The sequence below is a fragment of the Tenrec ecaudatus genome, chromosome 4, assembly GCF_050624435.1.
Source record: "Tenrec ecaudatus isolate mTenEca1 chromosome 4, mTenEca1.hap1, whole genome shotgun sequence".
Lineage (NCBI taxonomy): Eukaryota > Metazoa > Chordata > Mammalia > Afrosoricida > Tenrecidae > Tenrec > Tenrec ecaudatus.
Window position 1 is genome coordinate 38,813,117 of NC_134533.1, and position 288,358 is coordinate 39,101,474.

Genomic DNA, 288,358 nt, shown 5'->3' on the forward strand with positions numbered 1-288,358 from the left:
GTAGAAGACTCTGGCAGGTCTCAGCCTGTGGCTGGCCGACAGGAAGGTGAAGCAGAGAGAGAGAGTGGTCAGCCTCCAGAGAGCCATTTATCTCGGTGGCACCTACAATTGAGGTCATCAAGCTGCGACCTGACTGACAGGCTAGACTCCATCCACCCCTATACTTCAAATGGACATGAACTTATGTAACTGCCATGCCCTGTATCTGAATTCCTGTTTGTGTTTAATTCTACAGCTCCCCTCTGTTTCCCATTGAATGCGTACTACCATTCTACTTTGGATCACCCCACTGAGCACCATCCCAATTTCTAGGACAGCGCAAAACCATTGAAAAGGCTCCTTTTCTTGTACTAACCCAGCCACCCTCTGCCGCGACAGCCACCATATAAGACAGAAGAGAGCTGCTCCTCAGGGTTTCTGAGACTGTACCTTTTGACCGGAGCAGTAAGCCTCCTCTTTTTCCTGAAGTGTGACTAATGGGTTTGAATCGCTAACCTTGCAATTAGCAGCCCAGCACTTCGCTCACCATACCACCAAACCAGCAAGGCCTCTTTTTTTTTTTTTTTTTTGCACCCAAACCAAACTCACGGCCATCAAGTTGATTCTGACTCATGTCCTATTGGACCTATAGGGCAGAGTAGAACTCTGGATAGAACTGCCCCTGTTGGTTTCTGAGACTGTAAATATTTACAGGAATAAAAATCCTCGTCTTTCTCCTGCAGAGTGGCTGCTGTGTTCAAATTGCTGACCTCGCAGTAAGCAGTCCCACATATAGCCCACGAGGCCACCAGGGCTCCTCTTGCACGAAAGCGAGGCTAACATTTCAAGATACAGGAACAGATTTCATCCATCACCCCAGGGCTGTCTACTCTCAAATGTTAGATATGATTCATAGCAGGTAGGTCCTTTGACACTAGAGAGACACATAAGCTATTATATGGAATTGCAGAGAGGTATGGGCATCTAACGCACCCTGGAAGAATCAGGGAGCTCTGTTCAGAGACTCCTCTCCTGCTTTCGTGATGCATTCAGGTAAAAAGTGGCAGGCTAAGCATTCATGGGAAAATGCAACAACCATGGTTTTGACCTTGGGATTTTGAGCCTGAATAACCAACAAATCTTCAATTCATGTGTTCTTTGGCACTAATTGGAATCAAGGTTAACAACCTGGAGAAGGGAAAGCCATGTTCTCTGTGTTAGTTGGGAGCAAGAAATCATTACCAGTGCCCCTTGCCTTCCCTGCAGAATCCCATGGTCCCGTGGAGGAGATGGATTCTGAGCCACGAAGCCACAAAGCATTCCTCTCTCATAGAAAGACCGAGAGAGTCCACTTCCTGCTTTGTGCCTTGCTGTGGGAACTCTCCCCAAAGAGTTGCCAAGGCAGAGGAAAGTTTTCTGTCACGATCTTCTTGAATACTCCAGTGAATTATTATCAAGTGGAAATACATGTAATTAAGGTGGGTGGAAGGCGGGAATTGAATTATGATAAAACTCATACCTGCTGATGTGTTTGATGACAGAGGAGAAAATCATAAAAGGAAAGATGATGAATTTCTGTCTTTTCTCCGGGAATAACTGACTTAGAATCAATGTAATGAAAAATTGTCAAGCGAACACAGACTGGCACGGAGGGAGGATAAGTTTCTGATGGAAATGTGCTCGCTTTCCGCAGGACCACACTTTCAGTTTGGATCTCTTGGGTGGGAGGCACTAAAAATATATTATTTTGAGAACAACTATGATCGTGTAACTTTTCTGCTGAAAAGTTTTCAGCAACTTTTCTTCATTTCCAACAGAATTCTGAGCATGGCCATGTTCAAGGATTGTCAAAATTCACCTTCATTTCCTTTATTCAGCTTAGCGCTTCATCTACCTAATGTAAGCATTCATACACACACACACGCGCGCGCGCACACACACACACACGATCCTTTCTTAAATATGCATCATGAAAGGACTTGAACTCATGTCAAAATGTCCTCCCACCCATCTCTAAGTGTCAGGTCCCAACCCGACCTAAGGCTCAGTTCAAACATCCCATCTTTCAGAAAACATTTCCCAATGCCAAAATTCATCTCCCTCCCCTCATTGGTCCCATGTGTCATCTCTAGATGATAATTAGCAATACTCATAGAAGGGGACTTCAAAAAGGTCATGGAAAAATTGTGCTCTCTTAATTCCATTTTTCCGTGAACTTTTTGAAGTCCTCTCATATTACTTAACAGTGCCTTGCTTTATCATTTATCTTTGACTTTTCCCTTATTAGCTTGTAAACTCGCTAAAGGCAGGCACCATATTTTACTCATTTTTGTAAACTTCATAATGCTAGGTAGAGTGCTTTGTAAGACTTTGTGTCTAGAAATAGGCTCCCCTTGTTACTTTGGCTTTTTGGAAGCTCAGCGCTAAGATTTTACGTTCAATTACCTTAGGCTTTCTGCTCAATAATCCTTAATTGACTTTCATCCTTGAACTTTTATTTTATTTCATTGTTCTCTTGTGGTGGAGGAGCCCTGGGGATGTTGTGGTTAGGAGTTGGGCTGTTTACTTCAAGGTCAGCTGTTCGAAATCACCAGCCAGGCTGTGGGAGAAAGACAGGGCTCTCTAGGCCCACCCAGAGTTACAGTCTCAGAACCCCAGGGGACACTCTCCTAGAGTCCCCATGAGTCGGCCTTGTTTGAGGCATTGCGATGGAGTCAGAATCGACTCTACAGCCAGGCTTTCTGGTACTGGGATGGAACTTTTATTTTAAGTGACTCCAATTCCATTTTGGGAGTAGAAAGATAAAAATAACTATAATGTTTGTATTGGAGTTAATACTGCACGATAAGGTTAAATGTAGACTTAAATGATTAACCTATTAGCATTATCTAGTGGGTCATCTAAGGGTTTAGAAAGGAAAAACAGATCAGAAAAAGCTAATAATACCATTTTAGCCTTGTAGTCCTTTAGAATAAGCATTTAGCTTTGCAGTCCTTAAGAACACTACAGCTCTACTTGACATGATTGAAATATGAAATGATATATTATATGTATTAAATCCCAACTAATAAAAATAAATGAAAAATGATAATACATTTAATCAGTCATCTCAGACATTCTGCATGGAATGTGTGATATAGAAAAAGAAAGTTTTTAATCCTTCATTCTAGGCTCAGCTAAATATTTTGCTCAGCATCTCATAGAAACAGAACACTTACTTGCTCTTCCTTTTTCAAATCTCTTTATGTGAATACCAACCTACAGAGGATATAGTTTGGTCTGTGCAAATCCATGTCTCGGGTCTGGCAGGCTTGGAGCTCCGGGCTTATGGAGGGGAAGACTGGTGGCTTCTGACATGACCATACTTTCTCACTTCTTTCTTTTTCTTTCAATCCCAGATCCATCCTGTGTTGGATTGTGTTGGCTGCAGCTCCAAGGGCAACCCTCACTGAGAAAACATCATCTAGGAAAGGCTCGGCTGCAAGGAACAGCAAGTTCAATTTGAGGTGGCTGGAAGAGAGTAGTTTTGATAGATTCTCATGAGAAGACCCTGGATCTCCCCACCCTCACCCACCCCCACACCGGTGTCTCATAGCTCCTGGGATTGCGTTGTCTCCACTTGCCTCCCCTGGTTGGCCTCACCCATGACCTCAGACTGTCTAGCAGGAAGGCAACCATCTTTCTAGACCTCAAAAAGACCCTCCCTGGGGGCTTTCCCAGAAAAGTAAAAAGTTGATAGAAATTCCTGATCAAACTTCCTTGCATTCCACTGGCCTAAATTGAATCCTCTGATTTCCGGAGCCAATCATTCCCTTGCAAGAGGATCAGAGGATCTTAAGGTATCCATGTCTATTCAGTTCAGATAAATCAGAGCCAATTCCTTCTGAGTCCCAGGGGCTGCTGGGAGATAATACGGTGGGAGGAACTAGTGGATGGGACAAAATATTACCTGTTCAAAAGAGAAGTGGTGAGGTTCTTTCAGTGCCCTCTTAAATAAGTATGCTTATGTCTTCCTGCTCTTTCACTGGCCTGTGCCTCAGACACTTATTCAAGTCCATTTCCATTCACAGACCCCATGCAACCGAGTAGGGCTGCCAGGTAGTTTTCTAGGCCCACCAGTTTGTCCTTCCATAAAGGTCAAGCCTTGGGAAGCCTGGGCAAGGCGGAGAGGGGCACAGTTCTGCCCGGTCCCGGAGAGGTATCATGCGTCAGAACGGACGGGGCAGCACGCGACAACAACCACCTTTCCTGAATCAGGTCACCAAGTCTTTCTCCTGAGGAGCCACCAGGGGGATTTGAACGGCCAACTTTCAGTTAGCACCCCAGTGTTTCGGCTTCTCTCCAGCCTTTTTTCCTTCTGCCCCTTCCTTCTATCCTTTCTTCTTTTCATCAATTCAGCGCGTATCCTTTCCACCAGGCCCTGTGCTGGACCCTGGGATGATTAGATGCTCCAGGTACTTTTGTCCTTCCCATGAGGCCTCTCTCTGACGCAGGCAAGCCAAGGGCCCTGCAGACTCAGTGAGACGCCCCTCAGGTGTCCCAAGGAGACTATCAGCAGCCAGGAGGACAGCAGCCGGGCGGAGAGTGATGGCACCAATCAGGAAGCTTGTTTCATTTACCAAAGGGAGCAGTGAGGCAAAGAAGACGGATTTTTGTCCACCCAGAACCGAAATACCACATTAAAATGCCTTCGGGCAGCGAGAGGTTTGTCCATTAAATTTAATTAAGCTTTCTTGGGAATCACACATCTTGGGAGATCTATCATACCCAGGGGACAAAGCGATTGCTTTTGCCAGCCTTTGCCTTGTTCCGTGCTTCATTCTTTCTGACCAGCAAACCCTCGTGCCTCTATTGTTTAGCAGGAGGTTCCTGGTTAGTGGCCAAATGCAGGCCTGTGAAGTGTGGAACTCCTCCCTGCAAGATCTCCCTGTCCTTTCAGCCTTTGCTGCCTCTTCCAGGGGAGCCCTGGAAGGTCCGGAGCTTTGTTTTCTCTCTGAACAAGGAGCCCCTTTGATGCAAATTCGCATTGTTTCACAGACAGATTCTCTGTGCCTCTGAGAATCTGGTACCTCTCAAGCATTCTAGAAGCTGAGATTCCTAAAAGTCACCAGCTGGGAGAGGCCTGTGCCCACGCCAGCCTCGCCAGCCTCGGAGTGGGTGTGAATTCCTCCATCCCTAAAAGGAGCAGTTCTGTCTAACAGGCTGCCCCTGCCAGCGCTTCCCCTGGCAATTTTCTTGGGAGTGAAACCCTGGCAGGATGTAGGGGAAACAGTTTAGCCTGTTTCCTAGGCCTGGGAGGGAAAATGCTACCCAGAGCTGCCACATGAGCATCACTACTGAAACCAGCCACTGGCAGCTCAAGTGACAGCTCGCACACTCATGTGCACACACCTCCTCCCCCAAGCCCAAAATCTCAACGCAGAAAGTTGAAGGAGCGACCCTCCAGATTAACACCGCCATTTCCCCAAGGGCATTTGCTAGACTGTTGATATATATGGGGGAGTGGAGCCTTGGAACAAGACTGTCCGGTCCAATGTGCCTAAGAAATAGTGCATTAAACAAAGATAAACAGGTTTATTATGGGATTTATCAGTCTTTAATGTGCTAATGTACATTATCAAAGGCTCATGGACTTGAGAGGACTTTATGTTTCCCAAAGTAATTTGACCATAGAATCTTTTTTCTTGGGATATCACCTGGGATATCACCTGGGACTAGTATTCAAGAGAACATGCTTGTGAACAGACCACCCCTGTCCCCACCCCCACCCCCCACATCCTCTTCTGAGTCCAGCCTGAACCCTTGGCAGCTCTCTGTCAAAGAACTGCCGTGACTGTTGTAGGATGGTAGCAAATTCTACTTGCATGTGACATCAATGAGTTTGTGCTATCGTTCGATCATTCTGTTGGGTCACCTTTCTTTGGACTGGGCGCAAATATGGATCTCTTCCAGTCCGTTAGCCAAGTAGCTGTCTTCCAAACTTCCTGGCATCGAAGAAGAGTGAATGGTTCCAGTGCATCCTCAGCTTGCTGGAACATTTCAATTGCTAACATACACGATAAAAGCAGGGCAGGTCCATATTCTCAAGTTGGTTTGTCTTCTGGGCCCTGCTGATACCATGCCTGAGAACCCAGCAGAACAGCGGGGCTAGAAGTAAGCCTGCTTGTGTGGCCTGGGCACAGGCAACCCTGCCATGAGGGCCCTTGGTAGAATGCAACGCAGAAGTTGGATCTGGATCTCCTTTTCCTCATCCATGGAACTGTTTCATTGATAACTGAGGGTAGGCTTAGCCCTGGAGCGAAGGTCCTTGCTAACCCAGTTTGCTAACCCATCATGGTGGCGTTGGAATTACATCCAGGGGATGGTTGTGGCCTATAGTGGTTGGGCTGCTCTGGTGACTGACAGAAACGGAGTGGCTTATGCAATAAGAAAAGGTGTCGGCAGTGTAAAATCCAGGAGTTGGGTAGCTGTGGGGCTGAACTGACAGGTGGGCCTCAAGGCTATTTTTCTGATACTTTCCTTCTCTGTCCACTTCCATAGATGAGGGAGGTCCTCAGAGTACGGCTGAGGTGGCTGCAGTCATACCAGGCCTTCCATTCGGGGCAGAACAATGCCCAGACACAGAAAGATTAGCTTTTCCTGTGGTTCTCTCTCTCTCTTTAAAATTCCTAAGTTTATTTATTTTTAACAGGCCCACTGGCCTACAATTCACATGTCATACATTTCAATAATTCACTCGCATTCCTCACAGTTGTGCAGCCATCACCACTGTCAATCCCTGGACATTTCTTCTTCCTTGTCCTTGTCATGGTTAGCTCTCCATATTCCCACCAACCTCTCCTGCGATGTCCCTTTGAAACTGTCAATCCAGTTGTCGATAGACTTGCCTACCCTGGGATTCATGTACACAACAGACACAATCTAAACAAAGTACAAATGGCCCAGCAACAACAGAACGAAAGAGCAAGACCTCAATGGAAAAGAAAACAGAAAGTGTTAAAAACTGAAACAATTATACATTAGTTCAAGAGGGAGATCAACAGTTTCCAGAAATCATAATCAGTTTATTCTCACGTCTCATTCTTCTGCATTAGAGCACACATTTATTCTTGACCCAATCCCTGAGGCCAGGGGAAGTCAGAGGACTGATTGGTTACATCTGAGTTCCCAGCCCAACCTCTGTTAAGGAGAAAACTTTCCTTGGGGGATGGACTACTTAGAGTTGACCCAACTCCCAAGCCACAGGGTGAGCAGTGGAGGTTAAGGAGAGCACTCGAGTTCCTACAGAACGGATACTTTTTCCCTTTTCTGTTTTCATTAAAAGATCATTTTATCGGGTGCTCTTACAGCTCTTACAACAATCCATTCATCAGTTGTATCCAGCATACTTGTTCATAGGTTGCCGTCATTATTTTCTAAACATTTACTTTCTATTGAGCCCGTGGTTTCAGCTCCTCTTCCCCACCTCCACTCCGCAGGATTTTTGTTTACCATATTTGTTTTTATTTTAATTAAAATATTATTTTATTGGGTTCTCTTACATCTCTTATAACAATCCATACATCAATTGTATCAGGCACATTTGTACATATGTTTCCATCATGATATACTCTTAACTAAAGCTTAGACTGCTACCAACCAAGAGAGGCCAAAATGCTACGGTTAATGACTCCGAAACTGCAGGACTTTCAATTATGTTAAGGCAAGATTGTCTGAGAACTCTGGAGAAATTAAACCACTTTTGTAATTAATTAACTAAAGGCCACACTGTGTCAGATGGCCTTAGTTTTGATTTTGTTGTTGTTTTTAGTTTGTACCGAGTGTCCCCTTTTCTGCGTCATGATCCCACATTACATTTTTAATGATTTTTTTATTGTGAATGAGATATGGAAGGGGTTCCACATTACAATTAGCTGCCAGGTCTCCTTAGGCTCCTCTTGGCTGTGATAGTCTCTTAGACTTTGTTTGTGATGACCCTGAGAAGGCTGAAGAGTGGTCGCTGGCGGTTTTGTAGACTGGTCGTCAGTTGGGATTTGTCTGAATCATGGGTGAAGGCAACAGAAGTGTATAATAGCAGAAGATCTTGGGGAGGCTTGGAATGTGGGGTTTTTATGTGGTTACAGCAGACCTGCAGATGGATCCTTAGAACAACAGAGTCATCTGTCTGGGGTCATCAGGGAGACTACTGGCAGTATCTTCAGCATTGCCACATAACAGATACTGCATGGTGTACTCCTGAAATTCATCCATGAATATTACAAAAGTCTCTATGCTTGTTTTTTTGTTTGATAAAGGCAAATATGAACTTAAAAGCAATAAAATAAGTATGTCTTTAAGAAGTGATAGCTTATTCCTTGCCAACAGATTATTACCCCGAAAAGAACTCTTTTGTGAAAGGACATTTTTTTCCTGCCTTGGTTAAAGACTATCCAGGATTTGTGATGCCTGAATGTCAAAAACAGTGAAAGGATGCATATATCTTGATTGCTACAATAATTTGTGGACATCCAAAGGAGGAAGAATTACTCATGGGTCAAATTCTTCAGGCGAATAAAGAAGTCTGTGGGTACACAGCAGATTTTCAGAGGGGCATTAGCTCTCTACAGTCATTAAGTAGCTAGCACTTGGATCACTGCGCCACACAGTGTAAAACTTGGCAAACAGAAGCCGCTGGCCATAGAATAGCAGTTTTGAATTTGCTAGCTTGTGACTTTAGGTAAGTGACTCAAGCTCCCTGGACCTCTATTTTTCCGTCTGTAAAATGGAAATAAGAACATTACATTTACAACAAAGACACAAAGAACATAACATTCGACAGTTTTGTGAGTATAAGAAGTAATGCATATAACTTAGCATATTATTTATAGTAGAGTCAATGTTTCATAAATAATAGATCTTATTAAAGGGTTAGTAGCATTCCAGATGTTAATAGACACTCCAGGATATGGGCTTTTAAGTGAAGCTGGGTTTGTTTGAATCAATTAACTCTTGTGCTCTTTAAGCACTATTATTGAAAATTCCATCCCAGGATCTATAAATTCCTCCTTATTGCCAAGAGGATATTGTATCCTAATGATACTGCTCGAATCACCAAAACGAATATTACAAAAAATCTTTAGATTCATCTGCTGGAGTGCTGGTGATGTAGTGGTTACGAGTTGGGCTGCTAACTGCAAGGTCAGCTGTGTGAAACCACCGGCTGCTCTGTGGAAGAAAGACAGAGCTTTCTACTCCCCTAAACAGTTACTGTCTCAGAAACTCACAGGGGCAGGTCTAGCCTCTCCTATTGGGTTGCTATGAGTCAGCATGAACTTGATGGCAGTAAGTTTGTTTTATTGGGTGATAAGGGAAAACATGAATCCAGCACACCCAAAAACATAATAAGACAAGTTATTGTTTATTCCTTGTTAACAGACTCCATCAACCCATATTGAGTTAGAGGTCTATTTGCTGCCACCTATACTTGAAGTGCTTTTGAATCAAAGATTCTCAAGTCGATTCATGAGATTCTTGGACAACAAGAGTAAAACACAGTTGTACTGGATCTATCAAGGAGAGCTAAGGTTAAAGTAGAAGAGTCTTTGGTTTGATAAGGTTATGTCTCATCAGTGTTCATGGTTTCTCGGTTCCTGGAATGGAAGACACCACATGTTTCTTTTGTTAAAATTCAAGGACATTCTTTTCTCTAATAATACCTAGAATATTGTAAAAGTACTTTTTTTTAGCTATACAAGAAATTTTAAATTTCTCCATAATTGAAGCCTCCCTAAAATTGGTTAATTCATATCATTCCTCCAGAATGTTTAAGCATAAACAGATTGATGAAACCATACATATCCTAATGTAAGTGAAAAAACGATCCTACATATTAGGTTAGAAAGATAGAGAGGCAGACAGACATTATACTGTGGAGTACTTATTTTCCCACTAGCTGAACACCTTTTAATATTAATATCCACAGGCGTATCTTTTTCAACAGCAAGGGATCTCATCGATTTGATTGTTTCCAACCTTCCCATTAGAGAAAACAACAACAGCAGCAAAGAAATGAACACCTCTGTCCACACAACTCTGTCTCTCTTCACTGTCCTTGTTTCTAAGAAGCCACTGAAATGTTAGAAATGCTAGTCTGGTCTTGGAGCACAGCTTGGCATATGTGTCCAACAGCCTGAGGACAAGTTAGCAAATCCTATGTGAGGAAAGCAAACCAAACTACATACGTTTAGAGGAAAACTTGGGGTTTTGTTATTCTTCAGGAGGCCACCTTTGGGTACAAAGGAGGTTCCCACAAGTCCTAGGAATGATTGTCCTCCATCAAAACCACCCAAAAAATTCTTCTCCACTAGACTCAGTCCCGAAGCGGCATCAAAGAGGATTTGAACAGGTAACATCTTCTTCTAGAAGTTTGGCAAGCAATTAGAAAGCACAAGAATGCTGGGGGGACACAGAAGGAGAAAATTGTACACCATTCTTGTCAAACTGAGCTTTAGAGCACTGTATTCTTATTAATGCCGGGAAGAGTGACACCTTTGGTGTGGCCATTTTATGGGTACGGACATAGAGGAAGCCAGTCCCACTCCCATTCCCATGGAATGGCTACTGACACAGGACAACCCTGCAAGAGGGGAGAACTGCCAACTGGGTTTCCAAGGCTGTAATCTTCAGGGAAGCAGCTGATGGATTTGAACTGCTGATCTTTCGTGTTTAGTAGCCAATCATTTTAACCACTGTGCCATGTAATGCATATACATAGATAAGGCATTGTCCCAATTTGTCTGAAGCATCACTGACCAAAGAAAGGCCTGCTAGCCCAAATCAAAGCATAATCCCTTCCCCCCATAGAAGCTTCTCTAAGGTACCATTTCTCCTTTCCACGATGTTTCCTCTCAGAGCAGAGCCCCAGCTCTCACGATGTTCCATGCAAACATATTATTTCCTTCTGGTACATTAATTTTTGGATTACTTTGGGGGCACAAAACACCACCAAAATAGTGGTTTGGCTATAAACTCCCTTGACATCTGGCCAAACCTCCACATAATAAGGATGTAAATCCAGCGCTAGCCACTCAGATTTTCTGGCTACCTCTCTCCTACATGACAAAGTTAGCATTTCTACTTCTATGGTAATAAAAGCCACAACTTATCCTAATATTTACCGCACTGTGAGAAGAGAAGAGCTAATTTTGGGGAGCATTGGGGATACTATTTAACACAGTCCATTAGGAGCGCGGCGAGGACTGCCAACCAGGGCTGTTTCCATAGCGCTCGCAGGGGGCAGCTTCTCAGGGTGCATCGCTTACAGGGCAAGAACAGTTTGGGTGAGTGTACACGCACTGATTTGAGGTTTCTCTTTGCTCTCCCTCCGGATTTCCTAGATGCGAACATCTGCCCGTGAAGAAGCCTGCTTGGACGCTGTGTTTCCAAAACGTGGGGTGCACCGGTCCAGGGGTAGCTTCGAATTAAGTAGCTTTCGATCATAAAGTGAGAAAGTTACTCCCTTGCTAATTCTCTTTTAAGACTCCCGAATATACCTGAGAAAGTCTCAACTAGGCTTGGGTGTTAGAAGCTAGTGAGTCTGTTCCGATTCATAATGGCCCTATAGGACAGAGCGGAACTGCTCCAGGAGACTGCCTCAGGGGGAGTCTTGATGGGCAGAGACCGCTCAGCCTCTCCTGCAGAGAGGATGGTGGGTTCCGACCACTAAGGGGAAAAGCCAAGGGCTTGACCGCGTGCGCCAAGACTCCTCCCGATTATCCTCAGACCAAGCCAGTCTCCCTTTTGATCAGAATGGAGGCTTTAGGTTCAGCCCGCCCAAGTCTACCCTTAACTCAATCACTTCTCTGCATTTCTACTTTTTGGCATACAAGTGATACTGATTTTCTAATTTAGGTTACAATGTCCGTTTTCTTTTATAACTGAAAAAAAAAATCACAAGAAAAAATGAACACAGTGGGGCATAAACCAAAACACTAAACATAGGCTTCTGCGGCGACTGTAAGTCTTAGGGTAGCAGGTAGTCTCACCTTGCTCCCATGAAGTGGTGGGAACCAACTACTTTGCCCCACGCTTAACCCACCGAGCCACTAGAGCACAGGGTTTCGGGAAGGCTCTGAGAGTACGTGTTCCTGCCCATTCTCCCTTTCTCCCTTTCCCTCTTTTCCTCTCCTTCCACACGTTTCACTGGAATCTTCCTGCTGTCTCCGCAGTTCCCACAGGTTGCCCTGTGTCCCCAAGCCATCACCCTTGGGGTGCCCTAAACAGAAACGTCCTTCCTTCTTCCGATAAAGCAATTCATTGCCCACGGAGCCGATTTAGACTCCTGGTGACACCATGCACGTCCAAGTAGAACAGAGAGCCAGGGGGTTTTCAACGGGCCTTTCTCCACAGGGTTATTATTGGAAGTGGATCATCAGGCCTTTCTTCTGAGTCTCTCTGAGTGGACTTGCACCTCCAGCTTTTGGGTTACCAACCTAGCGTGTGAAGGATGTTAGCCATTCATTCTTCTTCTGGTAATTCAAGCAGCAGGACCTTCCCTGACTCCCCTTCCCCCAGACGCCCCCCCCCCACACCCACACCAAGGAAGGGCCCCTCCTGAGCTCAGTAGCTCGCATTTCCCCTTCAGGGAGCTTCTCCCATTGTGTGACCTTTGTAAGCTGGCATGTCCCTTCCACCACGCATTCCTTCAGAGCCAGGGCTGTGTCTGACTTACCTGTTTCCTCCTTTGCTACCTGGTGCTCTCTCTAACTCACTGTCAGGAGTCTGAGCGATGCCCCTGGGGTTTCCCACCATGTGACCACTTTCCCCCCTTACCCACCTCACTCCCCCTCCCCTGGCCCCACCCCCGGGCCCAGGTAGAAATCCAAAAGCTGTGTGTCATGAAATAAGGGGGTAGTGACTGGAAGACTCCGGAATTCCTGACTCTTCGGACTTGGTCCGCTGTGTTATGAATCTGTGTCACTGAAGAGCCCAGGGCCACCCAGGGAGTCCATCCTGAGGTTCTTGGGCAGCAGCTGGGGACAGGCCACTTGCCCCCTGGGTGGGCTGTGTGTGCAAGGGCTGAGCTTGCTAGAACCCTGGCCGCAGCAGCTGGCGGGGGAGAGCTTTGGAGGGAGGGGAGAGGGCAAAACCCCACACCACTGTTTCATTGTTCTTTTAGGAAAGGGATACCTGCCCACTACAAAATCCCGGAATTGGAGAACCTAGAAGGAGGGAGGGAGGAGGGAAGGAGGGAGGAAGGGAGGGAGGCAGAGAGGGAAGGAGGGAGGGAGTCTTTGAAATACTAGTCTTCACATTGAAAACATTTCCTTTCACCCTTTTTGCTCCTTGCTTTTGTTGTTAGAAAAGTCAGGTCAACGCAGCAGGTTCTACTTTTATGGGTGAGATCCGCTCGAAGACACCCTCCCGCTCCACCACCGCGTTTTATCATTGCGCTTCCCTAGAAATCATCGTATTACTTTCATGAGAAAGAAGAAAGAAAGTCATTATGGGGGATATAAGAAATGAAGTAAAAGAAAAGATTCATCTGCAGCTCTGTCTCCGGTGCTTATATTTTTACGTGCATCTTCACAGTTCTTACTCGCCCCCCCCCCCCCCAACACCATCATGATGCTTACCATTTGCTGCCATGCCTGCTTGGTGCCAGGCACCAACGTTTTTATTTAAGCTGTCCTACAGACCAATCCAATCCCATCGCCCCAGACCGACGGATGAAGAAGCACAAAGATCAGGTGTCTAGAGCTGTGCTCTCTTAACCCCTAAGCCTCCTCCTACCTCACCTCAAATTGGTTTTTGTCCAGGCCGGGGTGGTGGTGTTATGGTCCATATCAGATATTCTCAACAGTGACTGGGTCCGAATTTACCGGAACACGTAGGGGAGGATACAGATGCTTGGACTCCTTGTCAGAGCTTCCGATTGATGCTCAGTCATTTTAAATGCTCCCCAGGTGGCCCTGGGCTAGCCAGAGCTGAGGTCCACTGCTCCTTTGTCACTAGATTGCTCAGTTCTCTCTTATTGGGAATGTAGCCCTTGGAAACTGGACTGAAATGTCAGCCTTGTTGCTCATCCATAAAAGCAAAGCCACCTGGGCTGACTGTGAGAGGACAGCATCCACCAGGTAGGAGACAGAGCAAAGTTGGTCCCTTCCCCTATAGCTTGTGTGGATGGTGAGGTGGGCCCAAAGTGGAGTGGAGCTGGAGTTCAGGGCCCTCACCAGGTGAGCACCCTGAACATTGGACACACACAGACTGTGTTTCAGGTCACTGGTCCATGTGTGCCTGAATGGATGCTTAATTTTCTTTGTCAGACCTCAGTAATTTCTAGCCAAACATCTGGATTTGGGGGTGTGTATCTGAAGTGTTTGCAGGCCAATATGTTAGGAGCAGATGTTGAATTGGCAGCCAGGGATGAAGCGGGCGAGCTCATTGGAGGCCGCATCTGTGGCCTGGCTTCGAGCAACGCAGCCTCCCTGCTGACATCAGCTGTGCCCCCTACCTTGAGGCTTCCTCGCCTGCCCAAAGGCATTTCATGGCTTCTCCCTGGCAATGGGGGGTGAGGGAGAACGGGCTGTTCAGAACCTTGGCATTGCTGTACTTCCCTCAAAAAACCGCCAACAGGCTGGCAAACAGTAGCTACCCTAAGGAAAACAGTGTGGTCAATCCGACGAAGCTGGGCTGGAATCCAGCCTCCCACCCCCACCCCCTTCAGTCTGTTGAGCTTTCTTTGTGGAGCCTCTGTTTTCTTCGTCCATCAAATAGGGGGCCATGGTAGCTACTCCACCCGATAGTTCAGGAGATAGCTAACTGGCTGGTCCTCTGGGCGGGGCTCTCCCTGCTCTCCCCTTGTGGCAGGGCTCCCAGAGGGCATGTGAATGTGCTGTAGTCCAGCTAGTCTTTCAGCAGCCGGACCTGCACAACGTTGGGGCTCATACAACTCTTATCACAATCCATCCCTACACACATTGTGTCAAGCACATTTGTACATTTGTTGCCATCATCATTCTCAAAACAGTTTCTTTCTACTTGAGCCCTTGGTATCAGCTCCTCTGTAAGAGAATATCCAGTTACCAAAGATGGGCTTTGGGTCACCACTCCACACTCCCCTTCATTCACAATGATATGACTTTTTGTTCTTTGATGCTTGATACCTGATCCTATTGACACCTCATGATCACACAGGCTGGTGTCGTCTTCCATGTGGGCTTTGTTGCTTCTCAGCTAGATGGTCACTTGTTTGTCTTCAAACCTTCAAGACCCCGGATGCTATATCTTTTGATAGCTGGGCACCATCAGCTTTCTTCACCACATTTGCTTATGCACCCATCTGTCATCAGCAATTGTGTTGGGAAGTGCACATGCATTTTGAGGACCTCTCATAGGTTGTTTACTGTTATAGGGATATGCTGTTCTCTTTGTGTGTCTGCTTCATGTTGTTCTCTCTGCATAGAAGGGTTTTCTACCTTGTTTTCTCCTGTCCATGTCTAGTCCATCATTGAAGACTTAGTTAAGGTCTCAACTTGAATTCTCTAGGCTTGGTGCTTTCCCGCTCAGTCTAGATGTCACAGTGGGTAGGCCAACCATTCTCAAATACGAGTGTTTATGAAGCTCTTACAGATATACCATTCCATAGTTCAATCAAATCAAGCAGTATTATACAATTGCTACCACAATCAATTTAAGAGGAAGTTTTTACTTTTCTTAAAAATCATTTTTATTGGGGACTCATACAGAACATGTAATGCCCTCCACTTGCTACCCACATCCATAAAATGGGGATGCTCACAGTTCCTTCCTAGAGTTGTTTGTGAGGCTTAGACAAGAAGTCAGGTGTGAAATGTTTAAGCACAGTGTGGGTACGTTCACAATAAATAATTGACTTTGTGAAAGCCAACATGCAGATGACACAACCTTGCTTGCTAGAAGCAAAGAGGATTTGAAGCATTTACTGATGACAGCCAAAGACGACAGATAGCCTTCAGTAGGGATTACAAGTCAATACAAAGAAAACAAAAATCCTCATAACTGGACCAATAGGCAACATCATGGTAAACAGATAAAAGATCAAAGTTGTCAATGATTTCATTTCACTTGAATCAAGAATCCATGCTCAGGGAAGCAGCTGTTAAAAAACCAAACCAACTCTTACAGTGGGTAAATCTGCTGCATGACATCTCTTTAAAGTGTTAAAGAGCAAAGGGGTTACTTTGAGGACAAAGTGCCCCTGACCCCAGCCATGGCATTTTCATGTGCTTCATATGTCTGTGAAAGCTGGACAATAAATAAGGTAGGTGGGACAATAATGAATGGACTTGAACGGGGATGTTGGTGAGGAGTATCAAAAGTACCTTGGGCAAACATATCTGTCTTGGAAGATGTGCAGCCACAGAACCCCTTAGAATCAAGGATGGCGAGACTCGGCTTTATATACCTTGGAATAGTATCAGGAGAGACCAATTCCTGGAAAAAGGACACCAGGCTTGGTCAAAGGGCAGTGATAAACGAGGAAGTTTCCTTTTTTTTTTAGTTTCTCAAAATTTTATTGTCAATCTTGTATGTCATTTCTATCACTAAGGCCACATTTTCCAATGACTAATAATTTTTTCTAAATTTTGCATTCATCAGAGTATGTGCTTGATCATTTTCGGACGGCAAAAGGTGAAATTTTCACTATATATATTTTGAATGATTCTACGGCCTGCTCTTACAGATATCATACCATTCCATAGTTCAATCACATCAAGCAGTATTGTACAATTGCTATCACAATCAATTTCAGAGGAAGTTTCTTTTCCTTTAAAAAAATCATTTTAGTGGGGGCTCATACAACTCTTATCACAATCCATACATCCACCCATTGTGTCAAGTACATGTGTACATTTGTTGCCACCATCATTCTCAAAACATTTGCTTTCTACTTAAGCCCTTGGTATCAGCTCCTCATTTTCCCCTCCCTCCCTTCTCCCTCCTCCCCCATGAATGCTTGATAATTTATAAATTATTATTATTTTGTCATATCTTACACCATCCGATGTCTTCCTTCATCTGCTTCTCTGCTGTTGGTCCCCCAGGAAGGTTATATGTAAATCCTTGTAATCTGTTCCCCCTTTCTACCTCACCTTCTCTCCACCCTCTGGTATCACCATTCTCAGTCCAGCCTATTTGTAAGATAGAATTGGGATCATGATAGTAGGGAGTGGGGGGGATAGAAACATTTAAGAACTAGAGGAAAATTGTGTGTTTTATCATTGCTACACTGTACACTGACTGGCTCATGTCCTCCCTCTGTCCCTTCTGTAAGGGGATGTCCTGTTGCCTACAGATGGGCTTTGGGTCCCCACTCTGCACTCCCCCTCATTCATGATGATATGATTTTTTTGTTCTTTGATGCTTGACCAGAGGAAGTTTCTCAACAAGATGGATTAACACAGTGGCGGCAACAATGGGGTCAACCATATCAATGGTAAGGACGGCATAGGATCGGATGGGCAGTGTTTTGCTCTATTGTACATTGGATTTCTGTGTCAGCACTAACTCCATGGTATCCAACAACCACAAGAACCCAGGAAGGCTGGGCAATGAAGGAGAAATGATGCATCCTAGGTGTGGCGTTGGTGAAGAATGTTGCCTAGACTGTGGACGGCCAGGAGAACAAAGAGACAATAAGAAAGGCAACCAGATTACTCCTGAGAAGCTGGCATGGCCAGAGTTGGGCTCGTTTCCTTTGGGACTTCATTAGGAAAGACCAAGCAGTAGAAAAGGACATCGTGTGTGGTAGATCGATGGACACCTTAACCGCCACACCAGACCACATACGAATGGCCACGAAGAAGGCCTGGAACCAGGCAACATTGCATTCTGTTATCTAGAAGGTCGTCATACATCAGCGTCAACTCATGGCAACAAGAATACAAGCACTAACTGGACATCCCCTCACAGAAGGGTCATGGGGAGGAGACGAGTCAGTCAGGGTGCAGTGTAGCAACAATGAAACATACAACTTTCCTCTAGTTCCTAAATGCTTCCTCCCTGCCACCCCCTTCTCCACTATCATGATCCCAATTCTGCCTTACAAATCTGGCTAGACCAGAGGATGTACATTGGTACAGACAGGAACTGGAAACACAGGGAATCCAGGATGGGTGATCCCTTCAGGACCAGTGGTGAGAGTGGTGATACCAGGAGGGTGGAGGGAGGGTGAGGGAGAAAGGGGGAACCAGTCACAATGATCTACATATAACCCCCTTCCTGGGGGACAGACAACAGAAAAGTGGGTGAAGGGAGACACTGGACAGTGTAAGGTATGACAAAATAATTTATAAATTATCAAGGGTTCATGAGGTAGGGGGGAGCACAGAGGGAGGGGGGAAAATGATAGAACTTGCCACTTGAAACCTCTTCCCTCCGCATAGAAACTCATTAACTCTGATCAGTGCAGTCACATTTCCAGAAGAAATTCGCATTGGGGAACTCACTTGAGACCCGCAGCCATGTTCTTTTCAATAGCCAGTTCCAGAAGGTTCTATGCGGAGGGAAGAGGTTTCAAGTGGCAAGTTCTATCCACTCCAATTCTCATGCATTGTAACCCTTGGCACATCTTCTTCACCCCAGAGTTCTGACTGTGGCTCAGCTTTCTAGCACAGCACCAGCTAATTATGGTAATAGGATGAGGCATTCTTGGGTGATGGGAAGATGCTGGCCAAGCCTTGGGACAGCAGGGCTTGGAGGAAGGGATCTATTACAAGCCTGATAAATGGCGTCAGAAGATCTATGAAAACTCAGTATGTATTGCAGCAACGCTACGTGGACAGCTGGGGTGGGGCCATTTGTGAGGGTGGAGATCAGAGGCTCGCCCAGTGTATGAACATGGGAAGGAGAATTGGGTGGGCTGAGAGAATGCCTTGAGTAAGTGTGAGAATCAGTTCAGACAACATGGGATGTGGGTTAGTGTCAGGGACGCAAGTTACTGACAGGCCCTGGGGTCGTCTCCCACGTCCACCTGATGGCCAACTTGGGTGCCTTTCCTGAGCCTTGCTGCGTTACTTGGCTGCCATGGGGAGGGAGTCACACACACACCCTAAGCCAAAACAGGATGTCCAAACTCAGGCTGAGGAATGTCTCTCTAGTGACCTTGGCGATGGCTTACAAGTCCTTGAATTCAGAGTTCCCTGATTCTCAGACACTAAACACCAGGGCTGCATTTTGTCTTGGACATCCACCTGGATGCTACATAATCCCATTACTGGCATAGTCCTTTGAGACTGATACACCTGAGGTTGGTGCCTGGCCTGGCGGCTCCATTTCTCTGTCACGTTTGGCCAATGACCTCACCTCTCTGAGTTGCAGGTTCCCCAGCTGTAAGAAGGTGATCATGAGGCTTACCTTATAAATGTGCTGTTCCTTGTGAATGAGGACAATGTGAATGTGTGGTGGGATGAGGTTGGGGAGGGTCTGGAGGGTACCTGGTAGTAGAAATGAGGCTTGACAATGTGGGAGCACTTGTCAGGAGCTTTCCAGTGGATCCTCAGATGCATGGTTGCCCCCCGTGCAATGGGATCAGACTGTTTTGATCCACATAGTTTCCATTGACTGATTTTTGGGGAAGTAGATGGTCAGAGCTTTCTTCCTAGTCTGTTCTAATCTGGAAGCTCCACTGAAACCTGTTTGTTCGTAGCACCACAGCTACACACAACCTTGACTGGCAGTACTTTGGCTGGAAATCTTACTTGGGTTTCCTTCATGAAAACTGGGAATTCTGCCGTTGAATCACCACGGTTGTTCATTTAATTTAATCTTCCCGGCCACCCTGTACATTTGTTTCCATATTATAAGAGGAAATGATGATTCAGAACGACTAAGTCACTTGCCATAAGTCCCAGTTCAGGGCGCCCTTGGTGGCATAATGACTAGGGGCCGGGCTGCTAACTGCAAGGTCACCAGCTGCTCCTTGGGAGAAAGATGGGCTTCCTAGTCCTGTCATGAGTTACAGTCTTGGATACCTACAGGGGCAGCTCCACCCTGTCCTGTAGGGTCGTCATGAGTTGGCATAAACTCGATGGCAGGGAGAGAGAATCCAGGTTTTCCTTACTTGACCGGAGTGGCTCACACCATGCACACAACGCAGACACGGATTAGCTTGTTCTGAGCACAGGCCATGCTGGCTGCTCCACTGGACACAAAGCTAAAGAAAACCTTCCTGACTGACTGAAATGCCCTCCAAGAGCTCTGCTTCAGGCCCTTTCCCATCTCATTTGTCTCCAGACCCCCAGGTAGCTGTGGTGGTAGTGAGGTGGCCAAGAATTTCAATGAAAAGTCATTCACTTTCCAGCCAAGATGACCAAAGCCAGAGCCCCTACTGCACAAGAGCAGTGGAATGTGGCCTGGGCCGCCCCTTCCTTCCAGAGTCTGTCCCGGCAGAGAGCTTCTATGTTGTTCAGTGTCCTTATTCGTTAAGGATTCTCTGTATTGAGATGCAACCTAATTAGGATTGAGCTCAAAGCCTGTTCGTTTGGGGGCTTAGTTCATAAAAGATTAATGTTCATTTTCCTTGGGTTTTGTTGCAGAACTCAGCTGGAAAAATTCCAGGTGCACTTGTTCCAGAAGAAGTAGCACTTTGGTGGTTTGTGAAAATCCCTTTTCCCTCGCGTTAAAACCTTGCTCTTCTCTCTCTGCCTCTTCCACCCCTGCCCCAGCCATCTAGTTTCTGGTAATGTATGAGAGAGACAGAAAAAAATGAATTCTGCCACCAGGGAAACCTATTGCAGACATAATTCAAAGGAATACATCATAGATAATTTGTTTAAAGGTGGCCAATAAAACATCTGGGGCACATTGGGACCCAGCTCCACAGTCCCTCGCTGATGTGCGTCATCATTGTGCAGCCATGCCTGCCCGAACCTGTGTCTTTACAGTATGGACGTGGGGGCTTCCAACAATCCCACAACAGATTCCGTTATCTTTTCATTTAATTTTGCCATGAACTTTATGAACGCCCTCATGTCCCATCTAATTTTCCTGCCTTTTTTTGTGATCTACGTGAGGGATTTAATTCCCCCATCAGAGTGGGGTGGAATATGAAGTGCTGCCTGTGTATGAATGGGGAGCTCCAGCAGTGCTCCCGGGGAGCCTGTAATAGATCCACCCACTTAAAAATGAACTGTCTACTGTATAATGGGGTAACAAAAGTAAAACATGCTATTTGTAAGAATGCCAACCCATGGGGATTGATTAAACATAAGAAGTGAAAGCCTCTCCTAAATCTTGACTAGCCCGAATTCACCACTGTTCAGGAAGTGGTGTAGAATCATCCAGATTTCTCTGAAGCATAGACAAAGCCTTACAACTTTATTTACAAATGTGGAAAACAGACAACGCATCTGCTCGGCAATTTAACAGTAGTTTAACAGCCTAATGTGTTTTCCATATTAGCACATAGAGAGCCCCCTCCTGGTTTTCAATAGCTGCATAGTATTCTATTGGGTGAGGGCCGGTGTATCATGTATTCAACCAGTTCTCTCGTCAGGATCTCTTGGTTGTTTTTGATTTGCCCTCGTTATAAGTAATGCTTCGGTGGACAGGCTGCTAGCGAACGTGGGCATCTTTCTGCGCCTTTCGGTGGGGAGACAGCTTCGAAATGGAGCTCCTGAGTCTGTGGGATGAGTGGTCTTATTGTGGCTGAGATTGTTGCTCATTTCTCAATGGTTGTAGCAAATGGCCAGGCCTTTCACCCTCTGAAATGTTCTCCTTGGAAATTCGTTCACTCACGGTTTTTCCTTGATTTCTTTTACTCTCAAAAATAGTTTCCGCCCAAGTCCAAAATAGTCACAGGCATTCAGGGATCTGTGCTCCACTTTTGAGGGGAGGCAGAAGTAGAATGCGACTGATTGGGTTGTGCTCAAAGCGGCTCTGGCTGCCTGTGAAGGAACAAAAATAGCCTTCTCTTTGCTCCGCTGGGGTCAACGTCCTCAGAATTCCGGACGTTGTCGGGCTGCCCCGGGAGTTGGCTGGCCAGCGTGGCTCTTTCTTTCTCTGCTGCAGCCCACCTGGCCGGCAGTCAACCCAAACCGCCATGATGCTGGTGAGCCAGCGTGTCCTTCAAGTTGCATGATGTGCTCATGTTCCTGAAGGAATCCTTGCATGACACGCTCATGTTCCTGAAGGAATCCTTGGCCATTTGACGGAGCTGGTGAAAGCCCTGCGGAGGAATGCTATTATCATCACACAGATGCAGAATCTCCGTGGGGTCAGAGGAATCATTTCTGGGTTGGACAAACCAAGGTCTGAAAAAGTCGGGGTTTGAGGTCTCCATCGTACAATATGTGTTAACACAGACAAACCTGCACTGGGCAATCTTTGGACATTTTTTTTCTCTTGGTTTAAACTAAAGGCCTACACCTGGGTATCTTGTAGAATTGCCGATCTTCGCTACCTGACGCATCGAACACTGTCACTTCTGTTTTTCTTGGGCCACATTTAAATGGGAGTCCCATGTCACCTCAGCTGAATGACCCACAAAGAGCTTTTCTCCCGAAGATGAGAATCTGATTGCTTCTGCGCCTGTCCTGTTTTGCTAAATGTCCCCAACAGAGGGCAGTAGATTTCTCTCATTGGCCTCAAGTTTGAAAAAATTCTCTGAAAAGATTCTTGGCCTCTCAGAGCTCCAGTGCCTTAGTCTTGATCACAGTCACTTCCTGTGCACTTTTAAGGATAAAACACTAGTGACTATACCAAAGACAGAGCGGACATAATGGTTTGAGATTTAAGACTCTGGATGGGAGACGTACATAGTTGAAACCTTGGTTTCAGTACTATAAACAGCAAAACAGCTCCCTGAAGGCTCTAAATGTGTTTCTTTATTTTGTCTTGCTTTTCCTTTTAATTTCATGGCCCTGGAAGATTCTGGGGATTGGCCTGGGAGAATTAGTTAAATCCTTCGCACTGTCCTTTCTTGTGTCAATCTGGCTCATCCTCCTGAGAAGGTAAGAAGCTTGATGGGTGAGGGAGCTAGGAAGCGGGGCCAGGAGACAGCACACCTTGTTTTGTTGATGGAAGGGCCTGCCAATCTTAGCAAAAAAGATTTGCCATCCATTATAAACAATCCCTTACACTCTCTCTTAGATTGGCACACTGATTTTCAGCATAATGAAAAGTTGGGTCCAATGCCAATCACTGTCTGACTGCCAGTTAGATTTTCCATCCTTCAAACTCCAGCACAAGGGAAATGGGCTGAAGAAGAACTGCCCAGAGAAGTTTAGGAGGAAACTTGCAAAGAGGTGATGGGGGAAGGAGCTCTCACTGCCAGAAACCGAGCTCTGGCTCTTTGGGTCACCATTCCTTAGCAGGAGCCAACCATTCCGAAGGGGCCTGACCTCAGCTACCTGCTTACTGGTGAAGAAAGTGAGGTCGGGGCTGTTTCCTCGTTTGAAAGAGAAGATCGTTTGAACTACTAGCGAAACAAGTAAGAGGTGAACACTTTGCTTTTCTTCGTCTTTGACAGACAGCAGGAGCTGACTGTAGCAAGTGCAACAAAGCCAACACTTAGCATCAGAAGGTTTCTTAACAGATAGCCACTACTCGGTCCAGGTTTGACCTATCAGCTGCATACTGCTGCCGTGCCAAGACTAGGTCACTTGTAAGTCTCATTCTAGTGTTTTCAATCACTCACGACATGTGTAAAGAAGGTGCATCTGAAGCAGAGTAGGCCATTTCCCACTGAAATCCTTCATTGGTGCCCCTCTGCCTTAGGACAAATCCATGCTCCTCAAAAGAATCAACAAGACTTTCTGTGATCTGGGTGGTACCTGTCTCGCTGGCCTCCTCTCCCAGAGTCCCCCATCTGCACCTCACACCATCCCTACTCACACATTTCACACTCTTCCGCAGTGAATCCTTTACCAATTACACCCCTGCTCAGCAGAAAGTTTCTTGAGTCCAGGGATAATGTTATTCTCATTGCTATATTCCCAGAAGAAGCCTGGTGGCTTGGTGGGTATGTATTGACCTGCCAACTGCAAGGGCGGCAGTTCAAAATCATCTACTGCTCTGTGGAAGAAAGAACAGTCTCAGAAACTCATAGAGACAACTCTGTCTATGACTAGTGGGCATCCACTCAATGGCAGTGAGATATTTTCCCAGAAGCCTGTATGTTCCCACAATTACATGCCTTTGATGGGTGATTTAGGAATTAATTAATGAAAGTACTAGTAACAGACACTTCATTTGTTGGTCCTTTTGGAAGACCTTGCCTTTGCTCATTTGCACAGCCTCCGCAAAGGATAAACACACACTTTGGCGGGCCTGGGGTTTACAAGTAGAGTCTTCCAGAAATCAGACCCAACCAGGAGTACCTTCAAGGTGTCCTTGTAGTCTTAGCAAATCTTTGATTGATGTCACCTTAGATGGCGGTCATTAACTCAAAGACGAGGGCGCTTCAAACATTCTTGGGAAAATAGAGTTCAAAGATAACGGAATTTTCCTCAAACGTTTTGAAGCCCTCTTGCACAGTAAGTCCTCGAGTTATGAACGTGTGACTGATGCACAACTCTAGACAACAAGTCCTTGCCCTTTACTGTTAGGTAAATCTGACCTCACTTTGAAATGATAGACCCAACTCCTGATCAAAACACATGCCTCAGCACAATCACCTGCACTTACTTCATGTGCAGCTTTAAATCATTGAAAAGGTACTAACCTCCCCAAACCCACTGTCAGTGAGTCGATTCTGCTTCATAAGGGCCCCATATAGTGTTTCTGGGGCCGTCAACTGTCAAGGGAGCATACTGCCCTGTCTTTCTCCGCAGAGCTTGCCACGAGAAGCCCAATGTGTAAGGCTCCATAAGAGCTGTCTACACCTGTTCTGACACACCTGCACATTCAACTGAACGGCATGAGGGAAGCCATCTCGTTCAAAGCAGGGGCTGCTGGGACCTGCAGGAGGTAGACAAGTGAAGTAAATGAGTAAAATGGACTTGGACAGCCTCAGTGCCACACTCCCTGATGGCTGCCTGCAGGGCGATGGGTCTCCAGAAGGCCCACTCTGGTCTTATTCTCATTCTATCCCCAGCCTCCGGAACCGTGCACTTAGAGGTCTGTCAGAAAACATGAGAGCACCCCCCTCCCCCTTCTCAGAACCATCGGATGAGTCTGCCAAGAAAACAGAGAGATGTCGAGGAAGAAGTAGGCAAGGATCAGACTGGAACTAGCTGCTATCTTTGACGATCTACTCGGTGTGATGTTAGGAATTGTCCTCTGTTCTCTCGTTAAGCCCTTGCTGCCAGCCCAGGAGCTACATGTGATACTCCTGCGTGGTACAAATGGTAGAGGCTTGATTGCTAATGGAAAGGTTGGCAGTTTAAGCCCAGAGAGGCCTCAGAAATACGTATGGCGATCTGCTTCTCCGAAAGGTCATGGCTTTGAAAAAATCTGAAAGAACAGGTCTACTCTGCACATGCAGGATCACCATGAGTTGGAATCAACTCAGTAGCAACTAACGCCACCACCACAGCCTATAATAAATGGGATTTCCTGGACTTTGCAAAGGGTGAGTGTAGTGCTTGGTTGCAAACCCAGAGGGTGAAGGTTCGAGTCTACTCGCAGGTGCCTTGGAAGAAAGAGCTGGCAATCTGCTTTGGAAAAATCAGCCCTTGAAACCCCTTTGGAGCACAGCTCTCCTCCTACACTGAGGGGTCGCTGTGAATCCAAGTCTGCCAGATGGCCACGGGGTTTTGATTTGTGTTTTACTGGTTTGCATAATAAAGACTTGAAGCGCAGAGCAGTGACGTCTGTTCCCCAGGTCACACAACTGTAAGAGGCTGCACCGGCCCTCCAGGCAGTCAGTACTGGTTGCCTTGTGCCTGTTTCACATGTCACTCAAAATCTGCTCTTCAGTCTTCCCTGGAGTCACGAGCTTGTGACTCAGGGTCTTCAACTGTAAAATGAGGGGCCTAATAATCCTTCCTCAGTTGTCAGGATGAAATGAGATATGCAACGTCCCCCCAAACCATGTATTGCATATCATTGAGGCTCCGTTAGCAATGGGCATCTTCATGGTTGCTTTTTGCTCTTCTGCTAACTGCCTAAGACATTGGGAGCCACTTCCCATGAGTTGTCTAACATTCAGAATCTGAGATTGATTGATTTTATCCTCCTTGTCGCCTTTTTTTGCTTGTGTGCAGGCTTGTTCTAAACATATCACTTCGCACAGGATAGCCGGTTGGAATCATCTCTTCTAAAGACAGGAGGGAGTTTTCAGCATAGGAAATGTTTTCAATGATTAGAAAAGGCAGTAGGCTCCGATTGAAAAACCCAAAGACCACTAGCCCTAATCAGTTCCGGGTCCCTGGCAAACCACACCACCTAGCAGAGTCTCAGCTTCCACATCTGCAACAAGAAAACAGTTGGAGTCCCTGTGAAGTACTGCTCTAAGCAACCACTGCAGCGGTGCCGGGGGCCTGGAGGGCAGGCTCGAGGACGCTGAGGCAGCGCCCCTGGGCGAGAGCGGAGCTACTGAATAACGAGCCTGTGATTTCAGTGGGCTGTGGCCCTGTGCGGTGCTGGCAGTCATTTTCCACCTTCACTATTCGCTTAGTCAATGGGGCTTGACTTGATTATACTTCCTCCGGGCTTCAGGAAGATGTGGGCAACACTGGAGATTGGTTAAAAATTAGCGAAATAAAATTGCCCCCTCCTCCCCAGCAATAGTCCCGATGAGTGATGGGGCTTTCGCGGAGCAATTTCCTAGGTGGATGGAAATTTGAGAACAGAAAATACACTTCATATGTCTATATGTATATGGCTGCGGAAGTGTGGGGATCGCACGCTTCATCCTCAGGGGGAGGGGGTACAGAGAGCCCGGCCAGGCAGCTGGGAAGTGCTGGTTTCACCAAAGCTGCCAGGAGCCCTCTGTCTCTGTCTGGCCTTGGTTTGGCGACTGTCTGAGAAGCGGACATCAGAGCGGACGCTTTTTCCTCCTTTTGCTCTATTTATTAGCATGACTTGAATGGTTTAAAATAAAGACAGGGCATTTCAAAACCAAACTTCAAATGTTGTTTTAGCTGTAAAAAATATTAATAATACAGGAATTAAGGTATTTCTTCAGATTCTAGCTGTACTCGGTGGCAAATTGGAAAGTACAATCACTTACCCCCCATCCACTCAGAAATGACCTCTTTTTGTAAGCATGCCTCTAAAAAGCTACTCAGAAATGTCTGTACAAAGCGGGTTCAGGCTGCATGATGGTTTTCCGCATGGCTTTCCCCACCTCCTATTATTAGGGGAGCCCCCACCCCCAACCCCTCCTGCCCCAGCGTAACGGAATAATTTTCAAAATCGTGATTCATGATGGTTGTGTCATTTCATCAAATGTATGCAGGGTGATTTGTTTAAATGAGTCTTGTTGGAAATTTGAGTTAAGTTGGAATTACTTTTCAATGAGGACAACAAGGATGCCCGCGAGCCTTTTTAAGGCAGCCCTGATTCCTCGCACTGCCCGAGCAGCCAGCAACAAAAGTCAATGCCACCACCGGCATGTGATGAAAGGCCCAGAGATGGCCAGGAAATGGATGGGGACATCGTGAGGGATGAAGTGAGCTCTTGGCGTTTATTATTTAGAGGGTGCAGTAATATATACAGCCCAGGACCAAACATTCGGTTGCCAGCAACTTCAACCCCGTCCATCTTCCCTCAAAGCCTGGGCAGTGCAAACCAAAGCAGGGCTGTGGGGATGGTGGCGCTTCGACCATTTTTGTTGCAAGGATGCGGACCAGACTACTATCTGAGTGCATTTGCATTCCCCTTGCTTTGGGAGGACTTTCATTTCTGAAGACAACATCTTCACTTCCCTCAACATCCTGTGTGTGGGGGGTGGGGGGGTGAGGGGGGGCGCACACAGGGGGTGGGGGGCGGTGTGGAGGGAGAGACAGAGACCGGGAGAGAACGGAAGCTCTTTCCTCCTCCTCATCTGTTGTTCTGCCTGCTGGGTTGGCTCTCAGTGGTCAAGCCATGATCCTTGGTTGGGAATCCTGAGCATCCCAGCAGCTCATACAGCCTCTTCGTCTCACGTACACGAGTCTGGGATGTTTACCTCCAATTCACAGTTCAGGGTGTAGAGTCAAAGGCAGCTACAGCTACGGAATCAAGAGGTCCTTTCACAAATGGCACACCACAACCAGGACTCAGATCCCAATTCCTATGTCATAGTCATGGCACTACCCATCCCCCCCCCCCCATATGGAGTATGTTCCAGTTCATATGTTTGTGAAGCAAGACTTCTTTGATGAAGAAGGGAGAGGGAATCTGAGCCAGGCTTAGGCCATGAGTGGAGCTTCCTCTCAAATCCTCCAGCACTCTTGATCCTCCCAGCTTTTTGTATTTCTTATCTAAAGCACATAATACATCCAACAGTGTACAATTTACTTAAAAATTAAATGTCTCCTCCACCACAAGTTCTTTTAAAATCAGCATGGGGACAGTAGACTATAATAGTATCAGCCATTATTTATTGAGTAGCTACTAGGTAGTGGGTTATGGGTGGCTGGTTTACCAGAAGACCAGTATTTCTAACTAACTAGTTAAGAGAGAAAGCAGAGACTATGTCTCCCCTGTAAAAATTTATTGCCTTGGAGTTCCAAGGTGGCTGAGTCAGAATTGGCTTGATGGCAGTTGGTTAGGTTTTGGTTTCTTATGTATCAAAACCTCTCCCAACAGGACTCTGATTCTTGGAACAAGCTGGCAGAATGCAAATATTCCCACCAAACTCCAGCACAAGGAAATAGGACCAAGGAAGAACAGCCCAGAGAAGTCTGGGAGGAAGCTTGGAGCTGGGTCTGGTTTGATGGGTACGTGTGAGGGCTGGGGGGCGGGGTAGGCGCTGGTTCCTAGGCTTCTCAGTCACCGCTTTCTTCCTTATTGACACATCTTGGAGCTTCCTTTTTAAAAAGATGTCTACGTGCCCCTCTCAGGCAAAGGCGTGGGCTCGCTGTGGGTTTCTTTGGTCATCTCTGGGTGCCAAAAGCCCAAAGTCCTTGGCACCCTTGGAGACATTTAAAGACTGGATACCTAAAGATGGACCACGCTGGATCCTATTGTCCCACATGACCCTCCAAGGGACAGCATGATGTGACGGGAGACACAACTTTGAACTCAGGTTGACTGGGGTCCTCTCTCCTCCTTGCTCATGTATGAGCTAGGAGGCCAATGCTCTGGTCACCCTTCTGAGCTTCGGCTCTCGTCACCTGTAAAAATCCATTTCTTCCGCACATATTATACCAGTTACCACACATCGCCCTCCACCCAGCAATTGGTCTTTCCTGATGGTGGCTTCAAAGTGAGCCGTCTTGCCATTGTCTAAGTAACATTCGGCACTGGGCAGCGTTTTGTTCGGTCAGACGTCGGGTCATCATGATTCAGAGCTCACTCAGCAACAACGAGCGATAACAGCAACAAAACCAATGAGCTAGGCCCTGCTCTAGACACTGGAGAAATATTAGGGAACACAAGGATGAGAGCCCTGTGAGTTTCACGGCTCAATCCTCCCCCGCCCCAGCCCCTGGAGATGGAAGGCATGTGTCAGCGCAGTCCGTCCTCCCATGTACATGCCCGACCGCTGACTTCTCTCCTCCTGGGAGGAGGCTCCTTACGCTGAACTTTTTCATTCCATCAGAATGGTTATTTTTAATGGCTCTTATAAAAAAAGATATATATTCAGATTTGTTGCGCTACTTATAACACAAATTTAAAACAGTTTATGATCAAATGGCATTTTTAAATTTGTCTTGATTCATGTGAAAGTAATTTGAATCCACATTAGTATTCTGGAAACTGATCATTAACACTTTTTAACTGATTTTGTAAACACATTTTGCTTCCAAAATAAACATAAACAGTAAAGGAGAAGGCTCAGGGCAGCTGAGGCATGAAGACACACACGCGTTGAAGGGAAAGGGTGAGTCCCCAGTGTAAAATGGTGAAGGCACATGACAGTCATTTTCATCACCAACTTGCTTCATGAAAAACCTGCAAGAAAAACGTGAATAATTTCATATTTGCTTGATGGGGGATTTCAAGCTGCAGAGAGTTGTTTGTGTGTCTATCATGGATCATTGCAAATAATTAAGATGGGGGCGGGAAGTGGGGACTGATTAACTTTTGATAAGGCAGGAGGAGAACAACATGTGGCAGGAATGAGCAACATGAATGACTGCACCTCCACTTTGCTGGAGTGGGAGACACAGAGAAACACTCAACCGCAGGTCCTGTACGTCCGCCCGGTGGGTGGGTGCCCTGTACTGGCCCTCTAATGTTATGTCACTTGCCCTCACTTCGAAACAATGATGGAACCAGCCCCTATGCCACTGAAAGGGCCTCAAGCCTTTCCTTGCACTTAAATAAGAACTGTACATGCCTGTTCTAACTTACCTACAAAGTCAACTTAAGTATGCATTTAGGAATAGCTCTTGTTTGTAACCTGGATGCAAAATGAGAAAGGTTTTGTGGTCCATTCTTCCTCTGTTCAGTATTGGGACCCCTTTCCCCAAATCCCAAACAGCTGCCCAGCCTCCATCTGAATCTGTCAGATCAGCTGCTCATCTGGATCTTGGCACCCACCCCATTGACCCACAAGCTTCTGTGCTGAGCAGTTTGCCATTTAAAGATACATCTTCCTCAAAATAAAAGTAAATAAATAAAAATAAAGACACATCTTCCAAAAGGGCAAAAGTGTGTGCATTTCTATCAGTTAATTAGCGAGAGTGGAGCCTAATCCATAAGTCCCCAGCAACACTCACGTAGCCCCATTTTCTTCTAGTTGCCTCCTACCCGACAGTCTCCTAGACATCCTCCACAATCTCTCCCAACCCCTTCTCACTGCAGAATTGCTGGGGCTTCTCTTCCCATTTTGCTCTAGGTTTTATGTGCGAAAGGACAGATGGTCCTGGAGGATGGGAGAAAAGAGGGAACTCCAAACCAGACCAACCTAGTGAGCTTGTGGTGTGGTTCTATCAGATGACTTTGTGCATCTCTGCACAGGCACGGGATTAGAAGCATGTGTTTGGGAGTAAGGCACATGTGGGTTTTTCATCTTATCTGAACAATACCTCATAGAATGGGTAAGTAGAGTGCGGTATGTTAAGCATTGTGCATGCTCAATAAGGTCAAAGATGAAGACAAAAAAACTACAGCTTTCAGTATGGATTGCAATTCAACATAAAGAAAACATCTTCAGAGGATTGAACTATTGAATCATGTGATCTGTGGATTAAGTGCCAATAAAATTGTTTGAAAAAATAAAAAGGAAAACAAAAACCTTTGTAATTGGACCAATAAGCAACATCATGACAAACAAAGAAAAATAGAATTTATTAAGTATTTTATTTTACTTGGATCACAATCAACACTCACGGAGGCAGCAGTTAAGAAATCAAACAACATATTGCATTGGGCAAATCTACTGCAAATGACTTCTTTAAAATGTCCAAAAGCAAAGCTGTCACTTTAAAGACTAAGGTGTGCCTGACCCAAGCCAGGGGATTTTCTAATTTCCAGTGAAAAGTAGACAATGAATGAGGAAGACCAAAGAAGAATTGGTGCCCTTGGCTTCTAGCGTGACTGAGAATATTGAACATGCTATGGGCTGCCAGAAGAAGAAATGCAGCTAGAATGTTCTTTTGAAGCGAAGATGGCATGGCTTTGTCATACTTTGGATGTGTGTTCGGGAGAGACTGGTTCTGAGAGAAGGACATCATGCTGGCTTAGTAGTGGGTCAACCAAAAAGAAGACCTTCTGAGGGATCGATTGACACAGTGACTACAAAAATGGCCTCCAACATGGCAATGATTCTGAGGGCAAGGTGGGGAGCTGCAATCGGTTTCACTCTGTTCTACAAGGGGGCCTCGTGAGTCAGAGCTGACTGGATGGCACCTGACATCAACAACAACGAAATGTACAGTAAATGGATGGTGTAATGATTCTTACTGCTCTAGTCTTTTCTCTAAGCAGGGTAACATCTCCTGGTGCCAGGAATTTTTCTGGTCGACTCCTTCCTCAATGTTGATTCAACTCAAAGAAACATTGACCGAGCCAATCCTGCCTAGAACTCTTCAGGAGCTAAAGATTTGGAGGTGATGAAGCTGAGGTTTCTGTTCCTGAGAAACACAAAGAGCACTTATTCCTCTTATAGGAGTCCAACAAGCGATGGGGAGCCAAACAATTAAAGTTGAACAGAACAAAAGGAAAAGGCCTGCTTTGCAATGTGCCCCATGGTTCTAAGTCTCTGTTGGTTTGGATCTGACCACGCAAAGGTAGAGTGAGTGCTCCACTGCCCCTTGGCTAGACCTGGGCACTGGCCTGCGAAGCTCCAAATTCCTTATTTGTAAAAGGGGGAGCTCTGGGAGTGCTGGGGTTACGCGTTGGCCTGTTAACCTCGAAGTTAGCTGTTTGAAACCATCAGCCACTCTGTGAGAGGAAACGAGGCTTTCTACTCCTGGAAAGATGTTCCATTCCAGAAACCCACGCGGCAGTTCTACGCTGTCCCACAGGGTCTCTGTAAGACAGAATCAGCTCAATGGGAGTGAGTCGGATGATTTATTTGTTTATTTTTGGAGACACCTTTTGTTAACTGTACCTTTCCCTCTTTGTGAGAGCAAAAGGAGGAGAATGAAATGGATTTGGAACAACAAAGTGCAAGTGGCAGTTTGTTTCTATTATTAGGTCTGACGACTGTGATTGGCCAATTTAGCTCAGCCTCCTTCAAGGAAGAGTCCCAAGGATGCTACAATCATGAGAATTCTCCCCCGCCCCAACAGTTTTATTGGCACATAATTTACATATCAGACAATTCAATATTTTAATCATTCAAGCATATCAAGGGACATTGCGCAATCACCACCACATCAATATTAGAACACACACACCTCCATGGCTACATTGCCTTTAAAAGGAGTTGTACAATCACAATCAGTTCTACTGCTCCCTCCCCCCTACCGCCCTTCATTATTTACTTTCTAAATCCTCTTTCCTCCCTAAGGCCCACCCCCACCCCTGCTTACCCATCACTCCTTGTGTCAGTTATTCTCATTATGCCTGCACTCCTCCTGTGCGTCACAGCTGGGAGACCCAACAGAAAACACTAAGAAACAAAACCGTGCCAATGTGGTAAGGCTAAAATCATAATAGCATAAAGAGGAAAATACCAATAATGCGCAAGAAGGAAAAGACCTTGGGTGATCTCCAGCCACTCAGCGGTCCCCTACCCTGATAAGTTGGCCTGAATGCTGGAGTCACTGATCTGCAGTCAAAACTCTGGTTTCTTGTGGAAAAGATGCAACTCAAACCATGCTGAGAAAAAGAAAGAGGGGCGTATGGGCTCGTGATGTTCATGAAAAGGCCCTTCAAGGTGTTCATAAATCACAGGGATACTCAGAATACAATGCCACTTCTTTGGGAAAAACCACTTCAGCGGTTCTCAAGTTTCCTAATGCCATCCCTTTCACACAGTTCCTCATGTTGCGGTGACGCCCAACCATAATATTATTTTTGTTGCTACTTTGTAACTGTAAATTTGTTACTGTTATGAATCGTAATGCAAATATCTGATATTCAGAATGTATTAGGCGACCCCTATGAAAGTGTCGTTCGACCCCCAAAAGAGTAATTGTCACTCATACTCTTCTTCTCTGGCCACAGTGATTGTTCCAAGATAGACGTGGATAACCAACGCTGACACTTTTGGTCTAACTTCTACACAGGGCAGGTTGTAAACTCCATAGGGTTAATTTTAACACTTGCTGGGTTCCACTCCCAAAACAGTTACAGTCTTGGAAAATCACAGGGGCGGTTCTACCCTACCCTAAAGGGTTGCTATGATTCGGCATCGACTCAATGAGCATAAGTTTGGTTTGTTTGTTTTGTAATCATTTTATTGGGGGATCTTACAGCTCTTATCACAATCCATACATTCATCCATTGTGTCAACCACTTTTGTACACATGTTGCCATCATCATTTTCAAAATATTTTCTTTCTACTTGGGCCCTTGGTATCAGCTCCTCATTTTTCCCTCCCTCCTCCATCCTTCCTCTCTCATGTACCTTTGATAATTTATAAATTATTAATTTTTCATATCACACCGGTCTCTCTTCACCCACTTTTCTGTTGTGTGTCCCCCTGGAAGGGGGTTATATGTCGAACATTTTGATCAGTTCCCCTTCTCTTGCTCCACATTTCCCCTATCCTCCTGGTATCTCTACTCTCATTGTTGGTCCTGAGGGGTTTTACTGTCCTGGAGTCCCTGTGTTGTGTGTTCTTATCTGTACCAGTGTAAATACTCTGGTCTAGCCAGATTTGTAACATAGAATTGGGGTCATGATAGTGGGTACAAGGGGGAAGCATTAAAGAACTAGAGGAAAGTTGAATGTCTCATCAATGCTATAGTGCACCCTAACTGGCTTGTCTCCTCCTTGTGACCCCTCTTTAAGGGGATGTACAATTGTCTACAGATGGACTTTGGGTCTCCTCTTCACCCCCCCACCCCTCATTCACATTGATATGATTTTTTATCCTGGGTCTTTGATGTCAGACACCATATCCTATAGACACCTCGTGATCACACAGGCTGGTGTGCTTCTTCCATGTGGGCTTTGTTGCTTCTCATCTAGATGGCTGCTTATTTATCTGGAAGCTTTTAAGACCCCAGATGCTATACCTTTTGAAAGCCAGGCACCATCAGCTTTCTTCACCCACATTTGTTTATGCACTCCTTTTGTCTTCAGGGATCATGTCGGGGAGGTGAGCATCACAGAGTGCTGGTTATTAGAACAAAGTGTTCTTGCATTGAGGGAGTACTTGAAAAGAGACCCAATGTCCATCTGCTGCCTTAATACTTAACATATAAGTATATGTACATAGATCTATTTCCCTATCATTATATATAAATGTATTTACATATGTGCATGCCTGTATTTAGACCTCTATGAATGTCCTTTGCCTCCTAGCTCTTTCCTCTATTTCCTTTCACTTTCCTCTTGTCCCACTATCATGTTTGGCCTCCATTCGGTTTTCAGAAATTCCTCTCAGCTACATTGCCCTTCATCAAGCCCCACCAGACATCCTATGTCCTCCTCACCATGGATTTTAGATCACTTGTTCCCTTGTTCCTGGGTTTGTTGGCCTCTCCCTTCCTTTCCCCCGAACATGATGAACGATGTTCTACCAATGAGGCAGGAGTTGATACAAAAACACCTGGTAGGGTCATGGCAAGGGCCCTTCAGGAAAGGAGGACATTGTTGTTTGCTGCTGTTGAGTTACAACAGAGGGGAATCCTATCTGGTCCTACATCAGCCTTACAATTGTTAGCCTATTGGTGGTCACTGTATCAATGCACCTCACTAGCGGCTTTCTCCTTGGCCAACTGCGATGTTCTTCTCCAGCAACTGGTTCCTCTGATGGTGTGGCTAACGCAAACTGGGCAGCATTCTGTTGCAATCCGTAAGATTTCCACTGGTTAATTTTCATCAGTATATCACATGGCTTTTCTTCTTAGTCCATCTTAGCCTGGAAGTTCTACTGAAACCTGTCCAACCAGGAGTGAGTCTGCTGTATTTGAAATGCTGGCAGCAGAGTTTCCAGTATCATAGCAATGTATGAGCCACCACAGCATTCCCAGATGGGTGGTTTGAGTCGTTTGTTCTGGGGTCTCTTTGCAAGAGTGGTCACAATTAGCCAACAATCAGGACAGGTTCGCTTTGGGAGAGGGAAGGTCATTTCAACTAACACATGCTTTGCTCCATGATGGAGAACACAAAGAACAAATCAATATACACGTTAAGGCCCTGTGAAAGCAATTCTCTCTCTTTCTCTCAAACACACACACACACACACACACACACACACACACACACACACACAGCTTTACAACTAGGGTACATTTGCCAGATAGCTGGACTACACAAAGCAGTTTGTAAGAGAATGGCTTCGTGCTAAGCACACCCCCAAATGACGGAACTACCTGGAGATTAGTGCCTCTTTTGTGGGGGAGAATTTGATCCTCAGCCATTATAAAGCAAGCTTGGGGGAAGCCAAGCCCACAATCAGAATGTAATTGAAGTATGTTACCTATAATAGGTTCAGATGTTTGTGATCTTCAGCACTTTATGAATTCTGCAGCAGATGGGCGAAGGCCAGGTAGCGGGTGAGAACAGACTGGGCAAGGCAGGCTGGCACTCTGACAAGGGCACCACAGCTGTGGTCCGGGTGTTATTCAGCACGCCCACCCACTGCACCGGCAGCCTGCCTTCCCCATCTCGCGGCCATGGCTGCCTTAATGAAGAGTGGAGGTAAGCATGAATCCCGGCTTTCCAGGGATCACAACGTTTGAGAAGCCCAGAAGTATCAACATGATGGAAACGGTGCCAACTGCCTTTGCCTCCTGCTTTTCGGCAGCAACAATAAAAAGAGAAGATTGGGAGAAGGAGAGAGGTGAGAGAAGCGGCTAATAAAATGCACATCTAAACACTTTCTATTTTTCCTGGGCTTTTCTTTCTTCCCCTGCTCCCCCCGCCCCCGACACACACACACACTGAAAAGAAATTGATGTTGGAAAAGGGAAAGCAGAGAGTGGGAGATGATAAAAGGATTCTTGAAGAGACAGGAAAGTAGGCGAGCTGGTGGCACAGTGGGTTAAGCACCAGGCTGCTAACCTCAGGGTCACTGTTGCCAACCCACAGCTGCTCCTTGGGAGGAAGATAAGGCAGTCTGTTTCCATAAAGACTTACAGCCTCGGAAACCCCACGGAGCAGTTTTAGAAGGTCTCTGTGGTCAGAATTGACTGGATGGCAGTGGGTGGGCTTGTTTATTGGTTTGCTGTTGGGTCCCGGATCCTGTACTTGGGTTTCAGGTCCTTGCCTTGTCACCGCCCTGCTGTGAGCCCTCACCCAAAGTTCTTAGCCTACTCAGGTTTCTGATTTGTCATCTGTTGAGTGTCCTAAACAATGCCTGCTGCGCGAGCTGGTGATTTGGAGCATGACCTGAGTGTGCACGCCATTAGCTAATACTTAGTGAGCACTTAGAATGAGGCCTTCAGTTCACATACTGATTTCCCACAGTCCTCACAATGCCCTGTGTGTAGGTCCTGTGGTCATCATCATTTTATAGACCAGTGAAGACACAGGACATAAAGAACCTGCCCCAAGTTAAAGGCCGGAAGTGGGGGGCCTGCATGAAGCGATGCCAGCGGTGAGGACCAAATGCTTATGTTCAACACTGTACCCATAGTCAAGTCCCATCTCAAGATCCCTGAACCCAAAGCCCTCTGAAACCCAGAAGTTCTTCTCACTCTATTGATAGCGGAGCTGGACATCACCTGAATTCTTTAGCAGCAAAACCCACCTGCAATCCAGGGTTATTTGTAGTCATCATTGATTTTACTTATAATATTTATTCATACCTTTCACTATGACACTAACTTACTGGTTTTGACCATGGCATGCTGCCTGGGTTGCTGCTAGCGAATTGGATAAGGTAGCGGCATAGTGGGTTTCCCATTGGGCTGCTAACCACAAGTTCAAAAACACCAGAAAGATGAGGCTTGCTACTCCTGTCATGATTTACTGTCTGAGCCCTGGTAACATTGTGGGTTACACATTGGGAGACTAATAGCAACTTTAGCAGTTCTAGACCACCAGCCACTCTGTGGAAGAAAGATGGAGGTTTCTTCTCCTGTCAAGCGCTACAGTCTCAGAAACCCACAGAGGCAGTTTGACCCTGTCTAATAGAATCTCTATGAGTCGAATTCAACTGGATGACAGTGAATTTAGTTCATTCTGAAACCCATAGGGGCAGTTCTAGTCAATCACAGAAAGCTGTGTTGAGCTGGAAATGGCAGTGAGGGATTCTCTGCTGAAAATGCTGCATTTTGAAAAACTTCTGGGTTCTAAGAATTCCCCTAATGCATCAGGGACCCAGGTTGCCTTTCAACACACATTTGATAAAAATCATATTGGCTTTATTACGCACAAGCGCAACTGCCTTTCTGTTCTAGCTACAGCCCATCAGGAATTCATTTCATAAGTGTTCCTGGTACGGCTGATGGTCACTTAGTCATTGCTGAGACGACTCCAGTTCAAGGAGATCCCTTGTATGCTGAGTAGAACGGCTTCAAAGGTTTTCCAGGGGAGCCCAGATGGCCAGACCCATCTCCCAAGGCACTTTGGGCAGATTTGAATCACTAACCTTTCAACTAAGAGTAGGGCACTTAAGAGTGCACAACGCCTAAACCGCCCCGCACAAAACTAAAATCAATGCCACTGAGTATTCCAATTCAGAGTGACCCTATCAAGTGCTTCTGAGACTGTAAACAGCCTCCTCTTTCCCCTTCATAGCACCTAGTGAGTTTGAACAGCTAACTTTAGGGTTAGCAGTCCAACACTTAACCCACAGTACCACCTACGCACTCCTGACTGCCTGGACGACTAAGTTCCGTTTGGAGCGCTGTAGGTAGAATGCAGCAAATGCATGTTGTCCTTGCTGACCGAAAACTGAGAATCTCAACGGGATAATAAGAGAAAGGCATTTTAACAATAGGGTGATTAGGGCTGGATGGAGTGGCTAAGGATGTGCTCCGTCCTTGTGTGTCTCGGAGCGTACACCTCAGAAACCAGCGGAACCTGCAATAATGAGGACATAAAAGAATTTGGGAGGAAAAAAACAACCCATAATTATTCTCAGAGAGTAAAACTGTGTGCCTTGAAATATTGAAGTAATTATCAGCTTAAATTTCTATGATCCCTGCAATTTCCATGAAACCTGGAAATGTTGGGAGCATAAGCCTGGCATATCTCTTAAAGTAAAATTATACTTCTTTCTCACTCAGACTAAAAGGTCATAATTAAAAATATAATAAAGCTAAGTGAGTAATGGGATCTGTGATTCACTGGAGACATAGAGGTTGCCTGAAGGCTTCCCCTGTCCTTGGGAACTCGGGTCACCAAGCCTTGGGACCCCCACAGGACCTGGCCCTCTTAAGGAGGAGAAGCAGAGTCCTCGTCATCAGGAGCAACCGGAAGTGGCCTCTGAAAATCTGGGGCCAGAGAAAGACAAGGCTTTCTACTCCTGTAACTATTGGAAACCTACAGGTACAGCCCTTACCTTTCCTATAGGGTTGCCGTGAGTCAGAATTGACTGGAAGGCAGTGAGTTTGGTTCTATGACAGTACAGGGAAGCCTGTGACAGCTGGAACACCATGGGACAACCTTCTTTTTCTAGGTCTTGCAGTTTTCCACCTTTGGCAGCATGCAGCCTTACCCCTTTCCATGGCTCACTTTAATAGGAAATATGAGTTTCCCTTGTCTGGAAAAGCACTATATAGGGTACAGGAAACAGCAACAGGAAATATTTGAGTTCACGATCACTCTGTTTTGCAAACGAGGAAACCAAGGTAAGGAAGGTGAAGTAGCTTGTCCAAGTCAGGAACTAGTGGGGAGCAGGGTAAGAACCTAGGTAGTATGGTTCCAGGAACCCTGGTGTCACACTGGTTAAAGTATTTGCCTGATAACCAGAAGGTTGGCAATTTGAACCCACCAACTGCTCCATGGGACACAGATGTGGTCATGGGTTTCCATAAAGATGGAAAGCCTTGAAAACTCTTTGGGGCCAGTTCTACTCTATCCTACAGGGTCACCATGAGCCACAATCAGTTCAGTGGCAGTGTGTTTGGGTTGGTTTGGGTTGTCTGGCTCCAGAGGCATGATCTTAAACATCACTATCTTTATAGTGAGTTTCAAGTTTGTCCACGATTGAATTATGACTCTTAGAGATATATCCAATGAAGTTGGAGAGCATTGGGGGCATTCTTAAGGGAAGCTAGATCTTCAACAACGACACTGGGGGCCAAGAGAGAATTTTTCATATGGAAGATTAGGTCTTTGAATAAGATCCCTGAGTGAGAGACTTTCTGTTTGTTACCAGTATAGCTCCAGTTTCCAGAATAGCTGACCGGCCAGGTACAGGTGAGCTGCTAGCAAAGAACTCATCTTTATTCAGCTGCTTTGGCAGAATGTGACAATAGGCCTGAAAGACGTCCTTGAAGAAGAATCTCCTGAAGCACTACCAGCGTGGGGCCTGGCTGTGGGCTTTTTTCATCCTAAATCAACCACCGATCCCCTGCTCATCTCTTCCCAACATCACTGTCCAGGGCAAGCCAGCAACCTTTCAGGGTCAGGTGGTGGTTTCTGCCTGTCCTATGCGGCTATGTGGCAAGTACCCTGAGCGAGGCAGAGCCTTCTAAGGACAAGCACTGGTGTCTCCACTTTCCTCGCCGAGCATAACCCAGGGAGAGAGAACTTTGCTTATTGGCATTAGGTGCCTTTGAGTCAGTTCCAGCTCATAGTGACCCTAGGGACAGCAGACCAAAACACTGCCCAATCCGGCACCATCCGCACCGTCGATTCTATGTGTGGGCCCCTCGGGGTAGCCACTCTACCAAACCTTCTGTTTAAGGGTTTCCTTTTTTTTTTTGCTGATGCGCCTCTTCCAAGACAGGTGTCTTCATTTTCCTGGCGGTCCATGGCCGAGTCAACATTCCCTGCCAACGCCCTAAGTCAGATGCACCCATTCGTCTTCAGCTGTCCTTATTCATGGCCCCGTGTCCACAGGCCATGGCTTGGGTCAGGCACACGCTAGCCGTCAGAGTTACATGTTCCTTTTTGAGCATGCTGCTGCTTATTGGTCCCGTTTGTGAGGGGATTTGTGATCTTTATGTCGAGGTGTAACCCATACTAACGGGTGTAAATCTCTGATCATCACTGGTAAGTACTTGGGTTTCAGCAAGCAATGTTGCGTCACCTGCATATGACACGTCATTAGAGTCTTCTTCCAATCCTGATGCCACATTCTTCTTCACATTGTCCAGCTTCTCTGATTTTTTTTCAGCATACAATTAAATAATTATATGAAATTAATGTGTTACCACCTTGACACACACACCTTTCCTGGCTGTACATCACACAGTATTCCCTTGTTCTGTTCTAACTACTTACTGCCTCTTGGTCTATGTACAGGTTCTGCGTGAACACAATTAACTCCATACAATCCAGAGGCAGTGGTATTGAAGGAGGATGTCAAGCAACCCTGAAATTGCTAGTGAAGCACAAGGCTCTGCAAATGGACAGAATACTGATGAAATGTGTCGACAAATGGATGTAAGCCTGGAAACACACACTCACCGATGCCCCAAGCTGACATAGAGAGTCATATACACGGCCATTCCAAAGAAAGTGTGATCCGATAGCATGCAGCTATTACCCTACAATACCATTGATATCACATGCATGCAAAAGTTTGCTGAAGATAATTAAAAATAGTTGCAACAGATGTTGGAAACAACCCAAATTTTCATCAACAGACGAACGGATCAAAAAAAATCTGGTACATACATACAATGGAGTACTACGCATATCCTAAAAACCTGCGATGAACGCATGAAACACATTGCCACATGGGAAGAGCTGGAGGAAATCATGCTAAGAGAAGTAAGCCAAGCAGAAAAGGACAAATACAACATGAGCCCACTGAGGTAAGCTTAAAAAACAAAACAACAAAAACAGGGCATAGGGGAAAAGCTACTATATGCATAGATCCCTGGGATGAAGTCCAGCAACTATGGCAGGGGCCAAACCCAATTCAGGGATATGTACAGCAGCCAACTAAATAAGAGTGGGAAAGAAAGAGAGGTGGGGCGGGGGAAGAAAAGACAATGGGTGGGGGGAGCAGGGCACTAACTCACCCAAGGGGAGGGTATTGTTTATATCTCCACAGGAGAGGGAGAGGGAGAGAGATCAGGCTTCAACCTGATGTGCCAAGACATGAATGCAACATACTGGTACATGCCAGGAAACCAATAGAGAGGTCTACGGGGCTGGCCCCAGTCCCAACTATGTGGACACTACTCCCCCCCACCCCACCCCGCCCTCGAAAATGCACGTCAGAGGACAGCACTGGGGCTAAAACTTGGGGAGAGGAGTGTGTGCGATTAGAGCACGTGTGAGAAATGCAGAGGGAGGAGAGGACATCCTGGCCCACCAAGCCCCAAGGACAATGTTCCTGCTCAGAGCAGGCAATGCATGGGAGGACTGCAGGGCTGGCCCCACCAGGGGACACAGAGTCCCACACTGAACCATGGTGCTGGAATAGTGCAGGGTCTGGTCCCATCACGCTGGGGCAGGCACACTGGGGGCGTGCAGCAGAGCAGGACTAGAGCAGAGTGTTGAAACCCTGGGGAACACCAAAAGTTGACTTTGGAGACAAAGTGTGGCACCCCAGCAGACTCGGCTGGAAAACACTCATAAAAGCCAACAAACAGACCTTGAACTATCTATAGGCTTTTCCATTTTTGTCAGTGGCATTCTTTTTGTTATTATTAATTATTTTTTGTTGGTTTTGACTTCCTGTGTTGCTTTATTTGGCTTTGTCTGGTTCTGCACTTATGAATGTATCTGTATGTCTGTCTAGATACCTAGATAAGATAAGCGGGATAAGGAATTCAGAGATGAAAAGAACAGGACCAGTGGTTCCAGGATGACACAGGAGAAGGGGCGGTGGGAGAAAAGAAGGGTTGTGTGTGGGGGGGGAGGGGGCTAGGGGCGAGGGAACAAAAGTGAACTAAAATCAATGGAAAGAAGGTCGTGGGAAGCCTAGTGGGGCTCAATCAAGGGCAATGTAGCAAGGAATTACTAAACCCGAATGAAGGCCAAACATGATGGGGGGACAAGAGGAAAATAAAAGGAAATAGAGGAAAGAACCAGGAGGCAAAGGACATTTATAGAGCCTAAATATAGGCATGTGCATATGTAAATATATATATAATGAGAGGGGAATTGAACTATGTACTCATATCTATATGTTAAGAATTAAGGTTGCAGATAGACATTGGGTCTTGACTCAAGTACTTCCTCAACACAAGAACACTTTATTCTCACAATCCAGAATTCTGTGATGCTCACCTTCTGGACAAAATGGGTGCATAAGTAAATGTGATGAAGAAAGCCGATGGTGACTGGCTATCAAAAGATATAGCATCTGGGGTCTTAAAGTCTTGAAGATAAACAAACAGCCATCTAGCTGAGAAGCAACAAAGCCCGCATGGAAGAAGTGCACTAGCCTGTTTGATCATGAGATATCGATGGGATCAGGTATCTAAGATCCAGAACAAAACCATACCCAAGGTGAAGGGATGGGGGGAATGGAGTGGAGATCCAATACCCATCTGTAGACAATTGGACATCCCCTCACAGAGGGGTCACAGAGAAGAGATGAGCCAGTCAGGGTAAAGTATATCACCAATGAAACACACAACTTTCCTCTAGTTTTTTGGTGCTTCCTTCTCCCCATTATCATGAACTCAATTCTACCTTACAAATCGGATTAGACCAAAACATGCCCACTGCTACAGATAAGAGCCAGAAACACAGGGAATCCAGGATAGAAAAATCCTTCAGGGCCAACAGTGAGAGTAGACATACCAGGAGGATTAGGGAAGGGTTGGGGGGAGAAAGGGGGAGTAGATCACAAGGATCAAGCTATAACCCCCTCCTAGTGGGGTGAATAACAGAAAAGTGGGTGAGGCGTGATGGAGAATGATGTAAGATATGGGAAAAATAATCTATAACTTATCAAGGGTTCGTGAGGGAGGGCAGACAGGGGAGGAAGGGGGAAGAAATGGGGAGCTGATATCAGGGGCTCAAGTAGGAAGAGAATGCTTTGAAAATGATGATGGTGGCATATGTGAAAAGGTGCTTGACACACTGGATGTATGTATGGATTGTGATGAGCTGTAAGAGCCCCCAATAAAAGTATTTTTTTGAAAAAAATAAAATAGTTTCAGCAGTAGATTGACAGCGAACTGTCAGAAATTCAAACTGAACTCAGAAGGAAACATGGAATGAAGATATTGTTGTCAAATGGATCTTGATTGAAAGCAGAGAATACCAGAAATATGTTTACCTGTGTTTTGTTGACCATATAAAGGCATTCACCTATATGGATCATTATATATTATGGATATCATTGCAAAGAAATAACCCCATGAGACAGTTATGACTATCATCCTTAGTTCAAGGATGGGCACACCAACCCATAAGTGGTAAACCCAAGACACTTCTGGGTCCCTTCAATTGTATAATGTAAGTAATTTCACAAAGACAGGGGGTTAGGTAACAAAGGCAGACCTTTCATAGTGCAAAATAATCCTTGGCACTAGGCTTCAACTGCATGTCATCTCCACCCTTAAGGCATTGGGTCACCTGTTTAGGAGGGAAGTTGGTTCCAAAAGAAGACCCCTTCTCCCCACAGAAGCCCCATCCTATCTCTCGGCTCCCCTGTTACCTGTTATCGTTCCAGTGTCCCAGGAATATGACTATGAGTCTGTGAAAATGGGATTGCTGAAGGATTGGAGCAAATATTTCGAAGTTCTTTATGGAGTAATTTAAACTAGTAATAAATGGAACATTTCACCCATAAATGTTCAATCATAGGAGATCATTATTTAATGACGCACAGACAGAATGAAATAATATAAAGTTATTAAAAATGGCACTACCATGCACTGCCAGAAAAGTGAACAAATCTTTCTCAGAGGACGTACAGCCAGAATACTTCTTAGAATAGAAGATGACAGGACTTTGATGTACTTCTCACAGGTTAAGTAGAGATTAGTAACTGGGAAAAAGGCATCACGCTTGGTAAAGCAGAGGGTCCGCACAAAAGGAGAGCCTCCGGGAAATGGATTAACACAGTGGCTGCAACATTGGTCTTAAATATAACGATAGGTAGAAGGCTCAGAACCAGGTAGGGCTTTAGTCTGTGGGTAGGAGTCAGGGCCAATTTAACAATGAAATGATGTTGCAGAGATATGACGCTCGGTCAGAAATGTTTATCATGGACTGTTCCTACAAGGAGCCCTGGTGGCATAGTGGATGCCAGTTGGACTGCTAACTGCAAGGTCAGCAGTTCGAAATCACCAGCGCACCTGTGGGGTAAAGACTTCTCCCATTCTCATAAGGAGCTACAGTCTCAGAAAACCACAGAGGCAGTTCTACCCTGTCCAATAGGGTCAATACGAGTTGGAATGAACTCAGTGGATTTTTCTTTTTAAAAAGATATTATTACAACATAGCAAATTATGATCCTTTCAAAAGTATACATATAGTATGATAGCAAATAAAAAGAGTTGCTACTAGGGTCCTAGTTGATAAATGCTTGATTTTATTCCAAACAAAATGTGTTTGAACTTGTCTCTGCAACCAAAGCATGGCTACAGACAAGTTCTCTCCGTAACACACTTGCCTTAGTCTCATAACAAAGCCAAACTCACTGCCATCTAGTCGATTCTGACACATAGCGGCTTTACAGAACAGAGCAGACATAACCCTGGGGGATCCAAGATGGTCCCTCTTTACGGGAGTACATCTCACCTCATCTTCCTCCACAGAGCGCTCTCCAGGTTTGAACGACTGACTTGGTGGTTAGCAGTTCGATGCATAGCCCACCTGAGTGCTTGCTTTGCTTTTCTCTTTTTTTCAGAATCTCATGAAGGTGATTTTTAAAAAGAAAGGAAACTTTGTGTGCCATGGAGGCAAAAACAATTTTGAGAACAGGACTCATAGCAAATGTTAAACAAAACTCAGATGGACATCTATCCCAATCCTAAAAACGTTACAGCAAGTTTTTAGATGGATCCAGTGTTTTAAGGAAGGTTGAGGAGCATTCAAAGATGAGCCAAGAGAGGGAAGAATATCAGCCTCTATAAATGAAGAAACTGTGACCGAGGTCTAGAAACTGTCAGAAAAAGATCTTTTAGTTGGTCCTTTGGTGGGTTTTCCTGTTTTGAAAATGAATTTTGTTATAAAGGAAGTTCCGGGATGATCATCAATAAAAAAATTCATACAAATGACATGGTCCTGCCTCATCTTCACCCTCACGAAGAGATCACTGAAGATATGGGCGATAAACTCAAGTGTGGTGAAGAAACTAGATGGTGCCGTGCTATAAGAATAGCGTCTGGGGTCTTAATGGCTTGTTTTTCAATGAAGCAGCCATCTAAGTAAGGCATCAACTAAATCCACATGGAAGAAGTGCAACAGCCTGTCTGATCCAAGGATTGTAAATAAAATAATCCAAGTCTAAAAGAAAGAATGCTATCGAAGATTACATTGTAAACACGTGGTTTCACAAGTAGAAGTCCAAAACCCATTTGTAGTGTCTACACATGGATTAAGCCTCCGGCGAATTCACTCTGATCATAGTTGAGGGATGTGAATAACCCTATTTTCAGATAGAGTGTATTGTAAAGTCGATTATGGATGATATAGTTAGGTCAAGGCCACTCAGCCAACTTTTCGTCAGAAAGAGACCTGCTAAGCTGTCCCTTGAAACCCTTTTGGGGACCTTCGGCTTTGTCACATGGAGTCTCAATGAGTTAAAATTGGCTCCACAGCACCTCAGGATAACAGAAGCCCTCCGGGAGGGGCCAAGGCGGACACTCCTTTTAAGGACGACAGAACAGAGGGCAGCAGATTTAAGTGACTCACGCAATAGAGCCCATCTAATTTTAGAGGCAGTGTTAGCTAGTGCGTAGCGTTTGTGGGCTGCTAACCTCAAGAGCCACAGTCCGAAACCACCAGGTGCTCTGTGGGAGAAAGAGGAGGCTGTCTACTCTCATAGAGAGTTGCCGTCTCAGAAACCCACTGGCGCAGGTCTACTCTGTCCTGGAGGGTCGTTATGAGTCGGAATCGACTAGATGGCAGTGAGTTTGGATTTCGTTTGTTTTTTTTTTCTACCCCAAGGGATCTTGGTGGCATCGTGGCTTAAGCGCCCGGCTACGAACCACCAGATGGGTTCAACTCCGCGTCTGTCGTGCGAGTGAAACGAAGCGTCTGTTCCAGTGAAGATGTACAGCCCTGAAAACCTTAGGGAGCGGTTCCACTCTGTCCTGTAGGGTTTCTGCGTCTGAATCAACCCGTGGACGTTGATAATGCAACCCAAGTGGATCTGTCTTGTTCCGATTGTCATTGTCATTACCGCCCATCACTGCCAGCTCTCTAGATGGCCGGTTCAGGACGTCTGCTGTCAGGCCCTGCCTGTCGGGGACGCACTGAAACCTGGAGCCAAGGCCAGGGGCATGGAACTAGAGCGGCCCGCGGCCCCCGCCCCGGCCCTTCCCGCCGGTCCTCCTTGGGAGCGCCGCCCGCCTTGCGCTCAGGCACGGGGGACCCGGGCACCCGGGCACCCGGGCACCGGGGCGGCCGCGGCCTTCGGGCCCAGGGGAAGGCGCTCTCCCGCGCGGCCGGCCGGGCTGGGCGCGCAGCTGCCGCGACAAGGCGCGGTCCGGCGGGCGCGGCCGAGCAGATGGCGCCGGCGGGGGGCGGCCGTTGGGCGACCATCGCGCTTTGCTGGGCGCAGATGTTGCGGGCGGGCGGGCGGGCAGAGGGGACGACCCGAGCCCGTGGTGGCGGCGGGCTTCTGGTCCTCTAGGCGCGCGAACACCGGGGATCGGGGATTCCCCAACCCCAAAGCTGAGCCGCATGCGTGGGAGGGGAGGATGGACGCTGCCCGCTGCTGCTCAGTCTATCCGGTGACAATGACACGTTCTATTGCTAATCTTCACCAACAGGCGACAAGGAGGATCTGGGCCCCAGTGTACAGATGGAAAGCTGAGGTCCTTCCCCTGCCTGGCAGCAAGAGACCAACCAGAGTCTCGAGCTCCGGACCTTTCTGAATCTCCCCTGTCTGGGAACCACCGTCCTTCCTTTGGCAGAGATTTTGCACAGGACCATCCACTTGGAATTCGCTCCTCAACCCCCATTGCCCCGTCACTTGCTACAGCTTATCATCTCAGAGAAAGGGGCCTCTCCTTCCCACGGGAAGTCTTCCCCGGACCCTCAGCAGCCCCAGGACCCTAACAGTCCTGTGCCCCCCCCCCCTACACACACTCCTCACCAGACTGGACGCTCCATGAGGGCTGGCTGTGGGTTCGCTCTTTCCTCTACATTCCAGTCTCAGTGACACTCAAGAAAATCGTGAATCAATGAGTCGTAGAGGCCTGGAAGGGAGAAGAGCCCAGGAACTGGGCTTTTACTAACCAGGACACACCGCTTCAGCGTCCAAGGAGCCGCTGATGTCCCCAGGGATTGGGGATGGCAGAAATACTAGAAGGAGGGACTGTTTGGAAATGTGGACCTTCTCAGTTACAGCTTTTTATTCACGCCAGCAGTGCCTGTGGCTCTTTCCGTTCCTTCTCCTCAGCCCCCTTGGGCCTGAGGCTCCAGCACAGACCCTCCCTTCCTGGGAACAGAGTGGAGTCCTCCGCGTGCTAAGCAAGGAAGTGGCCATCATAAGGTGAAACCAGGCCAGATTGTGCCAAGAAAGGACACTAAAATGAATCTTTCAGCTTTATTAAAGCCATTTCAGCTATTTTAAAGTTGCTTTATTGACCTGCTTAGCGGAACTGCTGGGGATTCCAGACGGTTGGAGAGCTTCCCAGAGGGAAACAGGTCAGATGCAAAAAGTATTCCCTGAGGCCAAGGCCTCCTTTGGCTCTCCGACAAGCAGCCTGCAGGCTGCCTGCGTGGTTCTCTCAATATCCTGTTTGTTTCTCCTCACACCTGGGAGCAGGGGTCCGCTGGCTCGTTTCCAGAAAGGGAAATGCTGCTCAGCCCCATCAGCTGGCTGCCCAAGATCACCCTGCCAACGGGTCATCCAGAAAGAGGGCTCATGCCTTTGGAAAAGTCCAATCATGATTTGGGGGTCAGAATTTCAAAAGAAATGTCTTAAATTTGTTGCTATTTTACTTTCAGCTTGTTAATTCGATTGGGTTTATGCCATCTCTCTGACTGGAAAAAAAGTGTCTTCTGAGGGTTTCTTTGATTGATGGAGCTTGATTGACCTCATTTCCTGAATCCTGAGACTCTTTTGGGTTTATTGAAAGGACTAAGCTGTGATGTGATTGCTAGTGGTCTGACGTCAAACAGCTTCATTTCCACTCAGCCCCCTGCTGAGAAATTGCTCCTCCCCGCCCCCCCCTAATATCTATAATCTAGCAAGCTCCCCAGGTGACCCTTAGGTACAGCAAGTCCCCAGGTTAAGAACGGCAGACTTACCAACAACGTGCACCTCAGGAGAGGTGCCATAAGGCCTCTTGTAGTGAGATGCAGGGGTAAAGCAACGGTTCATGGTAACGGTCCCACCAGGCACTCCTCTGGGACACTCCGGAGCACATTGTGTCCCTCCCACAGTTCATCAGCATGAGCAAGGAGAATGCCTTTTTGTGTTGGCTCGTGTCTCTATGAGACTGTGTTGAGTGTGTGACTTTGTCTTTGGCTTAAATTCGCCTCTTAGTTACTCTTGTAAACATACGTCCAAAGCAGCAAGCTGACTCAAGTGCTGGTGGTATACCAAAGACGCTTTCATGTATTTGGAATGGTTTTATATTGTTACCCCTGCTGACCACTGCTATGAAGTCAGTTCTGGCTCGTAGTGACCCTATATCGGGTTTCCAGGGCTGTAACTATTTGTGGGAGCAGACAACCTCATTTTTCCCCCTCAGCATCATGGTGGGTTTGCACTGCTGGCTTTGCAGGTAGCAGTCGCATGTCTAATAACACCACCAGGGCTCGTTAAACATTTAATTAATGGATGCTAAATAAGAACCCCAGGACTTACCGATACATTTTGACTTAAAGACAGATTTAGAAATAAATCTGGTTGGTAACCCGAGGACTGCCTGTATGCTTTAAGAATCACCAGACAACATGTAAGAATCACTTGGGAATCTCATTAAAATGTGGGATCTGACAAGCACATCTGGGATGGAACTTCAAATTCTCAGCAAGGCGTCAACCCCATTCGTTCTGGTTAGGCCTGGTCAGCTGTCATCAAGGGAATTTCGACTCCTGGTGAGGCTAGGAGTGCTGCAGAGGTGGCTCGATCTCTAGGCCTATCTTCTGCGACACCTCTAGGTGAATTCAAACCACCTGCCTAATAGCCAGCATCCGGATGCTTGCCCACTGCACCACCCAGGGATCCCCTCGTGTCTTGACCAAGTGGCCCTATGATTTTAAGTGTGTCTGGTACTTTATGAGCCTGAGCTCATCTGGGAATTACCAGTGTCAATATCCACCCCAATGGAGCAACACAATCCCACCCCCATTTCACAGACCCAGAAACTGAGGCTTTCAGAAGGTAAGTAATTTACTCATGATCAAGAGACAAGTTACAGAGGCAGGATTCAAACCCGTCCTGTTCATTGTTAGGCTGTCCCATTTTCATGGTTTTTCAAGTGCTCCTTCAAGAACCCCAAGGCTTCCATAGGTGAACCTCAGGAACAACCCAAGGGTGGGGGAGGTTGGAGCAAGGAGTCTTTGGCTTCCCATGTCTAGCCTGCTTCAATGAGGACACCTCTACTCTTTCAGGCTAGAGACAATCTACAAGATTTGGTTGGATCAAGATGCCAGTGCTGAAAAGATGTAACTAATAAACAATGTCACTGATCTTACAACTGCATGATTATGATGCCGTCCGTGTAGACATTCCTGGGGCCTGAGCTTCAGTAAATGCAAGCGGCACAAAATAGACTCTATCAGATGGGATGATGGTGATAGTTCTACTGTACTTTAATCTCTACTCCTAAAACTCTCTGAGGCCCCCACTGCCAAGCAGAGAAGACCCTACTGGTCTACCTCCAGCCAGGGGTCCTGGAGAGCACTCTGTGCAGAGCAGGGAAGAGACTTGCTGGAGATGGCCTGAAAGCAGGTCCAGAGGACACCTTGAAGCTCTGACCTCCATTTGCTACCTGGAGTAAGAAGTGTGGGGTAGGACAACAGGTGTAAAATAGAGGAGATACAAGGAGAATCCTTAGACTTTGGGGGAATAGGAGAAGAGGGCTCCCCTGACGGCTCAGAAAGTAACTCTGCCCCTAGGGAATATTGAAGATTGAGACACCTCCACATCAGTTGGCTCACTGACTTCACAGCTTTGTTCCCTACACGTAGCTCTCCCAGTCGCCTCCATTCACCTCACCAGTTTTGTACTTTAAGTCTGCATTGTGTGTGTACTCACATCCCATCGTGCTTAACCAATGTTAGACAGACAATAAATTGGGTATTTGCAGAAACGAATATCCAAGGTCGGTTAAAGAGTCAAATGAAAATAAATGATCCATAGGTGGAAATGAGAGTTATCATGCAGGTGTGTGGGTGGTTAGAGCCTAAACAGGTACAGAAGTTTAGCACCAAATATGACTGAGTTTCTTGCTGATCCAAGTGAAAGGGAAGCACAAATCCATCGTAGGATTCCAGTTTTTTATGATGAGACTCTGAGTTGCTCGGGCAGGGGAGTGGGAGCCTGAGCTTGTCTTGGAACTTAGAGAATTCTTCATCTACTGAGAAATAGAGACTATGATGTCCTCAGACCTGTAGCTTTCATGTCACAAGCTAAGCAAAGACGTCACTCTGAGAACTAAGGTGCACCTGACCCAAGTCATGGTAGTTTCATTTTCCTTGTGCATGAGAAAGGTGGACAAGGAGTCGGAAAGTCCAGAGAATAATTACTGGCACTGAGCGGTGGTGTTGGCAATGAGTTCAGAAAGCACCCTGAGCTGCCAGGGGAAGGACTAAATCTGCCCTGGAGGATATACTGCCAGGATGCTCACAGCTGCTTTGGGCATGTTGGCAGGAGGAACCAGTCCCTAAAAAGAACATCATGCTGGGTAAAGTAGAGATTCATGAAAGCAATCTGAAAGGAGATGACCCCAACAAGACTGAGAGACAGCGGCTACAGTAATGGGCTCAAACATAAGAGTGTAAGTTGGCACGTGAACAGGTAGTGTTTGGTTCTGTTGTACCTAGTCTTGCTATGAGCCGGAAATGACCCAATGACACCTAACCATAATCAACAAAGAGAATTGTCCCTCAGTGAAAGCCATGCTTTGAAAGGCCATTGAGGGTTCCCCTCGATGCCCCAATGAGGCCGAGCTTTAATGAAGGAGTCAAAGGAACCACATGCCCTGCCCACAATCCTTCTAAATAGTGCTGGTCTCAGTGGGGTTTGAATCAGGCTGGGGCAGCAGACAGTTGGGGCTCAGACTATAGGCACTGTGTTTTGCTCACTAAGTGCAGACCCAGCCTCAAACTTTCTACCCAGCCTGTCCCCAAGTTTAGCTACCTAGTGTGATGGTTAATTTTATGTGTCACCTTGGTGAGGCTATCAGGTCCAGTGGTTTGGAAAAACACTGGTCTGGCAGCTTACATAAAAGTAAGTCCATGTGATTAAGTCAGGTGACCTCACTTAACATGGACAGGCCTCCATCAATCAGCTGAAAGCTTCAAGAGCCCAAGGGCATTTTCCTAAGGTATGTCAATAGACATTTTGCCAGAACATTCTTCCTTTTTGCAGTCCTGATTAACTGCCCTATGGTTTAGGGAGGCAAGCCTGCAGGAGTCGCCAGCCTGTGTCGCCTGACCTAGATCACAGAATTGACAGCCCCACCAGCGCATGAGCTGATTCCTTGAAGCAAAACTCTCTCTCTCCACCCACCCCCACACATGCACACACACACACACAGAGATTTGTGTGTACATACAGCACCGAAGCTATTAATAGCTCTAGTCTGTTTCTCTAGAGAGCCCTCAGACAAAAGAAAACAGATTACTAAGTAGACCTTGACCATCTATGTATTTAGTTCGTATGGATAAAATTTGCAGCGTTGGCTCTAAAATGGATGCGGGGTTGATTGTGCAATTCTCTTTGATATGATTGAATGATTGAACGATATGTAAATGACTTGCCAATGAAACTGTTGGGAAAAAATTGTGGTATAGTGCCCACCTCCACCCTGTCTCTCCCACCGTTTCTTTCCCACGTGAGTTCTGCTGTCTGTGTTGACCTGGCCTTCATATTGCTGGGCCATTTAAAAGGTACTCCATTCATCTGCAAGGAACGCAGAGAGTAAAGATGTCATCGATAATATTCATATGGAGCCTCCAAGCCCACCTAGTTCTTTCTTGCAGTGTGAGAGGCAATAAGTAATTTGTTCCCTGATATATGAGGATTGCTTTTCTTGGGTAGTCGAGACCCAATCAGTCTTTAGAGGTGATTGTAATTAATAGGTAAGGAGGTGAAAATACATCTGAATTAATAGAGCCACTAGGTGTGACTAACTATAATATGATTACATGTGAAATTAACCCAGAGATCAAACCTAATCAATCCAGACTAATAACTGCCAGGACAACAATTTGTGGTTTTAGATGAGTTTATTTTAAAAGGAATGAAGGAAATGAACTCTGTTAAACTTTAAAGGCTTCATTTGTTAAAGTGTGAGCAGCTTTCTAATATTAGAAATATGCATGTAGATGACACGAACACAGATGCCAGATAACAAAATGATCGTTTATATTAGCAAGTGAAAGTAAACAGAATTAGAAAGCCAGAAAAATTTTTAAGAAAAGTGTAGATTTAAAAAAATGAATCTAAAATAGCATAGGATACGAGGCTCTCAATGTTGTGCTTTTATTATTTATTTTCTGGATCCAGTAGCTTAAATGACGTCTAAAAGAACTTCAGCCCTAATCAATATTAGATGCAAAGAAAGAACAGCATGTTATGCAGTCATGTGTACATGTGTCATGTGTACAACCAGCAGCAGCAGCATAGCATCGGCTAATGTGTCGCAGCCTTTTGTGGATTATAGACCTCCAGTGGAGTGGAGTATGTGTTGGATTGCTAACTGCAAGGTTGGCTGTTTGACTCCACCATTTACTCTACTGAAGAAAGATGAGGCTTTCTGTTCCCATAAAGATTTACAGTCTTAGAAACCCATGGGGGCAGGTCTACTCTTTCCTATAGGACCCCTAGAGTAGGACTCAGCAGTGAGTCAGTGTTGTCATGTTTGGTGCCATCGAGTTGGCTTCAACCCCTAGTGACCCTAAGTGCAACGGAACGGAACATGTCTGGTCCTTCACGATCTTCATAATTGTGCCCATGCCAGAGCCCACTGCTGCAGCCACTGTGTCCGTCCATCTTGCCGAAGGCCTTCCTCTCCTTTGCCGCCCCTCCACTTTACCAAACATGATGTCCTTCTCCAGAGACTAGTCTCTCCTGACAATATGGCCAATGTATGTAAGACTAAGTCTTGCCATCCTTGCCTCTAAGGAGCAATCTGGCCATACTTCTTCCAAGACAGATTGGTTTGTCCTTTGAGCAGTCCATGGTACTTTCAATATTCTTCTCCAGCACCACATTTCAAATACATTTATTCTTCAGTGGCCTCCCTTATTCAATGTCCAACTGAGCTGCTGGCTCCAGTTCTGCACCCTCTACTGTATACACACTCCTGTCAGAAAACTTTGCAAATCCCTCTTTCATTGATAAGACGCTTCCCCATCTCACCTTTTCTTCCTATCCATCCTATGAAGAGCTATGAGCATTCAGGGGTGAAAACCTCTCTCTTTAGGTCTGACCATGTAACTGCCTGGCCAATAGCAGGAGGCAGCGATGAGATGTCTGTTTCCACTTGCTTTCTTGAACCTCTGCAGTGACCATAGAGAGAACAGGACTGACCTAGTGGCCTAGTTGGGGAGGAAGGTGAAACAGAGCCGAGCTTAATCACCCCAGACACTCCCATCCTAGATGGACCAACCCCAGTTCCATGGGAAGAAATGGCAGAGTTTATGAGACCCCCGTGTTACATGATTCCATAACCTGACCTTTTTGTTGTCATTGCTAACTCACACACGTGCTCTTCATTTCCTTTCTATTTTTCTACACATATGTCCTTGGCCATACTGTTTAGTTTCGCTTTTTTATTTTTTTCACTGTACACACAGGGTACCATACCAGTATACTACTCTTTTGCATGGCTAGCATTAAAATATATTAAAAAAACTGAAGTCAGTGATTGAAAATCACCCTCTAAAAGCCAAGCGTTTTCCCTAAAAAGTACAACAGTAAGCAGGTAAGCAGACTTTCAAATGGGCATCTGGCCAAGAAGCAGCCCCACAGCCAGGTCAACATAAACCATCAGAACAGCTCACAGATGACAACGCTATGGGGCCAAACAGCAGAAAGATGAAGAATGAGCCCTTCACAGAATCTGTGGGTGCACTCCATCCAAGCAAGACGGTGGTGAGGTGGAAGAGCCGTGAAGACCAGCAGACCTGGTTCAGCACTACACCATCCTTGCTCACTTGTGTCAATGTGAGCGATTGTTTTAGATGCTCAGAAGCTAAGTTTAGCTCCCTGTGAGGTGGAGATAAACCTCCTCCCCTGGACAGGGACTGAAAACCAGATCTTCTCCCGCCTCTGAGGAAGAAAAGGTTGCAATGGTAACTTCTACAGAAGAGATGGCTGGGGAGGGAATGAAAGTGTGGTGCAGAAAAGAAGGGGGATTGTTTGTCTTCTGAGGCACAGAGAAATTGTGAGTGGAAGGGAAAGCATTTGAAGAATGTGCCGCTTCACATGCCCTCCTTTCTTGGAGAAGCCCAAATTAACTATAGGTTTACGAGAGTCTGGAATAGAGTGGCGGGGTCCTATGCAGAGCTACGAAAAGCTAGAGGAGAGAAGAAGAAAGAGAATTACATTGCTTTGTGTACTTAGAGTATGTCTCAGCATATTAGATGCCAAAGGTTTTCCATTTCAACATTTCCATTTCAGAGATGTGAGAACTGAGAACCAAAAAGGCCAAATTGTGCATAAGGTCATACAATATTGACACAAAGAATTGTTTATAATTAGTCGGTGGCAAAATGAGTACATCAGTAGCATATTGACGGAATATACCTGAAGTATATGCAGAATTAATAAAACTACACTAGAAATATGCCAAAAATATAACTATCTGCTACTGATTAATAAACTTGATTGAGTTTTGCCTTCCTGATTTTTTTCATTCCAAATTCTCTACATAATAAATACATAAATTCACCCAATGATTCATACAAGTCTCCCCATCCCAACAAAAACAACAATAACAAAAAATTCAAAACATCAGAAAGTGATTGTCATTCAAACTTTATGTCAACTTGCCTTTTCCGAGGTGTGGCCTTTTTATAATAGAGATCCTGGGGACCCTGCCCCTCTCTCTCTGCCCCTTTGCCACCCTGTTTGCTGGGACTCTGTACCTGCCTCTCAGGGTGGCCTCCATGGGTTGCATCTCGAGGAGTCTAAAGAGGGCTCCATCTAGCACCAGACACATGGATTCCAATTAGACTGGGCTAGGCTGCCGTCTTGATAGAGTATTTCTTGATCTAAAGCTCTTCCCTGTGCATAGATGAGTGTCACTGATTTTGTTTCTCTAGACAAGCCAGGCAAACCCAGTGATCAAACAAATGAATAAGCATGTTGTGGAGTAGCCCCCCAGGAATGCTCTTGTTGTTAGAGGCCATCACGTTGTTTGTGCTCACAGCAGCCCTATGTAAACAGATCAAAACGCTTTCGGGTCCTGTTCCATCCTCACAATTGTGCTTATATTTGCTTTCTCTGTCTTACAGCTGCAGAAATCCATTTGCATAGTTACCCTTGTGTTTTTGAAAGCAGGTTTTTGTTATAAGTTGTTGGTTTTGCAAATTTTTATCATGCAATCTTTTCTATCCTCAAGACCATATTTTCCCCAAACTGTTCCTTCCTCTTTGTTGCCAACTTTTGCATTCCAATTTCCAATAGTTATCAATGCATCTTGATTGCATATTTGATTGATTTCAGACCAAAGACATTCATAAAATTATTTAACTTTTCATCACTAGTTTTAATGGTTGGTGCATAAATTTAAATAGTAATTAATAGACTGAATTTCTTTGTGCTCAGATAGATATGGTCCTATCACAGACAACGCTGAACTTCAGGACATACCTTGAAATATCCTTTTTGACAATAAATGTGACATCAATCCTATTGAATTTGCCATTCCTGGCATAGTAAACCATATGACTGTCGGGCTCAAAATTAAGAATAGCAATCCACTTCAACTCACTAATGCCTAGCGCATTCATCTTTATGCATTCTATCTCCTTTATGCATTAACAACTTCTAATTTTCCTAGAGTCACAGTTCATGCATTCCAAGATCAAGTTATTACTAGACGTTTTCAGCTGTTTCTTCTCATTTTGAGTCTGGTTTCCATCAACACCGGAAGGTCTTTAAGGCTTTACACCACCTATGCCACGATGGTTAACTCTGCTTTGAGAAGACAACGCTTCCTCCATTGTATTTTGAGAGCCTTCTGACCTGAGAGGCCCATCTGTCTGCATTACCTCTGATCCATTTTTAACTTGTTCTAGTTTTCATTATTTTCTGCTTTCTTTTGGATTTAGGTTTTTCTGTGTTGTTTTTTTGGTATAGTTGTTGAGGGTTTGTGTGTGTGTGTGATTTTCCTTGTATGAAATTCAAGATAGGTAAATCTATAGAGACAGTACATAGATTAATGATTTCTTGGGACTATGGCAGGGGAGTTCTAAAATTGACTGTGGTGATGAATGCACAACTCTTTAAAATATATTTAAACCATTGAACTGCATAGCCTTAAATTATATTTTCCTAAAACTGTTCATACCCTAAATTCTGTGCCATTGCATACATCATTGATGTTATCAATGCAATTGCCTGCTACCCCAGGGAGGCCATTAACAATGTTTTCCTTTTTGTTTGATTTGTTTGGGGTGGGGGGGGGGTTTGTTTGTTTTTGTCTTGTTTTTGCTCTTGTTCTTGTTGGCTTTTGTTTTTTCCATAATATATCTGCCAAAGGAAACCAGAGTGGTTCATAAGCCATGGACAAGCAGATGTATTCTGGGATACCAGTTAATTCTAGCCCCAAACCAAGAACAGTTAGTCTTTATAACATGACTCTGCTTGATACTCACCTTCGTGAAAAGAGCACGGGAGATAAGGGTACAACAGCAAAGTGTGGTGAATCAAGTGGACAGTGCGTGGCTATTCATGGGAACAGTGTCTGGAATCTTCAAGGCTTGTATCCAAACAAGCAGTCATCTCAGGGAGACATCAACCGAGCCCACACGGAAGAAGCACCTAGCCTGGGTGATCCAAAGATGATGATAACAAAATCCAAATATGATGAAGGGAAACTTATCAGAGCTAAAATTGTGAACACCCAGTGTGTAGAAGTCCATGAACGACAGTGGAAACCCAAAATCCATCTGCAGAGTATCTAGTCCAGCGGTTCTCAACCTGTGGGTCATGACCCCTTTGGGGGTTGAATGACCCTTTCACAGGGGTCACCCAATTCATAACAGTAGCAATGAAAATCATTTTATGGTTGGGAGTCTCCACAACATGAGGCACTGGATTAAAGGGCCACGGCTTTAGGAAGGTTGAGAACCACTGTTGTAGTCAGATTAAGCTGCTCCAGATTCCCTCTGGCCACAGGCGAGGGACTCTACCAGCTTGAGATGATTGTAAACTTGATTGTGGTGGATCAAACCATGGTATAACATGATGCTTGGTCAGTTCACTTCCTCTTGACCCAATCTGAATTTTCTCTAGGCTTAAACATTTCTTGTTTGTTATAAAGAAAAAAATCAAGACAAAAGTGTTCTTACCAAAGGAAACAGACTGGTGGTTACTAAGGATGGAGGGACAGGGAGGAAAGATGAAGCACTAGGTGAGTGGGCCAACAGGTATGAGCTGGGTGACCTGGAAGATAGCATTTCGCAAGAGGGAGAAGAGTCATCAAAGGGGAGGGGAGCGGGGCAAGGTGAGGGAGTCTGGTCAGTACTTTAAGTTGTTCAATAAAAACAGATTCTCTGATATGTAAACCCCTACTCAAGTCACAATGAAAATTTACTATTTGTTGTTGGTTGTTTTCCCAAAACCATTTTATTAGGACATAATCCAGATAGCATGCCATTCAGTAGTTCAGTCATATCAAGTAGTGTTATACAATCACTACCACAATCATTTTCAAAACATTGTCTTCCTTTTTGTACTGATTATATCAGCTCCCTATTACCCTACCCTATCATGCCCCACACCCCTGGGAACCCTTATTCTAGTTGTTGTCTCAATAGATTCACCCAACCAGGTTTCATATACCAAAAATATGGAGAGATCCATAACAGAGAGAGTAAAACTGCTATCAACAATAACAAAATACAACAGAGATAAGCCCCAATTTGAAAGGGAACTCACCCCCCCCCAGAAAATATTAAAAACCAGATCAAGCTCACAGTGCATCAAAAGGGAGATCAGCTGACATGGTTTTGACCATTCCAGTCAGATCTATCATTTTAATCTACTGTAATCATCTCTCCAATACGCTCTATCTGATAATGAGCTTATTACCATCCCTCATTTATGGTCAGAGGGGAATCACTAGAGGCTTATTCCATGTGCAAAACTTATGAATGTGTTTTTCAAAAATCAGTGGGAGAATATGAACAAAAGGTACCCAGTAGAAACACAAGTCCACACACATTTCCAGAGGCAAAAGGGAGGATGCCAGTTCCCCTCTTGTGTATAGAACGGGTGTTTATCTGCTTTAAATACGAGTTCTCACCCTTAAGTATACCCATCCACCTCCATGGCGTCAGTTCCTACTCAGCAGCACTACATGGGCTTTCTGAGGCTTTGTAAGTCTTTATGGGAGAAGACAGCCTCACCTTTCTCCTTTGGAGTAACTGTTGGTTTTGAACTAAGGACTGTGTGGTTAGAAGCTCAATGTTTACCCCACATGTAATCAGGACTCCATCCTTATGCAGATGAAGTCAAGATGACACCCTAGTTCCAGACATAAGGGTGTGTGTGTGTGTGTGTGTGTGTGTGTGTGTGTGTGTTCCAAAAGGCATTGGTCTTTTTCATTAAGCTAAATCAGAGCTCAAGTCCTTTTTTGAAAACTGGAGTTGAATGCATGTTCTGAGGCTTTCAGAATTGGATAAAAATAACATCATTATGTCAAATTGGAATGTGAATTGTATTCATCAGACATTCTTTTAAGGATAGGTCCAGATAGAGTCAGAAGGAATAATTTGACGCACCCTTTGGAATAGAAAGAGCTAACTTTACCGAGTACTTTTTTATATACAGCAAGCCCTATTCTGATGCTTTTACAAGTACAAACTTTAATGATCATACAAATCCTATGATGGAGGCACGGTAATTAGCCCTAATTCATAGATGATGGACTAGGGCAGAGAGGTTTGGTAAATTTCCCAAAGTCACACTCTTAGTGCTGGTGGTAGAGCTTAGATTTGATCCCAGGGAGCTGAAAATTAGTAATCGGGTAGAGGGCAGGAAGAAGGGGGTTGAATTTAGTGAGTAGAGACCAGGAATGCTGCTCTACAGGCTACAATAGCAGGCTCAACAAGGGATTAGCTGGCCCAAAATGTCAACAGTGCTGAGAAAACCAGCTTTTATCCTCCCACATGCCTGCCTCCCTCCTGTCAAGGAGTCCTGCTGGCACAAGGATTAAGTAATAAACTACTATTTGAAAAGCTTGGCAGTTCCAACCCGTTCTCCGGGACAAAGATGTTGCCCTCTGCCTACGGAGACTTCCGGTAGTGAGAATCAACCCTATGGGGCCGCTCCACTCTTTTGCTAGGTCACAATGTATCAGAACTTACTTGATGGCGATGGTCTTTTGTTTTGTTTTGTTTTATGTGGCTCCTGTGGCCTAGCACGTTGGCACAGCATTGGTTGGGCTGCTAACCGTAAAGTCAGCAGTTCAAATCTTCCAGCCTCTCCGCAGGCACCGATGAGCCTGTCTGCTACTTTAAGACGTCCAACCTGGGAAGCCCTGTCGAGAGGAGCTAGGACTTAGTTTGCCTAGAGATAGCGGGTTAGTTTCATTATTTTTTTCTTTGGAACTGGTTAAGACGGTAGTGGGCCATCATTTCCCAAAGGCTAGGCTTAATTAATACTCTTGGTGTTATGCTTCTTATAAGAAAATTGGTGTTGTTAGATGCCATTGAGTTGGTTCTATCTCATTAGCAGTTCTATATCCAACAGAGCCAAAACACTGCTCTATTCTGGACCATTTTCACAATTGTCGGCTATGTGCGAGCCCATTGTTGCAGCCACCGTGTCAATCCACCTAATTAAGGGTATACCCCTTTTTCTCTCTCTCTTTTGCTGACTCCTCTATTTCACCAAGAAGTGTGCCTGGCTAACTGTGGGAGGTTCATTTTACAGAGAGGAGTGTGTAAAATAGAGCCAAAGCTGAATTATTTGGGGCAAGAAAGAAATAACTGCACATTTCAGGGTGAAAAAGTAGCCCTGGAGACAAGCCAGTAGAGAGGGTGATAAAGAAGGTGAGCTGACCTAATTGTCATCTGAAACCCAACCTCTGTCTCTGCACAACTTCCCCATCCTGCCTCCAAATATCTGTCTAAAGCATCTCTTGTCCATGACCCTCATGTTCATCCACGTGTTTCACAAGTGTCTGCTTTCGTTATTAATATTCAACAGCAAAATGGAGAGGCAGAAACATTTCCTCCATATCAATGTTTCTGCCTCTAGCTTTATAAATGACCCAGAAAAAAAAGAACAAATGTGAATTCATGGTGAGTGCTGATGATACTGAATTATGTGGCAAGCTGGGGCCGGGGGCAAAGAGCAGGAAAGATTCATCAAGACTTAGATCAGCTCAGCCATTGAGCTGACACATGGCCAATTAAGTGTGTTCATGGGAAGCGCTGAGAAAGAATGCAGCAAGGTCCACAGAAAGAAGAGAGGCGTGAGCCAGCTGATTCAGAACCAGATCTGGCCATCTCACCTTGACTGCGAATGCATGAACACATAGGGGTGACAAAAGAAACTAGGATTTACCAGGAATATTGTCACCACCCACCCCACCCCCGCCTCCCATTCTTTCAGGATCAACACAAGCATAATACATCTCCTTGGTCTTTCCAAGGCTTTTTACAATTCTAGGCCCTAGGCAAATGTGTCCCTTGGGGCACCTTGATGCTCTGTCACTGGAGCACAGAAAACCATAGATTTTGTTCACCCAGAAAGGACCTCGGGGCTCACCAGTCCTGGTGTTTCCAGCTGTACATAATGGATCTATGGGGAGCCTTGGAACTGCTTCTGGGGTGTTGAAATCCCCGTGTATGCTGCCCCTCCCTGTGCTCCAAATCAATCAGGGAAGCTGAGCTCAGAGCCCTGGGTCCCCTCTCGGGAGTTCATGATGCATTTTAGTTCTGGTGATGTAGTGAGTTACACATTGGGCTACTTACCTCGAGGTTAGGGGTTCAAACACACTTTGTGGGAGAAAGATGAGACTTTCTATTTCCATATTTTACAACCTCAGCACCGCACAAAGGCAGGTCAGCTCTGCCCCATGGGCTTACTGCGAATTGGAATTGTCTTGATGGCAGCGAGTTTGGTTTAGTTTATGAGTTACATGCCTTCTGACACTGGACAAAAAGCTTTTTAACGCATGTACATTTGACAAGTTTGCTTAGGGAAAGGAGCATTGCATTTTGTCTGCTTCCCAAAGGAATCCACCCTACAACAGATATTATACACGCCTTTTCAAAATCTGCGTGGGTGTTGCTGTGGTTGATGACCTGCACGTTCATTTAAAGGCATCCATTTTTTTAAAAAGTTGACTTTCACTATTGTACATGTTCTCTGAAGAGGAGGCTGAAAGTGCTGTGCACAGTGGCCAAGCGGGGCTCCTTGAAAGGTTAAGTTTCTGGGTTTTTTTTTTTTGTTGTGTTTTGTTTGTTTTTATGACCCTGGAAAACATCTTTATTTTATCTTTGAATCATTTTATTGGGGACTCATACAGCTCTTATCACAATACATGCATGCATTCATTGTCAAGCACATTTGTACTTATGTTGCCATCATCATTTTCAAAACATTTTCTTTCTACTTGAGCCCTTGATATCAGCTCATTTATTTCCCCTCCCTTCCCCCCTCCCTCCCTCCTGAATCCTTGATAATTTCTAAATTATTTTTTCATGTCTAACACTGACCAATGTCTCCCTTCACCCACTTTTCTGTTGTCTGTCCCTCAGGTAGGGGGTTATATGTAGGTCATTGTGATCTGTTCCCACCTTTATTTTAAACCATGCAGTAGTCCTTTGTTCTTTTTTTAAAATCATTATATTGGGGGTGCTTACAACTCTTGTGGCAAGCACATTTGTACATTTGTTACCATCATCATTCTCAAAATATTTGTTTTCTACTTGAGCCCTTGGTATCAGCTTGGGTTAACTTTTAAAGAGAGATCCATGGCAAACGGATAGCCAACAAGAATTTGAATCCAGAATTGTCAAAAGCAGGCTTTACAGCTCAATAATAAGACACGCTTCCCCTGTACTTACAATATCCTGGAAAATGCAGAATTGAGGGACAGAGTTCAGCGGATGCCAAGGGCTAGGTGTAGGGGAAGACACCAGCAAGCTGGGCACTGGCAAGGTCGACATCTCATTTGTGGCGGCAGGGAAACCATTGCACACATTTTCAAACCCTATCAAGATGTGCACCTGAGGATGAATTTTATTACCTGCAAATCAGAACCTCAGTAAATCCAATATGAAAACACAGACGTCAACCCAGTGATGAGATACCACCTCCGGCCAGCATGGAGAGCAAAGTTAAAAACAACAACAACAACAAAACCCAACCACACACAAACCCAGAAAACCACAAATGCCAGGAACGATGTTGGAGAGAGGAATCTGCGTCCATTACTGGTGAGACTGCGAAACAATACAGCCACTGTGAAAAGCAGCCTGGCGCGTCCTCTAAACGTGGGCATAGGAATACCTTATGACCCAGCAATCTCTCCACTGGGGACAGATCCTAAAGAAGAAAGAGCCATGACACGAACGCGTATGTGCATACTCGTGTTCATCAAAGCACTGTTCACAATAGCAACAAGAAGGAACGCCCATCAGTGGAAGAATGGCCGAGCAAACATCGGTGCATACACACAACGGAGTGCTACACAACCCTAGAAAATAACGAAGAATTCACGGAACACCTCACGATATGAAAGAACCTGGAGGGCATTGTGTTGAGTGAAATTAGTCAAAAACAAAAGGGCAAACATGGCCCTGGTAGAAAAGTAAAACCAAGAAAAGATTTCGCGTGGAAAGAAATGGCCTTGGAGGGTTACTCAGGTGGGAGGGGCAGAGAAGGGGGCCACAGGCTAGATGATAGGTGTTATTTGAGTGACGGGGAAAACAACAGCCAACAAGAGGAGATGCAGAGGTGCGGGGGTGGGGTGTGGTGGTTATGGAAACAAGGCAAAACAATGGGAGGTTTCATGAGTGGTTGAATATAGGACTGAAGATCTGCTCTATCAGCCTTCAACTAATTAAAAAAAAAAAAAGACAAGACAGCTGACTCTATGATGTTGTGTGTAAAGGAGACATCCTCCGGGAATTTACAGGACTATTTGGTGGTAGGAGTGGGGGGTGGCCCTCAAGGGATTGCGGTCTTGCCCAAGCAGGTGGAAGCAGTTTCAATTGTTGCTTTAAACTGTAACCTCAGAGGCTCGGAAGATTCAAGTTTCACACCAGTTGGTTAGTGACATAGAAAGGACCGTCCTTTCGTCCACCGGCTTTAACTCCACTGTCAAAAGCTAGGATGGGCACACCTTCAGACACTATATTTCTTTTTAAAGAGAACCTGTTTCTTTTTAAAGAGAAACTTCATCTAGACAGAATTGCTAAAGTGTTTGTGTTTCTCCAAGCTCTGTAATCTTCCCAAGGAGTCTCTGGGAGGTACAAATGGTTAGTACATCTGGCTGTTAGCCATAAGGTTGGAAGTTCAAATCCAGGGGTGTCAGGGAAAAGCCTAGTGTCCTTCCAAAAAATCAGAAATTGAAAACCCCACGACACAATTGAGGGTGCCATGAGTTGGAATCACCTTGTTGGCCACTAGTTGGTTAATCGTCTCAAACGATTCTTGAAAATCAAACCATTACCTGAATGGAAGTCCCAGGGGCCGGCCTAAGCTGTGGATGGAGCAGTGGCAGATTCAGACATGACCAGACAGACAGGAGGCACAGAAGGCAGGTCTCCTGGGAGCCACTTGTAGGAGCAATGAGGATACCTCGTGAAAAAGACATTATCCTAAAGCATGAGATGGGAAATTTTTGTTATCTGGATTCCTCTAAGGAATGCCTTGGTATTTATTAGAAGGGATGATTTGATGAGCCCACTTGGGTTGGGTTGAGACCCCAAGGGTAATATGTTGACTGACACCAGGGCTTCCTAGGAGGGAGGGAACTCTGTGTTTTAGAGGAGACAAATAGAGAATCTCCAGGGGTCACCCAGGAAGGAGAAGTGGAGGAGCAAGAAGGGAGGAAGGAAGTGGGAGGAGAAAATGCAGCAAGATCTCTTGCTCCACAGGCGATATTTCCACTCCCCTCTTCCATTTTACCCTGAGGAGGATGCTTTCTCATGGCCTGCATGGTGGTGGGAGAGGGGGATGAGACTGGGGTATTTGGGGAAAATGGAAACAGCATGTATGGATTCAGGGGCTGGGCCCTAGGAGTTAGCAGACATTGTGCATAGATCTTCTGACTGTCCCAGACTGTCAAATAGCTGGGACTCAATTCACAAGCTCCTAGGCAGGAGTATAGGTGTGCCATCTGATAGGTGGGTTTTACATAAAGAGAGAGAGAAGCAAATTTGAGAACAAGGGGTGAAGTTGTGCCACTCATCTTGTCTGCTTCCACCCTCCTCCCAGCATTGAAGCTGGGGGCGACATGCGATATCATAAGGACCCAACAGAGCCCACCGGCCACCTCTGGGGAGTTTGTGCCAATGCCTGCCGTGGTGGAAAAGGAAATGGGGGTGGGGGTTGTGATGGCATCTTAAAATAAGTACGAGACAGCCCTCAGTTGCTGCGGAGTGGGTTTTGACTCATGGTGACCCCGTGTGTGTCAAGGTAGAGCTGCACGCCATCGAATTTTCAACAACAGATTTTTCAGGAATAGATTCACCAGGCGTTTCTTCTGAGGTGCCTCTTGGTGGACTTGAATGACCAACCTTGCAGTTAGCATCTTACTGCTTACACTCCCTGGGAGGATAGAATTCCCCTAATTTTTCAGGTTGGAGAGGAACAGAGAAATGGCGATGTGTCACTACTGTTATGGTTTTCTTGTAGCCCAGATTGTATACAGCTAGAATGACTCATGCCATTTTGGACGTGCTGACCCGTTGGCCAAGGAGAAGCCATCTGGTTCGAGAGTACAGACCCAGTCATTGTGCACTGGTGACTGACAATGAGCTGAAGTCAGGAAAGGGGGAGAGGAGGCATCAGGTGGTGAGGGATGTGCTAGATGGGCATTCAGACACCAGTCCACACTCCTTTGCTTTTAATCCACTTACTGTGCGGGTGGCTTAAAGCAGGGAAAGGTCTCCAGTAGCACGATGGCAGATCCCCACTGTTGGTCTCAGCCCCACAGCTCTTACACAGTTACCACAGTTCTTCAAAATGGTGGACTCTTCCTTCTACCTCTAACTTTATCAATTACACAGAGAAATGGGGGGAGGGGAAAAACAAATGCAAATTCATGGTGAGGGTTATAAGCCCTAATTTTCTCCTCCATACAATAAGACCAGAACCCAAAACAAAGCAAAACAAAATCCTCATTGTCACTGAGTTCATTCTAATTCATAGTGACCCTACAGGCAGAGTAGAACTAGATTTCCAAAGTTGTAAATCCACCACAGCAGGCTGCCACGTTTTGCTTCCAAGTAACTGCTAGTGGGTTTGAACTGCCAACCTTCCAGTTAGCAGCCAACTCCCTAACCACTGTACAGTCATACATCCTTTAAAATAGAACCAGTAGTCTATTTCATAGGTTTTTGCTAAGGATTTAGAAAATAATCCATGGAAAACCCATTGTGATTGTTAGGTGCCATTGAGTCAGTTCTGATTCATATGCACAAGACAAAACCCCCCTGGTCCTGCACTGTCTTCACAATTCCTTTGTTTGAGCCCATTGTTGCAGTCACTGTGTTGATCCATCTCAACGAGGGTCTTCCCCAAGACCTAGTTCATGGTAGGAAACTGACACAGCGATCCCTGGCTTTCCTATTATACTGAATATGATATTATGCCCAATGGCTAAAGTACAGTTAGATATAGTACTACTGGCTCCCATCTTCTGTAGCAAAGTCATCCAAATCATTTCCTTAACCTCCCACTATTGCATCCCACATTTTATTTGATTGAACTTTTTAACCCTACTTTCAGCATTATGATGGCATTTTACTATACAAAGCAGCTCAAAACGTTCTTGGGAAATGGGATTAAAAGTTCATTCACTTCCCCAGAAACTTAGCAAAACTCTTTTATATTCTCATTTCGTGTGTTTTTCTTTTAAGAAAAATCATTTTTTTGGAGGCTTGTACAACTCTTATCACAATGCACGCATCAATGGAAGCAGTCATGTTTGTACATATGCTGCCTTCATTCTTTTCTGGACATTTACTTTCTATTGAGCCCTTGCTGTCAGCTCTTCCCCCCGCCCCGCCTCATGACCAGCTGATAGATTGTATATTGTTGTTATTTTCATCTCTCACACTGTGTTGTCTCCCTTCCCCCATGTTTGCTGTTGTCCTTCCTCCTTCAGAGGGGTGTGAGGCTGTGTGTCAATCTGATCATTGTGATCGGTTCTCTCTTTCTCTCCCTCTCTTTCCCCTACTCTTCTGATATCACTATTCCCACTCCTGTTCCTGGATTGTGTGTGTCATAAGCTCCCATCCCTTGTTCCTTGGCTCGGAAAGGGAGCTACAGAAACGGCAAGACTGTGGTTCTTGGGCTATAATAGCATCAGGTTTACAAATGAGGTTTCTCAAGCTTGCTCCTTCTTTTCAAGGGCCTAGCTTTATGGAAGCAAGTGATAATCAGGTATAACATAAATCCCTTTTAAAGACCACATGTTTGTAAGGCAGGATAAAAGCATTTCATATGAGGCCTAGACATCCCATCTTGCAAACAAATGTGACCGCCACCAAAGATTCCGATGGAATCTTGGATGGATGATTTGGGGACAAGAATATGGTGTTGCAGCTTTATGTCCTAAATCTCTTCCGTAATAACACCCCCTTTCTGATTGCTGGTTCCTTCCCATGTAGAGGGATGAATTGAAGTCTTAACATTGGCTTTCATTTGCATTGGTTCTCAGGGGCTGGGCGTCTGTGGCAACATGTAACCAAAACGTAATAATCCTAAGAAGAACTCTTTTGTTTTCACGTAGGTGGATGCTGTTAAGTTCGTTTTACAGATGAAGAATCTGAAGGCTCACAAGGATAGGTTTGTTTTATGAGATTTTACTGCCAGATCACTTTCTTGACTTCTGACGTCTAAGGATAATGGACTCATCCTTAGTGCCTAGCAAAGCTGCCAGACATTCTGCAGGCACTTTATGTGCCTGGAATCCAAGAAGGGAGGCACTGGGCACAGTCGGCAGAAGGGGCGGAGGAGGGGAGAAGTCCAGGGGATACTCTGACCCTTATCCATTACCAGAGAGTAAAACATGTTCTTTTCTGCTCAGAGGCTGGTACCTTGATAGGTCAGAGAAGGGGCCATTCTCTCTGGCCACTAAGGATGCTTGAAGGTTAACATTTTGCCCACAAATGCTTTATTTTGCAAGAAAATAAAAGGGAGTTTTCTTTGGTCTCTTCCTCCTCCTCGTCCTTCGTGCTGTGGCATCACAGTCAAGGGAGACAAATGAATTCTCCAAGTTCCTCTAGAACCGCCCCTCATCTGTTCATGACGGCCCCCTCCCCTTGCTTACGCCGTCGGGCAGGGCAATCACGAGGCCCGATTTCCACTCAGAAACCCCCCCTGGTGCGCTCGACAGCAGAAGGGCTCGCTCGTCTTTTAGCAAAGTGGCCACCTGGGTGTTGCCGATCTCCTGCTGTTCACCAGTGTGCTTAGACATAATCCGTGATTACACAAACAAATAAAAAACCTTGTTATCTGTCCAGAAACATGCCGGCGCATGTGTCACCTCCCACACACTCGGGTGGCCTTGTTGCTCAGGACACGCAGTGATGTGGTTCCCCCTGCCCCGGGGGCCATAGCTCATTAGGCTCCCTCCAGAGACCCCTTACCCTGAGCCAGACATAATGGAATGACAGCTCTTCAGCCCCTTCGCTCGAAGGAGATTCCATTTGATTCATGGTTTGCCTGGAGGGCTGGGAGGCTGAAAGGGCATGGGGTTAATTCACTTGACTAGTGCAAGTTCAAATCCCTGTATACTCAGAAACGGTGATCAATTTAGCATTTTAACTAGACAGCTGCCGGCTTCCTGACTTCAAGGGCTGCACTTCCAGAGCCGGAGAGAGCACAGTGGTAGGAGCTGGGAGGGTGGAGCAATGGAAATACTCTAGCCAAACCATTGCTCTCATGTGCTTCCTGTAGACTGGAACTGGCTCTGAGACTATAGTCTTCATGGGAGCAGATTACCAGGTCTTTGCTGCTACAGAGCCAATGCGGGATTCAAACTGCTGAACTTCTACTGAAATGAATCTAGCTAACAATTAAGCTGACATTTAACCATCATACCACCAGGGCACCGTAGCCTAACTGTGCTTGTAGATTAATGAGCTCGCTTATCGTTGTTTATTTTTTAAGTTATTCTTGAAAGGAATTTTGAATTTCCAAAGAGAAATGAAACATGCCACTCTCCAGAGTCAAGGAACTAGTGAAATTCAGGGACACAGACACATGTGTGGGTCCAGTCCACCCCAATGAACTGTTTGAACTAATGAGCCCGCCTCCAACCAGCAATTTATCTCCTTAGCGCCTCCAAATGAGGTCAAGCTGTGACCTGATTGACAGGCTAGACTCCACCCCTTCACTCTTAAGTCTTAAATTGACAACAGACTATGCAACTATCACAGCAAATTTATGATCACTCTGTCCTTCTGTCCCCTCAGCTAGAAGATGAAGGTTAATGTTACTGTTGTGGGTAGGTGCCAAGTCATAGTAAACCCATGCACAACAGAAGAAAGTACTCCCTGGTCCTGCTGTGACAGCCTCAAAATTATTGCTAGGTTGGAGCCCGTCGTTGCTGTGAAGATGCAATGTGTTTATAGATCCAAAATGATTAACATGCCATGGAGATTCAATGAATGAGAGCTATTATCAATAGTACCAACCGAAAAAAAAAACAACCAAAAAACAAACTCACTGCCATATAGTCAGTTCCAACTCTTAGGGACCCTGACTAGTGTTTCTGGGTCTGTAAAGCTGTACAGGAGGAGAGAGAGGCCAGCAGGTTTGGACCACTGACCTTGTGGACAGCAGTGACACCTGACTATGCAAGCTCTTTAATACCAATAATAATTTGGTGAAATTAGATCGTTTTTAAAGGATGGAAATTAGGAGAAAGTGAATAAAGAGCCAGAAATGCTGGGCCTTAGTTTCCTTCAACCTCTTGTCTCTCTTGATCTGGAGGTTGCAGGGGGGCGGGTAGAAATTCTTTTTGATTCTGTTTCCACACTACCTTTCTCCTTACTGCACACCACCCCACCACCATTGTAGGTCAAGAGTAAACCCTGCCTAGACTACAACATCTTCTTAAGTGGGATTTTCAAGAGGTTCGGTGTTTGAGTTGGCTCAATGATACTCAGAAAATGCCCAGTCTATTCCCAAATTCTCCATGGTCCCCTTCTACCATTCAGAACTCTACAGCAGGTCCCCATTCCAATTGGTCCACGCACCAAGCCCCAGAAAGGTTTGAAAGCTCCGATAGAACGCTGAAGGTTATTTCTGGAATTCCCAATGGGTGGAAAGACGGACTTCAAATCTCACTCATCGCTGGATCGGATGCTTACAACGTCCCAAAGGGTCTTGTTCTCTCCCAAGTCGTCTGGACCTGATTCTCTTGGACAAACAAGGTATAGAAGTCTGGGTGGGGAGTCAACTGATCAGCCTTTCAGGACTTGCCGACAGCCAGTCACTCAGTGTGTGGCACAGCGAAAGGAGCTGGACGCCGAGCTGAAATGCAGTGTTTGCCCCCTGCACCAAACAACATGCCATCGCACCTGACCATGCTACTGTAGGGTGCGCTTCCCGTTGTCTTCTAAAAGAACGGAAAAGCCATCCCCCCTTCGAGAGCCGTGATTAGGGTGTGTCGCCCTCCCTCATGAGTCGTGCACATTGCTCTCCACGGAACACTTAGACTATGGAAAGGGGTGTATAACTCCCAGACAGGGTTGGACAACACCCAGGAAATCTTGAGGTGACACCTGGGGAAGAGCGATAAGGCCCATGCCCTGTGTGGTTTATTTCAGATTAATGGCAGTGCGCTGTGGGAAGGGCACGAGAGAGCGTGCTTCCGTCTGTCACCTTCCCCTGTCACTAGCCAGCAACACTGATTTCAGCTCCTCTCTAGTAGCCTTATCTCTGAACGGAACTGGGTGATCTCTGAATCCTCTTCCAGCTCTGACATCCTCCTCAATGAACCTAAAGTCATATTGCTGTGTAATCACGAGCCTAGGCTTTGACATCGGAGAGACTTGGGTTCGAATCCTAATGCTACTGTTGTGCAGCCTTGGGCAGATCGTTTCTCTAAGCACCTGGAGAGAAATTGATATTATCTGCCTCGTAGGGTTACTATGAGGATTCATGGTGTAACACCTGACAAATGTTCAGCAAGGAGGTTAATAAATGTTAATTATCTACACTATCTACCATCCCTTTTTCCCACCAGCCATCACCCAGAGCAAAGATCTGAGCTCCAGGTAGATCAGTCTGGTTTTAAGCGAAATGTCCAAGACTGTGCAACAAAGCCGCTAGCAGTTACAGCTAGGTAGTCTGGTTCTGCCATGGCTAAAGAAAACAAAAAGGAGCTACAACAGTGGACTTAAAAATAGCAGCCATCACGAAGATGATGGCACAGGGCCAGGCAGCACTTCATCTGTTGTGTGTAAGATCACCACGAATCAGAGGCAACTCAACGACAACATGAGAGAGGAGACCACTCTGCTGTTGATTCTTGGTTGATTTTTGTTGAAGGGTAATAAAAGGTCACTCGTTGGTTGGTTTGGGTGTGAATCCCCTACTCTGCTCCTTGCTCAGTAAGTTCTAGCTCAGATGGAGCCTTTGACCTGTGGCCTTCTTTCGCCTAAGAATCCCAGCATTCTCCTTGACTCTCTGCCTGATTTATGCCAAATGGCACTTGCTTGCAAGACTTTCAGTGCCTAGGAATGTTATTAAAGAGTTGCAGAGCTAGGTAAATACCAGATAAAAGGAAACTTCATCTTGCCGGCACATCAACACCATCCAATGCACTGTTACAACAAGGACCAAAGCTGTCTGATGATATCATCAGTGACAACTGGTCAGTGAAAATGTTTTGTTAATTGTGACTTGAACGTGTTGATCAGCCTCGCTTTGTGACATCGGAAAGACAGCAACAGAAACACAGGGAGCTGAGCTCCTCCAGGGAAAACATTAGTCATCTGTGAGTGCCCAGGCCCTTGGCAGATGGTCATTTCTTCTCTCGAAGTCGGACTTGCAAGCCACCGTGCAATGTCACTGCCAGGAATGAGGAGCGTTGCCTTGACATTGAACATCTTTATAATAAAATTGCTAATTGGTGACTAATACCACAGGCTTTGGAGCTAGAAAAGAGGGGGAAAAAGGAAATCTCATGGAGGCTGTTAAGTGACTGTATGTTTTACAACGAAACGGTACTCTTAGAATTCCACCCATGTTGTACCAAGACCTTCTTAGATGCTCTCCCGGTGATCTGGATTGCCTGGAATTTTGAAGTACGACCCTGTGAAGTTCTTTTTAAAGATTCAGATACACCATAATGCCACCATAGTTACAGTCCTAGTTTTTTTACAGACCTATTTTTTAACATCATTAATTATACTATTTTGCATTACCTTTTCCAGGATTCCATCCACCCCCACCCCCGCCCCCACATATTTGGCAACTCCACAGCATCTGTCAAAACAAATTAGCACTTTGGGTGGTAGAAATATTTTTTTTATGAAAGCAGCAAATGTGTCAGTATTGGACAGAAGCTTAAGCCTGATTTATTGGTTTGTTTTCCTGGGTTTCAGACCCAATTGGCAGAAGCTTTTTCACGAATTTTCCATTCGCATTATCCGGGCGCACTTGCAGAATATGTAGAACGCATGCAAATTCTCCCAGAAAGAGTCCCTAATTATGATATGTATTCGCATATGTTTAATCACATATACCTTATCTCATTTTGCTGTTTCTGCAGGGCCCCCTGGCTCCAGGGAGGGGGGTGCTTGGCCCAGTTAGAGCCTGCGCTCTGCAAAGTTCTCTCGAGTGAGCATTCTGCTGCTGCACTGTTAGTTTTTGTGTGATATTTTCCAATGAAATCTGAAATTTACAATTTTTAAATGATGTGTGTGAAATTATATGACTCTATTATGTCATAATATTATACATTCCAAAATATTGGTAAACGGTCCTCCCGGCTTCAGCACCCCCCCCACCCCCCTCCAGAGATCAGAGCATTACTGAGAAAATAATGATTAACCTTTAAAATCAGATTGGCATTTCTTTTTTCTCCAAATCTAGAATTAATACGCATTTTTTAATCATTAGTGTAATGTTCAGGATGATACTTTTGTTCTTTTGCCTGTTGAACTGTTACGGCTGCTAGTAACCCTTCAAATTGTTTGCTTCATTCAAGCATTCGTTCCTGAATAATTCATTAGGCATTATTATCCAAGCGTGGAACCCCTCATTTAGCACTGCTGATCTTTTCCTTATGTGTAGCTGACAGGCAATCAAAGTTTTTATCAGTGCAGAAAATTTGCAATTCAGAAATGGAGTTGCAGCAATTAGTAGTTATCAGGTAGCATGGGAAGGACAGCTTCATAAAAAGACAGAGCTGAATGAGCTCCACTGATGTTACCACAAAAGTAATGGGTAAAACTAACCAGCTGTTTCTAAATTTACCAAATGGAACATTCCCTTCTTCCCAGAGTGGAGGCTTTAATTAACTTGGAGTTCTGTGTGGCTTCCCAGAGGGGGAAGGGTCCTTCCCCAGGCTGGTGTGGGTCTCCTCCCATTGGGTGCAAACTGGAGGGCGCGCTGAGCTTCCCTCTAATCCAGTCCGGAAGGCAAAGGGGACAGGTAAGTGGCACTTTTGCCAGGAGGTTTCCAGAGGTCAGTGCCTGTGAGAGAGCACCTGGATTCCCCACTTTGGGACGTGTGGGTGAGACACTCGTGTGGACACTGCAATTGTGTCTTGCTTCCAAACGTTGCCCCTTCACGTTCTGCATGTTAAACACAGGCAGGTTTTGAAAGACCTCTAGATGGTTAATGCGCACACTGGCTCCGGGACTCAGTGGAGTCCAAAGAGCTGGGCTGATGTTCGTTCAGGTCAGAGTATGAACAAATGAAGTGCTCATTCATTTCTTCCTTGGTTGATGGATTCCTTTCTCCGTCACTCTTTCCATTGTTCATTCATTTTGATTCATTCATCTGCCCGTGCATTCCTTACGCCCAGTATCCATCCATGTATTCATCCAAACACCGATGGATGCCCTCAGTGGAAGGGGGCCGTGAAGCCCCTGTGAGACTCCCAGTTTCACACTGGTGCCTTTGGATCTGTGTGCAGGAGGTCCCCGGGTGGCGCAGACAGTGAATCACTCGACTACAATGCAGAGTGAACCCATTGGAACCCACAAGGAAGACAGACCCCGCAGTCTGTTTCTGAAAGGTCGCCGTTCTGGAAACCCTACAGAGCAGCCAGCCCCAGTCTCTCCCTCAAAACTGGCTCTCTGTTTAGGAAAAAAAAATGTAGAACAAAATTCAAAATCGTACAAAAGACTAGACTTACTGGTCTGATAGAGACTGGCGGAACCCTGGACACTGATTCTGAGACGCTCCTCAAGCATGAAACTTCGCTTCCATCCCCCACGCCCACCCGAGGATCAACTTTCAGCTAAATAAAAAGGCCTAGAAAGTGAAGAATAATACTTATAAATAACACCGGCTATAAAAGAAATACTTTTCAGGACATAGGAGACCAAGAGGGCAGCGTTTGAGCCAAAGCAGAGCTCAGAAGGCAGAAAGCGGCAGGGACCCAGGAATCAGGGAGGCGGAGGAAAGAGTGCCGTTACATGGGGACGTCAACCGATGTCCTGGAACAAAAGCTGTGTAAACTGTTGAATGGGAAACAAATATGCTCTGCACACTTTCACCCAGACCACCAGAAAATTCTCCGCAGCCACAACTGGCTCTCCGCAAGCAGTCTGAAGAGTGTGTTTACCAAAGGCTCCTGAGAGGGGTGGTTGCCTGGTGACTGGGTGGCAGCAAGAGAAGGGTCTTTGGCATCAGTTAGCCTAAGGAGAGCCTCTGAGGGGGTCGCAGAAGCATCGTGCAGGGGTGGGGGGGCTTCCGTTCCATGCTCACTGGAGGCCGGTCCAGGGAGTTCATCCTGAGATGATGTGAGATGCTGAGAAAGAGGGGCCCTGCTTACCACCTCCCTCCACCCCAATGGCCCAGGTGCCTCTGAACCAGAGAGAGGGAGAGTCCGGTTGAAGAATAAAATCCACGGAGGCCTCTCTAGAATGACAAAGCAGCCACAGGCCACGGAGACCCAACCTCAGGGCCTGCTCTCAGCCTGCCGTGCTCAAGGCAGGCTTAGAGAACAAGCCAACACAGCCCGTCAGAGCCCAGACTTGGGAGTTAAGCAGCCTTGGGCTCAAATTTCATCTTCGCATTTTTAGAGCTGTGATGTGACTGACCGACCGCTTAGCCCCCGAATTCCTTGTCTGTAAAATGGGCTATTGCTCCTTTCCTTAAGGGTCAATATAACAAGGAAAGCAAATTCCACGGTTAAGCACGTGTTGTTGTTGCTAGACGCGGAGGAGTCGACTCCAAAGCAGAGTGACCCTCCTACACAAAACAGAATGCAACACACTGCCTGCTCTCCGCCACCCTGAACATTATTACGCTTGATGTCATTGTTGTGGCCACTGTGGCCGTCTGGCTCACGGAAGGCGTTCCCTTGTTTTGCTGCGCCTCTACTTGACGAGACATGAGGTTCTTTTTAAGAGAACCACCACTCCTTTTAATGTGTCCCACGTGAACTTCCATGGAACACCCTGGCTGTGCTTCCAAGACAAGTTTCTTTGTTCTTCGGGCAGTCCACAGAACTTTTATTTATAAATCATCTCATCGGGGGCACGTACAACTCTTATCACAATCCATCCATCCATCCGTGTGTCAAGCACATTTGTATATATGTTGCCATCATCATTTTCAATGCATTTTCTTTTTATGTGAACCCTTGGTATCAGCTTCTCATTTTTCCCCTTCCTCTTCCCTCCTTCATGAACCCTTGATAATTTATAAATTATCCTTATTTTTCCATGTCTTGCACTGTCTGATGTCTCCCTTTACCCCCTTGTCTGTTGTCTCTCCCCCTGGGAGGGGTTATAATAGGTCATTGTTATCGGTCCCCTCTTTGTCCCCCCACCTTCCCCGTACCCTCCTGTTATGGCTACCTTCAATATTGGTCCTGAGGAATTTATCTGTCCTGTATTCCCTGTGTTTCCAGCTCTTATCTGTACCCATGTACATGTTCTGCTCTTACCAGATTTGCAAGGTAGAATGAGGGTCATGATAGTGAGGAGATGAAGCATTAAAGAACCAGAGGAAAGCTGTATGTTTCATCGGTGCTATACTGCACCCTGACTGGCCCGTTTTCTCCCCACAACCCTTCTGTAAGGGGATGTCCAATTGCCTACAGATTGGCTTTGGGCCTCCACTCCACACTACCCCCCTCATTCACTTTATAATTTTTTCTCTGGGTCATTGATGCCTGATACCTGATCCCGTCGACACCTCATGATCACACAGGCTGGTGTGCTTCTTCCATGTGGGCCTTGTTGCTTCTGTTAGATGGCTGCTTGTTTACCTTCAATCCGTTAAGACCCCAGATGCTATATCTTTTGATAGCCAGGCACCATCAGCTTTCTTCACCACATTTGCTTATGCACCTGCTTTGTCTTCAGTGATCGTGTTGGGAAGATGAGCATCGTAGAGTGCCATATTTTTATTTTTTTTGAGTGCCATATTATTAGAACGAAGTGTCCTTGTGTTGAGAGAGTACTTGAGAAGAGGTCCAATGTCCATCTGCTTACTTAATACGAAACCTATAAATATATGTACAAAGATCTATTTCCCCATCATCATATATAAATATATTTACATATGTACATGCCTACATTTAGAGCTCTATAGATGTCCTTTGCCTCCTAGTTCTTTCCTCTATTTCCTTTTACTTTCCTCTTGTCCCACTATCATGTTCTGCCTTTATTTGGGTTTCAGTAACTCTCGGTTACATTGCTCTTGATCAAACCCTACCAGACCTCCTATACCCTCTTCGCCATTGATTTTTCTGTCACCTGTTGTTCCCTTGTCTGGGTTGGTTAACACCCACTTCCTTTCCCCCACTTCCCCTTCTCCCATGTACCCCCCTACCCCAACTGTCATCCGTTGTTTTCTCCTCCTGCTTGTTTATCCTGCCTATCTTCTCTAGATAGACATGTGGAGATAATAATATGCACAAACACAAGACTGACCAAAGCAAAGCAACAATAGAAAATAAAACAACAGCTCAAACTACAACATCAAAAGCCAGTGACCCCCCCAAAAAAAGTCTATAAATTGTTCAAGGTCTATTTGTTGTTCTTTACCAGTGTTTTCTAGTCCAGTCAGATGGGGCACCATGCCCTAGCCCCACTGCCGATTTTTGGTGTTCCCTGGGGACTTCCTTGCTCTGCTCCCCTTGCTGTTCTGTTGCACGCCCTTAGTGTTTTGCCTTGGTGTGTTGGGGTCTGAGCAGGCACAGTTCCCGCAGTGTGTCTTCAGTGTTGTCCCCCATAGTACTATGAGCCAGTGAGGGACAGTGTGTCTCGTGGTGGGGCCGGCCCTGTGGTCCTCTCTGTGCATTGGCTGCTCTGAGCAGAGATATTGTCCTGGGGCTTGGTGGGCCAGGATGTGCTTCACTCTTTGTTTCCTCTCCCTTCGTTTGCTCCTGCGTGATCTGATCAGACATGTCCCTCTCTGTGAGCTGTAGCTTCAGTGCTGTCCTCTGAATTGAATTATTCTTGGGGGAGAGAGGACTGGCCACTTAGTTGGTAATAGAGCCAGACCCTCAGGCCTCTCTATTGGTTCCCTGCTTCATGCCAGTGTGTTGCGTTCTTGTCTAGGAGCACCGGGTTGAAGTCTGGTCTCTCTTTCCCTGTGGGTGGCTTGGTGCCCTGTTCCCCCAGCTACCCATGTCTTTTTCCCCCTTTCTTTTTCGTTGGCTACCATATGTATCCCTGAGTCTGGCACCTGCCATATTACCTGGACCTCATCCCAGAAGTATATGTATACTGTAGATTTTTCTCTATGCCCCTTTTGCATTTTTTAGCTTACCTCAGTGGACTCATGTTGTACTTGTCCTTTTGTGCTTGGCTTACTTCGCTTAGCATAAAAATTTCCGCCAGCTCTTCCCATGCAGTGATGTGCTTCATGAGTTTATCACTGCTTTTTAGGGATGCGCAATACTCCATTGTATGTATGTACCACAGTTTTTTAATCCATTCGTCTGTTGGTGGAAATTTGGGTTGTTCCTATTCCTTTCAATCGTGAACTGTGCCACAATGAACATCAGAGCACAGTTGTCTGGCCGTGGTTTGTTTCTTGCCTCTTCTGGGTATATGCCCAGTAGGGGGATTGCTGGGTTGTATGGTAGCTCAATTTCCATCTGTTTTAGAAATCACCAAGTCAATTTCCATAGTGGCTGTACATACCTACAGGTCCACCAGCAGTGGATGAGAGTTCCTATCTCATGACAGCCCCTCCAACCTTGTTATTTTCTGAATTTTTGAATTGGGCTATCTTTGAGAGTATTGGGTGATGTCTCATAGTTATGGTTAGAGATCTGGAACATTTTCTCATGTATTTATTGGCCACTTGGATTTCTGCCCTTGAGAAACTTCAGGTCCTTTGCCCACTTCTTCAGTGAACAATTGGTTTGTTATTTTGTTGTTGTTGTAAGTTAGCAGTGTATTGTAGCTTTCAGTAATAAGGCCTTTGTCTGATGTGTCATTGCTAAAGATGTTTTCCCATTCTGTGGTCTCTCTTATTACTCTTGGCGAATTCTTTTGATGTATACAAGTGTTTTATCTTCAGTATGTCCCACTTGTCAATTTGTGCCTCCTCTGTGCTGTGTCCTTCCCTATTTCTGATAGCCTGTGCAGTCCATGGAATTTTAATGTTCTTTCTCAACACAATTCAAATGCCATCTTCAATCTTCCTTATTCATTGCCCAGCTTTTCCATGCGTAGGAGACTGTGGAAAATGCTATCGCTCAAGTCAGGGGAACCTTAGTCTTCAAAGTGGCATCTCTGCTCTTTCACACTTTAAAGATGTCTGTCCAGCAAATTTGCCCAACATAATATATCACTGGACTTTTGACTGTTGTTTCCATGAACACATTGTGGATCCAAGTAATCTGAAATCCTCCACTACTTCATTTTTCCCCCTCTATAGAATGATATGTCTTTTAGTAGAATTGTAAGGATTTTTGTTTTCTTTACATTGAGTTGCAATCCATACTGAAGGCTGCAGTATTTTACTTTCATTAGCAAGCGCTTCAAGAATCCTTGCTTTCAGCAAGCAAGGTTACATTATCTGCACATGACAGGTAGCCAGTGAGCCTTCCTCCAATCCTGAGTCATCGTTCTTCTCCATCTAGACCAGCTACTCAGATTATTTGCTCAGCCTGAAGATTGAGCAAGAATGGTGAAAGGATCCAACCCTGATGCATACCTTCCTGATTTTAAACCATGCAGTGCCTCCCCTGGTCTGTTCTAACGACTGCCTTTTGGTCTATGTATAGGTTTGACATGAGCACAACTAAACGCTTTGGAATTCCCATTCTTCACGATGTTATTTAAAATGTGTTATGAACCAAACAATTGAATGTCTTTGTACCATCAATAAAACACAAGTAAATATCTTTCTGGTATTCTCAGCTTTCAGCCAAGATCCATCTGACATCAGCAGTGAGACCCTTGTCCCACATCCTCTTCTGAATCCAGTTTGAACTTCTAGCAGTCCCCTGTTGTATTGCTGCCTTAGTTTCTAAAATAAATCAATATGTCATTTTAATGATATTATTTGATAATGTCTGCGTTCTGAGGGGTCATCTTTCTTTGGAATGGACACAAACATGGATCTTTTGCACTGAGTTGGCCAGGCAGCTGTTTTCCAAATTTCTTGGCATACACAGGAGAGTGCCTCAGCCACTTGTTGAAACATTTCAATTGGAATTCTGTCATTCTGGGAGCCTCATTTTTGCTAACACTTTCAGCACAGCTTGGATTTCTTCCTTCAGTGTCGTCAGTTCTTGATCCTATGCTACCTCTTGCAATGGTTGAATGTAACTCGTTCCTGTTACTACAATGATTCTGTATTCTTCCTATCTTCTTTTGATGTTGCCTGCATCATTTGATATTTTCCCCCATGAAATCCTTCAATATTACAACTGAAGGCTTGAATTTTCCTTTAAATATTACAACTTGAGGCTTGAATTTTTCTCCAATTCTTTCAGTTTAAGCTACACTGAGTGTGTTCTTCCCTCTAGGTCTTGGCACATCTTATTATAACACTTTACTTTGTCAAGTTGCCTTTTTCCATTTTATGGTCAGCTCTTTCCCTTCATTCTTTCTTCTATTTGCTTTATTTTCTCTATATTAAAGAGTCAGTCTCAGAGTCTCTTCTCACGTCTACTTTCGCCTTTTCTTTCTTTCTTTTTTTTAAATGACCATTCACTTTCTTATTATATGGTGTCCTTGATATAATGTCACAACTCATCGGGTCATTAGTGCTTAATCATTCAGATTTATTCTTGAGATGGTCTCAAAATTCTGAGCGGATATACTCAAGAAATTATTTTGAATCTCAAGGACTTGTTTTTATTTCCTTCAGCTCCAACTTGGATTTTCATTTCAGCAACTAATGTGTGTTCCCCAGTCAGCCCCTGGCCTTCTTTGGACTGATAATATTATTGAGTTCCTCCACCCTCTCTCTTCCCACAGATGCAGTCCATCCCATTCCTGTGTATACCATCTGGTGAAGTCAACATGTCCAGTCTTTGTTTATGTTGTTGAAAAAAAATTCTCTGGAATGAAGAAATGATTGGTCTTGCACAATTCTATCATGTTCTCACCAGAGTCTTACTATCACCAACCACTGATTCTTCCGCCTTCTTCCAAACTTTTGCATTCTGATCACTAATAATTACCAATGCATCGTGATTGCATGTTTGATGGATTTCATACTAAAGCTATTGGCAAAAATTTTCAATCTCTTCATCATAAGCATTAGTGGTTGGTGCATAAATTTGAATAATAGTTTCATTAACCGAGCATCATTCATATAGATGCTTATCCAGTCACAGGTAGCACTGTATTTTAAGGTATATTTTGAAGTTTACTTTTTGACGATAAGTGTGATGTCATTCCTTTTGAATTTGTCATTCCAGGCAAAGCCAAAGATATGACTGTCTGACTCAGAATGAGCAATACAAGTGCATTTCTGCCCATTAATTCCTAGGCTCAGGAACCCTAGTGGCATAGTGGTTTTGCCTTGGGCTGTAATTCAAAAGGTTAGTAGTTCAAAACCACCAGTTGCCCTGAGAAAGAAAAACTGGGCTTTCTACTCCCATAAACAGTTACAGTCTCGGCCTAGTGTAACTCACAGGGGGAAGTTCTACCATGTCTACAAGACCACTATGAACTGGCATTGGCTCAAGGGCATTGAGGGTTTGTGTGGGGGGGGGAGGGGGTGTTTAATGCACAGGAAATCCATCTTTATGCATTCCATTTCACTTTATGTAACTTTTAAATCTCCTGCACATTCTGAATATGAGTGGATGTTTTCATAGGTTTCTTCTCATTTTCAGTGGTGCAGCACCACGGTATAAAGATCCCGATAGCTTGACCCCATCCACGTCCATAAGACCCCTTGACTCCGAGGAGGCAGATTTTCCCCGGTCGAATTGTGTGAGCCTAACAACCTGAGGGGTTCTTCTTCTGGCAACATATTATGAAATGATCTGCTGTTGTTCACAAGTATATTTCTTCTTCCTAGTGTGTTCTTAGTCTGAAAACTCTGCTAAAATCTTCTCACCCTAGGTGATATTGCTGATAACAGAAATACCTACTGGCAGCATCGCTTCCAACCACACAAAAAGGCAAGTTAAGCACATGGTAGGTTTTAAATGCATGAGAGCTAGGCTGTGAATTTCATGAGGGTGAAGACCCTAGAGGTTAGACCACAGCCTTAATTAAACCAGAGTTCCAGGTTCGGATTTTTGACTCTACCCTTTATTTGCACTGAAAACTTCATTTCTCTGCCCCAGCTTCTTTATCTGTAAAATGAGACTGCTAATAATCATACTACCTCACAGATGTCCTGACTCCCTTATTTTACAAATAAAACTAAATCTCACAGCAACTGATTCAAAGGTGCTTATAAATATAAACAAAGGTACTTTTAAAAAATAAACAAATTCGATGCCTTTAGACTCTCCGGTCATTGTCTTCCTCACACTTCACTATGGAAGGTTCTTTGTCCTTGAGTCTGGATGACAAAACACCCAATCTCTTTTGCTTTTTCCCAACTCTGACCAGAGGCTGTCCTCTCTTCTCTATGCAGACAGGGTGAATGATGGGCCTGGGTGAACACACTAAACCAGGAGTTAATCCAGTTTCCAGACTCAACCTGACCTTAGGCAGGTGACCAGCTTCCCTGAGTCCATTCCTTGTCCTATGGAAGCAAAGCTGCCAACTAGATCATGCTGCTTTCCTTCTAGCTTCCCCTGTGTCTGAGTTCCATATAGTCCTCAGCCATCTCTATTGTTAGGGAGAAGGCAGAAGCAGTTCTCTCCCCAAGAATACCACAAACCCTGATGACCATACAACATCTAACAATCATATATTATGCCTTCATCTTGCCCAAGACTTTACCTTTATTTTGGTCTCACGAGGAATATGTAGTTGTTTTTGTAGTGAGCTGCTCATGGTAACCCTATGCACAACAGAATGAACTCATGATAACCCCACGAGCACTGGACTGAAACATTGCCTAGTCCAGCATCACCTCCTTCATCAGATTGGGCCATGGTGGTCCATAGTGTTTTCATTGGCTGGCTTTCTGAAGAACTTTGCCAGGTCTTTCTTCCTACTCCCCTTTGGAAACTTTCCTGATACATAAGATGTTTTGCCCAGAAATTGAACCCTGGTCCACTACATGGAAGATGAGATTTCTACCACTAAACCATCAACCCTCATCATGAGAATACATACATGTTAATGCAATTTTATGCTTTCACATACATAATTCTGATGCATTTCTTACATAGGGAAGAAGTTTGCTTTGCTCAAAGACACACAGCAAGCTGAGTTGAGGACCCATCTTCCAATTCCACAAGCAGGTCAATTAAGTTACCGTATGTACTCTTGTATAAGCCAAGTCTTTCAGCACCTTTTTAATGCAGCTTTTGTGGTAAAGTTATGTGCCTCAGCTGATCTTAAGGTTGGCTTATACTTAAGTATATACAGTATGTTTTCAGAGAGAATGCTAGATTGAGAAGCCTTAGAAAATAGGCTGCATTTCACCAAAGGTCCAAGCAGAAAGCAAATGTTTTGAGAATAAAGATGGCAACAAATGTGCTTAACAAAGTGGGTGTGTGTATGGATTGTGATAAGAGTTATACAAGCTTCCAATAAAAATGATATTTTAAAAAAAGAACGAAAATAGGCTGCATTTCAGAAGAACTTGACAGATTTTGGTGAATCATCATATTTAGCATAATTCATACTGAGGGCACCAGGGATATCAGACCAAGTTTCTAGGAGAAGAAAGAGAGACAGCCTGGAGGACAAACATGGGTTTCATTGTGTCCCCAAAATGGATGCTGGAGCCCTGATCCTTATACACATGCACGTGTTTGGAAATAGGGTCTTTGAAAATGTTTAACATAAAGTCCCAATCTTCTCTGAGTGATGCTTGTATAAAAGAGAAGATAAACGATGGCCAGGTGTCAGTGAAATTATGCTGCAGCTCCAAACTGAGGATCACCTGAAGCGGCACAAGCTGGGGCGACAGGAAAAGGTCTTTCCCTCAAATCGTTGGAGCCAACACCTTGGATTCAGACTAATAACCTCAGAACTGTGAGAGAATAAATTTTTGTTACATAAATCCAGCCACTTTGTGATATTTTGTTATAACCGCCATAGGAAAATACAGGGAACCAGTCTTCCTGCTATAGAAGTGGATGTAAATTAGGAGAAGACAGTTTGGCCCTACCAGCAAAGTAGTACTTACCTAATAGATTGGTCCTGTCAGGGAAATTTTTAAAAAAGGTCCCAGAAAATAACTTGGCATTACCACGCTTCTCAACTCCTTTCCTTTGAGTAGGAAGACAAAGGGGCATCCAAACAAACAAACAAACAAACCATCCCTAATACGCAAATCATTGAGTTGATTCCAACTCATTGTGATCCTATGGGACAGAGTAGAAATGTCCCCCTGTGAGCGTCCCAGACTGTAACTCTTTATCAGAGTATACAGTCTTATCTTGCTCCCTCAGATCTGCTGGTCGTTTTGAACGGTTGACCTTGCAGTTAGCAGCCCAATGTGTAACCCACTATGCCAAAAGGAGCATAGCTGGTGTTAAAGGATCAGAAACAGGACCTAAGGGCCTGGGGCTCCAGACCATAGTCTTGAGGACATCAAGATCAATTGGCATAACACACTCCACAAAAGCAATGGTCTACATCCTATTTTGTTGAATAATGACCGGGGGCTTAAAGGTGGCCATCAAAGTGCAACTACAGGTCTCCAATCCAGAACAACTAAGAGTAAAGAAAATTAAAAATGTAAGGAAACCATTAGTCCAAAAAAATAATGAATCCCAGACTCCACAGTCCTGAGATCAGAAGAACTAGATGGTGCTAGCTATCCACTGTCCACTCTTAGAAGGAATCATCATAGAAGGTCTTGGACACAGTGAGAGAAAATTGCAGAACAAAACTCAAAATCATAAAAAGGGGGGCAGGTTTACAGATTTAATAAAGACTGAAGGAGCCCCTAAGATTATGACCCTGAGATACTCTTCAAGCCTAAACTAAACTCATCCCTTTACTCAACTTTTAGTTAAACAAAAGCAACATAGAAGGTGAACATTAACACCAAAGAGATACAAACTCTTTAAAATGATCAAGTATATGAAATCAGAAGGGCAGCCTAGGATAAAACTCAGTGGAAGGCAGGGATAGGAAGGAGGATGGGGGGAAATTGAAAACACTGTACTGTTACACTATAATGATTGCAATTAATGTCATAAAACCAAATGTGTATCAACTATAGAATGAAAAAACTAATTTGCTTTATAAACTTTCACCCAATCACTATTAAAAGTATATGTTTTTTTTAAAAAAGAAACTGTAGTGACATGTCAGGATACACAAGGAGCTCAAACCCAGAGGCACTGAGAACATCTCAGTGTGTTGGTGTTTCCCTTTGTTCTTGTTGTTGTTGCTAGGTGCCTTTAAGTCAATTTCAACTCACACTAACTCCATGTGACAGAGTAGAACGGCCTCATAGAATTGTCTGTAATTATTATAGGAGCAGGTCATTACTTATCTATCAGTTTGCTGTACTGTGGTAAATTGTGTGTTGTGGTGATGCTAGAAGCTATGTCACTGGTATTTTAAATACCAACAGGGACACGCAAAGTAAACTGTTTCCAGCAGAACCTCCAAACTAAAAACAGCTCACAAAGAAGAAATTGGCTGTTCACTTCAGAGGAATCAGCCACTGAAAACTCAATGGATAGCATCAAAACATTATCAGTTATTGAAAACCTAATGAACAGAAGGAGAACATTTTCAGAGATCATGCCAGAAGCTAGCCCCCTCAGGTCAGAAGTATGACTGAGGAAGAGCTACTTTTTCAAAGCAGAATTGATCACAATGACCAGTGGCGTAAAGCTTGCAGAATTAAAGTCTCAGGGACCTTCATTTGCTGATGGCTCATGACTCAAAATGAGAACAAATGCAAAACTCTACTAATAATCAGAACTTAGAATGTACAGTGATGAATCTAGGAAATTGGAAGTCATTAAAAATGAAATGGAATGCATAAAGATCGATATTCTAGGCATTTGTGAGATGAAATGAACTGGTATTGGCCATTTTGAAGCCAAAAATCATGCTAGGAATGAAAAATCAAGGGGAATGTCATTGCATTTGTTGTCAAAAGGGACATTTTGAGATCTATCTGGAAATGCAACGCTGATGCTGTCTCTAATGGGGTGTCTATTTGCATACAAGTAGGTCAAATCAATACAACTATTATTCAAATTTATGTGTCAACCACTAAAGCTAGGGAAGAATGAACTGAAGAATTCTATGAATGTCTTTAATCTGAAACTGGTGAAACATGCAATTAAGATGCATTGATAATTATTGGTGATTGGAATGCAAACTTTGTAAACAAAGAGAAAGCAACAGCAGTTGGAAAATGTGGTCTTAGTGATAGAAACAAAGCTGGAAATTGCATGATAGAATTTTACAAGACCAATGACATCATAGAAATTACTATTTTTCAACAACACAAAAGGCAAGTTTACACATGGACTTCCCTAGATGGAATACACAGAAATCAAATCTACCACATCTGAAGAGATGATGGAAAGCTCAATATAAACAGCAAAAAACAGGTCAGGAGCTCATATCTAAGTTCAGATTGAAGCTGAAGAATATTATAAGTCTATGATAACCAACATAGGATTTTGACTCTATCTCATCCTAATTTTGAGAACACCCCTAAAAGAGATTTGATGCATGAAACACTAATGACAGAATCTGATGAGTTGTGGGATGACATCAAGTACATCAGACATGAAGAAACTATAAAAGCCATTTAAAATGCAAGCAAGAGGGAGACTCCTGGGAAGATGGTGATGGAGTGACACATACCAGAGGGACTCCACAGAATTCAACCCAGGAGAGTTGCTTAGAGAGTAATTCAATGCTACTGGATCGCAGGAGGAGCATCATAAAGATACATAGGCACAGACCTCCGGGGTTTTGAGGGGCTGAGGGCTTTTGGCTTACCTCAGTGGAAGCCAGCTAGGGCTTGACCTTGGCCCCGCCACTGTCTCTGCCAGAGCCGGGATCATTTGGAGCCCATAGGGAACGATCTCAACACAGCCACAGTTTGCTGCTGCCTGCCTCGGGGCAGGGATTGGACCCTTGCAGCTCCATGCCCAGGGATCAGTGTTCAGCTACATTGTTGCTTTTGTTTCCATCTCTTCTCTCTATTTCTCCACAGTCTTGGAGGGCTGTGCAAGGGCTTTTTCTCATCTCAGCCACAGCTTGCTCCTGCAACATCAGGGCAGGGACTAAACCCTAGCAGCTCCATGGGTGGGGATTGGGACTCAGCTACATTGTTGCTTTTGTTTTCCTCTCTTCTCTATATCCCCACACAGTCTAAGGGGACTTACTATTTAATTTTTTTCTCCTCTTTGCCTCTTTCCTGTTCTCACACACTCCAATGCTGACCTTCAGATCACTCCCCTTAGCCTAGGGCATTTACACCTGAGCCATACCCAGCTAGGTGAGCTTCACTCTGTGTAGCAAGCTCAAGGCTGGGGAAAGCCCTGCTGGCCTCCACCAGGGGATACTCTGCCCAACTTCATACAGGGGAATTCCTGCCTGTGTTCCTGGGGGAATAAGGCAGTTCAGGCGACATTCATCAACATTCCAAGCTGCTGGAGGAACCACTGTCCAATCTCTGCAACACAAAAGCAGGCAACTCACCAGCCTTCTGGGGGCACTCTCCTGAGTGGGAAGCCACAGGAGGATGAAATGGTAGGTTAATTCCATAGTGAAATAAGCTGTAGGAAATTCAAAGAAGCATTCCTACAAGTCTCTCAGAGAGAGCCAGTGCTGTGAAACTCCCTGGAAAATGGCTCCTGGCTCCTCTAAAGCAGTGCAACACAAACAGCCATCAGCTCAGCCCCAATGACCTCAACAAAAAAAACAGGTGAAACAAAAGGCAATGGCAGAAGACGTCCCACACATAACGACATGCATAGAAGAAGCAGGCATTGAGCTACCACAGAAAGAAAATCTCAGAATGCTGCTTGGAATCATACAGGATATGAGGGAAACAATACAGAAAAAGGATGAAATGATAGAGGAGGAAAAGGCCATACACCAAAGGGAAATACAGGAGCTTATGGAGGAGATAACAAAAACAAGTAGCAGAAACCCGGACCTCGAGAATCGACTGAAGGAAGCAGAGAACCACATCAGTGACTTGGAGGATAGCCAAGCTGACTTTAACAAATACGAATAAGAATCTAATAAGATCATCAGAGAAGCAGAAGAAAATCTAAGAGCTATGGCTGATGCTATGAAGCAGAACAACATTAGAAGTATTGGCTTACCGGGAGAAGACACAACAAAGAAGTCATCTACAACAATAATGAGAGAATACTTGAAGGAAAACTTCCCCAACTTAGTGAATGAAAACCAGGCAACCATTCAGGAGGCTGAAAGAAAACCAGCTAGACTGAAACCCAAGAAGTAACCAAGGCACATAATAGTTAAACTATCCAACTTTGAGGAAAAGGGTAAAATTATGAGAGAAGCTAGGGAGAAACAAGCAATCTCATATATATGCTCCCAAATAAGAATATATTCTCAGACCTATCAGCAGAAACTTTGAAGAAGAGGAGAGGATGAAGTGACATATTGCAAAAATTGAAGGAAAACAATGAAAACCCAAGAATTCTCTACCCAGCCAAATTATTGATCAAGATTGATAGAGAAGTAAGAGTCTTTCCAGACAAGGAAAAACTCAAAGAATACGTTAGAAGAAACCCACCCCTACAAAAGATCCTTGCCGACCCAGTATGGGCAGAAGAACAACATTCACCAAGCATAAATAAGAGACCACCACATAGAACACCTTCATCTAGAGGGAAGCAAAGAGAAAACAGACTCCAAGATAGCATTGGATTAAGGATGGAAAGAAGTCAAGAATGATACACACACACACACACACATATGCACAACACACTAATGAGAAAGGAAAGTAGAAAAACACCCAACACAAAAGTTACAAGATGACATCACAGAGTCTGAAGAAGGAGTTAATAACCCTGAATATCAATGGCCTGAACTCAGGCATTAAAAGACTGAGACTGACAGACTGGCTTAGAAAACACAAACCATCAATCTGCTGCCTACAGGAGATACATCTCAAGGCTAAGACAAAAATAGGCTGAAAATCAAAGGCTGGAGAAAGGGATACCAACCAAACAACAATTCAAAAAAAGCAGGGATTGCAATCCTAATCTCGGATAAAATTGACCTCAAATTGTAAACTGATCCCAATTCTACCTTGCAAGTCTGGCTAGACCATATGATGGACACTGGTACAGATAGGAACCAGAATGCTCAAGGGAATGGTAGACAAAAACCACTAAGCATTGTAAACGTATAGTCCTCAAATGAGAGAATCACTGAATATGTCTACCAAACACTCCAAAAGATGAAAAAAGAAATCACAACCTCAACAATTATACTGGGTGACTTCAACACACCGCTCTCTGAGATAGATCACAGGAAACGAAACTCAACAAGGAGGCTAGAGATTTAAACCATACAATTAGACAATTTGACCTGATAGATATTACAAAGCTTTTCATCCAAATACAAACAAATTCACATTCTTCTCAAGAACACATATTCGAAGATAGACCACATGCTGGGGCATAAGGCGAATCTACATAAATTTAAGCACATGCATATCATACAGACCACTCTGCCATAAGGCTAGATATTAACAAAAGGAATATGAAGACAACAAGAACAAACAATTGGAGGATGAATAACACTCTACTGCAAAAGGAGTGCATACTGGCACAGATCAGAGATGAAATTAGGAAATTTCTAGAAACCAACGAGAATGAGCACACAACGTACCAAAACTTATGGGACACAGCAAAGGTAGTTATCAGAAGAAGTTTCATAGCAATACATGTGAACCTGAGAAAGGAAGAGAGACCCATGATTTATATGCTGGCACAAAATTTACAACAACTAGAGCAGAGTCAGCAGGACAATCCTACTAATAGCAAAAGAAAATAAATTATAAAAATCAGGGCTGAGATTCAGGAGAGGGAACATAAGAAAACTATGGGAAAAATTAATGCTGCTAAAAGTTAGTTCTTTGAAAGGATAAACAGAAGCGACAGATCACTGGCAAACCTAATCAAAGAAAGGAGGGAACAAATTTCAATGGTAATAAAAAAGGATGAAAGAGGGGACATTACAACAGACTCTAATGAAATCAAAATGATAATTAATTACACAGTACTATGAAGGATTGTATTCCAATGAATTAAAAAAATTTGGAAGACATGGACAAATTCTTGGAAAAACAATCCCCCCCTAGACTTTCCTCGATGGATATCAAGAATCTCAACAGACCCATAGCAAAAGAAGAAATAGACAAGGTTATCAAGCGATTACCAACAAAAAAATTCCCTGGACCAGATGGCTTCACTGGAGAATTCTACCAAGCATCTAGGGAAGAACTAACAGTAATCCTACACAAACTCTTCCAGAACATAGAAAAAGACGGCAAACTCCCTAACTCCTTCTATGAACCTAGTATAACTCTGATACCAAAACCGGGCTAGGATCCCACAAAATGATGCCATGGGCTTAAGTGGAGAGCAATGTTTTGAGAACAATGAGGGCAATGAATGTACAATTGTGCTTTACACAATTGATGTATGTATGGATTGTGGTAAGAGCTGTATGAGTCCCTAATAAAATGATCAAAAATAAATTAATTAAATAAATAAAAGACAAGAAAGAAAAGATCAAAACAGATGTCATAAGAGACTCTAACACTTGCTCCTAATCATAGAGTAACTAAGGCAAAGGAAAGAAATAAAGATTCAAAGAACTGGGAAGAAAATTTCAAAAGGTATCTGGAAAAGACAACGCACAATATTGTAATGAAATGTGAAGCCATCTAGATCTAGGAAACTAACCAGGGAGAGCATGCTCAGCAGCCCTTCAACCAAAAGCACTCAAGAAAACTGTCAAGCCTCAAGTTGCAATATTAAAAGATTCTATGTGCAAAATTTTGAACGATGCAGAAAGCATCAAAGAAGATGAAAAGAACACAGTCATGGTACCAAAAAGAACTAGTCAACATTCAACTATTTTTTCAAAATAGCATATAAGCAAGAACCAATGGTTCTGAAGGAAGAAATTCAAACTGCACTGAAAGCATTAGCCAAAAACAAGGTTCCAGAAATTGATGGAATACCAATTGAAATGCTTCAGCAAGCTGATGAAGCACTGGAAGCACTCACTCAACTAATGCGAAGAAATTTGAAAGGCAGCTAGCTGCTTGGTCAAGACAGGAAGAGATCCATATCTGTGCCTATTCCAAAGAAAGGTGACCCAAAAGAATGTGCAAATTATAAAACCATATTATTGATATCATATACAAGTAAAATTTTGCTGAAGATCATTTAACAATGGTTACAGTATGAGATAGTTAAGGTTTATTGCGCCCACCTGGCCAATAAACACATGGGGTTAATTGAAGGGCGGAGGGATTAATGGTTTGGTGAGCCTTGGCTTCCTAGTTCTCAGGTCTCTTGCTTTCTGATGGTTAGACCAGAGTGTAGCTGCCTTAGCGAGTTCCCTGCTTCAGCTGGCAAGGCTCACTTCCTGCGAGACATCCCTACCCGGAAGCAACCTGGGTGCTGGAGCAGCCGTGTGGAGACCCCTGTCAGTGCTGAGATGCTTACACATTCACTGACTCGGCTTTCCTCCTACAGTCAGCATCATTGAGTGTGTTTTGTGAGATTGAGGAGGACTTTGTAAATTGGAGTCAGACATATGGACTGATGTAGGACTTATGAGCTTGGTCAGCACTGAGTTGGGACGCTCTCTTAATGTATACTTACCCTTTAGATAAAACTCTCTCTTATACATATGAGTTTCTGTGGATTTGTTTCCCTAGTTTACCCAGGCTAACACAAGCAGTAAATTGACAGGAGTTCAGACTGGATTCACAAGGGATATCATTGCTGATGTCAGATGAATCTTGGCTAACAATAGAGCATACCGAAAGATGTTGACTTGTGTTTCATTGACCATGCAAAGGCATTTGACTGTGTGGATCATAACAAACTATGGCGAGCCTTAAGAAGAATAGGAATTCCAAGACAATGCTTATGAGGAACTTGTACCTGGATCAAAAGGTAGTTGTGGGAACACAACAAGAGACTACTTACTGATTGGCTTAAAATCAGGAAATGTATGTGTCAGGCTTTTATTCTCTCCCCATGCTTATTCAATCTGAATGCTAAGAAAATCATCAAAGAAGCTGGATTATATGAAGGAAAATGTGACATCAGGAGTGGAGGAAAGCTTATTAACAACCTGCAATATGCAAATGACACAATCTTACTTGCTGAAAGTGAGGCGGACCTGAAGCACTTGCTGATGAAGATCAAGGATTGCAGCCTTCAGTATAGATTTCAATCCACTGTAAAGAAAACCAGAATCTCACAAATAGACCCACAATCAATGCTGTGGAATCAATGTGTATAGAAGTCAAGAGATGAAAAGATACATTGCATTGGGTAATTCTGATGCACAGGACCTCTGCAAGGGATTGAAAAGCAAAGATGTTACTTTACCTGACCCAAGGTCTGGTATTTTTAATCATCCCATATGTGTGTGAAAGTTGGACATTGAATAAGGAAGACTGAAGGAAAATTGATGCATTTGAACTATGAAGCTGCAGAAGAATGTTGAAAGTCCCATGGACTGCCAAAAGAACAAACAGATCTCCCTGGGAATAAGTACAGCCAGCATGTTCCTTAGAGGCAAGGATGATGAGCCTTCATCTCCTGTACTGTGTAGACATGTTCTCCAGTCCCTGGAGAAGGACATCATGCATAATAAACTGAAGGTATAGTGAAAAAGTGGAAGGTCCTTGGTAAGATGAATTGACACAGTGACTGCAACAATGGGCTCAAACATAAGAACAATTAAGAGGTGGTTCAGGATGGGACAGTGTTTTGTGCTGTTGTTCGTCAGGTCCCTTTGAGTCAGAACTCACAGAGGCACCTAACAGCAACGAGATCACCAGGTCTCTTGAGGAGTAGATTGCCCGGGTGTATTTGAACTGCCACCTTAAGTTAGCAGCCAAGCTCTGAATCATTAGCCACATTAAAATCTGTTATGCCATAGGTTGTTTGAACTCTCCGGTACCTGTCTGCAAATGACTATATGCACTATGAGGAACAATTAATTCCATGACAGCGGAATGGCCTATAAATTTGACTTCTAAGAATATGTCTATGATAAAGTGTGTAGAAATGTGTATGTTCAAGGATGTTGACGCAGAATAAAGGTAATCCTTACACCCCACACTGTGGAGACCAGACTGTTCTAAAAAAGTTTCATATGTTGACTCATCTAACCCTTGCAATAATCTTATGTAACATGCTATTAATTCCCCCATCTTAAGACGAGTGACTGAAGTTCAGAAAGGTTAAAATACTTGCACAGCATTCCAGAGTTACCTAGTAAGTGGCAGAGCTGGGATTTGAACCTGAGTAGTTGGATTTCAAAGTCTGCATTCATAATCACTGTGCCGTACACTCTGTCATTGTTAGTATTTTTTTTTCATTTTAAAAATGGCAGAAATCAGCAAAATGTCCACTGGTAATAAATCACTTCAATTGATCCATACAATTTACTATTATGTGGCTATAGAAATAATGTCAATCCATTAGTGTGGATGAATTCTGTTTAGCAGAATTTTGCTAGCATGTGTAACTAATTGTTTTGTTCAATACTTTCTGCAATACAATCAACCACCTTTTTTGGGGATGGGCATGAATGTGTCTCTTGTTCAGTTGGTTGACTGGGTAGCTATCTTCCAAATTTCTTAGCATAAATGAGTATGAGATATAACCAGAATGTTCCATAGAAGTAGGGATGGCAAGACTTTGACTGGTTAACTATAGGCATATCATCAGAAAAGACCAGTTCCTAGAAAAAGACATCATGATTAATAAAGTAAGGGCCAACGAGAACAAGATAAACCTCACTGAACTGAACTTACACAAGCGCTACAACAATGAACTAAAACAGTCAATAACCATGCACATGGTGTAAGACAGGGAACGCTTTGTTCTCTTATATGTGAAGTCACCATCAGTTGGAGGTGACTCGGTGGAAAAGTAAAAACAACATGGCTGCTGATATGAGAAGACTTCCAAGATCTATAACTAAGTGAAATTAAAAAACCCAGCATCCCCATTGGTTCAGTGCTTTTCAGTGTACTGTTAAACTTCGCACCACATTGACTTTGCTGCAGTTGCTGTACCGTCTTGTGAGCGAAGGTAGAATCTCTCCATGCTCAGTTGGTCGGTATAATTTGTACCACATCAGAAGAGGGTACAGACCTCAATCCGTTAGCCACAAGCTCCCCAGGCCTGGCCTCAAGAAAACCCCAGGGATGTAAACAGGGAGTCAGTGGCATGGCCAGCAGCCCATGGACCCAGGTGCTGAGCTCCTGAAGCAGGTCGCCTGGAGGAGAGCAAAAGTTCTATTCCTTGAGATCTGGCCTCCTGGAGACCCCAGTGTGTCAGGGCAGAACTTCTCTGCAGGATAGTCGGGCGGTTCCCTTTGTGGACACAGATGGCCAGGCCTTGCTTCTATGGCTCCCCTGGGTCAGTTTGAACCTCCAGTCTTTGAGTGATTCGTCAAATGCAGCTGTTTTGCACTATAAAAAGAATTCCTTTTTTTAAAGGCAGTATTATTTCCTGTTCATATTTCATGCAGCCTCGAGAAGCTCTGGCCCCCATGAGTGTCTGAGGACCTGTGATCATGATCCTTTATGAACTGATTCACAAATGGGCGTGTGGTCAAGAAAGACCGGTCCCTGGAGAAGAGGATCATGGTTGGTTGAGGAGAGGGGTAGGAAAAAGAGGAAGGCACAGTGAGAGGGGTTGACACAGTGGCCGCCAACAGGCTCAAACATGAGGATCGTTGTGAAGATGGTGCAGGACAGGGAGCGCTTCTTTGGGTGACTCAGCAGATTGCTGAGTCCAGACAAACTCAAAGGCACCAAACAGCGACAACAAACATGTGCTACTGATACTGATGAAAATAGCCATTATCTGTGAATATGTTTTAAATGGAATGAATTTGAGGTTACTCTTTATGGTAGGCAAAATAATGGCCCCTCAAAGAAATGAACAGCCTAATCCCCCAAAACTGTACCAGGGAGTCACTTCCAAACGTTGGTGTGAACATTCATTTATCTTTCCATTCCATTTTCCCACGTACTTTTTGAAGCCCCTTCATGTTCTTTAGAGAAGCCCATTTCCACGGAGTAAATTATAGAGCAACCTTCGATGGGTTTCCCAGGCTGTGACTCTTTATAAGATCAAACAGTTTGATTTTTCTCCTATGGAGCAGCTGCTGGATTTGAACCAAAGCCATCAGCAGTCTACTTGACTAAGCCTCTGGCACCATTAGAGCTTCTTTGTTATGTTAAATAGCAAGTGAGAATTAAGATAGCAGATGGAATTAAGGCTACTACTTAGCTGGTTTTAAAATATGAGATTATCAAAACGTAAAATAAAATCCGAGATTATCTTGGATAATCAGGGTGGACCCAGTATAATCACACACTAAGAACAAAACCGAGATAGTGCCTTTAAATCTAACCTTCTAGGACAGGGTCGAACTGCTCCAGCGGGTTTGCAACGTCACCCTCTGTGTGGAAGCAGTCTGCCAGCTACATCACCCATTGAGCATCTTCTGGGTTCCAAGTGCTGACCTTTCTGTTAGCATCCCGGCACTTAGCCCATGAGCCACGCAAGGGTCCCTAAATTCACTTGAGAAAGGAGACAAGTGAGAACCTGAGAGAGACGGCCTTGTGAGCATCCTGACCGCTGCTGGCTTTGAAGATGGAAGGGACCCAAGGGATGAAGGCGCCCATAGAAGCTGGAAACGTGAAGGAAATCGTGTCTCCTAGAAGCTCCAGGAGGAACGCAGGCTGGCGTCTTTAAGCCCTGACACGCAGGGTAACTTGCCACAGCAGTCAGGGCAAAGTAAAACAGACTTCTTCCCACCTGGAGAAAAGCCCAAGGATGCCTGGTCCATATTGGTTGGATGCCCGGTCCATATTGGTTGTAGATGTCATCACAAACAACTGATCATCATAAAAAGTGAGGGCACTTTATGGCTGCCATGAACGGGATAGAGCAAAATGTGTCCGAATTGTGGAAAGTGAAATTGATGATCTGCTCTGTAAACCTTTACTCAATCCACAAGAAAATGTTTATGAAAACATAAAACTATTGTGTCTCAACACACCCTGCATCGGGTCCTCTGACTTTTGGGGGCAGTGTGCCCTTCTCGGTAGCCTTGCCCCAAAGGGTTCTACACTCTTTGATGGACAACAATGGCAGTGTGGGCATCCTTGGGGGCTCCAGTGGTGTTTATTGTCAATGTTCGCTGAGTGTGGGGAATAAAAAGAAGTCTGAGCGGGCAAGATTGGGGCTGGAGAGGAGATGGGAAAACGTTTTCCAACTCATAGGATGGGCCTCTGTACTCTCAAACTTCGTCATCATGGGGGGAAAAGTCCCAGCTCAACTTTCCCAGCCAATGCAGTTTTCAATGTTCTTCAAACCTCTTCCTAATCAACCCCTGGGATTGCCTTTTGTCCTTCAAGAAAATTTAGCAAAATCACGTCTTTATGTTCTGCCAAAATAAAAGGCGCTGTTACCTGAGCTGAGTCTCTGCCTTAACTGTAACTGGCCTAGCAGATCCTCCTAGCAGTCATGGTTTTGATGAGCCTTTGTTCTAAGGCACCCCACTAAGACTAAGACAAATGCATGACCGAGAGAACTTGTCTGCAGCCACCCACTGATCACAGGGACATGCAGAAAACACATTTTGCTTAGAAGAAATGCGGATGTGAACTGAAATTCGTTTTGGCTTATCCTCTTCTATGTGTGCATGTCTGTATATATAGGCCTTGGCGAGGCAAATATTTAAGTGCTCAGTTGCTAACTAAAGGGTTGACAGTTCAATTCCACCCAGAAACACAGTGGAAGAAAGGCCTGGAAATCCACTTCTGAGGGATGAGCCATTGAATGTCTTAGGGAGCACAGTTCTACTCTGACACAGGGGTTGCCATAATTCAGAATCAACTCGAAAGCAACTGACTTTGACTTTGAACCAGCAGTAAAGCCCTTTCTTCCACAAGAGAACCGAGAGGAAGTTGTGAAGTACATGGTTCAACCTCCAGCAGCGAATCCATGGCAGAACACCATCAGGGGTTCCTATGGCTCCGTGGTCAGAGGCAGCCTACATTATATATTTGCTCCTTTAAGCTTAAGAAGGAACGCTTTCTTTTTTTTTTTTCTCAAAAAAAAAAAAACAAACCAAGAACAAACCAACAAAAAACATGTCTTCCAGGGATTCAGCCACCAGTGTGAAGATCACTGATCTGGGATTCACATTTTGGGTCAACTGTTACCCCCCACTTATCAGGGCTGAGACCTTCTGACTCTCCTCCATGTGCCCTTGGGGCTATTATCTTAAGACTTTGGGGGTTTAAAACACACCAGGGATTGGCTAGCAAAACATTCCATAGCAGGTGAGTCAAGGCTCAGTCTTGCCCAGGAGAGGAAGTAGAGTGCAGAGGGAATTCAAAGGGCTTCCCCTTTCTCCCCTTCCTTTCTCAACCTGAAACCTCGCTGTGCTCCTCAGAGGCACCTGTAGCAGCCATGGTAATGGGAAAGGATTCTGGGAGCGATAAATGCCAGAGAATGGAGGGACCCAGAGCAGCTTTTGTGTCTCCAAGACTCTGAACCCTTTGTTGAAACAGATGTTGGAGCTGGCCCTCGGTTAGACAGAAAGTTAAAGCTCATTAAACAGCAGGGACAGTTCCTCGGAGGCAGTGAATAGCCCACATGCTGACCTTCCCCTGCAGCAGACGGGCTGGGGAGGAAGGAGTCTCCTGTCATCAAGACCAGCACCCCCCAAAGACCCCGGAGCTGGTGTCTGTGACACGTGGTCACCTCGGGAGGCTTTGATTTATGGTTGACTTTCAGGAAGCCCAGCCTCTGACCTTGGCAGCCTGTCGCCTTCACCATCTTGTCTATAGTTTGGGGGACTTTCCGTCAGCATCTATGAGCCTCCCAAGCCTGACCCTAAAACAGAGCTTCCAAGAGACCCTCCTGGTTCAAATGAAGCAAAGGCTTCAAGCGGAGCTTTTGCTGATTTGAGCACATCCGTGTGGTGCTGCCAGAGAATGTGAGCAAGTCCAGCATTAAAATTTCCCGTGAGCTGAAGTTCTGTCCAGCATCTGAAAGATAGACAATGTCTTGGTTGGTTTCTTGCAGTTCCTCAACCTATTTAACTTTTCTAGCTTTATTCTGAAGCATCAACCACCCTGTGGCTTCGGTAGGCGACTGTAAAAAATATATAGGAGTTCCCCAGGGGTGACTCTTTCCCAAATCTACCAGGATGCATAGAACTGGAGAAAAATGGAATGAACTGCAAATCCCTCCAATAAACAAAATGTAAGCCAGATCAACTAAAGTGGTAGAGACTGGAGGAATCCCTGCAAAGATTCCCTGGGATCCTCCTTAAACTTGGGACAGAAGCTACCCTTACAGGTCACTTTTCCAGTGAACCAAGTAAGCGATTGGCTCATAAAATAAACAACATGCCTATGAGTCCCGTACTCCTTTAAATAATCATCTCTATAAGACCAAACAGCCACTGGTTATCTTAAAGACAAGATGAGAAGGTAAGGAGTTGGGGACAGGGAAGCTAGATTACTAGAACCAGAACCACCAGAATGCTGACAGCGTCAGAAGGGTTCCATTGTGGAAAATGCAGCCAATGTCACCGAACAGTGTATGCAGAAAATTTTCAATTTGCTGTGTAAACATTCAATGTACAAGCACACACACAACAAAAACCAATAAAATAACAAAGAAATTAAAAAGTCTGTCAGGAGTCTAGACCATGTTTAGAGCACGAGTTTGGGTAGGCTTCGTTGTTTTCACAAAGCGCACAAATTGCTATTAACTTTCCTTGAAGCAGAAACATAAGACTGGCACATCCCACAGGGATTGAAATAGGTGCGTTAACAACAGAACTACACACCCAGGAACTAGGTTTCATTCACTAAGAGCAGCTAACACATGTGGAGTTCCTATCATGTGCCAGGTATTGGGGCTACTTCGCATGCGTCAACTCAGTAACTCCCACAGTGACTATCTGAGTCAGATACATTTATTATCCTTATTTTTCAGGTGAAGACAGGGAGACGTAGAGAAGTCAATTAACTTGCCCAAGATTGCACAGCTCTTAAGTGACAAAAATTAGGCATTGTTTTAGTCTGGCTCTGGAGTCTAAGAATTTGCCTAAACGTAAATAGAGAAGTTTCTATCAGAAAGTTTTCTTTCATCAAATCAGTTCATCTTACTCAGGGTCAAATTGAATGTTTTGTGTGTGTGTGTGTGTGTGTCCCAGATCCACACCATAACTGAGAACTCCGTGTGTGTGTGTGTGTGTCCCAGATCCACATCATAACTGAGAACTCCGTGTGTGTGTGTGACCCAGATCCACACCATAACTGAGAACTCCGTGTGTGTGTGTGTGTCCCAGATCCACACCATAACGGAGAACTCTGTGTGTGTTTGTGTGTGTCCCAGATCCACACCAGATCCCTGTGTGTGTCCCAGATCCACACCATAATGGTGTGTCCCAGATCCCACACCATAACTGGCTCCCTGTGAGCATCAGCTGGTGTCCCAGAGGTCCTCCATCCTCCCAGCCTTGGGCAGGCTCTGAACCGGGGAGCCCTCCCTCCAGCCGGAGGCCCGCCGGGAGATGGCGCTGTGTCGCTTTCCTACCGGGAGCTTTTGTTTCCTGTGGGCAGTAAACTGGAGTTGGGGAACCAAAGCTTGTCGCCAATTTCCCTGATTTCAATCTCACTCTTCTGTCACTTCCTTCGAATGAATTTGGAGATGTTCATCAGAGGACAGTTCTGAAAAGGGGCCAAAGCTGTTCTCTTAATCCCATCTCAGGTCGGATTGGAAAGGGGTGTTTCCAAACAAAGAGCAAATTTCATCTGTCATTCGAGTTACGCTCACACTGACCTTATGGCTTTCCAAAGCAGAGAGAAAAACACAGCGGAGCCCTCCACCGCCGTGGGAGCCGCTTTGAGGGCTTGTGAAGAAGACTCCGCTGCTCACCGAGTCCAGCTCTGTTTCCAAGGAGGTGAGCACAGACGGCCCCTTCCCAGGGAACTTCCAGCTGTAGCTGCATGCGCCCCCGGGAGTCACAGCTCTTTGGGGACCCGTGGATTTCCCAGCCCCTGCTCCAAAGTGGCCCTTCTCTTGCCATTCTTACCGTGACCCTCTTCTCAAGGAGTCTGGGCCCAGGGCCGTTCTGACAGATGGAGATCAAATGAGCCAAAAAATCGGCTAATCCAAAGGAAGGACGGCCCAGCATGGAGACAGTGAACACGACAATCTCCTACTTTCCAAGTGAGGAAACTGAGGCCCAGGGAAAGGAAGTATATCAGTATATCACAAACATGAGCAATGGCAGAAACTCACAGCAGCAACTCATTCTCCAGAGGGCCCGGCCAAGACAATTTCGACTGCCTCACGCCAGTTGCCACTAAGTCAATTCCACTCATGATCGGCCACGTGCGTCAAAACAGGGCTGTGCTCCAACATGGGATTTCCCGTGACTGCTGTTTCCTGAATAGATCACCAGGCTTTTCTTCCTAAAACCTCTACTAGATCAGGATACACACACAAGCACGCACGCACACACACACACACACACACATGCTTATGCGAGGGTGTACCAAAAACAAAAAAGGATATTTTTCAAAGCTATGTATTTAATCTTTTCCCCCAAAACAACCTATCGCCTTCAAAGTATGCTCCATTACACTTAATACATTTGTCAAATCTATGATTCCATTCTTGGAAGCATTTTTCAAACTCATCTGTTTGGATGGCTGACAACACCTCCCTTTTTTCCCCCCGTCACCTCTTCTTTGTTGGCAAATTGCTGTCCTTACATGGCCTTCTCCATTTGAGAAAACAAAAAGAAGTTGCATAGAGTGAGGTCAGGTGAGTAAAGTGTGAGGGGGCAAGAGAGGCATGCTGTTTTTTACCCAAGACTCGTGCACTGAGATGACTGCATGAGCAAATGCATGGTCGTGGTGGCAAAACCTGTCCCCCATCTGCCACAAATCAGGCCTTTTTTGTCACACACTGTTATGCAATCTTTTCAGAACCTCTAAATAGAAAGCGTGATTAATGGTCTGACCTGGTGGAATGAATTCCAAATGCACTACCAGTCGACATTTTCATCTGTTCAGGAAGTTGACAGACGTCCAGAATGAGTTTTGTCTTCATGCCACATTTCACCTTTTCTGAAATGAGAAAAACACTCGAACGCGTGAGTTTTTCCCATAGCGCTGTCCTTGGAAGCTGTGTTCAATCAACATCACAACAGTTTCTGCAGCATTTTTCCAGAACAGGAAACAAAATTTCACAGCCACACACTGCTCTCTTAAATTAGTCATCACAAAAAAACAAGGTTCAAGTGAAACTGCTTTTATGAAAAAATTCACTTTGACCAGAGGGAAGCGTCCAAGGTGACGCCAATGGACGCACTAACTCGGAGTCAGTTGATTTATGTTCACCTAGTGGAAAAAAAAATGTGTACTATGAAAGTTCTGCTCTGCCCAGTGTAATCCTGTCTTGCTATTTGGGTACCCCTGTGTGTGTGTGTGTGTGTGTGTGTGTGTATGTGTGTGTGTGTGTGTGTACAGGTATATATTTACTGTGTGTGTGTTTTGAACTCAGAGGCACAGTAGGGGAAATACAGCTTGGATTCACACAGACCCGGATTTAAATCTCAGGTCTTTAATATACTATCTATCTGACCCTGGAAAACCGCTAAACATCCTTGACTCTCAGTTGCGTGAGGGAAAATAACAGCAAACAATAGTAGCATTTCCATCCCAGAAATGTGGTGAAAGTGAAATGAGATAACATAGCCATCCAAGGTGCCCAGAGTATGTTTTGTTGTCTATTTTGGGGGGTTTTATTCATAACCCCAGTTAGAGAAGCTGGTTTCAGGTGGGAGCTCACACAGCAGTTGCTACACAGACACCATGTGAATCAAACTATGCTTTGTAACTATTTTGCTCTCCAACACAAAGGTATGCAGATCTTAGTTTGTTTACAGGGAGGGTTCGTCCCTGCTGTCCTTTTTTAAAATCTGGAAACAGATCCAGCCGGAGGCACAAGCAGGTATCCACAAAACACATTTTAGAGGATATGGGAAGGCTCCCCATTCCTAAGTCTTTATCTTCCCCAAACTCTTCCTTTGGCAGTATCACATGGCTGTAAGGCGCTGGATAAATTATCTGAATGAATGAGGGCATATGCTTCCTCTGTAAAAATGAAATGCCCTCATGAGTGTCAAGGTAGTGTCAGTCACTAACTTAGTATAATTTTTTCCCCAATCAATTTATCTTCTTGCTAATATCTCCATTAAGACTGTGGGAATTGTTTATGAGGGCATTGTTTATGGGAGAAAGGTTAGAGAATACAGTAGTGCTTGCTTTGGCTGGAACAAGGGGGTGCCTTTTGAGCAGCAAGATTGTGGTAGTTATATAATCTGTTGTCTATTTGAAAGGATTAAGAGAGAAGGGGTGGAGGTTATCCTGTTGATCAGGTGATCACTTGATGACCTCATTTGGAGGTGCTAAGGAGATAAATAGTCCACTTGAGGTGAGACACACACAGGCTCCTTGGGAGACATTGCAATTCACAAGACACATGAAACGAACTAGTACCCTGAGCTGGAGGTGCCACATGGAGACCTGTGCCAGTTCTGAGATGCTTACAACGCCACTGGATCCACAAGACTTCCCACCCACTGGCCTGTGATCTTCCTGTATTTGGCATCATTGCATGTGTTTCCTGGATCTGAAGAGGACTTTCTAGATTGGTATCAGACATATGGGCTAATATCGGATTTATGGACTTGATCTGGACTGGGCTGTTTTCTCAATTTAATTGCTCTTGATATAAATCTCTTTCTTATACACTTGCGAGAGTCTATGAATTTGTTTCTCTAGTCTAACCAGACTCACACCAAGAGGACACATGAGGACAGTAGGGGATGGAGATAGGATGCCACAAGGGAATACTAGGATCCAGAAAGAGAAGCAGGAGTGCATCCAAGCTTACTTTATCTACCTTGAAAGCTTCATGCAGCAGGTCTCTAGCTAGCTGAGGTCACTGGGGACATTGAAAGGTTCCAGTGCATGCCTACAACAGGTGTTGTAAGAGTGAATGGAATATGCAACACTTGGGCCTGACTCAGAAACTTTATTAAGAAGCCATGCATTTAAATGCTTCTTGTCTTAGGTGATGCATAGTTCCTGCTGGATGACTTGGAGGAGAGCACTAATTCAAGCCACGTTTACTGAGTAAGGTCCTTGGGAATGTCCTAATCTAAAATGCAGGACAAATGATATATATGTGTACTTTAATTCAGTCTTCTTCAGGTGGCCTGAGAAGTCCTACAGGACCTTACCCAATCTGCTTAAAAAAAAAAAAGTTTTATTGACACTTCTACATATTACACAATTCAATAGTTCAGTCTGGCCAAGGAGAGTTCTACAATCATTATCACAATCCATTTTAAAACAGCGTCTTCCTTGTACTCGTTGTTATTCGTGTAATTTTTTAAAGTGTGGCAAAAATATACACAACAAAACATTCTCCAATTCAAAAACTTCTACAAGTATAATTCAGTGTCATTGATTACACGCTTCGTGTTGTGCAACCATTATTGATACGCTTTTTCAAATCATTCGACTACCATTAACATAAACAACACCCTAAGCAAAAACACTTTCTCTTTCACAGTTGGTAATTATTGGTCAACTTCAATTTTTTTTCTTTTTTTTAAAACAATTTATTAGGGGCTCATACAACTCTTATCACAGTTCATACATATACATACATCAATTGTATAAAGCACATCTGTACATTTTTTGCCCTAATCATATTTTTTCTCCTCTTTTCTTTTTTTACATTTTATTAGGGACTCATACAACTCTTATCACAATCCATACATATACATACATCAATTGTATAAAACACATCCATACATTCCCTGCCCCAATCATTCTCAAAGCATTTGCTCTCCACTTAAGCCCTTTTCATCAGGTCCTCTTTTTATCCCCTCCCTCCCCTCTCCCCCCTCCCTCATGTGCCCTTGGTAATTTATACATTGTTATTTCATCATATCTTGCCCTATCCGGAGTCTTCCCTCCCCCACTTCTCTGCTGTCCCTCTCCCAGGGAAGAGGTCACATGTGGATCCTTGTAATCAGTTCCCCCTTTCCAACCCACTCACCCTCCACTCTCCCAGCATCGCCCCTCACACCCTTGGTCCTGAAGGTATCATCCACCCTGGATTCCCTGTGTCTCCAGCCCTCATATGTACCAGTGTACAGCCTCTGCCTTATCCAGCCCTGCAAGGTAGAATTCGGATCATGGTAGTTGCGGGGAGGAAGCATCCGGGATCTGGGGGAAAGCTGTGTTCTTCATCAGTACTACCTCGCACCCTAATTAACCCATCTCCTCTCCTAAACCCCTCTATGAGTGGATCTCCATTGGCCGACACTTGGGCCTTGGGTCTCCACTCTGCACTTCCCCCTTCATTTAATATGGTATATATATATATATATATACATACACACACACACACACACATATATACACACATATATATACACATACATACACACACATATATCTTTTTTTTCTTTGCATGATGCCTTATACCTGGTCCCTTGGCACCTTGTGATTGCACTGGCCGGTGTGCTTCTTCCATGTGGACTTTTTTGCTTCTGAGCTAGATAACCGCTTGTTCACCTTCAAGTCTTTAAGACCCCAGACACTATCCCTTTTGATAGTCGGGCACCATCAGCTTTCTTCACCACATTTGCTTATGCATCCCAACTTCAATTTTTTTCTTTAGTAGTTTTCTTGATATAAAATTCACATATCATAAATACTTCCATAGTTAAATCACTTTAAACAATAATTATATACATTATCAGAAATTGCATCACTTATTATCTCTAAGCATCCACTCCTTCTGTGCTTCTTAATCCGGGAAACCTAACAGAAACAATAAAATACAAAAACAAAACAAAGCAAAAAGAATAAAATAATGATCTAAAGATAAAAATAAAGAGTAAGAAAGAAAAAGCCACCAGCAATATTAACAAAAAGAAGAAATTTCTGTTGTGGAACAAGGGAAAAATACTTAAGCCTAGAGCAAGAGAGAGGTCAACTGACCAAGTATCATATCATACTGTAGTTCTGTCCTCCACAATCAAATTTACAATCATCTCTGTCTGGTAGTAAAGCTTCTAGAGTCCCTCACCTGTGACTAGAGGGAATCTGTCAGAGGCTTAATCTGACTAGACAGTTTGCAGGTGGATTTTGGGCTCCCACTGTCCTCCATAGCCTCCTACAAATTGGGTGTTCACAATTCAAACTCTCATACTTTTCCCTTCACCACATTTGAATTTTGTTATTGTCATCTTTGGATCACACAGGCTAGTGTGCTTCTTCCGTGTGGACTTAGTTGACGCCTCCCTTAGATGGCTGCTTGTTTCAATACAAGCCTTTAAGTTTCCAGGCGGTATTCCAGTGAATAACCGGCACCATCTGCTTTCTTCACCACACTTTGCTGCAGGACCCTTATCTTTAGGGATCTCTTCGTGAAGACGAACATCGAACAGGGCCATGTTATAAGAACTAACTGTTGTTGGATAGGTGCTAGAATTCATTGGTAGCCCAGAATCCATCTGCATGTCCATGGGTTATAAACAACTCTGATTTCCTTTGAGGGTCATATTATGACAAAAAAACAAAAGCCAACAAGAAACAATAACAAAAACAATCAAAACGTCCCCCAAACAAAGAAGAAAAACCTTGTCAGTCATCCCCCCTGGGGCAGTCGTTCTCAACCTGTGGGTCGCGACCCCTTTGGGGTTGAACAACCCTTTCACAGGGGTCACCGATTCATAACAGTAGCAAAATTATAGTTATGAAATAGCTACAAAAATAATTTTATGGTTGGGGACCACCACAACATGAGGAAGGGTCACGCATTAGGAAGGTTGAGAACTATTGCCCTAGGTGATTGCATTTATAGCTAATAATTATCCAATGGCGTAGAAGTCAAGGCGCTCGCTATGAGGCATTTATATGAGGACAGTCCAATTGTAGCTGCAATCCACGAGCTGCTTTGTACAAATCGATATCTTAATCGATGGAGCTCTGTGTACGCTGAGCATGGGGGAATTTCCTGTAGCATTCCTTGCAAGGGCCAATCTTTGCCTATCAGATTAATATCTGATGTATAAATGCAAAGGGGACCTTGAGATAGTCAATACATGGTGGTTCTGGGTCCCCTTTCATTGGACACCCACCAAGCCAGGGGTCTCACCGCGGTCCAACAATCTCGGGGTGGCCATCCTTTGGCTCCTCTCCCACCAGGGAATTGCAGTCCTAAGTCCACAGGAGACAGGTAGGGCCCAGTTCATTCAGTCAGACTTCTGACAACCTGCTACTTTGTCCTTAGACTCAGGACATACTGGCCTCCGCCTCCCAACTCATTCCCACTTTAGTATCTTTTATGCTGGCTCTTCCCTGCTCCCCTGGTCTGCACAGGGTGGCATCCTCTTCCTCAACCAGATCTCTAGTTCAAAGGTCACCTCCTCAAAGAGGCCCCTGATGCTAACTTGCTCAGTCCACCCCACAACCAATCCCTAATTATCCCAATGCTTTTTGTGTCATGGAAGCCCCATGAGAAGAGCAGGCTTTCTCTCTCCGCTCGGCTTTCAAGTAAAAATGAAACGACGCTTAGGAAGCTAGCGATACAGATCTGTTTCTGACTGGATGGATTGCTCGCCTTCTCTCCACTCTTTGTGCATCTGTTATCGCTCCCTCATTACTGTTTTGTTCTGTTTATTTTCCTGTGCCTAAAATATGCTCAGATGTCTAAGCCCTGGCCATAATTCAAGTGGAAAATCTGTTGTTTGCTCTCAAGCTTGGTACCCTTTGCAGTTGCCTTTGTATTCTTTTTTAAAAATATTTTATTTCACTTTCAAACGTCTTTGAAGGGTCCACTTCACCGGCTCTGGTTCCTACCGCCTGTCCCTCTCCTGCCTTCATACATGACAGGGGGCTTTGACCTTCACTTCTTGGTTGGAAAGACTCCCCTGAGCAAGGCTACTCACAAGAGCCACACAAGGGGTGGGTGCACACTGCCACTCCAGGGTCCCCTGTTCCCATACACCGTGGCTTGGACGGCTCCCTCTGGAGGGTGTGCAGTGAACACTTTGCACTGCTGTGCCACACGGTCTTGCTTGGCATCCATGTTATTCACCAACATGGATTCTTTTCTTTTCTCTGTCTTCAAATCCTTGGTCTTTGAGCACTACGACACTGTTGAGTACGTCCTCTCTGGCTTGATGAGTCGCCCGTTCACAGTCTCCCTCCTATCCCTCTGATTCTCCTTCCCAGCCTCCTTTGCGGATTCCTCTTGATACTTCCTCTCAGTGTGCTGTTCTTCTAGACCTGGGGTGGGCAGACTGCAGCTCTCGGGCCATAGGTGGCTCTTTTGGTACCTGCACGTGACTTTGGGGTAAAACTGAAAAGCATTTAAAGGATATTATTCAGAAAAGGGGGATTTCATTGGGTTGTAAAAATATACTGATGACTCTGGAATAATTTTCACAGGGTTGTGAGAGACAGTATTGACTCCTTCATCTCAAAAGTGTGCTGACCCCTGTCCTAGATCCTGCCATGAGGCCACACAACTTGCTTCAGAGGTCTCCACCTGGACTGCACTGCCATGGTATCGGCTCTCGTTTCTGTACAAGCGACCTGCCTTGACCCGTCCTCTCTTCTTCCCTTGCCCCTTGGTTGGACCCTCCAGTTGACATGTGCTGGACTCCAAAACGAACTCTTCCGACTCCCCAACAGCTGCAGAGTCTAAGGCCATCTGGAAGACCATCGGGACGTGACAGTGGGGCTGTCTCCCGGAGAGAGGGTGACCCGGGATCCTTGACCTGACAGGTTCCTTCTGTAGCCCTTTCTTCCCTACAGCTGGCCCCGAATGGTTCCTTCCTGAAAGAACACACTGCTGAAAGGGTGGAAGAAAAAGCCCCAGTCAAACCTGTCTCCACTGGGAAAGAGACAGCCGGGTGCCAGGGATTTCTCAGGTCACTGATACTGTTTACTAAGGAGGGAAGCTGTCCACGTAGAGATTGGGGGGCGGGGTGGGGGGGAGCTAGCTCTGACAGGTACATAATAAAGAGTTGGCAGGGACAGTGAACATTTCAGAGAGAGGGGGTGGGGGTGGGGGAATCCTGACAGCAGTCCGACCTGGTAGTCAGAGCCTTCCATTTACACTTGACTTCTCGTGCGCTTGTGGAACGTGAATCATCATGAAAGAAGGGAAGCCAATGGAAGGGAAGAGAGGGAAAGGTAGAGGAAGGGAAGGGAAGGGACAGAGGCCTTCTTCCTGCACATGCCTGTCAAACTGGGGAGAAACGATGCTGGGGCTGGGAGGTGGCTCTGGGTCCTGCTATCTCTGCCCTGAGTGAGGCTGCTCACGTGGAACAGACATTTGTCTCCATTAATCTATGGGTCAGTGGCCTGAATTGGAGTGGGCATACTGTTCCCCAGAGACATTGAGACAGCCTCACCTCAGCTGGCTCAAAACTTTCTATTTCAGTGTCCTTCATGGAAGCCAGCTCCAAAGACTATGGCACTTTTCTGAACTCACAGTCTACGGAGGGCTGAAAAGAAGCCCGGAGCACACTTTGCCCCCTGTGCTTAGATACTTGCTTGGTTTTGTTTGTTTGTTTGTTTGTTTTGCTTTGTATTGTTATCCCTTTCCAGACTTGGTGCCATTTCCCAGGAAGGTTTGTCTCTTGAACCGGGGTCCTGGTGGGACTTGGAGATTCAAGTCTTGTCACACTAGAATAGGTGGGAGATGTCCTCCTACCCGTGTGGGGGGGAGATGCCCAGACTGATGTACGTGCACTTTCCGAGCATCTAGACACAGTCTTTAGGGACCATCCTGAGCCTGGACACGCAGGGAGGGGAAGGAGGATGTAGTGGGGGCAGAACATGTTCCATTCCGGGAAGAAGAACAGCCAGGTCTTTATCACCGTGCGACTCCAGTAAGGTCACAGACCCAGCAAGGGCTGTGACTGTAACACAGCATAAGGTTTTTAAACGAAAGCAACTAGAGACTTTGAAAGCAGCTGAGCATTGCTGGGACGTGGCCCATGACCTTGTCTCATCAAAAAACATTGGCCAGTTTGAACCTCGGTTAACTTGCATAACTTCTAGATGGTACGAACAGCTATAACTCATGAGCAATGGAAGCCTGGTTCTACACCACAGGTAGCCTGAGCAGCGCTACTGCAGTTTATTAGCATCTCTGAGAAGTACTGCCGTAAGGAAATGTTTTTAAAATCAATGATTCCGAGACTTCTCTGAGAACGCTTCTTGGAGTGGGACGCAAAGACTCAGTGCTCCTCAAAGGACACCTTGGAGGAGATGTTCTAATTGATGAGAACGAACAAGTGGATAAGCCCCTGGTCCAGGATCCTCAACATTTTCCAGAATACAGGTCCCACTTGGAGAGATGAGTCAAGGCTCTAGGTAACTACTCCCTTTGGATTAACTGGAATAATTGAACGACTGCTACTGAGCATTTGGTATCTTGGAAGACCTCCTTTCCTGCTCCCAGGGGTCCAACTTTCACCCTGGGAGGGGAGGACGGCATCACCAGCCCATTATCTCAAGCCTCCTCTGGTTTTAATTAAATTACAAAATGGAGCATCCGAGGTAACAACAACACAACAAGGCCAGGTAAGTTAGTCACTGAGGGAGAGGTATTAACTCCATACCACAAGGGGCCCATTTACTGCAACTGGACCTGGACCTTGGCACCTGGGATCCAGGCGTTGGGTAACTCCTAACTCTTCTCCCTGAGTCCTCGGTACATTATAAACATGGGTCTGTACATTCTCATCTTGAACTTGGCCATTACGCGTGCTACTTGGAGCGCCGAACCATTTTCCCTTCCTCGTAGTTAGTGGTATGCTTATAATTGTCTGACAACTGACTTAGCAGGAAGAGAAACACAAAACTCTGATTTGTAGTGTTTGCAGATTTTGGTGGCGCAAATGCTCCCACTTCAAGCTTCCAGCGTGACACCACTGGCTACAGACTTGGGAAAAGATTCACATAACCAGTTCTCAGGAACCTGTTTAAGCCTGGACAGCTCTGGCTACTGCTACTTTAAAGTTGGTTTAGTTTTTTAATTTTTATTATAAATTGGATGAAGGTTAACAGAGCAAATCAACTTTCCATTGAATAATTCATACACATTTTGTTTCATGACATTGACTGCAATCCCAACAACGTAGTATCACTTAGCTCCCTTCCTCTCTGCTTCCGGTTTCCATACCTCCTTCTTTCCTAACCTCATAAGCTTTGTACTTTGATAAATGCTGCACTTTTGATCTCAACTGGTTGACCATTCTAAGAGGTGTACACTTTCCTAGTGTTACTGCCCTCCCCCGTATAGACCTATCCATTATTTGACTGAAAATTGAGCCACAGAGGAAAGTTCAGTTCCAGGTTTAAAGGGTGGTTAAACACCAGTCTGAGGGATCATGAGGCGTGGATGGGATCGGGTATCAGGCATCAAAGAGCCAGAACAAAAACTATCATATCAATGTGAATGAGGGGGAGTGGGGAATGGAGACCCAACACCCATCTTTAGACAGTTGAGCTTCCCCTTCCAGAAGGATCACAAGGAAGAGATGAGCAGCAAAGCACCAATGAAACATACAACTTTCCTCTAGTTCTTTAATGCTTCCTCAACGCCCACCATCAACCCCAATTCTACCTTACAAATCTGGCTAAACCAGAGCATGTCCATGGGTACAAATAAGAGCTGGAAACACAGGGAATCCAGAACAGATAACCCCCTCATGACCAATAATGAGAGTAACGATACGGGAAGGGGAAGGTGGGGGAGAAAGGAGGAACTGACCACAATGATCTACATATAACCCTCTCACAGTGGGATGAACAACAGAAAAGTGGGTAAAGGGAGGCATTAGTCAGTGTAAGACATGAAAAAAAAATAAATTATCAAGGGTTCATGAAGGAGGGAAGGTGGGGGAGGGAGGGGAAAATGAGCTGATACCGAAGACTCAAGTAGAAAAAAAAATATTTTGAAAATGATGGCAATATATGTACAGATGTGTTTAACACAATGGATGTATGTGTGGATTGTGATAAGAGCTGTATGAGCCTCCAATAAAATGATAGAAGGAGAAGGGGGAGAAAGAGAAGAAGGAGAAGAAGAAGGTTGAAATAATTCATAGTCACTGTAACAAAGAATTAGCTGGCATTCCACCATTTCAGGGGGTAGCATGTAAGCAACTATCAATAGTACTGCAGGTACCCTGATGGTCCCTCCTAGCCTTTGGAATCATCAAAGACATTTTCTTTTAATGTGAAAACCTTTCCTTTTTATCTTATTGGTATCCTCCGACATTTTCCCTTTTGTGATTGACTCATTGCAAGCAACACTGTGCCCTCCAGGTTCATCTGTATTTTGCGGGATTTCATAGATTTTTTTGTTATTCTTTCACATTGGGTAGTCTTCCATTGTCTGCTTCCCTCTTCGGAATGATACAGCTCCATTTTTAGAACCGTATTATAGCCGAGCAGGAACAAACAAAACTGAGATAACCTAGTCTAAGCCTCCACACTTGACAGGTGAGACAACAGGTCCAGAGAAGTGAAGTGACTTGCACAAGGCAACTCATTAAACAAATAGTAGTTGGAACTCAAATCCAGACCTTTGGCTCTTTTTGCCACATTTTAATCCCTAAGAAATACATAAAAGATTAAAGTTGCCAAACACTTCATTTTTCTTGGATTCACAATCAATGGCCATGGAAGCAGCAGTCAGGGAATCAAAGGATGTATTATTCCTTTGGGAAAACCTGTTACGAAATACTTCCTTGAAGTGTTAAAGAACAGAGACATCACTTTGAGGTAATTCCAATCACCTCATCTGCGTGTGAAACCTGGACAATGACTAAAAAAGACCAGAGAAGAGTTGATGCCTTTGAATTGTGGTGTTGGTGAAGAATATTAGACATACTATGGATTGTCATAACTCCAAGAAATAACTCTTTTGGAAGTCCAGTCCAAAGTGAGGATTGTGAGGCTTGTGTGGTTTGGACTGGACTCGTTGTCAAGGGAAACAAGCCCCTTTACACCGCTTGGTATAGGGTCAGTTAAAAAGCAACAGTCCTCTAACCAGATGGATATGCCCAGTGGCTGCAACAAAGGACTAAAATATCATATTATGAGGATGGTACAAGACAGAGCAGTGGTTCATTCTGTTGTCCAAAGAGTCACTATGGGTTAGGTTCAATGGCACCTAACAATACCAACAATAATATGACTTTTTAAAAGTATGACCCTGTCTGGATGTTAAAGGCTATGTGGATTTTAGATTTCTTGTTTGGGGGGTGGGCGTGGGGGGTGTACAGCATTCTTCATAGGCCCCATTAGAATTATGTGATTTGGAAACTCCCTAAGGGAACTGAACTTTACCTTAAGCACACCTGTTGTAAATGAGAGGAAGTGAAATACTCCTTTGGATTTAAAGTTGATACGCTCTAATGTGAGAGTAAGCACGGGTTGATTACTCCAAGGTGGTGGGTTTGGAAGTCAGAAGACCCAAACCCTCACAGCTGAACTCTTTGAACGTGGAGACATCATGAGCAATGGAGGAAAGATTGACCTTGTCACGGATTTGTCTTGTTGGATCTGCAGTTGATGCTCATGGAAACAGTAATCGTGAAAGCAAAGAACGCAATGCATCTGCCAAGTCTGCTGCACAAGACCTCTTCTAAGTGTTGAAAAGCAAGATGGTTGCTTTGAGGTCTAAGGTGCACCTATGTGACCCTGCTCAATACTTACCTTCATGAAGTAATCCCTGGAGATATGATGCTACAGCAAAATGTAGTGAAGAAACCAAATGGTGCCTGGCTATCAGAAAAAAATAGTAGATGGGGCCTTAAAGTTCTGGCTTAAAATAAGCAGCTATTTAAGTGAGGTGTCAGCTAAATCCACACAGAACAAGCATTCTAACCCATGTGATCTAAGGAGTGTGAATAATAAAATCCAAGATCAGAGGGGGAAATAATTTTAGAACTTAAATTCTGCATGCCCAGTTTGCAGAATGTTTTGGATGACAGCAAAACCCAAAATCCACTTGCAGAATCCTCATGTGGATTAAGGCTAGATTGAATTCCAGTAGCCCATTGGCCAGGGATGTGAATAGTCGTTCCTTCGGACAAAGTGCTTTGGATTACTTCAGATATAGTTGCTGTTAGGTGCCATCCAGTCAATTCCGACCCAGAGCAACCCTATGCAAAGCAAAAGGCAACACTGCAGGGTCCTGCACCATCATCACAATTGTCCTTATATTTGAGCCCATTGTTGCAGTCACTGTCGTTGTCATTTTCTATGCTCTTGTACTTTACCAAGAATGATGGCCTTCTCCAGGGCCTGTCTCTCCTGATAGGTTCAAAGTAAGATGAAGTCATGCCATCTTTGCCTCTAAGTAGCATACTGGCTGTATTTCTTCTAAGAGAGGTGTGTTTGTCCTTTTGACAGTCCATGGTACGTTAAATGTTCTTCTCCAGCAACACATTTCAAATATATTGGTTCTTCTTCAGTCAATTTTCAACTTTCACATGCAAAAGAGGCCATTGAAAATACCATGACTTGGGTCAGGCACACCTTAATCCTCAAAGCAACATCCCTGCTTTTCAGCACTCGAAAGAGGTCTTGTGCAGCAATTTACCCAATGCGACGTGTCTTTTCATATCATGTCTGCTACTTCCACGAGCACTGATTGTGGATCCAAGCAAGACAAAATTCTTGACAGCTTCAATCTTTTCTCCATTTACCATGATGTGACCGATGGGTCCAGGTGTGAGGATGCTCACACTGAGTTATAGATACAGTTAGGTAAAATGTAACGTGTTATCATTTGCTTTCCCTTTTGGTGCAATGATTGCCCGGCGGCTGCAAAGTGAAATGTCAGCAGTGCCAAGGCAGCTGGCTCCTCCCGAGAAAGACGGGGATTTCTACTCCAGTAAACAGTGACGGCCTGGCAATCCCGCAGGCCGCTGGCACCCACTTGATGGAAGTGAGTTTGGTTTTCCCGTTTGATTCATTTTGAATTTGTTCTAGTTTTTATTATCTTTTACTTTCTCTTGAATTGAGGTTTTCCTGTGTTTTATTTTGTTGTCTTTGTTGGAGCTTTTTGTATTATTTCTTTTATATGAAATATCAAAGGTAAATATATAGAGCTAGTAAGTAGATTACTGTTTCCTTGGGCCCATGGCAGGGCAGGTTAGGGGGAGGTGCTAATATAATGAGTACAAGAATGAAAGAAATGCTTTAAAATTGATTCCGGTGATGACAGCACTACTCCTTTTAATCTATTTATTAAACAAATAAATGATCTTACTTGAGTCTCAAAATAGTTATGCAGGAATTATCACATGTCCTTAGTAGAAGAACAAACTGACAAAGGAATTAAGTATTACTAAAAGCTGCAAAGCTAATAGAGGTACCCTTGTCTGTCCACTTCCAGACCTTCCCACTGTGCATGGAACCTCTCCATTCAACATTGCTCTGGGTCACGAACTGCTACCAAAGACAAGTGCTCCTCTCTGGTTTTTTGGCTCCTAAAGATTCTTGAGCTGAAAAAGTCCCAAATGAGTGAGTTTTTGATTTCTAATTTGTTTCCCATTAATTCTTCATTCTAAGCACTGCCTGTAGTTGGAGTAAAAGGTAAATCCAGAGCTTAATTTGGGTAATATGCTAGACTAATTAATATAGTGGTGCCCAAATACAATGGCTTAAACTAGATTGAAGTTACTTCAGTATTTAAGGTTCACGTAAAAAAAATTGAAGTCTTTATAGTGGCGCAGAACTATCAGAAACCCAAAGTCTTTCTTTGTCTCACTGTTCCAAACATGGCTCCATGTCAGAGTTTCATCTCCTGACCCAAATCACTGTTTCAACTCCTGTCATCACACACATGTTCCAAATAGAAGAAAGGAGGAAGTGGGTGGGGGGGAGGAACAGGGCATGCTGCTTCCTTTTAATTGCGCTAGCCAGAATTTACACAGACATATAACTTTTAACCCAGGTGCCATTGCGGTTACTTGGTGGCCTGCTAAACGGAAAGTCACCGGTTGAAAACGACTCACCACTCCACAGGAGAAAGATGAGGCTTTCTACTTCTATAAAGAGTTAACGTCTCAGAACCCAAAGGGGTAAATCTACCCTGACACATGATCACTGTGAGTCACAATCGGCTTGGTGGCAGTGTTAATTTTTATTTACATCCCATTGGAGGGGAATAAAAGTGAATTGTATGTCCACACTAGCTATATGAGAAACAGGGAAATGTAATGTTAAGCTGAACTTCTACATAAAAATCAAAACTCAGCTGGCCCTAGAGGACAGGGTAGAACTGCTCCTGTGGGTTTCCAGGACCATACAGGGTAGAGAGCCTTGTCTTTGCTGGTGGTTTTGAACTGTTGATCTTGCCTCTGGCAGCCCAACCCATAACCACTACACCACCAGGGCTCCTCCAGGCCCAGCAAACATGTGAAGGTTCTCCTAAAGGAATGGGAGAGAGTGCATTTTAAGAAATAATTAGCAGTCTCTGCTGTGTCTGCGATGCTGGAGCTAGAGTGAGGGGTAAGGATGGGGAAATAGAAAAGAAAATTAGTCATACAATCTGTGGAAAGTCTAGCATCAAGAAAGGAATCGCAACTGCTTGTGTCCCCCTTCAAAGCCAAAGCCCCGTTTCACTTTGGATGTCTGCATCATTTAGGGAGTTTCTAGGGACAGCTTGGCAACCACTGTCACGGGGTTGCTTTGAGTCAGAATCAGCTCACTGGTATGTAAGAATAACAAGAGTACTAGCTGTTCAACATGTAAATTTTGACGGGGCACTCAGAGGATTGTCTTGTGTCCACAGGGCCATGCTTCCTGATGCAAGGGGCTGTCTTCTTAAGTTGCATGATCCAGGTGGTGATGAATCTGTTGTCAATCTGAGACTGAGGCGTGATGGGGTGGAGTTTAGCCTGTCAATCAGGTCGCAGATTGAAGACTTCAGTTGGAGGCGCTAAGGAGATAGATTGCTGGCTGGAGGCGGGACACATGCAAGGAGAGCATTCCAGCTGACAAGACACATGGAACGATGCTAGTGCCCTGAGCTGGAGAAGCCACGTGGAAACCCCTGCCAGTGCTGAGATGCTTCCACTGACGCTGAATCCACAAGCCTTTCCACCCACTGGCCTGTGATCTTCCTGCATTTGACGTCATTGCGTGTGTTTCGTGACTCTGAAAAGAACTTTATAGATTGGTATTGGACATATGGGCTAATATCAGACTTATGGACTTGATCTGGACTGGGCTGCGATGTTTTCTCAATGTTCAATTGCTCTTGTATATAAGGCTCTTTCCTAGCCTCATATGAGTGTCTACGAATTTCTTTCTCTAGTCAACTGGAATAACACATTCAGTTTTGTGAGCTAACATGAAGTATAAAGTAAAATGTTGAACTATTCCAACTCTTCTGAGGCGCAGCCATTTTGCTCCGTTTTCTGCCCATCTGCCTCTGGCTTCAGTAGTAGGTCCGGAGTAAAGGGTCAGGCGAACCGGAGACCAGTCAGAGGCAGCTCTCCCTCGTTTAGTCTCAGCAATGATCTGCTGTGTTACCTGATCAAACGACTGCCCCTCTCAGGGCATCCCTTTTCCAGTCTGAATGATGGGCCTGTGTCCCTGGCCCTGGCCATCCTCCCTTTCAGCAAGCAAGGTTGTGTTATCTGCATACCCCAGGTTGTTAATAAGCCTTCCTCCAATCCTGATGCCAGACACTTCTTCATATAATCAGCTTCTCTGATAATTTGTTAGGCATATAGATGGAACAAGTATGGTGAGAGATTACAACCCTGCAGCATCCCTTTCCTGAACTTAACCCCTGTAGTATTCCCTTGTTCTGTTCACACGATTGCCTCTTGATTCATGTACATGTTCCCACAATCGGTGCATTTGTGCTTGAGACCGATGACGGCGGACCAGTAAAGAAACAGGGGGAGGGGGGAGTGGGTTATCTGGACTATCTTGGAGCATGGCTTAGCGAATTTTAATGGAAGATTTGGGAATGAGAAGGGTCACTGCGAAATTTGTGCCTCGGGTTCTGACTGACCAGGAAAAGAAGCATCCAGTGGAAACATGCTGTGCTTTGAAAGAACAGCTCCAAAGTGACGCAGATTTTCCCCAAGGTCATTACTGGTGACGATGGTGCTATTCTTACAATCTGCAATCCTGAAAGTAAACATCAATCAAGCCAGTGGAAGATGCCATTGTCACCTTGCCCCCCACCAAAAAAAATATTCATCAAGTGAAATCAAAGATCAAGACGATACTCTTTTATCTTGTTTCTTTTAATATGAGCGGGGATAGTGCATTGGGAGTTCATTCCACCAGGTCAGACTGTTAATCAAGGTTCTGGAAAAAAATTATGTAACAGTGTACAACAAAAAAGGCCTAATTTGTGGCAGACAGGGGACTGGTTTTCCCACCACGACAATGCACCTGCTCACACAGTCATCTCAGTGTGCCAGTTTTTGGCTAAAAACAGCATGCCTCTCTTGCCCCACACACCTGATTCATCTGACCTCGCTCTGTGTGACTTCTTTTTGTTTCCTCGAATGAAGAGAGACAGGAAAGGATAGTGATTTGATGAAGGTAAAGAGGTGAAGGAAAAAAGGGGGAGGTGCTGTCAGCAAACGGATGAGTTTGGAAAATGTTTCCAAGAATGGAATCATAGATTTCATAAATATATTAAGTATGATAGAGAGTACTTTGGAGGTGATATGGTTTCTTTGTATAACAAAATTAAATACATAGCTTTGAAAATAATTTCCATTTGGGGGGTACCTCCTGTGTATATAATGTATACATATGTCTATATATTGGGTTCCTCATAAACACACGATGGTTGCCACCCTTCATGGTTACAGCTATCCCAACCTCACATGGCATCACCCAAAGCAAGGATGGATGAAGGAAGGGCTACTTTCTTTGTCTTTGGAGGGGGAAAAAAGAACACCTTTTCAGAGTCCTCATTTATCTCATTAATCCAAATGGGTGCATATGGCCACCCATAGATGCAAAGGTGGTTGGGCAGGTGGGTTGCTGGCATTGTCAGCCTCTGTTATGGGGAGTGGATTCTGCTAGTGGAGAAGTAAGGGAAGGCAATGACCATTGGCTCTGTGCCACCTCTACGACCCTCGGGAGTTGTTCTATAGCTACCAAGTAACCAGTTGTTAGCCCACTCGATTACTGGGTCCCTGAGTGGAAGGGCAGGGATGCCTCTCCATCCTTAGTCTTCTTGATAAACCCAGGCATTTCTGAGTGTAGTGGGCTCTGTTGACATCAGTAAAAATGACTGTCTCGTGCTGGCAGAATACACAGATGGGACCTTGGGAGTTTTTCTATTGAACCCCACCTCAGAGCATTTGTTCTCTGATGCCTCCGCTTCCTGGTCTGTAAAATGCCAAAGGGCTAGTGGGAGGATAGATGAGATGGGACTGTAAAATGCCCATGAGGGTATCAGGCGCACGGGGAGGGCTTCACACGAGCCATTGCCTTGTCCCATCCAGAGCTGAGAGTCTTGTGCTCATAGGCTCAGCGAGGCTGCTCTGATATCAACTCAGAACAGAGCCATCTCTGGGAGGCATTCTCTTCCGTTGAATCCCACCAGAGCACATTAAGTGAGTGTTTCAGGAAACATTTTTTCAAGGGCACTAGAGGGAGGAGTCAGGCACCATCTCTGCCTGGGTGGAGTGTGTATCCTACCAGCAGGAGGCCTAGGACCAAAGTACACATAAGTATAAAGTAAGACAGACATTTGACACTCTGGAACTTGCCTCATTACCTCTGAAAGCTCCATCGCTTAGCAGGGAGTTAGCAGGATGTGGTTCTCATAAATCCCCAAGTGGTGATTTACATATTCATAGCGTTGAATTCCCTCCCTCACCCCCACTACATGTACGTTTTCTGTTTCAAGAGATAAAGCTTTTGGAATATTCTAATGAATATTCTCTCCTTCCCAGACACAGAACTACTCTGAACAGCCCAAGTTAATCGGGAAAGTCTGCTAAACTCGCGCTATATTTTCCAAGGCCATTTGGAAACTCATGATGAATATTCAGACTGCCCCTGTGAGCCACGGCCTGACTTCTCAGAGCTACAAACTTAGCCTTGTGATTAAACTTCCCGTCTGCAAGCTACCCTGGACAATCACCCAAATAGAAAGCTCTCCGACGGGGGGTGGCCTGCTCTCTAATGGAAAGCAAATCCTCCGCTGGGAGAAATGAAGATGGCTGCCCTACATGCCACTGGACCTGATGTCGAAGCGCCTGCCTGCCTTCCTGCTTACCAGGATTCCAGGGAAGGGAAAATTGCTCGTTGTACTTAAAACCAATAGCTGTCGTGCCAACCCCAACTCACGCAAGCCTGTGTGTGTGTGTGTGTGTGTGTGTGTGTGTGTGTGTGTACAACGGTGCTCTGTATGGCTTTCAATGGCTAATTTTTCAGAAGTGAATCACCCGACACCTCTAGATGGACTCAAACACCCGAATTTTTAGTTAACAACTCTCATTGTCGTCGAGTCAATTCTAACTCCTAGTGGCCCTAGAGCAGAGCAGGTCAAAAAGACTCCTTTGTTGCAGTTAGGGCTGCATCCTAGCACAAGCCATGCAGACAGGAATTCTACTGGATTACCAGGCTATCTCCTCAACCAGGCTGACAGGGTTGGAACCTAATATAGGACCTGGATCTTAGCAGATGCTCAATAAGTGTTTATGGAATGAATGAATGAAATCATCAAGTCTGGCTCAAAGAACATTGACATAAGAAGGGCATCATCATGACCAGATAATTCGTGAGAATTCCAACAGTTGCAGTTGCATGTCCAATATCTCAGGAAAGAGGACACCCTGGTTTTCAATCAATAGACTTGGCCCTTTAGACAGAAATTCACTTTCAATAAGAACATAAAGAAAATGTATTCCTTCATCCGTCCACAGTGATAGCGCACAAGCCCACTGCCAGTGCTGTTCCCTCTGCCTAGAAAGCCTTTCTCCCACTCGCTGCCCAGCTCACACCAAAGCATCTTTCCAGCACAGCTAGTGCTACTTCCCCTAGTAGTACCCCTTCCACCTGCATGCCAGGCCAAACTGACCACACGCGCCTCACACTCCCCATTCAGCAAGGGGCCTATGACGCTCCCAGGTACAGTACCAGGCCGATGGAGACAGCATTCATCAGAGCCGCAAAGAGCTCACAGGCTGGAGAAACAGACCATATATGACTAACTGCAATAGCATTTGTAGGCATCACCTTATAAATCCCTCAACAAAATAGGGACGTAAAGAGAAGAGATGGGGCCTTGCTGCATGGAGGCAATTGGACGACTGTAATGAGAAGAAAATGGATCCTAAGGCTGGTAGGGTCACTTGCAGGTGGAGGAAGATAGTGTGAGTAAAGGAACCACTCCTGCCCCAGTAATACTGAAGCTAGGAGGGCTTGGCTTTTCTCCTTGTCCTACGGTCAGGACCTTCCTTCACATCATAGCCTGACTTCCACTCATGAGAGATGGTATGTCTTGTCATTCATATTTTCCAGGACTGATTCTGGATGCATCCCTAAGAACTTGAGGACTTTGTTCTATTAAACTGCCATTCCATGATGCTCACCTTCCTGACAAAATCGCTGAAGACAAAGCGGGAGCATAAGCAAATGTGGTGAAGCAAGCAGATGGAGCCTGTCTATCAAAAGATATAGCGTCTAGTGTCTTAAAGACTTGAAGGTAAACAAGCGGCCATCTAGCTGAAAAGCAACAAAACCCACATGGAAAGACCACACCAGCCTGTGTGATCATGAGGTGTTGAAGGGATCATATATCAGGCATCAAAGAACAAAAAATTATATCATTGTGAATGAGGGGGAGTGCAGAATGGGGACTCAAAGCCCATCTGTAGGCAACTGGACATCCCCTCACAGAAGGGTTTCAGGGAGGAGATGAGCCAGTCAGGGTGCAGTGTAGCAATGATGAAACATGCAACTTTCCTCTAGTTCCTAAATGCTTCCTCCCCCACCACTATCATGATCCCAGTTCTACCTTACAAATCTGGATAGAGCAGAGGATGTACACTGATACAGATAGGAACTGGAAACACAGGGAATCCAGAATGGATGATCCCTTCAGGACCAGTAGCAAGAGTGGTAATACCCGGAGGGTGGAGGGAGGGTTGGGGGGAAGGGGGAGCTGATTACAGGAATCTACATATAACCTCCTCTCTGGGGGACAGAAAAGTGGGTGAAGGGAAACGTCTGACAGTGTAAGATATGACAAAATAATAGCTTATCATCAAGGGTTCATGAGGGAGGGTGCTGGGGAGCGGGGAGGGAAGGGGCAAAAGTGAGGAGCTGATGCCAGAGCTTAATTGGAGAGCAAACGTTTTGAGAATGATGAGGGCAATGAATGTACAATTACACAATGGAAGTATGTATGGATTGTGTTAAGAGTTGTATGAGACCCCAATATGTTGATTTTATGAATAAATAAAAATCTTTCTAACTTGCAAAAACAAAAAGAACTTTAGGACTTGAAAAGATCATGTCTTTCTCAATAGAACTTGGCTTCAAGATTAAAACCTTGTTGGAAACTCAGAAGTCTCATTTTGAAGGGGAAATGTAAAGACCGAGTGCCCTCATAAAGCAGACCGGCAAGATCGTGGCTCTTGTGGACTTCCCCCACCCGCTCCCCAGGATCGCCTCTCAGTCAAACAAAAGACAGGCCCACAGAGTGAGCAGTCCGTGAGGAATGTCCTCCTCAGCACAATGAGCCAGAGGAGGCCAAAGAGCAGCCTTTACCCAAAACCAGTGGTCAGAAGGCAGGAAGTGGCTGGCAAGAAAGGCAAATGGGAATGGGAGTCACTCAAGGAGGGAACTGGAGAAGGGCTGTTACATGAAGGGTTTACATGAAAAATGATGTCCTGAAACAAAATGGGTAAAAAACGCTGAATGGGAAATGAACATGCACTGTAAACTTTCACTCAAATCACAATGAAATGTTCAAAAACAAGAGAAGGGAAGTCACACTCATAAAAACGTAAAAGAGAGAAACCTGACTTGTGAAGATCCTTGGACTTCCACTTTTGTTGTTAAAGCAGTCTAGATACCGGAGGAGATGAAATATTGTCGCGGGCTGTTTTTCGGCTCCTCTCCTCAAGAGCTGTAGTTTATTTCTTCAATCTGGGCTAGCCCTGTGACTTGTTTGGCTAATACAGTATAGTAGACATTATCCTGTGTAAGTTCCAAGCTTAAGATGCACTGCAGGTTCTACTTTTGTCTCCTGGAGTCGTCAGCCACCATATAAAGATGTCTTGGCTGCCCTGCTAGGGAAACTAAGACAAGAGAAAATCCCTGGGCTAAATACCACTGACTACTGGTTCTGTAGTCATGCCCATTCATTTGTGTATTACCTATGGCTTCTCTCACACTACAACCTTGTAGTTGAGAAGTGGACAGTATATGAAAAATTAGAAATCAATAGTAAAAGGATAACTAGAATAATCTCAAATGTGTGTGAATTAGAAAGAACAATTCTAAAATGACTCTCATGAACTGAAGAAGAAATAATGCTTCAGGAATTAGGGAAGCTTACTTAGCTAATGTTACCAACTAATTTTACCTAGAAGAAACTCTATGGCCCTAAATGCTTAGAGTAGATTTTTTTTAAAAGTATCAAACCAAAGAAACAAAACCATCTAACTCAGCTGTTAAAAAATTAAACAACCAAAAAGGGGGTGAAGGGAGATACCGGATAGGGAAAGATATGACAAAATAACAATTTATAAATTATCAAGGGCTCATGAGGGAGAGGGGAGCGGGGAGGGAGGGGAAAAAAGAGGACTTGATGCAAAGGGCTTAAGTGGAGAGCAAATGCTTTGAAAATGATGAGGCCAAAGAATGTATGGATGTGCTTTATATAATTGATGTATGTATATGATGGATTGTGATAAGAGTTGTATGAGTCCCTAATAAAATGTTAAAAAATTAATCAAAATAAAGAAGAGAGAAAGATGATAAAAATAGTGGACATTTTAAAAAAACAGGTGTATAGTCATCTAAGTGCAAACATTGGGGATTTGGAAAGGAAAAACAATAATTTGGGAAGACAAATCTCTGGCAACATAAAAGAGCAAGAAAGCCCAGAGAAATGATATGATAAACTTTAAGTGATGACCCTAGATTTTACAGCAGTTAAGCAAATAAACATAAGGCATTTTGAACAACTTATATCACTTATTGGTGTCGTAAAAAATTATCCCAAATGCAATGGCTTTAAATAACATAAATGTATTACTTTTCAATGACATAATTCAGAAGTCTCACCTGCCTAAAATCGTTATCAATAAACTATTTTCCTTTCTTAAAGCTCCTCAGGAGGATTTGTTTCATTGCTCACTTGGTTTGTTGGTAGAAGTCAGCTCCTTGCAGTTGTAGGGGAAAGCTTTTTCTGTGTGGAGACTTGAAAGGAAGGAAGGTCCTTGTCTGTTTTTGGCTTCAGCTACTGGATGATCTTCATGTAGCTTGGCATCTCTTTCCTTCCTTTGCTTATTTAATCCCTTCTGTATCTCAAAAGAAATTGACTTAAGACACACCCCAAATTAGTACTGCCTCAATAACATCTTAAAGAAAACCCATTCTCAAATGGGATTATCATCACAGAGATAGAAGTTGGTATTTCCAACACATATTGTGGGAGGACACAGTTCAGTCACAACACTTACATTCATATGATAAGATTTAGAGAAAAGGCGACTCAGTAAAATTTAATGTTTTTCATGATTTTTCTAAAATTGTCTCAAGTTAACAATCAAAGGCACTTCCATAAAGGGGCATTCTCATATATAGGTAGCTATGGATTTGGATGGGGATGTGGATGTAGCTGGATAAAGATAGAGACAGATACACACATCAATATCATTCTTAAGAGTGAAATTTTGAGACCATTCCCTTTAGGATGATGAGCAAGACAAGAATGCTTACTGTCAATATACCTTTTCAACTTGTTCCAGATGATAATAGTACCATACAGCATGGAAAAGACTGAAAACAAAACAAAACAAAAACTGACATTATTTGCAGATGATTTAGTTATCTACCTAGAAAATATACCAAACAACCTATAAACATGTTAAAATTCATGAGTTTAGCAGTGTTGCTGGATGTGAAAACAGTATCTATTTCTAAATATCAATAATTTAGAATATGTAATTTTTCAAAATACTATTTATAATAGCAAGAAAAAATATAATGTTGGTAGTCAGATAGGTAGGTAGGTAAAAAGAATGACAGATAAAGTGATAAAGCAAATATGATTAAGTATAAGTGTTGGGGAAAAACAAATGAAAGAGATTCTTTGTAATACTTGTGCAGCTCTCCTTAAATCTGAAATTATATTAAAAGAAAAGTTTTTAAGTATAAGATCATCATAAAATATATTAACACATCTAACTCACAAAGCAGTCATGTCAAGATGATATACAGAACTCTTCCAAAACTTCTACAACAGAAAAAGCAGAATGAGTTGGACAGTTCCTAGAAAAGGGTGTAGAAAAGGTGCCTAAATGTTTGAGTAATCAGCAACGGTAAATTAAAATCACAATGAAATACCATTTGGATTAGGCAGAGTGGCAAAAATGTATAAATTACTCAATATCCAGACAGAGATTGGAGAGACATGGAAACGAATTCACTGCACGGAAAAGTGAAGGTTGGTACAGTCACTGATGAACAGCGCTTGGGTATTACGAAGCTGAACGTGCCATACCCTAGGATGTGACATTTCCATGACAAACACTTGTCCTAGAACAAGTCGCACACACGCGCGTCAGCAGGGAGGCAGAGGACTGTTCGTAGCAGTGCTGTCCGGGAAGCTAGACAGAGCCAAATTCCCATCGGCAATACTCAGTGCCATCGGGTGATGCTGACTCATGGTGACCCTGGAGAGCAGGCTAGAACAACCCCTTGTGAGTTCCCTAGCTGGTAACTTTTCACAGAAATAGAAAGCCCTGCCGTTCTCCCACAGAGCAGCTGGTGGTTTCGAACTGATGATCTTGTGGTTGGCAGCCCAACTCGTAACCCACTACACTACCAGTATGGATAAATAAATAATCAAATAGTCATAAAGGGGAAGCCATACAGTAGTGTGACTGAATAAGCAACAGCTACTTGAATTGAATGGGATGACTCATGAAAATATTATATTAAGGGGAACAAAGGGGTCACTCACTACAGAGTGCTTGGAAGAGAGGAGTATAGAAGGTCAAAGGCATAAATCAGACTTGAGCAGTTAAAACTTTGCCAGTAGATGCCCCTCTCTGCAGGCTGGACCTGATCTGGCTTCCAATTTTTTCTGTATTTTTTGTTTGTATTGTATCTTGTTTTTCTTTGTTCATATTAGGGTGTGTCTCAGAGGTGTTGTCCATTGGAAGTCATCTTCCTGAGGTTTTGTTATACGCTTTTCCATTTTTCCGTATATGAAACCCAGGATTGATGAACTTATAGGAACAGCAAGTAGAATAAGGGTTTTGTGGAGGAGGGAGGGTCCAGTGGTGGTTGTGGGGTAAAAGGGCGATGACATCAAGGGGTCCATGTAGAAAAGAATGTCTGGAGACTGATTGGTAGCAATTGTACAATTCTACTTCATGTGACTGAACTAAGGAATGATGTGATATATGTTCCCAATTAATAACAAAAGGAGAAAATACATTCTCCCAGTTGTTCAAACTAAAAAATAAGTAAATAAAACATAATACTAAAATCAAGTCACAGGAAAATATACATCACGCCATTATATAAAGACATCAAGTACAAAGACAGAGAGACTAAATTTTACACATATATACACACATATTTTAATGTAAATCAGAAAGTACTGCTGCTACTAGCCCACATGGAAGAAACACACCAGTCTGTGTGATCATGAGGTGTCAAGGGGATCAGGCAACAGGCATCAGAAGACCCCAAACAAATAAAAACATATTGTTGATAATGAGAGGGGGTCGGAGCAGAGACCCCCAACCCATCTGTAGACAATGGGACATCCCTTCACAAAAGGATCCCAAGGAAGGGAGGAGTCAACCAGGGTGCAGTATAGCACCGATGAAACACATAATAGTCCTCTGGTTCCTTCAGGCTTCCTCACCCTCCACTATCATTACCCCAGTCCTGCCTTTCACTGCATGCTAGACCGGAGCATGCACACGGATACAGATAAGAGCCCATGGCATGGAATCCAGGTCAGATTAACCCCTGAGGAACAGAAACTGGATTAGTGACACCAGGAGAGCAAGGGGAAAGTGGGGGGAGGAGGGAGGAAGGTGGAACCAATCACAATGATCAACCCAGGACCACACACACACACACACACACACACACACCTCAAGGGGGATGAACAACAGAAACTGTGGGGAAAGGGAGACAGTGATCGGCCTAAGATATGAAAATAATAATAATTTATCAAGGGGTCACGAGGGTGGGAGGTGGGGAAGGAGGGGAAAAAAGAAGAGCTGATACTAAGGGCTCAGATAAAAAGTAAATGTTTAGAAAATAATTATGGCAACATATGTACAAATCTGCTTGATACAATTGATGTATGTATTGTTATGAGCTGTAAGAGCCCTTAATTAAAAATGTTTTTTTAAGTATTGCTACTAGGGCTCTAGGGTTATGTAAAGGGTTCTAGAATATGTACAGGGTTCTAGACTATATACAGTGTCTAGTGTACATATAGGATTCTAGTGTATGTATATATACATATGTATCCCCCGCCCCCCAAAAGAAAAGCATACTCAAGCATATATCCGTAATCAGTGAATGATTACAGACAGATTCTTTCAGTAACACACTTGGTTTTGTCTGGTTACAATGCCTTCAAAAACAGTCCAAGTGAAACAGTGACCTTGTCCAATCAAAGCAAGGTCTCTAAGGGCATCTGCTAGGTCAGTGAGATTCAAGACAGAGATCAACTCAGCAGGTTATGGCAACTGTCTGAGGGGATACCAACGGGGCAATTTTGATAGATTTTCTCAAAGGACACAGGACAATCACAATAATCGGGGCTTATTTTGAAGAAATTTAAGAAAACTGTATAGGTTACAAAAAAAGTCAGGAAAGTTGCTTCAGGAATTTTTTTGTTCCAGCACAACAATGTATCTGCTCATTCTTAAATGGCAGCAAATTCTCAATTTCTATGAGAATTTCACTAGGAAATCTAAGCACATCTACTCTACAGCCCTGATCTGGCCCCTTCAGACCTGTACTTGTTCCCAAATCCCACAGAACATTTTGAAGAGTGCGATTTAAGTCCCTCAGGGAGGTCCAAAGTGCCTTTGACCTGATGGAAATCAAAGGGCACATGGTTCTTCCTTCTGGTTAGAGCTGGAGAGGGAAACCCTGCTTTCAGAAACGTATTGACCTAGATGAAGGGTATGCTTAGCAAGAGTACCCTCATCTTTTGATATGTTTGTTTAATAAAAGTTTCTATTGTTTTTAGCCATACTTTTTTTTTACTTATTCTCATGCTCTTGTGTGTGTGTGTGTGTGTCTGTGTCCACGGTACATGAGCCAAAGTGTTGCCATCTTCACTTCTAAGGAGCAGCCTGCTGTCATTCTTCATTGATGACACCGAACCAAAAATGTCTGTAGGGCATGTCTGTTGTTGTCAGATCTGTTCAACCTCAGAAATACCCTGTACTCGGCAGACTGAAACACCGTTGGGTCCGGTCCCAGTCTTACCATCTGTGCCATGTGTGAGCTGTTGTTAGAGCGGTGATGTCAGGCCATCTTGTTGGAGGCCATCTTTCATTCCCACGCTCTCTCCTTTAGTAAACATTGGGTGTCTTTTTCTAGGAGCCGTTCTCGCCTGATAACATGTCCAAAGTACATGAGACAACATTTTGCCAGTCCCTCTTCTGAGGAACATTCTGGACACACTTCTTCCAAGACAGATGTGGTCGTTCCCACAGTCACAGTGTAGTCTGTATTCTTCACCAACAGTGACGCAAAGGCATCATCAATTCTTTGGTCTTCCTTATTTGTCCCCCAGGTTTGATAGACATGGGAGGCAACTGAAAACACCATGACATCTTCCACATGATATCTTTGCTCTGTAACACTTTAATGAGGTCATTTGTAGCTGTCCAGCGCATACACACAGTATTTCATTTCCTGACTGCTGCTTCCACGGGCCTTGATTATGAACCCAAGTAAAACGAAATCCTCCCAACCTCCATATTCTTCCATTTATCATAATGTGGCATACTGGTCCAGTAGTAGGAATTTCTTTTATGTTGAATTCATTACAATTCATACTTAAGGCATAGTGCATGTTTGAAGATATATGTGTGTGTTTGTTTGTATTTATGTGTATTTGTATGTACGCATGATAAAGAAAAAGAAACCTTAAACAAAATGGTAGCAATGTTCTATAATAATAGCTACACAGTAGTATTATTATTCTCAAAACTGCATATACAGTGAGCCCTGGTGGCATAGTAGTTAGGCCATTGGCTGCAATCCACAAGGTCCTCAGTTCAAAACCACCAGCTGCTCCATGGGAGAAAGATGGGGGTTTTACCCCTATAAACAGTTAGAGCCTCAGAAACTCCCAAGGACAGTTCTGCTCTGTCCTAGAAGAAGCTGTGAGTTGGCATCGACTTGACGGCAGTCAGTTTGTTTTTTTGGAAACCACATATACGTACATCATACATTTTCATGCATATGTTTCACAATTTAAAAATGTGAACCCCTACATACTTATGTCAGCTAACTTTGGGACTGGTTGCTTCCCTTGTTTCCATACACAGCTTAGGAGTTAGTGGGCCAGTCTTACAATTGTAGTACACCTTCCTGATGCATGTCTCCGAGAGAGATTTGTAACTTTCCTGAGCTGAGATTGACAGGAACTCCTATATCGCGGGGGAGTTCTGGAGCATTAAATAAGGTAAGTGACACATAAAATACCTAACATCTAACATGCAGTATGCTCGAGATAGACGGTAACGCTTTAAGACGCCGCCCCTTAACCAACTCGGGAGAGACTTTCGAGTACTCTCTTCCTGATGAGTGTGATGTCTGCCAGCCAGCAGCTCTCCCAGCGAGCGCGCGCGGCGCGGTCTGCAGTATTTTGGTTTGGGAGTGCGATTATTCTTACTTCCAGCTCCAGGACTCCTGTCACGCCCTGCGTCCTCCTGCTTCCTGGGAGCGCCCGGGGAGATTCTGTCTCATTCGCATTGGCACCGCTCGGCTGCAAGGAGCGCCAGCCTATCATTTAGTCTTGTTCTTAAAAATACCCACTGCGCGCCTAGACCTGTCTCTCATTAGCAAGAAATAACAGTAATGATCCGCAGCATTTAACATTCAGGGCATTTTCCTTTATCAAAACAGATTTTTCTGAGGCCTTGTGCTCTTGGAACTGCAGTCAACCTAGCCTGAGCGGAGGCCAGAGCTGGCCTGACCCGAGATCCTAGAATCCTGGCTTCATGAAGATCCTCTGGAGAAAGGCATAGCTCTCTCCACCTGACGCCCCTTCTCGACTGTGAGCCCTCTGGAACAGGATTACATCTTACTCCTGAGCGGCCCCAGCAGCAGCGCAAGGAGCTCTGGCGGGGCGCTGGGTGAGAATCGGACTGCTAACCACCAGGGCAGTGGCTCAAACCCACCAGCAGCTCTGTGGGAGGAAGATAAGTCTATCTGTTCCCTTAAGGAATAGAAACCCTGATTGGACAGATCTATTCTGTCCTGGAGAAACTCTGAGTCAGAGTCAATTCTGCAGCAACAGGTTTGTTTTGAGGTAGACCAGCAGATAGTAGGTGTTCAATAAAGGGTCACTGAACTGAAATGAATCATCTGAGGAAAGCTTAGAAACAAATTTTTTTCATTGTGTATTGGCGAAGGTTCACCGAGCAAACCAGTTTTCCATTCTACAATCCGTACACACTTTGTTTCATTTCATTGATTGCAATCTCCACAACATAAAGGTATTTATCCCACTTCCTCCCTGGGCCACCCTTTTCCATTCCTTCTTTCCTAACACTTCCTGGCTTCTGAAAGGGGTCCTGGGGCAAATGCTGTCCTTTGGATCTCAAATGATCAATTGTTCTAAGGAATCTATAATTCCCAGGTGTTGTCTCTCACAATCATAGAACACTCTATAAGACAAAGTTCTACTCTGTAGCACATGAGTTGGGATCAACTTGATGGAACAGGTGTTTGGTTTTACCAATCATTATCCAAAAGAGTCAAAGCCCACTACCATAACTGAATGTCTACTAAAGATGAGCAAACATGAGGTGGAGAAATGTGAGGTCATGGTTCTGAATGATAATTCCTTGTCCTGGGAACTCTGGGAACCAGGCCAAGCACACACCTCTTACGTGACATTGAACCAGACACTTCTCTGTTTGGCTCTCTCTTCTATGGGAAGAGGCCGGGCAATGCCACAGGCCTCTCTAAGGTCTCACTTGCTGCAGACCTAGTATTTCTCGTTCCTGTAGCTTGGGAAGGCATCAGAGAGAGAGAATAATCACTAACTCTGGGATCATCCTAGAAGAGGTTCTTTTGAGCAACAAATATGAGCTAGTCTCTTGTCCTTTTTGCCTTAAAAATCAGAAGGCGAGGGAGCTGCTTTGTGGAGCCCACTTATTTGTAGTTACTTTTGCTTGATTCCTAAGGGCAACGGTCTTCTTACACTTCATTTTAAAATTAGCAGTGTCAAATGTCTCATTAAGCTTTTCCCAGAACTTGTGTGAACTATAACCTGCTCACATTTGCTAAATTGGTCAAAAAAATATCATGTGAATGAAAAACTCAGATTAAATTGAAGTTATTGCTTTCTTCCAAAGCAGAGATTATAATTTATTTGGCTTTGTATCCCTGCTATTTGACACCTAATAAGTAAATAAACCATTGCCACTGAATATGTTCAGACTCATGGCAACCCCAGTGGTGCAGAATAGAGCAGTGCTCCCATGGCTCTGATAGTTAGAAATCAGATCACCAGACCTTTCTTCCAAGGTACTGCTGATTGGATATGAACCACGAACCTTTTAGCTAATAGTCGAGGGCTTAGCCATTTGAACCAGCTAGGGAATCCTTGGTATCTAACACCCATTGTCCTTAAGCTGATTCCACTCTTAGTGACCCCATAGGACCATGTAGAATTGCCCCATAGCATTTCCAGTAGTTTCCATAGTCTTTTTGGAAGAAAATTGTCACATCTTTCTCCCATAAGAGATTCACACCACCAAGCTTCTGGTTAGCAGCCAAGGGCTTACCCTTTGATCCACCAGAGCTCCGTGGTATTGTCCACCTGCCTGACATATAGTAGACTATTCCATTGAGTCCGCAGGTATTCAATTAGCACCTACGACGTACCGGGTGTCTTGCTAAACCCTGGAGATGCAGTGATTGAGGAGACAGAGTCCTAGTCCTCAAGGAGTTTCCGGTCAAGTAACAAGTAAACAAACATGATATTGGGGAAACTCCTAAAAGAGAATGGTTGAAGTACCACTAGCCTTAGACCTAAATTATCAGGGAAAGCTTCACGGAGATGACACCCAAGTGGATGCCTAAGCTTGGATAGGAATGGCCTGAGCAAGAAGCTCAGTCTGGCTGGAGCTCCCCATGGAGTGATGGCATGATAAGCAAGAGAGAGAGGATGCAGATCATGAGAGACCTTGATGTCTTAATAGGAGTCACCTTAAGGGCAGTGGATACCAAGTGCGAGTTTTAAGCTAAAGCATAAATACATGTGCAATGATTAACAAATGCTAGTGCGTTTGTATACGTGGAACTATCCTCATCTAATTGGATTATACCCCTTCCAGTTGTGACATTCGGTGAGTCTTTAAGTTTCCAGTATGATTCGGGTCAAAGTATTGCTTTGTGACTCCCGTGGCCCAGGGCCTCTTGTCTCACCAGCAGCAGAGACAGCTCTGAGCAGAAAATGGAATAAACAGCCCACAAGGTCTCCCTTTCCCTCCACCAGACAGATAAACACATTCCATTACAGAGATGAGACAGCTTCCTTCGTGACCAGCCTCACTCCAATCCATCTATCAGCCTATTAACGGTAGCTGAAAGCCAGTTATCGGGAGGGCTCCTGCCCTTATCACTGTCACTAGCTGCAAATAAGCATGGACTTTGTGCTGAGTTTCCATATTTAACCACGTTTAAGTAACTGCTGATACTTTCACTACACGATGCTTGCGCTTCAGAGGTAAAATTAGACACATGCATGCAACTGTGCCACCAAATAAGAAAGCTCGGTTTGTTGTGTTCCTTCTTGCCGATATGTTTTCAAAGAAAGGATGCTTCAAAGTGAATTCTGCAGAAAGCAAGATTCTCTTTACTTTAAAAATAGTATAGACCAAAAATAAAAAAAATTAAAAAGGCAGGTCAGAACAGGGTAGCTTTATTTTTATTTCACAAGATTGGTGTTGTGTGCAAAATCCATCAATAATGGATGAGATACATAAGTAATATATCCAAGTTGGGGAAAAAAACAACAACAAGGAAAAACCAGGGTTTAAACTACTTCTTCCCTGTTCTGTAATGGCCAGTGAAGTGAAACCAGAGAGAGTGGAATCACCTACAATGATGCCTGGCACAGGGAAAATTCCGGTCGGCATCCTGTTAGAAACTTCATCTACCCTATGTTGCACAGAACCCCCAGCCCTTGCATGGCAGAGTCGGAACAACTCTGCTTCCTCAAAGGGGATGGTCAGTCACACCACTCAGAAGCCTTATCATTCTCCACAGTCCTGCAAGAACGCACCCTCACCTTGGGCTCCGGGAAAGGTTCACTACACTTTGTCCCCGCTCCCTGCCTTCAACTGGGCTGTGACCCATCATTTCCTCATTTGGGTTATCGTTTCAAGCACCAACATTATGCAAATTCCAGTGTGTCCCAGTTTCACATCCTCAATCATTATTGAACTGGCTAAAATCCCTCGGGGCAGAGGTAGGAGTGGGGGTGAGAACTTGATCCTCTGAGGACCAGAAATAGGTTTGTTTTTTGTTTTTGAGTTGGGTGGCACAAATTTTTAAAGCTGAATGCTTGACTTAGATAGTATTAATATTCTCCTTTTGCAAAGAAAGAAATTGGGTCTTTAAAAGGTTAAATAAGCTACTCATCGGTACATAATGCTGGTAAACGGGAAAGTTAAATCAGACTCCAAGTTTTGGGTTCTTTTTGGAGGGGTGGGGGGTTAGGAGCAAAAGCTAATATGATTATCTAGATGGGATCATAATTCATAATTTTTTTTTGATCCAGTCAATCAGCTGAGAGGAGAACATAATAAAAAATTTTCCCGGTATTCCTTTGTTCTTTATTGAATAATGACTTCTTGGTCTGTGTAGAGGCTCCACAATTAAGCATTCTTTAATTCCCATTCTTTCTTAAAAAAAAAATCATTTTATTGGGGACTCATACAATTCTTATCACAATCCATACATCCATGCATTGTGTCAAGCACATATGTACATTTGTTGCCATCATCATTCTCAAAACATTTGCCTACTGCTTGAGCCCTTAATACTGGCTGTTCATTTTTTCCCCACTCCCCCCTACGTCATAAACCCTTCATAATTCATAAATTATTATTATTTTGTCATATGTTACACTTTCCAACATCTCCCCCACCCTCTTCTCTGCTGTCCATCTTCCAGGGAGCAGGCTATGCGTAGATTCTTGTAATCAGTTCCCCCTTTCTACCCCACATTCCCTCCACCCTCCAGGCATCGCCACTCTCACCACCGCTTCTGAAGGAGTCATCTGCCCTGGATTCCCTGTGTTTCCAGCTGGTATCTGTATCAATGTACATCTTCTGGTCTAGCCAGATTTGTAAGGTAGAACAGAACATAATAAATTTGAGAGGTGAAAATCACTAAAATACAAGGCACTAGCAAATCTTTTCAGGAGTTTTCAAAAAACACACAGTATTTTCTGACAATGATGCTCCTTGAAGAAGCATTGGTTTAACATCTACTGTCTGCTTCCCCATGCTCCTAGGGAGAGAGAGAAGCCTGTCAGCTTCCATGAAGATGTGTAGTCTCAGAGCTCTCCTATGGGGACAGGAGGAGTCAGAGGAGACTTGATGGCAATGAGTTTGAGCAATGAGTTTGATGGCAATGAGTTTGAACACCAACTCCCCCACCCCCACCCCCACCCCACAGACACTTGGTTTCTGTAAAGATCACAACCAAGAAATCCTGATGGAGCAGTTCTATGCTATACTGTGATTACCATGAATTGGAATCAACTTGACAGAGACAGGTTGGTTTCCTGGTTTCGGTGTGCTACGTAAAGGGTTCATCTGTACTGTGTCTAGTTCTATTTCACTGTATTCAAATGAAATAAAATGCAAAATTCAGCTCCTATGGTGCACTAGACAGTTCATGTGCTCAAGGGTCATAGTGACTACTCTGTTGGACAATACAGATATGGAACAATTTCCACCATCACAGAAAGTTGTATTACGCAGTCCCGTATGAGAGAGCAAAAACACAGATACAGACAACACCCACCCACACAGGACCTGCCCTCCAGGAGCTCATTGCCTGCTGCAGGAGAACCAGGTGCAAATGAAGAGCCATGGCTCCGCAAGGGCTCATGTAGAAAGAAAATGTTTTGGAAATGATGATGGCAATGTATGTACAAATATGCTTGATGCAATTGATGTATGGATTGTTGTGAGCTATATGAGACCTCCCCCCAAAAAACGGTTTATTTAAAATTTTTTAAAAGAAGAAAGGAAATAAAACCAAAGGTCAAGTTACCAAAGGGGGGTGAGGGTGATAGCTCCAACTCCAGAGGGTATTGTGGGTCCATAGCAGAGGTTCTGAATTCAACTTGGTGGGAGATGAAAGGATGCCAGGTGGAAACACAGAAGACGGTAAGGTTCTTAGAGGAGCGGCTGCTAGCTGAGTCTTGAAAGAAGAGTAAGAGACAGCTGGCAGAAGAAGGTGGGCCCTCAGGTAAGAGGCATGGGAGCTCCAGGAAGAGGGATAAAACGTTCAAAGGAACAGAGCTGAGAGGGACCAAGAGTTAGTAGAGGGAAGGTAAATGATTTTCAGTTTGGGTATCATGAAGATAAAGCTGGAAAGAGGCCTGGGATGCCAGGATAAGGACTGCCAGTGTCTAGGATATGGCAAGATTCAGGGAGAGCCACTGGTACCACCCCTGTATGTTCAGCCAAAGACAATGATGTGATAAAAGCATCCAGAGAAGGTTTTTGTGCTAGATTCCACATCAAAGAGAAGATATTCCTTAGGATCTCAAAATAAGTAAATAGTAAGAGAGAGAGAGAGGTGTCATGAGTACCATATGAGTATCATATGTGTATCAGAGTTGGATATTGTCCCCAAAAATTGTATATTGAAATGCTAACATACCTGTGCCTGTGAATATGACCCCATTTGGAAATAGATGTGTGTTTTGTTATGTGAACGAGGAGTTGTCAAGATACTGTGGCACCCCTTTTGAGGGGTGTTTTGTAGACACAGTAGGACACAAACAAGGGTTAGGGAGACACCACAAAAGATCCTCTACAGGACAGGGAATGTCAAGAAATGTCCAAGTCTGCCAACAAGGAAGGGCCTTCTCCTGGCGCTAATACTTTGATCTGGACTCCTAGTCTCCGAAACTATGAGATAATAAATAATATTTTTAAAGGTACCCATGTGTGGCATTTGTGTTGTGTGAACCTTAAGTAACTAAGACAACCAGGTGTCTCTCTGAATGCATTTAAAAGAAAGATTGGAGATCACGTGCTCTAGTCTGTGTAGTGCCTGGGATCTTAAAAGCTTGAAAGTAGCCCTTCCAAGTACAAGTGATTTCTCTGCCTGGAACATCAGAGGAAGGAATCTGGAACAGGAAGACAAATTTCCTATGTGAACAACTACTTGTCTTGCTGAGACCAGAAGATTGTGGTAGTGCCTGGCTACCATTACTGACTGTTTCCATCAAAGATTCTATGCAAGAATCCAAATGAAAAGAGAGAAAATGCAGAACAAAATTTTAAATTCCCATGGAATACAGACTTTCTGATGCTATGGAGGCTGGCTGAATCACCCAAAGTATTGTCCTGAGATAACCTTGAAATCTTAAACCAAAAATATCCCCTGGGTCTTCTTTAACCCAAATTATGATTTAGCTTCACAACTAAAGAACGTCTTCTTTGAGAATTGCGCTCTTTTAAGAATGATCTATATGGATTCCATCTTGCTTGGATTCACCATCCAATGTTCATGGAAGTAGCAAGCAGTGACCATAGGAAGCACTGCAATGGGTCATCTGACGCATCAGACCTCTTTAACGTGTTGGAAAGCAAGGATATTGCTTGGAGAGCTAAAGTGCACCTGATCCAAGCCATGATGTTTTACCTAATATGCACTTGAAAGTTGGACATTGAGTAAGGAAGACTGAAAAAGGATTGATGCATTTGAACTATGGTACTGGTGATGAATATTGTTATGTACCATGGATTGCCAAAAGAACAAAGAGATTTGTTTCAGGATAAGTACAGTCAAAATGCTCCATCCAAGCAAAGATGGCAAGATTTTGTCTCATGCATTTTGTACATGTTATCAAGAGAGATTGGCCATAGAGCAGAGCAGCATGCTTGGTACAGCAGAGGAGGGGCAAAAAGGGGAAGGCCTCGCTCAGATGTTTGAGACAGTGGCTGTGACGTGATGGTACCTAACATCAACATGTATAAAAAATCAAAATGACAACAGAATCTCAAAGGATTATAAAACTTAGGGGGCCGTGAGATTGTCTTAATGGGCTAGAAACATTCGCACCAGAATGGTTGTAGAACTTGAAGGAGGTAACCCTCCTGTATTCTACAGAGAGAAAATGTGGAATTGGCATAGGTTCTGCTGTGCATAGTCTCAACAACAACAACAATTTTCGCAAAAAGGAAAATCAAGTGGAGTTTCACCCGAGTTTACTTCCTTGAGCCTCAACACTCATTTCCCAAAAGGCCACGTGCTTATTATTTCTTGCAAGCAGAGTTCAATGAGGAAAATGCTGGCAGATGTTTGAGGCCTTGCTTTCCATCCTTTATTTTCCATCATTTTCCCATTAAATTCAATGTTGGCTTTAAATGGGTCACTAAGTGGCACCAAGAGGTTGACAATTTGAGCCTTCCCAGAGATAGACCTCAGGAGCCACTTCTGCGTAGAGAATACAGCAAGAAAACGCCATGGAGCCATTTTACGACGTAACACATAGGGTCACCATGAGTCAGAACCAAACCTAAACACAATGGGGTTTTCTTGTTGTTTATTTGGTTTTGCTTAAAATAAAATGAACCATGAACTCGAGCTTCTAGAGAAACTCTTCTCTCTACCTCGGAATCTAACTCTAGTCTGATGGGGGCACAGAGTGACCGGCACACAAAATTCATACTCTTGACCAGGAGATGGCCATATTTCTCATCTAGCCTAGAAAATCCATGAAAAAGTAAAAAATCCCAAGAATCCTTGGTTCTTAATTTTAAAAAAATCAGAAATAGGATCATTAAATAACCATGCTGTATATTTCATCAGATTATAAAGTTAGGATGTTTCTGAGATTCTTTTTTTTAACCAAAAATTAAATGGAATTCAGAGACAGCAAAGTTGTGATATGCATGCTAACTTGTCAAAGTCCTTTCCAGAAGGAGACAAAACTAATCAATCACAGCTCACATTCCCACTGCCATGATCCTGTCTGCCATTGACCGTCATTTCTTTCAGTCTCTTCATGCTGAGATGATTTCTGCCTTGGGATCTTTGTTCTAGCTGTTTCCTGGCCTTGCAAGCTCTTCCTCATTCATATCTTTGCCAGACTGTTCTCTTCTCAGCATCCACATCGTAGGCAAAATGTCTTCCTATCTAAAAAGAACCTCTTCCTCAAGCCAATTGGTTTCATATCTTCCCATTTTCTTTCCTTCACAGTCTATAGCAGTGTCTAAAGTTAAATAATTTTCATTGGTGTGCTTATATTCTAATTTATCTTCTGTTTCTCTCTACAAGGATTTAAGCTCCTTGTGGGCAGGAACATTCATTTTTTTCATACTTCTGTCCTTAGTAACTATGTGAATGAGCTCACACTCATGCTAATCATATGAAACTTGTCACTCAAGGTAATAACAGTAACAACAACATAACAGTAGATGACAGAAGTGGCCACTCACATTTAATCAAGACCTGCTATATTGTAGGCAAAAGAGTTTACCTGTTGGCTGTTAAAGGCAAGGTCAGCAGTTCAAACCTACGAACCACTCTTCGGGAGAAAATATTTACAGTCGCAGAAAAACATAGTTGAAATCAGCTCATGGCAGTGAGTTTGGTTTGATTGTTTGAGGTTGGATTCGGTTGGGTTGGGTTGGGTTGGTTTGGATGGCTTAGGTTGATTTAGTTTGGTTGAGTTTGGTGTATATTACAGGTATTAGGCTGAGGAATTTCAGTGTAATATATAGCTATATATATCAACATCCTCACGCCTCCTTTCTGTTCTTTTCTACTCTGTTTCTCAAAAATCAGTAGGTAAAGCCAAGGAGCAGAACTGACTTGGTCAAGAACATACCTGCCATTTAAGAGTTTCAAATTCAAGTGTTCTAACTCCACATCCAGAAAGTTCTTCTCTTTTCTGACTCTCACTAATATTTTGAGTCACTGTGTCTTGGATGATGTGTCTACCTTGATTTTTTGTTTGGTTGGAGAATAATCTCAACAATACGCATAACACATGGCTCCAACATGTGTTGCATGAATGAACACCCATTTACTAATTTCAATACATCTTTTGATTACATTATTCCATGGTGTAAATTGTTGGTATATTCGCATAAAAATACAAATGACTATTCCTCTATCTGGAGAGGTTAAACATGTGAATGAATAACAGAAAAAAAATCATGGGGTGGGAAATTAGGTAATGCAAATGCCTACAAAGGCCATTCCAGGGACTCTGTTCATTCAAAGGGATTTATTAGGGAGTCTTACCTATTTTCTCTCATATGCTCTATGTTACATTTCTGCTGCATTTAAGTTGAATACTCCCTCCAGACAATCTTCAGTACAAACATAACAGCCAAATTAAGGCTAGGAAAGCTTAAGTGCCTGAACAAATTATAGCCCAGGCAGCCAGAGCAGCAATGAGCCATTTCAATTGTAAATAAACACATGTATGGTCTATGGACAGTCAGGCTGTATCCCCAAGACATTTCAGGCAATTCATTAAATCCTTCAAAAGGTTAAAACCACAAGGCAAAGTTGAAGGGAAATCACTGTTGTGTGCCAGCTCCTAGAACATCAGGAGTTAAATAAGTGAAGAATTGATGCATGGAAAGTGCTAAATAAATATGTGCCAGATGAAGAAATGATTTGGTTTCCAAGAAATGGCTTCCCTGATGGTGTGTATACCTAATATTAACAATTGAGGGATCTGAAAAGAGGGTAATAGAGGTTCAACTCCTTTCCTTATTCCAGATTATTGTACCTGGCTTGAGGTTCATGCCCTAGAGGAACACTGTAGAGAGCACCCTAAGAAAGGAGTTCTTCGTGCCCAACCTTCACATCATGAAGGCCATGCAGACTCAAGTCATGAGGCTACGTGAAGGAGCAGTTTGCCTGGAGACATTTCTACTGGTACCTTACCAATGAGGGGATTCAGTACCTCCGGGATTACCTTTACCTGCTCCCTGAGATTGTGCCTGCCACCCTGCGCCGCAGTCGCCCCGAGACTGGCCAGCCATGGCCCAAAGGTCTGGAGGGTGAGCGACTAGCCAGACTGACCAGAGGAGAGGCCGACAGAAACACTTACAGATGGAGCGCTGTGCCGCCTGGTGCCGACAAGAAAGCCGAAGCTGGGGCTGGGTCAGCAACGGAATTCCAGTATAGAGGCGGATTTGGTCGTGGATGTGGTCAGCCACCCTAGTAAAGTCGGAGGGGATGCTTTTGTGGTGAATAAACCTGTAGCCAGAAAAGAAAAGAAAAAGAAAGGAGTTCTCAGTGAACACGTGTCAGTCTTGCTTGACTGGCATTCATTCCACTTACTCACTTTCCCTTGGGAACACAGTCAACTGTGTTTAGCTGGAGATGACTTCTTGCCTGGTTATAAGGGGGAACGTGGTACCCAGCCCTAGCAGGAGTGAGTGTATTAGCCCTCGGGCCACAGTAGCTACTTTTTGGAAGGTTACATGACCTTCATGACCAATCAGAACATCTCAAACCTGGAATTCTGCTGAAGTAAGTGGGAATGAAGTAAGCTTTTTCCCACTGGCATTACTAGGAAGTTAAGGTAAAGCTGGAGCTTGGGGTATCATTGTATGAGAAAAGGAGAATCTTTCTTAAGAATTAAACCATTGAGAACAAAAGAGGGTCAAACGATGATGAGAAGGCACACAAAAACCCTATTAGATCCTCTCAGAATCTGGATTCACCCATATCCGAGTGCATGTTACCTCTGGAATTGAGCTCGATGAGTCAGTAAATGGCCTTTACTTTTTTATTATTAAGCCTAGTTGATTTAGGATTCAGATATTATTTATAAATATTACCAAAACAAATCATTTCTGTTGTATTAGAATGTGTCTCTAAACTACCTCAAATGTTTGATATTAAAATATTAATTTCTAGACAGTCTCTATTCTTATAGTACCTGGGTAGATACAGGCATAAGGAAATACCTTAGCACACAGAGTCGCAGCATCAAGATTCATGACATCCCTGACATCCCCTCTGCCAATATGAGAACTTCTACTTTGCCATTAGGAATTAAGAACTATAAAATAAATGTTCCTTTCTTCTGACCCAGTAATTCCAGTGCTGGGATTCTGGTCTAAGAAAATAATGTCAAACTTTAAAAAATCTTGAGCATAGATACTTATCCTAATGTTATTTTTAACAACAAAAAAAATCAGAAGCAGCAGAAGGGCCTGATATTATGAAAAAATATTTTATAATAAAATGCTATGGTTCATAAATGTACGTCTATTAAAAGCTTTGAGAATATAGCAACAACTATAATGCCTACTGGAAATGAGAAAGGAAAATGAAATACAGTGTATGCTCACCTTATATAATAAAGAATCAATAAATTCATGAATAGAAAAAAGGTAATACTGGAAAGAAGTAACCCCAAATGCTGACATTGGTTATTTTTGGTGCTCAAACCACGTATGATTTTTTCCCTCTTCTTTCCACTTATTTGTGGAGTTTAAATTTTCGGTAATTAACATGTATTATTTTATAAAGACAAGTAGCTTACTAAACTTTTAAAATAGCACCCCCTACCAGCTCTCTGATGAAGTCAGCCTGTCTTGGACACGTTTTGCCCGAGAAGACTAGTGCGTGCATTCAGAGCAGCAGAAATGCGGCTGTGAGCCCCTGGTGTAAGTGGCCTCCAGGCTGTGGATCAATTGCCCATTCTGTGAGCTTAAAATCAGATGCAGTTAAAGGTTGTATCACCGATTCTACATTTCTCTCCTCAGAAGCCCGCTGGCAACGGTCATTTCTGGAAGCATCGTGCCCGTATTAGCCTGATTAGTGAGTAAAATCCCCGACTCTTCCATGGACATTCCTTACCGCGAAGCTTTGTAGGCGCTGCTGTTCTGCAGAGGCACAAACGGGGGATTTCTGGGGCAAAGCACTCAGATGCCAGTCCCTAGAGCTCTCACTTTTCTTGAAGAAAGCAATTGATTTGGGGTAGAGCAATTGATCTTGTTCTTCCCCAGAGAAGAAAGCTCATAACACAAACAGAACTGGGTCAATGGTGGGAGAAATGGGGGTATATTGGTGAAAGCAATGAGCCTGGCTATGTTTGTTATTGGTCAGTCTATGTTTTAAAAAAATTAACCTGGAATCCTGAACCTCAAGAATGGCCTGGCCAAACATAGACATCTCTCAAAAAATCCAAATTTCATATGGATCTGGATCTGGGCCCATGGTAAAGCTATTTGGGCTGCCATTTTGCTGCTAACTAAAGTATAGAAGGTATATTCTGGGCCTCACGGGTAGAGTCATTTACTAAACAGAACAATTATGCCAATTCTTGTGAAATTCCCTCCACAGTGTCAGAAAACAGGGAGGAAATGTATTTTTTTTTTTAAACAGGCAACTCCAAGAAGCTCCCCAACCTTGGGCTCGCTCATGTTTGGCCTGCTATCCGGAAAGACAAACCTCTAGGAAAGGACAGCGAGCTTGTAAAGTAGAAGGCCAGTGAAAATGAGCCAAGTTGACACTGTCCGCGGGTTGATACGACAGCCACAACAATGGACGCACACATGCCCACACTTATAAAGGCAGGGTTCTGTTCTATTTTGCATAATGGTTGCCACGAGTCAGGGCTGACTGGATGACAAGTAACAACCACAGAAAGGTAGTTTCTATGTAAAGCACAAATGAAAAGGAAAACACAGCATTTGGAGATTGCTCCACTGCATTCTCTGATCTGCCCCACATTCACAACTATTTTAGTTGAATTTTTCAATGAGCAATGAAAAATGTCAAGTCTTGGTAAAAGGACGATCAGACCCCAGGTGTTAGACAAAACTCTTTGGGACCAGAGTGGCTTCTGGGTGAAGCTGAGGCCTTGCTTCATAGGCCTTCAACCAGCCCACTTTAATATGGGACTTGCTGCATGATCTACCAGTGAAAGGACCAGCACCGGGAACTGGGAGAGGAATGGACCACTCTCAGCCTGGGACTCAGCACCCTTTCTAAGAGGAACTACACAAACTTGATGGCCAATTTCTACACTGGTAGCTGCTTGCCTCTCTGTTGTCACAGAGTCTGTAGACTAGGAAGTCTGTGGGAAAAGGTCAGCCGACTCTACAGACCCCACTCTTGCAGGCTGGTCCTTTCTACCCTGAATGTGAATGGAGTTTTCTGAACAGTCTGCTGTGGCATCTTTCTCAGTCGTCCTGAATGTTGGCTAACTCGGAAAGCACGTAGTAGGAAACTAGTCTCCACCTCCTGAAATTCTGATAGTTAGGTTTTGTGTCAACTTGGCTGAGCCAAGATCCTTGGTGGTCTGGCCTGGTAATGGCCCATGCTGTAACCCAACATAATGTAATAAACTCTATGATGGACTCTGCTGTGAGCACTCAAATGGCTGCAGGAGCATCAGACAGCCGTGCAACCTTTTACTCAAGTCACAGCCCCGATGAAATTGCCCCATGATGCAGCCTCATTCCTACATAAGTCAACTGTGGAGAGAGTTTGTTTGCTTCTTACTCTCGGGATTCTGCATCTGGCTCAATAATCTCTGGTTCGTTGGCCCACCATACTGCCTTCCAACCCTTGGAGCTACCAGAAACCTGACTTCTAATCCTTTGGCCTGTCCATTGTGGATTCATTGGATTTTGTAGTCACAAGCCCGACCTGGTGACCTGGGGTTGATCTGTCCCTGCATCTACCAACCTGTAGACTTCCTGGTTCACTCTCCTACTCCCGGTAAGTCTTTCTGTTTCCTTGTTTCCTGGTTCATCAGTTCCCACAGCTAGTTGAGTCAGCAGAAGCCTCCAGCTTAACATCTGACCCATGAGTGTAGACTAGATAGGACTTACCCACTTCTACAGTTGTGTGATCCATTTTTTAATAGAAATCTCTTTCTCTTGCACTCATATATACATGTTTGTATACATATATGTGGAGAGAGAATATCTATTTGCTTCTCGGGGTTCTCTTGAGAAGCTGTCACTGCCCAGCCCAAAACAGGCCTCAAAGAGCCCTTCTGTGTAAAAACCCTGCTCATTCCTTCCCGTTTCCTCACTGGGGTACTGCTGTTTTCACGGAGGGAACAGTGGGGGATACCCATGGGAGCTGTCATAGTTCGTGTCCCAATGGCCATTCTTCCTAAATGCTCGGAAGGTGCATTTGGCAAAAGAGGGGTGCAGTTTCTGGGGTACAAGAAAGGAAAGAAATGTCTCCGAAGCACTGAGTAACCTCCTTCAGCGAAGCTTCTCAGAAAGTGTAATAATATAAACATTCACCCATTAGAGGAAAAAAAATTACTCTCTACGCCCCCCTCCACCATTAACGACATTGGCAGCGCTATTAAAATACAAGTCCAACTTGTGTTTAATGATCTTGAAAGGAAAGTAATTGCTTGGGTATTACCATTCAAATGTTCTTAGAAGCGCAGATATTATTTACAATTGGATTGTCCTTTCTGAAGGGAAGGCAGGCATTGCTCCCCAGGCCTTTGAGGCTGAGGAGAAGTGGCCTCCACAATTGGCTTGCAGTCCCAAAGCTCAGAATTTATTTTCCTCTTTCTTCTTCTCAATGTCAAGCAGTTCCTAGGTAAAAACCTTAGTCCTTTCTTGAAAGGAAGAGGCTGTTGAGAGAAGCAGTTTTATGGTGCAACTTAAGAGTGCAAGGGAATGGTTCCTTGGGAAAACAGCAGAAGGGGGTTGTGCTGAGTCAGTATTTCAGGATTTGGGGAAGGCCAGGCTCTATTTGTCCTGAGAGAGGAGCGAAACTAAAGCACAAAGCAAGGGTGAGAGGAAATCAAATGAAGTGCTAACCCAAACAGATGGGCTTAAAAGAAAGCTAAATTGGGTGACAATGTCAGTTTTCCTGTTCATAAGCAAAGCCAAGACTAGAACATCAGTTGGCATGTTCATGAAGCCAGCAGTGCTGTTGCAGGAATGTAAAGCCTGGCGAGAAGGCACTAGCATGTAGTGTGGGGGACACAGGGTATGGAGACAAATAGTGCGCTGGTGGCATTTCACACATTCATCCAGGAACCATCGAGGAGCTGCAATGACTTTAAAAAGTTGTTACTGCCCACTCTGTGCTGATTTATGGTGACTGTGGATGTCAGAGTAGAATTGGGCTCTACAGGGTTTTCAATGATTAATTTTTGAGAAGCAGCTTACCAAGCCTTTCCTCCACATGACCTTGGGGAGGGGGGTGTCAAATGTCCAACCTTGGGGTAGCCATCTTCACTACCCAGTGACTCCTTTAATGACCTCAGGGAAAAAGGAACATAACTTCTTGAAGCTTTGCTGACCTGTCTGAAAAATGGAACTAGTCACTGTACTCGTCTGGTAAGGTCATCAGAGGAATTCAAAGGGATTCTGGAAGCAAAGTGCCTGGCACCCATCAAATAGTCAAGCAAACAAACCCACTGCCATCAAATAGATTCTGATTTGTAGCAGCGCTATATTGGATTTTCTGATGCTGTGAATCTGTTGGAGAGCTAGATAGCCTCATGTCTCTCCCATGGGGCTGCTGAAAGAAGTCGGCTCATGCCTTTGATTATTATCAGTATTCGCAAAGGCAAACAAGATTTCAACTTGACTCACATTTTAACATGTGTGTGTTTTGTACACTCAACGTGATTTGTGCCTTGGGTTTTTTGGCTGCCTGGTCAGTTCCTGCATCCTAGTAGGATGTAAAAATGATAGCAAGGCTGCCCCGCTTCCTACATTAGAAGTTGCTGAAAACCTTGAGGAGGCTACAGTCCATCGTCAGGCCTCAGACCGCAGTGAGTTTAGTCTGGTTCAGAGTTCTTCTCCAAGGTCATAGTGGACACCACCTCACCAACTGGCGTACATGGACCTAGCTAGTCTGTACAACTGCACCTGGAGCTAAAACCTAGATTGGGTGCTACAGACAGTGAGGCAGCACAATAAGAATGAGAAAATAATGTCCTTCTAAATCTGGAAGACATGTGCCAAAGGAAACCTAACCCCTATATCTGTGGATGTAAGATAACATGTTTTCATAATACATGCTACTGTCAGAAATGAGGTCATCTCTGTGTAAACTGTGCCCTGCACCTAATCACTCAGTTATAAAAAGAGTAAGTCGTCCTAGGCACAGTGACAACTAGAGAACTGAGTAACTCCATCAGAACTAAGATAACTCCACAGTGACAACTAGAGAACTAAGGTACTCCATTAAAATTCATACAATGAACCCATATGTTCACTTGAGCCTCTTCCTCCGTATTCCCGTTTAGCTCTGCAGTCACAATTCTCTATGTATATATGGTTCAGAAGCACTTCGATTTCGCTGGCAGTGACCAGAAAGAGAAGCAGTCAATAATAGCAAGAACACCAATAAAAATGTCTAAGACATGAATCTTTTGATGTGTGCTAGCATTCAACACAATGTTAAGTAAGTCTTGGGAGAGATGAATTTCTCTCTTGTTGAATGACTCATGTAACATTAGGGCACTGCTGGTGGCCTGTATGAAGGTCTTGCTTCAGAAAAACTTAGACATATACATGCACATAAGTGCATAGCCTCATCTTAATTAATACACTAGAAAGAAATAATTATTACAATATAACAGTATGTACACTGATACACAACAAATTCATAACAATAGTTAAGAACTCTTTATTGAACAATTAATGTAATGGGACAATACTTTGTCAAAATAATTGTTTTCACTTCTCCAGGTATTTTCTGTTCTCACTCATGGAAACCACTAGATCAGATGGTATCAAGTGCGTCAAGATAGAGTTGTTCCAGACAGGAGAACAAAAGAGTCTAATTCTTGGCTTTGGTGTTTCAAAAGACACAATTTCTGATTTGCAAAAGTTTGATTTGGGGGCTTCACGCATCTCTCCCCTGCAACACTCAGCATTTCCATGGCTTGTTTTCAGTGGGAGATAACCCAAAGGAAGGGGGGGGGGTGGAGGAGGGGAGAGAGAGACTTTAAGCTGTGTTTCATTCATCATATTATTGGTGGTTGAGTTGGTTTTCTAATGCTATCTGAAATATACTGTAAATTAAAGCAAATGAATAATTATGCTGGGGTCCTTGGGCACAAGAATAAACAAATGTAATATAAATGTATTTAAGCAAAAACCCTGTGATGCTGAATGGAAATGGTGTATTAGCATGAACGAATTATATGCTTTACCTGGGGATCCCATCTAGGGTATATTGATGTCCAAAAGAGACCTGGAAATGTTTTCTAATACCAAATAGCAAAAAACACTCAGAGAAAAATAGGCTTATATAAAAAAGCCTGCGATCTAAACTCAAAGAAGATTCCCTTGGTCAAAGACAGGAAACTTAGAAGTCTGGAAAAAGAACTGCAAAGTCTTCCTGCATTTCAAATATGTTTAAGTCCATGAGTTCATAGAGATATTAGAAAATGAAAAAGTCACTTTTGGAGGGTAATAGGTAATAATTATTTTGAACACTAGAAAAAGAAAAAATAGATTAGAATCAAACAGTTAGTATGCCTTTTCTACCAAAATTGTACTTAAAATCACCAAATAGCCAATGAAGGGGAGTTTCTTTTTACTAAATTATTTTAGCTATTAAATGAAAAATTAAAAATATAATTAGAAAATGACCATTTTACAATAGCTAATGGAATAATATGAACCCCTGTTAGTGTAGTGGGTGATGTGTTGACCTGCTAACCACAGGTCAGCAGTTCGAACTCACCAGCCACTCCATGGAGAAAGATGAGTCTTTCTGCTCCTGCAAAGCACAGCGGGGAAGTTCTAGTCTACAGTAGAGCGTCATTATGAGTCAGAATCAACATGATGGCAGTGAGTAAGTGAATGAAGTATTAAGTCTTTGGGTGGAGCAAATAGCTTGTATTTATCTACATCTCAAAGGTTGGCCCTTCAAACCCACCAGTGGTGCTGCAGAAGAATTTCCTGATCCCATAAGGGTTCCAGGTCAGAAATCCTTGTGGAGCCATTTGACCCTCTAACACAGGCGGTCACCATGAGTTGAAATGAACTGTGGGTTTGATTTGGGGCATGTTATGGAGTCAAAGCTATAGGTAATGGCGATAGGTTTGATTCCATGCATGTAATAGAGTCATAGATCTAGGGAATGAACACCAATGGCTGAGGTAAGGTCATTGCCTCCTTTCAGAAACCCATCTCACCACTTATGAAGAAGTCTTTCCAATTGGATTATGCTGTTCTAGTTAATGACTGATTTATAAGGCAGAGATCATGAGACCATGTTAAAAGTACCACCATCAGGATATATGCTACAAAATCCAACTGTGGGAAATTCTACCAACAATTGATCTAGTGTTTGGGGTTTGTTTTAAAACATATTAATTATGGGGGTATTATAAATTGAACTGCTTTCCCTAAAAATATGTATCAATTTGTCTAGACTATGATTCCCAATATTGTACGGTCATCTTCCATTTTGTAATCTGATGTAATTGTCTTATTGTGAATTGTCCTAGGTCTTGATTTTTTGTCTGTGGTTAATGAGACAAGACTAGGTTATACAGGTAACACGATACCCTTACTTGGTCAAAGCCTGATCCAATGTCAGAGGAGCTCCTGGAGGGTGGTGGTGGGGGGGGGGGTTGTGTCACCCTTTATTGTGCATGAGATAAAAGAAGGAAGAAGTCAGCAAAGAAGTAAGGGCCTGGCTACCACCAAAAAGAAAAGCCAGGATCAGAATGTGTCCGCTGGACCCAGGGATCCTACAGTGAAAACCTCCTAGAGCCAGGACAAGATTAGTAAACAAGATGCATAAAGATCTCTGAGGAGACCAGGCCGATCCATGGTGAAGTAGACAAGGACCTTCTTCCAAACCCAACAGAGAAAGAAAGCCTTTCCCTAGAGTTGGCCCCCCTAGCCTCCTAAAGTGTGAGAAAATTGATTTCTATTTGTTAAAGTCACCTATGTGTGGTATTTCTTTTTTTTTTTTTTCAGGAAAGGTAGTGGTGCCCATAGTTTAACAGATATTTAATAGCATTGGGATCTTTACAGCATATCAATCTTGTTTTGAACCTGATTTGAGCAATCAAACCTAAAAAATACATAAGACAATTAAGGAAGTATAGCCATTGCCAAGATTTTTAATCTATTGAAGGATATCGGCGTGTGTTTTAGGTAAGACAATGGAATTGGGGCTGTGTGTTGCAAAAAAAAACAAACAACCCTTTGAAATATATACTAAAACATTTGTGAATGAAATAATATACCATCTAGAATTTGATCCAAAATCATTAGGTGGTAGGGAGTGAGGTAAAATTTTAATTTGCTATCAAAGTAGCTCAAATTCATGGTGACCTTATTTGTAACAGAGTAAAATATTACAGGATCTGTATCATTTTCCAGCACTACATGGGATGATTTTGTACATTTTCTGTTGCAATTCATAAGGTTTCCATTGGCTCATTTGTAGCCCAATTCAAAAAATCAGAAAGCAATAAGTGTTGGAGGGGCTGTGGTAAGATAGGAACACTCATCCACTGCTGGTGGGCCAGTAGGTATGTACAGCCACTATGGAAATCTATTTGGAAATTTCTAAAACAGATGGAAATTGAGCTACCATATGACCCAGCAATTCCCCTACTGGGCATATACCTAGAAGAGGCAAGAAACAAACCACGGCCAGACATCTGTGCTCCAGTGTTCATTGTGGCACAGTTCACAGTTGCAAGGAGTTGGAAACAACTCAAATTTCCATCAACAGAAAAATGGATTAAAAAACTGGTACATACATACAATGGAGTACTATGCATCGCTAAAAAGCAGTGATGAATCCATGAAGCATATCACCGTATGGGAAGAACTGGGGGAATTTATGCTAAGTGAAGTAAGCCAAGCACAAAAGGACAAGTATAACATGAATAACATGAGTCTGCTGAGGTGAGTTTATATATATGTGTGTGTGTGTGTGTGTGTGTGTGTGTGTGTATGAAAGAACAGAAAGGTAAATAAAAAAGGGGCACAGGGAAAAACTTACTGTATCCAAACACTCCAGAGGGGAGGTAGAGGTAGTATGGCAGGGGCCAGACCAAATCCAGGGGTACATATGGTAGCCAACTAAAAAGGGGTGGGGAGAGAGGAAAAGGGAAAGAAAAAAATATATGTGTGGTGGGGGACCCACCCAAGAGGAGGGTATTGCTTGTGTCTCCACAGGGAAAGAGGGACCATACTTAAAGCCAGTGCCAGATGAATGTTGAATGCTGGCTAGGAGTGGGGAGCCAGTGGAGGGGCCTGAGCCTCCATACCAGCTATGTGAACAACTGCTCCTCCCCCCAGAATAATTTACTTTAGAGGACGGCACAGACGCTGCAGCTAGGGGAGAGGGGCATGTCTGATCAGAGCACATGGGAGCAAATGAAGGGGGAAGAAGAGTGAGTGGAGCACATCCTGACCCATCAGGCCTGGAGGACGATATCCCCGCTCTGAATAGCCAATGGACAGAGTGGACAATATGGCTGATCCCACTAAGAGACACGCAATCCCTTGATGGCCCAGGGCCCTAAGGGGGACAACACTGGAGACTCAGGGTTGGGACTGGCCCAGACTGACCCTGTGACACTGTGGCAAAGCACTAAAAGCGTGCAGCTAAACAACCATGGGAGCAGATCAGTGAGCCCCTGAGGGAGTAAAAAGGAGAGACTCTGGGGCCAAAGCATGGTATCCCATTGGACCTGACTGAATGACATGACTAGAGATCAAAACTCAGACCCTGATCGATTTACAGGTTTTTCTTTCTTTTTAAAATTTTTTCTTTTATTTTTTTTACATTTTATTAGGGGCTCATATAATTCTTATCACAATCCATACATATACATACATCAATTGAATAAAGCACATCCGTACATTCTTTGCCCTAATCATTTTCAAAGCATTTGCTCTCCAGTTAAGCCCTTTGCATCAGGTCCTCTTTTTTCCCCTCCCTCCCCGCTCCCCCCTCCATCATGAGCCCTTGATAATTTGTAGATTGTTATTTTGTCATATCTTGCCCTATCTGGAGTCTCCCTTCCCCTCCTTCTCTGCCATCCGTCTCCCAGGGAGGAGGTCACATGTGGATCCTTGTAATCAGTTCCCCCTTTCCAAGCCACTCACCATCTACTATCCCAGTATCTCCCATCACACCCCTGGTCCTGAAGGTATCATCCACCCTAGATTCCCTGTGCCTCCAGCTCCCATATGCACCAGTGTACAACTTCTGCCCTATCCAGTCCTGCAAGTTGTGGGGATCATGGTAGTTTTGGGGAGGAAGCATCCAAGATCAGGGGGAAAGTTGTGTTCTTCATCGGTACTACATCGCACCCTGACTAACCCATCACCCCTCCTAAACCCCTCTATGAGGGGATCTCCAGTGGCCGACAAATGGGCTTTGGGTCTCCACTCTGCACTTCCCCCTTCATTCATTATTCTTCATTCATTCATTCATTCATTCATTATTATATATATTTGCATGATGCCTTATACCTGGTCCCTTTGGCACCTCGTGATCGCACAGGCTGATGTGCTTCGTCCATGTGGGCTTTATTGCTTCTGAGCTAGATGGCCGCTTGTTCACCTTCAAGCCTTTAAGACCCCAGACACTATCTCTTTTGATAGCCGGGCACCATCAGCTTTTGTCGCCACATTTGCTTATGCACCCGTTTGTCTTTGGCGCTCATATCATGGAGGTGTGCAACCAATTATATGATTTTTTGTTCTTTGATGCCTGATAACTGATCCCTTCGGGACCACGTGATCACACAGGCTGGTGTGGGCTTTGTTGCTTCTGAGCTAGATGGCCACTTGTTTATCTTCAATCCTTTAAGACCCCAGTCACTATCTCTTTTGATAGCCGGGCACCATCAGCTTTCTTTACCACATTTACTTGTTCACCCGCTTTGGCTTCAGCAGTTGTGTTGGGAGGGTGAGCATCGTAGAGTGTCAATTTAATAAAAGAAAGTATTCATGCATTGAGGGAGAGTTTTAATAGAGGCCCAAGGTCCTTCCGCCACCTTAATACTAAACCTATAAATATAGACCCATATATCTATTTCCCCATCCTCATATGTATATTTGTATGTACATGTCTTTGTCTAGACCTCTATAAATACCCTTTGACTCCTAGCTCTTTCCTCCATCTCCCTTGACTTTCCTCCTGCCCTATTACCATGCTCCGTTCCCACCTGGATTACAGCTACACCTCTTCTTTACATAACCTTACCCTTGATCATTCCCTACCAGGCCTGCCACTCCCCCCTCACTACCACTTGGGGTCCCATGCTGTTCCCCGGTCCCTGTGTTTGTTAACACCACTTCCTTACCCCCCCCCCCCACCACTTCCCCCTAACCCAAGTCCCCCTGGAACTTTCAGTCCCATTGTTTTCCTCCAGATAGTTCATCCAGCCTGTCTTATTTAGACAGACCTGTGGAGACAATAACACGCACGAAAACAAGACAGAGGAAAACAAAGCAACAGTATACAACCAGACAACAAAACAACAACAACAAACCACTGACAAAGAACAAAACAAAACACATCAAGAAAGAAGAGCTTGTAGTTAGTTCAAGGATCGTTTGTTGGCCATTAGGAGTGTTTTCCAGTCCAGTCTGTTGGGGCACCACCCCCTGGCCCCAAAGTCCACTTTCAGCACTCCCTGGGGACCTTGCCACTCCATTCCCTTGCTGTTCTGCTGCACTCCCCCAGTGCTTTGCCTCGGTGTGGTAGGATCAGGTCAGGTGCAATTCCCACACTGTGTCTCTGGTGCTGTCCCCTGTATCGCCCTTGGTCTCTGAGGGACATCATGTCTCATAGTGGGGCCAGCCATGTTGTTCCCTCTGTGGACTGGCTGCTCTAATCAGGAACATCATCCACATGGCCTGGTGGGCCAGGCAGTGCTCCACTCTCTCCTCCTCCCCCTTCATCTGCTCCCGTGTGCTCTGATCAGATATGTCCATCTCCCGGAGCTGCAGAATCAATGTGGTCCTTTGAAACAAATTCTTTTGGGGGGAGGGGAATAAATCCACTTAATTTTTGGGGCTGGGGCCAGCCTCCCAGACCTCTTCACTGGTTCCCTACTCCATGCCGGGATATTGCATTCACAGCTTGCGGCACTGGGTTGAAATCTGGTCCCACTTTCCCTGTAGAGATATAAACAATACCCTTCCCTTGGGTGGGTTAGTGCCCCATGCCCCCACTCCCCTTTTCTTCCTTATATTCATCCTTTTATTTTCCTTTCCCCACCTCCTCCACCATTGTCTACCATTTGCATCCCTGTTTTTGATCTGGTCTCTGCCATACTACACAGTCGTCATCCCAAAAAATGTTTGTATACAGTAGCTTTTTCCCCTATGCCACTTTTGCATTTTTTTAATACTTACCTCAGCAGGCTCATGTTGTACTTGTCCTTTTGTGCCTGACTTACTTCACTTAGCATGATTTCCTCCAGTTCTTCCCATGCCGCTATGTGCCTCATATGTTCATCACTGATTTTTAGTGATGCGTAGTACTCTATTGTATGTATATACCACAGTTTTTTAATCCAAACATCAGTTGACGGAAATTTAGGTTGCTTCCAACTCCTTGCAATTGTGAACTGTGCCGCAATGAACATTGGAGTACAGATGTCTGGCCTTGGTTTGTTTCTTGCCTTTTCTGTGTATATGCCCAGTAGGGGAATTGCTGGGTCATATGGTAGCTCAATTTCCATCTGTTTTAGAAATTTCCAAATAGATTTCCATAGTGGCTGTACATACCTACTGGCCCACCAGCAGTGGATGAGTGTTCCTATCTCACCACAGCCCCTCCAACACTTGTTGCTTTCTGATTTTTTGAATTGGGCTACCTTTGAGGGTGTCAGGTGGTACCTCATTGTTGTTTTAATTTGCATTTCTCTTATGGCTAAAGATCGGGAACATTTTCTCATATCTTTGTTGGCCATTTGGATTTCTGCCCCTGTGAAATTTCTGTTCAAGTCCTTTGCCCACATCTCAAGTGGGCTATTAGTTTTTTTCTTTTTGGAAGCTAGCAGAGTATTATAGATTTTAGTAATAAGGCCTTTGTCTGATATGTCATTGCTAAAGATGCTTTCCCAGTCTGTGGACTCTCTTACTACTCTCTTGGTGAATTCTTTTGATGTACACAAGTGTTTTCTCTTCAGTATATCCCATTTGTCATTTTGTGCCTCCTCTGTGTTTGTGTCCTTCCCTATTTCTGATTGCCTGTGTATTCCCTGTGCCAAAGTTCTCAAGTTGGTCCCAATTCCCTCATTGATGGCCCTAATAGTTTGCGGTTTAACTTCAAGGTCTGTGATCCACCTTGAGTTTATTCTTGTGCTTGGAGTGAGATAAGGGTCTTGCTTCATTTTTCTGCATGATGATATCCATTTTTTCCAGCACCACTTGTTAAAGAGGGCATCTGCTTCCCATTTGATATTTTTGGGGCCCTTATCAAAGATCAGGTGTCTGTATGCTGATGCTTTTATTTCTGGGGTTTCAGTTATTTTCCATTGATCTAAGTATCTGTCACTGTACCAATACCACGCAGTTTTGAGAACTGAGGCTGCATAGTATGTGCCAAAGTCAGGTAAAGCAAGCCCTCCCACGGTGTCCTTCTTGAGGAGTTCTCTGCTGATTCTGGGCTTCTTCCCTCTCCGTATGAAGTTGGTAATCAGTTTTTCCATTTCTTTGAAGAAAGATGATGGTAATTGTATCAGGATGGCATTAAACTTATGTAGTGCCTTTGGCAGACCTGACATCTTAACTATATTAAGTCTTCCAATCCAAGAGCATGGGCTATTTTTCCATTTGTTGAGATCGCTCTTGGTTTCTTGTAATAGTGTTCTATAGTTTTCCTTATATAGATCTTTTGTTTTTTCAGTCAGGTGTATCCCTAGATATTTCAATTTGTGTTTGGCTATTGTGAAGGGTACCACCTTTTTTATCTCTTCTTCTGTGGTCTTATCTGATGTGTATAACAGTCCGATGGACTTCTGTTTGTTGATCTTCTATCCTGCCACTCTGCCAAACTCCTCTATTGCTTCCAGTACTCCCCTTGTGGAACTTTTGGGATTTTCCATATATAAAATCATATCATCTGCAAATAACAATAATTTCACCTGTTCCTTCCCCAGATGAATACTTTTGATGTCACTTCTTTGCCTTATGCATTAGCTAAAACCTCCAGCACGATATTAAATAGGAGTGGGGAGAAAGGGCATCCTTGTCTGGTCCCCTTTTTCAGTGGGATTGTGTTAGTCTTTTCTCCATTGTCTACCACGTTGGCTGTTGGTTTTTCATATATAGCTTGTATTGTCTTGAGGAACATTCTTTCCATTCCTATCTTCTCAAGTGTCTCAAACAGGAATTGGTGTTGGATGTTGTCGAATGTTTTCTCTGCGTCTATTGATATTATCATGTGATTCTTATACTGTTTCATGTCAATGTGACAAATAATACTAATGGTCTTTCGTATGTTGAACCATCCCTGCATTCCTGGTATGAATCCCACTTGGTCATGGTGAATTATTTGTTTTATATACTGTTGTATTCTGTTGGCTAGTATTTTGTTAAGGATATTTGCATCAATGTTCGTTAGGGATATTGGTCTGTAGTTCTCGATTCTTGTGGGATCCTTGCCCGGTTTGGGTATCAGAGTTATACAAGCTTCATAGAAGGAGTTCAGGAGTTTGCCATCTTTTTCTATATTCTGGAAAAGTATGTGTAGGATTGGTATTAGTTCTTCCCTGAATGCTTGGTAGAGTTCTCCAGTGTAGCCATCTGGTCCAGGGGATTTTTTTGTTGGTAATCCCTTGATAACCTTTTCTATTTCTTCTATTGCTGTGGGTCTGTTGAGATTCTTGATGTCCACTGAGGATAGTCTAGGGAGGGATTGTTTTTCCAGGAATTTGTCCATGTCTTCCATAATTGTTGAATTCATTGGAGTACAATCCTTCATAGTACTGTGTAACTATCTTTTTTATTTCATTAGGGTCTGTTATAATGACCCTTCTTTCATTCCTTATTCTTGCTATTGAGATTTGTTCCCTCCTTTCTTTGGTTAGGTTTGCCAATGGTCTATCGATCCTGTTTATCCTTTCAAAGAACCAACTTTCAGCGATATTAATTTTTTCCATAGTTTTCTTATTTTCCCTCTCCTGAATCTCAGCCCTGATTTTTATCATTTATTTTCTTTTGCTATTAGTAGGATTGTCCTGCTGACTCTGCTCTAGTTGTTGTAAATTTTGTGTCAGCGTATCAATCATGAGTCTCTCTTCCTTCCTTAGGTGTGCATGTATTGCTACGAACCTTCCTCTGATGACTACCTTTGCTGTGCCCCATAAGTTTTGGTACGTCGTGTGCTCATTTTCGTTGGTTTCTAGAAATTTCCTGATTTCATCTCTGATCTGCACCAGTACGCACTCCTTTTGCAGTAGAGAGTTATTCATCCTCCAATTATTTGCTCTTATTTTCTTTGTCTTCCTTTTGTTGATTTTCCAGTCTTATGGCACAGTGGTCAGAGGGAGAAGTCTGTATTATTTCCATGTGCTTAAATTTATGTAGATTTGCCTTATGCCCCAGCATGTGGTCTATCTTCGAATATGTGCCATGGGGACTTGAAAAGAATGTGAAATGTTTTATATTTGGATGAAAAGCTCTGTAAATATCTATCAGGTCAAATTGTCTAATTGTGGCGTTTAGCTCTCTAGTCTCCTTGTTGAGTTTCTTTCCCTGTGATCTATCTTTCTCAGTGAGTGGTGTGTTGAAGTCACCCACTATAATAGTCGAGTATGATTTCTTTCTTAATCTTTTGGAGTGTTTGGTTGACGTATTGAGCTGGTCTTTCATTCGTGGAATATATGTTTACAATGCTTAGTTGTTGTTGTCTATGATTCCCTTGAGCATTATATAGTGTTTCTCCTTATCTCTTTTTATGGTTTGCACTTTGAGGTCAATTTTATCCGAGATTAGGATTGCAACCCCTGCTTTTTTGTGTGTTGCTGTTTGCTTGGTAGGCCCTTCTCCAGCCTTTCATTCTCAGCCTATTTTTGTCTGTAGCCTTGAGATGTGTCTCCTGTAGGCAGCAAATTGATTGGTTGTGTTTTCTAAGACATTCTGCTAGTCTCCGTCTTTTAATGCCTAAGTTCAGGCCATTGGTACTCGGGGTTATTATCTCCGTCTGCGGACTCTGTGATGTCATTTTATACCTTTTTTTGTTGGGAGTTTTCCTACTTTCCTTTCTCATTGGTGTGTGTATCATTCTTGACTTCTTTCCTTCCTTAAGCCATTGCTATCTTGGGGTCTGTTTTCTCTTTGTTGTCCTCTGGGTGAGGTTGTTCCTGTGATGGTCTCTTATTTATGCTTGGTGAGTGTTGTTCTTCTGCCCATACTGGGTTGGCGAGGATCTTTTGTAAGGCTGGGTTTTTTTTAACATATTTTTTGAGTTTTTCCTTGTCTGGGAAGACTTCTACTTCTCCATCGATTTTGATTGATAATTTGGCTGGGTAGAGTATTCTTGGATTTGCTTTTTTTTCCTTCAATTTTTGGAATATGTTACTCCACCCTTTCCTTTTTTTCATAGTTTCTGCTGATAGGTCTGAGCATATTCTTATGTGGAAACCTTTATATGTGATTGCTTGTTTTTCCCTAGCTACTCTCATGATTTTCTCCTTTTCCTCAAAGTTGGATAGTTTAACTATTATGTGTCTTGGTGATTTCTTCTTGGGGTCCCGTCGTGCTGGTGTTCTTTCAGCCTCCTGGATGTTTGCCTGGTTATCATTCATTAGGCTGGGGACGTTTTCCTCCAAGAATTCTCTTGCTATTGTTGCAGATGACTCCTTTGTTGTGTCTTCCTCCGGTAGGCCAATAGTTCTAATGTTGTTCCACTTCATAGCCTCAGACATAGCTCTTAGGTTTTCTTCAGCTTCTCTGATGCTCTTATTAGATTTTTGTTCACGTTTATTAAAGTCTGCTAGGCTGTCTTCCAAGACACTGATGCAGTTCTCTGATTCCTCCAATCGATTCTCAAGACTGTGATTCTGCTATTGTTTTTTGTTATCTCCTCGCTAAGCAACTATCGTTTTATCCTTTTTCTGTATTGTTTCCCTCATATCCTGCATGGCTGCAAACAGCATTCTGAAATTTTCTTTGCATGGCATCTAAATGTCTGCTTCTTCTATGTATGTTGTTATGTTTAGGACATCTTCTGCCTTTGCCTTTTGTTTCTCCTGTTTTTTCATTGAGGTCGTTGGGGCTGATGGCTGTTTGCCTTGAGTTGTTTTAGAGGGACCAGGTGCCATTTTCTAGGCTTTCTCTGAGAGACTTATAGGAATGCTTCTTCGAACTGCCTACAGCTGATTTTACTATGGGATTAACCTACCACTTTATCTTCCAGTGGCTTCCCTATCAGGGGAGTGCCTCAGATGGCAGGTCAGCCACCTGCCCCAGTGTTGCAGAGGCTGGGCTGAAGTTCCTGCTATTGGTTTGAATGTTGATAAGTGTTGGCTGAGTTGCCTTGTGTCCCCAGGTACACAGGCAGGAACTCCCCGGTGAGAAGTCCGGGGGAGTATCCCCTGGAGAGAAAGCAGGCCTTTCCCTAGCTTTGGGCTATCTATGCAGGGTGGAGCTCACCTAGCTGGGTGTGGCCCAGGCGCAAATGCCCAAGGGCAATGGGAGTGCCCCATAAGTCTGCAATGGAGTGTGAGAGAGCAGGGTAGGAATAAAGAGGAGGAGAAAAATTAAAAAGTAAGACTAGACTGTGCAGGAGTATAGGGAAGCAAGGGAAGCAAAAGAAACTATGTAGCTGAGTCCCACTCCCTGCCTGTGGACCTGCAAGGGCTTACTCCCTGCCCCAAACCCCATCGGCAGTGCGCAGCTAAGCCCCAAGAAGAGTCGTAAGAAAGCTGCTGAGCAGCCCCCAGAGAAGTGGGGAGCCAGAGAGCAGAGATGCTAACAGATGCCTCAGTCTAGCTGAACCCTGATCCCTGCCTGTGGAGCTGTGGGGGGTTGGGTTTAGTCCCTGCTCAGACCAGGTGGCACGGCAAGCTGTGGCTGTGCTGTGAAAAAGCCCCTGAGCAGCCCTCCAAGGCTGTGTGGGAACAGAGAGCAGAGATGCAAACATAAGCAACAATGTAGCTGAACCCCGATCTCTGCCAGTGGAGCCGCAAGGGTCCTGTCCCTGCCCTGAGGCAGGCAGGGGAAAACTGTGGCTGTGCTGAGACCAAGCCCTTCTACAGGCTCCAAATGGTCCCAGCTCTGGCAGATACAGCGGCTGGGCTAGGGTCAAGCCCCAGCCAGCTTCCACTGAGGTAAGCCAAAAGCCCCCAGTCCCTCAAAACCCCGTGGGTCTGTGCCTACTTATCTTTATGATGTGCCTCCTGCAATTCAGCAGCATTGAATTTCACTCTAAGCAACTCTCCTGGGCTGGATTCTGCGGAGTCCCTCTGGTATGTGTCACTCCATCGCCATCTTCCCAGAAGTCCAAAATTTTTTTCTTTTAATTAATTTATTCTTCTATGGGTCACTGGTTTTCTTTTTTGTTGTCATTGCTGTGTTCTCATTAATCACCTATCTTGCTATGGCTTGGTTTTTGGTGCATATTATTATCTCTATAGATCTATCTAGAAAAGATAGGCTGGATGAATAGTCTGGTTCCGGAAGAACACGGGAGAGGGGAAGGCGGGGGCAAGTAGGTGGTGCTGGCCAACCCAGGGACAGTGGGGCAACAAGTGATCCAAAATCAGTGGCAAGGAGAGTGTGAGAGGCCTGGTAGGGATTCAGCAAGGGCAATGTAACCGAGAAATATTACTGAAATGCAAATGAAGACTGAGCATGAAAGTGGGACAAGAGGAAAGTAAAAAGAAATAGAGGAAATAACTAGGTGACAAAGGGTATTTATAGAGGTCTAAAACTGGCATGTCCATATGTTAATATATTTATATAGGAGGGTGGGGAAATATATCTACGTGCATATATTTATAGGTTTAGTGTTAAGGCAGCAGATGGACATTGGGCCTCCACCCAAGTACTTACTCAATGCAATAACACGTTGTTCTATTAAACTGGCGTCTCAGGATGCACACCTTCCCAACACAATTGCTGATGAAAAATGTGTGCATAAGCAAACGTGGTGAAGAAGGCTGATGGTGCCTGGCTATCAAAAGATATAGCATCTGGGGTCTTAAAGGCTTGAAGATAAACGAGCAGCCATCTATCTGGGAAGCATCAAAGCCCACATGGAAGAAGCACACTAGCCTGTCTGACCACAAGGTGTAGAAGGGACCCATTATCAGACATCAAAGAACTAAAAATCATATCACTGGGTGTCCACCTTCCTGATACAATCACTGGAGACAAACGTGTGCATAAGCAAATGTGGTGAAGAAAGGTGATGGTGCCCGGCTATCAAAAGATATAGTGTCAGGTTGAGTGTGGAGCAGGGTGGGGAGGAGAGGTGGCGGGGCCGGCAGCGGTCAGCACCTTCCCCACCCGCACACATGGCCTCCACTGACAATCTCCAAGAGGACTTGGGCTGACCCCTGGGGAGAAGACGGAAAGGCAGAGGATTAATCTTCTGAACAGTAAAGCACAAAATGGCCATAGCCCTGGAACCTGAGAAACAGAAAAGCCCGCTTACTGTGAAAGTAGAGGACCATCACTGGGAACAGGGCTCCTTCTCACGTCTCAGCTAATTCAGAAAGACAAGACATACTCTTGAGCAAGTTGGCCCTTTGTGAAAGGCTACATGAGTACCTAACTCTGCAGCCCCATGACAAGGAGACACAGCTAGAGCAAGAATCTGGGGAGCCCCAAAGGAATGGTGATCCCACCAGGGCTAAGAATAAAAAGTTGGCCCAAAGGAAGGATATGCCCCAAGATGTGGAGAGTCTTAGGGGGATAAACAACAGCTGTAACCAAGACATCCATCAGCAGTCTGAATCCAAAGATGCCACTGAAAGAGGGAGCAGATTAGAGAGGCAACAAGAGGAGAGACGCCGATATAAATGTGATGAATATGGGAAGGTTTTCAGTCATACCTCAGACCTTTGTAAACACAGAACTCACACAGGAGAGAAGCCATATAAATGTGATGTGTGTGGGAAAGCCTTCAATCAACGCTCACACCTTATTGTACATCACAGAGTTCACACTGGAGAAAAACCCTATACATGTAAAGAATGTGGGAAGAATTTCAGTGGGCACACGGGTCTTATCCAGCATCAGAGAATCCATACAGGCGAAAAACCCTATGTATGTAATGAGTACGGGAGACCTTTCCGAGTGAGTTCCACCCTTATTCAACATTACAGAACTCACAGAACAAATTAACTCTGTTACTATGTGGAAAGTAACAATAATACTGAATATTACTGATATTGAAGCCTGATGTGTGTTTCAGTACATCAGACCTAATTAATTATCACACTATCTTAGAGATTTTATGACTATCCTGAATGTGAGCAAAGCTTTCAGGCATTGTTTTAAAACTTCTCTGACACCAGAGAATCTACTCAAGTAAAAGTTCCTTTATATCTCAATTAGCTGTTTGATGGGAAGAATTAAGAGTTAAGTCAGAAAGCATTGTCAATTGATAATGCTTCTCATTTGCAGCTGAAGATATCCATGTTTCCTGGTTGAAAGTCAGTGATCTCCACCTCTCAGCTCTAGACCCTTTTGACCTATTGAGTATGCAAAGGCATTTGATGGTATGGATCATAACAAACTAGATAGCTTGAGAAGAATGAGAATTCCAGAACACTTCATTGTCCTCATGCGGAACCTGTACATAGACCAAGGGGCAGAACAAAGGAATACTGATTGGTTTAAAATCAGGAAAGGTGTGCATCAATGCTATATCCTTTCCCCACAATTAATTCGATCTGGATGCCAAACAAACAATATGAGACGCTGGCCTGTAGGAAGAAGAGCATGGCATCAGGATCGAGGAAGGCTTGCTAAGATGACATAGTCTTATATAAGCAAAATCAGGAAGACTTAAAGCATTTGCTGATGCAGATCAAGGCCTGTACCCTTCAGTATGGATTACAACTCGATGTAAAGAAAGCCAAAATCTTCTCAACTAGACAATAGACAGCGTCTTGATAAACAGAGAAAAGAAAAATGTCAAGGATTTCATTTTCCTTGAGTTCACACAATGCTTATGGAAGCAGCAGTAAAAAAAATCAAATTATGCATACATTGGGCAAATATGCGGCACAAGGCCTCTTTAAAGTATTGAAGAGCAAAGGTATCACTCTGTAGATTGAGGTACACTTGAGCCAAGCCATGGTATTTGGAATGGCCACATATGCATGTGAAAAGTTGGACGGCGAATAAGGAAGATCAGAGAAAAATGGATTCATTTGAATTATGATAGTGATGAAGTATACTGAAAGTACCAGGGAGTGCCAGAAGAACAGGCAACCCTGTTTTGGAAGAAGTGCAACTAGAATGCGGCTTAGAAGTGAGGATGATGAGGCTTCCTCTCACATACTTTGGACTTGTTATCAGGATAGACCAGGCCCTGACAAAGGACGTCGTGCTCAGTTACTAGTAAAGTAGAAGGTCCGCAAGGAGTAGGCTTAACACACGGGCTCAAGCATAAAGATCACGAGGGTGGCACAGGGCCAGTCACTGTTGTGCATAGTATCACTGTGTTAGGCCGGTTACTTAGAGAAGCAAACCCAGTGGCACATATATGCTTATAAAGGGAGAAGTTTATATGGAGAAAAATGGCTCACATAGTTGCAGAAGTCTAGTTGGTTCAAGTCCAGGGTGTCAGATATTAACCTGAAGGCTTTTCCATGTTCATGTTGCCATACAGGGTTATGAAACCTAGAAACCAAGAAGCTAGATCACAGGCTGATGGAAGTAAACTTGAGTCACCAGATCACATTATTGATAGGTTCCTGGGGCAGGAAACAGGGAAGCCAAGAAGCTATAAGTGGATGTGCCAGATGCAGGATCCACATCAGCAAGAACGTGTTCTTCTCAGCATCTCATGTTACGGATATCAGCCACACTTCCATGGAGACATCATGTGACCTAAGTGAGAGGTTATACCCCACCCCTACCTTCCTATGGGTGTACCCAATTGGACAACACTTAACTACCTCCAGGAGTCAGAACTGACGCAATGGCACCTGACAACAACCCCCTGTATGATTTCAGGCAAGACTTCCAAATTTTTCATTGCCTTCATTTCCCCTTCTGTAAAGTCTAAATGCTAACAGAGGTACCAGGTAGGTTGTGAAGACAAATAGATGTGAAGACAGATTTTGAAATTAGGAACTAAAATAATGCAAATCCAAAAAAAGATATAGCGTCTGGAGTCTTAAAGGCTTGAAGATAAACAAGCGGCCATCTAGCTCAGAAGCAACAAAGCCCGCATGGAAGAAGCACATCAGTCTGTGTGATCACGAGGTGTCAAAGGGATCAGGTATCAAGCATCAGAGAACAAAAAATCCTATCATTGTCAATGTGGGTGAGTGCAGAGTGGAGACTCAAAGCCCATTGACAGGTAACTGTACACCCCCTTACTGAAGGGTCGCGGGCAGGAGACAAGCCAGTCAGGGTAGAGTGTTGCAATGATGAAACATACAACTTTCCTCTAGTTCTTAAATGCTTCCTCCCTCCACTATCATGATCCCAATTCTACCTTACAAATCTGGCTAGACCAGAGGATGTACAGAGGCACAGATAGCAACAGGAAACACAGGGAATCCAGGACAGATGACCCCTGAAGGACCAGTGGTGAGAGTGGTGAAGCCTGGAGGGTGGAGGGAATGTAGAGTAGAAAGGGGGAACTTATTACAAGAATCTATGTATAGCTTCCTCCCTTGGGGATGGACAGTAGAGAAGATGGCAGGGGGAGACATTGGACAGTATAACATATGACAAAAGAATAATAATTTATGAATTATGAAGGGTTCATGAGGTAGGGGGAGGGAGGGAGAAAATGAGCAGCCAATATGAAGGGCTCAAGCAGAAGGCAAATGTTTTGAAAATGATGATGGCAACAAATGCACATATGTGCTTAACACAATGGATGGATGGATGGATTGTGATAAGAATTGTACGAGCCCTTAATAAAATGATTTAAACAAAACAAAACAAAAAGAAAGATGATATGAAACAAGTAAAGCAAGGCTTAATAAAGAACCTGTTGAAGACAAAAAGAAAATCACAGCCTCGGAAACACTATGGATAATTCCACTTTGTCACATAGGGTCACTCTAAGTCAGAACTGATTCGAAAGCAAACAACAACAAGCGGAAGATGCCAAGAGTTAAAGAAGACAGGGCCTGAGGGAAGAAGGGGGAGCCGGTGAGCGCGGGTGCCCAGAGGTTTGGAAGGAAGTGCCTTGCGCCTGTGGCATGCTTCAAGACACACAATTAGAAAGACCGTGCGTGCTTCCTGCATAAGCAGAGCCCAGGAAAGGTCCATGCTCAGTCCTTCCTATTGACACATCGTGTGCAGGCGTGGTAGTGACCAGCATCCTACAGGCTGCATAGAGCAAAGCAAGCGGGAGACGCCTCTGAACCGCACCAGGTCATGGGCGAGCAAAGTGAGTCCGTGAGGAACCCACAGTAGCACGGGACCATGCAAAACTTCAGACAGCTTCCAGTGTTTTCCATAGCAGAGAAACAACCAAGGCAGGAGAGCATTTGAGGGTATATGAGAAGTTAGAAATATTCAAGGGAAAAAGGAACTGATACCTCACAGTAGAGTTTGCAGGGGTGTTGGGGAGCGGGAGTGGGGCACGGGATGTTGATGACTAAAGATCAAAACTCCAACGTCCATGTTCCTCTTACCACTCTATTCACCCTCCCGGATGAAACCCCCTATTCCTGGTTTGAAGAGAAAGGTCTTGAATTACTGAGTTGGTGATCTGTCATGTAGCAAGCTAAGAAGGTTTCAATGTGGAAATAAAGAAAACTTAAGAATACTTACAAAAAAGTTCCTTTTCTAATGAAGTTAAATTTAACCCTGAATACAATTTTCTTTTCCTTTACTTTAAACATCTCCTGTTCTAATCCCGACATTCTGTGGCACATGCCATTCTTGATCAGCACTGCAGAAAGGGTTCAGTGGGAAAAGGAGAATCAGTCTGATTAGAACACAGAAAGAGAACGCAAACTCATGGCCATCAAGTGAATTCTGACTCGTAGTGACATGGCTTTTTTCCATGTCTAAAAATAATGATTTCTGTGTGATGATGATAGCTGACATCAAGTCGACTCTGACTGGTCGTGAAAATGTATGCGACAGAATCAAATGTTGCCAGGTGCTGCTCGTCGCATGTTCAAATCCCTTGCTGTGATGGTTGTGCCAATCCACCTCACCCAGGGTCTCCTTAGCCCTCGCTGGTGCTTTACTTTCCAAACATGATGTCCTCCTCCAGCTACTGATTCCTCCAAGGAAAGTACGTCAGACAACACCCTGCTGGGATTCATGAGCTATTCATCGACTTATTCTTGAAAGTAGATCACAAGTTGGTCTTAGTCTAGAAGCTCTGCTAGAACCTGTCCGCCATGAGTGACTGCTAGTATTTGAAAGGCCAGTGACATAGCTTCCAGCATGCAAGCCACCACAGTATGACAGATAGGTGGTAGGATATATATCTACCCAGTGCTGTCTATGACTATTTCATGTCAACAAATGCTTGTTGCCCAATCTGCTCCATTGACACGGTCACTTTTATTCAGAAATGGATGCGTCTTATTGAATAGCCATACATGATGATGCATGGAATAGAAATTCAGTAGTACACCAAGCATGGTGGGTACAGGACTTGGGTCCTGGGCCTCCCAACTCTAGTACCTCTGCTGCTTCAACAGGTAAATGGCCAAGTCAGTGGCCCCGCTTCAGGTTGCACCCACCAGGCCTCTGTTCTGAAAGGACAGATTAGCAAACACTTGTTCCCACTCCACACCTCTAGAGAGGAAACCCCAGGTTTCAAAACGCTGCTTGAGAGAGGCTCGAGATGAGACCCAAGTTTCCATGAACAACACATGCTTGTTCCAGGAAGACAAGGCCTGCTGGCTGCTGCAGAAGGCAGGGGGGCTGCAAGAGGCCAACGAGGGCCATCTCTGCTTTTTGGTTCTACTCGGAGGGCAGTGAAAAAGAAAATCCCACTTGCTTATCAATAGATGATTTCAGTCCCTCTCTAACTAAGCCAAGTGTGAGACAGTGGGTCAAAGTTCATTTGGGTTAGATTGGGTACAACGAGGAAGTACAGAATACACCTCATTGGGCAGGAAGGAGGTCAGGGGGGCTGGAAGGGCTCCTTTGCTCTGTAATCTGACATTGAGAAATGACTGGATGCAGTCCATGCTTGGCCCCATTTTTTTTTCATGGCTACTAAATGGGCAGTCTGTAACAAAAGTTCTGATGGTGGCTCTGCCCTGGGAGCATCTGCCTAAGGTCCAGGCATACATTGGGGACAGTGTGTCCTGCCCCAACCAAACCACTCTCTGTTGTCACTCGCTGCCAAGCACAAGAGATGAGACCTCACAAGCGTTTGGGTTATTGTTGGAATAAAGTAGGCTGGCTGTGGGTCAAAACAAAGTTTGCCCTTTAAAGTCTCTGAAGATTTAGAGCAAGTCCTAAAACACAGTGGCAAGACCATAATAGGTCCTTTATTGAGCCCACCTCTATTCCACCGACATTGAGCTAGTGTTCGTGAGAACTGACCTCAGCAGTGCTATCTCCGAAGAAGCCTGACGCTGCAAAGAGGGCTGTGCTATAAATGATGCCGTGCAGCTGTGCGGGGAGCTATTCTGGGATCCCAGGGGTTCTCATTTATACTTCAGGTCAGGAGGCCTCCAAGTGAAGGAGTTCTGTGGGTAGAGGAAAAAACAGGTTAGAGGTAACCCTTGTCTCTTCTGCTGCTGAGACCACCAGGCCCCACCTGCCATTTCCTCCACTGATTGCACTGGCATAGAACACTGGAGCCCTGTGGGAATCAAGGAACACAAAGGCAGAAGGAGCAAGTCATCTCCCAGCCTAGGGTGTTTAGGGAAATTGCTTCCTCTGTAGGCTTCTAGATAAGACTGTGCTGACCTTTGAAGATGACAGAGGTGCCAAGGCCTCAGGCTCTCCTTGCCTTTTGCATCCACTCCAACAACTTTCCTACAGGAAGCAACCAAAGAGCTTAAGTAGGGAGAGAGGGTGTTCAACTCATTGTAATACTGAGCTGTAGTTTACTCTGAAGAGGAAAAGGGACCCATTCTTCTTCTTGGGAGTACAGGGACATCAGACATAAGTTGCTGAAGTGGTCTTAAAGCCTTCTGAGCAGTGCAGCTCTGAAGGGTAGCTCTTCTTTCGTACTCCTTCTACTTGGCCTTCTTTGGTCATGGTATGTTAGAGGTAACGGTGGTTAACAGCAGGTGAATGGCCTCCTCTCCCATTTGTTGTTGGTGTTGTAAGCTGCTGTCAAGTTGGTTCCAACTTACTGTGATACATATTCAACAACTTATCGTGAAATCATATACAACAATTCTTTGAGATATCCTATACAACAACTCACTGTGAAATCATATACAACAACTCTGAGATAGTTTATACAACAGCTCACTGTGATATCAAATACAACAACTCACTGTGATTCATAAAACAACTCCTTGAGCTATCATATACAACAACACATCGAGATATCATATACAACAGAATACAACATTGCCCACCCTCACAATCTAGACTACTATTGTGAACACTATGATGCTCTCCAAACTGGGAATATCATCTTCCAGAACTTGTATCCACTTCCACATTTGTGAATCATAAGGATTTCATTGGCTACCTTTCTTTTTTTTTTTTTTTTTAGGAATATAAAACTATTTATTGACCACGGTTCACCAGTATTTACAATAAAGCAAACAATGTACAATTAATTGGGTTAACATTCTGATTACAGCAAAGTTGTTTTCCTGGCTTTAGCTGAGCTGGAGTAACCCCGATACTGAGAAGGTTGAACCTACATGTGAAGAGTGGGTTGGATAAAAACAAACCATGCAGGTCATTAGTTGAGGTGCCAAGTTTGTTCACCCATGTATGCAGCAGGTCTTAAGTGGCAGCATCGCTAACCAGCTTAAAAGGTTTTTTTTTTCACCAGCAAGATCTTAAAACATTCCATGAATCACCTTTTATGTAACACAGATTTTAACTTTCTGTAAAAAAAAAATTGGTTATCTAAAAGGAACCAATACCCACCTAAAAACCTTTTAAGACATCCCACATTAGTTTTCTTTTTGGGTTGGGAGGTTTTGAGTAGTGGTAAGGTTTTTTTTTTTTTTTTGCACACAGGGGATTTTGCAAATAGTTTAATTTATGAGTCTATAGGTGTGGATTTGAGAGAGTTGTTTAATTAATTACTGGGTCATTTATTTGTCTTAAAAGCTATGGCTTACCAGTTTCCCCCCATTTTACTTGACGTGATCTCCTTGTGATGCTCAGAAGGACAGCACCCATCCCTGTGACAGGGAGGTACCCAGGGTTGTTCAATGCCATTTTTGCTTAAAACAGTTTTTGGTGAATGTAAAACAAAATAAAATGTACATATGTATTTATGCACACACACACAAAAACAAAGAACCAAGCATCCACAATGGTCCTTGGGCATACATTATGGGTTAAACAAGTCTGATTCAGTAATAACTAAGTAGAACTTCCAATATTTAGAAAAGCTATTTTATAATGCAGAGGAAATAATATGCCATGGTATCAAATGTTCTTTTCTGATAAATGAAGCAACTACCGAAAGCTTTATTTGTTCAAAGTAACCAGTGCTATTTATACAACAACAAAATAACCCCAACAACTCCCCCAGCACTACTCCAAAAAAAATATCAAACTTGATTTCCATTAGAATGTAGTTATTCTTCTCACTAATAATTCAAAACAAAAACAAGAAAACCCAAGACCCAAATTTTATATATATATAAATATATATAAAAAGAATGCAAACAATTATTGAGCTTCATCTTCTGGACAAGAATGCCAAGTTAGTCTCTCTTCATAAAATGCAATGACAATTTGAGGGCATTTCATGTTTGCCTCTTTTGCCAGCACCAAGTCTGCCTCATCTGAATCTTTCCATTTCATGAGAAACATCAATTCCCCACTGCTGTCTGTAGCGCCAATTATTCGTTCAGGATCAAGACCTCGGGCAAAGCCCCTTGGTTTGTCAGCAGCATCTCTTTTCTTCTTTGATTTGCTGTCATCAGATTCGCTGTCAGATAAAGACTTTCTTTTCGTACCATCTTTTTCTTTACCAGCTTTTTGAGAGTTGAGAAATGCTTCAATTAATTCTGGACAATCTAAATTTTCTTCAGGTTCCCAAGTATTATCAGCATCTGTAAATCCCTTCCATTTTAGGAAATATTCCACCTTCCCATTCACAACACGCCGGTCCAGTACTTTTTCTACCACAAATTCTTCAGGTTCAGCCTCTTCGACTTTTTTACTCTTCCCATTCTGTTTCTTTCCCATTTTTTGCAATGTAGTTTTATTGGAGGCCATTTTTTATTGCAGACTTGAAGAGCTATTATTCACCGCCTCCGAGCTGCTCCGGGTCGCGGGTCTGCAGCGTCTCGGGCCCTGCGCCGCTACCTTTCTATAGTAGATCACCAGACTTTTCTTTCATGTTTGTCTTAGTTTGGGAGCTCTGCTGAAACTGTTAATTCAGGGTGACCCGTCTGATATTTGAAATATGGGTGGCATTGCTGTAGTATCCAAGCAATCCCCAAGTCATCACACTATGACAAACATGCTTACTGGCTTCAACTAATGGCTGCCATCTTGAAGACAGACAGCAGAGCTAATGGAGTAATTTAGTATTGCTTATTATGTGAGCATTCAATCCATAAAGGTATGTTACTACATCCTACCCATGTGGCCTTTAGCAAGTCGTTCACTTCCCTGGGACTCTGATCCTCACAAATAAAATGGGAGCGATTGCTAGAGCTGTCTAACGAAGTTGCTGTGAGAATTAAATGTAAGTAAAATCCTTAGCAATATACATGGTACATAATTAAGCCCCCCAAACCAAAACAATTGCTCTTGAATCAATTCCTAATCAGGAAATAAACCATGCTTTAGGGTTTCTAAGACTGTTAATCTTTACAAAAGCAGACGGCCACATCTTCCTCCCAGAGAGTGGCGGCTGGTGGCTGCAAACTGACAATTTGCAAAACCCAGAATAAACGAAAGAGTCAAGACAGCGGTTCACTGTTCACTGAAATTTTGGTAAACAAAGATTCTAATATGAGCAGATAGCAAGAGTCTGATCGCTTCAAGAACTTCTTGACAGTGGGAGCTACCCCAAATCCCTCAGTGGGTTAGACAACTGAGTCGGCTCAAAGGGTGTCTTGATTCTCCAAGACACTCAATTCATCTTCAAGTCCTTGGCTTCTCCAAAGGCCGTGTAAGGGACTTGTGTGTATGTTCTTTGTAAAGGCAGACATTGAGGTCATTGCTCTCCGTACTATTCAATGTCCCTTACAGTGTGACCTTATAATGTATCATATTGACCAAGACATTTTTAAGATTGAGAAGTGGCACCCCTAAAAATTTCCTTGCAGCAACAGGTATAGATTGTGACTCTCCCAGGCCTATCAGGATGTATCTTTACCCCACTTACAAAGAGCAACATGATAATTTCCTCGTGAAATGTAAAACTTGGAAGTGAATGTCTCCTATTGAATTGGTGCCTTTCTTTTTTTTCTTTACGCAATGGGGGTAGAAAGGGAAGGGTTATATAATCGGACCTTTTCCCTTTTGCCTAAGTTCAGAGTTAAGTTTTATGTCAATTGCAACAGCTATCCATGGCCTCAGGTTTCCGGCACAATAATCTTCCTATCCCTGTCCTAGTCTGTTCATTTATGTCTTCCTACACATATGTTCTTTACAAATCACTTTGAGATAGAATCCTCACCTGTATTTTAATAAACTACCTCCACAGCCTTCGTAAGCAAGTTGGGACACATCCAGAATTTCCCTTGTAAACCGTGTAACGTTCCACAACATTTTGGCATTTTGCCTCACAAAAGAGCATTTCATTAATCGAACATTATTTGAGGTTACACACTGGAAAGGTGACAGAGATTATCCATGAACAAAATAGACAAAAAATCCCTACTGTTGTGAGCTTACATGCTAGTGAAGAGATGGCAAATCAATGAGAAACCCAATAGTAAAGTAAACTATATAGTAGGTTAGAAGGTCCTGAGTGCAATTGAAAAATTGAGATAGGTGGATTGAAAATGTCAAAGGTTGGGGGATGAGATTTAAACAGGTAATCAGGTGGATCCCCTTTAAGAAGATGATGTTTGAATAGAGCGACAATGTGTTGATAAAGATCAAGAATTGCAGACTTCAGTGTGGATTGCAACTCAATGGGGAAAAAGCCGAAATTCTCATAAGTGCACCAAAAGGCAGCATTTTGATAAACAGAGAAGATTGAGGTTGTTAAGGATTTCATCTTGCTTGGGTCTACAGTCAATGCTCATGAAAACAATAGATAAGAAATCAAATAATATATTGCATAGACTAAATCTGTTGCCCAAGACCTCTTTAAAGTATTGAAGAATAAGGAGGTCACTTCGAGAACTAGGGCACACCTGACCCAAACCATTGTATTTTCCATCACTTCATATACATATGAAAGTCGGGCAGTGAATAAGGACAACCAGTGAAGACCTGATGCATTTGAATTATGGTGTTGGTAAAGAATATTGAAATTTCCACCGACTGTCAGAAGAACAAACAAATCTATCTTGGAAGAAGTACAGCCAGAATGCTCCTTCAAAGCAAGAATGATGAGACTTGATCACTTGCACTTCTGGCATGTTATCAGGGGGGACTAGTTCCTGGAGAGGGGCACCCTGTTCCATAAAGCAGAGGGCCATCCAAAAAGAGGGAGACCCTCAACAAGATGGGTGGACACAGAGGCTGCAGCAGTAGATTCAACATAACAACAAACAAGAGGCCGGGACGGAACAGGGCAATGTTTCATTCTGTTGTACATACGGTTGCTTTGAGTCAGAACCGACTCCAGCCAACCTGATTTCCACCACTATATCATTTATCATCCAAGCTGAAACACGTTTAAGAATACATGGGAGTTCGATTAATAATTACACGAGGACAATAGGTACAAACTGGGACTATCCAGAGCAAATAAGGACATAAAGTCAGTCTGCAGTTGAGCCAAGTTGAAAGAGATGAGGGACTTGACTAAGCACCTACTGGGGGGAAGGCGTGTTCAAGCAGAAGGAACAGCAAGTTTCAGAGCTCCGAGGCCAATATCAAGGTAGAGGAAGGTGGCCAATGTGGCTGGAACAGAATAAGTAAAAGGGAACAGTAGTTGATGAAGTTAAATGGGCAATGGGGACAATCGATTATAGGTGATAACAAAGGTTTTGGCTTTTATCTGAGAGAAATCAGAAGGCATTTCTGGGTCTTGAGCCAAGGAGTAACATGATCTAACATTTAGTTCTCTAGTAGTCATTGCCTGCTATGTTAACAATAGACAATATGAACGGTTAAAACTATAAGGTCTCTCTCTCCTGGCTAGATTCCAACCTCGGTCCTTGGCTCCACACGAGAAAGATTTCACGCCGAAGCCAGGCTCATGATCCAAGTGAATTTAATGAGAGTTAAAAGAAGCTTCAGGTTTTACGCGGCACCCATAGGATTCCTCTGACCATGCGGCCTGACAGAAGACTGCTCAGGGTCACGCAAAGATCTCTCTCCCAAGTTTCCTCCGAAACCAGACGACCAGACCAGACAAGACAAGACAAGCCCCCTCTCCCTCCCGGTTCCTGCCTTTTCAAGGATTCCCAGGGGAGGCATGGTGAACGACCCCAGGTTGTTCCCATTGGCTGAATTGCAATCACCTGGTCCAGGTGGGCTACTCCAGGTGTAACACCCATCCATCCGTGCCCACTGGCGGGAAAATCCAGCTTTGTCCTATGCTGACTCTCCTGGGCATGTGTCAATGGACTTCCCATTCCTGATGCTAGCTACCTAACAAAACTTCGTCAGTTAATTCTCTCTCTCTCTCTCTCTCTCTCTCTCTCTCTCTCTCTCTCTCTCTCTCTCTCTCGCTCTCTCTCTCTCTCTCTCTCTCTCTCTGTGTGTGTGTTTAAAGGTTATCTAAGATGAATTTTGTCATTGGGGGTAGCCCTCTTGAATTTTTGTTATATGTTTTTTAGGTTTTCGGTATATGAAGCCCAGGATAGATGAACCTACAGAAACAGCAAGTTGGATAAAGACTCCTGGGGGTGGGGGGGGGATGGTGGGGGCAGGAAAGTAAAGAGGAGATGATACCAAGGAGTTCAAGAAGAAGAGAATGTTTTGAAGCTGATCATGGTAGCAATTGTACAATATTGATATAATATCTGTATTAGCTCCCAATAAAATGGTTTTGAAAAAGCAAAACAACAGACGATAGGGTTGATGAGCAAGAAAACAAGGAGTCTTCAGATAGGATGGTAGTAGTAGAAGTGATGAGAAGTCAGATTCTGGATACATTTTTAAAGCAGAATCACTGTGATGCTCACATGGTCGCTGAAGTCAAAATGGGTGCATAATGCAAATGTGGTGAATAAAGCTGATGGTGCCCAGCTATTAGAAGATCTGGGGTCTTAAACGTTTGAAGTTAAACAAGTGGCCATCTAACAAGGAAGCAACAAAGCCCACATGGAAGAAACACAGCAGCCTGTGTAATCATAAGTTGTCAATGGGATAAGGTAGCAGCTATCAGAAGACTCCAAATAAACAATCATACTAATGCAAATGAGGGGGATTGAAGTGGAGACACAAAGCCCATCTGTAGACAATTGGACATCCCCTCATAGAAGGGACGTAAGGAAGAGAGGACCCAGCCAGAGTGGAGTATAGCCAATGAAACACACAACACTCATCTAGTTCTTTAATGCTTCCTTCTCCTCCCACTATCATGACCCCAGTTATATTTTACAAATCCAGCTACACTGGAGCAAATACATGGTAAAGAAAGAGCTCTCAACACATCGAATCCAGGACAGATAAACCCCTCAGGAACAGTAATGGAAGTAGAGAAGGGGGAGAAAGTGGGAACCAATCATAAAAATTGACATACAACATACACACACCCTGGGGGGATGAACAACAGAAACGTGGGTGAAGGAAGACAGAAGTGGGCAATGTAAGATATGAAAATAATAATAATTTATCAAGGGGTCACAAGTGCGGGTGGGTGGGGGAGGGAGGGGGAAAAGAGAAGCTGATACCAAGGGCTCAAATAGAAAGAAAATGTTTTGCAAATAATGGTAACATATGTACAAATTTGCTTGATAAAATTGATGTATGGATTGTTATAAGAACTGGAAGACTCCCCAATAAAATGATTAATATTTTTTAAAAAGTAGAATCAATGGAATTTTAAAAAATTGGTTGTATTATATGAAATGTGTGAGAGAGGAATCAAAGATGACTCTAGGCTTTGGCCTCTGAGTAACTTGGATCATGGAAGTAGAATTCACTGGCATGGAAAGACTATGGGTAGAAAAGTAGAAAGCAGTAGTGACTGGGAATTTAGTCTGGGACATGAGGGATTTTGAGATTCTACTAAATGAAAATGTGGAGGAGCCAGTTGGATATATAAAATCTGGAGCCTAGGCAAAACGTTTGGGCCAGAGATAACCATTTGTGGGTTAGAAGCATATGGACACTGGATAAAGCCATGTGGAGAATGCGACTCCCAGACTGCAGCATAAAACAACCTTTCTGAAACTCCATTCTGCAACCCCTTTCTGAAACTCCATTTCTGCTACCAGCCAAAGAAATAAAATTAAAATACTCATCCTCTAAGGCTTACCACAAATGTTCATTTGAAAAATGTCTTTCCTAATTACTGCAGTCTCTATGAGACCCTTTTAATTTCTATAATTGTCTGCCTCACTGATTCATCAATTAATAACTTTCGAATCGATGCTGTCCTTGCCCAGTGTTGGGTGCTGTGGGGGAGGAGGAATGAAACACCTTGCCCTCTTACCTGAAAAATATGGCCCAGTTGAACAAGCAGAACTGTGTTAGTTATATAATGGTTTGTCAATTTTAGGAGTAAGAGTGAAGGGGTGGAGTCTAGTCTGTCAATCAAATGAGGCCTCTATGTGGGCATGGCCTTTCCCTAAGAATTCTGGGAATTGCGGTATTAACTCTTGGAGGCGGGAGACATATTCTCTCTCGGTTCACTCTCTTGGAGACTCCACTGACCAGGCTGACTCTGTGAGATATCCCTGAGGAGAAGCCACATGGACCTAACCTGAGGCATCCCTGGGTGCTGGAGCAGCCACATAGAGACCCCTGCCAGCACAGAGATGCTTATAACGCCATTGGATCCAAAGACTTTCTACCCACTGGCCTGTGATCATCCTGCATTCGGCATCATCTTGTGTGTTTCGTGAGCCTGAAGAGGACTTTATAAATTGGTATTGGACATATGGGCTGATATCAGACTTTGGACTTGGAGTGGACTGGGTTGGGATGCTTTCTTAATGTACAATTATCCTTTATATAAAACTCTTTCAGTCTCCCAGGACTTGTTTCTCTAGTGTACCCAGACTAACCCAAGAACTAAGGTTGCCAGGACCGCTGAGAACATCATATTCTGTAAGGAAGTCAGAGCTGGTTACATGATGGGGATATTTCTTGAGTTAAAACTTAAATAAGAAAGGGTAATATTGGGGACATAGTTTTAGACAATCTAGATTATTTTTAGAGTCTTCTAAAAAATGTACATTTTTATGGAGCTAGACTAATGGTTCTCAACCAGTGGGTCACGACCCCTTTGGAGGTCAAATGACCCTTTCACAAGGGTCGTCCAATTCATAACAGTAGCAAAATTACAATTATGAAGTAGCGATGAAAATAATTTTATGGTTGGGGGTCACCACAACATGAGGAACTATATTAAAGGGCCACAGCATTAGGAAGGTTGAGAACCACTGACCCTGAAGCAAACTGAGTCCATTGTCACTAAGTTGATTCTAATTATAAATTCCAATATTACCAGATCATTCTCTGGTAGAATAATGGGTGAATTGAAACTGCTGACTTTTTGATTAGCAGTCACCTACTTTAACTGCGGTGCCACCAGGATCCTTATGAATCTAGAGAAACTGTGTTGCTGGGTTGTTTGGGGTTTTCTTGCCTCTCTCTCTCTTGAGGAGGAAGAGTGAGTTGAAGTGGGGAACTCTAGAAGTGTCAGTCCAAGCAGAAAAAGCGAACGTAAGCATTATCTTGGAGGCAGATGTTGTGTGAAGGATGGGAGAGGAGATGGGGGGAAATGAAGTTTAGAGAAGACATGTCAATTATGTGTAATAGACAATGAGTTTGGGCATAAAGGAGCACCAGAGCCCAGCTTGAACTTTATTATCTCAGGCAATAGAGAGAGAATCAATGACTGTCTTAAAGAAGTGTGGCTGAATTAAGGCACGGAGGACGGAAGGTTTTGCCTTTATCCAGGCTTACAGTAATGAAGGGTTGGGAAAAGCAGAGTAACCAGAAGACTTGAAAGAACTTGACAAGGAAGTAAGGTTCGTGTGGTAGCAGCAAACAGGAGTCAAGAATGGTAACATGGGATCTCCAGGCCCGAGAGAGCAGCACTACTAAATGGCAAGAATAATTCTGGGATTGATGTAGAAGATCTAGATTAGAGTGAACCAATTGTTGCAGGAGTCAGCCACGTGGAGCCATGTTGAAGCCACAGGGCAGGATAAGTCCAAGAGAACATGAGTACTTTGTGTTTAGGAATTCATGACCTATATCTGTCTACATGTTTTCTCTCTCCAGCCAGGCTCCTGATATGTTACTGTTTACCTCTTCTCTCAGCCTATTGGAAAGAAAAGCAATGTGTTCATTGAGCATATAAAGTCTGGTGGAACTAATCTTTAAAACCATATGATCCACTAAGCCAATTCACCAAGGCAAGAATTGTAGAGCAGAACTTACCAACCATTATGCTTAGTGCTCCACTGATTCTTAAAGCTACTATACAATTTTATAAATAAAAATCTGAAGTGTTAAAAAGGTAATAAACTTGCCCCAAGGTCCTACAACTAATAAATTGTATTAATTTTTATGCATTTAGAATTTCTAAAAGACTGCATTGTATATTACCTTTCCATTTTATGTAACGTTCTATTACTTTAATTTTCTAAACACACATTATTTTTATACCGAACCCCAAACCACTGCTGTCAAGTAGATCCCAACTTATAAATTGCTCCTATAGGACAGAGTAGAATTGGCCCATAGGGTTCCCAAGAATGTGCATCCTTAAAGAAACAGACTGACACAGCGTTCACCCTCCACGCCACCAGTAGTTCCAAACTGCCGATCTTTGGGTTGGCAGCTGAATGCTGTAATCACTGCGTCACCAGGGCACCTACTAGTTGTATAATCTGAAAAAGAAAAATGGCATGCCCATTCAGAGGATGATGAAGGGGAAGCCAGTCATCCAGGATGGGTGACTAATAAAGGAAGGTCCTCACTGCCTCCGGAAAGAGCAGCCCGCCTTGTGTACAATGGTGCCCGTAGCCACCAGGAACAAGGCAACGGATGTGCAGTGTTGAGGACTGAAGAAATCAGCAGAGAAAAGACAAAAAAGGAAGATGGGTACGCGTGTAATGCATTTGAAAGAGATTACCATCTAAAATAATTAAAATAATAGAAAAGTTTTCATGCTTTAAGGGATAAACTTTCTTAATCTGTCACGTATTCTTAATCCCTAAATGTGATGTCTCTGTTCTTGGAGGGTAGACGCAGATTCTGTATATATTGATTCCTGGGACCTTGAACAAGACAGAAGGGGAGATTAATTCTGGAACACTGGTATGTGCTTAGAGCACACATACATTCACAGAAGATACTAGAGTTCATATTAACTCTAAGGTCAAAAATCTGTTCTCACATCAAATAACAACCCTCTGGGGGCAGGGAAGGGGTATATTACAGTCGATTTCTGGGGGTAAAATCCACCAAGGACTGCTCTTCAATTACTTGAATGCTGGTTTTTTTTAAAGTATCTCTGGTCAGTACTGTGCTATTTGTCTGTTTTGAAACTGGTAATAATAGCAGATTTGTCAGACATGTTAGGGGATGTAACTTCATTTTTGAAATAAATTTTAAATTACTATTCTCTGTTTCTAAGCATGTCATAGGAGGGAAATAATCTTTAACGGAAAGCAGAGAGACTAGCCCAGAATCCAAGGTAAAATCAAGGTGGCCTGTTGGAGGACAAGATGAAGTGACATAAAAGAAATGCTGACTAAAAATAAACACTAAGAACATCTCTATAGTAATTTATGTTTAAAATATTTCTTTCTAGAGAATTTTTATTCTGGGATTTCATGAAAATGTAATCCAAGTCAACAAACAATCAACTGTTGAGCATACATGTTTTCCAGCCTCTGCTAAATGAAGAAGGACATAGTCTCTATTGTCCAAGAAAGTCATCAAAACTAACAGAACAATATTATAAAATTTAAAACATATGTAAATCTTAAAACAAATGTATATGTATATACACAAAGAAGGCTCCAGAAACTTTATGAACAAATTTCATTAACTTTGAATCCCATTTTCCCACAAATTTTTGAAGTCCTCTCATGCATATGTATGTGTACACACAGAACCTACAGGAAGTCCTTTAGGAAACAACCAGATGATATTGAGGTAGTGAATGGTTTAAGATCAGAAAAAGTGCACATTAGGGCTATATCCTTTCACTATATTTATTCAATCGGTATGCAAATAATCTGAAATGCTGGACTATGCGCAGAAGAATGTGACTCATTAACAACCCTCGATATGCAGATGAGACACCCTTGCTTGCTGAAAAGGAAGATGATTTGAAGCAATTACTTAGGAAGATCAAAGATTATAGCCTTTAGTATGAATTATAATTCAACATAAAGGATACAAAGATCCTTACAACTGGACCAATAAACAACACCATGATAAATGGAGAAAAGATTGAAATGGTAACATATTTCCTACTTCTTGTTTACTTTCAAGCCTTTAAGTCCCCAGATGCTATATCTCTCAATAGCCGGGCACCATCAGCCTTCTTCACCACATTTACTTATGCACACATTCGTCTTCGGTGTTTATGTGGGGAAGGTGATCACACAATGATGGTTTTTGTTCTTTGGTGTCTGCTACCTGGTACATTCGACACCTTGTAATCACTTAGGCTGTGTGCTTCTTCTCTGTGGGTTTTGTTGCTTCCAAGCTAGATGGCCGCTTGTTTGCCTTCAAGCCTTTAAGACCTCAGACACTATATCTTTTTGATAGCCGGGCACCATCACCTTTCTTCACCATGTTTGCCTATGCACATGAGACAGATCTTCTATAAAAGACCTCTGCAAAATGTTAAAGAACAAAGATGTCATTTTAGGGGCGAAGGTGCCCCTGGCTCAAGACACTCTGTTTTCAGTTCATCTCACATACATGTGAAAGCTAGACAATGAATAAACAAGACCAGAAATAAACCAGTGCATTTGAAAATGGTGTTGGTGAAGAATATTGACATTTCCACAGGAAACCAGAAAAACAAATAAATTGGTCTTAGAAGAAGTACAGCAAGAATGGTCCTTAGAAGCAAGGTTGAGACTTCCTCTCATGTATTTTCAACATGGACTATGTATGATCTCCTTGGAAAAGGACATCCTGCATGGGCAGTGAAGCAGAGGCAGACAATCCCAAGCTCACATGTAACAGTCATGAGGACGGTGCAGGACAACACAGTGTTTCAGTAGGTGAGACAGAGTCACTGTGCATCCGAACCAATTCTATGACATTTAAAAGCAACAACAAGATATACATATCATTGATACATGCACATAAAATATGACGGATGAAAGATGAATTGAAGCTAAGAACCTAAGAAATCGGATAAAATTAGCAACACATGTCTTGGACTGAAGTTTTTCGAGCAAATCAACATTCCATTTAGCATTCATTGCCATCGTGCTGCCCACATGACCTCTTAAGATCTGAGAAATTTGTTCTGCTAGCTCTGACTTTCTTAGCTTTCGAATACTGTCTGGTAGAAAAAAAAGTGAAAATTTTGTAATGTAAGAACCGATTGAGCATTGTTCTCAGAAAGGACCCAATTTTTTTTTAAACTTTCACTTTTGTAAACTCCCAGCAGGAAGGCAATGTCATTGTATTTAAAATATGAAAAGGACCATTTGTATTTCAAAACTCCACCCCATCCCTCACCTGCACAGACCTCTGCTCTCTCCAAAAAAATGTCTGTCATTCCATCACAGGAGCATTCCCTAAAGGCATATGGAAGGGAGGAAGCCGGGGACATTGTTTTGCATTTTCAGAGAACTTCGCATCAGACTTCTATTGGGCTCCAGCCCTGGGGCCTCCTTATTCATGCCCCGAGAGGCAGTAAGCAAATTCAGGCACTTTGACTTCTGACCAATTGACTTACAACCTCCCAGCTGATCTCTAGTCCCCCTGGGGTCTACATTTCCATTCATTTGAAGGTAGACTGTGCAAAGGTTTTTCATGTTGGTTTTGAAAACACCATCTGGCGGCATCATGTGGCCTGATCACCTGACATGGACCCTCAGGCCACCTCGAAGTCCACCACTTCCCCACCCCAGCCAAGCCCAGGGGTTGGCTTGGCCACATCTGAGCCCTCCTGTCAGAAGGAGAGTGAGTCTGTGAAGGTCATGGACCAACTAACCACAGGAGCACAGAACATCCCCACGGAGGGCCCTGCCCACGATAAGCATGCCCCCTCTGAGGAGGAAGGATACTGATGGGGAGCCCAGTGCTTGGCGGCTGCCCGAAGGGGATTCCGGGTGCCTGCCCAAGGAACAGATGCCAGACCCCTGCAATGAGGACTGGGACTTGGAGTTCAAAAGAGATGAAGGGAATCCCTATGATGCCTACGACATCCAGGCGAGCATTTCTCAAGAGATCAAGCCTTGGATTTGCTGTGCCCCACAAGGAGCCTGGTTTATGACCCTGCTGATGCCCCCATTATTCATTCCAAGATGGTCTTTGAAACGGACAGTTCGATGATGCTGAAGACTGAGTTCTGCCGTTCTGCCTCATGGGTGGGGTGGGACTACCCCATAAGGGTCTCTGTTGTGTGATCTAGGGGGAGAGTGGTGTGTCTGGGAAAACATCCTGAAGGATTTTGGAGTCTGGGGTGCCTAGACTAGTGTTAAGGAAGCTTTCCCCTGTTCTCTTGTTTTATTCTCTGTGACCGCCTTGAAACGTGCATTTGTGTCTGCGCCCAGAGTTGCGTTCTTTATAAATAAAAGTAAGAGGAAAAGATTAAAACACCGTTTGTATTACCTGAGCCAACTCACTAAGATTCCTAACCCAGATGATGAGAATTATTTTCTTTTTTTCCTCGAAAGCAAGCTTGTTGTTCTTGTTGTTAGGTGCCATCAAGTCAGTACCGACTCACAGTGACATCACGTACTACAGAGCAACACACTACCGGAACCATCCTCACTACCTTTCTTATGCTTGAAGCCATTGTTACAGCCACTGTTTAGAGCCATCTTGTCAAGGATCTTCCTCTTTTTCTATGACCCTCTACATTCCCAACTGTGGTTGTCTTCTCTAGGGATTGAACTCTCCTGATAACGTGTCCAAAATGCATGAGATAACGTTTCTTGTCCATGCTTGCTTCTAAATTATAAAGATTCAGTAAACACAAAGAGAACATCGATGTAAATATTTTTAGATCCATTTTTAAAAAGGACTCAGCACAGAAAAATATACAAAGCAAGAAAATTATTAGTACCACAGCCACCACCAAGAGAAAAACAAAGAGTGACAGCAGTAAATGCGTACCTGTTAATAATTAGATTAATGGTGAATGGATTCACTTCACCAGTCAAGACAAAGTGGCAGAATGAATAAGAAAAAATTTGCCAATCAATATGCCACCAAAGGATCATGGAGGGGAGGATAGCAAGAGCAATGCAATTTCAGGAGTGCAAACATTAATTTCTGATAAAATTGACTTTAAGATAAAATAGTTTAAGAGATAACAAAGAAACTCGCTGCCATCAAGTCCATTCTGATCCTACAGAGTAGAGCTGGCCCTGTAAGTTTTGGAGACTATAAATCTTTAAGGGAGTAGAAAATCTCATCTTTCTCCTATGAAGTAGTTAGTAGTTTTGAACTGCTGACCTTGAAGTTAGCAGCCCATTGAGTTACCCATAGAGTCAATCCAACAAGAGAGCATAATCATAATCAGCATAACTGTAAAAAATATCTATGCACCCTAATGAAAGAACTCCAAAGTACAAACTTGAACAGAATTGAAAGCAGAAATAGACAACTCCACAATAATAGTAGGAGACTTTAACATATCACTTTGCTGAAAGACAGAACAACTCAAAGAAACTAAGCAAAGAGACAGAAGAACTAAACAATACAATCAAACAACTTGGTCTCACAGACATGCAGTACACTGTACCCAATAACAGCACAGTAAATTTTCTTTCCCACCACACGTGAATCATTATCCAGAATGAATTATATGTTAAGCAACAAAGCAGTCATCAATAAATTCTGTAATATCAAGATAATATAAAGCATCTTCTCAAATCATACCACTGTAGAATTAAATATCAAGAATAGGAATGGAAAAATAAACAAAGTCATAAAAACTGAATAATACCCTACTTAGAAACCACTGAGTCGTAGAAGATATATTTTTTAATTCTTAGAATCAAAGGAGAATGAAAACATAGCATACCAAAATCTTTGACACACAGTAAAAGTGATATTATGAGGTCAATTTACAGCAATGAACATGCACATGAAAAAAAAGAAAGAGCCAAAATCAATACCTTAATTCTATAACCTGAAAAACAGAAAAAGAGCCTCTAGTCAACAAAAGAAAGAAAATAATAAAGATTATAGCAGAAATAAATGAAACAGAACACAGAAACAATACAGCCAATTAGACTAAAATTTTATTCTGAAATGATTAATAAAATCAGAAAACCAATGGAAAAAATCAATAATGGAGAAGATACAAATAATTTAAATTAAAAACCAAATGGCTGACATCACAACAGAATAACCTGTCATTAAAAGGATGATAATAACATAAAATTATAAAGAACTGTACTTCAAGAAATGTAAAAAACTAGAAGAAATGGAGACAATTCTAGGAATATATTAATACCTAAATTAACACTAGCTGAGTAAAAAATTAACACAACAAAAGAAAAAATTAAACAGATCATTAAAAAAAATAAGGGCTGACCCAGGCAGCTTCAATGGAGAATTCTGCAAACATTCCGATAAGAGTTGGCAGCAATTCTACACACTATTCTAGAGCACACACAAAAGAGAAGAATACTCATAAATTTATGCTACGAAGGAAGAAAACCCTGATACCAAAGCCAGGCCAGGACATCAGTAAAATGGAAAATGAAAGATCAATAACCCTCATGAATATAGAAGAAAAATTCTCAACAAAATCGCAAACAATAAAATCCAACATCTTATCATCTGGGATTCATACCAGATAAGTGAGATATCTTAACATTAGAAAAATCAATCCATGTAATCTATCACATAAATAAAATGAAGGATATGAACAATATGTTCATATCAATTGATAGAGAAAATTAATTTAATAAAGTCCAACACCATTCCCTGATAAAAACTCAAGAAAAAGAAAGAGAATTCCTCAATATAGTTAATGATATATACACAAAATCAACAACCAACATTATTCTCAATCAAGAGAAAATCAAATAATTCTCCATTGAAAATGGGAACCAGACAGGGATGCCATTTATCACCACTGTTATTCCATATTGAATGGAAGTTCTAGTCAGAAAAGTAAGAAAGGGAAAGAGAAATAAAAAGTATCCAAAATTGTAAGTAAAAAGGGAAACTAACCCTATTTGTAGATAATACAATCTTCTACATATAAAATCCTGACACTCTATAGGAAAGCTACTGAAACTAATCCAAAGGATTCAGCAAAGTGGTAAGGTACAAGATCAATATGCCAAAATAAGTTGAATCCCTCTACACTAACAAAGAGAACTCTGAAAAGGAAATCAGAAAAATAATGCAATTTACAATAGCCACCAAAAGACGAAGCACTTAGGAATAACCAAAGATATGAGACCTAATACAAAGCAATGTGACAAGAAACTTATATAATTGGAAAAACATAACATGTTCATTTACAGGAAGACTTAACATTGTGAAAATGTCAATACTACGCAACGTGTTCTATAGCTATAATTCAATCCTGATCCAGAGTCCATTCGTATTCCTTAAAGACATGGAAAAACTAGCCACCTATATAACTGGGAAGGAAAGAGACTCCAGATAAGCTGGAAACAACCCTAACACCCATAAGCAGAAGAATGGGTAAAGAAACTCACTTACACACACACAATGGGATACTATATATCCCTTTAAAAAAAAAACAGTGGTAAGATCATGATTTGAAGCACCTCATGACCCGGATGGACCTGGAAAATGAAGTCAGTCAATCTCAAAATAACAACAAGATATACCTCAAGACAGAAATTTTTAAAAGCTGGGCTTTTTCCTGTTTGGCGGGAGGGGTGGGAGTTGGGGGTACCCCCTTGTATGTCCAGTATCATGTTCCTCATCAGGCACTATGGATCAAGTTTCTACTCAGTCCTTGGTGACACCGACTATCTGCTACTGACAACCAGGACTTTCGTATTTACTCTTCAAAGTGCCCAACATCCTTCATGGACCACCCCAGAAGGATCTAATGTGGAAATCCCACTAAGTGAACAGGACTTTACCTTAGCCATACCTATAGAACATTAAAGGCACCGAAATGCTCCCTTGGACTGAAGGCTGAAACGCCCCAGTATGAGTTGGAGCAGCCACTATCCCGAGGGTATGGGGTTGGAAGTCATAGGACTTTGGTTCGGATCTGTTGTTCTGAGGGTATCTGATAATTGACAACCTAAGACCACCAGATAATTGCCACTCTCATGCTCTCTTTGGTTTATTATGATATGTCCTAATCCAATGACATAGTTCTACCTTAGTAAGTGAGTGTTAATGAAAGTTTTGCCCTAACCCCAACTGTCAATGTTGGCATAATCCCCAGGCGCTTGAGTTTTTAATCTGTACAAGTCAATCCAAGCTGCCTTATACATGTACACCTTAGTTTTCTACACAGCATTTTAAATTCTATATGTGATAGTTAGATTTTTTTTGGTGTGCCAATATGGCTCCCATAGGAACACATGGACAGAGTTTAGCCTGTTAATCAGGTCACAGCTTAACTGGAGGGAGACTAAGATAAATGGCTGTTGAGGCCAGCCTCTTCCTCTTTCTCCCTGGAGATGGGTCACACATTTTCTCTTTGCTTCACCTTCCTGTTGTCTGAGGTCTGCCAGAGCCATGTGATTTTTCCACTGCCATTGGATCCACAAGACTCCACTCCCACTGGCCTATGATCTTCCTGCATTCTGCATCATTACATGAGGCAGCATGAGTCTGAAGAAGAACTTATGGAGTAATATTGGACTTATGGACATGATATGGACTGGGTTGGGATGTTTTCCTGATACACAATTACTTCTTGATATAAAGCTCTTTGTTACACATATATGAGTATCCTTGGATTTGTTCCTTTAGGCAACCCAGCCTAATACACTATACCACTGGCTAGTTCAATGATACTATCAAAATAATTACCATATACTCTCAGGGATAGTTTAGAATATTCCCCAATAAAATTATAATGACAACTCTAAAGTAGACCAGGGAGATTATATATATATAATAAACTATAGGTATATGAATTCATTTTGAGCTCACATTTAATTGTAAACCCTAAATATAAAGACAATTGGTTCTTATGCTGTGACCCTACTCAATTAGTTCTTATGCCGTGGCCCAGCTTTCATGGGCTCACTGAACATATGAGAGCTACAGCAAAGTATGGTGAAGAAATCAGATGATGCCTATCAGAAAGACTAGTGTCTGGAGTCTTAAAGGCTTATCTTAAAACAAGCAGCCATGAGGTGACAGCTAAGTCCACATAGAAGAAGTATACCAGCCTGTATGAGCCAAGGATTATAATTAATAAAATCCAAGATCGGAGGAGGATACAGTCTCACTCAGTCACTGACATCAAGTCAATGCCAACTCACAGTGACCCTATGGGGCAGGGTCTGTGAGTTTGTACTGTAACTCTTTACAGGAATAGAAAGCTCACTTACCTTCCCAAACCCAACCCCTGCCCTGCATCTTTGTCCTGCGAGGCTGGCTGGTGCTTTTGAACTGCCGATTTGGATCAGCACTTTTGGTTTGGGTCAGTAGTTCCAAACCACCAGACCGCTCTAAGGAAGGAAGGTGGGGAGGGAACCATGGTTTTGTTTTGTAATTGTTAAAGAGAGGGTTGTGTTTGTTTTCTTTATATGAAAGCCAGGGTAAATAAATATATAGAGACACTAAGCTGATTCAGAGTTTCTTGGGGTTGGGTTTGGATAGGCTGGGGGAGGTGAGAGGTTAACCATAATCATGAAGGCAGGAATGAAGAAAAGGCTCTAAAATTGATTGTGATGGTGATTGCACAACTCTTTAATATGTTTAAAACCGTTCAAATATATGCTATGGAATTTAAAAACATTTCATTAGGGGCCCATACAACTCTCATCACGATCCATGCATATATATACAACAATTGTATATAGCTCATCTGTACATTCTTTGCCCTAATCATTTTCAAAGCATTTGCTCTCCACTTAAGCCCTTTGCATCAGGTCCTCTTTTTTTCCCCTCCCTCATGAGCCCTTGATAATTTATAGAATATTATTTTGTCATATCTTGCCCTATCCGGCGACTCCCTTCACCCCCTTTTCTGTTGTCCGTCCCCCAGGGAGGAGGTCACATGTAGATCCTTGTAATCGGTTCCCCCTTTCCAACCCACTCACCCTCTACTCTCCCAGTATTGCCCCTCACACCCCTGGTCCTGAAGGTATCAATCACCCTAGATTCCCTGTGCCTCCAGCTCCTATATGCACCAGTGTACAACCTCTGCTCTATCCAGACTTGCAAGGTAGAATTTGGATCATGATAGTTGGGGGGGAGGCAAGGAAGCATTTAGGATCTGGAGGAAAGCTGTATTCTTCATCAGTGCTACATCGCACCCTGACTGACTCATCTCCTCACCTAGACCCCTCTGTGAGGGGATCTCCAGTAGCCGACAAATGGGCTTTGGGTCTCCACTCTGCACTTCCCCCTTCATTCATTATGGTAAGATTTTTTTTTTATGATGCCTTATACCTGATCCCTTTGGCACCTCATGATCACACAGGCTGGTATGCTTCTTCCATTTGGGCTTTGTTGCTTCTGAGTTAGATGGCCGCTTGTTCACCTTTATGATATGGAATTATAGGTCAATAAAACTGAAAAAATGTATTAAAGTTATTGAATTGGAAACTAATTTGCTCTGTAAACTTTCACCCCCAAACAATACAATTTTAAAACAAAACAATATAGCCATTTATCAGTCTCCTATTGCTAGCCAATATGACCAACAGGTTCTTCTTTGCTGTCTTTGGCTACTTCCCAAACAACAACTCAAGTCCCTGGGTAGGAACAGTTCAGTCTTTCCCAGAGAGCTAAACACTGATTTCCCTAGTGCTTTCTGGCTCCTGGTCTTTTGAACCCACTTGGTACCCCTAAGGCATTTAGATAACAGTTGTGCTTGTGTAATCAGAGAGGGATTAAAACAGCAAAATAGAACCTCAGAAACCTTGACCATTTTTAGTGACATCTTAGTTACCAACTTCTCTGTCTCCAGTAAAGGGACAATGTGTTTCTTTATCAGCTCCTTAAAGACAGTTGCCTATTGTTTCCATGTGTCTGATATGTTGAGCCTCTTCCTTGGACTTTATACAAAACCAGCTGCTTCTAACGAAGAAAAGTTCATCGTAAGGGTATATCATTGACATTGGTCTATGTTCATGGAACCAATTCGTTTGAGTTTACCCCTTCACTCATGAGTTGGAATTTCCCTTCATGATTTGCACCTTTCAAGACCTAGCCTGGGCTCACCTACCCCGGAAGAGTTGTTCTGGTTATTATCATGCATGGAGAAAAGGTATATGCAGCTAATGGAGACTGGACAACTATCATCGTGGTGGCTTCCGAAGGCACCTGCCAGGTCTCAAGTACTCAGCAGTGAATCAGAGCTGGGATAATTTGGAAGTCAGATGGTGGCTAGGTGTCAACCAGAAAATCTATCCAGGTCCGGTTTATCCTACTGGCTCTCAGATAAGAGACCCAATTCCTGAGAATTGAGGTGGCAGGGGCAAAACAGGACATTGTGAACCAAACTAAAATTTTAGTCCTGAGGCTGGAAGTCCATGGGAGAAGGAAGAGTTGTAACTTACCTTATGTGCAATCCCATTGAGTTGGAATGTGAGTCAGCACTTGGGGAGCAGTCTCCTGAGGCAGCTGATAACCAGCTAATGTGATCCTTCACATTTTAAGTCCCAAACCTCCCAATGGAATCAGGAGGGGGTGTGCTGCCAGACAAAAGGCAGTGCTGACAGGGTTGTATTTGCTAATCACAGCTGGTGAGGTGTGTGATAGCAAAGCCAGGGCAGCCCGTGTATTCCTTTAACATTGTTTTTAAGATAGTCGTGGGCATTCCCCTCCGTACTCTAAATGTTGCTTTGGCTTAAGATATCACATCCCACTCCCAGACAGAGGCATAAAGATTTAATGAAGAGGATAAAACAGGCTTATTTTTGTTATAAATCATCTTATTGGGGCTCATACAACTCTTATCACAATCCATACATACATCAATTGAGTAAAGCACCCTTATACATTCGTTGCCCCAACCTTCCACTTGGGTTCCTGGAATCAGCTCATTTTCCTTTTTTCCCTCCCTCCCCGCTACCCCCTTCCTCATGAACCCTTAATAATTTATAAATTATTATTTCATCTTATCTTATCTTGCCCTGCGTCTCCTTTCGCCCACTTTCCTGTTGCCCATCCCCAAGAGAGGAGGTTACATGTAGATCCCCAAAATCAGTTCCCCCTTTCTACACCCCCTTCCCTCCTGATATCGCCACTCTCACCACTGGTCCTGAGGGGTTCACCTTTCCTAGATTCCCTGTGTTTCCAGAACCCATCTGTACCTCTGTGCATCCTCTGGTCTAACCATGGAGTAGGGGGAGCAGGGGGGAAAGGAAGTAGGTGATAACAACCCCAAGGACAAGGGAACAATAAATGATCCAAAATTGGTGGCGAGGAGGGTTAGGAGACCTCCTAGGGATTGATCGAGGACAATGTAACTGAGAGGAATTACTGAAACCCAAAGGAAAGCTGTACATGACAGTAGAAAAAGAGGAAAGTACAAGGAAATAGAGGGAAAAACTAGGAGGCAAAGAGCATTTATAGAGGTCTAAATACAGACATGTGCATATGTAAATCTATTTATATGTGATGATGGGGAAATAGATCTATGTGCATATATTTATAGGTTTAGTATTAAGGTAGCAGATGGACATTGGACCTCCACTCAAGTATTCATTCCCTCAATGCAAGGACACTTTGTTCTATTAAACTGGCATTCCATAATGCTCACCTTCCTGACATGATCACTGAAGACAAATGGGTGCATAAGCAAATGTGGTAAAGAAATCTGATAGTGCCTGACTATCAAAAGATATAGCGTTTGGGGTCTTAAAGGCATGAAGATAAGCAAGCTCAGAAGCAACAAAGCCTACCTGGAAGAAGCATACCAGCCTGTGTGGTCATGAGGTGTCAATGGGATCAGATATCAGGCATCAAAGAGCAAAACATCATATCATTGTGAATGAGGGGGAGTGTAGAGTGGGGACCCATCTGTAGACAACTGGACATTCCCTTACAGAAGGGTCACGGGGAAGAGACGAGCCAGTCACGGTGCAGTGTAGCTACGATGAAACATACAACTTTACTCTAGTTCTTTAATGCTTCCTCCCCCCCCCACTATAATGAACCCCATTCTACCTTACAAATCTGGCTAGACCAGAGGATGTACACTGGTACAGATAGGAACTGGAAACACAGGGAATCCAGGGTGGATGAACCCCTCAGGTGAGAGTGGTGATACCGGGAGGGGTGGGGGAGGAAGGGGGAACAGATTATAAGGATCTACATATAACCCCCTCCCTGGGGGATGGACAACAGGAAAGTGGGTGAAGGGAGATGTCAGACAGTGTAAGATATGACAAAATTACAGTAATTTATAAATTATCAAGGATTTGTGAGGGGGAGGCAGGGAGGGAGGGAAAAAATGAGGAGCTGATACCAAGGTCTCAAGTAGAAAGCAAATGTTTTGAGAATGATAAGGGCAACAAATGTACAGATGTGCCTGATGCAATGGATGTATGTACAGATTGTAATAAGAGGTGTATGAACCCCCATTAAAATGGTTTTAAAAAGAAAAGACTCCCCTGGTGGCTCTTCCCCTGTGACAGTCCTGAGAATTCTCTCGATCCTGATTCTGAAACAGCTCTCTTACACAGAGGAGAATGGCAACTACATGAACCGAGCATCTCTATCAGTGTTTCCCATGCCCTAGGTGCATGGTCCCTTACTTTACCACAGGTCTAGTCTTTATTTTTACTGTTTGTCTTGTGAAGCATTAAATATTAAGACATCATAAACATAGTCCTACCACTGAGAAATTAACAATGCCTACCATGATTTCTTTGTTTCCTACACCACCAACCACTGCCACCAGTCCATTCCAATTCATAGCAACTCTATACAGAGTTTCTGGGGTTGTATGATTTCATAGGAGAATAGCTGTATCTTTCTCCCAAAGAACAATTGGTGGATTTGAACCACCAACCTTGCAGTTAGCAGTACAATGCTTATTCAACAGCTCTATCAGACCTCTTTCATTTATTACAGGGAAGCTGGAATGGAGAGTACTGGAGACCATACACTGACAAGTTGGTGTGTTGGGTAAAGTCCTTGGACTTTAGTATATGCAAGATCCTACATTCATTCTCACATCTCTAAATTGCGATGTGCTTTAAGAAATGTGGAATCCCTGGGTGGTACAAATGGTAATGCACTCAGGTACTTACTGAAAAGTTAAAGTCAACTCAAGAGTGCCTCAGTAGAAAGGCCTGGCAGCCTGCTTCTGAAAATGTAGCCGTTGAAATCTCTAAGAAATATATTTCTACTCTGACAACAGGGGATCACTATGAATCAGAATTGACTTCATAGAAGCTGGTTACTTGGGACTTCTGAGGAATTGAGAGAAATACATACAATTGCCCAAATGGGACTGGTGGGTGTCTGGACACAGCATCTCTGTCTGCCCAACCAGACAGAGCAAAGGCTGGTCCTTGGTGGCCTGGGATGTCTGGTCAGCTACAGACCAGCAGAGGATTGCACCCACCGGGAGGTCAATGAGTTTGACTCCTCACCCAGCCATTCTGTTCATCAGAGATGTGGCCCAAGGTCACGGAGGAGACGTTTTTTATATGTCAAGCGACACTTTTCTCAAAACAGTAGCTTCCCTCACACCAAGTGGCCAAAGCCTCACCCTCCTGGGTCACAGGGACTATTTTTTAAAGTTAAAAATGACCCTGAGTGAAGGAATCATTGTCCTAGGACCCTCCCTAGTCTGAGGACTATTTGGCGATGAGAGTGGCCTGGACTTTGTGTCCCGAGAGCGGGCAGGGTAAGCGCCTTTCTCTCTTTCATTTCCTTTTCAGCCACATCTCTCTTCCTAGCAGCTCCTGGTACTTCTCTCAATAGGACTGGGGTGGGAGAAAGGGGGAGATAATGACTCTATCTATTGTGTGTGAAGCACATTTGGGAAAGGAGAAAACCTCCTGCCTCATTAGCCATCCAACACCAGAGCTGGGGTCAAGGCCAGCCTCAGAGAGGACAGATGCCCACAGTTCCTCCCCCCCCTCTATTTGCGAGGACATGGACCCAGAACCGGTGGGAGAAAAGTTGGCCTTGGTGAAATTCCTAACAACCTGACTTGACCGTCTCCCTGACTCCCAGTGAGCTTTGAAACCTCCTGAGTGACCTCTCGGGTCTTCTGTTTTGCATCTAAAAAGCAGAAGGGTTCCTTTTCAGAGTGAACCATGTCTCTGTTTTCCCTCCTATGGTGAAGTAACGGAGTATCCACTGAGCTACAACTGCAAGGTCAGCAGTCCAAACCCACCAGCCACTCTGAGGAGAAAGAGGAGGTTGTTGGCTCCTCTAAAGAGTTAAAGTTGTCAGAACCCCAAAGGGGCAGTTCTACTCTGCCCAATGAGGTTGCTATGAGTGGTGAATGAAAGCTGCACATGGTAGTGGGACGGGAGGAAAGTGTAAGGAAATAGAGGAAAGGAGTAGGAGGCAAAGGGCATACAGAGAAACCTAAATACAGACATGTACATATGTAAATATATTTATCGTTATGGGGGAAATAGACCTATGTGCATATATTTATAGGTTCAGTAGTAGGGCAACAGATGGGCATTGGACCTCCTCGCACGCATTCCCTCAATACAAGAGTACCTTCCTCAGCTAAATGGTCATTTCATGATACCCACCTTCCCGACATGATCGCTGAAGACAGACGTGTGCATAAGCAAACATGGTGAAGAAAGCTGATGGTGCCCAGCTATAAAAAAGATATAGCGTCTGGGGTTTTAAAGGCTTGAAGACAAACAAGCGGCCATCTAGCTCAGAAGCAACAAAGCCCACAGAGAAGAAGCACACAAGCCTAAGTGAACACGAGGTTTTGAAGGGATCAGGTAGCAGACACCAAAGAATAAAAACCATCATTGTGTGATCACCTTCCTCACATAAATGCTGAAGACGAATGTGTGTATAAGTAAATGTGGTGAAGAAGGCTGATGGTGCCCGGCTATCGAGAGATATAGTGCCTGGGGACTTAAAGGCTTGAAAGTAAACAAGTGGCCATCTAGCCCAGAAGCAACAAAGCCCAAATGGAAGCAGCACACCAACATGTGATCATGAAGGGCCGAGGGGACCAGGTTTCAAGCAACAAAGGCGGGGGTGGGGGGGATCATATTGTGAATGAGGGGAGTGCATGATGGGGACCCAGTGTCCATCTGTAGACAACTGGACATCCCTTGCAGAGGGGTAGTGGGGAGGAGATGCGTTCCTCAGGGTTCAGCGTAGCAACAATGAAACTCACACCTTCCTCTACTTCTTAAACACTTCCTGCCCCCAACTATCATGATCCCAATTCTACCTTGCAAACCCGGTTAGACCAGAGGTGCAGTAGGGATCTGGAAACACAGGGAATCTAGGACAGATGAACCCCTCAGGACCAAGGGTGAGAGTGACAATACTGGGAGGGAAGGAGGTGTAGAAAGGGGGAACCGATTTCGGGGATCTACATATAACCTCCTCTCTGGGGGATGGGCAAAAGGAAAGTGGGTGAAGGGAGACGCCGGGCAGTGTACGATAAGATAAAATAATAATTTATAAATTATTAAGGGCTCATGAGGGAGGGGGGAGCGGGGAGGGAGGGGGAGGGAAAAAAGGAAAATGAGCTGATTCCAGGAACCCAAGTGGAAGGCGAATTTTGAGAATGATGAGGGCAACGAATGTATGTCTATTACACAATTGATGTATGTATGGATTGTGATAAGAGTTGTATGAGCCCCAATAAAATGATTTAAATTTTTAAAAAGTGTTAAAGTTTTCAGTTCTACTCTGCCCAATGAGGTTGCTATGAGTGGTGATTTACTGAACGCAAGTCAGATGGAATTGGAGTTCAAGTTGGAGTTGAGTTAGAACCCAAACAAGTAGTTAAGTTCTGCTGCCAAATGAATGGTTGTTGCTTGAACCCCTTCCCCGGAAAGCAGGAGCACTGCCAGATCCTGGTGATCGACTTCAACTAGAAAAACCACCTGGGCAATTCTCTTTTGTCACATGGGGGCCTTGATGGCAGTGAACAGTATTTCCGAAGGATCTCTGCACTGGGATAAAGGAGCCTTCTGTCCTAATGGATAAGTGGCCTCGCTTTCTCACTCCTCAGGTGAGCGAGCATTCCTAACAGATATCTCAGAGTGCTTAGGGTCAAGGTTACACGGCTATCAGTGACAGAATTTTTGGGGCAAGAATGAGGGAGGGCTTACATTGTCCAAATCAGAAATGCTTAGGAAGGGAGCCTCTCTTGGTCTCTCTGCTGGAGAGACAGCTAGAGTAGAAGATGCTCTGAGTTTACGTGGATGTGTGTTCTAATCTTCAGTGAAATCAGAAAACTAGACGTATGTGTGGGCAAGACTCCAGTTAGTGTCTCCTGAAACCATCTATGGATCCATCTGTGTGGCAGAGAGACAGAGGCAATGCTGTCCCCAGAGCCTGCTGGGGCAGATCCCTGAATCTTCCCACAATGCTGGGTCTTACCTGGCCCTGAGTGAAGCCAGGCCTACTGGGCACCTCTCTCCATAGACCTATGACGGGCCTCGGAGAGACTCTGCCCATCACCACAGACACAAACATCATCGTGGTCTCTCCAGAGGACATGCAACTCTGTAATTACTCTGTCCTCAAGCCATGTAGAGGGGAGTGTTGGAAAGGCCTCATTGATTGTGAGCTTGCAAATCACTGGGCTCCAACTGGGACAGCTGATCATGACAGTGAGCTTGCATTTACACAGCCCTTTTCATCCAGATGGATCCACAGAGTTCAGCAGAATTTACAACCGACTGTGCAAGCACACGGCCATTCTGCCCTCTGCGAGGTGCCTCAGAGCTCATCCTACTGCTGGGGGTCTCGGTCAACACTGTCCCTCCAGCAGGAGCATGTTCCGGGTCCATGCACTTAAGTGAGAGGAAGAATTTACACTCATCGGAGCCCAAGCAAAACACAGCCTGTATGGGGCAGCTGGAGAGCCGGGTCCATTGTGAGCGCACCTGTGCACGGAGAACAGGCTGAGGCCTCCACTGAGTGCCACTTCCCAGCCCTGTATGCCAGCAGGAGAGGCAGAGGAAGGCCCGAGTTGAGTTGACAATTGGATCCCCCAAATCTACTTCAACTGCCTCAAGATGAGCAATTCCCAAAGTGCATTCCACAAAACATTGGTCTCACCTACAAGTTACTCCCCAAACAGAAAAGGCTCTGGGACCAAAGAAGTTTGGGAAAAGGAGCAACTAGATCCCACCCACATACACTCTCAGCCCCACTCCTCCCCCATTCCCTATCCCCCACATCCCCTCCTCCCCCCCCCCCCACACACACCTAGAGCGTCACAATGGGAATTAGCACATTATAGGTTCTGAGAAGTCCAGCCACCTTAACCTTAGCCTAGTGTGCCCCAGGCTGATTCAATCAGAGCGCCCCTTTTTCCTTCCGCAGCATCCTGCAGTGCACATTACACACTTAGACCACAGCTACAATGGAATTAAACTAGTCTTAATCTTTCCATCTCACGTTTATCCATCAAAAATAGATATAGTCACCTTGTTCTTGTTGTCAGGTGCCATTGAGTTGGCGACCCCACAGAAACCCTGCCCAGTCCCGCGCCATCCTCACAGGTGTCCCTGTGCTTGAGCTGACTATTGCAGCCACTGTGTCAATCCTTCTTCTTAGGGCCCTTCCTCTTTTCTCCCCACTGCCCCTCCACGGTACCAAGCATGGCGTCCTTTTCCAGGGACTGGTCTCGCCTGACAACATGTACAACATATAAGTCTTACTAGTTTGCCTCTAAGGAACACTTTGGCCGTATTTCTTCCATGACAGTTTGTTTATTCTTTTGGCCGTCCATGGTAGTTTCTATAATCTTCACCAATACAGAAATTCAAATGCATTGATTCTTCTTCCTCCTTCAATGTCCAACTTTCACATGCGTATGAGACAGTTGAAAACAGCACAGCTCGAATTAGGGACACCTTCATCCTCAAAGTAACCTCCCTGCCTTTCAGCACTCTAAAGAGGGCTTGTTCAGCAGATTTGTCCAGTGCAAGGTGGTGTGCGCTGCTTCCATGAGCATTGATTGTGAATCTAAGCAAGATGCGATCCTTCACAACTTCAATCTTTTCTCCATTGACCATGATGTTACCTAATGGTCCAATTGGAGGATTTGGAGGTATTTTTTTACCTTAAGTTATAATCCATGTTGAAGGCTGTAAGACCTAAAATAATATCAAAGAGCTGAACATTTCTACTAAGCCGACTATCCAACTCCTTCACTAAGCAAGGTGTAGCTGTGATCCAGAGAAATGCTGCATGCCACCGTCACACAGCAGCTCGATGGCAGACCTAGGCTCCGTGCAAGACCGCCATGTGCTCCCTGGGCCACTCTAGCATGTTGGAACAGGTGGCCAGATGTTGTTGTTGTTGTTGCTATTTAAGAGAAATGTGCACAAAATGCACATCAAATCAATTCTACACAATCCCTCCCTTGCTTTCTGGACTCCACTGTGTATGTACAAGATTTTCTGCGTGCACTAGTGTGCTCCCTTTGTGCAGAACTGGAATCAATGTGGATTGATGGTCAGCTTGACCTAGATCCACACAGCTCTGCAGAATTCCTGTGCCCCATTAAAACATGCATCACCCCCCATCCACACATTGATCCACAAACATGAAATGCAAATCAAGAGCCATTGGAGGGAGGAGGGAAAGAGCTGCTGAGAAATGTGGTCCTCCACCCAAGCTGTCCAATATAGCGGCCACTTGTCAAATGCAGACCCTTTAAACTATTGTTTAAATGTATTCAAATGAAATCATAATTCAGCTTCACTAATTTCTCTTGTCATATTTCCTGAACACGTGTGTATATAGAGAGAGATCAGGTGTGCTCTTGAGCCATGTGACAGATAATCTTGCTTTGTTTTTGCCACCGACTATTCAGTAACCCTTTCTGCAGCTCCAAGTTGGGGCCACCACTCCCAGGGTGACTTCCATGTTCTTTAACAACTCAATGTACTTTGTGAGCACTCCTAAGTCTGGTGGCCGCTGACAAGAGGGTCTTATACAACACAAAGGACAAGCTGGTGCATTTCTCATTTCTAGTGGCAAACGTAGTCGCTATTGCTAGTGCACAAACGATGCACCTTCCCTTCAATCACACAGCAGAGAGGTGGCAGAAGAGACTTTGCTCAAAGGATGCCTGGCTCTGCTCTGAGCTTCTGGCTCTCTAGCTCCTGTGCAGACTTGCTGCACTCTGGAGCCGTCCCCCCTCCCTCTCATTTGTCACCATGACCTCATCCTCCCCACCGAGCGGCCTCCCAGCCAGAGCCGGCTGCAAGAGCACCATCACTGCTGATTTTGTTCTGGGATTCGGATGTTCATTCTTTTCTCAGGATCCCCCAGGTTGCTCAGACAGAGTGGCTGCCAGTCAGCCCCAAGAGTCCTGGAATTTGGCCTCAAACCAAGTTTGCCTGGGGCCAGTGCTCTGCCTCTCCCCCAACCCAACCCAACCCGACTGGCCGGCAACAGAGGAAAGACTGAACTAGAAGTTTAGGGACTCAGAGAAGAGAGCTTCGGACCTGAATTTTAACCTCTAGCTTTCTTAGAAATTTTGGAATTGGTTTTACCTTCCTCGGGTAGAAAAAGATGCACAGGTTTTCCCTGTAAGCAGAAGTATGGTTTCCTCTGAGCCCATTACCCCCTCCCCCCAGATGAACCCATCTTCCAAGACCATATCCCCGTGCCCTTTTCTGGTAGAAGTAGCTTTAATCTTGGCATTGAGGTCGGTGTAGGAGTAGGGTGTGCAACTTCCATGATGACTTCTTCCTCCTGGCTGGAATGGGACAAGGTGGCTGACGCTTGGATTGTCTTAATGAAACACGTAGTAGCCTTGAAATGAGGTTATGCACAGAAGATAAATAGGAGAAAGTGCCTGGACCACCTTCCCAAACTTTTACATGAGAGAAAACAAACTTCCATTTCACTTAATCCACTTATTGTGGGGTTTGGGTCACCCATAGATAAGCTTAACGCTTATTAACATACCTTTTCCAGTGATTAGTACAAATAACAAGAATGTAGATGATGATGATACAAGACAAACAATGGCTACAACTTTGAACACGGTGCTCTAGGCCCTGTGCTCAGCAAATGAACTCTAGAATCTCATTTAATCCTCAACAAAAGTCTTGTAAATTAGAAACTATAAACACCCTTGTAGCAATGAGTAAACTGGAGTGTTGAGAGAATAAATACTTCACAAGATGATACATGCCAAGCTTGGGATGATGTGGAGTTACATAATCTGGTGTCAACTTGAATCTATTAAGAGTGAAGGGGTGGAATTTAGCCCATCAATCAGGTTGCAATGTGTTGACCTCATTTGGAAGCACTACAGAGATAAATAGCTTACTAGAGGCCAGACACACTCTCTCTGTCTGCTTTGTCTCCCTGCCGAGACATTCCTGTTGACAAGTTTCATGGAGCTAAGATGATGGTAGACAGAGCCTTGGAGCTGGAGAAACCACATGGAGACCCACACCAGCACTAAGATGCTTCCACCACCACTGGATTCACAAGACTTTCCACCCACTAGCCTGTGACTGCCTGCACTCGGCATCATTGCATGTGTCACATGAGTGTAAAGAAGAAAGTATGGACTCGTATTAGATATATGGGCTAATATCAGTCTTATGAACTTGATCTGGACTGGGCTGGGATGTTTTGTTAACATAAAGCTCTTTCTTATACACATGAGTGTCTATGAATTTTGTTTCTCTGGTCCACCCGGACTAACACAGATGGGATTCCGAGAATCACCCCACAAAAAACAGAGAGCAGAGGCCAGGAGTTAGAGAAGAGCGAGAACCACAGGAGAGGCAAAGGGAGACAGTGACCCAACAACCCTCTATCCTCACACTCAAGTTTTTAGATCTTTCTTTCCCAGGGTCATCCCTGAGCTTCAGGCTCTGAACCCTGCTTAATATCCTAAATGGGGAATGTTTCTATTCCAATTTTCTCTTGATGTATTCGGGTCATGGTCTCCAGATTCTACAACAAAAACTCTGGGGGAGAACCCTCCAGGTGACGTCAAGATGTTCTAAATGTCCAGTGAAAACACAGCGGTGCTTGACATCAGTCAGACCCAGCGTGAGAACCGTCTCAGTGGAGGTAGCTCACGGTTTAGCATTATTTGTTGTGCCACATTTCTGTCATGGCTAGAGCTGTTGGGGGGAAAGGTGCACTGCTTCTGCCGAAGATGCTAAGCTGGTAGGAAGTAAGTCTGGATGGTGGCCATCCCTGACAATGGAGCCAACCTAGGAAAGAAGATCCAAAAGGTGCATTAGTGACATTTCTGGTACTGTTGTTTGATCCCTTATATCCCATCACACCTGAAGTCTAGCCATTTCGGCCCCCATGTGCCCTACACTTCTTATTCAATTAAGTCACTTTGAATTGGTTTTCTTCCACTGGAAACAAAAATCCTTGGCAAATGTGTCTAACATAGGCTTTGGAAGTTGGGTAATGGAGGAAATTTAAAAGGAAAGTCTTGCATTGGAGGCAATTCTTTAGAAGTTTAAGAAAATCAATCTTGTGGGTTCCCATTAGCAAAAAAAATTTTTTTTTTAAAGTTAGAGTGGAGAATGAGATTAAGAGAGAATGTCTTCAATGCTGAGCTGCTCATAGCATTTCCCAAGACATCTCCCCAGCTTCCCCTTTTTACCATAGTCAGCCCTCCTATAGACATTATAAACCACCTGCTCCAAAAACCAATTGAGGGCCGGGACTGAAAGTATGGGTTGTTATCTCAGACACTTACTATTGATGTCATCCTGGTTTGCATCCACTTCCTCAGCCTAGAAAATGAATATATTAATCCCTCTTCCAAAGTTGTTGTACATCTAAAAGATATACAAATGTTCTATTAGAGTAAGTTACACATCACAGACACCTGACACATTTTCACCCTGCCCCCCTTTTATCTCACAGGGCTGCACAAACAAGAGGTACTTAATAAATTTATGCAGGAAGATCATTTAAACCTTACACAGATCAACCCAAATTTGCATTGACTTCACTTAGTGTGTCTACTCTCAGTGAAACAAATGGAGACTGCCACCTCACAGTTAAGACCCTCAGAATCTGAGCGATCTCTCAACCACCACCCCCAAAATTGACTGAACACCTTCCAGGCTCATTACTGTAGTGGTGAGTATGACACAGCCTGATATCCAGGGCTCCTGGCCCAGCCCTAACAACAGGGCATGGATAGATATGGAGCAAAAGTGCCTCCTTTACACAATCTCTGATTTGGGAGCATTGGAGGCGGGGGAGGGGTGTAGAAAAAACATAAAGGATCTTTGAATCCAACGCCCTCCTCTTTCCTATTTGACATTCACAACCTTGATGCAACCTACCTATGTTTGTTCAGCCAGTGCTTAAACATTTCTGATGGGGACCCACTTCTCCCTGAGGTTGACCAGCGTGCCTTTGCACATCGTCCATCGTTAGGAAGTGGAGATAGGTCGTTTGCTCTAACCTGAAAGTATCCGCTTTTCTATCAGCTCTCTGCCTGAATCGGACAGAGAACAGAATAGGAATTGGATCTGTGTGGTGGTTTCAGCGTGAGACAGTTACTCGGTTTAATGCCAAATGCAAAACAGAGAAGAAGGGGGAAGGCATTGGCCAAAGGAAACCCTCCCTGTGGGCTTTGGCTTGGCCTCAAATTATCTGACAAAGAGCCACAAAGATGGCCTGGTCAGAGCAAAGCTCCCAAATGGATGTCTTGCTCCAGGGGTGGAGCAATCTGTGGGTTCCAGGAAAATAAATTTTAAATTGTCATGAACCGTTTCTCTCAGATTAGAATTTCCCTTTATTTCACCTTTCCCCCCCTAAATGCTCACTTCCCAAGCCACTGAGAGCTTGATATTGAACATTACCCTCTGCTTGAAATCACTTTCCTCTGTCAGACTTGACCTGTAGCCACTAGCCACAGATGAATACAACTACAACTCATCTCCACACTCCCATTAGCCAATCCCAAGGCTCCGTAGCCACCACATTAGACAGCGCTGATAGAGAATGTGCCTAGCACGGCAGCAAGTTTTACTGGAGAGCCCTAGTCTACTCTAAAGTGATGCTCCCCTCCCATTTGCGTATTAATATGGAAGAAATAAACATAGATTTCTGAATCAGACAGGCTTGGTACTCAACCTCAGTTCCATTATAACTGTATGATGTAAGACAAGATCTTGGGCCGCCTTGAGCTCCAGTTCCAATCGCTCCTCCCAGAAGAAGCCTTTAACTTCCTCCATGACATGTTCTGCTCTGGATTTGAGCTACTGTCACATGTTTCCAGCTCTCCCATTAAATTATGAGCTCTCAGAGACACATTCATCTTTGCTTGCCCCCTAATGCCTTGCCAGGTTCCCATCCCAGTAGGACTTCGGTAGATATTAGCTTGAACTCAATCACCTGGTCTGTGATGGAGCCAGGTTTGCATGGAGTGAAACTCATCATCTCTCCTGCTGCCTCCAAGAAAAGAGAAGAAAAAACTAAATCAAAATCAAGATGTGAGGAATGAAGAGGTGCCGAAATAAGGTATCAGTAGGTCCATATAGTAACCGAAGCAGTTCAGTGGCAAGTTCTCGCCTTCCAGGCAAGAGACCTGTCATCAGTCTCAGGCTACTGCACCGCATGCACAGTCCCTGTCGGTGGAGGCTTGCCTGTCGCTGTGGTGCTGAACGGGTTCAGAGGAGCTTCTAGACTAAGACAGACTGAGAAGAGAGCCCTTGTGATCGACTCCGGGAACGCTGTCAGTGCAAACTGACGATTTCAACGATTCAAGAGAAAGCTCTCACGGGAGGGCACAGGGCCGGACAGCTCTGTGCTCCACAGCACCTGTCAACAACAGCATAATGACTCTAGAGTAGCGCGTGGGTGCTGAACACAGCACGTTCGGGGCACTGTACTATGTGGCATGCATTTGTTTACTGTTTACAAACACCCCAAGGAGTTTGATACCATTATCACCCACCAATTTGTGGATGAGGAAACAGAGCCATTGTGTGATTTCACTTAGAAAGCACAGCAAGTCCGGAGCAGAATTGGTGTTGCCCCGAAGCTGTCTTCCCCAAGAGGCCCATGCTGGACACACTACTGAGTGACCGCCTGGAGGGCACTAACAGGGTCAGCAGCCCTGCTGCTTTGCTCACCCCATAGTTAGGAGATACCCAAACCCAACCCATTGCTGTCAAGTTGATGCCAGCACATGGCAACCTTATAGGCTAGAAGAGAACTGCCCCCCATAGGTTTCTAAGGCTAAAAGGTTATGTTTATGGAAGCAGACTGCCACATCTGTCTCCCACAGAGTGGTTTTAGTCTCACTGCCATTGAGCAGCTACTGACTTATAACGACCTTATCGGGAAAGGTTGAAGCTGTCCTTGTGGGTTCTTAAGACTGTAAATCTTTACAAGAATCGAAAGCCTCATCTTTCTCCCGTGGAGTGGCTGGTGGTTGAGACCTACTGATCTTGCAGTTAGTCATTCAGCTTGTATCCCATCATGTTACCAGACTGAGGTGACCAGAGGCTCCAAAGTTTAGTTTTGCACAGTCAATTCCATCTCAACTGACGGGTTTAGATCACAGAAAGTGAAGAATTTACATTGAATCAGGACTTGTTATAGGGTTGGCACTTAGCTTTTCAAATCTCTCTTTCTCTTATTGTACACTCTTACAGTACACCTTTGGGATTTCTGCTCTTAGATTATGCGTGCCTATGAACATCAACCTAGCAAGTTCGCTTTGAGAAACTACTCCTGATAATCAGGCATGTGTACACACCACAACTTAGTCACAAGAAATTTTGTTCTAGCGTTGTTTGTTAAAGAGATTAGGAACAAGTAAAAATGCCCAACAATGAGGATTAAATAAACCATGTTGCAAAACTAGCTTGAACCAAAACTGAACGCACTGCCGTTGTTATTGAGTTAATTCTGACTCATCGTGACCTCATAGGACTGAGCAGAACTGGCCTGTTGGGTTTCTGAGCCTTTAAAACCTTTTGAGAAGAGCCAGCCTCATTTTCCTACTGGTGGGATCAAACCACTAACCATGTCGTGAGCAGTTCAATGAATAATGCACCACACTATCAGAGCTCCCTAGATGTAAAACTAGTCCTTCAAAACCTTAAGTTGAAGATCTTGTAGTTGATGCCATGGAAGCACCTTTGTGCCCTATTATATGGGGGGGGCGGGGCAGGGAGGGGAGGAAGCAGGTGGCAAAGCCGTTCACCAGCTTATGGTGCAGCATTTGCCAGGTAAAGGGAGGGAGGGAGAGAAGCCTCTGGAAGGTAAACACCAGTGTCAAGTCCAAGAAGAAGGATTCAGGCGACGACTTCCTTTCCTTTGGCTGACGTGTATGTTCTACTTTGTTTGCTTGGCTCCATACAATTTCTTGTGGAACTGAATATTGGTTCTTTTTTTAATCTTGTTTTTTAAAATCTTTCTAAGAGGCCTTCGGGAATCGTCCTTTCTGCCTGGGCCCTTGCCCCTGCTCCTCGCCCCTTAAGGAGAGCTGCCGCCTCAGGGGGCCTGGGGCTGACACACAGTGGTGCACCCACAGCACTCTTTCCCATTACGGGGCTAACAATTGTCCTGTGGTTTTGATGTGCAAGGCTATTTAGTTTCCAATCAGAGGCTTTGAGTAGGGGCTTCTGGGGGTAAACTGGTAGCTCTGGGCCGCTCTGAAGCATCACAAGTGGGAGGTTTTGTCCCTGAAGATTTAGGAGGGCAGGCTCTCTCAGGCTGTTTTATTGGCTTCTTTTACATATGTATAGCCCCCAGTGAGGAGGGGGCACTGCCCAGTGGGGAAGGGCCTCCCCAAGAACTGCAAACCACACAAACTGAAGGGAACATTGGAATCGGCTCGGGCCTCCACCTAAACCATATCCCTGAAGACTCTTTCCTTCTATGTTTTCTTTTGATGGAAGCAGAGCCTAGAACACGGACTTGGGAGTCAGACGGCTGTGGACTGGGACACACACACACACACACACACACACACACACACACACACCGGCAAGGTGACGTTTCAGAATTACAAATCAATGTCCCATCTGCAAAACGGGCCAACGATTGGTGCTATCCCAGATGATTATAAAGAATGCATTTTTAAAAATAGTTTTAAAAGTGTCTAGCACCGTGCCTGGCCCATAAGCAGCACTCATTCCATCAGAGCTGTTAGTCTTTCTTGCCTTCCCATCTCCCTCCTTCCCACAGGTTAAAATTGGGCTCAACTGATCCTGCAGCAAGAAGAGAGGTGCTGGTTCCCCGCCACTCCCTTCTCTACCGTCTCCATCAGGACCTCAAACCTCTGCCCCCGCAACTCTGCACACTCCAGCTCCAAAGTCTCTCTCTCTCTCTCTCTCTCTCTCTCTCTCTCTCTCTCTCTCTCTCTCTCTCTCTCTCTCTCTCTCTCTCTCACACACACACACACACACACACACACACACTCACAACCAGCCCTGTGTGTTGTTCACCAGTTCGCCTTCTCCTTTCTCGTTGACTCAGTCCTGGGGCAGGGACCAATTGCACTGGCAGAGTGTCAATGCTACCACTCGGGGGCTGAGCACAGATGTTTGAGGGGCCACCACAGCCTGGTAAGAATGAGTGCATTGTATGCGGGCTCACACAAAGGCCCCGTGGCCCCACTCGGCTGCCAGCCTCCGAGCATCCCCTCTTTACGCATTGATTTATTAAGCCAGGGATGAATGAAAACGTAATTAATATTACTGAAGCATTAGAGTCTATTTAATTTAAATGCCACTGAATATTTCACTTTCAGCTGGGAGTGACAATGTGCTCAGGCCCGGCTGGTGAAAGCCGGGGCCATCTGTTACCCTGAGGAGGAGGGAGACAAGGGCGGCTGCCCGTGCAGGGCTTTGTGGACATTCCAAAGGTCCGCCATCATCATTCAATTCCAGGGCAGCCAAACCGCATTCCACTGCAGGCGCTTCTCCTCCTGGAAGGGGCTTCTTCCAGAACTGGGAGGGGGGGCAGGAAGAAAAGGAAGAGACACTGCCGGACACCAACACAGCCCCCCAGGAGGCCTGTCTCGGAGGAGGGAAAGGAAAGCACACATCAATAGCATGCTGCTTAGGGAATCCCTGCAAGTTGAGAACCAGGGCTGGAAGCTAGAAGGTGCTCTGTTCAAGATGGAAGCTGCTGGTCGTGAGTGGTTATTAACGTTGAAAAACAGACTCAATCGAAAGTCGATATGACTGTAAAACTCAGCCTCTCGTTCACACTCACCACATGGGAAGTGCTCCAGCCCCACATTTCCCTCACTGCGGAAAGTTCTGAACAGCTTTGGACGAGAAGGTCGACGAACCCACAGACTGAAGGGGAGATTCTCCTCCAGAAAAATGCCTGAAGAATCAGGGTTGGTTGATTTTAAGGATCTCCAACAAAAACAAAGCCTCTTTCCCCCCAAGTCGATCCCAACTCTGAGCTACCATGCATAGGATTTCCAAGACTGTTCATCTTTACGAGAGCAGACAGACTTCTCTTTCTTCCCGGGAGTACCTGCGGGTGCACGCTATGCACCTTGCACCCCGTAGCCCAGACCCTAACTCGCCACCCCACCAGAGCTCTCACAGTCTCCAAGAATCATTTGAGGGGCGAGAGCAGGTACCAAAAAGACAGACCATGCCAAGAAGATAATTCTGCCATCTGTAAACTGGCTGACATGAATCTCTGCATGCTTTGGTTTCTTGTAAAATGGGGCTAATAATTGGATCTGACTGACTGTGTTATTGGAAAAACAACTTTCAGATGTTCCCAACAGTGGCTGGCCCAAAGAGACCATAAAGACGTGTGTACAATTTGAGTAGTGAAGGGAGCCAAAGGGAAGAGTGAATGGTGGTCTACGGGGGGAATGTTGCCCAGTGTCTGAGCTGAGGCCGTCTGTGTTTGCTGCGGCTGCTGGAACAACATGCCACAAAGCGGATGGTGTGCGACAGACTTCATCTTCTCAGAGTGGGCGAGGTTAGGAGGCCGCATGCGGGTGGTGAGCAGGGCCACATTCTCGGCAGTCCCTCAGGTCCTTTCTTTGCTGCACTGTCCTGTGTTTCCTCTCACTCCCTGAGTCTCGACCCTTCACCCGTCGGGAACCACCATGCTGGCACTGGGAGCTAGACTTCTCCGAAATAACTACATGCTAGCCGATAACATCTTCCGAGACCCCGTTTCGGAACATGACCTTGAACCCGGGTTAGGGTTTCCACCTATCTTTTAGGGGGCCCTGGTTCAGGAGGTGGGTTAGTGGGTTAAGCATTGGGCTGTGAACCAAAAGGTCGGCAGTTTGACTCTATCAGCTGCTACACCTATAAAGACATGTAGGCTCAGAAACCCATGGAAATAGTTCTGCCCTGTTCTGCTCAGTTGCTGGGGTTTCGAATCAACTCGATGGCAGTGATTTTTTTTTTTTTTAGTTTTATTCAATCCACAATAAGGATTTTGAGGGTTTTCGATGCAGGAGAATCAATCAGCAGACAGCCAGCTGGGGCTGGATCCTGGGTTCCTGGATTCTGGGACTAGAATGGGATGGGAGGACCCAGGGGCCCCTGGTGCAGTGGTGGCAGCAGCCACAGCAGGAGGGGGGAGATTCCGTCCTTGGTGGGATGATAATTAGCCCGGTGGGTTCTCTCATAATTGGGATCATTTGTTCTCCTGGTTTTTTTTCTCTGACAAACTGATTCCATGCCAGGGGAAACTGTGTGACTCACACCTTGCCATGCCAATTAGCTGATAAGCATCAAACGTAAACAAAGATGGCCTAATTAAAACTAGTCACTGAACCTCTGTGAGCATCTTGTCAAAATTGCACCAACATACTGCACCCAGGCCTGTGCTGGGTCTCACAAGCTAAATGAGGGATTCCATGGAGGATCCGCAGATGTCCGCTCCAGAGGGGCCTAGAAGATGGTAGAGGAAGCAGGCCAAAGGCGAAGGAAGGGATTAACTCAGCCCCTTGGAACGGCCCTTCTGGCCACTCCAGCTGAAAATGTCCCCACCCAAGGTTCTCACATGTTGCCACTTGACATTGAGAAACCATCTTGGGGTTTAATTTTGTTTCCGTGTGTGGTTTTCAGTTGGGTCTCTGCTTTGAACCTTGGTGCATATAGTCCTCAAACTCTCCCATCAGTGGAATTAAGGAACACACAAACCACTGGAGGCCAGAAGAACTGTATGATGCCTGAAACTAAAGGCTACCCTACCAACTGCCCTCTGAAAAGAATCCCATCAGAAGACCCTGGATAGAATGGTACCAGTTGGGCTACAACCTGAAAGGTCAATGGTTCGAAACCACCAACTGCTTTGGGAGAAAGACAGGGCTTTCTATTCTTATAAATAGTCTCGGAAACTCATGGGGCAGCTCTACCCTGTCCTGTAGGGTCACTATGAGTTGATATCAACTCCATGGCAGTGAGTTTCATTTGGGGGATTTGAGTAGAATGGAGTCACCTCAGGTTGTAGCCCTGAGTGTTATGATGATTTCTCCCTAACCCTAGTTTCTCTGTCAGTTCTGAGAGCAGACCTACAGCTGAAACATGGACAACACTTAGACAATGCTGCTTTCACTGAACCTTCTTAACACAAACAAAAGGATTAAGGGCCTGGTCCTGGTCCCAGACCAGGCCAACTTTGCCTGGGTAAATACAGATGTCATTCACTATCCGTTCTTTAAGCTGTGTCACCTGAATGAGTAAATAGTCCCTGAGGAGCAGGATGCAGGCCTTACCACAGTCCATATGCCAGGAAAGGGCCCTCTTCCACCTTCAGAAGAGCACCTTAGAAAGGGGTTTGGCCCCAAGGGGAGGGTATTGTTTATATCTCCACAGGGAAAGTGGGACCAGACTTCCACCCACTGCTCCAAGATGTGAATGCAACATGTCGCCATGGAGTAGGGAACCAATGGAGAGGTCTGAGGGGCCAGCCCTAATCCCAACTACATGGACAGCTCCCCGCCCCCCACCAGAAGAATTTATTTCAGAGGACAGCACTAATCTGCAGCTCCTGGAGAGGGACATGTCTGATCAGAACACACAGGAGCAAATGAAGGGGGAGGAAGAGAGAGTGGAGCACATCCTGGCTCACCAAACCTTGACGATGATATTCCCACTCACAGCAGCAAATTCACAGAGAAGACCATATGGCCAGCCCCACTATTAGACACAACATCCCTCACTGACCCATAGCCCTAAAGGGGACAACACTGGAGACACAAGGTGGGAGTTGCACCTGATCTGACCCCACCACACCGAGGCAAAACACTAAGGGCATGCAACAGAACAGCAAGGGGAGCAGGGCATGGAAATCCCCTAGGAGTACCAAAAATAGACTTTGGGGGCAGGGCATGATGCCCCTTAAGACTCAACTGGAAAACACTCCTAAAGGCCAACAGACAGTCCTTGAACTAACGACAAGCTTTTAAAAAGAAAGCAGGGTGGGACTTGGACACCATCCTGGTCCTTGAACCTGGGTTCTACATGCAACCTTAACCTAGAAGCACTGGGTCCTTCCAGCAACAGGAATCTGATCTTGGTTTCAGCAATAATCATTTTCAGAATAATAATGATGGGTAGCTAGTTTAGGGACAAATGGGGCGGTTGTCTCCCCCAAATGCCTACCTAGTGAAAAGCGGCTAGTCAGGCCACATAAAGGGGTTGCAGGAAAGTCAGGCATCTGTCAGATAACTATAGGAAAATCCAAAATTGGGCTGCACACAATACTAGGCACCAGCGATATGACATCACAAAGGTGTGCCTGAACTTGGCCACTAAAACTGAGCATGTGCTGACTAAGGCCACCTAGACACACAGGTGAAGATCAACTTTCACAGGTACGAGCCTGAACTCAGCCAAAAAAATCAAACAATAGTCTCCACCACGCCTCCCCAGCCAGAGGGTCTAGGAGGGGATAAGTAACACAGCAGAGGTGGGGGCTCTTTTTCAGGTATGCTGGGCAAGCGGAGAGTGGGAATCACTGAACTTCCGAGTGCAGCGCGGTGCCTGCGGCCCTCTCAAGGTCACATTCTCTTGGCCTCGGGGGTTTCCTGCTCTTGGTTTTGCATGCCTGGTTCCATAATCCTGTTCCGGTGTTCCTTTCATGTAGTTTTTCACGCTCCCCTGAAATGTCCATTTTCAGTGGCAAACTTTCCCACACATACCCCCACACCGCGCCATGTGGCCTTGCATGCTTTTCAGAGATGCATGTACTTTTTGAGACTGTAATAACGGAAACTTCCCTTTCCTCCATAGAAGTTACTTGGATTGGAATGGGTGGCCTGCTAAGTAGCCCATACTGGGAGCTCCATGGCAGTCAGTGAGCCCAGTGTCCAGGAGGACGGATGGGGCATTCTGGTAAGAGAAAATATTCCCAATGACAACCCGGAGTGCTTCCTCTGTCCAGGAGGTGAGCATCCCCCACATCTGCCTCACCCCAAAGCCCTGAAGACCTTTGACCTAATCCCAGGGATTCCCCGGCCCATGCCAGCCATGCTGCTTCTGCACGCCATGGCAGTCACCACCCACCAATTGCCCTACCCTCTCCTCCTGACCTGGTCACCACACCAGGAGCTGGGAAGCTGCTCTGCTGAGTCCCCCACTGCCATGGCTGGACCACCATACAGCAGCTGGCCACCCACAGAACCCCTCTAGGGGAGCTACTGCCTTCTCACAGTTTCCCCCTCTCCATGTGGCGGCAGTTCTGCTGCCAAGCTCTGGTTCCTCCCACAACCCACTCAGAACCCCAGGGGCCAACCTGCTGCTTCCCTGCAGTAAGTGTGGTCACCTGAAGCTAAGGGGCTTTCCACACCATTTCCTGATATACCGCCACCCCTGCGGCAGCTGCAACTCCCATGCCTGAGGGGTGCAGCGCTAGCCACTTCCCCAGCAGCATGGCTCGGCACTGCCCTAGCCTCGCCCAGCCTATTTGGGCAGTGCCACTGGTTTCTGCTGGCCCACGTGGAGCAGTGATGGCAGCCTCTCCTGCATCCACACCCTTGTGGCACAGCACCATTACAGCCTTTCCTGGCCTGGACAGCACTGCTCTGTCCCAGCCTCTCCCGACTTCTCCTGTGTCCCTGTTCACACAGCACTGCATCACCCAGGCCTCTCCTAGCACACGCAGCACAGCGCCACCAGCTTTTACTGGTGCAGCATTGCCCTGGCCTCTCCTGAATCTGCACAGAGCAGCGTAGCATACATCCTCAGTCCAGAAGGCATACTTCCCCCACATCTAGCCTCACTCCGGAAGCCAGGGGATCAGCAACCGGGTCCCTGGGGCTCCCCATCCCATGCCAGCCACACTATCTCAGACCCCAACATGGCTACCACGGGCTGATAGTCCCCCCTCAGCCTTATAATTGCAGATAAGGCTATCAAGCAGTCCGGCAACTGCACCTGGACACCCACACAGTGACAGTACACCTGTGGCACTTCCACCATGAGCTGCTACCTCCTTTTGAGACTCCCTTCTCCCCAGGTGGTGGCAGGTCCTGTCACTGAGGAGGTGCCTCCCACCACCCACCCATAGACCCAACGGCCTTGGACAAACCCTGTCTGCAGTCATTTTAATCACCTGAAGCTGCATCAGCTCTCCCCAACATTGCTTGACACTCCCCCAAACCCCTGCATCAGCAGTGGCTCCTCTCCTCCCACCACCCACAATAGCAGTGGCCTGTCCCATGTCCATGTGGCACAACCCACCCGTGGCAGTCACAGCTGCCCCCATAGGTGGCTGGAAGCCCCACCCTGTGGAAGTTTCCCCTTGGCACCTGAACCAGCAGCAATGGGGTTGGCCCCACTTCAGTCAGCACCCTTCCCAGGGCAGCAAGGCCTCCCCAACATTGTCTTTTATTAGGTGCCTTTAAAAAAATTTTGTAAATCGTGGCCTGACAGGCCAGACCAACTTGGCCCAGGGGCATATAGACAGTCACCAGCTTCACCCTAGTCTCTGAGCACCCCACCACCACCATGGTTGGCCACAAAGTCATCATGGCACCCTGCCTACACAGCAGTCCAACCCACCACCATAGTAAGCCAACGGAAGCCCTCGAAAACACTCTTATAAGTCCAACAGAGAAAGAGTTCAGGGCCCCTTGGTCTCCCAGAAACATGGCACCCAGTTCTACGAAAATGTTACATATACAGCAACACTGCCAACAAGAAAAGAAGACAGACAAAACACAACAGAAAAGCTATTGACACTCATAGAAGAATCAGACGTGGATCTGCCACAAAAAGAAATTTTCAGAAGGCTGCTTGTAGTAATACAGGAGATGAGAGAAGCAACACAGAATAAGGATGCAATAATAGAAGAGATGAAGTCCACGATAGAGGGGATGAAGTCCACACACCAAAGATAAATACAGGAGCTAATGGATGAGGTAACAAATTACATACAAGATCACAGATCTTATGAACAGACTAGAAGAGGTAGAGAATCATACCAGTGATCTCAAAGACAATCAGGCAGACCAGCATCTGGGGTCTTAAAGGCTGGAAGTTAAACAAGTGGCCATCTAGCAGAGAAGCAACAAGTCCACGCAGAAGAAGCATACCAACTTGTGCAATCATGAGGTGTCAGTGGGATTGGGTAACAAGAATGAGAAGAACCATAACAAATAAACTAACAAAAACATTGTTGAGAATGAGAGGGGTCAGAGCAGAGATCCAAAGCCCATTGTGGACCATGGGTCATCCCCCAACAGAGGGGTCACAGGGAAGGGATGAGCCAACCATGGCATAGTAAAGCACTGATGAAGCACACAATATTCCTATAGTTCTTTGAGGTTTCCACACACCCCCACTATCATGACTCCAGTGCTGCCTCTCACTTCAGACTAGACTGGAACATGTACACAGGTACACATAAGAGACAAGATTTCACAGCACACAAACCCAGGAACAGGAATGGGAATAGTGATACCAGAAGGGTAGAGGGAAGGCAGGGAGAGGTGGTCAGGAAGGAGGAACTGGTCTCAATGATCAACACATAACCACATGCACCCCTCCAGGGGGAATAACAACAGAAACTATGGGGGAAGAGAAACAATGGTTGGTGTGAGATATGAGAATAATTTATAATCTATCAAGGGGCCATCAGGGGGTGGGGAAGAGGAGCTGATACCTAGGGCTCAATAGAAAGTAAATATCTAGAAAAGAATGATAGCAATATATGTACAAACATACCTGATACAATTGGTGTATGGATTATAATAAGAGTTGTAAGAGCCCCCAATAAATTGATCTTTTAATAAAAAATTAAATAAATAAAAAGTTACTTGGGTTATCAAAGTGTGTCTGCATGTGAATTCTTTGAGCGTTGAGAAGCAAGAACCGAGGTAAACAACCCTAGCAACCTAACAACAACCGTTAAAGCCTTTGAAGTCATGGGAGGACTGCGAACTTTGAAGTCAACCAGACCAAGGTTCAAGTTCAACTCTGCAAGTTACTAAAAGACTGAGTTACTTCAATGCTCAGACCCTCCATAAAGGAAGACGTGGACTTCCCAACCGCGTCGTCGTGGGGTTTCTTGATGATCCTGCCATCTGCCTGTACCACAGTAAAAGTTGTCATCGAACCCAGATTCTCACTAAGGGGATGGAGTTGATGATGGTTCTATCCGCTCATAGCCAGAACCAACATCCTAGAGCAGACTGTGTTCCTGGATGGAGATCCAGGAGAACCCCAGACTGTGCAAGGGGGTTCTAGCAAAAAAAAAAAGATGTCCCTTCTGGATCACAGGAGAACAGAAATGCCTTCACTGTGGCGTGGAGTTGCTGCAGGAATGACTCCCAGCCCACTGCTACTCCCATTGTCCCACAGAGAGCCTCACTGCTGACTTCCTATTCAAATGCAAACACCAGCAGGCACTTTTGCACTGTAGCCAAGAGGACACTGATTGGACTGGTGGGGGGGTGCACTTCCCTAGCAGAGCCCCTAGGAAGAAGATGGAAGAGAGGGGACCCCGCTCGTGAAGCCAAGACAAAACTCAGCTCAAGGAGGAGTGGACAGAAGGTCCCCAACTTTGACCAGAGTGAGCTCAGCCTACAAGCAGAGCTGCCCCTGCTCTAGGTGCCCCCTCCCCAACCAGCCACACACACCCAACACCCAGGGAATGGCATCCTCCCTCCCAGGCAACCTGGGTTCGAATCCAGCTCTGGCTCTGGGCAACCTCAGTAAAAGGGCACAGTTAAAATGCGCTTCAGTTTCCCCCACCATCTGTAAAATGAGGAAAGGAGCCCTCACTGGGAAGATGTTCCCAGTAGAAGCATTCTTCCTTGGTGTCCAAATTTCCAGGGATATCAAGTCTCCAAAGAAATGAATTTAGATCCTCTAATTGTGGTGCATCCTGTTTGGTAAAGCGGAGGCGCAGCAAGAAAGAGGAAGACCTTCCACAAGACAGACTGACACAGTGTCGTTCTCAATGAGCTTCCAGCATAAGAACAATTGTGAGGATGGAGCGGCCCGTGGTGGCGGTGCTTCGTTCTGCTCTGCTAAGGGTCGCTATGAGTTGAAACCAACTCGACAGCACCTAACACCAGCAACAGGGGTGGCACAGTGACTACACACTTGACTGCTATCTGAAAGGTTGGTGGTTTGAGCCCACCCAGTAACTCCTAAGGAGAAAGGTCTAGCAAGTCAAGAAAACCCTATGGAGCAGTTTTACCGTGTTATCCCTACTACCCGCTGTCATCAAGCGGATTTTGACCCATAGCAACCCTAAAGTGTGCACTAGAGCCACTGTCTTTAAGGTTTGAGAGGGTGTAAATCTTTATTGGAACAGAAAGTCTCATTTGTATCCCTTGGAGCAGGTGGAGCGTTGGAACTGCTGACATTGTGATTAGCCCAACATATCACACCAGCTTCTTGGGGAGGGGGCAAATTGCGTCATTCTGAATCAAATATCAACCCAATGACCCACAGGATAGCAAACAGCCAGTTGAGCCTAAAGCAATATTGTAACTTAGATTGCATTCTGAAAGAGAAAATAAATATGATTAGAAAGTAGCAGAAATATGGACTAAGTCCAAATAAAGTCTGTAGTTTAGTTAATAATATTATAACTCACTTACTGCCATCAAGTCAATTCTGACTTATAGTGACCCTATAGGGTTGGTAGAACTTCCCCTGTGGGTTTCTGAAACTGTAACTCTTTACACCTAGAGTAGAAAGCCCCATCTTTCTCCCACGGAGTGGCTTAAGGTTTCGAACTGCCAACATTTTGCCCTTAGCAGCCTAATGCATAAACATTACGCCACCAGGGCTCCTAATTATATTTTAGTGATGCTAAATTCTAGGTTTTAATACATGTACCATGACCACGCAAGATGTCCACAAGGGAAGTGGGGAGATATGCATGCAGGACCTTTCTGTGCTATGTTTCCAACTCTTTGCAAGTCTAGAATTAGTTCAAATAAAAAGGATATGTACGTGCTGGATCGCTGTAGCTGCCGCCGGTGCTCTCGCCCTGCCGCCCGCCCGCCTGCCCGCCGCACGGCCGACTCGCCCCGCTGCGCTCACCCCACTCCTGCAGACACGTCTGAGACCATTCCCGGCCCCGAGTACGCCGCCTTTTTTGGCATCATGGGCACTACGGCCGCCATGATCTTTAGTGCCCTGGGCGCCGCCTATGGCACTGCCAAGAGTGGCACGGGCATCGCAGCCATGTCGGTCATGCGGCAGGAGCTGATCATGAAGTCCATCATCCCTGTGGTCATGGCTGGCATCATCGCCATCTATGGCTTGGTGGTGGCTGTCCTCATCACCAACTCCCTGAATGAGAAGATCACCCTGTACAAGAGTTTCCTGCAGCTGGGCGCTGGCCTGAGTGTGGGCCTGAGCGGGCTGGCGGCTGGCTTTGCCATCGGGATCGTGGGGGACGCCGGTGTGCGTGGCACAGCCCAGCAGCCCCGGCTCTTTGTGGGCATGATCCTGATCCTCATCTTCGTTGTGGTGCTGGGCCTCTACGGCCTCATCGTGGCCCTCATCCTATCTACCAAGTAGCCCTCACCGCGCCCAGCCGCCGCCGATCCGATGTAAAGACCACCCCCTCATTTCAGAATGAGCAGCCTGACACCTGCCGGGGCCGCTGACCCCCCGTAGCTGGTCTTGTAAATGCGCGGTGTCTTAGTGCCCATTGTCCGTGCCCGCCTTGCCCTCCCGCCACAAGCCGTGGACGTCCGAGCCCACTCCTCCCTTCGGCCCCAGTGAGGCGCAGCCCCAGAGTGCTGTGTATCAGGCTGACTAGACACGTCATTTCCTCTTCACTGGATGTTTTATTTATGAAGATTTGACCTGTTCATACGTCTGTGGAGCAGCCCTCGCCGCCCATTCTATAGTAACTCTAGGTAGTGTGTCCTGCGGTCTCCCGGGCTGGGCCCCCTCCGCCCCGGCCGCCCGCCCGGAGAGCTCTGCGCGGGCCCTGACATCCGTGTCCAATAAAGTCTCCGATGTGACTGGAAAAAAAAAAGAATATGTATTTGAAAGTCTTTATTCTTCTGGACAGTAAACAGCATCCCGTGGCCATGTTTTGAAAAATGTGGCCCCTATTCCTGTTCTTCCATATACATTCCTTTTATTATTCTATATAAATAATAAAAAGCAAAAATAATGGTCATTTCAGTACATGTTATGTACCAGGCAACAGACTAGGTGCACATTCTGCATCCAATTTAAACCTGACAACCTTTAAAAGTGGGTATTTCCAGTTTCATATTTCAGAGGATAGACACTAAGGTTGACAAGATACTCAATCCAGCTAAGAGATGGCTGAGGGTCTACAGCCATTCTGCCTAGCTCTAAAGTCCACACTCTTTCCACCGGAAGAAGAGAAAAAAACACATATTTAAAGGCTGTAATCTCTTATCTTGATCAAAACAGTCAGATTTAAGAACCCCAGTGGAACTAGGGTGAGAGATTATCAGAGGGAAGCCAGTCCACACATCCACTCGGCACTATCTAAAATTACATAACTAAAAGTACTGATCAGTGTTATCTATTATTGTAAATGGAAAAGAACTAGCCAAAATGGCAAATGGCTAGGGATTTGACTAAGTTGTGTTCTATCCAAATATTATAGATTGAATTGTGTCATATCCACCCCCACCCTACCTACCAAAATTAAAAGATATGTTGACATCCTACTCCCTGTACATGGAGTGAACATGAACTTGCTTGGACAAGAGATTTGAAGATGTTATCAGTGAACATGAGGTTGTACCAGAGTAGAGTGAGTCCTAATCCAATATGTGTGCTGTCCTTCTAAAGGAAAAGGAGAGGCACCGATGCAGAGGGAAGGTGACCAGGTGAAGACAGAGGCAGAAGTTTGAGGGATGCATCTTCCAGTGAAGGAAGACCAGGGAGTGTCAGTCACCATCAGATGCTGGAAGAGATGAGGAAGACTCTTCCCCGAGGTCCTACAAGGAGAGCCTCGCCCTACCAACAGACAGCTTACATTCAGGTTTCCAGTCTCTGTCTTCAGAAGGGTGAGACCACAAATGTCTGTTATTCCAGGCCACTCTTTCTGGTACTTGATGGCAGCCCTAAATCACAAATGTGCTAGCGTCACAGGCCACAATAAAGAAAGGACTCTGAGCAGAATGGGTTGCTGAAGGAAGGGCAGAAACATAGAGGAGTTAACGAAGAAAAGAGGGAGCCCCTGGCCAGGAGCAGGAGCTTGAGAAAGAGGGCCCTTCCTTGGTCACACCTATAGCCCAACGCCAAGAGTAGTTAACGGACCTCAAGGATTGTCTGCTTAAAGCGCCTGCTCCTGAATGCCCCACCTTCTGACTTCCCTCCTCAGCTCTCCTGCAGGGCTGGTTTGTCAGTACTCCTTGCTGCTGATAGTGGGCCATCCCTTTTGTGGATGTCATGTCACCCCAGACACAGTGTCATTCCCTGCATTTAAATCTCTCTGTCCCCAATGCACACATACAAAGAGCCTACCATCAGGCTCTTGCGCAAGCATAGGTGTGGGAAAACATCTGCTTACTGGTGTGATTGATTGGCCACTTGGCCCTTTTGCCTCCCTCCAGTCCCTATGTGTCTCCCTTGCCCCAGCACAGCAACCTGTGGCTGAGCCTTTATCCCTAATTAGTCCCCTTTAGCCTCACAGTTGCTTCCAACTTCATTCTCAGGGTCTTCTCTGCAGAAGCATGTTCATGAGCCGTACTTATGAAGCAAGTGCCCTTATTTTGTGTCCAACGTAAATATATAATTATCAAGCACTATTACCCTGACTCCTCAGTCAACATCGTGAACCAAAGAAATGAGTATGAAGAGTGTAATGTTTAAATTCGGTCCTCTTGTCCCTTAACATATTTATTTTGCAAGCATCGCTCCAAACAGTTTAATTATGCCGTGCTATCTAATGAGTGACTATATGTGACATTTACAGGCCGTCCAGAGGAAAGCTTCATAACTTCTAAATGCCTACATCTCATTGAGTGTCCCATCAAATATTTCCAAGTATTCATTTCTAAGGCATGATTTCTAGATTGCTAAACACCGCTCTGAACAGCATCTCTGTAGCAATTAAGGAGCTCCCTGAGTTAACTCACTGAAGGCGTTTACACTGTGGAGGGCATCACTCATAGACCAGTGGTTGTCCAAGGGACCCAAGGCCCAAGTATATGGCTTGGCATAGTTCTCAAATGCTGATTCCCTGACTCACGCCCGACTTGGTGGCATGCCTACAGATGTAGCCAGACAATGTGCATTTGAACAGAGTCCTCAGGTCAGTTTCATTTGCACTGAAAGATCACGAACAGAGCCACTTCCTGCTCTGTGCTTAAGCTGTGCCTGGCACTTGGCTTCAGTTGCTTCTCAGGAGTAAGCAGGAGGGAAAGTCAGGGGGGAATGATAACATAGCTACCTGGAGAAAATTTGTCAAATCCAATCTCCTGGATATTACTAAATGTGTCTTTCAGAGAATTAATCATGATATGTAGTCTAGTTGGAATATCAGTTAGACTCTTCCCTGTTGTTATGAGGTGCTATTGAATCCATTCTGACCCTGGGTGATCTTGTTAAGCATAACAGAATGAGACGCTGAAAAGTCCTGCACCCTCCTCACCATTGTCCCTATGCTTATGCTTGCAGCCACTGTGTCAAACCATCCCTTGAGGGCCTTCCTCTTTTCCCTGCCCTCTACTTTACCAATCATGGTCTCACCTAATAACATGTCCCAAGTATGTAACACAAGGCTCACCATCCTTTCCACTAAGGAGCATTTTGGTTATACTTTTTCCAAGAAGATTTGCTGTCCTTGTGGGAGTCCATGGTACCGTCAATATTTTTCTTCAGACCACAATTCAGTTGCATTGATTCCTCTTCAATCTTCCTTATTCAGTGTCCAACTTTCACATGCATAGAGAGCAATGGGAAATGCCATGGCTTGGGTCAGCAGCACCTTAGACCTCGAAGTAACCTCATTGCTTCTCAGTGCTCTAAAGAGGATTTGTGCAGCAGATTTACCTACTGCAGCTCATCTCTTGATATCTCAACTGCTGCTTCCATGAGCATTAACTGTGGATCCAAGCAAGACAAAATCCTTGACAACTTCAACCTTTTCTCCATTTATCATGATGTTACCTATTGGTTCAGTTGTCCAGGATTTTGGTCTTCTTACATTAAATTGTCATCCATACTGAAGACTACAATCCTTGATCTTCATCAACAAGTGCTTCCAGTCCTCCTCACCTTCAGCAAACAAGATTGGGTCATCTGAAAATCACAGGTTGTTTATAAACCTTCCTTCCATCCCGACGCCATATTCTTCTTCATATCAGCCACCTGCTCTGATGATTTGCTCAGCGTACAGATTGAGTAAGCATGGTGAGAGGATACAATGCTGTTCCCACAATAGCTAGAATAACAATGCTTTCTAAATACAAATAGAAGGTTATTTATCTAACAGTCTGGGTAAAAGCTAGCAGGGCTGGTGTGATGTTAGGGACCCAAGCTCCTTCTATCTCGTGCTCTCCCCTACTCAACAAGCAGCTTCCTGCTCGTGTCCTAAAAGGGCTTCCCCGGGTCCTGCTATTATGTCTGTCCTCCAGTCAGTAAGATAAAAAATGGAGTGGGGGTGCATGTCTCCTCTCATTAACAGCATAACTCTGAAATTGCATGCATTATTTCCATTCATCGCTCCTGAAGACATCTAGCGACAAGGGAGGCTGAGAAATGCACCATGTCCTCTCCTGACCTGGACTCATATCGAGCTTGGAAGTTCTACTGCTCATAGAAAGAGAAGGTAATGGGTGTTTCATGACAACTAGTAGTCTTTCTCCCGAATCCTTTCAATAAAAGCTACTAGACTAGTAAATAAAACAACGAGACTCATAAGGAGTGTGTGAATGTATGTGTATGCACTCACTGTTCTAGAATTTATCTAACTGCTTTGACATTCGACTGCTTTTTTGTAGTCATAGATTGCGGGTAAAACACAGAACACCCAGTCAGATTCTAAATTCAGATGGACAACAACACCTACGTTGATAGCATGCTCCTATCTTCCAACTATGTCAATTTAACGGGATATCCTGTATTGTTATTTGCTAAATCTAGTGACCTTGTGCAACCAGAGATTATAGATTAAGATACCGGGAAGAAATCATGAATATTTCATGCCAAAAAGGAAAAAGCGGGCCTTTTTTAGCAGTTTTATGCCAAAAAGCCAAATTGTTTCTCCCCTAAACCCTAAGTGATGGAGTTTTTGTGATGTAATAGAGCCTCATGTTTGGTAAAATTGAAGAGCAGCATAAGAGGGGAAGACCGTCAATAAAGCACACTGACGAAAGGGCTACCACAGTGGACTGCAACTTAACAATTGTGAGTACGGGCAGTGTTCTATTCTGTCCCTATGAGCCGGAATTGACTCGACAGCACTGACAACTAGCAATGCATGGAGAAGAGAGTCGAGCTGGGACTGAACCCCAAACAAGCAGAAGTGCAAAAAGGCTGTGTGCACAATTGTCCAAAGGAGTCTGGTGCTTTCAGAAGGAGAGAAGCCACAGTTGAGAGAAAGGGATCTCCTGGGGCCTAAAGAAGACCTCCGAAATCAGACCACATTGTAAGGAAGGCGCAGACTCCAGGCAAAATAAGTGGGTTCTAGAAATGATGGAGCACAGGCAAACGAGGGAGCAAGTCACGAGGATCAGCAGCAAGACAGCCCAGCCATTGTAACCAAATAACCAGACCAACTTCCACAATTGCTGAAGGATGACCCTCTTGGAGAATCTGATGAGCAAACTTTAGTCATAATGCCAAAGGGTTTTCTAAGCCCTGGAAGTACATGAAACTCTAAATAAACAGTTTGGATCAAGCTCCAAGACGCAAAGTTGGTCTATAGGGTCCCACAGAGACGTCACATGAAGGCTGGGGCACTAGCTAAGACATCTCGGACCAGTGATTGACAGCTATTCCTCGCCTTTGCTTCCTTTTCTCCACCTGTGTCTTCCCAGGTGGGAATGACCTGTGAGCCCTCCAGGACTTCTGCAGCTGCTTCTGGCAGGGTCAGTGTGGGTGTGGAGGGTCCCCTCCTTGGGCCTTCCTCGGGACCTCAGGACCACTCCCCAAACTGAACCCAGCTACAGTGAGTACAGCGGTTAGCATTCTGCACATTCGATCAGACCCTGCGTCCCTGGGTAGTGCTGCCTGAAAGGCTGGAGGTTTGAGCTCATCCAGAGACACCTTGAAAGGAAATCCTGGCAATCTACTTCTAATAATCCGTTTCTAAAACCTGCTGAGCACAGTTCCACTCTGGCACACAAGTGGTTTAGCATGCGTTGGAATTGACAGAGCAAGTATTTTTTTTTTTTAGGTGTACGAGGAACAAATTGAAAAGACTTGAGTTCCAGCTTCCCTACCAATAGTTTGGAATTCTGGTCGGGATTTCAGTCTTTAGATTGAATCCTGACAAGAATCAAGGGTTAGCTCCTTTTCCTAAGACTAATCCCTGTTCCCTAGAGTCCCTGCCTGTGAACAATGGAGCATCAATTGCTTTCTCTGGGATGCATAGCTAAGGCCACTCCTTGATCCCATAGGATTCCCCCTTCCCACATGGATGATCATCAGCATCAGGCCTGAGACGGCAGCACGACATGTATTCAATGGTTCCCACTGAAGAGGACATCAGAACTATTCCTGGGGGCCTTAAAGAAGAATCCAGGTGCCCAGGCCCACTCAAAGCCTCCCCAGTCTAACTGGGAAAGACTCAAGGAATATGGTGTCTTCAAAAATCAACAAATAATTCCAGTGTGCTCAGTAGACTATGAAGAGCAGTGTACCTTGAACTAAGGATAGCGTCTACTTACCCTGCTCACACACTTCCTCCACTCCCTGCTCACCTTTATCCTCTTCTCTATGCCTCAATGGGCTGGAGTCCCATCATGGCTTGGCCCAGAATCCAAAGATGTGACAGACAGTTTCCTGGGGTAGATAGAGTGCAGAGAATTGATACTCAAAATAAAATGCCTGCCATGTTATATGTAACCTAGCTTGGGGAACAATTAGATCATTTTCAATGGTAAGAATAATTTATTCTCAAAAATACCCTTAAACATTAAAAACCCAACTGAAAGACTGTAGACAGAAATCCTTGGTAGTAGCTCCATGTGGACTAAGCCATCCTACTGAGAGCTAATACTCACACATACCCCACTACTCTACCATCTGACCTGCCTGCCTTTAGTTCCTTCGGTGGACTGGGGGCATATGGGACAGAGAATTAAGTGACCAATGTCATAGAACAAAGGACTGCATTTATATAGCTATACGTAACATTAGCTAGAATACCTAACAATACTGTCAATATCCTTGCCACAAAAAATAAAAAAAGAAAAGGCAACAACAGAATATAAAAGCCATGTTTCTTTTTATTTCCTCTCATCGCCTCCAGCTCTCTTCAACACCCTTAGCCCTGCCCCTGGCCCTGCAGTATCCCCTTCGGACCCAATCTCATCTCCAGTTCGCACACTTGTACTTCACTGGGTCTCTGTGATCATTTATCGATGCACCACCAACCCTACCATTCGATGTGATTCTGTCAGTCCACTTCACATTTAGTTAGCTCACCACAAAGCATCAGGGTGCAGCTATTTTCTTCAAAATTAACGAGATATGTTTATATTTTTGCTGGAGATATTAAATCACTATTGCTTGGGTAGGCAGCACCTGACCTTACGCTATAATGAAAGCTGACCTCTGCGCTATTTCTAGGTGTAAAGGCAACTTTTCCCTAGTTGCCTTCTGGTTCTTCCGTGCCCTTGTCAATTGTTCACTGGCCCTTCAAACTCAAGTCATGTTACTGTCACCAGGGATTTTCCATCTCTGCCTTTGAACTTGGAGACTGGTGAATCTCCCTTAGAGAAAAACCCATCCATCCTTTCATCTGATTTATGGAGCACTTTCCACAGCTAAGACATTGAAACCCCAATCCTGAGGGAGAACTACAACCTGTGCTCCAGGTAGAATGTAGTATTGGGGTGGGGGGATGTAGTATTAATAGAGTTTTTAGTTAAAGGCAATAGAATCCTCTATAATAAGGTTAAACACGAAAGGGTTTTGACAGAAGGTATTAATTCCCTAGAATAAAGGTCTGGGTATCTAATTCCAAAAGATCACAGCTATTAAAAACCCTATGTCAGCAGTTCTCAACCCATTTCACAGGGGTCGCCTAAGACCCCTAAAAAACACATATTTCTGTTTCAGTCTTAGGAACCGAGACATTGCTCCTAAATCCTCTCCAGGCAGGTCTGCCCACATGCAGATACGCCCACATATGAGTACCCGGCATGAAGACTGTTACCCATGCTACACCATGCTTAGAGATAAATTTTCATTTATTTGTCATGAGAAATAAATATTTCACAATCTATAATTACGTATTGTTTTGTGGTTAATCCCTATGCTTTAATTATGTTCAATTTGTAACAATGAAAATACATGCTGTATATCAGATATTTACATTACAATTCATAACAGTAGTGAAATGACAGTTATGAAGTAGCAATGAAAATAATTTTATGGTTGGGGGTCACCACAACATGAGGAACTGCACTGAAGGGTCACAGCATGAAGAAGGTTGAGACCGACTGCCTTAGACACACATATTTTGGACATGGTATCAGGAGAGACCAGTCACTGGAGAAGAACATCATGTTTGGCAAAGTGGAAGGGCAAGGGAAAAAGAAAGGCTCTCAATGAGATGGACTGACACTGTGGCTGCATCAACGGGCTCAGGCATAGGAACAATTGTGCGGATGGCCCAGGACCATACAAGGTTTCATTCTGTTCTGCATAGGGTCGCTATGGGTCGGAGCTGGCTTGATGGCACCTCACAACAACATATTAATAATAGTATTAATTTCTTGTAGCTGCTATTACAAAATACCAGATAAAGTATTCTCTCACTCTGCTGGAGGCTGGCATCTAAAATCCGTTCCAGTGAGCCAAAAGTCCTTGATTTTGCCCTCTCTCCATTGACTATACAGGAAGAATTTATTTCTTGCCTCTCCCACCTTCTGGTGACTGCAAAGAGTATGTGACTCTCTTTGTGGCCACATACTCGAATGTCTGCCTCTGTGGTCACATTGCCTTTTCTTCTGTTTATTAAAATATCTTGTCTTCCTTTTATAAGGATACATGTGATTGAATCTGGAGACTACCAAGACAATATAAAATCCTTAACTGAATCACACCTGCGAAGATTCCTTATAAAGTTAACATATTTATAGGATCTAGTGATTAGAATGTGTAATAAAATCTTTTGTGAAATCAAAGTCATGTTCTAGTCTGCCACATTCACCTTAGAGTTCTGCGAGAGTTGACAGATCTGTACCAATAATGCAGAGGCTAGAACACAAGGAGTGTTCAATAAGCACCTCTCCTATCACCAGGCAGGTCTTGCCAACTGCAACGTGATAAAAAATGGATGGAAGAAGACAGGAAGAGGGCTGGTGGTAGTTGGCCTTGGCCAATAGCAATAATCAATTCATATTTCATTTTAGCATTCCAACTGGCTTTATGTTGACTTGCCTTTCACATACTCAATGTCATGTGTGATAGACAATTGAAGGAGATTGGGGAAAATCCATAAGCAGACACTGAAGAGTTTATTCTCTTGCTCTTGTAACCTGTATTCAGAGAACAATGTCCTGTAAGATATGGAAAAAATAATCTATAAATTCTCAAGGGTTCTTGAGGGAGGGAGGTGAGCGAGGTTGGGGGAAGAAATGGGGAGCGTATATCAGGGGCTCAAGTGGGAAGAGAATGCTTTGAAAATGATGATGGTGGCATATGTACAAATGTGCTTGATGCATTGGAGGAATATGTGGACTGTGATAAGAGATGCAAGAGCCCCCCATAAAATTATTTTTTTAAAAAGAAAGAAAACAATGTCCTCATTTATTTTCATTTCAGTTCTAAAATTAATAGTCAGCAAATTCTGAATGAGAAAATATTCTGGAATTTTTACATTTTTCACATTGGCTTTTTGTATTGTTTTGCTTTCATAGTGGTTTGGGTAAATGTTTATAGTGCAAATTACTCTTCCATTCAATCATTTGTACACATTTTGTTTTATAGCATAAGTTGCAATCCCCTCACTGTAGCAGCATTTGTCACATTGCCTCCTTGGGTTCTCCATTGCCATTGTCCTTTCCCTTCCCTTTCTGCCTTCTGAAAGCTTTGTCTGGGGACTAATGCTGCCCTGTTGGTCTCCTGTGGTTAATCTTCCTGAGGGACACATTCATCATAGGTATTTCATTTACTTTACAGGCTTATCTCTTGTTGGACTGAGAGATGATCCCCGGAGTGAGTTTAGTTCCAGATCTGAAAGATCTAAGGGTCACAGGGTCAGGAGTTCTACCCGTCTCTACCAGACCAGTGTGTCTAGTCTTTTTGATGATTTTGACTTTTGTTTCACATTTTCTCCCAACCTTTTCAGGATCTTCTGTGGTAATGATCATGGCAGTTGGTAATGGTAGCCAGCCCTTCTAGGTCTGAGGGTTAGAGCGGCTATAGTACACATAATTTGTTAGTCCTTTGGTCTACTTATTCCCTTGAGTCTTTGATTTTTCTTCACGCTTCAATAATTGCATCATAAAGGACTGCTTACTAGTTTTTATGACTTTGTCAATACTTGCCATTGTACAAAAATGTATAACATTGACTTTGTTCCACATTGGTTTTTAATCTCTTCTGTAACATTTACAATCAGCTAGGAATGTTGATATTCTTACTCTGGGCATAACAATGCTCTTTGTTGTACCACCTGAAATCTCCATTCGTTTAAAGGGAATAAAGGTCAAATTTTTACATTTTAACACTTTTCCTTTCTTTCCATAAACCTGGCAAGTAAGCAATCAAGCCTAAGAATAGAATTTATACCTACACAGCCATTTCATAGACATTATTTTAGTTAATCCACATAATAATCCTTCCGTATGGACCGGATTCACGAGTCCTATAGATTTGGAAAATGAAGAAAGAGACTTTAGTCTCAGAGAGAAATAGAATTGGTTAAAGATAGAACTTAACTGTAAGTCCAGTTTTCTGCCTCGGGCCACACAGGGTTTCTCCTGGCTATTCATGGTCAGGTTGGCTTTTCTAATCTGCAGGAGAAGGCTTGGCATTCGAATACTGCAAGTTTCAACCAGTTGCCGTCAAGCAGATTTGAACTCATGGAGACCCCTTGTGGTTCAGGAGATACCACCAGGTGGTATCTCCACCGGGTGCTCATGACCATGACCTTTGAGAGAGGAGTCCCCATGGCTTGCTTCTAAAGCACCTCTGGGTAGATTCAAATAACAGATTTTTTTTTTTTTAAGTAGTGGCCCAGCTCTTAATTGCTTGCATCATTCACAGCCATTGTAGTGCAATCCTAGTCTTGCTCATCGGAGGTCCCAAGGAGTCAGAATCAACTCCCTGACAAATGGACAACAGCAATAATAAATGGGAAGGGAGACTAGATATGGATGGACAAGAACCCTGAGGAAAGACAGCCTTATCACCCGTAAATTCATATCTGAAAGGAAAAGGAGGGAGATGTGAAACGAAAGGAGTCAAAAGGTCAAGTCAACGTCCTCTTTGGCCCTACTGAAAAAATGGGAAGAAAAGGTTCCAACCAGGCAGTGATTTGATGCCTGCTCGCACATTCCCACTGATTCCTTCCTTAGGTTGTTTTCACATGATACAGCATGACCTTATTCACTAGTTCCTTTTCTAAACCACATCCTCTCACCTGGGCAGGTATCTGAACGGGTGAAGAAATTTAACTGCATGATATGGAAAATTGTCTGCCCTTTATTTCCCTCAGAAATATATCCTCCAGGAAACTGAAAACCCCAGGGCATAGGTGAATCAGGAAAAGAGAAGTGCGTGGGCCGTGCTGATTTAAAATATTTATAATAAGTGATAGTTTATAGACTAAATGTACCCACGTGTGTGCATTACTCAGTTCTTTTTTCATATTGTAATTCTGTCCTCTTCCAGGAGGGTATCATTTTCCAAACTGATTGCATTTCCTGTTTTTCAACTTTTGCAGCATTATTGAGAGTTTCATATAACACGAGCAATATTACAGTTGCCAGTCTTTATAATGACAGGGGCATCAGCAAGGTACAGGAAAATAGAGCTCATTGAAAGAACATGCTACAGAAAGAGAAGCCAGGTGTGAAGGTATATATTTAAGATTTCAACATGCATCCAAAAGAGTGGTTCTCAAACTTGGCTGCCTCATACAATTATCCAAGAAGATTATAACAAAAATGAAACGTGGTGGTTGGTTCCCAACCCAGATGATTACCTAGTATTGTAGATGGGGTCTTGGCATCAAATGTTCTAGCATTTAGCCAGGCTTGAGAATTAACGCTTCGAAGTAAAAACTCAACACAAAGATGATACCAGAACTCCACTCCATATTTTTGTAGACGGTATTATATTCATGACTACATTAAAGCATAATAGAAGATTTTGAAGAGATCCAACTATGCATATAGGTTCAGTAATTCTTAACAAATCCTTTTGGGGTATGAGAACCTCCAGGATTGTTAACAAAGATTGATTGGGGAATCTCATTCAAGATGACAGACCAAAAATCTGAATTTACCTTCCTTCCTCCTCAAACTCTCCCACTGCAAGAGCTCATTTTAACACTCTGATTGAGTTTGTTTTCTCAAACAGTTTTATTGCAATATAATTTCTATATCATACAATTCAATAGTTCAGTCATATTAAGAAGGGCTGTACAGTCATCACCACAATCAATTTTAGAACATTTTCTTCTTTCTTGTACTCACTGTTATTAGCTCCCCATTTTCTCCCAACACCCCCTGCAAATGCATCTAAAAAAAACATAATCCAGTCTCTATAGATTATGATCTTGGATTACATATACAAAAACATCAGCAACAAATAGAATGGAGGAAAAAACTCAATCAAAAAGAAGAAAGCAGATGCTACTCTCCCTCAGGAAAAGAACACAGGAGATATGGGAGCTATAACACAATGTGGCCAAGAATTTAGATGGTGACCGGCTATCAAATAAAATAGTGTCGGAGTCTTAAAGGCTTGTCTCCAAACAAGCAGCCATCTAAGTGAGGTGTCAACTAAGTCCACAATGAAGAAGCACACCAGCATCAGTCTCCAAAGGATTGGAATTTGTATAATCCAAAATTGAAGGAGGGATCAGTATTGGAGCCTAAACTGTGAGAATTCAGTGTGCAGAAGGCGATGGATGTCAGCAGGAGCCCAAGATTCATTTGCTTTTGTGGAACTACTTAGGAAATAAGCCTCTGGAGCACTCCCCTATCTAAACTTGGGGCAAGGGAGGAAAGCGGTCACTAAACAGAGTGCTTGGGAGAGAGCAGTGCGAAGATCAAAGGCAGAAATCTCACCTGAACAGTTAAAACTGTCAGCAGATCCCCCCTATGATGTGGGCTCGACCTGATGTGACTTCCAAAATGTTCTGTAGTTTTGGTTTTTATTGTGTTCCTTGGGTTTTGTTTGTTCATATTAGAGTGTAGCGCAGAGGTGTTATGTCAATGGAGGGCGCCCTCTTCAAGCTGTGTGATATGCTTTCCATTTTTCAGTATACGAAACCCAGGATTGATGAACCCATAGGGACAGCAAGTAGCATAAAGGGTGGCGGGAAGGGGGTATAGTGGGGGGGACGGAGGGGAAAAGGGAGGTGATGTCAAGGAGTCCATGTAGAAAAAGAATGTTTGGAAACAGATTGTGGTAGCAATTGTACATTCAACTTGACGCGATTGAAATATGGAATGTTGCGGCGCCCAGCAACACAACACCTGCTGTTGTTGCCACCTGAGGTGCCTCTTTGCCCTGTGCCTCCCCAGCCTGGGCAAGGAAATTATGGAGGTGAGGTTCAGTGCACCTGCATGGATGGGTGCAAGATGGTGGTCAGTGCGGACCTCAAGATCAGAAAATCAAGAGAATGTGGCTGCTAGCTGGAGATCCAGAGCAGAGCTTTTGTCTTCTCTTGGCCATGGATGCAGAGCTAAGTCAGTTTCTGAAGACACCTTCGGTCGATGGCAGCAAGGTGGTCAAACTGCCTGCCCTCGCATCCCCTCCCAACCCAAACTTTAGAGTTACAGCCCCGAGGACACGGGCAGAGAAGGGAGAAATGAGGGAAGGAGGGGAGCTGATAGTATTGATGACCGTATAACCCAACTGGAGGGGGTTGAACAACAATGTATGTGAGTGGATATAAGGGATGGTGCAAGATATGGCAAAAATAAATAAATGAATGGATAAATAAGGGTTCCTAGGGAATAGGGTGGGAGGGAGGAGATAAAGAGGAGCTGATATCAACAAGTTCAAGAAGAAAGAAAATGTTTTGAAACTGATTGTGGTAGCAGTTGTACAATACTGCTTGATATGATTGAGCTATGGAATGTTATGATATCTGCAAAAGCTCCCAATAAATGATTTTTTTCAAAGAAAGAAATATGGAATGTTATGATACATGTATTAAACTCCAACTAATAAAAATGTTAAAAGTTAAAAGCAGAAAAATAAGTTGTCTTAAGGTGTTGACTTTGGTGCTTCACTTTGATGTGCATGTTTATTGCTATCAATTGCTCTCTGAGTGCTGTTTTATCTGTGTCTTGGTTTCGGTGTGTTGTAACCTCAAGAGTTCAATTTTTTTTTCATTCCTTATTTCTTCAATTACCAAGTAGTTTTAAGCAGGGTGGGGTTTCATTTCCATGTAGTTGATTTTTCCCCTTGATCTTCCTATTGTTAATTTCTACTTTTTTAGCATTATAATCTGAGAAGATGTTTTGTACTATCTCAATAGTTTTACATACCTTCTATGAGTTCTGTGACCTAGCATATCTATTCCGAAGAAGGTTCCATGTGTGCTGGAAAAGAATGTGTACTATGTTGCTTTGGGGTGGTTTATTCTGTATATGTGGAAGATGTCAAATTGATTAATTGTGTTTAGTTCTCCCAAGTTGTCACGGCTAATAAGGAAAGAAGCCACAGGTGGTGCAGTGATAGCGTTTTCCACATTAGAAGTGGAATAGCTCAGTTCCATTACCTAACAATGCATCTCTTGGACTGCCACCACCTGTCTGTCAATGGAGGCAAAAATGGAGTAGGAAGGAAGGCATGGCAATCTAATTCTGAAAAGTAACCAATCAAAGCCCTAAGAAGCACAATGGTCTGAGCCACAGCCAACCCTAGTTACAGTGCAAGACAGAGCAAAGTTTAGTTCTGCCGTGCCTAGGGTCCTCGTGAGTTTGGGTTCGACCTGAGTGTGCTGACTTAACTAGTGGTCTATAATTTATCTCTAGGTTCTAATATCCATTCCAAGTCTACACAGAACACACAGACAAAATTTATAATTAAAGGATTTTTTTCTTTGAATATAGTTTTATTGGCAGTATGGATCACATATCACACACTTCCATAGTTCAATCATATTAATAAGAGGTATACAATCATCTCTACAATCAGTTCCAGAACGTTTTTCTCCCCTCTTATATTCGTTATTAGCTACCCATTTCCCTCTGACATACTCCCAACCCCATGATCCCAATAAGCCCCTAAACCAGTTCCTGTTTAGCTTCATTCATCCTAGTCTTCATATACTGGAAGACATACCAAAAAAGACCAACAATAATAGCAAAATAAACCAGAGATTAAATAGCACAATCAAGAAAGCAGGGAGCATTAAAAACTAGAATACGTTTTAAATAGCTCAAAAGGGAGAGAAAATGATCGGGTATCACATTTTAACCTAATTACATCTGCTATGATCATGTTTATGATATTCTCTGTTTCATAGCTAGGCAACTCATATCCCTCAACTATGGTCGGAAGGAATTCACCAGGCCCTTAATCCATGTAGGGACCCAGCAAATAGACTTTGGTTTCCCACTCTCCTCCATTTGCCTTCTGCACCTTAGGTATTCACAATTTAAGCTCTGGTACTATTCCCTCCTTCAGATTTAGATTTTATTATTTAAAATTCTTGGATCACACCAATTGGTGTGCTTCTTCTATGAGGACTTAGTTGACATGTCACTTAAATGGCTGCTTGTTTGAAGGCAAGACTTTAAGACCCCAAGCACCATCTGGTTTCTTGACCACACTTTGCTGTAGCACCCTTATCTTCAATGATCTCTGCTTGAAGTCAAGCATCAATCAGGGTCAAGTTGTAAGAAACAAGCATTCCTAGCTTGGGGCTAGAATCAAGTGTAAAGTCAAAATCCATTCACACATCTATGGTTTATATAAGTCTCTGGTTCACTTTAGAGTACTCATTATCATTCTAAGCCAGAGACCATTACCAATCACCCCCCTGGGGTATAAACAATTCTATTGATGGTTTCATTAATCTAGGCAATGGCATAGAGTTAAGTCACTGCTGCAAAAAGGAAATTGTACAAGTAAAGCTAACTCTGAAACGTATTCCATAAATTGTTGTTTTATACAGATTAAGCTCTTAAATGATTGAGCACTATTTACACTGACAATTCAAATTTTCAATTTACATTTCATTCACAAGAGCAGAGCCATGCCTATCAGATTAATACATGTCAAAATATGACAAGAAGGGCATTAAAATAATAAATAAATCCTGGTGCTGGGTCTCCTTTTATTTGGTACTCTAAGAGCCAGGAATCCAAGCCAAAATCCATGGACAGCTACTTCCATAGCCTTGGGGAGGCAGTCATCTTTTTTTTTTTTTTTCACGTGGGGGAGTTTCAGTCTTAAGTCCAACGGCTACAAGTGAGTGTGAGATAAAGCCCAGTTTGTTTAGTGGTATTTCCACCTAAGAAAGTTGTGCTCCTTGAAAGGCCAGAGTCGAAAGTCACAATAGTTTATAGCACACAGCCTAGGTCATCAAGGGCTGGCTGGAAACTAGGCCAAAGGGTCTAATTAGGGAAATAGTGTTGGGCTAATTCTCCCCTTGGGTCTTATATAAGTATTAAGCATTTTCCCAAGTGGTGGGTTGCTCCTCCCATTTTCCCACCAGGAGAAATGGAAATGCCTCCTGGAAAACATGGGTGCTCCCCTCCCCATATATTGATTTGACTTTCCAATAAGGTTCCTTCATCGTTCTTGCAGGAATGTCTGTTGATTTGGTTTGACTTTATCACAATGTTGTGTGGCAGCAAATGAATGGTCTTCTCCTTTTCTCCCCTTCCTGAAGGGGTGACCCAGCTGAGGTTAGGTCTCCTCTGTAAAAGTGGTTTTTAAGAGGTAAGGGAGTGATGTATGGTTCATGGATGGTGGGCAGGCTCTCTGTATCCTTGTTTGGAAGACTGGATTAGATGTGTATGTGACTTGAGAGCAGAAACCTGCCCACATGTTGGTGTTTATATTTATAGTAGTGGACTCACAATATTTGTCCTTTTGTGGTTGGCCAGCTTCACTCAGCATACTGTTTCCCAGGTCCTTCCATGTTATGCCCTTCCATGCCCTGTCATGCTCTCATCACTGTTTTAGGGTTGTGTTCTATTCCACTGTGTGTATGTATCATAGTTTCCTTATCCATGCTTCTACTGTTGGGCACTTGAAATGTTTCCAGCTTCTTGCTATTGGGGGCTATGCTGCGATAAACTTTGGAGAGCATACATCTGTTCGTGCTCTGTGTCTTATTTCTTTGGGGTATATGTCCAAGATATACTGGATCATATGGGATTTCCATTCCCAACTGTTTTTAGTTAAAAGATTTATTAAGGAAGTTAACAAGCTGTGATGCTAGCGAGAAATTCTCAGGATTGAGTTATTTATCAGGACATGTTACAAAGTTCTGCCAAGTCTGCTACCAAATGCCCACCGGTCTTGCCACTTTGCTATAAGCTTCTACCCAAAGCCTTCAGCTTAAGCTTCATGGGTCAGAAAACCCAGCTTCCTGAATTAAGTGCCCAGAGGCACCAATCCAGTAAACTTCAGCCCGACAGCACTCAGTCTCACATCTTTGGTTCTGCAAATCCAACTTCTCCAATTAAGAGCCCAGATGCATCCCACTCCATAAGCTAACCTCCTGCACAAAAGCACTCAGCTGTACTTGCTCTAAGGGTTGGGAAATCCATTACTCTGTCCAATGGTCTGGACCATGTTTCTGTTGCTGCTCTTCTGATTGTATAAAAGATTCACATCTTCTATACATAACCTTCTATACACATCTTCTATACATAATACAAGACGTAATCTCTGTCTTCTGGATCCAGGAAGCTCACTGCACAAGAATATCCAGTCTAGAGGACACACTCCACTCCAGAATGTTGCTGCTACTGAGATCCCTCCTTCTGCTGCTCGTTTTATACACAGCATGATACAAACAGGGAATCCTGTTTGCAGTTACTCACAAGCAAATCATATGAGCATCTTCTTCCACCTTCTTACCAAATCCACACAAGGAAAGGTTGTTTGGTGGGAGTTAGAGACTTTGGCCAGAAGAACCACATTAAGTAATTCCTTGTCCTTGCACTGAAGGTGCCTAGCAATAACAACACATGGCACAGGGTTCAAATAGAGCCTCTCAAATGCCTTCCAGAATCTCTGAGCTCCTGCTGAATGTGTAATTTATGACATGGATCCAGTCAGAATAAAAAACCGTACTAATTTAAATAAAGATTATTTAACATACAAGTTTATTAACTACTAATGGGATTAACTACTAAAGGGGCTTATGCCTGTTAACTGCCATGTGTTATTACAAGCAGTGCTGTTAACTCGGGAAGGGAAAGTGTTTGTGCTTCCCTCTTATTCCTCCACAATGCCAAGCATGGAATAAGTTTTCCATAAATTCTTCAGTGGTTTCATGGTGCTTAAAAGCAAAGATTTGGCAGATATGATGCTTCAAGTTTAAATTATTTTTCTTTACTTCTTTTTAGTATCTTGTTTAGGTCATTTTATTGGGGACTCATGAAACTCTTATCACAATCCATACATTGTGTCAATCACATTTGTACATTTGTTGTCATCATCATTCTCAAAGCATTTTCTATCTACTTGAGCCCTTGGTACCATTTCCTCATTTCCCCCCTCCCTCCCCACCCCCTTGCTCACAAACCATTGATAACTTATAAATTATTCTTATTTTGTCATGTCTCCCTTCACCCACTTTTCTCTTGTCCATCCCCCTGGGAGGGGATTATATGTAGATCATTGTGATCGGTTCCCACTTTCTACCCCATTTTCCCCTTCCCCTCCTGGCATCACTACTCTCATTATTGGGCCTTAGGACTTTATCTGTCCTGGATTCCCTGTGTTTCCAGCTCTTATCTGTACTAGTGTACATCCTTTGGTCTAGCCAGATTTGTAAGGTAGAATTGGGATCGTAATAGTGGGGGGAGGGGCATTTATGAACTAGAGGAAAGTTGTATGTTTCATTGTTGCTGCACTGCACCCTGACTGGCTCATCTCCTCCCCAACCCTTCTGTAAGGGGATGTCCAGGTACCCAGAGTTGGGCTTTGGGTCTCCTCTCATTCACAATGATATGAATTTTTTTTTGCTTTGATGCCTGATACCTGATTCCTTCGACACCTAATGATCACACAGGCTGGTGTGCTTCTTCCAGGTGAACTTTGTTGCTTCTGAGCTACATGGCCACTTGCTTATCTTCAAGCCTTTAAGACCCCAGATGCTATATCTTTTGATAGTCGGGCACCATCAGCTTTCGTCACCACATTTGCTTATGCACCCGCTTTGTCTTGAGCAATTATGTCAGGAAGGTGAGCATCATGGAATGCCAGTTTAATAGAACAAAGTGTTCTTGCATTGAGGGAGTATTTGAATAGAGGCCCAATGTCCATCTGCTACCTTAAGACCAAACTTATAAATATATGTACATAGATCTATTTCCCCATTATCATATGTAAATATATTTACATATGTACATGCCTGTATTTAGACCTCTATAAATTCCCCTTGCCTCCTAGTTTCAAGTTTAATTTCTTGTTCTGTTATTTCCTCTGGAGAACCTTGAGCACACTTTATAAACATAGATATCCTGGGCATCAGTGGTCTGAGATAGACTAGTATTGGCCATTTTAAGCAGAAAATCATATGATTTACTATGCTGGGAATAACACAATCAAAAGGAATGGCGTTGCATTCATAATCAAAAAGGACATTTTAAGATATGTTCTGAAATCAAATGCTGTATGTGACAGGATTATATCTATACAATTTCAAGGAAATACAAACAATACAACTATTATTCAAATTTCTGCACCAACCATAAAGATAGTAATGAAAAAAACTGATGAATTCTACCAATGTGTTCAGTATGAAATTGATCAAGCATGCAATCAAGAATTATTGATAATTATTGGTTATTGAAATACAAATTTTGGAAACAAAGAGGAAGGAGGAAGGAGCAGCAGTTGGAAAGTATAGTTCAGTTTATAAAAACAAAGCTGAAGATAGAATGATAGAATGTTGCAAGACCAATAACTTCATAGAAAATACCTGTTTCCAACAGCACAAAAGGAAGCGATACACACGAACTTCTCCAAAAAGAATACACAGAAATTAAATCGAATACATCGATGGGAAGAGAAAATGGAGGAGCTCCATATCAGCAGCTAAAACCAAACCAGGAGTTGACTGTGTAACATTCAATTGCTAACATGTCAGTTCAGGTTGAAGCTGAAGAAAATTAAAGAAGCCACAAGAGTCAAAATACAACCTTGAGTCGACCCCATGTGAGTTTCAAGAACAGATTTGCTGCACTCAAAACTAATGACAGAAAAGCTGATGAGCTATGGAAGGACATCATTCATGGAGAAACAAATGGTTGATAAAAAGGACAAGAAAGAAAGATAGAAAAGATCACAGTGGATGTCAGACACATTCAGCATATCTTAAACTGAAAAACTCAAGAAAAAATTCAAGCTTCCAGATGCAATATTGAAGTATTCTATGAGCAAAGTATTGAATGATGCTGAAAGTAGAAAAAGAAGATGAAAAGACCAGAACAAAAAATCATATCAATGTGAATGAGGGGGTGTGCAGAGTGGAGACCGTAAACCGATCTGTACACAATTGGACATCCCTTTACAGAAGGGTCACAAGGAAGAGAAGAGCCTGTTAGGATGCAGTATAGTACTGATGAAACACACAACTTTCCTTAGTTCTTTAATGCTTCGTGTGCCACTCCACCCCTCCACCCCCCACTATCATGATCCCAATTCTACCTTACAATTCCAGTTACACCACAGCATGTACACTGGCACAGTTAAGACCTGGAAACACAGGTAATCCAAGACAGATAAACCCTTCAGGACCAATAATTAGAGTAGTGATACCAGAAGGGGATGGGGATGGTGGGGGGAGAAAGGGACAGCCAATCACAATGATCAACATATAACCCCCTCCCAGGGGGGACAGAGAACAGAAAAATGGGTTAAAGGAGATGTTGGTCAGTGTAAGACATGACAAAATAATAATAATTTATAAATTATCAAGGATTCATGAAGGAGGGAAGAAGGGTGAGGGAGGGAGGGAAAAATAAGGAGCTGATATCAAGGGCTCAAGTACAAAGAAAATGTTTTGTAAATGATGATGGCAACAAATGTACAAATGTGCTTGACATGATGGATGGATGGATGGATGGATGGATGGATGGATGGATTGTGATAAGAGATGTACGAGCCCCCAATAAAATGATAACAAACAAAGATGGAAATAATACAGAGTCACTGTACCAAAAAGAACTAGTTGACATTCCACCATTTCAGGAAGTAGCAAAAGAGCATGAACCAATGATACTAAGGAAGAAGTTCAAGCTATACTGAAAGCATTATCCAAAAACAAGGCTCCAGAAATTGGTGGAATACCCATTAAAATATTTCAACAAACTGATGAAAAACTGGAAGTTTCTTACTTCCATGAAGCATTTACTCATCTGTGCAGGAAATATGGAAGACAGCTACTTGACCAACTGACCAGAAGAGATCCATATTTGTACCCATTCAAAAAAAATGTGACCTAATAGAATGCTCAAATTATAGAACAATATCATGGATATTACATGCAAGTAAAATTTTGCTGAAGATCATCCAACAACAGGTACAGACATACATTGGCAGGGAACTGCCAGAGGTTTAGGATAGATTCAGAAGAGGACATGGATCAGGGATATCATTGCTGATGTCAGACAGATCTTGGCTAATAGCAAAGAGTACCAGAAAGATGTTTACTTGTGTTTTGTTGACTATTCCAAAGCATTCAACTCTGCATATCATAACAAAAAAAATGGATAGCCTTGAGAAGAATGGGAATTCAGAGCATTTCATTGTACACATATGGAACTTGTACATTGATAAGAGGCAGCGGTGTGGACAAAACTAGAGAATGCTGCATAGTTTTAAATCAGGAAAAATGTACACCTGGGTGGCACCATCTCACCATACATATTCATTCTATATGCTGACCAAATGGCCAGAGAAGCTGGCTTATATGGTGAAGAATGTGGCATCAAGATTGGATGCCACATTATTAACAACCTGCAATATTCGGATAACACAACTTTGCTAGCTGAAAGCAAGAAGGACTTGAAACACTTGCTAATGAAGATAAAGGATTGTAGCACTTATTATGGATTAAAATGCAAGGTAAATACAACCAAAATCTACACAACTGGACCAATAAGTATATCATGATAAATGAATGAAAGATTAACATTGTCCATGGTTTTGACATTTGCTATGTTAACAATATATTGATTTATTACTCACGCTCGCATCACATTAAATGTATGCTAGATTGCATGTGTGTATCATATGCTTTTTTTTCTTTTGACATAAACATTTTGTTTTGTGACATTAAAAAAAAAGATTAATGTCAAAGGTTTCATTTAGCTTGGGTCCACAATCAAAGCTCAAGGAAGAAGAGATCAAAGATGCACTTCATTGGGTAATTCTACTGCCAAAGACCTCTTTAGAGTGTTGAAAAGCAAGGATGCCTCACCCAAGCCATGGTATTTCCCATTGCCTCATTTGCATGTGAAAGTTGAACTTTGAATAAGGAAAGCAGGAGGATTGATGCATTGGAATTGTGGTGCTGGTGAGGAATATTCAAAGTACCATTAAGTGCTAAAAGGACAAAGTCTATCTTGGAAAAGTACAGCCAGATTGCTCCTAGAGGCAAGAAGGAGACGTTGGACATGTCATCAGGCGAGACGTTGTCTTATATTCTTTGGACATGTCATCGGGCGAGATGTTGTCATATATTCTTTGGACATGTCATCGGGGGAGATCAATCCCTGGAGAAGGACCCCACGCTTGGTAAATTAGAGGGGCAGCAAAAAAGAGGAAGGCCCTCGTGAGATGAATTGACACCGTGGCTGCACCAATGAGCTCAGACATAGGAACAATTGTGAGGATGGTGCAGGACCAGACAGTGTTTTGTTCAGTTGTGCACAGGGTCACTGTGGGTCGACACAAATTTGATAACAACAACAACTAGCAAAGTGTGGATAACAATACTAATATTCAAGATTATGGAAAGGATTATGCTGTTTAATAAAGAAAAATCACTCCACTAAGTCAGTCATACCTATTATCATTATTATTAAGATTCCTTGGCTTCTCATTTACTGAAAGACTTTCCAATATAACCATTTGTACTTTATCTGCAATAAGGACCATCCTGTATTATTCGTCCCTTTTGAAACATTGGAGTTTTTTGCTTGTTTTGTTTTGTTTCTTGTTTAAAAAAATAAACAAAACCTGAATGCTAGTGTCAGGTCAACATCCACATTATCCCACCAGAAATCTCTTAAGCACCAGCCTGCGGACAGCTGGCCTTCTTTATTCAGAGTATATTTCTGTGCTTGGTTAATTTTTTTCCAGCTTTCAACATGAGCCAATTGGCTTTAATCACAACATGTTATCAAAAAGAGATTGGGCAGGTTATGGGTAATAATAAAGATAATTGCCAAGGAAAAATATGAAAAGGTACCCTTACAAAAACGTAATTGCTCTGGAAGGAGTGGAGATTTCATAATATGTATTTTTCCCACTTGGCAGAGCATTGAGCAACTCACTCTGAGTTAGTGCACCCAGTGGCATCTCCTGGGAAGGTTCTCTCTGATCACAGTGAATTTTTTCGTGACAGCAGTTTCTCCTGTACCTCGTTTTTTGTTGTTTTTTTATGGCTGATTTAAGATAATAGTGTGCAGCTATGAAATTTTCATTCCTGCTCGAGAAAAATGCCACAGAACCTGCTTACAAGGACAGCGCTATAGGTGAAGCTCAAGTGTACAAGCGGTTTTCTCATTTCAAAAAAGTTAAATGTTGACTGAGGACAAACCTCATCCTGGACATCTGTCAACTTCCCAAATGGACTAAAATGTCAACTAGTAGTGCATTTGGAGTTTACTCCACCAGGTCAGACTATTAATCAAGTTTTCTATTTAGAGGTTCTGAAAAGATTGCTTAACAGAGCAACAAAAAAGGCCTGACTTGTGGCAGACAGGGAACTGGTTTTGCCACCACGACAGTGCACCTGCTCATGCAGCCATCTTAGTGTACCATTGTTTGGCAAAAAACAGCATGTCTCTCCTGCCCCACACACCTTACTCAACTGACTTCATGCAACTTTTTTTTGTTTCCATGAATATGCAACCTTTATTTGTTTCCATGAATGAAGAGGGACATGAAAGGACAATGATTTGAAGACATAGAAGAGGTGAAGAAAAAAAATGGGGGAACCCAGGGAAAAGGGAACAAGATATCTAAAACCGATAGTGAGGAGGGTATAGAATGCCTGGTGGGATTCGATCAGGGCAATGTATCTGAGAGGAATAACTGAGAGCTGAATGAAGGTTGCACATGACAGTGGGACAGGAGGGAAGAAAAACAAAACGAAGAAAGAACTAGGAGGCAAAAGACACTTATAGAGGTATAAATGTAGGCATGTACATATGTTAATATATAAATATGTAACAATGGGGATATAGGCCTATATACATATATGTATATGTTAAGTATTAAGGTAGCAGATGGACATTGGATCTCTACTCAAGTACTTCCTCAATGCAAGAATACTTTGTTCTAGTAAACTGGCATTTTATGATGCTCATCTTCCCAACACGATCACTGAAGACAAAATGTGTGCATACACAAATATGGTGAAGAAAGCTGATGATGCCCAGCTATCAAAAGTTATATCATCTGGGGTCTTAAAGGCTTGAAGATAAACAAGCAGCCATATAGCTGAGTAGCAACAAAGTCCACATGGAAGAAGCACACCAGCTGTTTGACAATGAGGTGTCAATAAAATCAGGTATCAGGTATCAAAGAATAAAAAGTCATATCATTGTGAATGAGGGAAAGTGTGGAGTGGAGACCCAAAGTCCATCTGTAGGCAACTGAAGATCCCCTGACAGAAGGGTCGCAGAAAGGAGACGAGCCAGTCAGGGTGCAGTATAGCACCAAAGAAACATAGAACTTTCCTCTAGTTCTTTAATGTGCCCCCCCCCACACACACACACACCTCCTACACTATCATGATCCCAGTTCTACCTCACAAATCTGGCTAGACCAGAGGATGCACACTGGTACAGATAAGAGCTGGAAACACAGGGAATCCAGGACAGATAAACTCTCAGGACCAATAATGAGAGTAGTGATACCAGGAGGGTAGGGGAAAGGTGATGGGGAAAAGGAGGAACAGATGACAAGGATCTACATATAACCCCCTCCCTGGGAGAAGACAACAGAAAAATGGGTGGAGGGAGACGTCGGGCAGTGTAAGACATGACAAAATAATAATAATTTATAAACTATTCAGGGAGTGTGGGAAGGGAGGGGGGAAATGAGGAGCTGATACCAAGAGCTCAAGTAGAAAGAAAATGTTTTGAGAGTCATGATGGCAACAAATGTACAAATGTGCTTGACACAACGGATGTATGTATGGCTTGTGATAAGAGTTGAACGAGCCCCCAATAAAATGATTATATATATATATATATATATATATATATATATATATATATATATATATATATATATATATATATATATATATATATATATATATAGCGTCTGGGATCTTATAAGCTTGAAGTTAAACAAAGTGACCATCTAATTAGGAAGCAACAAAGCCCACATGGAAGAAGCCTGTGTGATCACGAGGTGTCAACCAGATCACCTATCAGGCAGCAGAAGACCCAAAACAATCATATCTATGCAAACGAGGGGGTTGGCGTGGAGATCCAAAGCCCATCTGCAGATAATTGACATCCCCTCACAGAAGGGTCACAAGGAAGGGACGAATTAGCCAGGGTGTTAGTCTGGGTACATTAGAGAAACAAATCCACAGAAACTCATATGTATAAAAGAGAGTTTTATATAAATGGTAAGTGCACATCAAGAAAACATCCCAAGCCCACAAGTCTAACATTAGCCCATATGTCCGACACCAATCCATAAAGTCCTCTTCCATCTCACAAAACACACACAATGACGCCAACTGCAGGAGGAAAGTTGAATCAGTAAAGGTGTAAGCATCTCAGCACTGGAATGAGTCTCCACACGGCTGCTCCAGCATCCAAGGCTGCATCGGTGTTGGTCCCTGTGGGTTTTCCTCAGAGATGTCACACAGGAAGTGAGCCTTGCCAGCTGAAGCAGGGAACTGGCTAAGGCAGCTGCATCCTGGTCTGACCATCAGAAAGCAAGAGATCCAAGAACTCAAACGGTGAGACTCACTGAGCCATTTATCTCTCCACCCTTCAATTAACCCCCATGTGTTTATCGGCCAGGTTGGCACAATAAACTTGAATGATCTCAGCCAGAGAGCAATATAGCACTGACAAACACATGCTATTCCTCTAGGTCTTGCAGATTGCTGCCCAACGCTTAATCATTATGTCACCGGGTCTCCCTAGTTCTTTAATGTTTCCACCACCACCACCCACCACCCTAATCATGATGCCAGTTCTACCTTGCAAACCTGGCTAGACTGGAGCATGTCAACTGGTACAGATAAGAGCTCTCAACAAACAGAATCCAGGACAGATAAACTCATGCAAGAACAGTAATGGGGCTAGCGATACCATGGAGGTAGGGGGGGTGGGAAGAGGGTGTGGGAGAAAGAAGGGCGAACCAATCTCAAGGGTTGACGTATAACCCACATACACGCACCAAAGGTGATGAACAACAGAAATGTGGGTGAAGGGAGACAGTAGACCATGTAAAATATAAAAACAATAAAAATGTATAATATATCAAGGGTTCATGAGGGTGGGGGGAGGAAAAAGAGGAGCTGATACCAAGGGCTCAAGTACAAAAGAAATGTTTTTAAAATGATGATGGCAACATATGTACAAATATGCTTGATACAATTGATGTATGCATTGTTCTAAGAGCTGTAAGAGCCCCAATAACATGATTTATTCAAAACAAAACTGAGGGAGGTGCTGACTGCCATACAAACAGAAGAGTTTGAAAATGTTTCCAAGAGTTGAATCACAGATTTAAATATATTAAGTGTAATGGAGAGTACTTTGAAGGTGATAAGGTTGTTTTGTAAAAAAAAATTTTAAATACATAGCTTTGAAAAAATGTCTGGTTTGGGGGGTGCTCCCTTGTGCAGATTGAATAAATGCGATCAAAGGCGATAACCCTGAAGCAAATCTTTCCTGGTTTTAAGCCACACACGATTCCTTTGTTCCACTCCAACAACTGCCTCTGGGTCCATGTACTGTTTCCACATGAGCTCAATGAAATGTTCCAGAATTCCCATTCTTGTCCAGGTGAGCCATAGTCCGTGATGCTCTGCACAGCAGAAGGTTTGGGGACAACCAATAAAACACAAGTCATCATCTATCTGGTATACTCTGCTTTCCACAAGATTCATCTGACATCAGCAGTGATATCCCTTGTTTCACACCCTCTTCTGAATCAGGCGTGGATTTCTGGAGTACGTCTTAGCAAATGTACTCCTACAGCTTTTGTTGAATCACTTTCAGCAACATTTGACTTGCTTGTGATATTAAAGCTGCAGTTCGATAATTTCTGCATTCTGCGGGGTGACCTTTCTTCGCAATGGGTATAAATGGGGATCTCTCCCAGTCAGTTCTCCGGGTAGCTGTCTTCTAAATTTCTTGCAATACAGGACTAAATGCTTCCAGTGCCTCCTCAGTGCGACCACCGTTTGTCTGTCAGTTTGTCAGACTGTGGCAGCTTGTGTGTTGCTGTGATGCTGAAGGGATGTTGCCAGTGTTTCAAATACCAGCAGGGTGGCCTCAGATAAACATGTTTGTGTGGAGCCTGCAGATGAAGAACAGAGGATGAAAGAGGAATGAGTTGTTCAGTTCTCAGGCATTGACCACTGAAAGCAGTGAGACCGCTTATTCACGGTGGTTTTGAAATTTGGATAACCATGCACCTTATTCCTATTTTAGCTTCATTCTCAATAAACAAAGTTCTTTTGCATATGTGGAAATGCTTGGAAGTAAACACGTGGAAGCACCAGCAGTACAAACATTGAACTGTGGATATAATTGCAAGGATTGACCACAGCTTTCCCTCTCCTCTTCAAATCCTGTTCCTAATAAGAGCTGGTTTGATTGGACTGGCATGAATCTTTTTGTTATTTCTCCCTACAAGAAGCTACAGGCTTTATTAGAATAAAATTGGTGGCCTTCATCAGTTATTCTATCCAACATTAACTTATTAAATAACTTAATAATTACTTATCAACTAAGTATAATTATATTCAATAGTTTAGGTAGCTAGCAATGATATAGATATGGATATAAATAGATATACAAATATCGCTGTAGGGGGGACTACTGAAAAAATTCACAGCACAAGCTACATTTAGATTTTAAAATCCACTAAAAGGACGAGAAAATTCATTTTTTTCTATAAGACCCTTTGCAAGGAAATATCTACTTAGTAACCAATGTGCACCCTTGGAGGAAGTAGGGGGGGTCCTTTTCTGATTCAGGTTATTACATTCTCTCCTGGTGTTAATCTCCTCCCCCACAAAACTCTCCCGGCTCTGGCTCCCACTCTCTGGACTCCACTGGAGCATTAGCCCCACATTCTGTGAGTAGCCCATCCCCCATTCTAGGAAGAACTATTCCTACGGTGAAGTTTGACTGTTTTATGCATGTGTCTGCCTCGCAGAGTGGGAAGCCTCTTCCTGGGGGCCTTTGCCCAGGAGCAGTCACAGTTTATTACCTGTCTGAGATTCAAGCCTGGATGGCTTTTAATTTTTTGTGTGCCTAATGTAGAGAAAATGGAATTGCTTTTGATTGATTCTACCGAAGTCTGTGAGGCATGTGCCTCTCTTATTGTTCAATGTGTCAGAGGAGGCTCGCAGCCCAAGACTCTCCTGGCGGTGCCCGTGCAGCAGGAGGCCTGGAGGAAGGGGCAGCTTCCAATGTTCCACTGCTCCCTCTGGTACTCTTGGGGCCACCTGACCCAAGTCACTTTGCTCATCTTTCAAAATGTGTTTCACACATAGGTGTTGGTAAGGAGCAAATGAAAATAGCATATACTGGTAGGTAGACTAGATAGATAGATAGATAGATAGATAGATAGATAGATAGATAGATAGATAGATAGATAGATAGATAGATAGATAGATAAATGATGGATGGATAGATAGATAAATGATGGATGGATGGATAGATAGATAGATAGATAGATAGATAGATAGATAGATAGATAGATAGATAGATAGAGGTTGTTTGCTGCTATCTAGTCAACTCCAGTTCACAAGGACCTGTTCAACAGAAGGAAACATTGCCCAGCCTAAGCATCCTCTCAATCACAGGCAGGTGCACATCCGTTCTGTGGCTTTCTCACCGATCCAGCTCACCTGGGGCCTCCTTTGCCCTCACTAGATCTCTCCTTTATTCAATATGGCAATGAACCAGTCCTGATGGCAGGTACAAAGTGAACGGGTTCTGTTGAAATCACTCATGTTTTCATCGGCGAATTTTGATCGTTGATCTCCAAGCCTTTCTGCCAAGTTTGCGTTACTCCACTAAAGCTGATCCTCCAGGTTGGTCTTTGACCTTCTGATGGTACAGTTTTCAGCATCAAAGTAGCACTCAAGCCACTGTAGTATTACAAATAGACAGATAGGTGGTTAGATATTCTAAATAGATAAGCCAACACCCACTGCCATTTAATCAGTGGCAACATAGGAGAGTGGCGCTGTCCAAGGCCGCAGTCTTCACTGAAGCAAACTGTCACGTCTTTCTGCTGAGGGGGTGCTGGTAGGTCCAGAACACAAGCCTTTTGGTTCAGAGCTGAGCCCGTTAGCCACTACACCACCAGAAAACAACAAAAAATGAAAATATCATGGAATACTAAAAACGTATAGATGTATAAATATGTGTCGCCATTGAATCAGTTCTGGCCCATAGCGGCCCTAGGCGTTATAGGTCTGCTAGGAGATAGATAAATAAGTAGATGTAAATGCATATCTATACTTTGTACTGACATACTCGTGTTAGCTGTTTGCACCACTCGAGAACCTGATATGAGTGTAAGACAAAAAGTACCATGACTGTGGTTCCAGTTCACGCATGCACGGGTTTAAAAAATGAAGCATGTTCAAACGTGCCTCGGTGAGCAATAGATGGTGGCAGACAAGTTCTCTCGGCAGTATCCTTCTGCTTGTATTAGGATGCCTTCAAAATCGAGGTCCAGTCAAAGCAATGGTTTCTGGTGGTATCTGCTGAGCCAGTTCATTTAAAGCAGAGAGTTCAGCTCAGTAGGTTATGACAATTGTTCTTTGGGACCTGAAGGGGAAATCTTAATAGATGTTCTTTTTTTAAAAAAAAATGGGTATGTTCCTTTCCCACACCAGATGATCTGTTTTCATTTTCTATGGCACTCCCTTCCATGGTTGGGGTCGGGTTGATTCTGGTTAGGGCCGGCGTGTGGTCCAGTCTTTTTGTGGATGCCTCCAAGCGTTATGTTGCCCTTCTGGTTTGGCGGGTCATGGTGGGGTCTGTATGCACATTCTAGTTCTGTGGGGACACAACCAATACTCTCCTCCTGGGTAAAGGAGCTGACCTACCATACCCAGAAGGAAGCTGAAGCAAAGGAAGGAGGAAAAACGGAGTGGAGCACATCTGGGCCCATCAAACTCAGAGGACCCAATGTACAGAGAGGACCATATAGCCGGCCCCATGGCGACGTGCAACATTCTGCACTGACCCATGGTCCTACACGGTACAGCACCGGAGACACAGTGTGGGATGTGTGACTGAGCGGACCCCACCGTGATACCAGGAGGGAAGGGGGGGTTAGAAAGGGGAAACCGATCACAAGGATCCACAAATAACCTCCTCCCTGGGGGATGGGCAACAGAAAAGTGGGTGAAGGGAGACGCTGGGCAGTGTAAAATAAGATAAAGTAATAATTTATAAATTACCAAGGGTTCATGAGGGAGAGGGGAACGGGGAGGGAGGGGGAAAGGGAAAAGGAAAATGAGGAGCTGATTCCAGGAACCCAAGCAGAAAGCGAGTTTTGAGAATGATGAGGGCAACGAATGTGTAAGTGTGCTTTACACAATGGATGCGTGTGTGGATTGTGATAAGAGTTGTATGAGCCCCAATTAAATGATTTATGAAAAAATGGGCATGGACACTTATTATGTAAAAGTTGAAAATACGAAAGCTGCACTGGTGAGAGAGGAACCAGGAGCGCTACGCCAAGGACTTCGATTCCGTCATGACAGTGTACCTGCTCGTTTGCAGGGCAACAGAAGCTCGCCTATTAGAATTCCTCTGGGAAACATCGTCCCATCCACTCCACAGCCTTGATCTTGCCTCTTTGGGCTTCTTTTTCTCCATATACTGAAAAAAAATTACAAGGAACATTTGTTTAAAAGGAACATAACATGAGTCCCTTTAGATTATTAACACTGACATTTTTATGTGCTGTAAATGGAAAAGAACAGAGTTCTCTGGGAAAGGTTAGCGAGACGGAAACATCACTCTTAGAAGTGTATGGCCCTAGATGGAGGATATATTGAGAAATAATAGCTTCGGGTTTGATGTGTTTAATAAAGATGTCTATGATTTTATATCAATGCTGTTTGGCTTACTGTGGGGCGGGGGAGGGGTGGTAAACTATGACGGTCATTAATAAACTGCAAACACTTCCTTGGAAGATAAATGCACGTTGTGTACCTCACTCACTCCCCGGAGCACCATTAATTAACATTATGGAGAAAGGCTCCAGAGGAGAAGTTTGTGCCAATTATCTTATAGAAAACACATGAATTGAACAATAGTGAAACCTTTAACAAAAAGCACCAGAACTTAAGAAAATGCAAGACAACGCTCTCTTTTCCAAATTTTTGGTCCATGTTAAATTGGCAGTAAAAGGCAATCTTGTCTTCTTGTCTGAGCCTGGAAGAAGCACAATTATATTTCCATTGACAAACAATTCCCCTCCCTCTATAAATCAACAGCATTTCCTCCTGCCCCCCTCCAAGCTTCAGCAGCTGTCATAAGGCTGCCAAGTAGAGTGATGATTCAGGACCCGCAGACCCCAGTGTCTTATTCAATGGCTCCAAAACGCAGTGGCTCCAGGACCAATAAATCATTGCTCTGCAAGTCATCTGGAACACTGGGTGAACACAGAGTCAAGAGTCAAGGTTCCATGCTACTTTTAGGAGGGATTTGTTCTTTGAGGGCAGGGGGGAAGTGTTTGTAGTTTTCATTCATTTGGTCACAGAAAAACCATTCTCCTGATCTTGGAACGGCTTTCTCGCTGCATGTTTTTCATCCTCTGGATCTTTAATAATCTCACTTCAGTGTTCAGATACCACTATTATTTTCTCTTGATTTGGAAGCACTTCCAAAGCCCCCGCTGTGTATTAAAATTTAGCGCTGGGGACTCTTGCCGGTGGGGTTTTCACTTCATTCTAGCCCACTTCCCGTGGAGATGACATACTCCGTAAAGAGTCTGCCTGTTTTTAATGTCCCTGGCAGATGGAGACAAAGTTATTCCCCCTTTTTGCTCCAAGAAACAGATCAAATGCCAAATTTTTGCTTTTTTTATATTGAACAATTAAAAATAATAATCCGTATAGTAAGACTCTAGGAGGCTTACCATATAAAAAACTCCTGCGCGTCCATCCTTGTCTCTCTTGGGAGAGCTGACTGTGAACTGTGCTTCCAGATGCCTCCGAAAGCACGAGCGAAGGACGAGGACTTCGCATTTTCAGGAACATATAACACTCCAGAGTTGTGAGGCTTACTGAGGTAGCTGCAAACACAGCCAGGCTTTCTGGTTTTCATTCATCTCTGCCCATGCATTTCTGCCTTAGCAGTTTGTGGAGGATGCCCCTTTTGGCTTTTTAAAATTCTCCTGTCTTGATTTTATAAGAAATATCTGAACTGAAAATTGAGCATTGTCCTTGTCCTTCTGGCTCAAATTCGGGAATATGAGTTGTTAAAAAAAAAAGGCTCACTTTCCTCTGCGATTTCTATTCTTTTCCAAAAGACACTGATTTTAGTTCCAGAGAAATTGAAACTTTGGATGCAGGTGCATTTAGATTAAAAGACTCCCTGGGACTATTGCCCTGAGACACTCTCAAACTCTGAACTGAAACTATCCCCTGAGGTCACCTTTAGGGGAGATAACAAATGGGCACACAATAAAGGGTGAAAAGATAAGGAGGCAGGGAAATTAGAGTCCTAGAAATACAATAACCAGAACTCAATTAAGAACATGTGGACAAATTATTTTTTAAAATAGAAATAATGTCTCTGAACAATTTTGGTAGAAATTGTCAAATGGAAACCTAATATGCTGTGTAAATTTTCACCAAAAGCATAATAAAATACTCTTTTTTTAAAAACCCAGATGAGATTTCGGGCAAGAGTTTGTATTCCTTGTGCAATAAGAAAATCTTGGTAACCGTTGCTGCAGGTGCGCAAATCCACTGATGAATAATGAAATTGAAGGATGAAACTTCAGGGAAAAACAGGAGAGCCTCATCATCTAGGGTATTTCCCCAAAATAAATCCCTCTGGTGACTTCATTTTTTAATCATTTTATTGGGGGTTCATGCAACTCTTATCACAATCCATACATACATCAACATGAGACTTAGAATTATCTCATACTCTCCTTTCCAGGAAGGGGAAACTTTCATTCTGCCCCACTCTGGGTAGGAGCTTGGACTAGTGAGTTGCTTCGACCCAAGGGCAAAGTGTACCTTTGCATAGAGAAATCTATGAGACGCCATCGCAATCGAGCAATAAAGGCAAATATCACTGCTAAAAGACATATCCTCATGGTGCATTCTCTTATAAGGTGAGGTTAGACGGGCACATCCCCCTTGGCGCTTTTCTTCCCTAAAAATGCTTAATCCCCCACCTCCTGAGGGGCAGATACGTGTGTGCTTGTCTGGTAGAGATGCGACCATTCCAAGCAGAAGGAACAGCTGGACAGTGACTTGAAACAAGAGGTGGATCCTCCCAGATCAGAAAGAAAGCCAAGAGTCGGGCTTCGAGGGCAGAGAGCGGGATCCGGAAAGCAGACAGGAGGGGAGTCCACGCAGAATGTTAGCATCAGGAAAAAGCCTTGCTATTTTAACCTAGGGTTCTAGAAAATCATTCGACTTCTTTGTAAATTATGATTCAATGTGTTTCTCATAAGGTGTGTATTTCCTAAGTTCTTGAATCAATTTTATTCATGCTTTGAGATGAGTTAAATATTCTAATTATTAGATTCCTTTCAAAATAAGCATATCTTTTCCACACCCTGACCTCATTCAGTTCTTATTGTATAACTACACCAAGCCTCCATAACCCAGGAAACAAAGCAAACTCATCACTAATATAGCGTCAAGTTGAGCCTACGCAGTGCAAGGGCTCTTGGAAGGGTAGGGAAAAATGGCAATGAAACGCCTCCCTTGGGCATTTCTACTGATGGAAGAAATTTGCAAAAATAATAAATAAATTTTAAAAACAGAAGACATTTGCTATTTGTCCCAAAACCTATGTTCCCTTCAAGCAATGAGTTGAGTTGAAATTGAGTAAGCCATATAATGGGTGAATATGAGTCTCTGAGAAAGTGCAGATCCGTACCAATGGACTCCTCGGCAGACCAATAGCTTGCCCATTTAGTTTGCCCTCCCCACTGTCAGGGTCTTAGTAGAAGCCAGGGTGCCACCACCAACTCTAGCAGAGGAAGGCTTGCTTCACATTCAACTGCTGGACCTGGCTGTGCTTCAGTCCCCACACGCCTGAGGAAGAGAACAGGCTCATTTGTCTGCATGTCCCCCTCCCCAGGACTTTGACTCTTACATAGACGATTTGAAGACACAGGGATACCTACCTAGAACTTTTCCTGATAGACTTGGGAGTAGGGGCAACAAGTGTCCGTGGTCAGTGACTGTGACGGTGTCAGTAAGCATGGCCAGGAACAAGACAGCTCCTGTGGCCTAGTTTGGACGATGATGTCAGCATCATTTAGTTCCTTCTAATTTGCCATTCTCTCCTCTGTGGGAGACCCACTGTCTTTAGTTACAGGTCCGTTTTCTAACATGCGTGACTAAGGATCCTGACTAGTAAAAATAGTAGCGCCCACTAATATACCATTCATGATTTGTCAAACACAGTTTGTTCTAAGGGGAGAAAAATGGGGCTTTCCACTCCCATAAAGAGTTGCCGTCTCAGAAACTCCAAGGGGAAGCTCTGCCCCGTCCTATAGGGTTGCTATAAGTCAGCATCCACTCAATGACAGGGAGTTTGGTATTTTGATTTTTGGTTTGTTCTAAGTGCATAGCTGTAAATAGCATTTCCTTGAATACTATTCAAATTGAGAGATACCTTTCTCTGCCGACAGACTGAAGCCATGCGACAGAGCAATTTACTTTAATAAGGAAAGAAAACAAAGTGTGTATAGACATCTTTCGCTAGGGTAGTGATTATAGGTGAAATTTTCCCTTTGAGCTCTAAACACCCTCTCCCATTGGTATACTCTATCTATAATTTTGAAAGGAAAGACACTTTCCCGTACTATATATTTATCCCAGCACTCCAAGATGACTCTCCTCTAAGCCTGGGGAAATCCCTATAATCTTTCCCTTAGCTACCATTTAAGATCATGAATTTCAGGGCCACGTTCAAAGTCTCTATTGGTAGAGCAGATATTGACCATAATGTTCAACTAAAGTTACCAGGAACAAATCCTAAAATGTGCTAAAATGTAAGTCCTTATCAACTGCTGTCCTGGGGTTAAAAGCCTGTCCTATTACACATCATTGGCTACGTGAGCCACTGCTCTGCCTGCCCAGCCATTCCTCCTGCACTTCAGTTTTCTGCTTCACACAAGTCGCTCAGAGATCCATTCAGATTCATGAAGATGAACAGAAAGGAGACATGATTCCTTTGATTCCCACTTTAGCCTTCGATACAGGCACATTCCCGGGGGTGTCCTATGCCCTTGACTTGTGATGCTCTTATTGCCATTTCCCCACTTCTCAAGCTTCAAAACCCGCCTTCCCTATGACAACTTCTCCAGGTTCTTAACTAGAAAAATTCTTTTCCTAGGTTTCCAAAAAATAAACTTAATCGTAAGTTGAGCCACAGAAACTTGTTTTTTGTAAATCCACGCAATTAAATATGGCTTAACCTTCGTAAGTAATAGTTGGCAGCACCACCGACAGCTTGCAACACTGGAAACCCAAAACTCAAACTCCAAACCCACCGCCAGAGAGTCAATTCCTACTCACAGCAACTCTGAAGTACAGAGTAGAACTGTCCTGTGGCTTCCAAAGATTGTAACTCTGAGAGTAGAAAGTCTCATCTTTCTTCCTGGGACAATCGGTGGTTTCAAACTGCTGACCTTGGGGCAGGCTGCCCAAGGTGCAAGCACTACACCTGTGCAGACAATGCACAACATCTAAGGTCGCTTACAATGGCCTACAAGAATCTGCTGGGTCCTCTGGATCTATTTTGACTTGGTTTTGACAGGTAGACCCCAGATCTCCCTATCTAATACCTTTTTCACATATTTCAGACATTTCCATTAAAAAAATCCATAGAGGTACCTTCCAACTATAATATTGCTAATTTATTTAAGTGATTTTATAAATGAGGGCTACTCAATAGTTCTGATTAACCACACAACCTCATGATCACTCAAATTTCAAAATGCATGCACTTTGTAGCCAACAATTCTACGTGAAAATACGTGTGACAAAAATAAACCCACACTCGTGCAAAATCATCTATGTTGAAAGACACGTGTTGCCCCTTGGGTTGATAACATCAAAGGGCTATTGTCACTAAATAAACTCTGCAGTACCAGTGCAGTGATATGGAATAACACATCTCTAAGAAACAGCATGCAGTGACGAGCCAGGGACAGATACTGTCATGGCAGGTTTCATGTCCATGAGGTGGTGGTGTAGAAAATTCATTGTGTGCATCAGACTTGTTTGACTACCAGACTATCTCAAGAGATGGTTTCCTCCAGGGAAGAGAACTGGGTGGTACAGAGAAGGGAAAGAGACTTATCTGTCATTGTGTGCCATTTTGTACCATGTACATGGGTTACTTATTAAAAATGAAAAATAACAGATTTTTTTAATTAGGCTTTTCGATACCAACAAATGTAGTACAAATGTGCTTTACACAATGGATGGATGTATGGATTGCGATAAGAATTGAACGAGCCCTCAATAAAATGATTTTTTTTAAAAGAATGAAGTCTCCTTGGGGAAAAATTTTATTTAAATTTTCCCAACTAAGCTGGTTAATTTATGTTTTCTCCCTACTATGCAGTACTATGTTATATAAGACAAAGGAAAATGTTCACAATGAAACTGGAAATAAAACCATATATGTTGTAAAACAATGGGCTTTTCTTCAAATGCATAAGATTGAGAATTAAGAGCATGTCCCCACTTTATTACTGATTGAAGGATTTCACTTCAGTGTCCCTAATACTGATTCCACAGAGACTTAGATGGGCCCTACCTCTTCCCATCTGGTTCATTTCAAACCTTCTAATAGTAAGTTGAAGAATTTATTCAGAGTCATATTTTCCTCAACAAGAAACTTCCCCAAAACTCTCAGGCTTTCTTAGTTTGCTCTTTCAAGACTCTGAGGAAACATCATGAAGATTAACCACAGTTAGTTAGAAACATACATCACCTGATAGAAGTATAGGTAGGCACATATAACGTCTTATAAAGCATTAGGAATAGTACTTTATAAGGTGAGGCCCAGAGTAAGTGCAAAAGAGAGAGAGAATTATTTGTCTTTAGAGATAAACTTGTTAATATCCTTGAAACCAGAGCATTCTTTTGAGTAGGCAATATATATCCCCTATAATTTTAAAATAATTTGAGTCCAAAATAAATGAAAGTTTCCTAGTCAGCCACTACTCTTTGTTAAACACTCTAAAACAAGCATGCTAGCATCTGAGATAATGCGCCTCACGTTGTTTATATTTATTTGGTTTGGTTTCTTGCTGTTAACCTCTAATGTCAAGAGACACAAATTCTAGGTCAATCACTTATGCAAAACACTGCAATTTGATCTTTATGTAGCTTTTAGACAGGAAGCCTTATGAAAGAACAAAGTAATCAAGTGACAATAAAAGAGTACTGTGAAAATTGGGTTTTATATCAATTGGACTGGGTCAAGATTCTCCCAGGATATGATCTAACATAGTGTGATCAACTCCCTGATATGATCTTTCATTACACAGTCAAGTCGTTATGGGAATAACAGAGTAGAATCAAAACCAATACTGACTGTCACAGAGTGAATTTCAACCCTGTTGGGACCCTTTAAGACAGTGTAGAACTGCCCTGTGGAGTTCTGAAACTAACTTTTTCAGGAGTAGAAAGCCTTGTCTTTCTCCCACGAAGGGACTGGTGGTTTCAAACTGCTGACCTTTCAGTTAGCAGCCCAAATCACCAGTCCTCCTCCTTAATGTAGCCACAACCTTGATACCATTGTGGGAGGTTTCATTTGGGGCATGACCCACAGTATAGATGGACACTGTGCAGAAGCCAGCTCACTTCTGCTGACTCTGAATCCTCCGGCTGGTTCATCAACCTACTGTTATATCCCCTGCTGATTCCAGGAGCCATCAGTGGACCGCCAGCCTTGAATTCAATAGGCCATCCTCAGATTCATTCAGCTCTGCATCCACTAGCCTGTGGTCTTTCCACTTCATAGTCCTTCTTCCTGTTCATCAGCCCATACAGCTATTTGAGTCAGGAGAAGTCTAGCTTATCTATGATCCATGGGCTCGAACCAGACTGGACTTTTCCATTTCTGCAACTGTGTGATCCATTTCCTTATATAAATCTCTTTGTATCTATACACACACACACACACACACACACCTCATTAGTTTTCCTTCTCTAGAGAACCAGCCTAATACAAGGACCTATTCAATTTTGGTTTTGTTTCAACAGCCTTGGCTTCTAACTGGAGCCGCTACAACCACACTCTCCCTCAAAACAGCTCCAGTCTTCAGGGACCTGAACAATTCACGAAACTTGGGGAGAAGCCATGGAAAAATAAACTTGTCTTACACTTAGTTCCCAAGTAGGTTTTGTTTGTTTGGTTGGTTGGTTTTGTTTTGTTTTACTTTGCTTTTGGAAACCCCTGAGCAAATAGTATGAGAAACAGCTTCAGTCAAAAGGCTGACAGTCCAAACAGCCAGAGCTGCCTTGGAATACAGACATGGTGATCTGCTTCCAACCTTGAAGACCTGCTGGTGCGGTTCGACACTGCTCAGCTGGGATCACCATGAGCCAAACATTTCTCGGTGGCACCTACCAACAAAGCTGTCCATTCCCAAGGCCCTGGAAAACACAGGGACTTCAACTAGAAATTTGCCAAAGGGATCCTTCTGCATCCTCCACCATCTGGCTCCCTTTCCCACCCACCCTCAAGCCAAAGCTATGGATACCAGCCTGCTCCACGCATTCCCCCTCCCCCTTCAAAGTATAACTATTGCTTTTTAAAGGGAAATGAAACTAAAATTAAAATGACTGAACCAAACATGGAACATATAACTAAAGTTATCATCCTTAATAATAAACACTTCAAATTTCTGAAAGAAAGGTAGACTAGGACAGTTAGGTTTTATGTCACCTTGGCTAGGCCAGAAGTCTCCTATGTTATGATCTGACATAGTGTAGTCAGGTGGCCATTAATTGGCTATTAAGTATATGGAAAATATTTAACTTCACTTATAAATTCATTTAAATTGAGTTGTCACTGCACCCATCAAATAGGCACAGGTAAGCATTGAGTTGGCATAGCCCTGACTCTTCTGTGGAGACACGCAGTTGCGGTTAAGCAGACCGTGAGCCGTGGGGACCCTGTGGGAAGAGCAGCACTGTGTCCCTTGGGGCTGTGATGACGGTGACTTTGGGAAAGCAGGCCACCGAGCCTTCCTCTGAGCCTTGTAGTCAGGGGCCCATTGCTTACCCATATGCACCACCACCCAGGGACTCTTTATTTATGAACTTTTCTAAAAGAGAATTGAGCACATGGCACCAATGTGTTCACTAATGTGCTGTATCATGCACATCTCTGTGGAACATGAGGCGGTGTCGGCCGCACTCTATGACAAGGCACCAATTGTCTCAGTTAAGGTATTTCCCAAATATTATTAGAGCTGTGGGTATATGTCACATGCACCAGCTCCCAGGAGAATTTAGGAGAAAAACAAAAGCAGTGTGGCCAGCCTGCAGAAGGAGAAGCTCCCACCTGACAGATAACAATGACCAGAGATGGCATAAAAGGCCTAGGAGAGAGACCCTGCCTTGTCACAGAGCTGGTGTCTCTGGCAGAGAAGAAAAGTGAAAAGAAGAGGCAGAATAAGAACTGCTGACAGTGTGAGGCCTGGTGCTGTCTTCTCTGGGTCCAAACCCTCACTCAACCCTTCAGGAGCTTTGCTAGTGAACAAGTCATTTAACTATTTTAAGATTCCAATGATGTGTGATGGATAGCAATCAATAGGACTGTATTGTTATTACATGAAGCCATCCATGTAAGCATAGAATAAAACCTGACACATAGTTAAGGTTCAATAAATATTGAATCTTATTATGCAATAAATCTTTTTTACTCCTTCTTCATGTGCCCTGCAGAAAAGGGTGCATGTTCTGCTATGTATCTGCAAAGGGCTTATCTGCAAAGGGCCAGATGAGCACTGACAAACAAGATGCAAAGAGACAGCAATCATTTCAAGATAAAGAAGAAATCAATAGTTTGAAAGCAAATTTTGAATTAAAAATGAGCTGTCTTTTCTGTCTCCAACTTTAATTCAGGTAGTCTACCTATGAAATGTAGTGTCTCCCCAAGCAGTGTGATGGCAGTATTCCAGAAGTAAATGAATTTACACTAACGGTTACTAAGCAAATCTCCCCATTAAGTGATAGATTAGCTCTATGCTCCTTCTCTAAGGTTTCCAACCAATCTACATCCCTGCATAGCTAAAGTGCCCCAAACCATGCTAAGTAGTAATATATGTTTTCCTTTAAAATTTTTGTACATGTTCTCAATCCATTATCCTACTTTTAGGAATATATTATATAAATAAAGATATGTAAAATTACTTTATTGTAAAAGTAATCATAACAATTTTGCCTACAATTGCAAAAAATGGAAAGATCCTAAGCATGCATCATTAGAAACTGAGGAAATTGTCATAGACTCATACAATAAAAAGTGTATTGATATTAAAAGTACTGTATAAGAGACCTTTAAAAGTTCACAAACATGGGATTGAAAGATAAATTGAGTTTTCTAAGAATCTTTGACAACAGTACAGTAATGACATACTTTTGAGAGAGCAAAGAATAGTCAACAGAGTATTTTATAGATTTTTATCAGTATATATATATGCACACACATATACATATGCATACCCCACTGACAGTGTTAAGTAAGCTTTGGACAGATAACCACAAGATTCACAGTTCAAAATCACTAGCCACTTTTCAGAATATGAGACTCTCTACTCCTGGAAAGATTTACAGCCCAGAAACCCTGTATAACTCGAAGTTGGAGTGACCCTGGGTAACTCTAAGTTGGAATTGACTCAATGGCAGTGGGATGTGTATGTATATGTTGTTGTTAGGCAGGAGGGTTGGTGGCATACGGTGATGCATTGGGCTGCCAACTGCAAGATCAGCAGTTTGAAACCACCAGCTGTTCTTCAGGAGAAGGGCAAGGTTTTCTACTCTCTAAAGAGTCGCAGTCTCGGAAACTCACAGAGAGAGTTCTATCCTGCCCTGTAAGGTGGCTATGAGTTAGCACACACTCAATGACAGTTAGTTAGTTAGTTAGTTAGTTAGTTAGTTAGTTAGTTAGTTAGTTAGTTAGTTAGTTAGTTAGTTAGTTAGTTTGTTAGTTTGTTAGTTCGTTAGTTGGGTTGAGTCCATTTTGACTCATAGCAACTCTATGGCTAACAGAATAAAGACTGCCTGACCCGCACCATCCTGGAGGGTCTTCCTCTGCTCTCTGCCCTTCTACTTTGCCAAGGATGGTGTCCTTCTTCAGGGACGTGTCTCTCCTAATAATATATCCAAAGTATGTGAAACCAAGTCTTGCCATCCTCCCTTCTACGGAGTATTCTGGCTGTAGCCCTCCCAAGGTAAATGTGTTTGTTCTTTTGGTAGACCAGGGTGTTTTCAATATTCTTCATCAGAACCATAATTCAAATGCATCAATTATTTTTTGGTCTATTTTATTCAATGTTCAACTTTCACAAGCACATGAGGCCGGTGAAAATATCCTGACTTGGGAGAGGCGCACCTTTGTCCCAGGAATGACATCCTTTCTCTTCAATACTTTCAAGGGATCTTGTGCAGCAATGCAATGCATTGTTTGACCTCTTGACTGGTCGTCTGGGAGCATGGAGTGTGGATCCAAGCAAAATGAAATCCTTGACAACTTCAATCTTTTCTCCATTGATCATGATGTTCCCTCATGGTCCAGGTGTGCGAATTTTGTTTTTCTGTACATTGAGATGGATTCCATATCTAAGGTTGCCATCTTTGTTTTTCATCAGCAAGCGCTTCAAGTCCTCCCCACTGGCGGCAAGCAAGGTATGTCATCTGCGTCAAAAGTGACTAAGGCTTCCTCTAGGCTTGATGCCGCATTCTCCCTCTTACATCTAGCTTGTTGGTTTACATCGTCAACATACAGGTAGAATGAGTATGATGAGAAGCCACAACTTTGACACACACTTTTCTTGATTTTAAGCCAAGCAGTATTCTCTTGTTCTCTCGGATGACTGCCTCTAGGTCCATTATAAAGGTTGTGCATGCGCACAGTGAAGTGTTCTGGAATTCCCATTCTTTTCAAGGTTATCCATGGTTTGGTATGATTGTCACAGTCAAGTGCATTTGCATAGTCAATAAAACACAAGTTAACATTTTTCTGGTATTCTCTGCTTCTACCTAAGATCCATCTGTTGGCAACAATAGCTTTTGTTCCACACCCTCTTCTAATCCAGGTTTGAATTTTGGAACGCTCCCTGTTGAAATACTGCTGCAACTCTTCTTTAATTATCTTCAGCAAAAATGTTACTTGCATGTGATATTAATTATATTGTTTGAAAATGTTCACATTTTGTTGGTTCATCTATCTTTGAAATGGGTACTCTTCTAGTCAGTTGTTCAGGAACGTATATGTTACATTTCATTTTTCATCATGTCCAGTATTCCTGATTTCCAGAATGTTGTACATTCTAGAGCTGGCAGCTGTTTCTTCTCATTGTGAGACATGCCTCATCAGCAAATGAAAGTCCCAAAAGCTAGGTCCCATCTATGTCAGCTGTACTTTGATGAAGCAACTCTTCTCTAGGTTCATTTTGAGTGTCTTCCAACATGAGAGGCTCATTTTCTGTCACTATAGCTAATGTTCTACTGATATTATCAGGTTTTCAGTAGCTAATACTTCAGAAATGAACAGCCTACTCCTTCTTCACTGTCTTATACAGGGTTCTCTAGAGAAACAAAACCAGGACACTTATGATTTTGTAGAGCTAGCTAGAGATGATAGATAGATAGATAGATAGATAGATAGATAGATAGATAGATAGATACAACATAAGAAATAGAGAACTAACTATGAGGCAAGAGCCATTGTCAGGCCACAGAACGACATGGCCAACAAGCAACTTGCAGCTTTCGGAGAGTATGTGGCTGAAATTCTGCCCAAGTGTGTTCAGCAAGTTCAGGTGTCCTGCTTCGATGAATTAGAGATCTGCATCCACCCTGATGGCATCATCCAGGTGCTGACTTTCCTCAGGGATCACACCAAAGCACAGTTCACATCCTTGGCCGACTTAACAGCAGTGGACATCCCAACCAGGCAAAACCGTTTTGAGATTGTCTACAACCTGCTGTCTCTGCGTTTTAACTCACGGATCCAGGTAAAGACCTACACAGATGATCTGACCCCCATTGAGTCCATTGTCTCTGTGCACAAGGCTGCCAACTGGTATGAGAGGGAGATCTGGGACATGTTTGGAGTCTTCTTTGCCAACCACCCTGACCTGAGAAGGATCCTGACAGACTATGGCTTTGAGGGACATCCTTTCCGGAAAGACTTGCCCTTATCGGGCTATGTTGAGCTACGCTACAATGATGAAGTGAAGCGGGTGGTGGCTGAGCCGGTGGAGTTGGCCCAGGAGTTCCGAAATTTTGACCTGAACAGTCCCTGGGAGGCTTTCCCCGCCTATCGCCAGCCCCCGGAGAGTCTCAAGCTTGAGGCTAGAGACAAAAAACCCGAAGCCAAGTAGCTCCAGGGAAGGCATGTGGATCCTAGAAATCGTCTCATTTATGATTATCCATATCAATAAAGTCCTTTGTGACTCACAAAAAAAACCCAAACAACAACATAAGAAATAAGCATAAAATAAAGCTAATTGGTCTACAGAGCAGTACAAATTGCTCAGTTCAACTCACTATTAAAAAATAATTTTATTGGAGACTCATACAACTCTTATCACGATCCATACACACATACATTGTGTCAAGCACATTTGTACCTTTGTTGCCTTCATCATTCTAAAATCATTTGCTTTCTACTTGAGCCGCTGGTATCAGCTCCTCATTTTTTCCTCTCCCTCCCCCACCTTCCCTCCCTCATGAACCCTTGATAATTTATTAATTTTTTTTCATGTGTGATCATGAAGTATTAATAGGCTCAGGTATCAGGCATCAAAGAAAAAAAAAACCTATCATTGTGAATGCCCATTTGTAGGCAACTGGACATCCCCTTACATAAGGGTCACAGGAGGAGGATAGAAACAATGAAACATACACTTTTTCCTCTAGTTCTTTAATGCTTCCTCCCTGAGGTAGTTAGTTTATTGTGCCAACCTGGCCGATAAACACATGTGGGGTTAATTGAAGGGTGGAGGGATAAATAGCTGTTAGCCTCGCCTTTTGAATTCTCAGGTCTCTTGCTTTGTGATGGTCATACCAGGATGCAGCTGCCTTAGCCAGTTCCCTGCTTTAGCTGGGAAGGCTCACTTCCTGCAAGACATCCTCAAGCAGAAGCCACGTGACCTACCCTGATGCAGAGACCCCTGCCAGCACTCAGATGTTTATACATTCACTGACTGGGCTTTCCTCCTGCAATCAGCATCATTGTATCTGTTTTGTAAGATGGAGGAGGACTTTGTGGATTGGTGTTGGGCATAATGGTTAATGTTGGACTTGTGGGCTTGGGCAGCACTGGGTTGGGATGTTTACTTGATGTGAACTTAACCTTTATATAAAACTCTCTCTTAAAAAAAAAACTCTCTCTTATACATGAGTTTCTGTGGATTTGTTTCTCTAATGTACCCAGACTAACACACTTCCCCCCACTATCATGATCCCAATTCTACCTTACAAATCTGGCTAGACCAGAGGATGCACACTAGTACAGATAAGAGCTGAAAACACAGGGAATCCAAGACAGATAAACCCCTCAGGACCACTAATGAGAGTAGTGATACCAGGAGGGTCAGGGGAAGGTGGAGGAGAAAAGGGAAACCAATCACAATGATCTATATATAACCCACTCCCTGGGGGATAGACAACAGAAAAGTGAGTAAAGGGAGACATTCAACTCACTTCTGTGAGACAATTAATACACTGGAAGTCCTTCAACTCACGAGGGATGCTGGGTGCAAGTCGAGGAAGCAGACAGCTGAGTCTTCCGTAGGGCAATACAGGCAGTCTGGCCACAAGCATCAAACAACAGAGTATGTCTCCAACAGTCAGCCAAATGACAGGGTCTGACAGTCCCCAACTCAAGGGATGTATACACCAGCAGTGTGGCAAAACAGGTCTTGAAGGAACCTCAACTATAGGAACACAGTCCACGGGTTGGCTGTCCCACAGGTAGTGTAGCTCAAAATTTGAGGCAGAGAACTAGCTAAGGTAACTGCACACGGGTCTGATCATCAGAGAGCAAGAGACAGAGAGGCAAGGCTCGCTGAGCCATTATTCTCTTTGGCTTTCAATTAAACTGCAAACGTATTAACACCACATGTGTTTATTGGCCAGGTTGGCACAATAAATCTACCTTTCACATTCACTCACTGTTCTCACTTTGAAACCTCTATTAAAATCTATCCATCATGGATGACCTTGCGTGGAATTTGAAATACTGGCACTATAGCTTCCAGCAACACGCAGAACACCACAATATGACAAACTGACAGACAAATGGTGAATAAATGTTTTCTTTTACACACACACACACCCTTCCTTACTCCTCATTTATTGATTTAATTATTCAATACTTCATGTTTACAACAACAGTTTAAAAAAACAAAAACCTATTATCAATCTATTTTGCCATTAACACAGAATATCTGGAAGCAACAAATGATAAAGTGCAAAGTGAGAATAGCAATGGTTGTGATATTTACATTTATGTGGTATCTTGGCTGGGTCATGATTATTTTCAATTTGGCAATTATAAGGATGTTTGGAAGCTATGTAATAATGTCATCATCCTCCATTTTATGATCTGATTTGATTATCTTCCATTTTTAAAATAATGATGACTTTTAGATAATGACCTGGTATATACAAACACACACAAGAGGGCTTCAAAAAGTTCATGTAAATGGTCTCAGGGGCACCAACATTGATTGGTATTACGTAACTCACAAAGACCATGTTCTACTTTTGTGAGTAGCAACTGGAGACTTAACAGCTTGTAAGCAGCCATCTAAGGTGCAACTATCAGTCCCTCCCTGCCTGAAGGAAAGAAGAATGAAGGAAATTTTAAATGCATGGAAGAAAGTTGCCCAATGGACTACTAGAACACATGGACATCGTTCTCCACCACCCTGAGTCCAGAACTAGATAGTACCCAGTTACTGTTACCAGCTGTTCTGAAAGGGACCACATTAGAAGGTCCTACATAGAATAGGGTGTACAACACAATTCAAAATAATAAAAAAGCCAGGTTTCCTGGTCCAACCCCTATTGAGTCTATAGCATTTAGTCACCTATCATGTTCAATTGCCAGCCTAACCACAAGCAAGTCTATAAGGGGAACAATAACACTAGAGAGGTATGCATACCTTAAAATAAATAACCACTTAAGATCAAAGGGGCAGCGTCTACCCAGTGACAGTATTCAGAAGAGTCAGGATAGGAAAAAGAATGAAAACAGAAAGCACCAGGTGGAAGTGGGTTAAGTGGTATTACAATGTGAGGATCATAATCAATGACAGGAAACAAAATGCATATGAATTCTTGGCTCTTCCGTCAATTAATAAGTTTTTCTTTACATTCATGAAAAATGAAATTAAAATATAATGGAATTTTTCCATGAATGTTTAAGTATATACATGCTTATATAGAGACACATATGTAATACAGAGTGTTTCTAGAAATATATTTCCAAACATTAATGTGATTCTCTATGGGTTATAGAATTTCATACATTTCTTTCTTCATTATATTTTCTGCACTATTTGTTTTGTGTTTTTTTTACCATTAATGTGCATTAATTTCAAAAAATGAAATGGCTCTCCTTTTTTTTTTTTACTTCTTTTAAAATAGGAGAAGAGTAAGTCTTCTTTGAAAAGCATCCACTATATATATGGAAAGATTCATTTTTCCTGGGGGTTTATTGCCCATTAAAATGCAATGCACATTATTTTTATTGCTTAAAATTTCTTTGTGGAAATTTGTGAGTGTTCTCTTCCAATGACCCAGTCCGGAAAGATTAATTTTTGGTTTGGGTTTAAGAAATGAAGCCTATGAATGGGCCTTAAAAACAGAAGTGATCATTTTTATTCATGCAAATTATTAGTGCTTCAAAGCACCTGAGTTTCTTCCAGCAGTGGCTTGCTCTTCCTTTGCTCTTTATTCTGAATCCGGAAAAAGGTAACAAAGAGGAGCCTCTACTAGGACACATCCTACACATGGGGAAGGAAGGTCAATAGACCTTCTTAAGTTTGGAGTCTATATGAACCTTTGAGAGGATAGTGGGTCCTTGATTTTGTGGTTACAATTAAAGACCAAGGTGAGCATCCTGCTCCTAAAGATGGAAATGAATAAGCACTGGACTTTAATAATATATTCAGCTAGAATATAAACCAGGATGTTATCAGCCATCAGAGCATGTTGTCCCTAGGTAGCAGTGGACTGAAGAGCAGACTTCATATTCAAGTGAAAGAGAGCATCCTCCCAGTGCCCACTGAAGCATTTCTCATCCTCAGCCAGGCTCTCCATGAGACGGGGAATGCCCCAAAGGTAGCCAGATCAGCAGAACAACCCCGGAGTTTCAATGGGGTGTCCGGTGTAGTCAATAGGTATAGATTCTTATTTGCCTCTTCTGCTGTCTGACAGATTGCTTCTTTGCAGACCTCCAAGAAGGAGACGAATCACTGGGCCAAATGTAGGTGAAATGCATCCCCTGCACTGCTGGTGGGAGTGTAAATTGACCCAAGGCTGTGGGAGGGAGACAATTTGGCAGTGTCGACAATGTTTGTTAATGCACATGCAGCATGGCACAGCAATTTCATTTCTAGGGTGCCAGCATCAAATTCTAGAACAAGGATTTATGTACAAGGAGTAAACTACAGCCTTACTTTTTTTTTTTTTGCTTCCTTATTATTTTTTTAATTAATAAATCTTTTTATTGGGGCTCATACAACTCTTATCACAATCCATACATACATCAATTGAGCAAAGCACCCTTATACATTCGTTGTCCTCATCATTCTCAAAATTTGCCTTCCACTTGGGTTCCTGGAATCAGCTCGGTTTCCGTTTTTTCCCCTTCCCCTCCCTCCCCACCCCACCCCCTTCCCCCTGTTCCCTTAATAGTTTATAAATAATTATTTTATCTTATCTTACACTGCCCGGCATCTCCCCTCACCCACCTTCCCATCACCCATCTCCCAGAGAGAAGGTTACACATAGATGTCCAAGATCGGTTCTCCCTTTCTACATGCCCTTCCCTCCTGGTGTCGCCACTCTCACCGCTGGTGTTGAGGGGTTCGTCCATCCTAGATTCCCTGTGTTTCCATATCCCTACTTCACCGCTGTACATCCTCTGGTCTAACCTGGTCCGCAAGGTAGAATTGGGATCATGATAATTGGAAGGGGAGGAAGCATTCAAGAACTAGAGGAAGGTTTTGAGTTTCATTGTTGCTACACTGAACCCTGAGTGACTCATCTCCTCCCCATTACCCCTCTGCAAGGGATGTCCAGCTGTCTACAGATGGGCCTTGGGTCCCCATTATGCACTCCCCCTCATTCACGGTGATGTAATTCTGCCACCCCGCCTTTGTTGTTTGAGACCTGGTCTCCTCTGCCCTTCACAATCACCCATGTTGGTGTGCTGCTTCCAAGTGGGCTTTGTTGCTTCTGAGATAGATGGCCGCTTGTTTGCTTTCAAGCCTTTAAGTCCCCAGATGCTATATCTCTCAGTAGCTGGGCACCATCAGCCTTCTTCACCACACTTGCTTATGCACACCTTCGTCTTCAGCGTAGAACAAGGATTTATGTACAAGGAGTAAACTACAGCCTTACTTCTAAAAGGAAAAAAAGTGTCAAACAATCTAACCATCTCTATGGGATTATTTGAGTGAAATGTATTATACCCATATGTGTTAGTCCAGGTAGACTAGAGAAACAAATTCATAGACACTCATATGTGTATAAGAAAGAGCTTTATATACAAGAGCATTTGAAGCAAACAAACAACAACAAAGAGCTTTTGAATATTGAGAAAATATCCCAGCCCAGCCCAGATCAAGTCTGTAAGTCTGATATTAGCCCATATGTCTGATATCAATCTATAAATTCCTCTTCAGATTCATGAAACACATGCAATGATGCCAAATGCAGGATGATCACAGGCCAGTGAGTTGAAAGTCTTGTGATTCTAGTGGCGGTGTAAGCATCTCAGCACTGGCAGGGCTCTCCATGTGGCTTCTCCGGCTCTGAGGCTCTGGCTGCCATCAGCCTGTCTCCATGTGGCTTGTCAACTGCAATGTCTCACAGGGAGTCAGCGTGTGTCCCACCTCCCGTGAGCTATTATCTCCTTAGCGTCTCCAAAGGATGTCATCAAGCTGTGATCTGATTGGCAGGCTAAACTCCACCCCTTCACTCTTAATCCTCACATTGACAACAGATTATGTAACTACCATACCATATAAAAGGACTCCTAATAGTGTTCACAGGTAGGTGTTAGACTGGTAACTGGGAAGTCGGAGGTTCAAAGCCACCAGGTGCTCCACAGGAGAAAGATGTGACTGTCAGCTCCTGTAAAGATTAACAGCCTTAGAAACCCTATAAAGCAGCGGTTCTCAACCTGTGGATTGCGACCCCTTTGGGGGTTGAACAACCCTTTCACAGTAGCATAACAGTAGCAAAATTAGTTATGAAGTAGCAACAAAAATAATTTTATGGTTGAGGGCTCACCACAACATAAGGAACTGTATTAAAGGGTCGCGGCATTGGGAAGGTTGAGAACCACTGCTCTAAAGGGTCTCTTATGAGTCAAATCAAGTGGTGGCAGTGGGTTTGGTTTTGGGGGTTTGGAGAGTTTTGTATGGCCTTACATTAAAATTTAAAGGCCATGACACTGGTTTGGAAAGAAATCTTTGCTAAACAAGGGTGATACCTTTATATGCATAAGTGCACATGTATGCATATTAAAATGTCTATTTAACACTGGAAACATTTGAAAGGTTATATACTATATATGTGTAAAGTTTTCTTTAAAAGGAAATAGAGGAAAGAACCATGAGGCAAAGGACATTTATAGAGGCCTAAATACAGGCATGTACATATATAAAAATATATAATGAGAGGGGAATAGAATTATGTACTCAGATCTATATGTTAAGAATTAAGGTTGCAGATGAGCCTCAACTCAAGTACCCCCTTGACACAGAACACTTTGTTCTAACAATCCCTCATTCTGTGATGCTCACCTTCCCAACATGATCGCTGAACACAAAATGGGTGCATAAACAAATGTGGTGAAGAAAGTTGATGGTGCCCAGGTATCAAAAGATATAGTATCTGGGGTCTTAAAGGCTTGAAAGTAAACAAGGGGCCATCTAACTGAGAAGCGACAAAGCCCACATGGAAGAAGCAAACCAGCCTGTGTGATCATGAGGTAGATGGGATCAGGTACCAGGCATCTAAGACCCAGAACAAAACCATACCAAGGTGAATGGTGGGGGGGGGGGGACATGGAGTGGAGATCCAATGCCCATCTGTAGACAATTGGATATCTCCTCACAGAGGGGTCACAGGGACTAGATGAGCCAGTCAGGGTGCAGTATAGCACCAATGAAACACACAACTTTCCTCTAGCTCTTTGTTGCTTTCTTCCCCCCACTATCATGACCTCAATTCTACTTTACAAATCATATTAGACCAGAGCATGCACACTGCTACAGATAAGAGCCCGAAACACTGTGAATCCAGGAAATATAAACCCCCTCAGGGCCAACAAGGAGAGTAGAGATACCAGGAGGATTAGGAGAAGGTGAGGGGAGGAAGGGGAAATGGATCACAAGGATCAATCTAGAACCCCCTCCCAGGGGAACGAACAATGAAAAAGTGGGTGAGGAGCAACGGAGGATGATGTAAGATATGGAAAAAACTAATCTATAATTTATCAAGGGTTCGTGAGGGAGAGGAAGCGGCGAGGGAGGGGGAAGAAATGGGGAGCTGATAGCAGGGGCTCAAGTGAGAAGAGAATGCTTTGAAAATGATATGGCAGCATATGTGCAAATGGACTTGACACACTGGAGGAATGTATGGATTGTGATACGAGATGTACAAGCCCCCAACAAAAGTATTTAAAACAAAACAAAACAGGATGTGGTTAGGATCGAAATAGAAGGAGGAGGAACGCATTCTTTATTTTGTAAATTTTGTAGTTTATAAATTTAAGTTTTTTCTTATGACATTTGATGCTATTTTAAAAAAACCTTACTGTTATAGAATTGATGCTGACTCATAGTGACCCTACAGGACAGGGTAGAACTGCCCCTATGCTTTCTGAGACTGTAACTCTTCCCAGGAGAAAAAACATGTCATGTTTCTCCAGTGGAGCTGCTAGTCACTTCAAACTGATGACCTTGTAGTTAGCAGCCCAACATGTTACCACTCCACCACCGAGGCTCCTTTTTCTGTACACTGTGGGTCAGATTGAGGTTCTGTTCATGGGCATGAACACTGTGCCACCTTAGTTCGAACCCCAGCGGACCTTATGTGCCAGAGCGAAGCCAATCCAGAGCTTGGGGCGCTGGTGGTCAAACTGAGCAGCGGCTTGGTCGCAGGGCAGCAAGGCAAGCACTTGTTACTGATGCGAGATGGGAAATGACTACAGCACCAGCAATTAATGCTACATCCATGCTGAGCGGTGAACCCTGCCACTTAATGTCATTATATTTCCTCAGTCTCAGACCTAATTGGTCCCTTAATTGGTTGGAGATAGGCTGAACCCGCATATGGGAAGCAAATGCACTGCCTGTGGGGATTTCAGTATCTGGGGGAAGAGGGCAGAGAAGTCACCGCCTCAGGAACCTGACCTCTAGCCAAGTTCCCGGCCTCTTTAGCTACGGGGCCTGCAGGGAATTGCTCAGGGAGAGTTTCACTCCTGTGATGCTCCCAGATCGTGGAGGCGACTTGATGTCAGGGAAGGTGAGCTAACCATGGTGATAGCAGGTCCTGGAGTCCGTTCTCTCACCTACCCTTTGGCAGTCTTGAGAAAAACCACCACAATAGTCACACGGCTCCAGCCTCTAGTTTCCTCAATTCTAAAAATGACCCCCTCTCAAGAGAGCACTTTACCTATCACAACTGTCCCTGTCCCAAAGAGGACCTCAAAGTCCCTTTAAGCTTAGTATTCAGTAGCTGTGGGCTATATAGACAAAAACTGATTGATGCCCAAGGGTGACCTTTAACTGTTATCGCAAAGACTGGCTTTATTTAACAAGGGCTCTTTGAATAGATGCTGAGGCAGAGGACAGCTGTAGTGGGGAGTCTGCCCTAGTTGGACTATAGGAGGGGCAGCAGTCTTGGCACTGCCACCTTATGTTCCTTTTGTTTGTTTCTGAAAGTTCTCCTCCTGCTCCTCTGTCTTCTGGTGGAACAGGAATCCACTTTCTGTTTCCTTGTGGTCCTGTCTCCTGAGCCTACTCATGGGCTGTGGCAAAGTTGTCTAGTGAGTGCTGGATTTCCCAAACCAGGTTTGCGTTTTGTGGTATTTATTTAAGGTGCTCTTACATTCCCCTTTGTGGAGTTCCTTCAGTTGGGGCGGAGCATGAATGTCCAGAAATACAGTGGCCCTTCCTATTTCTACCAAAAGCTGTTAACAGGTGAGTCAGTCTCTCTCTCTCTCTCTCTCTCTCTCTCTCTCTCTCTCTCTCTCTCTCTCTCTTTCTCTCTCCCTAAGATCTCCTTCTCCTTTTGTCATTTTATCTATTTCTTAGGTTATATCTTGAGAGGGAGGCAGAGAAAAGGGAGCAAGACAGAGGAGGGAGGAAGCAAATGACAGATGCATGGCGGCCCTGAAAGGTTAACAAGAGAAAAGGCAGAGAGCAGAGCAAGGATGGACATGGTCCCAGAGAAACCAGAGTGGAGGAGTCAGAGGGGAGAGACTAAATTAGACATCAACAATGTCTCAACATTCCCAGAGGACTAAGCCTTGGGGAGTGCAGGCTCCCATATGATCCAGCATATACCTCTCATTGTTTGGCCTCAGAGTAACCTCTCCTATCACCTTCTTTGAAGGACCCCTTCATCTTTTCCCTACTACCTTGGCCTTCCCTTTGCAGTACCAGGCCTCTCCCTTCTCGGTAAAATCCTCCAGCTTTGACTTTTATGCAATCAGACTACAGCACCACCTATGCTAAGCTGGTAGCTGAAATCAATAGACCTCAAGTTCTTCCCCCTTCAATCCTAGAAGACTCAGGATCCTTCCAGTGCCCAGTTCTTTCCATTCCTTCACTCCTTCGGCTCAGCCAGCCGCTCCCCTGGCTGCACTCTGAAATTTGACATTGTCATCAGTAGTCTCACCCCTGATGTCTATTCCATCCCACTCTTCAACCACCATCTCATTTCCTTGATTTCCAGCTCACTCTGTCAGTTCAACAATTCAGTGACTCGCTAAGATAGAAAATCCCTTAACACGGACACTTCTGCTTGGCCTTCACCCTCTCACGTCTTCATTGCTTTTCTTCCCAATTCAGATTCTGTAGAACAAGTCCCGTGCACACAGATAGAATTCCATTGTCCTTCTCTCTCCTTCATCATTCTATCCTGGCAAGAGCCCAACCCGCCAGATCTGACTCTCCGACTACTCCACAGTTAAACTGACTGTGTCTATAGAAAAGTCTTTCTATTCCAGAAAAGTTGGCTGTATCCCCCAAAAGATTCCCAGACATCTCAATCAGCTCTCCAACTGTTTCCCACATTCATTCTCTCAATGACTTTCATATTTCCCCCTCTCACCCCAAACTCACAATGTCTTCTCCACTCTCTATGATTCATTCTCAACAATCTACAATCCTTACCTAAGATTTTGCTTGAAAAACAAAGCAAAACAAGCTTCCTCCATTGTTATCCATTTACTAAGTCTGCGACCATAAATTTTGCTTTTCTTTTTATTTTTAAAATCATTTTATTGGGGGCTCGTACAACACTTATCACAATCCATGCCTACATCCATTGTGTGTCAAACACATTTATAACTTTGTTGCCCTCATCATTCTCAAAACATTTGCTTTCTACCTGAGTCCTTGGTATCAGCTCCTCATTTTTCCCCTACTTCTCCACTCCGTACTCCCTCATGAACCCTTGATAATTTATAAATTATTATCATTTTGTCATATCTTACACTGTCTGGTGTATCCCTTCACCCACTTTTCTGTTGTCCGTCCCCCAGGGAGGAGGCCATATGTAGATCCTTGCAATTGTTTCCCTCTTTTTCCCCACCTTCGCTCCACCCTCCCAGTATCACCACTCTCACCACTGGTCCTGAAGGGATCATCTGTCCTGAATTCCCTGTGTTTCCAGTTCCTATCTGTACCACTGTACATGCTCTGTTTTAGCCAGATGTGTAAGGTAGAATGGGGATCATGATAGTGGGGGGAGGAAGCATTGAAGAACTAGAAAAAAGCTGCATGGTTTATCTTTGCTACACTGTAGCCTGACTGGCTTGTCTCCACCCACGATCCTTCTGAAAGGAAATGTCCAGTTACCTACACATGGGCTATGGGTCCACAATCTTTACTTCCCCTCATTCACAATGATATGATTTTTTGTTCTTTGATGCCTGATACCTGATCCCTTCGACATCTCGTGATCACAAATGTGAGTGTGCTTCTTCCACGTGGGCTTTGTTGCTTCTGAGCTAGATTGCCACTTGTTTACCCTTCAAGTCTTTGAGACCCCAGATGTTATATCTTTTGATAGCCGGGCACCATCAGCTTTCTTCACCACATTTGCTTATACACACATTTGTCTTCAGTGATTGTGTCAAGAAGGTGAGCATCATGGAATGCCAATTTAATAGAACAGAGTGTTCTTGCATTGAGGGGGTACTTGAGTGGAGGCCCAACGTCCATCTGGTACCATAATCTAAATCTATAAATATATGTACATAGATCTATTTTCCCATCATCATGTATAAATATATTTACATATGTACATGTCTGTATTTAGACCTCTATACATACCCTTTGCCTCCTAGTTCTTTCATTTATTTCCTTTTACTTTCCTCTTCTCCCACTCTCATGCTGTTATCGATCTGTCTATCTATCTGTCTATCTATCTATCTATCTATCTATCTATCTATCTATCAAGCAGTACAAATGGTTCAGTGCAACTCACTTCCATGAGACAGCTAGTACACCGGCAGTTCTTCAAGTCTTGAGGGCTGCAGGGTAGTCCTCCATGGAGCAATTCAGGCTATCTAGCCACAGTCACCAAACAGCAAGCAGGTCACCAACAGTCAGCCAGATGACAGGGTCCGACAGTCCTCAGTTCAAGAGATGTAACTTCCAGTAGTGTGGTGAAGAGACTGGCCATATGATCTTCTCTGTGGATTGGCTGCTCTGAGTGGGGCTGTTGTCATCAAGGCTTGGTGGACCAGGATGTGCTCCACTCTCTCTTCCTCCCCCTTCATTTGCTCCATGTGCTCTGATCAGACACGTCCCTCTCCCTGTGCTGTAGCTTCAGTGTTATCCTCTGAAGTAAATTCTTTGGGGTAGGGAGGGGGGTTTTGCTTTTCATCATTCCTATGAATGTTGTTGTTAGATTCCAACCCATAACGACCCTGTGCTCAACAGAACAAAACATTGCCCGGTCCTGTGCCATCCTCAAAATTGTTCCCGTTTTTCATGAGCCCATTGTTGCAGTCACTGTGTCTACATTGTTACTATGGATAAACCATTCCTTACAAACTAGCCAATGCCTCCATTTGAGCATTACATCTTGTTTCTTCTAGTCTTCTCATAAGATGATTCTCCTCCCCACTATCATGATCCCAATACTACCTTGGAATTCTGGCTAGACCAGAGGATGTACACTGGTACACATGGCAACTGGAAACACAGGGAATCCAAGACAGATGACTCCTTCAGGAACAGTGGTGAGAGTGGCAATGCCTGGCAGATGGGGAGAATATGGGGTAGAAAGGGGGCACTGATTACAAGAATCTACATATAGCATCATCCCTGGGGGAGGGGCAGCAGAGAAGAGGGCAGGGGGAGACATCAGTGTAATGTATGACAAAATGATAATAATATATGAATGATGAAGGGTTCATGAGGTAGGGAGGAGTGGGGAGGGAGGGGGAAAAGAGCAGCAGATATTAAGGGCTCAAGTAGAAGGCAGATGTTTTGGGAATGATGATGGCAACAAATGTACATATGTTCTTGACACAATGGATGTTTGAATGGATTGTGATGGGAATTGTACGAGCCCCCAATAAAATGATTTTTTTGTATTTAATTTTTTTAAACAATTTATTAGGGACTCATACAACTCCTATCACAATCCATACATACATCAATTGTATAAAGCACATCTGTACATTCTTTGCCCTAATCATTTCAAAGCATTTGCTCTCCACTTAAGCCCTTTGCATCAAGTCCTCTTTTTCCCCCTCCCTCCCCACTCCCCGCTCCCCCCTCCCTCATGAGCCCTTGGTAATTTATAAATTATTATTTTGTCATATCTTGCCCTGTCAGGCGTCTCCCTTCACCCCCTTTTCTGTTGTCCGTCCCCCAGGGAGGAGGTCACATGTAGATCCTTGTAATCGGTTTCCTCTTTCCAACCCATTCACCCTCTACCCTCCCAGTATTGCCCCTCACACCCCTGGTCCTGAAGGTATCATCCACCCTGGATTCCCTGTGCCTCCAGCTCCTATATGCACCAGTGTACAACCTCTGCTCTATCCAAACTTGCATGGTAGAATTCGGATCATGGTAGTGGGGGTGGCGGGGGGGGGGGAGGGAGCATTTAGGAACTGGAGGAAAGCTGTATTCTTCATGGGTGTTACATCGCACCCTGACTGACTCATCTCCTCTCCTAGACCCCTCTGTGAGGGGATCTCCAGTGGCCGACAAATGGGCTTTGGGTCTCCACTCTGCACTTCTCCCTTCATTCACTATGGTAAGATTTTTTTTAAGATGATTCTCCTCTCTTTCTTGCCTCATCCATTTCTCTTTCTCTACTAAAGGATGCTCATGAGAATATAAAACTGTTGATTTTTCCCTTTCATCTTTAAAAAACAATGCAGAACAAAAACTTGACTTCTATCACCTCCTATATTCTCTGTTTTCCTTTGTGTGTAGGGTGGGTTAACTAGAGAAACAAATTCAGAGACGCTCAGGTATGTATCAGAAAGAGTTTTATATGAAGAAGTAATTATATATATCAAGGAAGCATCTCAGCCCAGTCCAACTCAAGTCTGCTGCAGTACTTATGGACAATACTCAGGATTAAAGGGGTTTATTTAAAGTCGATAAGTTACCACAAGCCGGGATCAGAAAGCATGAGTGCAGTCATTGAGTCACAGCAACACCTCTTCTCGCCCAGGGGCCAAGTCTCCCTCTTGGTCCTCAGACTTTCAGCCAGGTGGCCCCTTAGCCTCTGTTTCTATGGACAGGAAGTCAGTCCACCTGTTTTACAGTTGCGTAGTCTTTCAGCTGCTTTTCTGCTCTGCCTCTGGTTTCAGAGTGGCCTGGTGTCTACTGCCTCTGCCATTGCCAGCAAGGATTTCCAATGTGCTTTGCTGGTGGCTCTTGATCATTCTGGAAATTCTCTGTTCCTGTTTCTGAGATGACTCGTTCGTACAGCCAGGTGAATGGCAACTAAAACTGACCAATCCCCTCTATCACTGGGCCATTTGTATGGTCCCACCCAGCCTTTGGTGGCAGTTACAGAGACATGGACGTTTTTGTTCTCGTTCTGGTTGGTAGACGCCATTGAGTACAACACGATAACATACTGCCCTGTCCTGGACCACCATCCTCACAATCCCATCATGGTAGCCACCGTTTCAATCCATCTAACTGAGCACCTTCCTCTTTTTTTGCTGCCCTTCCACTTTGCCAAGCATGATGTCCTTCTTTAGGGACTCAACATGCCCAACATACATGAGACAAAATGTCATCAGTCCTACTTCTAAGGAGTATTCTGACTGTACTTCATCCAAGACAGGTTTGTTTGTTCTTTTGGCAGTTTGTGTACTTTTAATATAACTAACCAGGACCATAATTCAAATGTATTGATTCTTCTTCAGTTTTCTTAATTCAATGTCCAGCTTTCACATTCATATATAAGTCAATTGAAAATATCATGGCTTGGCTCAGGTGCGGCTTCGTTGTCAAGGTAACATCCTTCCTTTTCAACACTTTAAAGAAGTCTTGTGCAACAAATATTCATAATTCAAGCCATCATTTTATCTCCTGCTTCTATGAGAGTTCATTGTGGATCCAAGCAATCAAAATCCTTGACAACTTTGATCTTTTCTCTGCTTATCATGATGTTACCTACTGGCCCAGATGTGAAGAATTAAGTTATAATCCACATTGAAGGCTGCAATCCTTGGTCTTCATCAGCAGGTGCGTCAAATTCGCCTCACTTTCAGCAAGCAAGGTGTGCTACCTGCATATTGCAATTGATAATAAGCCTTCCTTCAATCCTGATACTGCATTCATTTTCATATAAGCCAGCTTCTCTGATTATTTACTCAGCATACAGATTGAATAAGTATGGTGAGAGGATACAACCCCAACAGACATCTTTCCTGATTTTAAATCACTCAGTCTTCCCTTGGTCTGTTCACACAACTGCCTCTTGATTCATGTACAGATTCTGCATGCGTACAATAAAGTGTTCTGGAATTCCCATTTTCCTCAAGCTTCTCCATAGTTTATTACAACCCACACAGTCCAAAGCCTTGGCATAGCCAATAAAACACAAACATCTTTCTGGTGCTCTGCTGTCAGCCAAGATCGATCTAACATCAACAATGGTATCCCATGGTCCACGGGCTCTTCTGAATCTGGCCTGAATTTCTGGCAGCTATCAATGTACTACAACAACCACTTAACAAAATTTTACTTGTATGTGATATCGATGATATTGTTCTATATTTTACACATTCTGTTGGATCACTTTGGGGTCGGGGGCATGGATACAAATATAGAACTCTTCCAGTCAGTTGACCAGATAGATATCTTCCAAATTTCTTAGCATAGAAAATGGAGTGCTTCCAATGTTTCATCAGCTTGTTGAAACATTTTGATGGGTATTCCATCAATTCCTGGAGGCTTGTTTTTGACTGATGCTTTCGCTGGAATTTGGACTTCTTCCTTCAGTACCATTGGTTCTTGATCATATGCTACTTTTTTCAAAGTTGAGTGTTGAGTAGTTCTCTGTGGTACAGTACTAGGTGCTCTTTCCATCTTCTCTTGATGCTTTCTGCATCATTGAATATCTTGCCAATAGACTCTTTCAGTATTTCAACTCAAGACTCGAATTTCTTCTTCTATCCTTTTGTTTTATGATATGCTGAGCCTGGTCTTTCTTTTTAATTTTCTAGCTCTGGGTCTTTGAACATTTCATGACTACTTTACTGCCATCTCGAGCTGCCTTTGGCAATTTCCTGTTCAATTCCTTCATGTGATCGTTTCTTCCATTTCTCTTAACTAGACATAGCTAGAGCTGCTGTATTGAGGAAGGGTACTTCGTGGACTATGATAGATGGAACTAGGCTAAACTCCAGTGCCTCCTCATTGGAACTTCTTTTTCACCCATTCTGAGTGTGCTCTAGTTTTTAGAATTTTCTGTTGTCTTTCAAACTGAGGTTTATTTCTATTGTATTTTGTTAGTGTTGGTAGTCTTCTTAACACTTTGTTATGTGTTTTCCATGTGTTTCAGTATAAGAAACCCAGGATGGGTGAATCTATGGAAACAATAAATGGATTAAGGGTCCCTGGGAGGTACAGCAGGGGAGGGTTCTAGGTAATGGGGAGCTAATAACAAAGAGTACAAGAAGGAAGAAAATGTTCTAAAACTGATTGTGGTTGTAATTGCACACTTCTTGATATGACTGGATTATTGAATTCTATGGTATCTGGATTGTGTTCTAATAAAATTATATATATATTACACACACACACATATAGAATGTATATATAGAGAGAGAAATTAAAATGGAAAGAAATTTCACTTCACCACATCAATCCATTAGCAAATTCTTGAGAATATTCCCAGAATCCAAACAGTTTTCATCATTCCCACTGCCATAATCAGTAGCCCTCAACAGGGTTATTATAACAGCCTTCTGGCAGTACTGTGCATTGGCAGGAATAGATCAATGTCCTTTCGTTTTTATAAATACATGCATAATTGTATTTCAGAGAATACATATTTATACTTGTGTTTGCTATCAGTGGATGGCTGGAGACAAGTTCTCCTAGTAATACACTTGTCTTAGTCTCATTAGGATGTCTTGAAAAAAAGAGATCCACTGAAAATACTAGATTGCAGAGGTCCTGTTACGTTCAAGGCTGAGAGGTCAACTCGGCTGAATATTGTTGGCAGGTACCCACAGCGACCTCATGTACAACAGAGTGAAACACAGCCAGCTCCTGCACCATCCTCACAAACGTTATGCATTCCATTTCTTTTATTTTTCTTTCCCCTCCCTTTTTAAACCAGTTTTATTGGCATATAATCCAATATCCTTTTCTTTCTTTGTGTTTCCCAATTCTCCTAACAGCTTGTTAGGAGCATTGACATCACTCTAGATACTGGAATGTAAGCATACGGTATGTGTGCAGCTTCTGAGGTAAAGCCCAGCCCAGGGACACACCTCCGACATGCTCGCTCCCCTTCCCAGGGGCCCAAAGCTAAGGAGCCTGTGACTAAAGGAGTGTGAGCATGGAGACAAAGGAAATGGCTAGGGGAAACAAGAACCTAGATGTTTGAATAATCACATCAAGCAGAGCTGCCTTTTACCCCCAAAAAATGATGCCTCAGACTATCTGAAAAAACAATAATTATATCTTCTTTAAGCCACTGAATTACCACTGACCAACGTATTTTTTTTTAATTATCCTTTCTCTAGCTTCTGCAGGCACCCCTGGTACAGAATCTAAAACCTCTAAGATTTTTCAAGGTTTTGAAGAGATGCTTGAATTCTATCCCCACTCACCCTAACCCCTAAAAATCTGTAGTTCTGAATTCTAAGGGGGAAAATATAAAAAGTCAGCATTAATAAATGCTTACAGACTAAAAAAGATAGTGTATATCAGCTACCGTTGAACTCTTACATTATAATATATAAATGCACTATAGTTTACATAATACAAAGAAAATCAATTATTTATTTTTAACCAAAAAATCAGAATAAATAAAACTATCAAAATAGTTCATAGTAAAGAATCATATTGAAGAGTGAACACATTTTATCATTTGGAGTGATATGAGATAAAGCCTCAATGCAAAAGTGCTTAGGGTGCTGCCTGACTTTGCTGTTTCCCAGCTGAGTTCTTAAGAGGGAAGTCATCTAAACTCTTGAGAGTCTGTTTACATATTCTGTAAAGTGGGCAGGTAAGCAGAAAAATAATATCTACTTCATAAGTTGTTAGCAGAATCAAAAGGAGAATCTCCGTGTTTAAAAGAGAGTCTTAGCCAGGGCGTGGTGCCCCAACAGACTGGACTAGAAAACACTCCTAAAGGCCAACAAATGATCCTTGAACTAACTACAAGCTGTTCTTTCTTGATGTGTTTTGTTTCCTTCTGTCAGTGGTTTGTTGTTGTTGTTTTGTTGTATATTGTTGCTTGGTTTTGCTCTTTTTTTGTGTGCATGTTATCATCTCCGCAGGTCTGTAAATAAGATAGGCTTGATGAACAATCTGGAGGAGAAAACAATGGGACCTACAGTTCCGGGGGGACATGGGATAGGGGGAGGTGGGGGGAAAGCAAGTGGTGTTAACAAACCCAGGGACAAGGGAAAAACAAGTGATCCAAATTGGTGGTGAGGAGAGTGTAGGAGGCCTGGAATGAAGAGGTATTGCTGAAACCCAGGTGGGGACTGAACATGATAGTGGGACAGGAGCAAAGTCAAGGGAAATAGAGGAAAGAGCTGGGAGGCAAAGGGCATTTATAGAGGTCTGGATAAAGACATGTACATATGTAAATATATTTGTATATGAGGATGGGGAAATAGATCTATGTGCATATATTTATATGTTTAGTATTAAGGTAGCAGAAGAACATTGGGCCTCCACTCAAATACTCTCTCAATACAAGAATACTTTCTTCTATAAAATTTGCGTTCTATGATGCTCACCTTCCCGACACAACCACTGAAGACAAATCAGGTGAATAAGCAAATGTGAAGAAAGCTGATGGTGCCCAGCTATCAAAAGATATAATGTCTGGGGTCTTAAAAGCTTGAGGGTAAACAAGCGGTCATCTAGCTCAGGAGCAATAAACCCCACATGGAAGAACACACCAGCCTGTGTGATCAAGAGCTGCTGAAGGGATCAGTTATCAGGCATCAAAGAACAAAAAATCATCATTGGGTGCACACCTCCATGATATGATCACTGAGGACAAATGGGTGCATATGCAAATGTTGCAAAGAAAGCTGATGGTGCCCAACTATCCAAAGGTATAGCATCTGGGGTCTTAAAGGCTTGAAGGTAAACAAGCGGCCATCTAGCTCAGAAGCAACAAAGCCCACATGGAAGAAGCACGCCAGCCTGTGTGATCATGAGGTGTTGAAGGGATCAGGTATCAGGCATCATCAGAACAGGAAAATCTTACCATAGTGAATGAGGGGAGGAGTGCGGAGTGGAGACCCAAAGCCCATTTGCAGAGGGGTCTAGGGGAGGAGATGAGCCAGTCAAGGTGCGATGTAGCACCGATGAAAAATACAACTTTCCTCTAGTTCCTAAATGATACCTACCCCCTCCCCGCCCCGCCCCGACTATCAAGATCCGAATTCTACCTTGCAAATCTGGTGAGACCAGAGGATATGCACTGGTACATATAGGAACTGGAAATACAGGAAATCCAGGGCAGATGATACCTTCAGGACCAGCGGTGTGAGTGGCTATACTGGGAGAGTAGAGGGAGAGTGAGTTGGAAAGAGGGAACCGATTACAAGGATCTACATGTGACCTCCTCCCTGGGGGACGGACAACAGAAAATTGGGTGAAGGGAGACGTCGGACAGGGAAGATATGACAAAATAATAATTTATAAATTACCAAGGGCTCATAAGGGAGGGGGAAGCGGGGAAGGGGGGGAAACAATGAAGACCTGATGCCAGGGGCTTAAGTGGAGAGCAAATGTTTTGAGAATGATGAGGGCAATGAATGTACAGATGTGCTATGGATTATGATAAAAGTTGTATGAGCCCCTAATAAAATGATTAAAAATAAAATTAAAAAATAAAAGAGTCTTAGAAGTCTGTTTAGCTCATAGAACCGAGTCTAAGCAATCAATTGCTAACTGAAACGTTCTCCTTACTACCATTGAGTCGATTCCAACTCTTAGAAAGCCTATAGCACTGGGTAGAACTGTCCCTGTGCATTTCCAAGACTGCACTCTTTACAGGAGTAGGAAGTCTGATCTTTCTCCCACGGATTCAATGGTGACTTCTGCACTGCTGACCTTGCTTTACCATGACACTGCCAGGGCTCCTTCCCTGAATGGTTGGAAATTCAAACTCACCCTGAGGCATCCCAGAAGGAAGGCTGCACTATCTAGTTCTAAAAATATCAGCCATCAAAACCTCCATGGAGCACAAGTCTTCTCTGATAAACACGGTTTATCATGAGTCAGCGGCAACCACTGGACAATTGGTTCGTAACATTGAGCCCGACAAAACCATCTGAAAAGCCTTCAAGCTCCCTGGATTGCTCAATCCCTCTCTTTAAATGTCTTACCTTGACCTCCTCACCCCACCCCAAGGGGACAAACAACAGAAACGTGGGTGAAGGGAGACAGCAGTTGTTGTAAGATATGAAAATAATAATGATTTGTAATTTGTCAAGGGGTCATGAAGGTGTGAAGGGGGAGGGAAGGGAAAAAGAGGAGCTGGTATCAAGGGCTGAAATAGAAAGTAAATGTTTAGAAAATGATGATGGCAACATATGTATCCATACGCTTGATACAATTGATGGATGGATTATTATAAGAGCTGTGAGAGTCCCCAATAAGATGATGATAAAAAGTATCTTCTTTAGCAATCGTTGGATTCCATATTTTTTCAGTTCTTATCTATAAGAAAATCAGCTGTGTTGAAGCTGTGTCTTAGACTTTGGGCTTGTAACGGCAAGGTTGGTAGTTCAAAATCACCAACTGCTCCACTGGAGAAAGATGTGGCTGTCTGCTCCCATAAAGATTACAGACTCAGAGAAAAAAGAGGAGCTGATACCAAGGGCACAAGTAGAAAATATTTTGGAAATGACAATAGCAACATATGTACAAATAGACTTGATACAATTGATGTATGGAATGTGATAAGAGCTGTAAGAGCCCCCAATAAAATGATTTTTTAAAAAAGATTTACAGATTAGAAACTATAAGGAATGCTTCAACTCTGTGCTGTAGGGTTGTGTGAGTCAGAATTGACTCAGTGTCAGTAAGTTTTGGTTTTGAGTCTACAAGAAGAGCGCTGGTGGCACAGTGGCTAAAATGCTTGGCTTCTTACCAAAAGTTTGGTAGTTCAAGCCCACCAGCCTCCTCCAAAGGAGCAAGATGAGACAATCAGCTTCTGTAAAGATTTACAGATGTAGGAAACTGATGGGAAGTTCTACTCTATCCTACAAGGTCCATGTAAGCTGGAATCAACTAGACAAAGGTGGACTTGGTCTACAAGAAATTGGTAATGTTGATTGCTTCCAAAGGATTACTGCTAAGTAAATGGGTGACAGGTTGGAAGAGGATTTTTTTTTATAACATGTTTTTGAACCTTTAGAATTGTGAACCACATAAATCTATAATTATACTTAAATGTGTATTTCTTTGCTGCAAAGATGCTCATGGGTGTGGTGGAGTGTACAAGAGGCAAACATAGGAAGTCTTCTTAGATAACACCAAGCACCTTGAGGTCTGGGGGCTCAGGATCACAAAGGTCAATTGGCATAACACACTTCATTCTGATGAGCAGTGATGGGGGTCTTAAATGTTTGTGAGTCATCAAAGGGTCAACTGTCCAGCACAGAGGAAAGAAAAGTCGTGATGATGGATAGACACAAGAGAACGATCAGTTTAGTGAACTAATGGACCACGCAAACCTGAGTCTCCATAGTCCTGAGACCAGAAGAACTGGACAGTACCTGGCTACCACTACCAACTACCCTGAAATTGATCACATCCGATGGTTCTGCAGAGAGTTGGAGGAAAATGAGGGATAAAACTCAAAACTATAGAAGAAACAAGCCTTACTGCGTGAGCCGATTCTAATTGATGTCCCTCAGCATTCAGGTCTGGAATGGACCTCACTCTCATGACTCGATTTTTGGCCAAACAGTAAACTAGTCTGTAAGGGGGATAAAAAAACTTGTTAACTCTGCTTACCTTAGTGTAATCAATCATTGAAAATCAAAAGGGCAGGATTTACCCAAAGGACAACAATCAGAAAGGTTATTTAAAAAGGAGAAACAGAAACAGGAAGCAAGAGGAAGTGGACACCTGAGAGTACAATGAGAAGATTGCCAGGAAGGAGATGAAACCAACCAAATGTGTAAGAATTGTTGAATGTGAAACTGATGCTCTGTTCTGTAAGTCTTCACTCCATTCACAAATAAAGTTTGAAAAATACTTGAACAACAACAAAAGTAATCCTGTTAAAGTTATTTAACAAACCAACCAAATAGATTAAAATGCATATTCCTGGAGTAACCTTGATTAAGCTGATCCTGATCAGAAAGTTGGGAAGTAGGCCAATTTTCCAAAGCATCCTTTCGATGTAGATATAGCCTCTACTGCATATCAGATTCTGCTAGGACATGCCCAGGATCTCAGCTCACTTCACCTTACCAGGCTGACCATTCAGGTGTTAGACAGCGTAATCGTTAGCATATTGGTCTGTTCAAGTTTGTGTCAAAGTGAAGGATGTTGAAAACATCACCAGGTAGGTGGGGACATGATTTGACCCACAGCATAACCGAATTCATCAACAACAGTGAAGTAGTTGATAACAGGGTTTACTGGATATGATTCTGGTGGGCCTCTGTCTGTCACCAAGACAAAAAACTGACAGATTTTATCTTTAGATTTTTGCTTGACCTACCAATGATCTGATTGTGGCTCTGGTTATAGGGAGCTCTCAAACTGGGATACAGGCCTTGTTTAATCAGCATTATGTCTGTCTTGCCCTTGGTTCTTATTATCTAATGCAAACGTGCTTCCTTATTTTCTATCATGCTAGCATCAAGCAGAGAAAAAACAGCAAGCTGATGCAACGAAATTCAAGAAACTAAACACTGTTTCTCCTAGAAACCAAGTAGGATATTTTTGGTAATAGATGAATCAGTTACCCAGTCCAAGTATACTCTAGTAAGCAAAAGTGAGGGGGGAAAATCACTCCCAAAGAATTGGGTGGAAACTGTCCAGCAATTGGTTGTATGACTTTGGAATAGAAAGCATGTCTTTCAACCTAAAAGTCTGTACACCAATTGCCCCTACTTTGTCCCCACCTCCAATGCCAAATTCCTGTTATTTGCTCTCGTTTGAATGGTCTGAGACTGTCAAGTAGCAGAAAGGTTGTTATCAATACTGCATTAGCCCAGATGGATTAGTGGGAGAGGGATGTTTGTGGCGCTCTGTAATCCCTCCACCAATTCCAAGATTCTGAGCTTCTCCAGGCCATGTCCAGGCCACAGCAAGTCCCTAAAGACAAGAAGTTGCAGACCACTCTGTGGTTGAGCTGCCTAGCAGAAAAGCAAGGCAGGAAAGGAGAGGGGACGTGCCTGCAAATCAGAGGCGCTTGTCAGCATGGATGGTTTGCTCCAGAGGTCCACTGTCGCCTGTCAGTCTCTAAGGAACACCTAGTTCCACACATTTCTTTTGTTTCTGAAATGAACCCCAAAGGCACCTGCTTCAAGTTGCCTCATATGGAGTCCCTGGGTGTCTGCTGATGTTGCCTCCAACCTAGTTTTGTTTCCAAGTCCAAAAAGAGATTTGAGGGGGGGTTTGAACAAAATCTTTATGTTCTCTGTGCTTGAGCGCCTCTAAATAGAGTGGCATGTGCCACTTCTTTCATCGTGGAATTGAGGGGGAATAGATGCAGTGGGATTTGTAATAAATAAATACTTCTGAGCAGATGGTAAGAAGGGAACAAGGAGACTTGTAGTAGTCATTGTCTGCGTTTTAAGCAGCAATTTCTATTTATTGAAAGTCATAGAACACACATGAGTGATATGAAGTTAGCAAGGGAAGCCAAAGCATAGGTGAGTATTCTCACAGAAACAGAATGAGAGAGAATAACAGCTGAAATTTTTCAGACTCTACACACACACACACACACACACACACACACACACACACAGGGTCAAAAACCATATTACAAGAAGCTCCAACAACTTTTCTTTTCTCTGCTATGAGGCCGTTTTGCAAGCATATGGAAAAGCCTGTATTAAATTCTCCGAATGGTAAGTGAACCTCATTGATAATGAATGTACCAGAAACAAAACAGAAATTGTCAACCTTGATGGTCATAAGCACAGACTATTTGATTTTTTTAAGGCAGGCAATACAGAGCGTGTAGGTTTCCTCTCTACCGCCCTAGGTCCTAAAATGGCCACCACGGCTCTTTGGGTGGGTATTGAATAAGTTAGAGTAACTTATTGCCACTTGAGCCACAATTAAAAGCAGTTTGTTTGCCACGTGTTTCTATAGCACCCCTATGTTTAGAAAGATTTTTAGACCCTAAAATCACAGTCACAACACTGTCGCAGGGGGCACATTCTTGAAACGACACTTATTCAGTGAGGCCTTGTGCTTGTGCGGAGGCTCCATTCTTCTAAACAGGCATGTTCAGGGGTGCAGCCGCCTCCTGGCACTCTTCCTCATTGTGGGCTTCCACAGTGTGTGAGACACCGACCCTAGGGGAGCATCCTCACTTTCTCTGAACTTTGCATTCGGTCTCAACAGACCTGCTTTGTCTCCACAACCACAAACAGAAAGCCCCCGTGTGCACTCTACCAGAAAAGCTTAATGGCGTGCTTCTTAAACTTTTCCAAACCTTGTCCTCCCACTTCTGCACACTTCACGCACATGCACCGCATCAGCAAGGCAGAAGAGGTCCACACCAAAGTGAGTGCAAGTTGGATCTTGCCACAACGCCAAATGAGGTCGATTAGACTGGTTTTGTTGTCCTTCTGCAAGCAGTTGAAAAGTAACAGTGACGGGGGAGAGTCCTTAAAATTCAGACACCCACCAGGGTTTGTTTCACCTCATAATGGAAGCAGGGAGTTGAGAGGTCAGCCCCAGTCCTCTGAGTTTCCTCCTCAAAACAAAAGTGAACGTCCCAGTTTTGAGGTGTGAGCTACAGTATCCCACAAATGATTGTGCCCGGTGTTTAAAAGGCCCCTGCAGAGGGCTAGTCAAAATATTTACATTCCTCCCATTCCTCCCAAAGGAAAAGAGAAGCCTGGAGAAAACGTTCCTTCTTCCCTAGGGGGCGAGTACAGGTGTCAAGCTGCTAGGTCGCGGACAAGGACAGTCCTCTTCTGAGTTTCGGTGCTAGGTCTCCTAGGCGTGGATCACACACACATACCTTGCTGGTAAACTTTCCTTAAGGGAAGGCGCGCTAGCAGAATTCCGGGTCAAAAAGAGAGACCCACGTGGTTAACAGAAAGCCTGGGTCCTCCCGCCGCCGGTGGGCGTGAGTAATGGTCCGTGCGTGTTCCCCGAGGCTTGGCGATCTTTTCCCATCCAGTGCAGCCACCGGCTCGGAGGCAATCCTACTCTGGCCGGGAAAGAAGAGTGTTCGAGGCTGGGTGGAGGCCAGAGTGGGTGGAAGGAGACGCCGGCCAGCGGGATGATGATTAGTGGAGGAAATGGCCCAACCGCTGCCTCCCTACGGTTTTCACCATCTGCAGCCCGCTCGGGGTCTCCGTTCGAAGCCTCCGGAAGGAGCCAGGCGTGGGGAGCGGGGGTCCTGGGCCTGGAGACTCCCGGCTGAGCCGGGGACTCGCCGTCCGGCGCCCCTCGACGTGGGCGCGGCGTTGGAGTCCAGAAGCGGCCACTGAGCTCCGCTGCGCTGGGCGAAGGGTCGCGAACCCATCCCGGCTGCCGGTGCCCACGCAGCGCAAAGCCCACCGCCCGCGTTCTGGCCCGAAAAGTCCCGTTTGAGGGTGCCTGGCCGTCCGGCCCCATTATTCCAATTATAAAAGGGAATGGGAGGGTCAGGCCAGGAAGCCCCTGGCGGGGTCACGTGCGTCCTAGTCACTCCGGCTCCCCTCGCCTCTCTGGTTCGAGTTATGCCATCAAGCTAATATATTGTGACTGCTCTTCTCTCCTGTGACAAAGCCCTGCAGCTGCCTCCAAATCAATAGACGTCAAAGAAATAGGAAAACAATCATGACACAAAACTTAAATCCTGGCCGCAGCCGACCTCATCACAAACTGTGCTTCTGTTCTCCACGCCGCCGATTAATTTCTCCCAAAGTTTAGTGAAATTTTTCTGCCGGTACCTTTTTTTCCCAGCAGATCCCGCTACATCTGTCGGGTTTGTAATGTAATTTGTAATTACTGCCCTTCATGTGGTCCGGTGCCTTGAACCGTCTTTAATTAAAAGCATAATTAAGGGAAGATCTAAAGAAAGACAATTACCAGATGGTCTTTTTTTTTTTTCCCCAAGGCGGGCTCTGCGTGGAGCTGGGCGCGGGGTCTGTCCCCGGGACCCCTGCGCCTGGGGAGGGAGCGGTGGGCTCCGGGCGGCGCCTGCGCAGAGCGCCCGCCTGGGCCCGCGCCCACGCCTGCTCCTCAAGCCCCACCTCGCCTAGCCCACGGCCTCTGCCAAGGCCGCGCCCGAAGGTGAGCGCCCACGTCCGAGCGGCGCCAAGAGACCCGGGCTCCCTTCGCTCCACTCGGAAGCCGCGGGGCGTGGGGGACGCGGAGGAAGCTGGGAAGAGCTCAAGGCCAAGGTTGAGGCCAAACCCGCCGGGCCCCTGCAGTCGCCACGCCGCGCCCTGCGCGTCTGCCTCGGGCTGGGAAGCCCGGAGAAGGACGCCAGGGCTGAGAGGGAGGCCCAGGACGAGGGAAGCGCCGGGAAGAGACATATAAGTGCCGGAAAACAACCTCGCACCAGTCTGGGCTCTCCCTAGCCTCGACCTGGCCTGAGTGGAGCGTGGGGCTGGTCCCGCGCGGGTTCGAAAGCCCCGGGGGATGTCCAGCTGATGGCGCAGCGCCATCGCCAGCAGTCCCGTCGGGCAAGGTGGCCCTTGAGGACAATTCCGTCGCCTCCTCCTGGTCCATCGCTCCCTGGGATGTTCAGAACCCGTTTTTTTTTTGAAGCGCGGAAGAACCAGCCATTTCTCCCTCCCCACACCCCAGCCCCTCCCCACCCGGGCCGGGAATGAACCGCGCCAGCCGCAGCCAAAATGTCGCCATTCGCGCCGCGTTGCCCGGGCGGCTGGTGCAGGGACGCCGAAGTCAGTCGGATCCCGGAATTTCAACTAGTCTGGCGGAGATGTCATTATGTGGCTGTTCATATTCAAAGTCGGGCAGCAGTGAATTGTGATCATTTCAATTATCCTCCATACACTCTCTTTAGGACACAAGTCGTCCAAGATAAAAAAGTACATTATGGCGGCTCCGTGGGTCCATTTTCCAGACGGTTTGTTGCTCGGGCTGCCTGATTTGTTTGCGGCTCTTCCCCCCTACCCTCACCCCCACCCCCCAAGCCTCAGATTGTCTTCCTGAGACAAGGCCGAGTGAGCCAGCCCCGGCGACCCTGGCAGCGGAGGTGGGCGCGGCGAGCCGGGGACGCGGACCCAATTCTGCTTGCGTCCGCTGGGCGCGCGCCTTTGGGTTGCTTTCGGGTTTCACTAGCTTTGAACCACAAATCTGCCGGGGACTCTATCTAGATCGAGGGTCGCCTCGGGGAAAGGAGCCATTGTATTATATTCTGCGTCCTCCCAACCTAAAGGGTGGGCTGGTGGCGGCAGCTTGCGCCCCCTGAGGCCAGCGCCACGCGTCTGAAAGGCACGTGCTGGACCGTGCAGCCGCTTTGGAGGATCCGGAGAGAACCCGACCGGCTCCGACCGGCTGGAGAAGGCAGAGGATAGCAGGGACGCACAGAGCCCGCTCGCTTTCGCTGCAAGTGCCCCAGCCCCGTATGGATTCCCACCAGTCCCTGAACGCTGGGCAGTGGAGAGTTGGTGGTGGCACCCTCAGGAACCGCAAGCGCCCTCCGCCCCCAACCGGAGCAGAGAGTAGGGGTCGCCTTTGAAGCCCAAGTCCAACGTCCCGATCTTTACACTAATATCGCCACTTGGTTTTTATTATACTTATTGGGGAGGAAATGAGCTCTTGCCAGGCAAATAGCACCCCGCAACTCCCTTCTCATAGCCACGCAGGGCCAGGGCCTGCACAGCCCCGCGGGCAATCCCCGAGCTGCCGATATTATATTTGTGAAATGTCCTTTTGTTGAGGCTTTTAACACCTTCTTATAACGAATCATTTGTTCTTTTCTCTTTAATTTTGATAGACAATTAGCCATCAGAGATACACCAGTTGACTGTAACCGAGCATTAAACTCGCCTTTATGTAACGCTAATTTAGCATAGCTGCTTTGTTTAACTTTGCTATATAAGAACCAGGTTTTGTACCAAAAAAAATAGGTGTAATTTCATGTGGGGCTTCATTTCTTTTGGCCCTGTACACAGCAAGCCCTCTGCTCTTTGTGAAGCGTTCTGCTGGGGCCGGACGCCATTTCCCCGGGCCTAGCACCTGCAGGCTGGGGGTAGAGGGGGGAATTAGCATTGATATAGATTTAGTTGAAATGTAATCTCTTAAATCTGTCCAAGATTGGGGAGATAATTACACTTTCCCTGAATTGCCAGGGGTCAGCGTCTCCGAGGACCTGAGGAGTTGATTTACTAACAATAGTGTTACATAAAAAATGGCGTTTGAGATTATAATGTTAATAGCTGCAGTCGCTGGGGAATGCTGCTGCTTCCAACTAATTCGGAGTAACTTGGGGGGGGGGGGGTTGTTTGTGTGTGTGTGTGTGTGTGTGTGTGTGTGTGTCTTCCTTTTCCTCCCTCCCCTCTCCCCTTGCTCTCAGGCTCTGTCCTTGCAAAGATTCATCTGAACACTAGCAGGGCTCAATTTGGTGGCAAGTACCAAATGGTATAGTCTAGCAGCTTTGGGGCTTGGGGTTTGCAGCGTTTTTTTTTTCGGGGAGTGTGGTGGCGCCTGGTGGGGAGGGGGGCGGTGCGGACCAGGGCGCGGGGTTTCCAGCACACATCAGCAATGCTGGGCTGCAGCCAGACTAGAGAGCAGGCAAGGCGAGGCGCGGTGGTCGTGGGGCTGCACACTAGGGAGCGAGGCGGCCTCCCTAGCTGAGCCAACCGCGTCACCAGCCCGCCCCGGAACTAGGCCCGACTGACTTCCGGTGGTCTCGAGCTCCTGG

The 288,358-nt window shown here is 43.9% G+C and overlaps 2 protein-coding genes and 2 pseudogenes across 2 annotated transcripts; 3 read left to right on the forward strand and 1 right to left on the reverse strand.

Moving 5' to 3' along the window:
- Positions 1 to 50,131: 50,131 nt before the first annotated feature.
- On the forward strand, positions 50,132 to 161,521 carry LOC142445786 (zinc finger and SCAN domain-containing protein 16-like). The gene is made up of 2 exons (XM_075547689.1): positions 50,132 to 50,189; positions 160,881 to 161,521. Exons 1-2 carry the CDS (start codon positions 50,132 to 50,134, stop codon positions 161,519 to 161,521), a joined length of 699 nt encoding a protein of 232 aa, XP_075403804.1.
- Positions 161,522 to 168,869: 7,348 nt separating this feature from the next.
- LOC142444745 (chromobox protein homolog 3) lies at positions 168,870 to 169,792 on the reverse strand. Its single transcript, XM_075545944.1, has one exon. It carries the CDS (start codon positions 169,712 to 169,714, stop codon positions 169,163 to 169,165), a length of 552 nt encoding a protein of 183 aa, XP_075402059.1. The 5' UTR covers positions 169,715 to 169,792; the 3' UTR covers positions 168,870 to 169,162.
- A 44,858-nt stretch (positions 169,793 to 214,650) lies between these two features.
- On the forward strand, positions 214,651 to 215,265 carry LOC142445787 (V-type proton ATPase 16 kDa proteolipid subunit c pseudogene; annotated as a pseudogene).
- A 39,994-nt stretch (positions 215,266 to 255,259) lies between these two features.
- LOC142445788 (NADH dehydrogenase [ubiquinone] iron-sulfur protein 3, mitochondrial pseudogene) lies at positions 255,260 to 259,496 on the forward strand (annotated as a pseudogene).
- The last annotated feature ends 28,862 nt before the right edge of the window (positions 259,497 to 288,358 follow it).

Bases quoted from the DNA above. Each gene is read 5' to 3' on its own strand.
- LOC142445786 (XM_075547689.1), top strand. From the start codon at position 50,132: ATGGAGCAACACAATCCCACCCCCATTTCACAGACCCAGAAACTGAGG. The intron at 50,190-160,880 runs GTAAGTAATTTA...CTCACGTCTCAG, and splicing joins GAAACTGAGGCTTTCAGAAG to CTAATTCAGAAAGACAAGAC.
- LOC142444745 (XM_075545944.1), bottom strand. From the start codon at position 169,714: ATGGCCTCCAATAAAACTACATTGCAAAAAATGGGAAAGAAACAGAAT.